General features: G+C 34.7%; 2 long non-coding RNA genes across 2 annotated transcripts; one reads left to right on the forward strand and one right to left on the reverse strand.

Moving 5' to 3' along the window:
* Nucleotides 1-38,299: 38,299 nt before the first annotated feature.
* LOC129464870 (uncharacterized) lies at nt 38,300-158,338 on the reverse strand. The gene is made up of 4 exons (XR_008651787.2): nt 158,188-158,338; nt 108,781-108,905; nt 72,527-72,695; nt 38,300-38,406 (listed from the first exon to the last, which is right to left on the reverse strand). It is a non-coding gene; the product is annotated as an uncharacterized lncRNA (long non-coding RNA).
* Nucleotides 158,339-204,917: 46,579 nt separating this feature from the next.
* Nucleotides 204,918-272,879, forward strand: LOC129464973 (uncharacterized). The gene is made up of 2 exons (XR_008651817.2): nt 204,918-205,488; nt 272,501-272,879. It is a non-coding gene; the product is annotated as an uncharacterized lncRNA (long non-coding RNA).
* Nucleotides 272,880-288,358: the final 15,479 nt, after the last annotated feature.

Genomic DNA, 288,358 nt, shown 5'->3' on the forward strand with positions numbered 1-288,358 from the left:
TCAATCCTTTTGGTGATCTCCCATTTCTATTATGACACAGACAAAAACAGCTACTTGAATCTGTCTCATAAGCCAGAAACTGCACAATAATTATCTTCCAGATTTATGGCACTGTAATAATTTAAAACATTATATAATAGCTTTTGATTTGATAGGCCTTTAATAGCTAATTAAAAAGTGTTTACAGATATGCTGTTTATACTTCTCAATTTTAATAGTGGTACTTCTCAAATTTACCCCTCTAACACTCAAGGCATGAAAATATTTATTTCTATTTTAATATAAAGTACTTAGTGTTGAATTTTACAGTAAGCTTAACCCACATAAATAAAAAATAAAACACAATTTTTATTAAAACAATTTCAATACACTCTTGCCATATATTACCAAGTAATTATGAGATACTGTGTTTGACACTGATGCGAGTTACTGGTCACTGTTGCAGATTGAGTACTATTCCTCAGCCACAAAATAAAAACTGATATGTGCAAAGTGCTGGTAATATAAAAAGTATTGCTATAAGGAAAACTGTTGAAAGATTAAATGAAAAAATATACCTCCATAAAAAATGAAAATGATGATTATGGCTGGAAGTCAAGTAATACAATCAAAGATAAATTATTCAAGTCAACAAATTACTATCTATTTAATATTATTGCTAAAAAAGCCATCAACTTCAGCCTAAACAAGTCAAATTGGGCAACCCATAAAGCAGAAGTGTCTGAGTATGTCCTCAGGATTCTCTTTGGAGAGTATACTAGGGTAGCGTGCATCGAAATATCTAAATTTGAAAACCATAATGCCACATCAAGAAACGAGGAATAGAAATATTGTTCATATATTTGGCCATGAAAGTTGCTTTAAAGAAAAAGGAGCATATGTCATCAGTTATGATTCCATAAAGCTAATTGCACTGGCATTCTTGAAAGAATAATATGACAATGCTTTTATATAATTTTGTTGAACATATAAATTTTGTTTTATATTTTTAGCTTAAATTGAATATTGCTCTATACAACTTTTAAGCATTATTATGAGAAAGATTTCCCTCTGAACAAGTTAGAAATATTATTTATAAAAATCTACAATATAAACAATATTTAAATCTGCTTACTGGAAATCTTTACGCAACATAAGTTTATTGAACTCCTATATATCATGCCAACAATATGATATGCTCTATAGATACCAATCTAAATGTACCAGTTTTTCTTAGACATTATGGTCCAGTGATACAAGAAATACACAGTTTGTTATTGTTATAATTATTATAATTAATTAGTTCTGTATACTGGAAACATACTTACATTTCATTAATTAAATTGAAACACATTCTTTGAATCTTTATAGCATAGATCAATAAAAATAAAATGTTATTACATTGTTTTTCATATAAAAACTCTTCTTGAGATAATCCAAGTGACATTCCACAAGTATCAGTGTTTCTACAATTGAATGCTGTGCTACTCGGATCTTTGAATTAGATGTGAAATATCTATAAACAGATAAAAAATACTTTATCAAACTAGTATATTATCCATTTTGATGTCTGTAGTATCTTTTTTTAAATTATTATTATACTTTAAGTTCTAGGGTACATGTGCACAACATGCAGGTTTGTTACATATGTATACATGTGCCATGTTGAGTGAGAACATGCGGTGTTTGGTTTTTTGTCCTTGCAGTAGTTTGCTGAGAATGATAGTTTCCAGCTTCATCCATGTCCCTACAAAGGACATGAATTCATCATTTTTATGGCTGCATAGTATTCCATGGTCTATATGTGCCACATTTTCTTAATCCAGTCTATCATTGATGGATATTTGGGTTGGTTCCAAGTCTTTGCTATTGTGAATAGTGCCACAATAAACATACGTGTGCATGTGTCTTTATAGCAGCATGATTTATAATCCTTTGGGTATATAACCAGTAATGGAATGGCTGGGTCAAATGGTATTTCCAGTTCTAGATCCTTGAGGAATTGCCACACTATCTTCCACAATGGTTGAACTAGTTTACAGTCCCACCAACAGTATAAAAGTGTTCCTATTTCTCCACATCCTCTCTAGCACCTGTTGTTTCCTGACTTTTTAATGATGGCCATTCTAACTTGTCATCAGAGAAATGCAAATTGATGTCTGTAGTATCTTTAATGATGTCACCTCTATCATTCCTGATACTGAAAATTTATGTCTGCTTTTCATGATCAGTCAGGCAAGAGCATTATTAATTTTATAGATATTCTCAAAGTATCAACTTCTGGTTTCATTGATTTGTTTATATTGTTATTTTGTTTTATATTTGATAATTTCTGTATTTTGTTTTTTCCTTTATTTTGCTTGCTTTAGGCTAATTCACTTTTTTTCATTTCTTAAGACAGAATCTTAAATTGTTGAATTTAAAGCCCTTAATTTTTTCTAACATAAAAGTAGAAAGCTATATAGTTTTATTTTAGTGATGGTTAAGTTGCAGCACATATATTTGGATATCTGAGGTTGATTTTTTGTCACTCAGTTGAAAATACACTACTTTCCAGTTTCAGATTTGATGTTTTAAATTTCTTTAACAGACATAGAAACATGTAGTTTATTCCTTGTTGACTGAGCTCTGGTCGTTTGTAACTTTTAAGGAAATTGTCCATTTTATCTACGTTATCAAATCTACTATCATGTCTTAGTTATTATCACTATAAAGCAAATTACGTTTAAACTTAGCAATTAAAAAACCACAAACATTATCTCATAGAATTTCTGAGGAACAGGAATCCAAGAGCAGCTTAAATGGGTAGTTGTGGCTCAGGGTCTTTCATGAGACTATAATTAAGCTGTCAGATAAAGCTGAGATCATCTCAAAGCTCAAATGGGGCTGAAGAAGCGCCTCCCAAACTTGTTCAGAGGATCATTAGCAGACCTCCATGTCTTTTGACTGTTGTTCAAAACCGTCTGAACACTTGCATACAGGAAGGGGAACATCACACACTGGGGCCTGTTGTGGGGTGGGGGGAGTGGGGAGCGGGGAGGGATAGCATTAGGAGATATACCTAATGTAAATGACGAGTTAATGGGTGCAGCACACCAACATGGCACATGTATACATATGTAACAAACCTGCACGTTGTGTACATGTACCCTAGAACTTAAAGTATAATAAAAAATATATATGTATTAAAAAAAATCCTCTGTCTCTCACTTTGTGGGCCTTTCCAAAGGCTGCCTAACTTTCCTCAAGACCTGGTTGTTGGCCTATCCTGAAAGAGAGAGAGCGAGATCTCAAAAGACACAATCTGCAGTTTTCCGTAATCCAATCTCAGATGTGATATGCCATTGCTTCTGCCATATGCTATTGGACACCCGGATCAACTGTGGGTTGCAATAGGCGTCTTTAACATATTATATGCTTAGTATCAATATTGTTCCATTTCATGTAAACTGTTAGAACATGATATGTCTTCCTTCAGCCTGAAGATCTCATTTGAACATTTTTCTTTAGCATTCAGATTTATTGGGGATACATTTATCTTTGAATTATCAGGAAATATGTTTGTTTTACTTTCTCTTTAAAGAATAATCATGTCAGGCATTGGTTTCTAGATTGGCAGTGATTTTATTGTTGTTGCTTGTTAGTTTTTCTTTTAGCACTTTAAAAATCCTATTTGTCATCTGGCCTCCACTGTTTCTGAGGAGTTATCATTTGTATCACTGTTCTCTATGTAATGTGACTTTTTTCTTCTGGCTACATTTAAGCTTTTCTCTTTACTCTTGGTTTATAAGGTAAACTATAATATGTGTTTTGTCAATGTTAGCCTATTTAGATTTCACCGACTATAAAAATGCATTAATGTTTTCTACCAATATGGGAAATCTTCACTCATCAGTTTTTTTCAAATGTTAGATTAGGCCAACCTTTATTGATCTGTTTTCCTTCAATTTACGTTTTGCTATTAAATCTATCCCATAAATACTCATTTCAGATATATACTACTTACTTCTTGAATTTATACTGGTTTCTAATTTGTTTATTTATATTTGCTTTATTGTTTTCTGAAATTCCCCATCTGTTCACTCATAATATCTCTCCTTAAGAGTTTTAAACATGTTTAAAATACATATTTTAAATTCTTTAACCATTAATTTCAATATTTAAGTTCCCATAGGGTCTGTATCAATTTAACTAAAATAATTATTTTATGTCACATTTTGCTGCTTCTTCACGTAACACATAAATTTTGTTTCATGATGTACATTTTTAAAAATGCTTTATTGAGGTATGATTGACATATGAAAAATTATACATATTTAACATTTACAATTTGATGAGCTTAGAGATAAGTATATACCCCTGAAACCTGTAAATTTGCATGCTACATGAATAGCTTTATACTCACATTTAATAGTATTGAATTTTCTTCTGGCAGGCAGCTTAATTAATAGCAGATCTTCTTGATCATTTTAGGTTTAATTTATTATTTGTTAGAACTGATGTATTTTTTATTTTCTCTTGGTCTTAGAGCATATTATTTACTATAGAGTACAGTTCTGACCACTTATTCTTTCTGAAGTCTCAACTAAGTGACCAAGTTCTTTGGTGAAGTTTGCCTACCATGATCGAGCCAGAATTCCAACATTTTCCTGTTCTGCTCACTGTGTTGTGTCTCTACTCCGCTCTCAGTGCTGCAGCAGCTACTCTGCTATACTTTATGAAAATTCACCTTGCATATGCTGGATCAATCATGGACCAGGGCCGTGCAGACTTCTGAGTCCTCATTTTGCTCATTTTTTTCTTTTCTGCCTCATCAGTTGAAGCTACGTAAGCAGCACAGAATTCTGATTTCTGCCTTCTCTACTAAGTGAAAGCACTTTGTTTTGCTGGCTCTCCAGCTTTCCCTAGAATGTGGCTCCAGGCAGAAAGCCAGGGAAAATATGAGTCTCACGTTACATTTTTCCCTTCTGTCAAGAACAGCAGTCCTTCACTGGCTGTTGTTTAATATCTGAAAAGAGTATCTCATATATATTGTATATTGTTTTACAATTGTTTACGGTGAAGGGATAGTCCGGTATTAAGTTATTTTACCATGATCTAAATTGTGCTCTATATATTACTTGTTGAAAGAATAAATTCATGAAAATTTAGAATTTATAAATGAATGTAATAAAATTTTCATACATATTGTTGATTGATTGAACATAACATTCATAGCTAGGTGTAATCTATTGCTTGAATAGTTGTACAAAGGTTCTGAAACCATTAATCAAGTCGACTTACGGTACATGATTTGGCTACTTTCCCTATTTTTCCTACAGATTCTTCCTGTCCCAAAAGGTTCACATAGTGATAGTTATCAATAAGTTATTGTAATTTGGTAGCTATGTAACAACTTCCAATAAAAAATTATTACCTCCAAACTTGACTTCTGTTTAGAAAACGCACTAAGAGATAAATATTGTTGCTGGCACTGTGGCTCATGCCTGTAATCGCGGCACTTTGGGAGGCTGAGGCGGGTAGATCACGATGTCAGGAATTTGAGACCAGCTGGGCCAACACGGTGAAACCCTGTCTCTACTAAAAATACAAAAAAATTAGCCAGGCGTTGTGGTGCATGCCTGTAATCCCAGCTACTTGGGTGGCTGAGGCAGGAGAGTCGCTTGAACCCAGGAGGTGGAGGTTGCAGTGAGCCGAGATTGCACCACTGCACCCCAGTCTGGGCATCAGAGGGAGACTCTGTCTCCAAAAAAAAAAACAGATGTGTTGTTTTATAATAAGTATATTGAAAATTAGCAATAGCAATTACACATTCCATTCATTTTAACCATTTCAAGATTCTATTATTTAAGGAGTATAAAAATAGTTTAATTTTGCATTCCATTAAAAACACGTTTACAGTTTAACATAATAATGTACAATAATTGTAGTTCAGCTAATTATACGTGATCTTTTCTGTAAATAAAACATAATTTGATGATGTTATGGGCAATGAATTAAATAATAATATTTGAAATTCATCATTTTTTTTCTATTTCTCCAGTTAATTCTAGTTTGTACGAGTAAACTTTAGGCATGATGATCACTGAGATCTAGAAAAATGTAAAAATGGACATTAAATGTGAGACCTAATTAATAATTAAGCTACACAAGGGGAAACAAGACAATTTATTCTGACAGGCAATATTACCTATCTCCCAGATCACCTTGTCCTGTCAGAAGAACCTTCATCCCAATGACTTTATTTCAAACGTACTGCTTTTGAAATAACAGCAGGGATTTCTAGGCTCCTCAGCATCTCTTGTTTACCATCTAGTGTCACGCTTAATGATCAACATTAAAGTTATTGCTTCCAAACCACCTTAATTAGGGTTGCAAAGCTTTAAAAAGTTCCTTTCAAAAGCTCAGATCATCAAATTAGATTGCCCTCATATATTCTGATTATATAATGAGGTTCTTGTAGTGAAACATCATAATCAAATTTCTAATCAGACATCCTGCAGTTCCTTTGTAAGGTAAATTTTCCTACCCGCAGTACTTCCTGTGGGTGCATTGAGTCCTTGGCTCTCCAGGTCATAGTTGATTGAACCAGACACAAGTAAGTAACGCAGAGCCTATGTGTATGGGATGGCCTACCACATGACGCTGTGCCCAAACTGAGGTAATCTCGTATAATAAGATTTTCCTTCAACTCTCTTAATTAGGGATTAGAGAGTGTTGTTTGGTATAAGTGGTCTTACACTTTTTTAAAATAGTAAATGCCTTATTAAAGTAAAACATACACAAAAACAGCACATGAATTATGTACCCAGCTTGATAAAGTTACACAAAGTGAACCAACCATAAGTTTCCTTGTGATATTTCCTGGTCAATAACAACTCAGCAAGGTAACTACTATGCCAACTTCTAAAATTGTAAATTACCAGAAATTATTTTTGTTTCTAAAAGTATTCTTTAAAAATAGAGTTATGTATTACTTATTTGAACCTGACTTCATTTGCTTAAAATGTTAATATGATGCTTGCAAGATTCATCTAAGTTGTTGACTGTACTAATGGTATAGTTATATTTATTTAATTTATACCATTTCACTTTATGGGCATTCCAAAATTCATGATTTTTCTGATGAACTTAATATACATTTATAGTTTTGATGGTTACACAGTTCTGCTATGGAAATTCTAATATGTGTCATTTGATATGTAGTCTAATGGACATAGAAGTGTGATAGAATTTCTACTTCATAGGTTATATATACCTATTCAGCTAGAGTAATTACTGCCTGAATTAGTTTTTTTTATTGCTGCTGTAATAAATTGCCATTAACTTATCAGTTAAAAATAACACTTTTTTTTTTTTTTTTTAGTGTTTAGGATGTCAAAGTCTAAAATCAAGGTGTTGGTAAGGCTGCATTCCTTCTGGATGTTTCGAGAGAATTGTTTCCTTGCCTTTTTCAGCATCTAAATGGTGTCTGCATTCTATGGCTCATGGACTCTTCTTAATATCACTCCGACTTCTTGGTCCCATTATCACATATACTACCATCTCTGATCCCACTACCTTCCTCTTATAAAGACTCTTGTGATTACATTGGGTTTACCCAGATAATCTGAGATAATCTCCCCATCTCAAAGTCGTTAACTTGATCACATTTGCAAAGTCCCATTTGCCATGTAAGATAACATATCAAATGTTCTGAGGATTAGGACACTATTCTGCCAACTACAATGATGAAGGAAATATGAGGAGGAATTCTAGATCTTAGGTTGCAATGATTTTGAAGACCTTTTCAATGTAGGCACTAGAAGCACCGACCTGCTGTGGCCTGGACTTCCATGGTTCTTTTTTTGAAATACTAGAAGATAAGAATCATTGATTGCCATCTTAGAATCATTCTGCCACTATGTACATGTGTATGAATGTACATACCTTTGCATTAACCTAATAATTGTTTTCAGTAGGTCTCATAAATGTCTTAGAATAAATTTCTTACAATGGCTGGGCACGGTGGCTCAAGCCTGTAATCCCAGCACTTTGGGAGGCTGAGGCAGGTGGATCACTTAAAGCCAGGAGTTCAAGACAAGCCTGGCCAACATGGTGAAACCCCATCTCTAACATAAATACAAAAAAATTAGCCAGGTGTGAGGGCGTGTGCCTGTAATCCCAGCTACTCGGGAGGCTGAGGTGGGAGAATCTCTTGAACCCAGAAGGTGGAGGTTGCAGTGAGCCGAGATTGCACCACTACACTCCAGCCTAGTTGACAGAACAAGACTCTATCTAAAAAATAATAATAATAATAATAATAATAAATTTCTTACAATAACTGAATTTACATCCCATGAACTAAGAGGTATAAACAAAGACCAAATAACATAAAGACTATAAGATTGATTAAGCCATTTTCAGAAATAATGTATTAGTAGATGTAAATCCCCAAAGTGTAAAGATGTCTCTTAATTATTCCATTTAGTTCGCAGGTTCATGACTGTTTACTCTAAAATTCCCTTTTGTGAATAGAAAGTTTATCACTATAATAAAATTATACTGGAAAGCAATTAATCAAAATACATAGCCTTGGGAAACTCTGAGGTGTGGGAAATGATTAAAAAATAACATAAAGTTTACATTTATTTTTAAAATGCAGATTTAATCTTTGTTAAAGTATTCTTTGCCCTATGGATATGTTTAGCATACTCAAAAACCTAACTTACGTTCATTAATTTTATATTGGCAACATGTCATTGCACTTTGTCTCTCAATTTGATTTGCTTTAGATATTTTTAGTGAATTGAATTCCAGACTAAAGATAGTCAGATATTAGTATATGTAGTCAGCAGGGCAAATGTAGGCCAGGTTGAAGGTATTTGCTATATTAAACCATATACATTTCATTTTTAATAGCAAGTTAAATAACCCATTTAACTATCATCCCACAGATGTTACATCATGGTTGACTTCATTTGCACAAAACTATTTCTTTATATTTTTGGAAAATAAAAGAAAATTGTGGTTATCCCTTTCATCAGTTATATTCAGTGTTTTGTATCTGAGAATTATTGTGTCTTAAGGAAGTCATTTGTACTACATCATTCCAAGAAAAAGCTATGCTTCTTTTGAGTTTCTGGCTTACTACCAGAAGGAATTTTTTCTGTCTAATTCTGTAGTAAAAAATGTTGAAATGAGCTCTCAAGCAGTTATATATTAAAGTTTCTCACATTTTAGTACATTAATTGCCACACTAAAGTGTGGTATTGATCTAACATTTTATATACTGATACTTAATGAATTCAATTAGCAAATTTAAGAAATATCTGTGAGTTTTTAAATAAAAGTTATGTTTCATTGTCTTTTGAGTATTAATATAACACAGGTCTATTTAAGATCTATTTTAGTGCAGTTCACCAAATGTTAAGTGGAAAAAAATACTTCATTTTGCAATTTATTTTAAAAAGAAACTTCTACCCCAGCACTTCTATTAGAGTGGCTTAGGGTAAACTGAACAGGGTTTTGAAAGACAATAACACCATTATTCATCAATTTCCAATTTTTATTCCCTTCTGTAAACATAGAGGTCTACACTGGTTTCTACTTTCAGAATGGCTCAGTAAGTTCTTAGTAGGCCAACACTCTCGTAGATAACTATAGTATAAATGCTAGAAAAATATAACAAACTACCTACAGGCTTTGGAATGTAATCAAAAGGAGATAGATTCTAGAAAAAGGCAGAAACGTGAAAGGATCAGCATGTGGTATACTCTCCCCAATTTCTTTCTATGTTTCATTTTCTTTTGCTATGCCTGTGGACATTCTGCAGTTGTCCTTTGTTGTGTGGCCACAACTTTGCTGACTCACAGTCTTTTTGAACTGAAGAGGAATAGAACAGAAATTAGGGCAACCACTTCCATCAGAATGTGTGGTGAGAACTCCAGAAAACAGAGAGGAGAGGAAGAAAAACCTCTGTGTAGAAACGTTATACAAATATCTGACTGACCCTAGTGCCATCTTTGCAGACTGAAAACAACCCATCTAAAATAAATAAATGACTGAACAAATATAAGAGTTTCTGTAGAAAACATAAATTTTTCATTTATGTACAACCAAGTTAATTGCCTGTTAAAACAAAAATGTCAACGATCCAGGGAGAGAAATAGAGTATAATCTAAAGTTTCCACAATGTAACATCCAGGATACAAGCAAATTATTACTTAACATGTGAAGAGCCAGGCAAATGTAACTCATTTTCAAGAGAAAATAGAATAATGGAAATCAATCTTTATATTTTAGAATTATCACAAAATGGAATTCAAAAGAGCTGTATAATGATTCTCAATGAGATAAAGAAAAATGCTCTTGTAATCAGTGAGAAGATGGGAAACGTGGACAAAAAAACTTGAAAACATAAAAGTATATGAAAATTCTAAAACTGAAAGTTATAATATAGCTTAAGTATAAACAATACTGGATAGGCTTAATAGCAGAATGGAAATGTCAGAAGAAATAATCAGCAAACTTGATGACTGTTCAATAAAAACAAAGGATAAAAGATTGAAAACAAATGGAGCAGCAGCAAGCTATAGAACAATATCAAAAATTCCAATATGTGTCTAATTTGAGTTCCACAGGAAGAGAGAAACAGAATGGGTCAGAAAAGAAATGTTGACCCCAAATATTCAAAATGTTATAAAAACATAAGTCCATATATTCAAGAATGTTAGAAAACATCAAGAAATATAAATGTGAAGGAAACCATGCTCAGGTCCATTATACTAAAAATACTGGAAAGCAAAGACTAATTAAAAGTCTTGAACTTCTCCGAAGAAAGATTACATTATATACTGGAGAAGCACTATTCTAACGAGAACCGATTTCTCATCAGTAACAATAGAGGCCAGAAAATGGTGAGGAAACATACTTAAAGTATTGAAAGAAATAAATTCTAATCTCATAATTTTATGTCTGGCAGAAAAAATATCCTTTAAGAATGGAAATAAATAAAAGCATTTTCAGGTAAATGAAAATAAGAATTTGTGGCCAGGAGATCTGCAGTATAAAAAATACTGAAAACTGTTTTTCAGTTTGAAGGAAAATGATGATGGTGCGAAACTTTTATATTTATGAAGGAATAAGTAGTATCAGCTCAGGGAAAGAGCTGGTAAATTAAAAATATATTTTCCTCTGGATTTCATTATAATATCTATGTTGATATAGAACAACGAATATAATATTTTCATTGATATTTTACATCATATCCTAACCATAAAGAAGAATTTGGATTGGGGCAGGGATGGTAAATGGACCTTTATAGTTTCAAGTTCACTTATATTCTAAGAAAACTGAGAAAAGTTAAAAATGTGTATAGTAATCTCTAGATTAAAACTAATGTAAATAGGTACAATTAAAAGGCCAATAAATAAAGTTTACTTTAAAAGATATTCAAATAATTTGAAAAATGAAATAAACTAATTTCTTAAAAAACTACTACACAAACTGAAAGATCTAAATCCAAAAATTTCTGCAATTTTATTAGTGTTATTAAACTCAGTATTCAAATTAAAAGACAGAGTTTTTCAAAATAGGTAAAAGAACAAAAAAATCTGTATTTCAGCCTTGCTTGAAATTGCATAAAATTTTGGCAAATTCTGTACCAAAAAAATGTGAGCAGATGTAATGCAGATAACTCTGAACTGAGGCAGTAAGATCAGTTATCCAGGTTTGTGCCTCTCTTGCCAAGGAGATAGTGGAGAATACCCAAGAAGGAAACACTGAAGTTACTCAGCTTGGATTGTTAAGTCTCTGCGTGGACTAATTGCTCTCAAGAATTGCACAGATCCAGAGCAGAATGTACAAGAGCAATAGATAACCATTTGCTTTGCTTGATATTGTTCATTAGCATAGCGTAGCATAGTCTAGATTATTCTAATCAAGAGAAAACCAAGTATTCCTGCTACTTAGAAATTAACAACACTGTTTATGTAATATATGAGTATTTATTATGAGTTTGTCAATTAAGATAATTTATGTCCCAAATAAGTCCCAAATAAGATAATTATGGGACTACTAGTACTGGCTACATGTATAACTTGGATAAGAGTAAAATCTCAGGAACATATGACATCTAATTAATATTAAAATACACTTATTACAAAGTATTTAAAGGTTTGCCATGTTACAAAAGAAAAGAGATAACAATAATATAAAAATTAGTAAGTTAAGAGCCATATATACATATACATGATTTTTAAATGTACCTTACTGGATTAAATCCATGTATCTACAAATATTTGGGATCTTAATTTTTACAGTTTTAAACTGGGTGTATTTTCTTGAAAGACCACTTTTTTTCCAGAATCATGAATTCTTTTTTTTTTTTTAATCAATTAATCAAGTTATAGTTTAATTGTCTCTGGAGTAAATGAAGATAGAAGGTAGGTGGTCAACAGTTGGAATGGAAGCTCCACCTTTAAGAATCATGAATTCTTAAAGTGATGATTATCCATCGAACGGAAAGAAGATTGTTGGTAAAGTATGAAGTATGAGCATGCTTGACCTACATTTATGCTATCAGAATGAAAGCAACATTAAAATGGATTACATATAACAGAAATGAAGATAGATATGTGCTAAATATTATATTAGAGTTCAAAACAGTACACACTACATAGTAACAGTATTAAAATTGCTTTTCAGAGAATAATGAAAAAAGTGAAAAGAAGACGTAATATAGTATTTTTTATAATAAATTTGCAAAAGTGTGTTATAGTAAAATTAAAGAAATGGAAACCCTAAAGTTATAGTAATTTATCTACACTACAAATTCAAATAATATATGTGAACAAAATGAATACAAAGCAACTGAGATGAAAGTGTTTAAATTGCTAATATAGAAATAGAAGAAAAAATTCAATATAATTTTTTCTTTAATATTTATCAATTTCTTATTCATTTCTTGAACAAAATAATTTAAACAGAATGTATGTAAAATAGCTGCTTAAAATTAATTAATGCATTCTATAATAAATTTCTTAAAATTGTTAATTCTTAAAGCAGTTAAGACTTTTTATAAGTATAGTTCTAAACGTGCAATAATAAGGTATATTTCGTTTATGCAAAAATTATCTATACCTTAAAAGAAATAATACAACAGGAGGCCGGGCGCGGCGGCTCACGCCTGTAATCCCAGCACTTTGGGAGGCCGAGGCGGGCGGATCACGAGGTCAGGAGATCGAGACCATCCTGGCTAACACCGTGAAACGCCGTCTCTACTAAAAATACAAAAAATTAGCCGGGCGTGGTGGCGGGCGCCTGTAGTCCCATCTACGCGGGAGACTGAGGCAGGAGAACGGCATGAACCCAGGAGGCGGAGCTTGCAGCGAGCCGAGATGGTGCCACTGCACTCCAGCCTAGGCGACAGAGTGAGACTCCATGTCAAAAAAAAAAAAAAAGAAATAATACAACAGGAGATGATACTCTCCTTTGTCCTATTCATCAGCCCTTGTCAAAGATTCTCTTCTACCATATCTGATTGTTATACTGGTTAATTTTTTTTCTGTTTCTTCCCTCAAATTTTTATTGTATGTCCCCTCTTCAGTGTATTAGATCATTATCCCCAGCAGTCTTGTGGCTCCACTATCCAATTGTAGACAGCAGGAAACTTGTAGGATTGTGCATATTTAAGGAGTCTAGCCAGTTAGAAATGTTATGTAGCAGAATCAAACACTAACCAGTTTTAAAAGAAACTAATGCACAGTGTATTTGTGATGAATTCACCATTCCTATATGTCTGGGTAAAAAGGTGAAGGATTTGATGTTCAAAATGTGCTAGTCCAGCATTTTAAAATTATTCTTCTTGGTTTTTGATGCTTCACGGTATTCTTGTTCTCACTAATTCAATTTTTCCTGCTTGATAAAATGTTTGAAGTTGCCAATCATCCATGTCATTACGCTGTTTGGTGTGCACAGTGAATGGTGACCTTAACTATTGCCTTTCTTTGTATATTTTCAGTGAAAGGGTTCATGAGCCTCTAGATGCTTTAACAACATTAATATCTTCTTCTAAAATATATCTGACATTGTCATTAGTCATTCGGAGAAGCCTGAGCTGTTAACCTACTTTGTCTTTTCACTGGTCATCAAATGCTGAAGCTTACAAGGCAAAATTTTTTTTCCTTTCCATCAGATGCCTGGCTACTATGTTAAGGAACATTGAATTTTGCACTGCAAATGTAATTTTGGAATAATTAGCCGCAGGCTTTCTTTTTTCTTCATTGCTCTGCCCTATTGAGTCTCTACAATTTGAAAAAAAAATTAAAATTTTCTTACAATTTTTATTACTTGTCCTTCATGAGAATATGTAGCATTCAAAATGCTCAGAGATAAAGGGAACTGAAAAATGTTAAGTGTAACCAGAATGTCTTCACTGAGTGTTGTTTCTGTCCAACACCAAAATATGATTTGTTTCCTGTGCTGTCAGCTCATCACCATTTCAGTGTCAGAAAGACTGCTAAATGAGGTCAGACATGCTTCCTGTTTCTGAACTCAATTTTGAGGAAGCTGCTGAATATGTGATAATGTAACACAAGGACTTCAAAACTTAGATCCATAAATCTTAGCAGTTTGGTAAAGAAAATTTGGTCAGTGGGCTTGCAGCATCTGACAGCTAAGGATTGCTCTATTGGTCCCAGGGGCAGCTCTCTCTGGTATGTTGTGGTTTGCTAACATGGAAATATAGGGTCAAAATCCTTAAACACAGAAGGAGTATATTTAAACCCCATTTCGTACCCTCATATAGTTTGGAATATTCTATGTACTATACTACATAATTGACCCGTTGTATATGTGTTCTGCTGTATATGTATATGTATATGTACATGTATATATACCGTTGTATATGTTCTGCTGAAGCAAATAGAGCAATGCAAATGAAATAGAAGTACGCCAGTGTCAGAGGTGAGATATAAATCTAAACATATTGCTCTTTCTCTCACACATACAAAGGAAATTATTTTTGCTTAATTTTCATAATGACTGTAGTCTGTGTTTGATCTAATTAAATACTTATGATATGATTACAGCACTTCAACAGCCTAATTCAGTGAAATAAGTTGACATCAGTTATTTGCTATCATGTAAATTTATATAAATGTAATAGTTGACTACTTTAACTGTTAAATTATTTGTATTGATATTATGTAAATATAGCCTTATAAGAATGCATCAGATGGTTGAAGAAAGTTTAAAGAGAACATACAAATTAAAGTTACAGTCATTAACATTTTATAAATTATATGTATTTGTTTTATATTTCAGTACATTATATATGTATGTGTGTGTATGTGTATATATATATCAAGTCACCATGTTTTCTTATATTCAATATTAAGCACTGTTCTGATAGCAAAAACCATTTTTAGTATAGTTTAATGTTCTTACATTCTAAATAATGAATTAGATATAGGTATTTTATTTTATTTTACCCTTCCATCTATACATTTCAGTTAGAATAATCATTAAGCACTAGCACATAAAAAGAACAGTGTTAATGTATATATTGGAACATTAATTGGGGATCACATATTTTGGGTTATTTTTTGAAATGCCAGTTAGAAATATTTTTCCCATTAGTACCATAAAACTTTCTCAAAAATTACAAACATTGATTTCTTACAGGCTATTGCTGGAAGATCTCTTCCATTAAAACGTCACCCAAAATATGTAGGTACTTAATATGTTCGAATTTCACTTAATAGATGTCATTATTAAAGGAAAATCTAAACATTTAATTACATTATACTTCCTTAGTATATGCAAATATTTATATGCCTTTTCTTAGAATTTCTATAATTCTATGCATAGAATGCATTCATTTTGTGTTAAAGCTGATGTCAATTAGCCTATGAGTATGTTAGTTACTGACTTTATTAAGACAAGGAGTGGAAACAGGCGAAGAGAGTATAAATAGAAGGTCCTTTAACCTACATAAAATTACACATGTCATTGGGAAGGGTACACATCTCCTAGAATAACATTACAAATAATTAGCATCTCTCGGTTGAGTTGTACAATAGCAATAAATGCAATCATTCACTTTACTGAAAATACTTGTAGGAAACAAATATTCATCATGTATGTGTATTTTAGATCAGAGTGATCTAACCAACGAAACTAATTTATTTTGTTAAAAGCCTCTTTGGTTTACTCTGTGGTTGTGGAAGGATGGAAGCTATTCAGATGGAAATGTTCAAAGGGTGAAGAAGTCTAATAATGTGTCATAAATATAATAAAAAAGGAAAATTTAATTAGGCCAGGTGCAGTGGCTCACCCCTGTGATCTCAGCACTTTGGGAGGCAGAGACAGAAGGACTACTTGGGGCCAGGAGCTTGAGACCAGCCTGGGCAACAGAGCAAGACAACACCTCTACAAAAAATTTAAAAATTAGCTGGGAGTGTTGGCACATGTCTGTACACCCAGCTACTTGGGAGATTGAGGTGACAAGATCATTTGAGCCCAGGAATTTGAGACTGCAGTGAGCTATGACTGTGCCACTGCACTCCAGCCTGGGTGACAGTGTGAGACTTTATCTCTAAAAATTAAACAAAAGAAAGAAAGAGAAAGAAGGTCGGGGGAAGGAAGGAAGGAAGGCTATTAAGACTAGCCTGTTGTTGCCTGAATTATTGATAATCTGATGATATCACATTAAGCTTTTCAGAAATTCCCATGTTTGTAGACATTGGTCATACATTGTTCATACTTCCAAATTTAACATTTGAAATTAATTTTAAAAATAACTGAAATCACATTTTACATCTATGAGACAGAAAAATCTGATTGAAAGTAAAGCTTTAATTAAAAAATTTCAAGCAGCTTTTATTTCCTTCTAGCACTGAATAGTTTGTTACTCTGAAATTCTTGTTTGTTTGCTTCTTGTTTTTTGGATTTATCAGCAGAAACCAAGGTTGAATTGCTTAAGGAAAAAAATGAGTGTAATAGAAAAATATTTTTTATGTCATTGGGAGTTAAAGAAATAGTGGAATAACCAAGGTTTCTGAAAAAAGGAACTAGAGTTTATTCTAACATTTTAGCATCAAGATAACATTTAGTAACAGAATGAAAAATTGACAATTTGTCTGTTTCTCTGCCTCCATATTTTAGAATTGTTGGGAGAGAGAATTTTGTTTGTCCATTTCAGATCAGTTGTCTGTGTCAGGATCATTATCTATCATCAGATGAGTAGGCACATACTTTGTAGAAATGGCCCAGTAAAGATTTTCTACTTCATTTTAGGGCTTTTTCCAGGGAAGGGGCCATCATTGTGAAGCAATTATCTACCCCAAGGCATATTTAGTAAAGATAATGGTTCCTGCCTAATTTATTTATCTAGGTCACTATGCTCCCTCTGTGAATCGCAGCCCGAGCCTTTGTTCTGTCTTCAACTTCTTGATTCTTCCACTTTCCACATCTGGTGTTTAACAAAAACCTGTCTTCCTTCTTCAGAGCTTCTGCAGAGCGCCACTTGATTCATTGGGGGTGGGAAGCTCGGAGATGGGAATTAGTGTTGCTCTGAGCTCATCTCTCACGCACCCTTTCTCATATGAATAGAGCATTTGCATTTTAAGCAAATCCCTTTCCTAAATTTTATTTTTCATAGTATAATTTAACCTGTAATATAAATATATCAATGATTATATTTCCCTTTCAGTAATTGGCTGTAGAAATCACACACTATTATTCCTAGCAGTTTACCCTGCATTATAACTTTAGCTTATCACAGTGCTTACCTGCAATAATATCCCCTTCCATGAAAAAAAATTTATTCTCTTGTACTCACTTTTCTCTTTTCTGTGCAAACTCCCTTTTATGTTGACAATTTTTTTATCATTGTGCTGCCCTCTCTCCTTTCCTAACCAGCTTCAGACGCTTGAAAATGATGAGTCATCTCCCTTTCTAGTTGACTCCTACCTCCTTTTCTCTTTTTTCTATATATGTAATTTTATTTTATCTTATTTTTATTTTTTATTTTGGTTTTGATTGGCACATAATAATTTTACATATTTATGGGGTATATTGTGGTGTTTCCATACATATAATGATATATAGTGATCAATCATCATAATTAGTATATCCATCAGCTTATTCATATATCATTTTCTGTGTTAGGAACATTCAGTATCCTCCTTCTAGCTGTTTGAAACTATATAATGTATGAGAGTTAACTATAATCATTCTACGGTGATGTAGAACACTAGAACTTATTCCTCCTGTCCAACTGTGACTTGTATAGTTTAACAAATCTCTCTCTATTCTTCCCCTTTCCCATCCTTCTCAGCCTCTAGTATCCTCTACTTTATGTTTTATTTCTATGAGATCAACCTTTTTTTTAAGCTTCCAAATATGGGCAAGAACATTTGGTGTTTAACGTTCCATTCCTGGTTTATTTCACTTAACATAATCTCCGCCAGTCTATCTACCCTACTAGGAATGACAAGATCTTATTATTTTATATGGCCAAATAGTATTCAACTGTATATATATACATATATACATATGACATTTTAAAATTCATTCATCTGTTGTTGGACCTGTGAGTTGATTCTATACCTTGGCTACTATGAATAGTGCTGCAATAAATATTGCCATGCAGATGTCTCTTTGATATACTGAAGACCTGAACAGGCCAGTAACAAGTAATGAGATTAAAAAAGTAAGACAAAGCTTTCCAACAAAGAAAAGTCAAGGACTAGATGGCTTCACCACTGAACTTCACTGAATCTTTAAAGGGCAACTAATACTGATTTTTCTCAAACTATTCTAAAAAACTGAAGCAGAGGGTATTATTTCTAACTCATTCTACAAAGCCAGCATACTACTGATACCAAAACCAAACAAGGACACAGTGAAAAAAGAAAACTACAGGCCAATATCCCTGACAGACATAGACACAAAAATCCTCAACAAATACTAGAAAACTGAATCCAAAAACACATCACAAAGATAATATAGTGTGACCAAGTGGGATTTATCTCAGAAATACAAGTATGGTTCAGCATATGTAAATCAATAAATATCACACATCACATCAACAGAATGAGGAATAAAAAGCATATGATCATTTCAATAGAGGCAGAAAAAGCATTTGAAAAAATTCAACATGTTTTCATGATAAAAACCCTTAATAAATAAAGTATAGAAGGAAAGTACCTTAACATAATAAAGGCCATATATTATTGTTGGCCCATATTATTGTGGACCCAAACCCATAGCTAACATCATACTGAGTTGGGAAAATCTAAAAGCTTTTCCTTTAAGAACTGAGAAAAAAAAATGAATGCCCACTTTCACCACCCTTATTTAGCATAGTACTGTAAGTTATAGAAAGAACAATTAGGCAAGAGAAAGAAATAGCAAATCCAAAGAGGAAAAGAGGAAGTGAAATTGTCTCTGTTTGCAAATGACATGATATTATATATGGAAAAAACCTGAAGACTCTACCAAAAATCTTCTAGAACCAATAAGTGAATTCAGTGTAGTTGCAGGACACAAAATTAATATGCAAAAATCGGTAATGTTTCTTTACATGTATAAGAAACTAGTGGAAAAAAATCAAAATGGCAATCCCTTTTACAACATACATTTAAAAGATAAAGGCCAAGTACCATGGCTCCTTACTGTAATCCAAGCACTTTAAGAGACCCAAGAGTTTGAGACCAGCCTGGGCAACGAGATTAAATCCCATCTCTACAAAAAATACACACACACACACACACACACACACACACACACACACACACACAAATTAGCCAGATGTGGTGGCATGAGCCTATAGTGGCAGCTACTTGAGAGGCTGAGATGGAAGGATTACTTGAGCCTGGGAGGTAGAGCTCGCAGTGAGTTGAAATCTCATCATTGCACTCCGGCCTGGGAGTAAAGCCCTGTATCAAAAAAAGAGGAGATGAAAGACCTCTACAAGCAAAACTATAAAGCACTGATGAAAGAAATTGAAGAGGATGCAAACAAATGGAATGGCACCCCATGCTCATAGGTCAGAAGACTTAATAAATATTGTTAAAGCAAGCCTACTTCCCAAAATAATCTACAAATTCAACATAATCCTGGTAAAAAATACCAATGGCATTCCTTACAGAAATAGGATTAAGAATCCTAAAATTTGTATTGCACTACAAAGGGTCCCCAACCACCAAAGCAATTCTGAGCAAAAAAGAACAAAGCTTGAGGCATCACACTACCAGACTTCAACATATGTCACAAAGCTGTAGTAACCAAAACAGTATGGTGCTGGTATAAAAACAGACACATAGACCAATGGAACAGAATAGAGAACCAGAAATTAACCTACATATCTATAGCCAATTGATTTTTATAAAGGGTAGCAAGAACACTTTTTAAGGAACCTATAGTCTTTTAAATAAGTGATGCTGGGAAAATTGGAAATTCATATTTAGAAACATGAAACTAGACCTCCACTTCTCACCCTCTACAAAGAAATGAAATACATTGGGGTCAGTGGACAGCAGCTAGCTTGCTATAATGAAATTGAAAGATACGTGTTGTAAGAAGTAGGATATGAATCTGAAGAGATGTCCACAAGATAGATCATGAAGGGCCTGATAAACCACAAGAACAGGTTTTTATATTTCCTGGTCAATTAGGGTTCCCTGGATAATTTTAAACAGGAATGCAATGTCCACTCTGCCTTTTTAAATGATTACTTTTGTATTAGTATGAAGAAAAGTCTGCAAGGATGAAACCAACGCTGGACTTAGTAAAATGATAATTAAGAGGATGATTAAATGATGTTGATGATGATGATGATAATGATGGTAGGATGCATGATCTTTATAATAACCCTAGGAAGACTGAACCTTAATTAGTATAAGCATTTATAAACCTCAAGACAAATTGGTGATAGATTTTCTGATATTTTTCTCATCATTCCCACTTACAGACGATGAAATTTAGAACAGAGCAAGTCTTTGAACTCAGCAGTTCAGATACAGAGTGCAAATTTAACCAATTATAATAGGCTGCAGAATCTGAGAAACCCAGGACACAAGAAATTCAGGCAAAAAGTAATTAATGTGATAATTAATCAACAAAATTATCCATTTTTATTAACTTATCATAACCATTCTGCATTTTACAGAATCCTGTAGCCTAGCGCATGTGCTTTACTTGTTTTTTCTTATTTTCTTTGTGCCCGCATTTCCTGGATCCTCAGTAGCTTGTTCTACTGCAGCAGCTGCTGTTGCCTGGCTAATTTCTTGGCTAACTTCTGCTTCTGGGGGCAGACAGTTGCCTGTCCTAGAGGAAAATGTCTCCTATTTGTCAGTCATAATATAGTTCAACCATCACCATGACGTGAGTTTCTGGCTCCTCCTGTCATGTGCGGACTTTAGTTTCTCACCGATTCATTTCTACAAATACACGAATAGGGATATGTGGTCAGCTTCATCAAAACAGGAGAGAGAAATACTATTATTCTGTGGAAGAGTTTGTAACAAAGCCGGGATGCAGCATGCTTGTAATTAAATCACTGGTGTCTCCTATACATCCTCTCTGCCAGCCACACAGGTTATTAGATGATACAGATTCATCACTGCCATTAAACATTCTTTGTCTTACCATCCCCCTAAAAAAAAATAAAAATAAAGACAAAGAAAGAGGAAACACTAGTGGTAGAGCTGCTCTTGCTCCAAAGCAAAGATTCTCCTTGCTGTTTTGGTGGGTCTCATTGCCACTGGCTCCCTCTAGAAAGATCTGAGATTACACAATATGAGGGGACAGAGGAAAATGCAGTAAAGAAATCTTTCCTTGATATATAGTGTTTGGAGGCTTCCTAAGCATTCTCTTAGAACACTGCTTATGACTATGGTCAGTTTGTTCATCTGCCCTGCCCTGGTATATTCTTGGAGCCTTCTGATACTGTATCATATAATATCCTTTTTCTTCTGCCTGATGTCTTCTTCTGTGCTTTAGTTTCAGAGACAATATAAGTACAGCCAATGCTGGTGTATCAATTATGTGCCTTAGTTATTAGAATGACACCCTCACCCTCTTGCCTCTATCCCAAGTTACCTAAGCAGTATCTAATTCAATACCTAGGGAAGTGTTATTTCATTCTTACATTGAGGGTGCTCAAAAGAAATATAATCTGAACCACAAACATAAGCTACCATATAATTTTAAATTTTGTAGTATTTACATTAAAAATGGAAACAGGTGAGGATTTTACTAATTCATTTTAACATAATATTTCTAAAATATTATTTTAACACATAATCACTATAAAAGTATTAACAATTTTTTTACATTATTTTGTTGAATTTTCAAACCCAGTGGGTATCGTCCACTTACTACACATCTTAATTCAGACTAGCCAAATTTCAAGTGCTCAATAGACATGTGTGGCTAGTGGCTATCAGAGGGGACAGCACATGTTTATCCCTGTCAGTTCCCAGCTCTAGGAACATGGAAATGGGGCTCCAAACTGTGCCAGATAGTAGTGGGTTCAGGGTTGTATCTCCCACTCACCCTATCTCAATGTGGAAATTTAAATAAATCTCATGCAAAAATCCTCCAGGCTAAAGTTGTCTTAAATACTCAGCTTTCATCTATGAGTTATTACATTCACTTGAGTTTATTTTTTAATTTTTATTTTAGTTTATAACATTTCTGTGAAGAATAACATACATACAGAAAGGAGAGAAAATGCTAAGTACATAGTTCAAAGAATTGTTACAAAATGAAAAAACATATACCTGTATATCCAATACCTGGGTCAAGAAATAAATCAATATTAGCATAAACAGAACTCGCTCCATGTCCCTTCCCAGACCACAGCATTCCTCAAAAATAATGACTATCCTAGCTCTTAATACCACGTGTTTGAATTGTCTGCTTATCCGCTTTATGTACGTGGAGTCAATAGTAAATACTCATTTGTTTCTGCTTTTGTCATTCACCATCATGTTTGTCTTACTTATTCTTGACTTCTGTGAATAGGTTTGTAAATTGCCAGGACATTGAGGCAGTTTGAAAAAGAGAAAAGCAGTGTCTGACAGTCCGAGTGTTGGCATAGTTCTGTCAGGTGTTGCTAAGAGCTGGCTAGTCACTCACAGCTGGCTAGAGCATTGTCTTGTTGAACATAAAGAGTTTCACAAAATACTATCAGACTAAGTCTCTCTATGATCATAATAAATCAAGATGAAACCACGTCCATTCATTAATAATTTCTGAACTTAGAAAGCAAAACAAATGAACACTGACTATACCACAAAAATGACCATACATACTTCTGCTATTCTGGCTAACATGAGTGACTGCTGCTCACCAAGTATAGCTTTAGACTTTATTCCTCTCACCTTTCACATAAAGTCTTTAAGATGCTCAATCATAGAATTATCTTCATATTCTGGCAGCACATAATGTAGAGCAAAGCTCTGCTTCCTTGAATGTTCCCCCAATCACTTACAAAGGCCAAATCCTATCAATCTTTTCTATAACCCTAGTATTGAGATAACTCAGTATTCAATGATGTGTTCACTTCTTTGTTGCAATAAGTAAAAAAATAAAAATCTACAACTTTACAGATCAAAGGAGGACACTGACAATTTTAAAATGATTTTACAATGTCTAGTGTATATATAACATTATAAAGTTTTGGTCACTGTTTTTATTTCACTATATTGCAATAAGTGAATAAGTTTACCATACTTTGGATGTGGTAAACTTCTACTTTATTATAAAGCTGTTTATGTGTATATTATGAATATATCTCATTCTTTCTAATAAAATTTAAGCCTCCAGAAGATTTAGAAAAATTTGTCATTTTATACCATTTATACACGTGACTCTTTCCATTCATTCATCAAATACTGATTAAATGCATTTATGCTTAGGGTTGTCATCAAATCAGTATTTGATAAGTAAGAAAAAGAAATCACGAGAAAATGAATGCTTAGATTATTAGCGAGAGACTGAGCTCCACCATTTGTCTGCTTTTGCTTAGTTCTTCCAGATACCCAGGAATGGTGACCAGGAATGACTATTTTTTGTGTGTGTGCAAAAATCATGTGTCATATTCAAAGTCTTAAATTTTGACATAATTAAAATATTTTTCTAACCAATTTTTCCAAAGGGAACTTGTTTGGATGGTCTATTTCAAAGAATATTTCACCAATTTATTTACTTTTAAGAAGCCATAGACCCTAAATTCCTCTCCCTCTTGAACAGCAAGATGTGCCAAGTGACTGTCATCTACTACACAATTACAGCTCCTGTATGATTTGCCAGTCAGTAGTGTCAGGAGATCTGTACCTAAACTTGGCACAAATGGATTGTATGATGGGAGTCCTGGGGAACATTTATGATGCTTGTGCTATTGCAACTACTGTTCTGGGTTTTCTTTTTCCTGTTTCAAACACTGACCATGACAGTGCCAGAGACAGCCCATGATTTAAGAGTGAAGAATAGTGCTGCTGTTATAGCTGTGGTGTCTGTGATGAATGAAGGCATAGCAAGCAAGAAGGAAGGAAGATGTGAATTAGGAGGGGAAGGATAGAAAGTGACAGATTTAAAGCTATCCCCCCAAAAAACATCAGCCACTTTACCCTGTACACAATTTTAATTTTGAGAGGTTTTCTGAAATGTCAAGCTAAATTTTGTTTGAATTACGGTTTAAGTATGAATCACTCTCTACTTAACAATTACACTAGCCTGGGAAGAAATTCTTTTCATACTCTTTTCTTGCATTTCTTAAAATGTTGATTTTTGGTAAAATAGCATGCAATGTATTATTTTTAAGAAAATATGACGTGAAATACAAAACAACATTGTAAATTTTTTGACTTAGTTAAATAATAATTTGATACCGTATTTTGCTATCATTTAGAAAAACAACAAAATGTTGATAAGCCAACTATGAAATGGCTTTTGGTATGTAAACAATTAAGCATTTACATGGCATTTTCTGTGTCATCTCCATAGTGGTGGCTGCTATAAGAAACAAACAAAAAGAACATGATATACATTTACCCCATTAGAACTTTAAAATATTGTCTCTGATCTAAAATCTGGATACATGAAACAACTGGTAAAGAAAGGAAAGTCAGCATATAATATAAACCAAGAAGGAACATCTTTACGGCGTTTAGGTATGACCAGAAAGGGGAAGTGCAATGTCAAGTAGCTTCATCATGAATGTTTTAATAACAAGTATGGCTCATCCCATAGTCCAAGAGGTTAATTATGAGGATTGTATTTTTTTCTCAAAGCTGTTTTTACCTAGAATTCAGTCGTCTCAGGCCATGTGTGCAGGACTGATGGAACAAATCTCTGAGGATGTAATTTGCATGAGATATGAGAAATTCTCTAGCAAGGAGCTCTCCAGAAAAAAAAGAAGATTAGAAGGAAGCTATGCCTGCTTTAAAAACAATACCTCAGGCAGGATGAGGGAGGAAAGATAATTTTGAATAAGGCTGACCTCTAGCCTAGACATCATGGATTTGTACTTCTTCATAGGGGGATGTGTCTGTAAAAAGTAAATTCTGACATTACAAAAATCTCTGTGATACATGGGAAGTGCAAAACAGCGCTGTCTAGCATCAGGTATAACAAACAGGGTGAATCACCACAGAGAGTACAGGTGGCTCCCTCTTGCTTCATTAGAGAACATAGAAAGTGTCTTAACTAAATCCACACCAGGGTAACATATGCAATGTTGACAATTCAGAAGAAGCAGTTTCTGCACAGTGGGACATCATTAGCATCAGTGAGAGATGGTACCAAAGCTGCAGCTGTGAGTTTATCACTGTAGCCCCTGTGGGAGTGGCAACAAACAGCAGCATTGAGGTGGTGGACCTGCACAATACTTTTACACAATACCTGCACGATACTTGTAGACATTGGATGACAGCAGTAGACAACAAAGCAAGAGATCAGAGCTTAAGTAGTTAATGAATGGAAAGGTGAATTTTGCAGTTGAAAATACTTTTTAAATAAATATCGTGTGTGTGTGCGTGTGTGTGTGTGTGTAAAGTTTTCAGAAATAATTAGGGGGAATGTTGGAAGATAAGGGCATGGACGTATCACATTGGCAGAAGATGCCAAATCAAGAAAAGTACTGTTTTCATAGACATAAAGATCCCTTCTCCACCCTCCCAGAATCAAGACCTTGGGGTCAGCTGCACAGGAAGAGTATGTACATGCAGAGAGAGAGTCTTTCAATGTATGGGCCAGGAGATCACGGTACTTTCTGCTTTGAAGAAGAGGATGAGCTAAACAGGAAAATCCTTTGGGCCACACATGCACCGCATTATTATGGATTCTAATCAGAATGCCTTTTTAGAACCATCCATTTAATTAAATTTTTTGAGAAAAGACTGGCCTGGGGTTTATAGTTTCCTGGTTCAAGGTGTAACATGTCCAATACGATACCACATGACAAAATTCTAAAAATTTTCTTTAGTTAAACTGTTTCCCACACCCTGTTTTGTGAACCAGACAGTAAGTTTGGTGATAACAGGTTTGTATTTGCAGTAAAAGAGTGTTTAGTGATTAAGAATAAACTTTAGAACTAAGTCTTAGCTTTTGAGCTTGTAAACTATCTATCTTTAGGCAAAACACTTCACCTATAAGGACCTCAGTTTCCACATTATAAAAATATGTTGTATAACAATGATAGTAACAATAATACCATATACTTCATGTTGTTGCTGCGGATTTAAATATGTAATATTTGTAAAGCTCATGAAAGAATATTTCATATATATTATCTGTTTGCTATTAATAAATATTAACTCCATTTAAGTGCACTTGGAGCTATTTGATACATATTTCCTGCTTATTTTATTTAATGATGAAGAAATTTTTAATGTGGCTTTATAACTTGATACCATATATGATTAAATTTACCCACAAGCAATATTTATATTTTAGTTTACTTAAGGAAAATATCTTTAAAACATATTGGCTTAAAAACTGAAATATTTATCCATAACCATTAAGTTAAATACTAATGATAATTCTCTACTCCGAAATAATAAAATCTCAAAAATTTATATATTATTTAATATACCAACATAAAATATGTCAGAAATAAAAAAAATTAAGCCTCTGTATGTTTTAAAATTGAAAGCTACATGGTTTTGAAAATAAGATCGCCACTATTCCAGGATTTCAGTCTTAAAAAGCATCTTGTTGATTACAATGATCTACAAAAGATTACTCAGATATTCATTCAGGATCTGCCTGAAAGCTAAGACAATAAATTCAGATTTGATCATTTTTGCTACACATGCATATATATTGAAGGGATTCACAACAATTGGAAATGTTCGTGGTAAGGCAAAGTTCTCTTTTAAGATGCTTGAGTAAAATAAAGGCTCTACAAAATTAATACTGTCAATGTAGACAGCCAGGTAAGATGATTTCTTATTTAATTCCTGATATATAAGCATTATTTCAATCAATAATTACTTATTATGACTACTGTGGGAAAACCACTTTGGAAGGTGAAGCAAGAACATATAAAGATGACTTAAAAGGTTTAAAATCTACAATAGCCAAAATAAAGTTTTGGGTTACAATGTGCCCACACACGCCCTTAGAATTCATATGTTGAAGCCCTGAACCACCGTCCTTCAGAAAGCAACAGTGTTTGGAGACAGAGCCATTAAAGAGCTGTTAAGTTAAAATGAGGTTCATAGGACTGGTGTCCTTATAAGAGGAAGGCACGTGGACACACAGACTCCAAAGACATACATGCACAGAGGAAAGACTATGTGCATACTCACCAAGAAGGTGGCCATCTGAAAGGCTAAGAAAGAAGACTCACAAAGAAAAACAAACCCGATGGTACCTTGATCTTGGACTTCTAGCCTCCAGAACGGTGAGAAATGAAATGGCTATTATTTAAGCCAACTAGTCTTAAGCCAACGTGGTATCTTGTTTAGCAGCCTAGGAAACTAATGCAAAATTACACTATTTTCTAAAATTATTTGGGACTTAGAATCAATAAACTTTCTTACCTCTGATTTCTCGTCAGAAACTATGGTTTATTTGTAGAACATCTCACAATATGTTGCATTTTTCAATGTTATAATTGTTTAACCTATTTTTATTTATTTATTTATTTATTTTCAGACAGCGTCTTGCTCTGTCACCCAAGCTGGAGTGCAGTGGTGTGATCTCAGCTCACTGTAACCTTCACCTACTGGGTTCAAGCAATTCTCCTGCCTCAGCCTCCCAAGTAGCTGGGATTACAGGCACCTGCCACAACGCCTAGCTAATTTTTGTATTTTTAGTAGATATGGGGTTTCATCATATTGGCCAAGCTGGTCTTGAACTCCTGATCTCAAGTCATCTGCCTACCTCAGCCTCCCAAAGTGCTGGGATTACAGACATGAGCCACTGCACCCCACCTAACCCATCTACTTTTAAAGCTGATTATGGACAACTCAAGGACAAAATTTCTTATATTAATGTTTGTCCTCTCCAAAACTCATGTTGAAATTTGATCCCAAATGTTGGAGGTGGGCATAATGGAAGATGTTGGGATCATGTGGTGACCCTTCATGAATGGCTTCATGCCTTGATCATGGTAATGAGTGAATTCTCACCCTTAGTTCATGTAAGGACTGATTGTTAAAAAAAACCTGGCACCTCTTTCTCTTTCTCTCATTTCCTTTCTCTCACCATATGATGATGGCTCCCCTTTCCCTTCTGCTATGATTTGGAAGCTCCCTGAAGCCCTTACCAGAAACAGATGCTGGCATCATGCCTCTTGTAAAGCCTGTGGAACCAGAAGCCTAATAAACCTCTTTTTAAATAAATTACACAGCCCCAAGGATTCCTTTGTAGCCATCCAAAACAGACTCACACAATTACACATTTAGGTACTTACATGTAGCTTAATTTTATGTCTCACAGTCGGAGATAAATAACTGCCTCTTCAATGAATGTTTTATTGGTTACTAGAGAGGAAACTGTGAAAGAGGAATTACATTATGGCCTCTTAATAGATTCATCTCTCCATTAGCAGTAAGATAATAATTTTTAAAAAGAAGACACTGAAGAAAGACTGAGTCTGGGTAAATGTATTGAGTTAAGTTTGAATTTGTGGTATAGTGAGTATGCGTTCTTGGTATGCATGCATGTAAAAAATTACTTAATCCAAGAAGTGTGAGATGAAAAGCCAAAAGAATAGAAAAACATGTAAAAATAAGAGTCATCAATGTATACATGAATAGTAAAACCATGTAAGTAAATGGCATTTCATAGGAAAAAAGAGGCATAAGAACAGTACCTTGAGAATCATGCGTATTAAAAGACTGGATACAAGAGAAAGTATGAGTGAAGAAGTTGAAAAGGAGCATAGAGAAAAGAGTTGGCCAGAAAAATGGAATTCTGTAGAGGATAAAAACACTTAATAAAAAGATAATTAAATATGTAAAATACTGAAGAGCTAGTAAAGGAAATGACTGAATAATAATTATGAAGTAAAATAATAATCAGAAACCTAATAGTAAGGCAGATATAAAAGCCTATGAACAAAATAAGAAAGAACATATATGTTAGATGCTACTAGTGCTCTCCGATACACAGTTCTTTTCTTCCAGGCACATAAATGTCTACCCTCCCCAACCCCTTACAGATTGGTGAGATCAGGTGACTTAATTTAACTAATGAAATGTAAAGAAAATAAAATGCTACACTTTGACTAAAACATTTAACTACCACTGAAAGCCACCTGTGTCTTCTCCTACTGATATCCCAGGGTGAGCTACATAATCCAAAGATGAACTATGAAGAAATTGAAACAGCTAACCTAGTCTGATCTTTCTGGTATTTCCAATGTATGACTAGTAAAATGTAAGATAAGAGTTTGAGAGGTAAATAAAATTAAGGCAATAAGGGAAAAGGATAAGTGAGTATGTGTTTGAAAAGAGAAAGAGAGAGAATGAATGAAAGAAAAAATACCCAGATAAAATTGGATAAATTCTCAGCTCCTTGGGAAATTGTACAGGTAAATCTCATCACTGAATTTACTAAACGCTTGTGGTTATAGGGAAAGTGGCAAAGGTTAGTCAAGAGGTGAAACCACTCAGAGCATGAATGAGGGCATCATTAGAATTTTATCTACTGTATTCAGGATCGGTAACAAGATGAATTAATGCTGACATGGATGATAGAGGGGCAATTACTGAAGTGTTGAGAATCTCTAAACATATTTAGTAATTCTTGCTTTTAAGCCTGAACAAAGTTTAAGAGTAACCCAGGAGGAGGACTGGTTAATTTCATCTGAAGAATATCAGGAAACGACGAAGACAGGAGACAACATCCTTGTAAGTGTTTTAGATGATAAACAGGAGTTTAACTGGGAGATCAATTAAGAGAGGGCATTTCAAAAAGAGGACACTAACTTGAATGTGATACATCAGCCAGCGTTTCAGAAATATAAGCAATATAGAATAACACAAATAAAACTATCAAAAATTAGGGAGGTTACAAACCCCCGCTCTTTATATTCCTTGCTTAGTGCTTGGAATTCATGCTAGAGGGAAAAAAATTCTAAGTCCATTAAACAGTATAGGTGCATAATACTTACTCTATTTTAGGAAGATTATATCACCAAATGACTAATAAAATTTAAATTCCAATAAAAGTGTCAAAGTCTGCATATGTTACAGAATTCTATATGATTCATTTTTTTTAATTTTTTCTGTGGAGTTGTAAGAATAACTTATGAAGCGCTGTTTTATCCTCAAAAGATGTGTGCTAACATCACGGCTTTAAAACTACCAACTATTTTTCCAGACCTTCCAGGGGCTTATTTAACTTTTAACTTATGAGCTCTTTGGCCCATTTTTCAAAGTAGACATGAGAAGAACAATTGTTCTCAAATTCTTGTATGAAGGAAAACAGGGATGTCAACAATTTTTAAAGGAAGAGATTATTTAATTAGGCTATAAGAAAAAAGGAGTCAAGTACTGTGAAAAGCAACGCATAGAATAACCATTTCGATATGTATCAAGCTTTAAGGTGCTTTGATGCTTTCTACTAATTAAAGGGACTTAGTCCAGCTACATATTCAAAAATATTTCAACATGGCCATACTTAACCTTTTGATGCTTTGTCTTAGCGCTTATCTTTAAATTTATAATGTTTATGATTCTTCTTTGTAACTGCTCCAAATTTGTCATACCAATTTATTTTGTATGCCTCAACTTTGGCATGGACACAGTATCACAAACAGTTCTGAGGGGTGATTAACGTAATCACTTCCAATAATCCATCAAGTGAAAACATACTGCCATTTTCTTAAGAAAATGTCCAAAATAAGCTTTATTGCCATGATAAAAGAAATTTTCTGTTTAGTCAACCCTGATTATAGTTGCTTCTTTATTTTTTTAATTTCACACTATCTTGGCATTAACTTAATCATCAATCATCTCCCACCTTTATTCCTATTGTGTTGTCTCTATCATTTCATTATGACAATTGCCTCACTGTTGTGATTATTCCATCTCCTCCAAGAAGCTCCTCAAGAAGAATTAGTTTTTAATCTCAGTAACTATATTTAATATGATTGCAATATATTTTGACAAAATTTTCATGAAGGACAATAAAATACAAATTAATTTTCTAAGGTACTAGGCTGCCTAAATTGAAGTAATAGTCAACAAAAATTCATCACTATCAATTATATCTGCAAATATTACATGAAAAAGTCCTAAAATTTTCTTTTTCAGAATGGCATATGATCTTCAGGAATGATCTTGTATATTTAATATTTATCTAATACACCCCGTAGGGTGTATTAGATAAATATTAGATAGTATTAGATAAAAGACATAACTTCTAAAACAATGTATATATAGCAAGGTTTTTAATACTATATGGTTTTACACACATTTGATTTTGAAGCGTTCATATATAGTAGATAGGACTAATATTAGTCTCACCATGTTTCAAAGGAAGAATTATAATACTAAAATCTTAAGTTATTTGTCCTAAGGATACTGACTACTAAATGGCACGGCAATATTAACCCAGGTTTCATAGCTCTGGATTTACATTGCTTCTACTAAATCATTACATATATTCAAGAGGCAAAGAGGCATACAATTTAAAATATCTGAATTAAATCACTGAAAGAGAATAAACGTAGAAATGATTTATTAGGACTATTGACAAAAATCACAGAACTAAATTCTCTAAAGAGAATAAAATCACAGAACTACACCCTCTAAGGAGAATTTAAACAAGAGTGAGATGTTAAATTTACCAATAAACAAACAAGGTTGTAATACAGAACAAAATTCTACGTAAGAACTATGAAGAAATGAGGAAATTTAAGTAATTACTACCAATTAAATTTATGCAAACCACAAGAAATAATAACTGGCTTACTATGTACTCGTAAAAGAAAATAATACACTGACTTGAAATCATCGTTTAAGGAGGAAAAGGAAACACAAGCATAGTTTGCTGTTATCAAATACAAACCTAACCCCTTTCAAGGTCTGAATCTTCTTTATAATAAAATGCAATACAGAGGTTGAGCCAGAAGGGTCAGACATTTTCTAACAGTAAAGATAAACACTATTTTCCTGTGAAGAAAATTTGTAGCTAGACTAGTGATGCAGTACTCACATTATGCTGACATACAGGATCTTAAGACTTATGTTGAAAGCTAGGTACAGGAAAACGATAATGTGCAATTGTGCATAGTTTTGAAGGATGGTGGTGGCATCAGTGTTACATTGTCCTTGCTAACTAAATCAGCCTTGTTTATTGGAATCTATGTTAGGGACAAATTTTTTGCAGAACACTGAAGTTGAATCTAATGGATGAAGATTTAATGTTGCCTTTGGGAGGCTATTCTACAGGGGCATCATTTGAGGTCCCACATTTGTATTAAATTAGTGGCAAGCTTATTTCTAAAAGTTTGTGCTTTCCTGAAAATAAAAAATCTGTTAACAAAAGCCAGAAAGTTTCTTCACAATTCAACTCTATTTTTTTTCAGTTTTTTATTATAAGGTGACAAAATAAAATAGAAGTCTAAAATAAAACAAAATAAAATAAAATGGAAATTTGAGCATAATAACTGAGAACTGAGATTCAGAAGACTGGATTTAAATCTAAATTCTGCCAATTACTAGTTAAATGCCCATATGTAAGTTACTCATGCTACTTCAGTTTTTTAATAGAGTAAAATATATAAAATTAACACCTCTCATTTTGGCTGATCATTAAGTAATAGTTAACCAACACCACAATGTCATGCCTTTAAATTCTTGATGCTGATTAAACATTTGTGGAAAATGCTGCTATTTGTTTCCCCAAAAATTATACTTCTTTTCTTCATTATGATCAGAACCCTTGATGCAGCATAAGATAGAATGAACCCAGTGATCAGCTTCATAGTTTCCCTTTTCAACCATGGATAATCCCTTCAATACATTATAAACAGAAGTTAAGTTTCGTTCTCCTCATTATAGGTCATATTGTTTTTCTATGCTATGTCATTTCATTCAGGCTAGAAAACAGATTTGGTGAATGATGATAGAGTAGCCATCTTAAGACCATAAGGATAGAATTTATTTTTAAGATGTTACAAATGATCAAGTGAAAATTCAAAAGAGCTTGGTTCCTTCATATCTTCATATTTCTGTCCCACCAGGACTAAAATGCTTATTTCCAAACATCTATTACAGAACATGAGAAAAATAAACAACTATTTGGTAAGGCACTCCATCAAGTATTCTATAAAATGTGTATAAACACAGTCCTTACCCATGTTAGGTTTGATGGATTTATTAATGCATGTTCTTAGCATCACTTCTGCTATGTAAGATCTCATTATATATAATGTCATAACTATCATAATCCAACTGGATGAATATGGTTCATGTATACATATATTGATAAAATACATTGTACTCCTTAAATATGTATCATTCTTATGTGTTAAGTTAAAACAATTAAAAAATCTTGAAATAATTTATATATCAACATTATCAGAAACAATAATAGCTAATTGGTACAGAAAATAGATACTATTATATATATTGAGTTTGTCCTAATTCCAAGGCACCATGCTTAAAACGAATGACTACAATTTTCACTGCCCAAGAATTCCAATTCCAGTCAAAAAGACAAGGAATACAGATATGAAAAGTTAGTGCTATAACTTTCTCTATTCCATCTTTGCCAAGTTCTCATTCAATGAAAAAAAAACTTGAGTTTTTACATTTTTCGACTATATTGCTATCAAAATATGACCCTAGAATAAAACAAAATACTGATGAAGAAATTAGAACAGGCCTGTATTAGTGTTTTGAGCAGAAAGAAGCAACTATTGGAAGGCTTTAAGATGAAGGAGATATTTGAGGTGAATCTTAATTTAGACTTTTACATCATCAAACATAGAGACAGTCTGGAAATAAGCTAGTACTCTTCTGAACCTTCTGGTTGTGATTAAACAGGAAAAAGTATATTTTATGACATTTAAAAAATTTAAAGTCAGAACCTGTAAGTGTATAATAAAATATGTATTATCTCAAAACTGGGAATTATATTTTGGTTTTTCTTTAGAACTATTTTGAATTTTTATGCACTAACAGTCAGTCGTGGTAAAAAAGTGTTGTACAACTTTATGTACCTTAAATTAATTTGGTAAGAGTGGATTTCTAATAATTTTGAGTTTTCTAATTCACAAACATGGCATACTTCTCTATGTTATCATTGAATTACTTTTTTCAGTGTGGGAGTTTTTAGCTACCAATATTTTACAAGTGTTAGATTTATTTCAAACATTTTATTTTTTATTGATGCTATAAGAAAAACTGTTTTTATTGCTAATTGTTTATTGATAGAATATAAATCAAATTGATTTTTGTCATATTAATCCTGGATCTCAAGACCTGGATGAACTGAGTTACTAGTTTTGAAACTTTACACATAATTAAAAAGAAATGTAATGTAGATAGTTGTCACCTGTAAAAAGTTTGTTTTTTTCCTTTCCACTCTGTATATTTCTTTCTTTCTCTTGCTGCATTGCACTAAATAGGACATCCAGTAATATAACGAATACAGGTGTTGAAAGTGTATGTTCTTTGTTATTGATTTTAGGAGGAATTATTCAGTTTCATCATTAAAATTATGTTAGATGTAGGATTTTGTAGATATACTTTATTAGGTAATGAATGTTCCCTCAACTAATTTTCTGAGAATTTTTTTCATGAATAGATGTTGCATTTTGTCAAATGCTTTTTTGCATGTATTTAAATATCTCATGTTATTTTTTTGCTTGACCACTCAATAGGATTAGTTACATTAATTGATCTTCAATAATGAAACATCCTTGAATTATCATGATAAAAATCAATCGGTTGTGATAAATTTTTTATCTTATCTATTGTTATATCTGATTTGCTAGTATTTTGTTGTGAACTTTTGTAGCTATGTTCTTGATAAAAATTGTTCTGATTTTTTTTTGTTTTTGTAACATTTTTGTCCATATTTAGCCTCACAATAATGCTGACCTTCTTAATTTGTTAAAAAAATGTCCCTATTCTATGTTCGGAAAGTCATTCTGAAGAAGTGGTTTCATTTCTTCTTTAAATCTTTGGGAAAATTCATCAGCTGAATCCATGGATACTGGAAATCCCCTTGTTGGATATTTTAAGAATGATTTCAATATCTGTAATAAATATATTACTATTAGATTTATCTAATTGTACTGAAATTGGTTTTACAACCCTGTGTTTCTCAAGGAATTTATCCATTGTACCTAATTTGTAAAATTAATGGATACTGAAGTGCTCATACTTCTCCCTTTTTATCCTCTTAAAGACTGTAGATTTGGTTGTGATAAAAATTTTAATAAAAATAATAATAATTTCAAGTGACCCAGAGTATGTTTATTAAAATTAATGAAATAGAGGATCTGGGAAAATATAAAACACTCAGATTTGTAATATAAGCCATTGGCAATATATAGCAGAACTACAATGAGTTTGAAGCCTAGATATAAAAATATGTAAACTAGTCTAAATTCCTCCTTAGAAGCAGCAATTCAATGGGGGAATCTAGAATAACACTGATTGCCATTTGCTAGTTGCTATAAACAGTCTTTTTTAGTTAGACTGAAACCATCTCCCCTGCTAGACAATTTGCCAGGTTCAATTTGTTTTCTGTGTATCCAAGAAAGACCTTGCAATGCACCATCAATATGCTCTTCCTAGCCACCTTCTGGGTTCTCCTCTGAATCTGAGATAATGCCCAGGATTATTAAGAAATACTAGGATTTTTTTATGAACAGTATTTTCCTCTGGATCTTGTCAAATGAAAGGGCTAGATATAAACTTTACTTCATTATTGCCTAATATTGACCAACACAGATTTGATTTGATGTTCCAATGAAATGCTTTGATTTGATGTTCCAATGATATGCTTTGATTTGATGTAGCAATGATATTATTTTGGAAAGCATTTTATTACTCTGTTCCTTATATTAAACTATTCGAGTTATTTTAATCGATGGACAAAAGAGATTTAAGATACAAATATAAATTATTCAAGTACAGTTACTTTGTCTCAGCCGTGCTGAAAAGTACCTACATTTCATCAGAAACTTATGTATTTGTAATAGTTTGAAGAATCATAGCTCTAGATAAAATTTGAAGTAAAATTCAAAAACTGCAAAATTCATAGCTCTTTTTTTAGGAATTTCAATTATGATTATTACATTTTTAGATGAGTTTATCGAGGCACAGGTAAGTTAAATAATTTACTTTCACACAGCCAGATTTTGACAGAACTAGAACTAGATCCTAAGTCTTAAGTATCCCTTTTTATTATTTCTTCTATTATTCTCAATGCCCTTCAATAGTTATTGCAATGACTGCTGTAGACAGGAAACTCTGTTTTAGATTTATGGTGTCGAGAGAAAATGATAAACATAATAGATATAAATTGAATAATAATGAAAAATTAGTTTTATGTCCTTGGCAAGAAGCACCAGAAGCATGCTATAATTAATTGCAGCTGTTTTCACATAGCAGCAGTACAGTTTCCCTTTCTTCTCAGGAGTTGCTGAATCAGGCTATGCAGCAAAGTTGATGTATACCTTCTGTGGAAATTAGATGTTTTAGATGCACTGTTCTCAGATGCCAGGATGGATGACAGTATGAGATATAATCCTTTCCTGTGTAATGCAACCTAAACCAATCTACATTCTAGAAGTCATTTGATTTCTCCCCTCTCTAGTGCTATCACATAGCAAATGACTCTCCCGGGACTCCATTCATACTGAGATTGCACTAGCTAGTGATTACACTACTGAATCAGTCTGTAATGAATCTTGCATCCTACTGATCTTTTTTGGAATTTTTCTTTTGATCACCAACTAATGGGAAACACAGCATGGTAAAGAATAATATAGTTTCATCTAATTGTAGCTCCATTAAAAAGGCCTCTGGGTACCCTTGTATTCACCTTTCAATGAAAGTGTTCATAATGCACTCAATTTCTAAAGTCAAAACAGGCAATTATTATAGAGTTAGCTTGACTTACTTTGAGTATAAATGCATCATTTTCAAAATATATGAGTTCCCAAAACAAATAGTTTTCTCAGAACAAAATGTGTTTTTTTCTCTTCTATTTTCTTTTTATAGTTAATACAGACACCCAGATGGGCTTCATCATTAGGAGATGCCCTCTCCAACTTATAGATTAGTAAGGAAATGTATATATGACATAATATAAAGGGCATTGACAGTTCTGTCATCAGTGCATATTTTTAATAGGCAGGGCTAGTGAGGGAAACATGGTAAGATATCTCAGTTATCAGCCACTTCCAACATGGTATATATGAAGATATATGAGGCAATAATTTAGACCCACAGAAACTGAAAGTAAAATAAGTATTGGAAAAAAATGGAGGTAAATGCAAGTTAGAAATATATGTTCTTACCATGTTGCCAACAAAGTATTTTGAGGAGACTGCTTGATTGTGACAGATTTCCCAGTTACTCATATTTACATCTGCCTTAGTTTGTGTTTTGTAGAAACGTAGAACCTGAGAAAACAACTGGAATGCATAAGTTCATTTTGGAGTTTGTTCTAAAGAAGTAAGGTGCATATGATGGAACAGGAAGAATAAAAAATGCAACAAAGAAAATAAAATGCAACTTAATTATTAAAAATGTTACTGCTGGGGCAACTGGGTCTCTTCCAACATGCTCTGATAAAACTGTGTCTTAGAATCCTTCTTCTGAAGGATGAGCACCCAAGGCAATTATCCATGACTTCCATGTCTTTCAGGTGAGGATGTCCCAGTGTATGAATTCCCAGTGCTAATTTGCAGAGGCTGAAAAGAGATTCTGACAAAATCCCTGGGCGTAAAAGCTGAAAGATAAAACATGGAAGGTGCTTGAGAAGGGACACTACTTCTATACGTAAATCCTGTCAACCAGAACTGCAAAAGTACAGATAAGCCAAGTGAATATGGCTCAGGGAACCAAAAAACTATTGACAAACTCTGCCAGTTTTTAAATTTGTGAATTTGGTTATATCTATTATCGTCTTTGATTCTAAGATTTCTCCACTATTACGAAGGGACAGTAACAGAGATGGTATAATCCAATTTCACAATTGGATTTGGGAAGAATCAAAATGAGATGATGTATGTGGATATCTCTGGTGTCTGGAAAGTACTAAGATTAAATGAATACAGAAAAGTGTAAAGTTATTTTCTTAGTATAAGTTTGAATGTGAGTAATATTTATAGAGTTACTATGGTAAGCACACTAGAATGAAACTGTAGTGAGATCTACATTTAAATCTTATTTCTGCTACCTATTATATGTATAACAATTTTTGAGATACAAAGTATATGCCCAAAACTTTACCCTCTTAAAATGTAAACTCATTGGTCTTTATTATATTCAGAGTTGTGCAATCACTACCACTAACTAATTTTAGAATATTTCCTTAACCTTAAATAAATCCAGACACCTGTTATTAATCACTCTTCATTTTCCACTCCTCTCATCTCCTGGCAAATGCTACTGTCTATACAGATTTGCTAATTTGAGACCTTTTATAGTAATATCCTCATATTTGTTTTATATGTGTACATATATATATTACATTTTTTAAAATTACATATTATAACATTACAATAGCTACATATTACAATATGTAATGGTTTGACTGGCTTCTTTCATTTAGCATAGGCTTTAAAGGTTCATCCACTCTGTGGCATTTATCAGTACTGCCTTTTGTGAACAAATAATGTTCCACTGCAAAAAAATTTTTCATTTGGATTACCTAATTTGTAGGTGTAGAATTTCTCCTAGTATTCCATTATAATACACTCTATTTATGTAAGGTCATTAGTGATGTATATTCTTTCATTTCTGATTTTATTATTGTATTTTCTTCTTTTTTGCCTGGTGTGGCTAAACATTTTCTAATATTTGCAAGGAACCAACACATTTGTTATTTTATTCTATTTTATTTATTCCCCCAAATAGATATTCCTTATAGTAGCTTTAATTACATTTATAAAGTTTATATAATATATAATGTTATTTCTTCTGCTTATTTTGTTTTTAGTTTGCTTTTTTCCAAATTTTATGGTAGAAGATTAGAATATTGACATATTACTTTGTTCCCACATTGCTCTAAAGAATTACCTAAGACTGGATAATTCATAAGAAAAGGGGTTTAACTGACTCCCAGTTCTTCAGGCTGTTCAAGAAGCATGGCTGGGGAGGCCTCAGGAAACTTACAATTATGAGAGAAGGCGAAAAAGAAGGAGGCACATCTTACATGGCCGGAGCAGGAGGAAGAGTGAGAGGTGGTATGTGCCAAACCAAATCTCATGAGTTCTCACTGACTATCACAAGAACAGCAAAGGGGAAATCTGCCCCCATGATCCAATCACCTCCCACCAGGCCTCTCTTCCAACATTTGGGATTTCAATTTGACATGATATTTGGGCAGTGACACAGAACCAAACCATATCATTGCAGCCTTGCTCCCTTAAAAATCTCATGTCCTTCTCACATTGCAAAATATAATTATCCCTTTTCAATAGTCCCCCAAGTCTTAACTCATTTCAGCATTAATTCAAAAGTCCACAGTCCAAAGTATCATCTCAGACAAAGCAAGTCCCTTCCACCTATGAGACTATAAAATGAAAAACAAATTAGCTACTTCTAACATACATGGGGGGTACAGGCATTGGGTAAATACATCCATTCCGAAAAGGAGCTATCAGCCAAGGCACAGGGATTACAGGACCCACACAAGTCTGCAACCCAGCAGGGCAGTCATTAAATATTAAAGCTCCAAAATAGTCTCTTATGACACTATGTTTCACATCCAGGCCACACTGATGCAAGGGGTGAACTCCCAAGACTTTGTGCATCTCTGTCCCTGTGGCTCTGCAGAATACAGCCCCCTCAGCTGCTTTCAGAGGCTGGCGTTGAGTGCCTGCAGCTTTTCTAGGTGCATGGTGCAAGCTGTTCGTGGATCTACCATCATGGGCTCTGGAGAACAGTGGTCCTCTCCTCACAGCTTCACAAGGCAGTGCTCCATTGGGGACTCTGTGTGGGGGCTCCAAATCCACATTTCCCCTCTGCACTGCCCTAGTAGAGGTTCTCCATGAGGGCTCTTCCTCTGCAGCAGGCTTCTGCCTGGACATGCAAGTATTCTCATACATTCTTTGAAATCTAGGGGGAGGCTCCCAAGCCTCAACTCTTGCCTTCTGTGTACCCACAGGATTAACACCACATGAAGCCATCAATGTGTATACTTTGCATCCTCTGGTGCAGTGGTCTGAGATGTATCTGGGACTCTTTTAGCCACAGCTGAAGCTGGATCAGCAACCTTTACAGACTGGGATCTCCTGGCTGTGCACAGAGTCTGGTGTGGGGATGGTAGTTTCTCCTCATAAGGCATTTTGGTCATAACAACTTAACAATTCTATAGGAAGTCCAAACTTTCCCTCATCTTCTTGTCTTCTTTTGAGCCTTCCACACTGTACTAACCTCTTCCCATTACCTAGTTCCCAAGTCCCTTCCACATTTTCAGGTATCTTTATAGCAATGCCCCACTCCTAATATATTAGTCTGTTTTCACACTGCTGATAAAGACATATCCAAGACTGGGCAATTTACAAAAGAAACAGGTTTAACTGAACTTACAGTTTCTTGTGGCTGAGGAAGCCTCACAATCATGGTGGGAAGCAAGGAGGAGCAAGTCACATCTTACATGGATGCCAGCAAGAAAAGAGCTTGTGCAGGAAAACTTCCCCTTATAATAACCATCAGATCTCATGAGACTTACTCACTATCACTAGAACAGCACAGGAAAGACCTGTCCCTATGATTCAATTACTTCCCACTTGGTCCCTCTCACAACATGTGGGAATTCACGATGAGATTTGGGTGGGGACACAGCCAAATAATATCGCCTAGGTACCAATTTTCTGTATTAGTCCATTCTCATATTGCTCTAAAGAACTACCTGAGACTGGGTAATTTATAAAGAAAAGAGGTTTAATTGTCTCACGGCTCTGCAGGCTGTACAGGAAGCATAACTGGGGAGGCCTCAGGAAACTTGTAATCATGGAAGAAGGCAAAGAGGAAGGAGGCACATCTTACATGGCTGGAGCAGGAGGATGGGGTGGCGGCAGTGCCATACACTTTTAAACAACCAGATCTCACAATAGCTCATTCACTTTTATGAGAGTAGCAAGAGGAAAATCTGCCCCCTGATCCAATCACCTCCTGCCAGGTTTCACCTTCAACACTGGGTATTCCAATTTGACATGAGATTTGGGCAAGGACACAAATCCAAACATATCTATTAAAATAAGACCATTTTAGTATAGACAATTAGAGTGATCGATTTTCTTTTATGCACGTTTTTGGCTGCATCCTATAAATTTTGGTATGTTACGCTTTTGTTTACATTTTTCTCAAAGAAATGAAAATTAGAAAAGGAAATTGGAAATAATTTCTTTTGTAATATTTTTTCTGCCAAATATTTTAGTTGAATATGTTAATTTCCTTATATTTAAATTTTCTTATTTTTTGTTATTGATTTCTAATTTCATTCTGTTGTCAGAGAACATTCATTGTATGATTTTAAATTTTTTAAAGTTTATATTGTGGGCAAATATATGCTCTATCATGGAAAATGTACCTTGTACAATTGAAAAAATATGTATGTTATTGTTGTTAAATACAGTGTTCTATAGATGTCTATTAGGTCTAGTTGGTTTGTTGGGTTGTTTAAGTTTCCTATTTCTTTCTCAAACTTCTTTCTTTTAATTCTACCAATTATGCACATAGGATACAAAGTCTCCAACTATTTATTGTTGAACTGTCTGTTTCTCCTTTCAGTCAGTTGTTAGATACATATATATGATAATTGTCATGTATTTCTGGTGGTTTGGCTCTTTCAGCATTTAAAATGTCTTCTTTACCTCTAGCAACATCTTTGTAAATACACAATCTATTTAGTTTGATATTTGTATAACCATTCTTGGTCCTTTTTGATTACCATCTGCACGGAATCTGTATCCATCCTTTCACTTTCAAATTATTTGATCATTTAAATATAAAGTATGTGTTCTTTTCCACAGAATATGGTTGAATCATGACTTTCTAATGTGTTCCACCAGCCATTACCTTTTAAATAATGTTTAAATCATTTATAGTTAATATAATTACTGATTATGTAGGACTGATATATAACATTTTGCTATTAGTTTTTAATATATTGATGTCTTTTTTGTCTTTCTCCTCTCTTTCTGGGATTCCCTCATTGCTACATTTTTTGGACTAATACGAACATAATTTCCATAGTCTACAGACCAATTGCTTTAATGTAACTCTCTTACTTCTTTCTCATTTGTGCCTCTACTGTCGTACAAATTATATCTTTAAATATTATAAACACCTAACAGTTTTATCATTTAATTTATGCCAATGTTTTTAAGAAAGTAAGATATAAAAAGAATTATAGGCCGGGCGCGGTGGCTCACGCTTGTAATCCCAGCACTTTGGGAGGCCGAGGTGGGCGGATCATGAGGTCAGGAGATCGAGACCACGGTGAAACCCCGTCTCTACTAAAAATACAAAAAAATTAGCCGGGCGTGGTGGCGGGCGCCTGTAGTCCCAGCTACTCGGAGAGGCTGAGGCAGGAGAATGGCGTGAACCCGGGAGGCGGAGCTTGCAGTGAGCCGAGATTGCGCCACTGCACTCCAGCCTGGGCGACAGAGCGAGACTCCGTCTCAAAAAAAAAAAAAAAAAAAAAAAAAAAAGAGTTATAAATAGAAATACATTTTATTGTCTTTTATATTTACTTATGTAGTTGTGTTTATTTCTTCATGTGGATGCAATTTACTGTCTAATGTACTCTCATTTAAGCCCAAAAGATTTTTGTTGCTATTTTACTTTTATTAGGCAAGGCTAGCATTTAAATCTTTCTGGTTTTTATTATTATGTTAAAATGTTGTAATATTCCTTTCAGTTTTAAGGAATAATTTTACAAATCTATCATTCTTAGTTGACAGTCTCTTCCTTTCAGCACTTTGAATACGGTATCCAATGTCTTCTGGCCTCCATAATTTCTAATTAGAAGTCAGCTGAATTATTCACAGTAGCAAACACATGGAATCAACCTAGGTGCACATTAATGGTGGAATGGATAAAGAAAGTGTCGTACATGTACACCATGAAATACTATGCCACCATTAAAAAGAATGAAATCATGCCTTTTGCAGCAACATGGATCCAGCCAGAAGCCACTATCCTAAGCAAATTAATACAGGAGCAGAAACCCCAATACCACACATTATCACTTATAAATGGCAGCTAAACACTGAGTACTTTTGAACATAAAGATGGCAAAATAGATGCTGGGAACTACTAGAGGAGACAGGGAGAGAGTGGGAAAAAGTTTGGAAAACTGTTGGGAACCATGCTCACTACCTTGGTGACAGAATCTATAATACCCAAAATCTCAGCATCACACAATATCCCCTTGTAACAAACTTGCATCATATGTACCCCTAAGTCTAAAATAAAAGTTGAAATTTAAAAAAAAAATCAGCTGTTGTTATTATTGAAGATCACCTGTAATGTAATGAATTATTTCTATCTTGCTACTTTCAAGGTTCTCTCTCTTTGGTTTTTCATAATTTTACTAGAATATATCTTTAAATTTATCCTACTTGAAGTGTGTCGTACTTCTTGGAAGTATAGGTTAATGTTCTTTGTCAAACTTGGAAAGCTTTTGGTCATTATTTCTTAAAATATTATTTCTTCCCTATTCTTTTTCTCCTCTTTTTCTGGGACCCCCACTATGCACAGGCTAACATAATTCCTGGTGTCCCATTAGTCTCTGAGGCTCTATTTAATTTTCCTCTTTCTTTTATTTTTTTTTCTGCAAATAAAACAGGAACATATCAACTGGCTGATCTTCAAGGTCAATAGTTGTTTATTCTTACTTCTTAAATCTGCCATTGAGCTCCTCTAATAAATTTTTTAAAACTTTATATTTTGCAATAATTTTAAACATAGACCAGAGTTGCAAAAAACAGTACAGTGAGTTCCTGTATATTTTTGTTCAACTTCCACTAAATGCAAAATCTTACATAACCACAGTACAATTATCAAACTAAAAATTAACTTTGAAACAATACTCCTAGCTAAACTTTATTTGAATTTGAACTATTTTTATATTACTGTGGTTATATGTCTGTGGATAAAACCCATAATCTACATTACATTTAAATTCCATGTTCCTTAGTTTTCTTCAATTTGTAAGTCTCATTTCCACCGTGTCCCCCGCCAAAGCACGGAGTTTATTTCCAGGCAGTGGGTGAGCAGGGCTGAGAACTTGCCCCAGGCTACAAGCCTCACAGCTGAGAAAGCCAGCCAACTCACAGTGCCTCTGCTGTTCCACAAAGCCTGCAATGGCAGTCTGCCTCCTTCAAAGGTCTGCAGATCTCTTGGCTTTCCTGGTATGTTTCTGTGGCAGTTCTTGGAGCAAAAGTTCATGTTGTGTCTCCACATACCGCTCTGTCTGTCCAAGTGGAAGCTGCAAGTTAGTCCTGCCTTCTCTCTGCCATTTTCCCAGGCTGTCTCCTCTAGGAAATTTTATTTCTGTTACTTTCTTTCTTATTAGTTATTTATAATCTATCACTTTATTGACGTTCTCTATTTAGTGATACATTGTTGGTTACTTCCTCTTTTTTCTTTAGACATAGCGTTCATTACTTCTCTGAATATATTTATAATAGCCCATGTAAAGTTTTGTCTATAAGTCTGTGTCTGAGCTTTCTGAGTAGAGGTTCCATTAACTGCTTTCCTCCCCTTGCTTATGGGCCATTCTTTCATTTTTCTTTCCGTGTTTTAAATACTTTTTGTTGAAAATTGAACTTTTGTAACAATATACCATTGCAAATCTGGAAATAAAATTCACTACTCCCCCCAGAATTTGTTGTTTACTGTTTTGTTTTTCTTTAATTGTTGTTGCTGCTGATGATGTTGGCTTATTCCTGGGCTAATTCTGGTAAGCCTGTATATTATCTGTTATGTATGTATACTTGTCTGTTTACTTGTTTAACTTAATGTTCACTTAATGATTACACATATATTTTCTTAGTTGCCTTGAACTATAGTTCTCCTAGTCTTTGCTGAATGACACAAAATTGTATTCGTTGGGTCATGTCTTTAATACTGAGAACTTTATGACTTTTTATGAGCCTCCACCTTTTAGCTTCACTTAGCATTGAGTTTAGCCAGAAGTGAGAGATTAATATGCTTTCAGACCTTTACTAAACATGTGAAGATCTCTACATAAGCACATGTCCTTCTATATCTCCAAAGATATACTGGAGTTTTTCAAAGCTCCCATGGGCATTTTATTCCCTAGATTTTCCTTTAGTATTTTTGTGCAGTCTTTTGTTTGCCCCAGCTGGTATTGCTACCTCAGCTAGCTGTAACGTTAAACAATTTTTGCTACTTGTTTTCAACAAATACCTTAGGAATAAATCTTTCCTCACCAACTTAGCTCTAACTCAAGTCAAATTAAGAGAAGCCCTCCCTATGAATGCAGTTGTTTCAAGGAATTGTCAAATAGGAAAACATGGTCAATTTGGGAAAGTAGACCTATTAGAGATCTCCAAAATTAATCTAACCTTCAGTGCAATGCTACTGATTTTCCCAGATATATTATCTCCAAGAAAGCTTACTTTAAATGCTCACATAGAGCTGAGAATACAAGAATGAAAATGGGGAAGGTTAAAGCACCACAAAGCTCATTGCTGTTTGTTTTTTCAAGATTTAGCTCTTCATTTTAATAAATGTTCATAAGATTATTGCAAGCCTTTAGTTAATTTCCAGAATTCTGAAAAAAAAAGTTGTTTTTGACAATTTCTGCCTTTTTTTAATTGCTTTTGTGGAGGAGCAAATGTTGAAGGTCTTTTTCTGATATTTTTGATATGCCTGTCCCCACCCATTGCAACTTATTGTTTTTGTGATCTTATGGTTTTCACGTATAATGCTGAAACTCAGTTTATAAAAATTAGAATTGTAGCACTTGCTTTATGTTTTTCCATTCCATTATAAATACTTGATATTTTTCTGTGCCGTAATACAAACAATAGGTATTATATATTTACACCATATGTTATCTGCTTTGCTGGATGATTTATATTTAATATTATTAATTCTCCACAAAATATGCAAGTTAGGTATTTTTCACATTATTTATGAGGGAATTTAGACTCATAGAGCATTATGAGTTCCTTGTCAAAACCCATAACAAAGGACAAAAACAAGAACAAAAACTCATGAGTAGTTACCTGCTTTTTATGACAAGTTACTCTATAAAACATAATGCTAAAGAAAGTTTGATGATAATTATGATGATAATGATAATCTGTTGTCTTTTCTCTCTACTATAAAAATGATATTAACACAATAAGCATTACAGTCAGTAAAGCATAAATTTTGTACAGTTAATTTTTATATAAATTTAAATCTACAAAGATCTTATGTCATTTGCAAACTATAGGTAAGATATGCAACCTTGTAAAATGTTCACTAGTGAGGAGATGGTGACAGCTTAACTTGGAGCATTGTTATAAATTACATAATGTACAATGCCTACAATTGTGAATAACAACCATATGGGCTTATAGAGACTTTTCAGAATAGCAGTATATTTACTTTTAACGAAAAGGCTTAAATTGTTACATTTTTGTCCCAGACTGGTGTTCATTTTGTTAAACAAGATAGGCAAATAGTCTAACTTTTTCTACTTGTAGACAATCAGTATCTCCATTCAATTCTTGTGGTTTGTTTCATAGCCTGCATTGTTGGAATGATCTGATAATTTTGAAGAACTTTGTTTTATTACATTGTTCTTGACTTCTGTGTTGCCTGTATCAACTCGTTGTTACTTATTGCTTAATTAAGGAATCAAGTAGTTATTGCTTAATTAAGCAATCAAGTAGTTATTAAGTACCTATTTTATGACAGAGAAAACCTGGAAAAGTACAGAATACTTTTTTTTAATCTCATGATAGGTGTTAATACTGTAAAGATGGTAAACATATATATCCTCAAACAAGGTTTTGTTAAGATAAAACTTTCTCATTCTTTCAGGTTTCCTTTTATAGAACTTTCTTCAGCCAGCTCATGTTCCTGGTTACTTCTTCACTTTCTTATTTCTAGTTGTCAAAGTCTCTCTTAAAACGCTCCACTCATTACACATTAATGTGTGGAGAATGCCATTAAGCAAGAAAAATTAATCCTCTCCGTCTAGTCTGTTGTTTTATTGCTTCTAACAAACTGGGTCACTTATAAAGAAAATAAATTTTTTTCTTACAGTCATGGAGGCTCAGAAATCTGAGGTCAAGGGGCCACATTTAGTGAGAACCTTCTTAGTCGTGGGGACTATGCAGAGTGCCAAGGCTGCACAGGACATCACACACTGAGCATGTCAGCTTATGTCTCTCTTCTTCTTATTACAAAGCCACTAGTCCTATCCCTATGATAATCTATCAATTCATTAATCCATTAATTGATTAATCTCTTAGTCCCTTATGACTTGATTACCTCTTAAAGGCCCTGCATCTCAATACTGCCACATTGGGAATAAAGTTTCAACATGAGCTTTGGAGGGGACAAACATTCCAACCAAAACACTCTCCAAATACTCTTTTGTTTGTTTTGTGACTTTTTATTTTTGAGAGAAGATTTTATTAACAAATCAGATTCTGAACATTTTAAAAGCTCTAAAGTTAGTCTACCTAGGTTAAATCTAATGTCTGTCACTTACTAGTCCTTTGACCTTGGAGAGGTTACTTTATTGCTTAAGCAATTATGTAGAGAATGGAACTCAGTGAAGAGAAGAAAGAGGCAAATAAACTAGTTATAATATTATGGCAAGAGTCCAAGGAGATAAGACGGGTGACTTAATGAATGTAATGCTTTACTAAGCAGATACTAATGGCCACATTTTCTGCTAAGTGCAAATGATATATTAGATAAGTCATGATCCTTGCATGCATGTAATTCACAGTCTATGGTAGAAGAAAGATGCATAAAAACTACCTATAAGCCAAGCTGTTAGTTGTCCTAATATGGGTCCAAGTAAAGTCCTAGAGAATACAAAATTGATTTCATTATTCTATGTGTGTTCTGACCAACACAGTCCAATGAGGATATTATTTTCCATTATCTAGGCAATTAACTTCTATTATGCATCCTAAGATTGTATTACCTTTGTTAACCACACCTCGCTGATGGCTTAAATTAAGCAAGGGGAAAGTAGTTGGTTGATTTGTGCCCTTTATATTTTTATTATTTAACTCTGTGATGGCACTGGATGATTTTTCACTGTATCATTACTTAATACTTTTGATAAATTTGTAGGATTAATTTAATGCTTTGGATCAAATTTAAGAAACCATCAACATTAATTCATTACTTTTGAAAATTTCTGAAACTCTTCAGACTTCATTTCAGTAAGCTTCAATATACAGGGAAGAGTAACCAGAATTTGAAGTCAAACAAACATGAATTTGAATCTCCATTCTGACATTTATGTATTGTCATATATAATATGGGGTTATTTTTTATTATTTAGCTGTCAGTTTTATTATTATGTTATTTGTATTCAAATTATGGTTACTAGTAGTAGCTTTAAACTTATATGATTTCCAATATTATACAATTGAATTTTTAAAGCATGACTTAAAAGAGGAAATTTGTCAATTACCATAGAAAATATTTAATACATAGTTTTTTCATGCTGAATATTTGAAATGGATTTCTGATTGTCAGAAACAAATGTTGATGGGCAAATTCACCTATTGAAAGAACAAATAAACATACTGTAAGTTTAATGTAAATTTCTTTTGATATTCTGATTGCAAAAGGTAAAAATAAGCAATTCTATGGGAAAAAAATATGCTGTTGCTACTGTTAATTTTAAGTGTTGAGAACAGAATAAATCCTTAGCCCTCGCGCTGACTGAACGGACACCCTCTTGCCAAGGAGACTCCAAAGAAACCTCCTGATTCTTGAGTTCCTGGCCATGGCTGGACAAGAGGTTAGACATGCCTCAGTACGCCCCTTCCTTATTAACTTTTAACTAGAATTCTTTCCTCGGGAGTAAGCAGAAACCAACACTAGCAAATAGCAAACAAGAAATAAACAACTCATTCCTTTATCACCTTTAGCTAAACATATGAGACCACAACTTCACCCTCCCTCCCTCTTTTCAGTTTCCAATGCATCCCTTCCCAAGAACTGACAATCATCTCCAGAAAGGTTCTGTCGAACTCTGGAAGGATGTGAAGTGAAGGTTTCCATGTCCTCTGCTTCACCATTTGTCATCAGAGTGCTGAAATTTCCACCCTCAGATAATTCAAACAACACCATTTTTTGAACATGTGACCCATGAAGCTTAAATGTGAATACTCGTGTTTCTCCTTTTATACATATTCATGACTCCTCCTATAGCTTATTAAATATGTATATTCAGCCACCTCACTCAGCATAAATTCCTGTTCCCTTGCTTCTCCCTTGAAAGGACTTTTTCTGGTTTCTGGCCTGAGGCTACACTTCCCAGGCTGTCAGAATGGCCACCTTGCAGGCTGCAGCACTTTATGAGAAGTAAAGCTCTCCTTTCCAAATTTATGAACCTCTTGATTCATCAGTTGACAGTATCAACTTGACAGGTCACAGTGTGCTGTGCCTAGAATGAAGATTATTTCTGTGTGTATCTGTGAGGATGTTTCCAGATGAGATTAATGTTTGAATTAGTGGACTCAGTAAAGTAGTTTCACCTCTCTAATATGGGTGGACAGCACCAAATCCCTTTAGGTTCTATTTAGGACCTAAATAGAACAAAAGGCTAAGGAAGGAGAAATTGACTCCATTTTTTCCTGACTCTCTGCTTGAACTAAGGCATTTCATCTCATCTTGTCCTGCTCTCAGACTGGGATTTACATCTTTGGTTTCATGAATTCCCAGGTTTTTGGACTCACACTGAATTACATCACTGGCTTTCCTGGTTCTCCACTTTGCAGACATCATATCATGGAACTCTTGACCTTCATAATCCAATTTCCATAATAAATATTATCTTATATGTATCTATCCATCCTGTTTGTTCCATTCCTCCAGAAAACCTAATATAGATTTTGTTACAGAAAGTGGTTCTAGAGGAATAGAATTTTAAGAACGAGTTTTCTAGTTTTTTTAAGAGGTTTCTGGAATTAAATCTCTAACCTGATTAGGTTTGAGGATGCTAATGACTCTATTTCTATTAATAAAGAGTGTACTAATAATTTGTGGTGTGAACTGTTCATAGAGTTATGCAAAATATCTGTATTGGATACTCCCTACCAATCACTTATACGAAGCAAGTAGTTAAGTGACTCTGTATATGATACTTCAAACATGTAGGCAAATTAATAAATATAAAGGCATATGTTGGTAGCTTCTAATGTTGCTGGACAAAGTAGTGACAGAAAAGATGCAAAAAATAATAAGTATATGAAGTGATGGATTTGTTAAGTAGGTTGAGTTAATGATTTCACGATGTAAACATATATTAAACATCACAGTGTACCCCATAAACACAATTATTATTTATCCCTTAAAAATGAAAGATTAGCTTAGGGATTTGAATTTCCAGCTCAAGCACTGCATACATGACCTAATTTCTTCTATTTTTCTCTAAAAGAGAGGACACCCTTATCTCCTGTAGCAGCAGTGTGAAAATTACTAAAAACCAAATGACCAATCTCACCCTGAAACTGGCTGAATTAAAATGCAAGTTTAAATCTCAGCCTCAGGGTGCCACTGTTAAGGTAAGAGCATTTATTGGGAAAGAATGGGGTGATGTAAATTGGAATGGGGAAGTGTGAAAAGATCCTGATGAAGCTGGAGCTATTGAGCCCCTCAATTCTTGTAAGTTTTCTTTAGCAGCGTAAGAGATCTCCCCACACTCAGCATAAGTGTTCTCCATATCTCAGGGGCAGTGGCATCCCTACTCCCAGAGATATCTGCTGCTCCACTCACAGTGGTATCAGCCTTTCTACATCCACCTGAGGGGATTAACACTGCATTGCATGACAAAACTGTAATGGCCTCCGCTGATTAAGGTGCCATGTAAAACAATATTGATTCTTCTCAGGACCCACCATCACCACCCCTCTTTTCTTCTGGATCTATAACTAGTCTCACAATCCAGCAGGCCTTTAAAAGTGAGGCATAATTATGATCCATGAGGAGATGTGTCACACTCCAAAAGAACTACTTGAGTTTGCTAATGTATACAGATAGAAATCTGGAAAACATGCATGACAAAGCAACTAAGGATGTGAGATAACGGTGAAAGGAAAAATAAAGTTGGATCAGGCTGTATTTATTGACATAGGCTCAATAAGAAGAGCTTCTGTTTTTAATGTTGCAGCCTGGGGCTTTAGAAAGAGCTGTAATCATTTGGTGGGTTGGTTGCCTGAAACGTGGACCAAAAGATGGACCATCATGAGTGAGCCAGAAATGACAGACATGCCTTGGATTCATGTACAGAAAGAGATTCAATGAGTTAGGGGGATTGGACTGTTACAGGGAATTTGTCATTTGTTATTTTAGAAGTACTCATCCACACAGGGAGTCCAGAAGATTGTGAGGAATAAATTTGTGAGGGGAGTCCTGGCATCAATGAAGAGCTCTGTGATCACTCTTTTTCATAGGCCAGACCTCATAGTAGGAATGTCAGTCATTCCTACTGGGAAACCTAAAAGCAATGGGAATAATTGGATCCCAAGATGACAAGGGCCAAGGGGTGATACTTAACTGCGAAGGGAAAGATTGGCATAGTTACCACAATGGAGAGCAAAATCAAAGCAGTAAACATTAGGATTCTGGAGCAAAGTATGGGATCTTCTGCAGAAACTGCTGTCGTTTTGTGTGACAGCTCTTGGCTTGCTACTGAGTCTTATAGAGAACAAACATTTAACTGTGGGCCACCAAGTTAAAGTTGCCATGTGACTTGATCTCTTTATTATAAGCTAATAATTACCTGATCCACTAAGCCATAAAGTTGGGTACGCACAATAACATTTCATCATCAAATGTAAGTGGTATATACGTGGTCTGACCCACACAGGTACTGAACACACAAGTAATTTAAATAAAGAAATTGCCCAAATACCCACAGTTCCCCCTCCTGTTATACTGCCTTCTCTATCCCAGCCTCTACCTTTGGCCTCATGAGAGGTCCCTACAATCAGCTAATGGAAGAAAAGGAAACTCAGGCCTAGTTTACAGAGATTTCTGAATGATATGCAGGAAGCACTCAAAAGTGGACAGTGGCAGCACTACAATTCCTCTCTGGAGCATACTTGAAGCATATAGTAAAGAAAAACACTACCAGTGGTCAGAATTTTTAGCAGTGCACCTAGTTGTTAACTTGGCTTGGAAGGAAAAAAGGCCAGAAGTTCAACTGGTTATATAATGATTCACAGGCTTTGAACAATGGTTGGCTGGATGGGGTTCGGAACTAGGAGAAAACGTGATTGGAAAATGAGTGACAAAGAAATTTAAGAAAGAGGTTTGTGAGTAGACCTCGCTGGAAAACACAAATACACACACACACACACACACAGAAACTAAAAAAAAATAAAAATAAAATCCCATGGAGATAATTTGCATCCCATGTGAATGCTCACCAAGGAATGCTTCTTTAGCAGGGTAAGATTTCAGCGATCAAATGGATAGGCTGATCCATGCTGTGAATATGAGTCTCTTTCCTTAGCCACCCCTGTTATCTCCCAATGGGCTCATTAACAAAATGGCCATACTGGCAAGGATGAAGTTTATGCATGAGATCAGCAACATAAACTCCCACTAACCAAGCCAATCTGCTAGCAAGAGAGACTAACACTGAGCCTGAGGCCCCCATATGGAAGCATTCCTCAGGACAATCAGCCAGCTACCTGGTAGCAAGTTGATTACATTTTACCACTTCCATCAAAAACAAACAAACAAAGAAAAAACAAAAAAAAAAAAAGGAGGGGGGCAGTGTTTTGTTCTTTCTGGAATAGACACTCTGGATACAGATTTTTCTTCTCTGTATGTAGTGCTTTTACAAAAGCTATCATCTGTTGACTAACAGAATGACCTATTTAACATTATGGATTTCATACAGCATTGCTTCTGAACAAGAAATGCATCTACCAGTAAAAGAAGTGTGGTAATCAGCTTATCCTGATGAGATTTACTAGTCTTACCATGTTCCCCATCATCCTGAAGCAGCTGGCTAGATAAAACAGGAGAATGGACTTTTGAAGACTCAGATACAGCACCAACTAGGTGGCAATAACTTGCAGGGCTGGGCAAGGATTTCCAATATGTTGTATGTGCTAGGAATCTGCATTCATTATATGATGCTAGTCCCCTGATGGCAAGGACTTACAGATCTAAGTATCAAGGACTGGAAATGGAGGCTGGGCATGGTGGCTTATGACTGTAATCCCAGCACTTCGTGAGGCAAAGTAGGTGGATCACCTGATGTCATGGGCTCGAGACCATTCTGGTCAACATGTTGAAACCCCGTCTCCACTAAAAATACAAAAAACTAGCTGGTCATGGTGGTGGGTGCCTGTAATCCCAGCTACTACAGAGGTTGAGGCAGGAGAATCACTTGAACCCAGGAGGTGGAGGTTGCAGAGAGCCGAGGTTGTACCACTGCACTCCAGCCTGGGCAACAAGAGTGAAACTCCATCTGAAAAAAAAAAAAAAAAAAAAAAAAAAAAAAAAAGTACTGGTAGTGGGAGCAGCACCATTTACTGTTACTCCTAGTGATGCAACAGTTACCTAAATAGTAACCTTAAGTGCTTTGCTGACCTAGAGGTTTTAGTTTCAGAGGAAGGAATGCTTCCATCAGGGACACAACAACAATTTCATTGAACTGGAAGTTAGGTCTACCACCCAGCCACTTTGGACTCCCCCTACCTCTGAGTCAACAGGCTCAGAAGGGAGTTACAGAGTTGGCTGGGGTGATTGGTTCTGACTACAGAGGGGGAATTAGACGACTTCTGTGCTATAGAGGTAAGGAAAATATATCTAGCATACATACGAGCCTTAGGGCTGCTCATAGTATTACTGTGCCTTATGATTAAGGTAAATAAAAAAGACTACAACAACCCAATCGAGGCAGGATTACTAATGGCCCAGACTCCTCAGGAATAAAGGTTTGGGTCATCCAAGAGGGTGAAGAACAGCTGAGGTGCTTGCTGAAGGCAAAGGTAATATACTAGGTGGTGGGAGAAGAGAGTTATATATATCAATCGTAAGCTCTTGACCAGTTAGGGAAATAAAGACTGTAGTTTTAATGAGTATTTCCTCCTAGTTTTGCTATGAATATGTTTGCATATGTATAATACGCACACACACTCACACACACACACACACCCATTCTGTTGGTTCTATTTCTCTGGGGACCCCTGACTAACACAATTGTTTGCTCTTTGGGAGTTTCAATTTCTTCATTTGTTAATTAGGTAATACTAGCTTAATTAATGGATCAAATTAAATTTATTATGTAAGGGCTCTACACATGTTATTTATTATGCCTAAAGCCTTACTATTGGGAAATCTGGAAAAAGTAAATTAGTTCTTGATGTCACTTCTTAGTAACTCTTTCATAACAACAATTAGATATTAAAGGCTCATGAGTTATAACATATTCAGAGCATACTTACTGTTTTATTTACCCTGTAAACATCTTTAAGAAACTGCACTTCTTAGTTCCACATCCCCAAACTATCCACACATCCACCATCCACATGTGTATAATCACAACTTCCATGGTGGGACAATGTGACCACAGCTCACAGCTGATTGACTAAGTCCAGGATTTCTGATTCAAACTGATCCTATAAAAGTGTCTTCCTAGTGGTTATAATTATGGATCCAGGATTTGGGAGCTGAGTTATGTTAATGACAGTATTCCTGAAAGACAATCTAACATCTACTGCTTAGTTTGTAATTCTCCTCCTTGTATGCCCCACGATAGTTCAGTGTTATTTTAATAATGTTCCCTGTCTTCACAGTACCAGAACTTCTTGTCATTCACTTGTCTTGCTTAGGCAAACTGAAGAGAGTCCTGCTATTAAAAAACAGATAAATATTAAAATAGATATACTAGGCAGCTGGCTTTCTGTCTTTCCACTCAGGTATAACTTTGAGAAGCAGTTAGTTAGAGCTTGAGTGCACAGCTCTAGGGTCAGACCTCTTGGTTTACTTCCCATCTTGATCATAAAATTGCCATAGGACCTTGGACAACTTACTTAATCTTTTTTCTTTATGTTCTTCCTGTCAGTAATAGATACAATAAGAGTACATAACTCATAGGACTTCTATGAGAATTAGAATACAATCAACCTGTTGCAGACACCTACAGAAGCAGAAAGGACACCACTGCTCCAATTTATTTCAGGTGCCAAGGCTGATGATGGTACACATGCACTAAGAAAGTAAGAAATGCTTATTACTCACAAAATGTTGCTTTCTGGGGAAAACAGGGTGGACTCCACAACAGGACAAATAAGGGATTGATGGAGCAGGAAAAAGAGATGGCTTAGACTTTGCTGTGGTTAGGAGGTATAACTTGGGTAAGTGTTTCTATGCACACATAGGCTATGGTTTACATAGCCTATGCACACATAACCTATGTGTGCATAGTTTAAATTTCCTACCAGCCCCCCTAAAAGGGAACACTTACTTTTCTTATCAACTTGCCCAAGATGTGGGGTAGAAGAGAAGGGGCAAGTGGTAGAGCTTGCAAGCCCTCAGCTTGCAAACATAGAAAATAAATTGGAGGGTTTTTTTTTTCTTTTTCTTTTTTTTTTTTTTTTTTTTTTTGAGACAAAGTTTCACTCTTGTCCCTCAGGCTGGAGTGCAATGGCGTGATTTTGGCTCACTGCAACCTCCACCTCCCAGGTTCAAGTGATTCTCTTGCCTCAGCCCACCTAGTAGCTGGGATTACAGGCGCCTGCCAACATGCCTGGCTAATTTTTGTATTTTTAGTAGAGACAGGGTTTCACCATGTTGGCCAGGGTGGTCTCGAACTCCTGACCTCAGGTGAGCCGCCCTCCTTGGCCTCCAAAAGTTGGAGTTTTTAATGCAATTCGCTCTTTATGTCTGACAGAAAACGGAAATGTGTCATGTTTTATTTAATTGAATTTTTATCTCATTTAATTAAGCCACTATAGCACTCTTTGAGACAAGTAGTGTGAGTCCACTAAAAGAATTAAATTCCCTTGAGTGTCTTAAGACTAGCATTGTATATTTTTTAAGTGAAATGTGTGTCTTAGTCAATATCAATGCCCAATCTTGGTGAGGCTTTATTTAGTATGTATAGAGATGTATGTGACTTTGATCTATATTTGGGATAAATATGAGGTAAGTTATTTCCAGAAGTTCTTTATCCCAAAGGGGTCAACCTTGGATAAGTAATCATTGTTGCTACTGTTGGATAGATCAAATGGCCAGACCATTGGCAATATCCTAAAAGCCTAAAATTGTGTGGATTGTTGGCCATGGTATCCAGTGTTAAAATGACTACTACTCACATTGTTCGTCATTTATTCACACTTGAATCACGCTCTAGTTAAGAGATGAAAATTGCTAACTCTTCAGGAAGCCCCATCACATGTGATTATTGAAATATTGTCCAAAAATTATTAACACTTATTTTTCTGTTCACTCAGTTGATTCCAAGAAGCTCACTAGGTATTTGGTATGTCCAGGAGGGGGTGACAGCCTTCAGTATTATGGCATCTGGCAAGAGACTGAGGAATGGGCAGGCCATATTCTCCTGCAGATGTGTTATGCCAAAGGGTTCAGGCATGGCTCTATTTTGTAAGTATCATTTCCATTTTAACAAGGAGGTCTTAGTGGCTGTGGATGAGGATGCTGCCTTCATGGCCCAAGGCATAATGAAAAGTTGTGTACCAAGGGTCATGGATAGTACCCATGAGAGCCTCTAGTTCCAGAAGAGTCCAGTGTTTGGCCAGCAATCAATACAATGACATGTAGTGTAGAGCTGAGCAAGACAGTTTCTTGCACCAGAAGTTCAGGGGCATTTTTTACCATCATGAGTGATTGAAAAACTATAAGGGAAATAACAGGAGGTTGCTAAAGCCTCTACTCCTAAGGAATATCTGGAGGCATTAATGGGGAGTATTTATTGTATTGCAATTTGGTCAGATTATAGAGACTTTTGTCATTGGGGGCCCCATTGAAGATGGGCTGATTTTTGAGTAACAGCATTATAGGCTTAAGTAAAATTTGTAAACAAGGAATGTGCTACTTCCAGAACCCAAACAGGCCTAAAAGGTGTTGGTTTTTCTTTAATGTTGTGGGTACCAACAGGATCAATAGCTGTTTGTTGACAGTGTCACAGATGCAGTGACCCTTGGTTGAGCAAACAATTTTCAAGAATTAAACTGAAGTAGCAAGGCCATTTGTTGTTTGTAGTATGTATGTGACAATGGCCAATCCCCTTTATTTGAAGTCATTTGTAAGTATCTGTATATTCTTAATGAGTGTATCAAACGAATCTCCTTGGAGGAGAATGTAATCAATGTAAAGTCATACCTGTGCTCTAGGAGAAAATTGAATGTAATTAAGATCTTGGTGCAAAGATTATGTGTGATGGCAGGAATTGAGATAACCCACGGGTAGCAGGGTAAAAGTGTATTGAGTCTTTTAGAAGTTGAAGGAAAAAGACAGCTGAGGGGCTGAACAGAAATAGACACTGAACAGAATGTATTAGCCAAGTCCATAACTGCAAAGTATCACTGGCCGATTGGATAGAGTCAGTAATTTAAATAATATTGGGCATGAGGGCCTTAATGGGAGGGGTACAGCATTAAGGTTGTGGCAATGCATTATGAAACACAAGTCTTTCTTTCCATGTTGAAGAACAAGCCAAATTTGATTGGCAGACGGAAAAGCAGTGTGCAAAATTACCTCTTCTCTGCATAGATCTTGTATAATGAGTTTGAATCCTTGGAGACATATTTTTAACTTATATTGAGCTGTATTTACCATCTAATCAAAGGGGAAAGGCCGTAGGTGTCCTATCTGTCAAGCTAGTTATAAGTGCCAGAAGTGTAATTTAATTTCAAATTATTAATCTATTTATGACTATTATAGGATATTATAGGGAAACAGGTTCCATGACTATGGAGAATTTAGGCAAGGCAATTGTATTAGTCTATTCTCATGCTGCAAGTCAACATACCCAAGACTGGGTAATTCAGAAAGAAAAAGAAGTTTAATGGACTCACAGTTCCACGTGGCTGAGGAGGCCTCACAGTCATGGTGGAAGGCAAAAGACCCATCTTACATGGCAGCAGGCAATAGAGAGTGACAGCTAAGCGAAAGGGGAAATCTCTTATAAAACCATCAGATCTCATGAGATTTATTCACTACCATGAGAACATTTTGGGGGAAACTGCCCCCATGATTCAATTATCTCCCAGTGGATCCCTACCACAATGCATGGGAATTATGGGAGCTACAATTCAAGCTGAGACTAGGGTGGGGATGCAGCCAAGCGATATCAGCAATTGTTCTGATGGTTAAGTTGTAAAGCATATCTGATTTTGTCCTCTCTTGTATGTTTACTAACTCTTCTAAGAGCATAGCAGGTACCCAGTTTAAATTTAGTGGAATACTCAAGTTTAACTCTAATTTGAGACCTAGTGTCAACCAAGTCTATGAAAGTTTGCCAATTGCTACACTTCAGCAGATGTTAAAGTTAATTTTAAACCTGCAAAGTCAATCAGCACCCACTTTTTTTTTCATAAATTCTTTTAGCAAATATTTGAATTGTGGATCTTTGTTTTATGTTTTGTTTCCTCCTCCTGTATCTAAGCGGTTTGGTTTTTCTATGCTTCATTGGTGTCTGTATATTCTTTGAGTGGTGTCTCCTCTATAGTCATATCTCTAAGTTTCTCTCTTTAGAGTATCTCAAATCAGTGTCATCAGGATTTTGGACCCGCTTCATGACAATGGTTTCTTTACAGAGTTTAAATATCCCAGGCTTATGTTGGGTTTAAATTAACGTCTTGGTTATACACTGGAGTGCATTAATTACTTCTCCCTAAAGCCCTGTAGGTCAGGATCATTTAGTAACACAGGTATAGGGGAAACAGCAGCAAAGTTATTTTGTAAGATCCAAGTGAGCCACCTGGTTTTAGGAGGATGGACCTTAACAGGCCACATGGTGTATTCTTACTTCACGTGACACCACCCAATGTGGCTTTATATCACACAAGATATTAGACTTTCCCCTTATTGCTGTATACATTGGGAGCCAATATCTGGTTGAGACACAGAACCCATTACCATAGGCTGAGAATTGTTTTCCTGAGCCTAGAATCTATCCTTGGTTTTGCTGGAATTAAGACAAACAATTCAGCCTGAGATACACAGATATGTTCAGGCAGAGACATAGGACACAAAGCCACTTTAAAGTGGATCTCAAACACATACTCTGTTCCTAAACGTCAGTTATTGAAACTTCTGATATAGTCAAATCTATAACAGAAGCTCAGTAGAATCCAGTAAATGCAGCACAAAACAGCAAGAGCAAGATTTCCAGCAGACAACAACTCACAGCTCAAGTTCACCAGCAGACAGCAACACAGAAGATCAAGCTGGTCAGTAGGCAGCAGAGTAAATTAGTAAGCTAGAGCCAAAGAACAAAGACCCTCAGTAGTGGTGATCATTACCCAGGTATTCTGTTCATAATGTCAATGATTGAAGTCTCCCCACAGGAACAAAATGGGTACTCTACTCAAAATTTGGATAAGATATTGATCTGATGACACCACACATACACAAAGAGGGTATGAAAAAGTGCTTATGAGGCTTTCTAGGTGCAGCAGAGCAAGCCACTAAGCACATCTGAAAATGGCTTGGGAGAAGAAGTTACGAGACTGCATTGTCTCTTTTTGTGGACTAGGGGCTCAAGCTTGGATAAGAGTTCCCCAAGCATAGAGAGAATATGGCTTGTGTACTTTGAACTGCTCTTTGGTGCCAAAGTAGTCAGCATTTGGGATTTTTTATCAGATTTCTCACATGCAGATTGAAAAGGAAGAAGTAATGGAGGGACTTGAAAGCTATCAGTAGCCAAATATCAAAATTGCAGTCAAATTGTTTATTACGCTAACATATTAGTTTTCAGCGAAAGTTAAGTGATCTTATTATCCTTAGAGTGTTGAATTCCATGTTATATTTGTCACTCCATAATCACAAGTTGGCTTCCAGGCATTACACACCCATTCTTAGCAAAAGGGAGGGGGAAATGATGTAAGTTGCCACATTTTCATCTGCTCCTTTTATGAAGAACAAACTTTCCCAAGAACTCTTACCATAGCTTTTTCCCTGGATATCATTGACTAAAACCGAATGAAATGGCCATCCCTAGTTCTAAGAAAAACTAAGAAAGTTAGTATTTATAACATTGAACCCAGAGGAGAGAGGAGGATACTCTTGAAAAAGAAGAGGGTGATGGCTATTGGTAGGTAGCTGACTATGACAGTAATGCTATTTGTATATCTTCTGCAAAATAGATTTGCATAGTAGTTACCAACAGTTGCAAGCAATGAAAATTGTTTTACTGCAGCACACATCCCTGCTCCTGAAAGTTGACATCCATCACACAGAAATTGCTGAGGAACTGGTGATAATTGCTGCTTTAACAACATTGTGTCTTGTCTTATCCATGTGGAGGAAGGGAAGGGGCTGGGGGAAGAAGTACTTATTATACTGGGAATTCACTGAAATTTCTCCTTACCTTTCCATTTGAGTGACATAGATGAACGTGCAATTTTCTGCAGACTATGATTACGTTGGCTACATATGTAGCTTGTCTTTTTAAAGGATGGAAATGAGCGGGCTTGACCCTGAATAGTAATCATTACCTTATTTCTGACTCCATATCAGACATAAATTATTTTTCCCACCCATTTCCAAAAGTCATTATAAAAAATGTTGAAAAGTACATTTTCATTCAGTTACATAAGCAAATAAGAAGGGAGGAGAGGAGCAGTACATATGTTAAAGAACCAGAATAAAAGCTATTCACATTAGGATATCACAGTTGTGTATCTCAATGCCTTTCCTTTCATACTTAAGAAACATAATGCCTTTGAAAATGAAAAGAAAAAATCAAAGCTATTAAACACATGTTCTTTTCTCTGTGCCTCTGCATTGATTAATACCCTGAGCTCACACAGCTGTAAAGTTATACTGATGTCCTCTTTAGATCATGCCTCACATTACTTTACTCAGAAAAGGAGAGAAAGGCTTGTCAAGTAAAAGAGTAAATGAGATACCTCATTTACATTGAAATATAGAGAGTATCAAAGAAAAGGGCTGCTTCTTGTTCACCAAGTGCACTTCTTAACTCATAATATACTGATGATATAATGGAGCTGGACATGTCACAATCATTTGCATTTGGCCTTGCTTTCTATAGCGTCTTCCTATGCCTCTTATTTCAAAAACAAATGAAAAATTGGATTTTTATTCACTCAGGAAACTACTAGACCCTAAGGTGTTGTTGTTGTTTTTGATATCCTGAGATCAAAATCTTGCTCCTTGATTTGGATTATTTTATCCTGTTAGAGTGTCCACATGATTTAAAAAAAAAAAAAAAAACCTTGTAAATAAAATACCCCAAATTCACTATACAATAAAAATGTTTTATCACCTATCCTCTTAACAGGAAGTACAGACGTAGTCAAATACATTCAGTCAGACATTCTTTACTACTTAACTTCAATCATTAGTCACCATAGGCTAGTGGATATTTGAGCAATTGATTGAAATTAGTATTTCTTTATGATCATATGAAACAATCTGAATCTTTTAAAGTATTATAAAAACACCACAAATAAATATGTTCAGACTCCTTTCTTGTCACATTCTAAATTAAAAAAACAAACAAACAAACTTTGACCATTTATTTCCCTGATAAACGACAACTATAATGTTATTTCACTTAATAACTAAATAGAGAAAATGACAATTTTCTCAGTTGGCTAGACATTTTAACAATAGCACTGAAAGCTCCTGGAGAGTGACATCAGAAAAATGCTGGAATACCAGGCTCCAGTGCTTATCCCCTCAAGGAAGCATCAATTTGAACAACCACCCGTACCCAATAATACCTTCAAAAGAACTAAGACACAGGTGAGAGATTACTGCACTTAGGTGGAGGATAGAGATAAGAAAAAAGATATTTAAGAGGGTAAAAAAAGAGTTTCACATTACCTGTGTCACCCTTCTCCAAAGTGTAACACTGCAATGCAGAGAGAGATCATCTTTGCATGAGGGAAGGAGAGTGAAGGGAGCACTGGACTGCTCTGCAGACCCCAGCATCAGATCTGCTTCCATGAACCTTGGTGCTAGGCTGGCCCCTATGGCCCCAGGCTCCATCTCAAGCACTGTAGCAGCAGGCTTGAGACACATTTGAGAGCCAGGCTGGCTTCATAGCCCTGGGCTTCAAGTATACCCCTACAAATCCACTTTGTTTGCCCACCCCATTGGACCCTGGCACCAGACTGAGCTTTGTGCACCTAAGATTCTGACCCATCATAGTGGACCACGTTTCCAGGCTTGCCTCTGCAGATTCAGGAAAGACCCAAATACTAGGCCCACACGGCCACTAATCAAGGCATCAAGCCCAGTAATTGTCTTAAAGAAGCTCAGTGAGCTGCAAGAGTGCACAGATAGACAACGAAACAATATCAGGAAAGTAATGCCTGAAGGATATTATAAGTTCAACAAAAATATAGAAACCACAAAAAAGAACCAAACAGAATATTTTGGAGCTGAGGAACACAATGACTGAACTGAAAAATTCCTTACGGAACTTCAATAAAGATCTCTATCAGGCAGAAGAAATAATCAGCAAGTTAGAAAATAGGTCATTTGAAATTTTCCTGTTAGAAAAACAAAAAGTAAAAAGAATAAAGAGTAAATAAAGGCTGTGGAGTTTATGGGGCACCATCAAGCAAATCAGCATACATATATGCAAACCCCTGAAGGAGCAGAGGAAAAGTAGAACAGAGTTTATTTTAAAAAATAATGACAGGAATATTTTCAAAGAAATAAACATCCTGATTCATGAAGCCAAAGAACAGCAAATAGATTAAAAATAAAGAAATCTTCATCCAGACACATTATTATCAAATATTCATAAGTCAAAGACAAAGAGAAAACTTTGAAAACAGTAAGAGAAAAGTGACTCATTACACACAAGGAAACTACCATAAGATTATCAACAGGTTTTTCAGAACCTTGCAAGCCAGGAGATAGTGAAATAATATACTCAAAGTCCAGAAAGAAAAAAAAAAAAAACTGCCAACCAAAAATATTATGCTGAGAAAATTTTTCTTTCAGAAATGAAAGTAAGATAAAAATGTTACCAAAATAAAAACTGAGGAAGTTTATGACCACTAGATCAGCCTTACAAGATGCTTAAGGAAATTTTTCAAGTTGAAATAAAAGGATCCTAACTAATGATAAAAACATTTGAAATTCTCAAACACAGTATAAAATTTTAGTTTATATTTTATTATATACATAATATAATAAAATTCAGAGTAATACTATAACAGTGGTATATGAATATAAACTTTTAACTGTAGTAGAAAAGGTAAAAGACAAAAGCTTTAACAATGACTACAGACACAAGTATTCTTCAATGAATACACAATAACAAAATATATAAGCTGTTATTTCAAAACAAAAAAAGGTAGGGGAGAAAAAGTTAAAGTATAGAGTTTTTTTATGCAGTAAAAGTGAAACTATTCTGTCTTTAAAACAGACCATTATAACTACAAGATATTTTATGTAAGCACCATTATAACCACAAAGAACAGACTTGTAATAGATATACAAATATGTAAGGAAAGTATTCGAAGCATATCACTACAAAAATTCATCAAATAATAAAGAAATCCAGGGAGAGAGAAAGCAACTACAAAACAGTTAAAAAAAAAAAAAAAAGAGTGGGAATAAGAAGTTCTTTTCTGTAAATAATTACTTTAAATGTAAATGTATTAAATTATCTCATCAAAAGACAAAGAATGTCTGAATAGATAAGAAAGAAACAACCATACAAAATGACAATCAACTATATACTACCTAGAGAAGACTTACTTCAGCTTTCAGAACACAAATAAGCTGAAAGCAGAAGAATAAAAAAAGTTTTTTTTTGTTTTTTTTTTCATGAAAATGGAAACCGAGAGAGCAAGGCGCTATTCTTACAGCACTCAAAATAAACTTTAAGTCTAACCCTGTCTCAAGACATTAAGCATCATTATATAATGAGAAAGAAGTCAATTTATCAGGAGAATATGACAATTGTAAATATATACATACCCAATATAAGAGCACCTACATGTATAAAGCAAATATTAACAGAACTGAAGGGAGAAATAGATAGCAATACAATAATGGTAGGGTACTTCGATACTCCACTTTCAACAATGAACAGATCATCCAGACAGAAAATCAATAATGAATTAACAGACTTCAATGACACTGTAGATTAAATGATCCTAACAGACATGCCAACCAACAGCAGAACATACATTCCTCTCAAACACATACATTCTTCAAGACAAATCATATGTCAGGCCACAAAACACTAAATTTAAAAGGTTGAAAATATTTTAAGTGCCTTTTCTAACCACAATGATATGACACTAGAAATTGATAAAAAAAGAAATTGGAAAATTCACTAATCAATGATAATTAACACCCTCCTAAACAATCAATGCACGAAATGAATGAAAATGTAAATAAAAAAACTTGAGACAAATTAAAATTTAAAATATACCCAAACTTATGGGATGCATCAAAAGCAGCTCTAGAAGAGATTATAGTGATAAATGCCTACATAAAGAAAAAAAAGAACCTCAAATAAAAAACCTTATTTTACACCCAAAGAACTAGAAAATAAGAACAAACTAAGCCCAAAGTTAGTAGAAGGAAGTCAATTATGAAGACAAGAGCACAAATGAATGAAATAGAGGTAAAAATAAATAAAAAAGCAATAAAATTGAGATTCCTTTTGAAAATAATAATTAATTTACATTTAGCCAGATTATAAAAAGAAAGAAAAGTCATATAAATAAAATTATAAATGCAAGAGGGGACACTGTAACTGATAAATACAAAGGATCAATAGAGACTACTATGAACAATCATACACCAAAAAATTGGATAACCTAGAAGAGCTAGACAAATTTCTAAAAAAAATACAACCTACAAAGACTGAATCATGAAGAAACAGAAAATTTGAACAGACCCATAATGAATAGATAGTAAAACAGTAACTAAAAGAATCACATCAATAAAAAGCCCAGGACCTGATAGCTACACTTCTGTATCCTACCAAACATTTTATTAAAATATTAATGCCAATCATTTTTTAAACTCTTCCAAAAAGTTGAAGAAGAGACAATACTTCTTAACTCATTTTATGAGAACAATATTACCGTAATACCAAAGGCAGACCAGGACACTACAAAAAAAACAAAAAAATTACAGGACAATATCCTTGAAGAATACAGATTCACAAATCCTCAACAAAATACTAGCAAACCAAATTCATCAGCAACTTAATATGATGATACACCATGATCAAATAGAATTTATCCCTGGGATACAAGATTGCTTCCACAGACACATATCAATCAATGTTATACACCACATTAACAGAATGAAGAACAAAATTTATATAATTCTCTTCATAAATTCAGAAAATTATTTGACAAAATTTGACATGCTTTCGTGATAAAAACTCCCAACAAATTGTAGTTTTACACTATAAATATACACAATTTTTATTTGCCAATTAGACTTCAACAAAGCTGGAAAGTTTGGAATAGATTTTAATTTAAATAAAAACGATAACACTGATATGGATAAATATTTCCAGAATCAGTAAAGAACATTCTTTAGACGGGGTTACCACAAGCATGACAAGATAGGAAATTCACAAAATTATGTCTGAATATCTAAGTGTCCTTTCACACCTCTTTCTCTTACACTGCTGGATTCACTCCTGCTTGCTGGGACTGGAGCCAACTTATTCTCTTCCTGCTGTTTCTAGGTCAAGCTAGTATGTCCCTGCCTAGATTCTACATGTTGACATTTCAGCAGTTAATTACTTCTCCTACTGAGTGTTGTTCAAAGACCTGCACCATTGCATGACACACTATTAGATTACCATGATAAAGGAAGTGCTAATTTAATCCACTATTGCAGAATATAAACCTAAGTAGAAGAAATGCCAAAAGAAAAAACCTCTAGTAAAAAAGTAGTTTGGAAGCTTTTAGTTCAAATCAATCTATAAACAGCATTAATTGTATGGCACTGTTTGCTTCAGAGTACCAGAAATAATTTAAAAAATTTTCTAAACTTGTTAATATCAAGAAACATTTAAAATTAGATTACTATTAATTCCCAAAATTAAGATTGCAAAAGTTGTCAGAATCAAAATGAAACAACTTGTATGAAGCTCGAAACAAAAATAAAAACTAAATAAATAAAGCCAGGAATTTAAGAAGGGAGAGCCCTCGTGCTCATATCCTATGATAAAAACTATTACCAAGACTTTCTAAAGGGTTTTTGTGCACATACACCTGTACCAAAAACGTTTGCTAAGGACTTTCCAAACTGCAGCTTGCTACGTGAGTCACGAGGACAACTAGCCAGATGCACAAGAACACTTGCCTGACTTACTGTCTCCACTAACAGACTAGCATCACCTCCTGTGATAAGACACTAACCAATATCCTCTTTGTCTCAAAACAACCCTTTGGAGATGCCTATGGCCCCAGTTGCATGCATCTCCCAGATTTGCAAATCTCCTGGATGCTATCGCATAAACTCACTATCTTTGGAGAATCTCTGGTCATTTAGATTGACATTTTAAAACTTCTTTACTCCTGTTAAAAATTTTCGAGTAACGGCCCGGTGCAGTGGCTCACGTCTGTAATCCCGGCACTTTGGGACGCTGCAGCCGGCGGATCATGAGGTCAGAAGGTCAAGACCAACCTGGCTAACACGGTGAAACCCTGTCTTTACTAAAAATACAAAAACAAAATTAGCCGGGCATGATGGCACGCGCCTGTAGTCCCAGCTACTCGGGCGGCTGAGGTGGGAGAAATGCGTGAACCTGGGAGTTGGAGCTTGCACTGAGCAGAGATCGCGCCACTGCACTCCAGCCTGGGCGACAGAGTGAGACTCCATCTCAAATAAAAAAATAAAAAAAAATTGAGTAACTTATCTCCATATTTTATAATGAATTTTACTTTAACTATTTACTCTGACTGATTCATTGATGTACAAATTTCTGAACTTTAAAGTAATATCTGCTTCTTTGCATGAGCAAAGTTTATAGTTAAAAAGTCTAAGCTTACTACCTCCACTTCTTTAACTTTATTCATTTCTCACTGCGTAATTACATCTTTCTTTAGTCTCACTAGCTACATCTCTAAAACAATTGTTTTAAATACCAAAACAACAGAACTACTGTGATGATAAATATGTCAAAAACACTTAGAGACTTTATTTAAATTTTTAAAAGCAGATTAATAAATTACATTCTTACTTTTTACTCACTACCTCAGGAAAAATATATAGACAAAATTGTGTATTTTTTAAAAGTTAACTTTGCTGTTGGTTAGATACTTACTGAAAGTGGCTTTAAGTATTTGGCCAAAATACCTGCTGTATTTTTATTCATTTTGTGGTGCTATAAGAGATCACCACATATTAGGTAATTTATAAAGAAAATAAATTTATTTCTTACAGTTCTGAAGGCTGGGAAGTTCAGGGTTGAGAGGTCAGAAATGCAGAAGGGCAAGACAGTACAAGGAATCAGGAGAACAACAGGAGACTGAATTTGTTTTTATAACGAGCCCATTCTTTCCCATTTTGGAGGTTGCCTGTTCACTCTGATGAGAGTTTTGTTGTTGTTATTGTTGTTTGCTATGCAGAAGCTCTTTAATTAGATTCCATTTGTCAATGTTGGCTTTTGTTGCAGTTGCTTTTGGTGTTTTAGTCATGAAGTCTTTGCCTATGCCTATGTCCTGAATGGTACTGCCTAGATTTTCTTTTAGGGTTTTTATGGTTTTAGGTCTTATATATAAATATTTAATCCATGTTGAGTTAATTTTTGTTTTCAGGTGTAAAATAATTTTTGTTTTTAGGTAATTTTTGTGTAAAGTGTAAGGAAGGGGTCCAGTTTTAGTTTTCTGCATATGGCTAGTGAGTTTTCTCAACACCATTTATTAAATAGGCAATACTTTCCCCATGGCTTGTTTTTGTCAGGTTTGTCAAAAATCAGATGGTTGTAGATGTGTGGCATTATTTCTGAGGCCTCTGTTCTGCTCCACCAGTGTATATATCTGTATTGGTACCAGTACCATGCTGTTTTGGTTACTGTAGCCTTATAGTATAGTTTGAAGTCAGGTAGTGTGATGCCTCCAGCTTTGTTCTTTTTGCTTAAGATTTGTCTTGGCTATACGGGCTATTTTTTGGTTCCACATAAAATTTAAAGTAGTTTTTTTTTCTATTTCAATGGTAGCTTGATGGAGATAGCATTGAATCTGTAAGTTACTTTGGGCAATGTGGCCATTTCATGATATTGATCTTCCTATCCATGAGCATGGAACGTTTTTCCATTTGTTTGTGTCTTCTCTTATTTCCTTGAGCAGTGGTTTGTAGTTCTCCCTGAAGAGATCCTTCACATGCCTTGTATGATCCAGAATCTACAAAGAACTTAAATAACTTTACAAGAAAAAAACAAACAACCCCATCAAAAAGTGGGTGAAGGATATGAACAGACACTTTTCAAAAGAAGACATTTATGCTGCCAAAAAACATATGAAAAAAAGCTCATCATCACTGGTCATTAGAGAAATGCAAATCAAAACCACAATGAGATACCATCTCAGACCAGTTAAAATGGCAATCATTAAAAAGTCAGGAAACAGCAGGTGCTGGAGAGGATGTGAAGAAATAGAAACAATTTTACACTGTTGGTTGGAGAGTAAATTAGTTCAACCATTGTGGAAGACAGTGTGGCGATTCCTCAAGGATCTAGAACTAGAAATACCATTTGACCCAGCAATCCCATTACTGGGTATATACCCAAAGGATTATAAATCATTCTACTGTAAAGACACATGCACACATATGTTTATTGCAGCACTGTTCACAATAGCAAAGACTTGGAACCAACCCAAATGCCTATCAATGTTAGAATGGATAAAGAAAATGTGGTACATATACACCATGGAATACTATTGAGCCATAAAAAAGAATGAGTTCATGTCCTTTCCAGGTACATGGATGAAGCTGGAAACCATCATTCTAAGCAAACTAACGCAAGAAAAGAAAACCAAATACCACATGTTCTCACTCATAAGTGGGAGTTGAACATTGAGAACATATGGGCACAGGGAGGGGAATATCACACACTGGGGCCTTTCTGGGGTTGGGGGCAAGGGGAGGGATAACATTAGGAGAAATAACTAATGTAGATGACAGGCTGATGGGTTCAGCAAACCACTATGGCACATGTATACCTATGTAACAAACCTGCACATGTATCCCAGAACTTAAAGTAAAATAAAGAAAAAAAATTTTTTAAAGTCCATTCTCACAATGACTAACCTATTCTTGTGTTTTCCATTTCTTTTTAAATACTGCATGACTGTGGATAGAGATGAATTCTAGTTTGATTTGCCCTTACCCGTAAGTACCACTGGGAGGAATGTAAATAGGTAAACATAATTATGATATAAACATCTCTTGATGAGTAGTGTGAAACTTCAAAAACTATGTTTATGTTTCTTCTCCAAATTCTGTTTGATTTTCTTGACATTATCAGTTTTCTTACCCAACCAATTCATCACACTCACTGTCCTCAGTTTCCTTTTATATATTTTTTCATTCCTTCATTCTCTTTCATCCTCTCAGAAATAAAATCCTTATACTTTATAGCATCCATCCTTCACCCAAAAACACAACCTTAACTGTGCCTTCTGATAAATGTTGTATGTTATATCTACTGCATCTAAGAATTACATTAGGATCAGTTACAAATTACCTCAACTTCACCTATTCAAAGGAAAACCATGCTGAAGTTAAAAGTTGTAAAGTCATCCATCATGACTTCAGTGGATGACATGCAAGGTGGGCAACCCTTATACATGCAAATACAAATATCATGATAATATATTACTCCACAGGTCCTTAATGCACGTGACTCTATGTTCTTAAGTTTCTAACTAATAAATCATGTCCAGATTTCCTTGCACTATCTTTTCTCATTTCTTTGAATGTTTAACTTCCCTTCTTAATGCTCTTAGGTATAAAAATTGCCAACTACATGCCAATTCAACGTAAAGTAGTGAGGTAAAAACCACCAAGAAGGAATAACATCTTTAAAGGAGAGAGATTAGAGGGAAGATAAAGCAGTCTCTAAAAGACTGCTAATAGTAAAATTTAAACAAGCTCTGGATTCCCTGAAAGCATTATTTTGAGGAAAAAATTGGTAAGAATATATTTCAAGAACTTTATTTTGTTATTTTAGACTATTTTTTCTTCCTGGTAGTGGAAATCAAAGTAAAATGCTACCTGTTTTAAAACGTTTTTACTCAGCTTTAATGAAAAGGAAACACATTATACTGGTTTGACTATTTCTATATTTATAAAAGCCAGAGGCAAAATTCCAGATGATATTTTATAAAAAAAAGAAAAAATACACACAATATTTTTGTTTTAAGGTAATATTCATGTTTGGAATCATGGGATAGGCTCTAATAACAACTGTATTGCTTGCTGTAATTGTCTCAAGGCTTGGTTATTTATTTATTTGCTAAGCATTTATTGCAAATAGTTTTACTGGTCTAATTATATCAACAGAATTAATGATGACAGAATCGTAGTCTATTTAAATGAAGTAAACAAGAACAGACCTTGGCCAAATTGCCCCCTCATTGAAGTTACCATGTCTTTAAGAAATGAAAACAACTTCTCTCAGAAGACAAGTAGCATAAAAAAAGGAAACTTACCAAGTGATTTAATGAGAAAGAAGACACCTGAAAATAAGGCCAGGCACAAAAACAGGAAAAAAATCAGTTCAAGGACAAATTCATTAGATAGAAGTAACTTAGGAAAGATTTTTCTTCTAAACAGCAAAGACTTTTATTATAAAACCCCATTATTTTATCATTAGGAGACTGAGCTACCAGGATTAAACTCCCACTTTCAAAAGACACAGCTATGAGTCAGAGGTCAAGGTTAAAGCAGGTAAATGGGTAATATCAAGCTTGACTTAATTAAAATGTCTTGCCCATGTGTCTCTGCTTTCTGTATTTTAAGCCCAGACTAGGGGCTGAATCACACCTAACTTGGAGGGCCAGGATGAGTTAAAGAGATAGATAGAGCGATAAATACACAGACAAATACCTATTAATTTAGACATCTATAGAGGAAACTAGGCCTAAAGAAATTGTCAAGAAAATCAGTTCAAATGCCAAGAGATCTGACATCGATGATGTAGCACCATTGATATTCTATAGAACTGAAATAGCACCAACATTCATGCCAAACTAATAACATAAATTAGCAGCAGGAGTATTGACATTAATAGGTTAAAGAAAGAGAAATACAAACATCAATAAGTCTAGCAAACACTCGATCATTAATCAATGTTTCCTCAGCAGCGCCATTCTTTAATCAAAAGGACATGGATATATAAAACCTTGTTAGAACTGGTCATTCTGGAGAACATAACACAACTTAAGCTACTATCCAGCACTTTCAGACTTGGATGGCATTCAACATGCAATGTCCTTTCTCTTCACCTGTCACTTCTTCTGAGGTGGTTATCATTTTGAGGGTTTTCTTAAGAAGCTTATAGTTGTTCCTTTTATATCCTACATGGTGTTCATTTTCTTAAATAGTTCTTTTCCATATTGTCCTTTGAAAATTTATTTGTCAGGGGCTCCATTTCTGCACAAAAAGTGAGTCAATCTAAAATAAAATCATTGATTGTAAATGAAAGTGGTAAATGACATATATGAGCTTCACACTGTTTATCAGAAGTCTTTTATAATTCACAATTTATTAAACCTATAGCAAGTATCTGTTGAAAGCCAACTGTCAGAAATGGAGTTAAATGCTATGAACATGAATGCAAGCAACATAAAATCACTTCCCTCAAGGATTTTATCATGGAAAAAATGATGTAAACAGGCAAATGTGATTTATTATGAGAGAATAAATCTGATAGTGTTTATATCAACAAAGCAGGTTAGAGGATGGAGGATTTCAAAGCTGGCCTTGCTACTTCTCATGGCAAAAATAGATTATTGTATGCTCTACCAGTATGTTCTACCAATTTTGATAATTGCATACTATTTGTCTTAGGCTGCCATCATTAAATATCATAGACTAGAAGACATATGAACAATAGAAATTTATTTCTCACAACTCTAGAGCTGGGATGTCCAACAATAAGATACAAGCAGGTACAGTGCCTCTTGAGGGCCTATTTTCTGGTTCATAGGCAACAACTTCTCACTGTGTCCTCTCATGGAGGAAAAGGCCAGGGGTCTCTCTTGGGCCTCTTTTATAAAGGCACTGAACCCATTCTTAAAGTCTCTGCCCTGGTGACCTCATTGCTTCCCAAAGGCCCTGCCTCCTAATATCACCACCTTCAAGCTTTAGATTTCAACATACAAACTTTGGGGCAATGAAAACTTCAAACCATAGCAATATTATTCAGTTTTCAAATCGTTTGAAGACATACAATCTCATTTTTATACAATGAATGTGTTCTAATCAGGATTAGTTTATAGACAGTGCTGGCTAATGGCCATAAAGTAGAAGTTTTACCTATAAAAATAAAATGATTGTATTGTTAAAAGACTTTAGAGTTTATTCTAAATGGTCTTTGCAATATTATAAAATTTAAAGTTTTAGAAAGTGAGAAAATAACAATCAAAAAGATTTCTGAGGATGACTAGCTATTAGAGAATTGTCAGCCATTGTTCTTTGATTTCAGTTTGATTTCCTTTCATGATGAGAAATTGTAATGAATCACAACCAATCAGCAAACCTGATTATGGATTTCATCTGTAGAGCCTATAAAAAGCACCTGCTTCCTGGGCAAGTACTTGACAGCGGTGGGCATGACTGGAACTAAGTAATCCTGTGCCAGCAACAAAGACTTTGGAAATCTCTCATTCTGACACCTCACTATCTGAAAATTAGTTCTTAAATGGCACCTTCCTTATGTTCCACACAAGTTAACTATCAATGTCAATATGTGTGTCTGTGTGTATTTTGGTTATGTTTTAAATTTTATTTTATGATTTGGTGTTATATTTATTTAAATTTACCTCTAAGGTATTTGTAATATTTTTCAAAGCTTAGGATTACTAAAGTTCTTAATTCAGACCAAATGTGGTTTTCAAAATGTAATAGATTCTCCTCTACTGGGCAGATTCTTATGTCAAGCCACCTTAGATAAAATTGGGGTATTTGGGTTCACCCTGTATATGTTTTTCTTAGAAAAAAAACCCTAAATATCATTGTCTTGGCTTGGGTATAATCTTCTTATGATATCTGTGTAGTTATAAAAAGTTGGCTTGCTTAATACAATAGAAACTAGCCACATCACCTTTCACAAGGGATACACTATTTCACCTATATTTCTCAGTGTAGAGACAGTGAAATTGCAGAAACTCTAAGGCAAGATCATCCTGGGTTAATACTTTAAGTATTGCTATTCCACAAAAGATTTGAATTGAATTGCATGGGTAACTAAATATCCTCTAAAATATCTTATTTCTAATATTTTGTTTATAAATATGACAGCTGACTTGGTGGAATACATATGTATTTAAATTTTTAATTTGCTTAACAAAGACTTCACATTATAGAACACAGAGTAATTTATCTTTTTTTCCCCAAAAATGCATGTCCTCTTATTTCAAGGATGCTGCTATTGATTACTTTAGCATCAATAAGTGAGTGTGACCTCAAAGATCAACAAGGGGCCAACAGATCATTTTGCGTTGTGCACACATAAAGATTTTACAGTAAGAATTAAAACAAAGGCAAATGTTTCAGTGAGGATGCATTAACTTTCAGTATATCCAAATAAAGAATTGTTTTTTGGGGGGGAGTAAGGGATTGTCATAATCAACACCTTCAGACTAAAATTCATTACTACATTCTTTCTGTTTTTTTTTCTTTTTATTTGGGGGGTGGGGGTTGGAATCTTACTCTGTCTCCACTCACTGAAACCTTCATCTCCTAGGCTCAAGCCCTACCTCAGCCTCCCAAATAGTGGGACCAAAGGCCCATGCCATCATGCCTCACTAATTTTCTCTAGAGACGGGGTTTCGCTATGTTGCCCAGGCTGATCTTGAACTCGAGCTCAGGCAGTCCACCCACCTCGGCCTCCCAAAGTGCTGGGATTACAGGCGTAAGCCACTGTGCCTGGCCCATATTAAATTATTTCAATGTTTAGAAATTAATTTTGTCATCTGAAAGGCCCACTTTTTTTTCCTCTGGAGTACTACTAATAATAATGAACTTCAACATAAAGAGGTAAAAATAGTCTCTCTCTCTCTCTATGTATATATATATAGATAGATATAGATATATATTGCCCATGATGACTGTTTTATTGAAAGGTGATGAAAATAGAGAGACTTAAGATAAATGGGAAGGGGTGGTAACAGATATGTTAGAAATGAAAAATACTATCTATATTTGGAAAATATGTTTGTAAGACCATTAGTGATCTTAATGAAATCCAAGAGCCACTAAATAAAAGTTAAATATTTTACCCAAAATACAGTTAAAATATTTGTAAATACTATAGAATTTGAAGTGCCATTATAAACATCTTAATCCTTAAGTAATAATTTAAAATATATCTCCTTTGTAACTACAAAGTACTAGGTAAATAATATAAACTATACTTTTATTTGCAGATGTAACATCTTTGCTCTCTATATGCAAATGCCTTTAGATATAATGAAAGTTAAATCAAAATTTTTTGGATTAGTGTCCTTTTGCTACATATAGCCATAATTTAATTTAGTACACTGCTGTTAAAAGAAAAGGTGCAGTAAACAGTATGGAAAAAATTAATGTATCTTCCACAAAGTCATTTAACAACAAATTCTATTGAAATTAAAAGTGGCAGTGTCACTCTAACTTTTATATGTCTATTTAGCTATGGTACTTCTCCAATTATAAAGGCTATAGTAGAATCCAACGAGTCAGCATTTTAATCCTTCATAACACAATACTATTGGAAAGTGGATTCACAGAGAATAGATCATACCATATATATATTTAGAAGATTATGTATAATTGGATTCTGAGGGACCCTTAGCAGCAGGGAAGGGCAAGAATGACAACTGACTGTACATCTTTGGGCTCCTAAAAGGCAAAATGTTTAATATTTTCTTACAACATATAAAATTATCTCAGATTATAAATGTTTTTGAACAAGGCTGTAGATCAATTGATTGTCAAAATTACACAGGAAACAAACTGAACTTAAAAATACATTTTTGAGAAGAATGCTAAAATCTGATCATATAGAGTTGTATTAAATAATACTAAAGACATTGGTAATTGTAACAGTGACAATGTCCCTGTGTTAATGTAAGCAAAAAATAAAAATAAAAAGTGAGCATAACATCGTAGACATGCCTACAAGGATGTATGTGAAATATTAATAATATGACATGAAGGATTTTTATTAAAAAGTACAGCAAAGGAAAGAAAAAAAAGACAACTAAAACGGGATTTATTGAAGTTTATATTCCCAAGACCCACTCTCTGAGATGGAGATACATATTTGTAATGTTTATTGACAGTACTCAGGATAAACAAATGCCCAGAAAATAAAAGCTTCTTCTACTCTGGGAGCAGGGGAAAATAATTGCTCATTTCCATTTTCTTATTTTTCCAGAATAACAAAATGAACTTGTCTCTTTTGGATATCTAGAATTGAGTGCTTAATGCCTTTGAAATGTGGAGATTAAGGAAAACTGACATAGACTGTCTATAAATTATTCAAGCAAGTCCATATCTACTCTTGTATATATTTTGTTGCTAAAATTTGCTAATATTATTAATTAACATGTTAATACTCATATAAACATTTCTATCTCTATATGCAATTTGAAACTAATTAGATCCTGAACGAATTTAATAATTTCTTACTTTGACCTATTATTTTCAACTACAGACTAAACTCAATCCTATGATGTTACTTAACAAATGGCCAATAATCATAACTTTATCATCAATACTCTGCAGTGAGCAAATTCAGAGGAAAACTTGGTACCATGATATAAGTTTAAATGAAGAAATGACCTACTTTAAAAAAGAAGACTGAGGAATAGGAGGAGAGATAGGAAGCAGAGAAATAAGAGAAGGAAGATAAGGATGAGAAATAAAAGCAATAAGTGAGAAAGAGGGAGGAGAAAAGGCAAGATAAGACATTTTGATGGAGGAGTCACAAGTGAATATTGCAATATCATTTTTGCATGAGGCTTCTGGATGAATCTCGGCTGACATTGAGACGTAAGTTCACGGATTCACCAAACCCAAATATATATACATACATATTATTTTATTTAAATGGGAAAGGAGACATGTAAATGGATGTTGGGAGGGGAGGTTTGTGGTGCTTATCACCAGTTCCATAAGGAATATCTGTGGGAGTAATGACATATTGAAGTCAAGCATATGGGGGCAGAGTTGGCAAAAGTTGGGTATAAAATATAATGGGATCTGCTGGGCATGGTGGCTCACACCTGTAATCCCAGCATTTTGGGAGGCCAAGGCAGGTGGATCACCTGAGGTCAGGAGTTCGAGACCAGCCTGGCCAAATGGAGAAACCCTGCCTCTACTAAAAACACAAAATTAGCCGGGCATGGGGGCACACACCTGTAATCCCAGCTACTTGAGAGGCTGAGGGAGGAGAATCGCTTGAACCCGGAAAGTGGAGGTTGCAGTGAACTGAGATCATGCCATTGTACTCCAGCCTGGGCAACAAGAGCAAAACTCTGTCTAAAATATATGTGTATATAAGTGTAAATATGCTTAGACATATATGTGTACAAACGCAAATATATATGTATGTGTATATATCTATATCTACATATTTTTCATTCTTACTCTTTATCTGAGATTTAGCTTTTCCTATAGTACTGGAATTCTTTTCATTTTACTTTTCTTCTATTTTGTCAAATTCTCTTTACTTTGGCTTACTTGTTGGCTGCTCCTTTATTTTCTAGTTTTTTTTTTTTCTTCCTAGTAGTTTTTTGGTCTAGCCTCTGAATATCTGATGCATAATTCTTATAGTAACTTCATCTACTTAACGGTATTTAAATTATATTCACAAATCTCTTACCAGCTTTGCTTAACAGCCCTGAATACACACAGAAAGTTTCTCTAAATTTTAATGAATAATATATAATTATATTTGTCCAAACTTTGTCTATATAAGCATCAACTTATTCCGGGGGAAAAAGGTGAACTGAGAAATGGCATTTAAACCTAAGATGATTATTATTTGGGCACAAATATATGATTTCCATGAAGATTAAAACACCTAAAGAACAACATATGAATTGTATATTTAAGAATGACTGACTAGATATATGCTTATTTTTAAAATAGAAGAGGTAGTCTCTATTTATCTTTACAATAATATATACAAACATATTTATACTTGTTAAGCCTTTATGTACCTGGGGATGAGATTTAAACATATTTTCTTATTAAATCATCATAAGTATCTGAAATGTTGACAAAGTAACCTACAGTTTTCAGAGGAGGAAATTAGACTTCAGAGAAAACAGATATTTGACAAAATTATTGAGGAAATCAGTGGGAGAACTGCAACTTTAGCTATTTCTATGTGAATAATAAGAGCCTGTATTATAAGCATTACATAAATCTGAAAAGATTATAGTCTTGAGAGTTATTTACTATAAAATACCAAAAATGTATTTCAAACATTTCATTAACATTTCAGTATAAATGAATGTCAATGGCAACCTTAAAATATAATTATTTATAGCTTTTTACTCTGTTTTTGTGCAAAGTGACAGTGGTTTTCCTTGATATATATATTTGTCCAACGTGCAACTACTAATACATAAATGTAAGCGTTTTATGTGTTTTAACTCTATCTATTGTCTGCTATGTCCCAAATTTAATTAACCTTTTACTGTATTTTGAAGGTCCTTCTTTTTCTTTTTTTGTTTAATTGTTGCTTTCGTGTAAATAGAACATTTTCTCTGTTCATGATAGAAATTTATATTCAATATGATTAAAATGTGAACACTTTATTTAGATAACTAGCCATATATTTTTCTCTAAACAAATTAAATATTTCTGATCCTGATTTTTTTTAAAGTTCACATTTGTTTTATGAGAAACACACTCATACTTTTAAAACATAATTTTAAATGATTTAATGTGTACCCATTTTAGACTTATGCCAATATAAAATAATAGAACCAAAAAGCAATTTACATTAAAAGTAATACAAACTGAAGAATTTATAATCTATATCTTTCATAGATTAAAAGAAGTTTACATAAACTTTAATCCCAAGTAGCTTAACAACTGCTGAATTTCCAACTATAGTGTTTTCTTCAATTAATTGTGACATTTCTGTTACTTTTGTAAAACTTCATATATAATAGCATTTTCATAAATAGAGCATTTTCACACAAAATATATCAAAGCATTTTATGAACTATAATTCAAAAGTTGAAACAATTAACTTGCTGATGTAATGACATAATCAAAATAGAAAATCTTGAATAATGAAAAACTCAATAATAGTAAATAAAATAGCATTTTGGAAACATGATCATGGTGATCAGGTTTAAACCCATCCTGATCAAGCTACTCATTAGACAAGGTGACTTTAGGTAAGTTCCTTATCTATCAGTATCCTGATAGGATTTTACTTATCTGTCAGGTGGGAATAATAATAATATTTAGCTAAGAACATGGTTGCAGTATTACATAAGATAAAAAACACAGTCCTGGAAGAAAGGACTTACACTACATATTTTTTTATTTTTATTTTTTGAGATGGAGTCTTGCTGTTGCCCAGGCTGGAGTGCAGTGGTGCGATCTCGGCTCACTGCAATCTCTGCCTCCCGGGTTCAAGCAATTCTCCAGGCTCAGCCTCCCGAGTAGCTGGGACTACAGGCAAGCGCCATCATGCCCAGCTAATTTTTGTATTTTTAGTAGAGACAGGATTTCACCATGTTGGCCAGCCTGGTCACGAACTCCTGATCTCAAGTGATCCACCCACCTTGACCTCTCAAAGTGCTGTGATTACAGGAGTGATCCACCGAGCCGGGCCATCTTACACTATGTATTAATAAAACAATGCTATTTTCTAACAATTTATGGCAGCTGATATTTTTTGTGAAATATGGAGACCAAAAATATAGAGGACCTTGAACACAAATCCAGTATTAACTATACCCTGTAGTCATTTGTTACTCTTTCCTTCAATTAGTCAATCAGTTATTCTTTATTGAGAAATATTTTGTGTTGGGCTGAAGGTCAGTTGTTGAAATAGACAGAAGCACACATCTTTGGTATTTCTACAACCTAACATAGTTAACTTTGCTTGATTTCACTTTGGAGGTTTTCCCCCCTATAAAACAAGGGTTTTCATAAACCTAAGTACTCATTGGTCCAAAGGGCCATGTTTTTCAACCTATAACAATAATGAGAAAAGCTGAACACGTACAGACTGGAGCAAACTGTGACAAACTGCAGGGCACAGCATCCAAACAGGCCAGTTACGACCCTTGGCTGACAGTTGATGGGTCAGAATCATATTAGTTTGAAATGTGGCTTTATCCTCTGCTACTTGTATACTCTAGGACAATTATTTATCTTCAATTATGAGGTGATAATAGTGTATCCTACATGACAGGATTGCTGTAAAGATTAAAAGAAACAATGTCTACATTGGGTTTGGCACAGTGGATGACAAACAGAAAGCATTCTGTGATGGCTTTGATGATGATGATGATGATGATGATAATTTTGGAAAGACATGGATCCAGTGTTAGTAGTTTCATATTTGTAGGATAATTTATTAGGATGCTGCCTTTTATATAAAATCTCATTTTTAACATTGACAGCATCCAGGTATTCCATGGCCAGTAGTCTACCAGTTTGTGATTTGTTGGTTATATGATCTTTATAAACTTTTAGCTCAAATACTCAGACTTCATATGCTACTCACCTGGAATGAAAAAAAAAAGTGTATCAATATATCATTGTAGAAACTAATCAGGTAACCTAGTGATATGGTTTGGCTGTGTCCCACTCAAATCTCATCTTGAATTCCTATGTGTTGTGGGAGGGACCTGGTGGGAGGCAACTGAATCATGGGGGCAGGTCTTTCCATGCTGTTCTCCTGATAGTGAATAAATCTCACAAGATCTGATGGTTTTTTAAGAGGGAGTTTCCCTGCGCAAACTCTCTTTGCCTGTTGCCACCCATGTAAGGCATGACTTGCTCCTCCTTGCCTTCTGCCATGATTGTGAGACTTCCCTAGCCACGTGGAACTGTGAGTCCATTCAACCTCTTTCTTTTGTAAGTTGCCCAGTCTGGGGTATGTCTTTATCAGCAGTGTGAAAATGGACTGATATACCTAGGAAATCCAATTTAAAGAACTCTCCAGTTCCTTGGAAAGAATAACAAAAATCACACCTTTTCTTCAAATGACCTACAGATATATTCAAATACATTTGTCCAGTTCTAATAACACTGACTGAAAATAGAAAATAAACACTCTATGTATATAGCCCTGTCATTGACAGCTGCGTTAGGTCATTTGAGAACTGCCCTTATCTTTTGATGATTCAGTGATGTTTTCTGACAACTTTAGCCAAGGTCCAGGGACCCCAGTCAACCCAGTCATTCTGTAAGAAACTTATATTGCTTAATAAATATTTTCTATTGTCTAAAATTAAGGACTTTTTTTGTAATTGTCTGGCATACTAGTTTCTCTGATCCAAATCATTAAATACTATTTCTTCTTGTTGGTCATGTTCCTGTACCTGAATTTTCTTTAGATACATTTAGTATTGTTATCATGCAGGGTAATTTTAATTAGTCTAGCCTATAGTATAACTATTAAAAAGGCATATTGTATAGAAACATAATATTTAGGATTCAGGCGTGGTGGCTCACGCCTGTAATCCCAGCATTTTGGGAGGCTGAGGCAGGTGGATTACCTGAGGTCAGGAGTTCAAGACCAGCCTGACCAACATAGTGAAACCCTGTCTCTACTAAAAATAGAAAAAATTAGCTGGGCATGGTGGTAGGTGCCTGTAATCCCAGCTACTATGGAGGCTGAGGCAGAGGAATAGCTTGAACCCAGGTGATGGAGGTCGCAGTGAGCCGAGATCATGCCATGGCACTCCAGCCTGGGCAATAAGAGTGAAACTCTGTCAAAAAAAAAAAAAAAAAACAAAAAAAAAAACAAACAAAAACATAATATTTAAATATTTCCCTTATTAAAACAATTTCAATTAGAAAAACAATAATGGTAAACTGAAATAGATTGAGATTTAAATCCAATCTGAGCCACATTTTATTGTGTGTTTTGGCTGATTTTATGACAGAAGATCATCAATCTTGGGTATTCATAATAAATTTTATTTCTTTATGATGAAATAGTTAGGACTAAAGCATGTTATAGCATAGCACTTAGTATTATAATAGTGTTAGTGAACGGTAGACAAACAATACCAAGATAAAATTACTACTTTCAGTGCAGCAAGACTTTGAAAGTAATGGATTTTTGATGAAAAAATGAGAGTACACTTGACATAACACAAAAATATTGAAAATGGAAACGGAGTTTTTAATCATAAACCATATTGATTGAGTACATTTGTGTGTGTGTATAATAACATAATGTTTACTAGTTTATAACATAGTGCTTCCAAGTTTTCAATACCAATTCACATACATCACATATTTCTCAAAACAAATGCACATATGGGCATTCATTTCATTTTACAAATGATTAACCCGAAATTCAGAAAGTATTGGCTGATTGTTATATATATATTTAATTGTTTCTGCTTTTGTCCTTCTATTCTGTTTCCACTTGTGTTGCACAATATTTTAGCTACATTTATTTCAACAGCAGTTGGCATACAGAGTATATAGGAATATATGTGTGTGCATAAGTAAATATATATTTTTAAAAACATGATATTTATATATACTTGTGTGTTTATCTATGTAGCTACCTATCTAGAGAGAGATTTATAGTTACAGATGAGGTAAAGTATAAATATTCATGTTCACACATTGAACTAGATATTTTTTCTTAGAAGTCAACATCTGGCACAAATAAAAAGAAATCTATCTATAGATAATCTATATCAACAAATAAATAGAAATTTAAATATCTACATTAATAAATGAGCAACTTCTAATTAATAACCATATATATGGCAGTTATGATAAGAATCAACTTATTTTATGTTACATGTACTCAATATTTTGCTTTAACACTAATCAATACATATACAGGTTTACTTGAAAAAGGCATCATGTGGTCAAGATTTTTTAAAAAATAGCTTAGCACTTCGTATTGTAACAGTTACAGTGAAAAGTAGGAAAAGAAAATATTAAAGTAAAATCACTGCCTTTAACAACAGTAATGCTTAAAGAGAAATGGATTTGGGACAGAAAATGAGAGTGCATTTGAGAGTAACACAGGAAAGGCTAGAACTTGAAGGTACAGTCTGAAGGAAAACAAACGGTAATATATTTAAGGGGGGACACTTGTCTAAGTGAAGCCAAACAGAAAAGTTCAAGATTTATTTGAAGGAAAGTTAACAGTCAGTAGGGGAGCAGTGAGAGATGTGAGATCGGGTTCAAGTGTAGTTTTGAAGGGTCATTAATCCAAGTTAAAGAGCCTAGACTTTATTGCACTCACAATGAAGAAACATTAAGGGGAAGAAAATGTCAACTTGAAAGCAGTGTTTAAGCTGGTTGTCCTGTGCAGGGTGATAGAAACTTCCACTTGTGACTCTAGTAAGCAAGCTATTAGAGAAATGATAGGCCAAAGACAAAAGGCAGCCTGGGGAACTTGACATGTGTGTGGGAATGTTTGTCTCTTTATGTGTGGGAATGTTTGTCTCTTTATGTGCGGGCATGTTTGTCTCCTTATGTGCATACGTGACTACTTCCTATCAAGTAATTTTTCAAAGTAACGGTATTTCCTAGTCTTGAACCAACCAATCACCAGTCAACTTGTGTGTGTATTCTTTATTTTTGCCAGTTTCATGAGTTTGTGGCTTGTGTTTAGGAAAAAACAAAAGAAAAACAAAAAAACAAACAAACAAAAAAACAAAGTTCTGCCTTAAATTAGAGACAGTTGATGAAACAACTTAGCATCATGGAGAGACTTAGGCAGAAGGGGACCCTTTTCCTTAAGTTTTAGGGACATAATTTTTCAGAAAAATTTGTCTGATTTCACACCCAAGTGGTCAGAATCAGCTATGGAGAAACAAATAACTGAGTTTTAAAAAACACATCCAGTGAAAAAGGATATGGGTTTTATAGTCACAGAGATTTGAGATTAAATCCAAAGCCTGGGGCAAGTTATTAGGACTTAACCTTCCTAAGAAATTATTTCCTTATTGCCAATTTGTTAGTCCATTTGCACTGTTAAAAAGGAATACCTGAGGCTGGATAATTTAAAAGTAAAAAACGTTGATTGGCTCACAATTCTGCAGGCTGTATATGAAGCACAGTGCCAGCATCTACTTCTGGTGAGGGCCTCAGGAAGCTTATAATCATAGGGGAAGGCAAAGGGGAGCCAATGTGTCACATGGTAAGAAAGGGAGCAAGATAGTGAGAAGGAAGTTCCACGCTCTTTTAAACAACCAGATCACACTTGAACTCATAGCTGAGAACCCACTCATTACCTCAAGGATGACGCCCAGCCATTTCAGGAGGGATCTACCCCCAGAATTCAAACACCTCCCACAGGACCCACCTCTAACATTGGAGATTACATCTCAACACAAGGTATGGAGGGGACAAACATCCAAAACATACCACTACTCTTCATGATGATAAAATTGATACACATGTCATTACTATACATATATATATGAAGTTATATATATAATTATTAAAAATATATACACATATTATTGCATATATATGTATATATGCTTATGCTTTTTAAAATGCATGGAACACAGTAAATATGCAGTCATGAATAGGCAACAATTAATAGTATGCTTGGTTTCTGTATCCTATTTAAATTATCATCAGTAACCCAAAGAATACTGTCTCTAAATTATTAAGTTCTAGTGAAAACTGAATCCAAGCTTAAATGCACAACCAGAAGTAGATAATGTCTTTCCAGATATTTCTGCAAGTTTCTAGGAGGTATTCAAAATCCTGTGGACAACTTGTTGGAAAAGTTTCTCCGAGTAAAGAAAATCACATATATGGAAGCATGAATAAGGCAAACACCATGACACATAGCAAGAATTGGAAGTAGTTTAGTAGGGCTACAGCCTAGGAAAACTAAAAGGCGATAGATATGTTGTGAGCAAATCACAATGATCCTTATAGGCCACATATGAAATTTATATTTTATGCTGTGTATATTGAAGAATAGGGCAATCAAAATAAATAACGACAGCTAGAAAATTATTATATAAATTAATATTATGGACCTTGGAAGATGAGTTAAAAAATAAACATATTTAAGGAAGTAGTAGCAATAATAGGTAGACGGGTAAATACGTAAGAGAGGAAAAAATAGAGGTCTATAATTATCCTCATAATTCTAGATTGGGCTATAATAACGATATTAGTTATAATTTATTAAAAAACTAATTATATTCAAGGACCTCAGCCATGTGTCTTATATTAATTATATCATTAACAGTTAATTAGAACCAATTTCAGCTTACTCTTAAAATCTGCCTTGAACGTCTCAAAGGTATCCCAAACCTAACACATCAAGACCTAATTTTAGTTTCTTCCTCCTAACACTACTGGCCACTAATAGCGTATACAATGCTTTACCATAAATAAGCAAGATATAGCCTTTCTGGAAGGGGCAGTCTATAGACAACTATCTCAGGAAGCAGATCAAGAGCTAGATTGGAGTATGAAATCACTTATTTATTTCAACATTTCTGTGCAGTACACAAGTTTCACAACCATACGTGGTAGGCTTGTGACTTTTCCATCTGAGAAAATGGTACAAAAATCCTAAGTTCACTGGTGAACAGTAAAGTTTTAAAATATGTGGAAAAAATTTATAATTTCATTAATCTGGATAAAGAATCATCATTTTTTAGTTTTGAGAAAGAATTGCTTTCTTTTTCTTTCATATTTGATTTCTGTCATCTAAAATTGATGCTCAAATATTTACAAATGATTCTCAGTTTTTGACTAACACAGAACGGATTTGTTTTCTTCATTTACCTGAAATTCATTTTGTGGAGTTCTAAATTTAAGGTTATGTTGTAAGATAAATTCACTCTGAAATGGCACTTTTCTTATAGAATTTGAATGACTGGCATTCCCATTCTATCTTGTCTTTAATGATTAATATTTAATATACATTATATATTATAATGTATGTGTTAAATACATTTTATGGAACAAACTAAAATATTTAAGAATTTCTCATACATCCATAATGTATTTATTTTGTCATGATAATACCCAATTTATTAAAATAGAAGTCAATGATTTAGCTAAATACTGGCTAGATACATTAAGAGTTGTGTTAGTTCATTTTCACACTGCTATAAAAAAACTACCTGAGGCTGGGTAATTTATAAAGAAAAGAGGTATAATTCGTTCATAGTTTCAAAGTCTGTACAGGAAGCATGGCTAGGAGGACCTCCTGAAACATACAATTATGGGGGAAGGCAAAGGGGAAGCACACATGTGTTCACATGGCCAGAGCAGGAGGAAGAGAGGAGAGGTGCTACTCACTTTTAAGCAACCAGATCTCAAAATAACTCATTCACTATCACAAGAGCAGCACCAAAGAGGAAATCTGTCCCCATGATCCAATCTCCTCCCACCAGGCCCCACCTCCAACACTGGAGTTACAATTTGACATGAGATTTGGATGGGGACAGAGACCCAAACCATATCAGGGTTCATATCAATAAGTAAATGAAAATATAGTAGTGAAAGGAAAAAATAATTCACAGTAATAAAACAAGGAGGAAAACAAAAGTCTTTAAAGGGAAGAAAAAAAAACCACTCAAACTCCCTATGAATGATAGTAATAAGCACATGAAAAATATCATTTTAGGCTATTGTATTATCAAACCTGTAAAACACTCAATTTACAATGAGCTATGTGGAAGCAGGTGCTGTTGCTATGTCTCCTAGTTGGTATCCTTTTTTTTTTTTTTTTTAGTTCAGATTGGCAGTATCTTTTAAAAGGCATTCCGTGCCTATTCCTCTTAGCCATAAATTCTGGAATTTATGACTGAGATATTTACATATTACACTAATGAATGAATAGAAATGTATAAATTTTTTGTTTACAACATTGTTGACATAAAATTGGAAACATTTAAATGTCTATGTTTTGGGGGCTTAAGAAACAGTTAAAATAGGGTATTTTTTTCAACCGTAATATTTCTATTTGACATAAAGTAAGACTGAACTGAACTACAGAAATAAGTCAAAACATAACAGATGCTAGTGAGGTTGCAGAGAAAAGGGAACACTTATACACTGTTGGTAGAAGTGTAAATTAGTTCAACCATTGTGGAGAGCCGTATGGTGATTCCTTAAAGAGCTAAAAACAGAACTACCATTTGATTCAGCAATCCTATTACTGGTTATATGCCCAGAGCAATATATATCATTCTCTTATAAAGACACAAGCACATAAATGTTTATTGCAGCACTATTCACAATAGCAAAGACATGGAATCAACCCAAATGCCCATCAATGACAGACTGGATGAAAAAAAGTGTAACACATATAGACATGGAATACTATGCAGCCATAAAAAAGAATGATATTATGTCTTTTGTAAGAACGTAGATGGAGCTGGAGGCTATTATCCTTAGCAAACTAACTCAAGAACAGAAACCAAATACTACATGTTCTCACTTATAAGTGGGAGCTAAATGATGAGAACTCATGAACAAAAAGAAGGGAACAATAGATACTGGAGTCTATATGAGGGTGGAGAGTAGGAGGAGGCAGAGAAGCTGCAAAAATAACTATTGGGTACAGACTTAATACCTGGGTGATGAAATAATGTGTACAGCATTATTTTAAGTTTACCTGTATAACTAACCTGCACATGTATCCCCAAACCTAAAATAAAAGTTAAAAATAATTTAAAAAGTAGACATTTCTAAATTCAATTCATATCTTTCTTAAACTCCGACTCTATTTTCTTTTTTTTTTTTTTTTTTGAGACAGAGTCTCACTGTCGCCCAGGCTGGAATGCAATGGCGCGATCTCGGCTCACTGCAGGCTCCGCACCCCCGGGGTTCACGCCATTCTCCTGCCTCAGCCTCCCGAGTAGCTGGGACTACAGGCGCCTGCCACCTCGCCCGGCTAATTTTTTGTATTTTTAGTAGAGAGGGGGTTTCACCGTGTTAGCCAGGATGGTCTCGATCTCCTGACCTCGTGATCCGCCCGCCTGGGCCTCCCAAAGTGCTGGGATTACAGGCGTGAGCCACCACGCCCGGCCAACTCCGACTCTCTTTTCATGCTATGATCAGAGACCAGCTTCTGGCATGAGTTTTATATACACATGATTTTCTCTTTTTCCCCTCCACTCTCTTTCCCCTTACAAACTCATTTTATAAAAATTATCTTACAGTAATTGTGATATATTTGACACATACAGATTTATATGCAGCAGATATACCTTTTTAGATACAGCAACACAAAAAATAGCTGTGATTTCTCATCTAACCCATAAACTGCATTATCAATAACTTCTATTATATATAACTGTACCTCTACAACATCAATTACACAACACCAAGAACTAAACTGTAGACTTAATAATTCAGATATAATTAGATTAAAATAAAAGTCCATTATGACTATGTCTCTTATTGGGAGAATTTAGTGTGTTCATAATTCGCTGTTGATACATTTTATATATTTTTCTACATCATGCATCATCTTTTTCAGTTTTTAAATTTTGTTTCTTTTTGTTTGTTTTTCCTATCGTTTTGCAAATTAATTTGGCTAATTCTTGGATTTTCTTTTTCTTATTCATATATCTGTTTTGATTCTATATCAGAACTTACTTCATTTCTTTTATTGGCCCTCAAAAAAGTCACCACGAAAAGTAATTCCAGACCTGAAAATACTTTGCCTCTCTTTGTCACTTAAATAATTTATATGTCCTTATTTCTCAGTGCTATATTTTGCATGGTTTCTTATGATACATTTTCTGCTCATTTTTTTCTCTTTAATTTAAGGAGATTTCTAGAAATTTCATTTTTAGAAGTGATGTTTCTTTTAATCTTCCTGTCCATTTCTGAAATATTCTTATTGCTGTCTTATCTTTGTTATTTAGCTCTTTATTTCTTTAACATTTTGTACATAGTTATTCTATACTCTTTGTTAGATATTTCCTATATCTTCAGTTTGGAAGGATTGAAGTCTGTCATTTGTTTAAATTGAGGTAAAATATACATATAAAATTTACCATTGTTATAATTTTAAGATGTACGGCTCAGTGGTAATAAATGCATTCAAATATTTCCTTCATCATCTCCCTCTTACACTTTCAGGTATCTGGTAACTACCTGTTTGTATTATCTGCTGACTTTTATTGAAGGTGGCTTGCTTTTTAATGTGTTATCTTTGAGCTCACAATAATTGATTTAATATTTGGAGGTTCTTTGAGCTGCAATATTGGAAGCTTCATTTCATAAAGAATTTGCTTCTCTTTATGTTTCTTCCAGCAGCCAGCTAACACCAGGAACTAGCATGTTAACACAAACTAAGCCCCTCCTCCTCCAGGGCGCTGCTCAGTTTAAGGTTCTTGGATTCAGCTTCAGCACAGCTCTCCTGCTGCTATCTGCACCCAGCCTCAGGACAAGAATACCTAACTTGGCTTCTTGCTACTCTGGTCCCAGATCAAGCATATTATTTGGAGGAAGCATTGTTGGAGACCTCCTTTACTTATGAGATGAGTGATAATTCAAAGAATGTGCATTATGAAGAATATACTTTTCTGTATTGAGAAGATCCCTCTATACTAGTCAACTTTGTTTTGAAAGCAGAACTCCTTTGCTCTTCAAAAGGCTCCAATTCCACTTCAACTATAATCGCTGTAAAAACACTGCTTAGTGAAAAAAATATGGCCAAATCTAATGAATATATTGTAGTTCTTACCTTTGTTTCTTTTTTTTTTTTTTTTTTTTTTTGAGACGGAGTCTCGCTCTGTCGCCCAGGCTGGAGTGCAGTGGCGCGATCTCGGCTCACTGCAAGCTCCGCCTTCTGGGTTCACGCCATTCTCCTGCCTCAGCCTCCAGAGTAGCCGGAACTAGAGGCGCCCGCCACCACGCCCGGCTAATTGTATTTTTAGTAGAGACGAGGTGTCATCGTGTTAGCCAGGATGGTCTCGATCTCCTGACCTCCTGATCCGCCCGCCTCGCCCTCCCAAAGTGCTGGGATTACAGGTGTGAGCCACCGCGCCCGGCCAGTTCTTGTCTTTCTTAACCTCTCAGCAATATTCATCACAGTTATCTATCCTCCCTTTTTTGAACATGCATTTTTTGAATTCTGAGATACTGTACTCTTGTAAGTTTTCTTCTTTTAAGTTTTTTTAATCCTCTTTGCAGTCTCTTACTTCTTTTGATTGTTAAATAATGAAAAGCTTTAGAACGTTTCTCCAAATCTCTTCTTGTCTCAATATACTTATCCTCCTGTATGAAATAATTTATTGCCATGTCTTTAAAAATACAACTATGTATCAATGATTCCAGATATTTAATTCTACTTCATCTCTCTCCTCACATCAAATTTGTACATAAAATAATTTAAAACATTTTTTTACATATGTTACTGGAAACTCAAATATATTATCCAGCCTAAACTCTTAATCTTGCCAAAGTGTGTTCCTTTTCAAGATTTGCTTATCTTAATAAATTATATTGCCATTTATTCTATAACTGAAATAGATTTCTAGAAATCACCTTTTACATTCTCCCTTCGCCATTCATACATTGCACCTATTATCATCAAATCATGTCATTTCTAACTTCTAGGTATTTTTCTTGACTGTGCCCATTTCTTTTCACCCCTAATGCTTATAATGCTATACCTTCTCAGTCTTACACTTACTCCCTCCTATCCCACTTTTTCATGATTAATAAGTACTATCTTTTGTAAATTATTCAATAGCTTCTTAATATACTCAGAACACAGGAAAAACCCTTTTCCTACTGTACAAAACCCTGAATAACATTTCCTTTAACTAGCTCTCTAGCGATACCTAATGCTTCCATCACTTTTGTCATCATGCCTCATCCACACTGGCTTTAAGTATAAGTTAACTTTTATATAGTAATGCTGCATAACAAACCCCCAGATATCCATGGCTAAAAACAACAATATTTATGTTTAATGCATGAGGCTCTGTGTCAACCATAGCAGCACTGCTACAGGCTGTAGGGTGTCTTATCATTCTGCCGCCCTTGCTAAAGGAGCAGTTTCTCTCTGGCACATGGTGTTCTCACAATGGAATGTTAGAACACAAGCTTAAGGAAATTCATAATCCATCTTTAGTCTCTACACAAAACTGACATGCTGTCACTTTTAACTACATTCCAGTGCCCAAAGAAAGTCAGATTGCAAGCCCAACGTTAATAAACAGGGAAATCATACCAATTCCACAAGAAGGAGCAAGGGTAGGGCAGCCTGAAAATTTGATAAAAATAAAATAGATTGAAATTACGGTTTTTTAAAACCCGTATTTTTTTGTTCCAAAGCTTTGGCATGAGACTTGAGTAGTTTTCACTGAATTCTTTAAAGTTCCACCTTAAGACTACTTTTTGCCTAATAATAGGACTCCTTTCAGCTTTTTTTTTTTTTCTTCTCATTTACCCTCAGTCATTAAATGAAATAGAAATGACAACTGAGAATTCTGAGGCAAGGTTCTATATCAGTAGCAATAACCAGGAAGCATAAAATCAAATTTAATTTATAAAACTTCTTTTTGTATTTACATATATTTTTGACACAGGTCTTACTCTGTTGCCCAGGCTGGAGTGCAGTGGCACTGCCTCTTGAGTTCAAGTGATTCTCATGCCTTAGTCTCCTGAGTAGCTGGGACTACAGGCACACACCACCACAACTGGCTAATGGGGTTTCACCATGTTGGCCAGGCTGGTCTGAAAGTCCTGCCCTCAAGTGATCTGCCCACCTCGGCCTCCCAAACTTCTGGGATTACAGGCGTGAGCCACCATGCCTGGCCCTACAATTTATTTAGATAATAAAAGACTATTCTGCAAAATATACACAGAAGTCTCATAAAGCCAAACAACCAAAAGAAGAAAGGAAAGGACGGAGAAAGGAAGGAAACAAGAAAAGAAAAGAGGAAATAAAATAACATTTAATAGAAAAATAAAGTTGTTCACAAACAATTCACAAAAAGAAGCCTATGTTGCCAATTAGGGTATAAAATGACATATTATTTAATATTCATCATTTTGTAAAAATAGAAAAATACAGCAATAAGCTGGGCATAGTGGCTCACGCTTGTAATCCCAGCATTTTGGAAGGCTGAGGCAGGTGGATCATGAGGTCAGGAGTTCTAGACCAGCCTGGCCAACATGGTGAAACCCCATCTCTACTAAAGATACAAAAAATTAGCTGGGCATGGTGGTGCGTGCCTGTAATCCCAGCTACTCGGGAGGCTGAGACAGGAGAATTGCTTGAACCCAGGAGGCAGAGGTTGCAGTGAGCTGAGATCACGCCATTGCACCTGGCCTGGGCAACAGGGTGAGACTCCATCTCAAAAAAAAAAAAAAAAAAAAAAAAGAAAAAGAAAAAAAGAGAAATGCAGCAATATCAAGCATTAGTAAGGGCATAGGCCCAAGAGAATTTTTATACACTATTGTGGGTGTCAATTTTTCAACCAATGAAATGAAAGTTCCATGGGGCGGGGGAGATAAAAAAAAAAAAAGCTTATATATTATAGTTCCTGTTCTGCATTACAATAAATTTTCTGGAAAATTTCTTAACCAATTTATATACGATGTTGGTGAAGTTGCTTTTGTAAAAATTATGATAGCAAGAAGAAATCTAATACAGATGACTCCATCTTTCCTCTAACCTCACAAGCTAACTGTCTTTACTTATTCGTTGGCATATGCCAAGCTAGCTGTGGGAGGAATTTCATTTATAGTTTAACTTTAAAACAAAGGTGATAACAGTCCCTTCCCAGAACTAATCTCCCTGGTTTGGGGCTGAACCTGCTTTTGTAAAAATAACAGATTGGCCACAAGGTTAGAATTATGATCCAGGAGTCATGTAGCCACAGGTCATAAGATTTGTAACCTCCCCAGTTGCTCCTATAGATAACATCACTATTATAAAACCTAAGACTGGTGTTTGAGATGTTTTCAGAGCTTTCATTCTGATGCACTAGCTGGCTCCACCCAGACCAATAACCCATACTAAGAAACTGACTCAACTGCCCTTGTGCCTCCCAACCCAGGAATTGACTCAGTGCAAGAAGACAGTTTCAACTCCCTATAATTTCATCCTTGCCCCAACCAATTAGCATTCCTCTATTCCTTAGCCCCTCTGTCTACCAACCTATCCTTGAAAAATCCAAGCATCTAAATTCTTGGGGAAGCAGATTTGAAAATTATCTCCTGTCCCCCTCACCTGTCTGGCCCTGTGATGATTAAACTCTTTTTTGCTGTAACACCAGCTGTTCTCCATGTATTGGCTTTTCTGGGCAGTGAGCAAGATGAACCTGTCGGCCAATTGCATTGAAGCTAAAAAAAACACCTGATTAACACAGCATGATTTTTTTCAGAAAAAAAAAAAAAAAGGCGAATGGTTTTAGTTCTTATTTATAATTCCCCATTAATTTAAAAAAGGCAAAATTTTCCCTTTATTTTCTGCTTCATTTCTTTGCTTTATTTGCAATCATCCTTATTCTTATATATCAATTATTCTTTATCCTTATATCTTTCCTTTACCATTTTCTTAATTACACCACATTTAATAAGATACCAAATACACTTCTGGATGTTTTAAAATAATTTATATATTTTTAAGAATAATAAATGATGAGGGAAATACAAGAAAAATAGATATACATATTAATTTCTCAAGTGCCCATTCAACAGAAGTCACATAACAAGGTTGATTGTTACCAAAATCTCAAAGTACAACTGTAAGGTCAATTTGCTAAGCGGTAGCTGCTCCATAAATCCTGCTGAATTTGTTGGTGAATGAATGAATAGATGTTCAAATTGTCAAGGTGAATAGCAAGAAGAGTTGTTCACTATAGCTCAATAGTTCAGCTTTCTTATGTAATAATAGTGTAAAGTAGAACTTGAATTTATTTTTAGTTTTTCTGTAAGGATAACCAAGTGTAACCTCTACCTGAAAGTACTGTGTTACTACCTTTCATTGCCACTAAATGCTTGGTTAGAAATCCTTTCATAACAATAGTGATAAGAATATAGTATTTTGAAATGTGTCAATAAACTAAACTAGCCTGAGCCTATTTAAAATGTTAGTTTGCTTCCAGAAAGACATGATGACCTAAAATGTCATTCTTAATGAGATTAACTTTATAAGAGACTATGCAATTTACCCACTTCTCAAATTTTTACAAAGTCAATTTGCCTCTTAATGTTCATGTATGTTCAAGCCTTGCAGGATGGAATAAGAATAGTTTCTCATCTCTTATATCTTGCCTCCTGTCTAATCAAAGCATTTTCTAATTCAAATTGCATTAAGTGGTGCACATCAGATGAGTTCATCTAGTCATTGAATGAGAAAGGCATCCCACTGAGGGATGAGCTGAGGAATCACTTAAAGCTTTTAACTATCAAGCTGTTTTCATCCTATTTATTTTCCATGACATCAATTATCATTTTCACAAGATTGGTTTCTCAATAGTTTCTCTTCCTGGTGAGGTGACATAAAAAGGAAAAAAAAAAAAGTGATCTTCTTACTCAATTACATAAATCTCAATACCAAACCCCCACCACATTCCAAAACAATCATTCTATCTAAATTCACACATAAGTAATATTGTAAAATAGAGTATTCTATTGTGCAAAAGAGGATGTTAGAAGTTTTGCTTGCTTTATAAAAAAAAAAAATACTGGGGCTTTTATACCTATATATAAACAAAGAAATTTATCATATTAATGTAATAATTCATTGTTTGATCACCATTGTTCATTTGATGATTAGAAAACAAAACTTTTAGTATCTTTTTCTGCTTAATTCCTTGCAATTGGGCCATTTCTTGGTGGATTTATTTTTTCAAATTGATTTGAATAGCATTTAAAAAGCAATCTAAGGCAATTGGCTATTTATTTTGATTTATTAAAAACAGAAACTACATTTAAGAAAAATTCAATCCAATTCAAAATTGGAATCTGAAGTTCACAAACATTGTGCCACAGTTTATCCAGATATCCACAATTCAATGTCATGTACCTTGTGTTAGAAAGTTTTCAATTACATTTAAAATGAAATAAAGAAATTAGATTTGGGTTCTGGACGAATTTAAAATTCCTATCATTTTTTAATGGCAAATCAACCCAGCCAGCCACAATCACCATAGTAATGGGTCTCAGGAATTTTTATTCATGTTATATGATATTGGTTTTCAAAAACTGGATATTTTCTCTTGAGAATCTGGAATTTTGATAATGAAACTGTTACACAGCCCCAGGACTAGGGCTGAGACATATAAATGTATAATAATCAATAATTCATCATGAATACCAGAGAGGCCGAGAATTATCTTTCTAGAGCAATGAATAAAGCTGATATTTGGAGAGAAACACAGACAAAAAAAAAAAAAACCAAAACAACAACAACAAAAACAAAACAAAAAAAACTCTACAACAAACCTGTACACGAACCCACTGAACCTAAAATACAAGTTGGAAAGAAAAAACAAATTAATGCAATGAGATATCATGAGATATCACCCCATACCTGTTAGTGAGAGGTGACAGAATGCTGGCAGTCCTCACAGCCCTTGCTCGGGCGCCTCCTCTGCCTGGGCTCCCACTTTGGCGGCACTTGAGGAGCCTTTCAGCCCGCCGCTGCACTGTGGGGGCCCCTTTCTGCGCTGGCCAAGGCCGGAGCCGGCTCCCTCAGCTTGCAGGGAGGTGTGGAGGGAGAGGCGCGAGCGGGAACCAGGGCTGCGCACTGCGCTTGCGGGCCAGCTGGAGTTCCGGGTGGGCGTGGGCTTGGCGGGCCCGCACTCGGAGCAGCCGGCCGGCCCTGCCGGCCCCGGCAATGAGGGGCTTAGCACCCGGGCCAGCGGCTGCGGAGGGTGTACTGGGTCCCCCAGCAGTGCCAGCCCACCAGCGCTGCGCTCGATTTCTCGCCGGGCCTTAGCTGCCTTCCTGTGGAGCAAGGCTCGGGACCTGCAGCCCGCCATGCCTGAGCCTCCCATCCTCTCCGTGGGCTCCTGTGCGGCCCAAGCCTCCCGGATGAGCACCGCCCCCTGCTCCACCCACCCAGTCCCATGGACCACCCAAGGGCTGAGGAGTGCAGGCCCAAAGCCAGTACTGGCAGGCAGCTCCACCTGACGCCCGGGTGCGGGATCCACTGGGTGAAACCAGCTGGGCTCCTGAGTCTGGCGGGACCTTGGAGAACCTTTATATCTAGCTCAGGGATTGTGGATACACCAATCGACACTCTGTATCTAGCTCAAAGTTTGTAAACACACCAATCAGCACCCTGTGTCTAGCTCAGGGTTTGTGAATGCACCAATCAACACTGTATCTAGCTACTCTGGTGGGGCCTTGGAGAACCTGTGTGTCCACACTCAGTATCTAGCTAATCTGGTGGGGACGTGGAGAACCTTTGTGTCTAGCTCAGGGACTGTAAAGGCACCAATCAGCGCCGTGTCAAAACAGACCACTCGGCTCTACCAATCAGCAGGATGTGGGTGGGGCCAGATAAGAGAATAAAAGCAGGCTGGGCTGCCCGAGCCAGCAGTGGTAACCCGCTCAGTCCCCTTCCACACTGTGGAAGCTTTGTTCTTTCGCTCTTTGCAATAAATCTTTCTACTGCTCACTCTTTGGGTCCACGCTGCTTTTATGAGCTGTAACACTCACTGTGAAGGTCTGCAGCTTCACTCCTGAAGCCAAGAAGACCACGAGCCCACCAGGAGGAACGAACAACTCCAGACGTGCCACCTTAAAAGCTGTAACACTCACCGCGAAGGTCTGCAGCTTCGCTCCTGAGCCAGCGAGACCACAAACTCATCAGAAGGAAGAAACTCCGAACACATCCGAACATCAGAAGGAACGAACAACTCCAGACGCGCCACCTTAAGAGCTGTAACACTCACCGCGAATGTCTGCAGCTTCACTCCTGAGCCAGAGAGACCACAAACCCAACAGAAGGAAGAAACTCTGAACACATCCGAACATCAGAAGGAACAAACTCCAGACGCGCCACCTTAAGAGCTGTAACACTCACCGCGAGGGTCCGCGGCTTCATTCTTGAAGTCAGTGAGACCAAGAACCCACCAATTCCGGACACATTTGGATGACTATTATCAAGAAAACAAGAGGTAACAAATGTTGACAAGGATGTGGAGAAAAAGGAGTTCTTGCACAAGGCTGGTGAGAATGTAAATTGGTACAGCCGCTAGGGAAAACAGTAGAGAAACCTCAAAAAATTAAAAATAGAGCTATCATACGATCCAGCGATCCCACTTCTTAGCATATATCCAAAAGAATGGAAATGAGGATCTTGAAGAGATAGCTGAACTCCCAAGTTTGTTGTAACATTATTCATAATAGCCAAGATATGAAAATAACCTGTATGTCTATTGACAGATAAATTGATAAGAAAAAAAAAACACTGCAGTATGTACATACAATGGAATATTATTCAGCCTTTGAAAAGAAGGAAATCCTACCATAGGTGGCGGCATGAATGAACCTAGAGGACATTATTCTAAGGGAAATAAGCTAGTCACAAAGAAAAATAATCAATTCTTCCAGTAATACGACTATTTAAAATAGTCAAACTCATGGAAGCAGAGAGTAAAATGGAGACTATAGTGGCAAGGGCAAGGGAAAAATGGGGATTTACGTTAGATTGGTATAAAGTTTCAGTTTACAAGGTGAATAACTTCTAGACATCTCCTATACAAGGTGGTGCCTATGGATAACAATACTGTATTGTGCACTCTAAAAAAACTCTTAAGAGTTAGATCTCATGGTAAGTGTTCTTACCACAATAAAAGGAAGGTCATGAGGAAACTTAGAAGTAATAGATGTGTTTATTACTTTGATTGTAGTGATGATGTTATTGTTTATGCATATGCCCAAACTCATCAAATTGTTTACATTAAGTATGTGCAGGTGTGTGTGTGTGTGTGTGTGTCTGGGTGGGTAGGTGTAAATAACTTACATAAAGCCACAGTAGTGAAGACAGTGTGGTATTGGTATGAGCGCAGACATACAGAACAATGGAACAGAATAAAATCCCTTCATAAATAAATGGAAAAAAAAAAAAAGCTGACTGGGTGTGGTGGATCATGCTTGTAACTCCAGCACTTTGGGAGGGCGAGGCCAGTGGATCACCTGAAGTGGGGAGTTTGAGACTAGCCTGACCAACATGGAGAAATCCCGTCTCTACTAAAAATACAAAAATTAGCTGGGTGTGGTGGAGCTCATGCCTGTAGTCCCCGCTACTTGGGAGGCTGAGGCAGGAGAATTGCTTGAACCTCGGAGGTGGAGGCTGCAGTGAGCCCAGATTGCACCACTGCACTCCAGCCTGGGCAACAAAAGTGAAACTCCGTCTCAAAGCAAAACAAAACAGGCCTTTTTTTTTTGTGAATGCCAAGAATAATTCAGGGACCTTATCAACATAGCTATTGAGCTTCTACGGGGAAAGGATTGCTATAGAACTTCCAGGTTTGTATGCCTACAGCACAGCAACAGACCACTGACAGTTGGGTTGCAGCAGATAAAGAGTTTAATAATCGCAAGGCACTGAGCAGTGAGGACACAGGAGGAATTCTCAAGCCTCAAATGTATTTCATCCAGGGGTTCTGGGTAAGAGATTTTAAGGGGATTTGTGGAGGGCAAGGGGTTGGAAAACTTGGGGTCATCGATTGGTGGGGGTAAAAAGGATGAAATCATCAGGATGTGGTAACCGCATTCCTCCATGAGTCAGCTTCTTACTGGGCCCTCCAGACTAGGTGGTGTCTGTTGGTATGCACAACCTAAAGAAAAAGCTTAAATAGAAGCTTATAATCTCACAATATCTTAGATTTTATCTGTAGAACAGAAAAATAACAAAGAGTCTTGTGACAAAGGCCACGTTATCCTTATCCTGCAGTAGTCAGTAGCAACCAGCTGCAAGGAAGTGGGCCAAAGGGTAAGATGGCTTCATTGATTGCTGCTGTAAGCCTACTTGGGTTTTATTTTTTCTTTAATTGACTTTGTAAAATTTTCATTGGAATAGTTTAAGGATCACTGGTTAAAATGCAAACAATATCTGTGTGCTTGTGTGTGTGTGTGTGCATCTGTGTGTGCTTCATTGATAGACTGACTGACGATTTGCATATGAGAAATTTTAAGGACTTGGTAAGAAAGCAAAGTTGCGCCCAGGCATGGTGGCTCACGCCTGTAATCCCAGTACTTTGGGAGGCCAAGATGGGCAGATCACCTGAGGTCAGGTGTTCAAGATCAGCCTGACCAGAATGGAGAAACCTTGTCTCAACTAAAAATGCAAAATTAGCGGGGTATGGCAGCACATTCCTGTAATCCTAGCTATTCAGGAGGCTGAGGCAGGAGAATCACTTGAATCTGGGAGGCAGAGGTTGCAGTGAGCCAAGATTGCGACATTGCACTCCAGCCTGGGCAACAAGAGCGAAACTCTGTCTCAACCAATAAATAAATAAAGCAAAGTTGCTATCAAGAAAATTACAGATAAAAAGGAGAAATAGATATTACATATATTACATGACATTATGATGGAGACATTTATAAATGAGTTTATAATAATGTGTAAGCAGCGTATAACTTACTGATTCACATTGGGAGGTGATAAGAGAAATTTGAATCAAGAAGAACTACTTTAAAGATAAAGAAGGCCAGGCGCGGTGGCTCAAGCCTGTAATTCCAGGCTGTCTCAAAAAAATAAATTTCTGTCTCAAATAAATAAATAAATAAAGATCAAGAAAATTGAGTCACCAACTTAAAATAAGGAATTTGTATATAGTTTATTCAGTGTGATGTGATCATATTCAATATTCCATCTAGCGACCCAGCTAGTTGTTCATCAATTTCTCATCACTAAAACAAACAAAGAACAACCCTAGAAAGACTATTCTTTCTCTATTGTCTTAGCAACTTTGTTGAAAATCATTTGAGCATACATTTGAGGATTTCTGCGCTCTCTCCTTAATTCCATTGTTCTATGTGTTTGTCTTTCATGCCAGTACCATACTGTTTTCAATATGGTGGCTTACTTTTGAAATAAAGAAGTGTCAAATCTCCATCTTTGTTCTGTTTTTACAACGTGGTTTTGCTATTATGTCCCTTGAGATTCCATATGAATATTACGATGAGTTTTTCTATTTCTGCAAAAGCAAATGGTGGTGGGAAAATTAAATATCCACATGCAAAAGAATGAAGTTGGACTTTTCCTAACATCACACATAAAAATTAACTTAAAAATAGTTTCATAATCTAAATGTAAGACCTAATATTATAAAACTCTAGAAGAAAACATAAGACAAAAGATTCACAGCATTGTATTTAACAGTGGCTTTTTGGATCTAGTACTAAAAGCATAGACAACAAATAAAAAAACAGGTAAGTTGGATGTCATCGAAATTTATAACTTTTATGCATCAAAGGCGATTATCAAGAATGAAAAACACAACTCACAAAATGGAAGAAGCCCATATTTTTAAATCACATATCTCATAAGGGATTAATAACTAGTATATATATTTTAAAAACTTCTACAATTCAACATCAAAAAATAACCAATCAACGCTTTAAAAATGAGCAAAAGGCTTGAATAGACTTTTTTTCAAAGACAGTATTCACAAGTGACCAATAAGGACATTAAAAGATATTCAACATTACTATTTATTAGTAAAATACAAAACAAAACCATAATGAGATACCACTTTGCACCCATTAACATGGCTATTATAAAAAAAGAAAAAAAACACACAGTTAAAAAATAACAACTGTTTTAGAGTATGTGGAAAAATTAAAATTCGTATACATTGCTATGGGAAGGTAAAATCGTGCAGTCACTGTGGAAACCAGTAAGGCTGTTCCTCAAAATATTAAACATAGACTTACCATATAACCAGCAATTTCACTTCTGGGCATATACTCCAAAGAATTGAAAGCAAGGACTCAAACAGATATTTGTACACCAATCTTCATAGCAGCATTATTTACAATAGCCAAGTGATACAAACAGCACAAATGTCCACCAATAAATAAAAAAGCAAAATGTGGTATATGTATAATAGAATATTATTCAGCCTTAAAATGAACCGAATTCTGATACATACTGAAATATGGATAAAACTTGATGGCACTATGCCAACTATGCAAGACAGAAAAGTACAAATGTTGTATGACCCTATTTACATGAGATACCTGAAATATTAAAATTCATAGAAACAGAAAGTAGAATAGTAGTTACAAGGGGTTGGGAAGGGGAATGGAGAGTTATTGGTTAATGGATACCAAGTTTCAGTTTGAAATGATGAAAAAATTCTGGAGATAGATAATGGCGATGGTTGATGCAATGAAGATACAACAACGTGAATGTACTTAATGCCACTGAACTGTACGCTTAAAAAATGTCAAAATGGTAAATTTTATGTTACATATATTTTACAACAATAAAAACAATTTTTAAAAACTACCTGATTTAAGGTAGTCTCTTTCCAAGTTCCTTGAACAGAAATTTTGTCACTTTCCAAGTCCCCTCTCTTAAAAACATTTGTTAAACTCACAGAAATTATTTTATAATACGAAGCCCCGTTTGCAATATACATGTAAGTGATTTACAAAATAAAACACAAGTAGTATGAGGAAATAGGTGGTATTCTCTAGGTTGTGGCTTAAATTTTCTTATCTCTCCCTAGAAAAGTAAAAGTGGTCTTTAAGGGCTGCCCTCACTACATCGCTACAAAATATAAATAAACAACTCTTGGGCAGGTGCCTAGACATCTTGCAAATTAAAAGAAAACACATTTTTAGGCCTTTCATGGATTTTTTTCCAGTAGTAAACATGAAGGGTATTATTTAGGACTGCTTATACTTGACAAAGACTTTATACTTGAAAGTCTGATCTTTGTTTAAATGCAAAGAAAAAAAATTCTTGACTAAGTTTCACTACTATTCAAAATCTGCTTGAATATAAAAACATATGCCATCATTCCATGATTTTGCTGAGTGAATATACAATAATACTGAAAGAGAAGAAAATATATTTGAATTACACCGCCTCACAAAGTGATATCCCAAAGTAGAATGAAATAATTTGTAGCAAAATGTGTTGTGGCTAGCTTAAAATAGTTTTATATTATAGAAATATATGAAAGGCATAAGTTTAAATAACAATCTTAAAAAGTTCAATTCATAATAGTGACCAATACATAAAATTTATAGCAAACTTCATATGTTAGTACATGGGAAATCAAGATAACTAGCATCTGGAATAAGAAATGTGTAAAGATTGTATAATTTTGATTACAGAATGCATGACTTATGTTCCATTATCCAGCCTTTTCTACTTCTATGTGGTGCTTTCAGTTTAGTCACACTGGATTTCTTTTAATACATTTAACTTACTTTCTCCATTGTGATTAATAGAAGTAAATCAAGACTTTTCATGTTCATTTGTTTTTCAGAGAAAAAAAGTAATGTAACATTTTTTTCTAAATAATTTCCTAAATATGAATGTATTAATGATAATTTCATGACTATTGCCTATTTTTAAGAAATTAAATTTATGTGCTGCAAGGATTACTTTCATCACTTAATGTTGAGTAAACATTCTATTAGGAGAATTGTTTATTCAGGCTTGTATATTTTCAAGTGATGTGTCTATCATTGTTTCAGTGTTTTGAATGTAAAATACATTGTTTGTTCTTATGGCTACTATTTTTTTTCCATGGAAATTTTAATGCTTATCTCTGGAAAAAAAGCTCTAAATTTGTTGACTAAAACATAAAATTAACCTAAAACACTGAAATCTGATTTTATTTATTATAGAATGTGAGTCTATCTATCTCTACATACAGACAAGACAAGACAATCTGCAAATATGATAGTTTGTGCAAGCAGTGAAATGGAAGTACAATGATGCATATTTGCCATCTGAATCAGTGATCTAATGACTCATACTTTGCTTTCCATTATGTAGTATCATCAAACGGTTTTATTTAGTTACTGATTGAATCACATTATATTAAAAAGGAGTACAGTAACCACTAGAAAAACCAATAGTGATGTTCCAGACCAAGCACTTTGTGAAATTTATAAATATTATCCACAAAAACAAAAAAGCTCAAACCAGAAAGACATAATTAAAAGTTGTAATATTTGTTTAAGAAAGGGATGATTTACCTTTTTATCTGGAGTTGTATAAATCAAGTCACAATATGGATTATAAATACACCCCCAAATAAAGCAGAAACAATAGCAAATTCATTTAAACAAAACATATTAATGGATTTTACTGTGAAGGATAATAGCATGACTTTAGTGCATGAGGATTGATACTCTTTTTACATCAGTGTGGAAATCTTGATGAATTTATGTACAAATTAACATTTGGCCTAGATTTATTATGGATTCCAGGCAGATTATTTTACCAAATTAAAAACTATGACTTTTAATGATGACTAGAGAAGTAATACTTGCATGCAAATCCATCTAACATTCAAAGAGAACATCTGAGATTTAAAAAGCTATGCAGTTTTGATTCAATATTGAAGTAAATTTTAGTAACTTTAGTATGAACAAAATTCCTCACATAATTTTCTAGCAATCAATGAGAAGAATTGGCAGGAACTGCAGATTATGTATTTCCATTCTAAATTGGAGTGAATGTCAAGGCAAACTTGAAAAAAAAAAAAGGTTATGGTTTTGTGTTTGTATATTTGCTTGTTTTTAATTAGGGCTATGTGAAAATACGCTTCTATGATACTAAGAATGTCAGAAAATATTACTTCTATAATTATAATAGCTTTAACAAAGGAATGCCATGAAAAATTTCTAATGTCCTTAATAGTCATGAATTCACAAGCATAACCTCATCATATTTTATATACAGAATGATCATTTTTAAAAAAATAATATTTAGGATAACAGGATCATTAAGATAATAATTGCATTTATATTGTGAAATATTCAATTCTTTCAGGAAAATGTCAGAAAACACATAGATACCTTTTGAAGAATAGAAAGACCACTCTTCTACTCAATATCAAAGTTAAAAAGTGATAAAATGACTTTGACATTTCTCCCAAGGCCTAAAGATTCCACTGTTCCATCTTCCAGTTCATTAATTCTTGCTTAGGACACGGATAATCTTGCTTAGTTTTGTAAAAACTGCAGTGAAAGCCAACTGTTACACTTTTTATTGTTATTTTATTATTTTTAAGTATTTTTATTGTTCATAGATTCCTTGCATATAATCTTAAGCTTTGAACAGGTAATTATATTTATTTTATTATCTTTGTCTAATTATATAATTATATGAAGTAGCTGTGTATTTTCTTTTTTTTTTTTGGTTTTGGTTTGGTTTGGTTGTTTATGCAACTCATGTTGCATTTTTGCTCTCTGTAAATAGATATTTTGAATATAACTTTGTTGTTTTCCTTAAAAATTGATTTTAGGGCTTTTTCATGACCTTTAGTAGAACTGGGTTCCTTTGAGATGACATGCACGCCAAGCACCTGAATGTACCTTGCAAGATTTCCGAGTCCTAATTTTTGACTTCTTGACCTCATGCAAGTAGTGAATTTTGGCTGCAAAGCTGCATTATAAGAAATGTATGAATATAAATTCTCAGTTATGTTTTTCACATGTCTGTTTATTACCCTTCTTCATATTTGACATTCCAACTGATAGCAAGTTACAAAGGAATTAATATTCCATGTGGTACCCAAGGAGTATATTTCACATTCCCACTTAACATTCAGAGTTCTGGCTTAGGTTTTGAGGGATTCCTTTGATACCCCACTGTGGATGGTCTGTGCGTGGGCCTTGTCCCTTCCCTGTGGTGCTTTAAATAATTGACTCCAAGTTCACAGGGTCTGGGAGACCTCAGATGAAACCTGGCTGCAGGAAAATACTTTTATTCCCTGACTCATCTCTCCACTCAAGTCTCTGACCTGAAATCATCTGACATTATTATTATATAACTAATGATTTTAAGGCAATATATTTTATATTTTATCCAGAACTATTAGTTTTTTCAGTACAGGTAGCAATCCGAGTGCTATCCAGTCATATTAGGAGAAACATCTGTTCAGATATTTTTGTCTGTTTGTTTTAAGACTGGTAATATTTAAAATAATGTAATCAATGTTAATTTTATTATTCTCTACCAGCAAATTATTTTCTTTATTCGTTATAGAATTTAAGACTATTATTATTAGTGAGCACTATTACTACCATATTTAAACACTAACATAAAAGCTGACAAACTATTCTCCAAAGATAATGGAATCCAAGGGTATATAAGGAAATCAACATACATCAGCTTGCCATGTTAAAACATGAAAACATCCACGTACTATGCCTTGGCATGTACTATGCCTCTGAGTTTGGTGTGCGATTTAATCTTAATCTATAGGAAGGACTAAATCCTTGATGCATATTTTATTCCCCAAACCAAATAATTTCTGCTATTCCTAGATAATCATAATTCTTTCATGATTTTTAATTTACTAGAGATAAAGAATAAGAAAAAACTTTGTTGATTTAAAGCCCAAGCCATCGATCATGGAGCAAGTCATTGAAGCTTAGGTAGAAGGCTAAGTATTATAATAAAATAATGATATTTTAAAATGATTATTATGTTTTACTCTCATTGTTAATATTTTTGAGGGTTTAATGATGTAATCTATATTTGTGAAGCACTGATGATCCTGAAAATTTGAAAACCTTCCTCTAAAAAAATATGTACATTCTTTTTCTGGATGGGTGATTCATGATGTAAGCAAACACCCATGTGTTTATGTGTTCAGTCTTATACTCTACTGACTTTTGATCCATTAATTTAATTTTTAGATTAAATTCAACTTTCTCTATTCATATATGTGAAATACATAATAAATTTTATTTATCTGTATAGTGGAAAAGGTGTATCTTAGTTATTTCAAATCAGGATTAACTGAATGTATCAGGAGCCTTCATAACTTACCACAGAAGATGGTACTTCATCAATAGTGTTTACTTAAAAGTCTTTGACTTCTAGGAAGCTGACTGGTTCAGGGGTTTATTAGTCCGCTGATAATGTCAGAACAATTTTTCACGTTCACTTAGAGTGGAAGCTATTCAGAAAAGATGCTTGCTGGGATTTGAACATAATGGGTTTTTCTAATTCACTCCCACACTTGCCACCCACATATTTTCTTTCTATTATTTCACAGATGAAATTAGAGCCACAGTCAAGAGTTTATAATTAAAGTGACATTGTTATTGTGTTTATATTATACCCAAAACAATGATCAAAGATTAACTAAAGGTCAAGACACAATGTGTTAGAAAATAAGCAAACACACACACACACACGCTAAACTAGCAATTAAGGTTAGCAGCATATAATTGGAAAAATTCATTCTCGGTGATGGGAGAATCTACTACAACTGAATGTGAAAATGAAAGGTGATGGTGACAGAAATTACTTTTGTTCATATTATGAGCATTTATAGCAGACAGAGCACCAGGCAAGATCATAGAGTGGCAAAAATTGAAAGCACAAAAGACTTATTAAGACCATCAGCTTCATCTCACACTCAGTAAAAGCTTGCTTATAGTAAGAATGATGAGGGAGGCTGAGGCAGGAGAATGGCGCGAACCTGGGAGGTGGAGCTTGCAGTGAGCCGAGATTGCACCACTGCACTCCAGCCTGGGCAACAGAGCAAGACTCTGTCTCAAAAAATAAAAAATAAATAAAAAATAATGATGAATGGTTCTTAGTCTTCCCTACTTTTGAAATATTTTGAGAAGCAAGACATTTCTTCTTTCTATTTCAATTCAGCACAGTCCCAGGCTAACACAAACATGCCCAATGTGTGTACCTGGAGCTCCACAAAAATTTATTCATCAAACATAGCCAATTCTGCCTTTTTTGTTCTTTTGGATAGCTTTTCTCACTGTCAAAATGGTCTCTATGTAGTTTCTAGAATATTTTCTCCAATTCTTCTAGGTCATAACAAAGGCCATGAAGCATTTTCTCATCTCTATAATTTTTTTTTTTTGCTTTTTAAAAATTTTTTATACTTTTTTATTTTGAATTAATACTAGACTTAGAAAAAGGTTGCAAAAATAGTAAAGATACCTCCCTTATATATTTCCTCCATTTTCTCTAATGTTAATGTCTTAACCATAGCACACTTGTCAAAAGTAGGAAATTAATATTGTTACAATTTTTTAAACTACAGAGTTTATTGAAATGCTGTCAGGTTTTCCACTATTGTCCTCATGTTGAATACCTGTACCTAGTTATGTGTGAGTGGATTTCCTGAAAGTAAGTATAGCTAGAGACATTTATCTGGGAGTCATAAACATATAGAGTAATTAAAGCCATGATTTTGGAGGAGATCTCCTAAAAAGTGAATGCAAATACAAAATGAGTTATCAAAATACTGATCGCTAAAGTCATCTATCATTTATAAACTGGGAAGATGAGACTTTATCAAATAGACTGAACGGGTCTATCTGGTGAGTTTTGAAGTAAACCAAGTAGGATGTCACTGAGGATGAATGAAAAAGGGTGTGTGTGTGTGTGTGTGTGTGTGTGTGTATGTATGCGTGTGTATCAGGTATAGAGAAAAACATTGATGATGCAAGAAAAAAAATATTTACTAATTGTGAGAAAGAGTCCTTGAGTAAAAAATACGGGATTTGATTTTGTGTTTACAAAACATAGCCGGGCACGGTGGTTCACACCTGTAAACCCAGCACTTTGGGAGGCCAAGGTGGGTGGATCATTCGAGGTCAGGAATTCCAGGCCAGCCTGGCCAACACGGTGAAACCCTGCCTCTACTAAAAATACAAAAATTAGCCAGGCCCCACGTGGCGGGTGCCCGTAGTCCCAGCTACTCCGGAGGCTAAGGCAGGAGAATTACTTGAACCCAGGAGGCAGAGGTTGCAGTGAGCCAAGATCATGCCACTGTACTCCAACCTGGGTGACAGAGTGAGACTCAAGAAAAAAAAAAAAGGTGGAGTGTTCAATCATTTTACCAGAAGAAAAATCTATGTTTATGGGTACAGACCTAGGTAGGATGGTGGGTAATAGAGTCCCAGCTACTCGGGAGGCTGAGGCAGGAGAATGGCATGAACCCGGGAGAAGGAGCTTGCAGGGAGCAGAGATCACGCCACTGCACTCCAGCACTCCAGCCTGGGCCACAGAGCGAGACTCTGTCTCAAAGAAAACAAAAAACAAAAAACAAACAAAACGCAAGATTACCAGATGAGAGTGAGGACTTGGGAAATGGGTCCAAAATAAGTGCCACATAACATAAGCAGTTTTAAGGATCAGAGGCTCAACACACCGAAGGTCATTTCTTACCAACAAGTTGTCCAGATAGTCTTCTTTAAGCTAATCTATTGGGTGGATCTCTTCCAAATGGTCCTTAGATTCAGCCTCTGTCCAAAATGTGGCTTCATAGACTTCATCGTGGAGCTTTGTCCAGGCTGCACAAAAGATCAATAGGGAAAGTGTGAACAAGAAACACAAATTCTTAATCAAAAAGTGACTCATCACCTGTACTCACATTTCATTATCTAAAATAGGTCACTTGTCTCCACCTAACTGTGACAAGGCCAAGAAATATAGTTCAGTTCTATAACCAGGAGGCGGAAATGACTTTCATAAGTACATAGCTCATTTCTGCTACAGTAGGGTTCAAGGTTTGAGGAGAAAAACGGATGTAACATCTTAATTTAAGTCATTAGGAAAATAGAAATTATTAGCTATAGGGAAGTTGCCGAGTAGTACAAAAGTCTCTGTTGATGTTGGTAGTTTTAAAGTGGGAACATTTAATATGGTTTGATATTAGTTCTTAAAGTTGTGATCATGGTTTTAAAGTTAGAGTAGTCAGTAATATGACTACTATGGTAATGTTTCTGCCTGTAAGAAACAGGAAGTGAGTTGGATTTAGCCACATTAAATTTTTACCTGGAAGCCTCAAGAGAGAGAAGCAAGAAACTTGAGGGAGTAGCAGATGGGTAATTATAAAATAAATTATAACATCCAAAACCAATAGAGAAGAATGTAAGGACAAAACCTCAGTGACTTTGAAAAGTTTGTAGGGTCAACAGATTTATGGTCCCAGAGATATTTAAAGCAAAACTAAAACAAAAATTATTGCAGTCAGGGACCAGAGGGAATGCGGTAGACACACAGGATTTGTGCGTTAATGAAGTGCTTGTAATGGGTATGACAATGAGAGGTGAGTTAAAGGAGAAGAGCATCAGAGAGGAAGACACTGAAAGTGTTCCCTATGTGAACATCAAAATAATAATTAATTATGGCAGGAGAAATAGAGGGAGTGGCAATGCTTCAGGGGCTAAAATCTTCCAGTTTTGACAGGGAGGGCATGGGGTCTGTGAATTGCCATATGATTTTCAGAGGAACTGAATGTTTCGTAGAGTAGAGAGGGTGTATGAACATGACAGAGAAGGATGAGGAAGACATTTGCCTCCAGGCAAAGTGATATGCTTGAAAGCAAAAACAACCATCACTAGATGACTGCATGGAAAGCAGTCTTGGGGCACAGTAGTAATTTTGTTTAAAATAAGAGGATAAATCAACACTGCAAATAAGGAATTTTCTTGATGAAATAGTATGGATTTCACAAAGATTCTTGATTGTACAGAGGTGTGACATTGGGTCAGGTAAGGCAATTTTCAGTTTTATTCCAGGATGAGAGTCTTGTTAATGAGGGATAACATTTAGGAAAGTAATTAATTTCAGCAGCTTTGAGCAGTTAGCTGTTATTTTATCTGTTTTCCCAACTATCCCTTGAGCACAATCCCTTTGGATACATGGGGGTTTAATCTCACAAAGTCATAGACACACACACACACACACACACACACACAATCATAAAAGTAATATGATGTGGTATGTAAATCATATGTAGCATCAACATATTTGAGAAGCCAGAATATAAACCAATAAAAATGTCAAATGCATTATTAAGGCCAAAATGTTTTAATAAAGAGAAAAATTAGTTTATATAAGCATTCGAGGTTTTTTTGTGTTTTTGTCAGTAGTCTTATCCTGAAGGAAGAAAAATTATTATCTAAGTCAATTGATTCCTTTTCTCATAATTATAATAATCAGCAGAGCAGTTAGAAATACTTGAGAATCCTCCTAGTGATATAAAACTTCAGAAACTATAATATTCATCTTATTAAATTTACTAACAAGTCTCCAAAGAGAAACAGCTATGGTTTTAATAAATGAAGGCCTAGTATCATATATAGGGAATGCATATCACAGACTTAATTAATGTTTATGCTAATTGGTCTTTACTAGTGGGATATTAAATCTTGTATGATAATTAGATAAAAATATTAATAATAAAAATATAAATATTTCATTAAGATTATTAAGATTGAAATCATACAATACTTATAGATTGGTGTTGTAGGCTTTACTGATAGTAATCACGGCCAGTTCTTTGTCATTTCCAACTATGGTTGGTTGTGCTAAATGCTTGTTTTGAAAATGCAAATTTGTTCCAACTTGATTGACATAGTAGGAACTATTTGAGCAAAATGAAGTTTTTGCATTTGCTTATGTGCAAACTCTTCCTGAGAAACATCAGGTGCACACATAAAACTCTACCCAGATGAATGAATACAAGCAGGAATTATGCAAACTGCATACTCTTCAAATATCTGCTACCTACTTCCATTAGTGGTACAGGTTAAAACTTGAAATGGTCTGAATATTTGTGCCTGTCCAAACCTCATATATTAAAATCCTGATGCCCAAGGTAATCATATTAGAATTGAGGGTCCTTGGGAGTTGATTACTTCGTGAGGGAAAGAGCCTTCAGGCTGAGATGACTGCCTTTATAAAAAAGGCCCCAGAAAAACCCTCACCTTTTCCTTCCACCATGTGAGGACACCACGAGGAGGTGCTATTTGTGAAACAGAAAGTGAGCTTTCACTAGATACTGAATCAGCTGAAACCTTAATCTTGGACTTTCTAGACTCCAGAACTGTGATAAATACATTTTGGTTGTTTAGAAGCCACCTAGTTTATGGTATTTTGTTATAGCAGCCCAAAAGGACTAAGACAGTCCTATTTCATATAACCCTCTTTCCACCCCCTACAAGATGCTATTATTCTGACCCACACATCTGCAAGTAAACCTTAGATCTGTTTCAAGGTAAAATTCCATTATTCTTGTAGTATTTATGTGTTTTTTAACCATAAAATTACATTATTATTTTTAATAGTACCTACATTTTTTATTTTTTTATCAGGTGTCAATTATGAAGTTTTTGAGAGCTTGTTTTCCTAACTCCATTTCTTTACATAAACCCTGTGGTTTGTATTTCATAATTTTACGTAGTGTGGTAATTTTAAGGAAGAACTAACTATACTGGAAATTTCCACTTTTCAGCCTCCTTTCAGTAATTTGGGCAGTATTATGTAACACATTTTGGCTAATGGGCTGTGGATAGAAGTAACATGTAACTTCTAGGACAAAGTATAAGATCACAGGCACACAACCTTCCAATTGTCTCTGATCCTGCTTCATTAGTGTGGGAGGACTAGTGTTCCAGATGGTGCAGCAATAAGAGGGTGGAACCCCTGTCAACTAGATCATTGCATCTCTGCATGAAAGACACTTTCTTTTAAAAATATTTGAGAACATAATCAGATTTTATATGAAAGACAAATAAACATTTATAGTGTTAAACCACTGAGATTGTGAAATTGTCTCCTACTGAAGCATAGCATAGTATTTTGACTTGTATAGGAGGGAAAACCACAATCCATGAATTTGGGGTGTAGAGTGTTTCACCATACATCAATGTATGGATTTTTAATATTCATCTTTATTAATCTTGCTTTGAATGCATACACGGTGCTCTGTATGCAAAATGTTCTGCAGTTTTTACTAAATACATCATAGTAAATATTGTGACTTCTCATCACTCCCTGCCCTCACACTGTACATCTTCTTACACTTAGAGCCATAAAATGAGAGTCAGGTCAACTGTCTTATGTGACTATTTCAGTATCTCATGTGTGAAGGATGAGAAGAAAAGGATTTTACTTTGCTTATGAAGAAATGGAGGCAGCTGTCCCTCTTTTCTCCTGAAACAGTCTACTCCTTACTCTGGCTCTTCGTTAAATAAAAAAAATCTCTTCAGGAGCAAGATAGCCCTTTTGTTCTTCTTCTTTTACTGCATATAGATATCTCTAACTTTCTTGGCTCAATTGCTCCTTGAAATGAGAATAACAAGAAGGTTAGCCACTCCAGTCTTCTTGGCACTTGGGGGCTAAATATTTGTCCTCCTAGAGATAAGAGTTATTATTTTGGGAGGGTAAGAGCAATTAGCTATACAAATGGCTACAGATAGAATTTTCATTCTATGTGCAGAGTCTAAGGAGATAGATTCTAGCCATATCTATCAATGAAGCAAAGAAGAATCTCCATTTTTGTAACCAGATAAAAAAATCACCATGATTAATTTAAAATAAATCAAACTAAATTTTATACATGCTCTGACAAAGTTGGCAAATTATGTTCTTATTGAGATAGGATTTAATAATTTTGTACTCCAGACAGAAACAAGTGTTATTTAAGCAAACACTATAAAAGTCTGTTTTTAAATTTTCCAAGAATAACTTCTTGTTTCTGACAATATTAGTAGTAGCTGATAGTGTCCAAATGCTAACTTTGGGCTACATACAATTTTATGGGCTGTTTTCTATTAACTTATGTATTCCCCGCAACCCAATAAGGTGGGTACTAATAACAGTCCCATTTAATCTGTAATACAACTGAAGTAAAGATAAATTTGTCCAAGTACACACATTTAGCAAAATCTGTAGTTACAGTCTGATCATAAATCCAAATTTGATTCCATTCCCTTAATTATACTCTACTACTCTGAGGCAGTATGTCCTATTGTCTCTCCCTGTTGCCTATTCAACCCAAGAGATTTTATTAAAAGGACATGGAAGTTAATGGTTCAGTTGAATTAACAACAATTTTGATAGTGACCAAGGCAACTGTATATAAAATTTTAATATTTGCAATAAGAAACCCAATGGATAGGTCAAAGAGCAAAATGAATACAGCTAAATCATAAATCAGAAATGGATAAAGAGAAAATTGCTATAGCTTGAATTCATGTTTCTCTCCAAAATTCATGTATTAAGTCTCAGATGGTGGTATTAAGAGGTGAAGCCATTTGGCAGGTAACTAAGTCATTGGCATCTGCCCTCATGAACGGATTAGTGCTCTTTTAAAAGAGGTTGAAGGAAGTTCCCTGACGCCTTTTGATGCCTTTTTCTCTTCAGTCTTCACCATGTGAGAACATAAAGTCTGCATATTTTGACCTATGAAGATGCAATAAGAGGTACTGTTTTGGAAGCAGAGAGCAGTCCATGCCAGACACAATCTGCCAGCACCTTGATCTTGGATTTCCAGGCTCCAGAACTGTGAGAAATAAATTTTATTGCCTATAAATTAGCAAGTGTGGCTTTTTTGTTATAGTGTCATGAATGGACTAAGATGAAATGTGAACATGAGGTAAGGAGATACAAAGGATAGAAATAAAGGTATTTCCTTACACGTAAAACAACTTCCAGGAAAGAAGAGAAATAAAACATATATGTGTGAAAAAATAGTGACAAAGAATTGCCATAAAAAAGAAAACTGTGAGACTTCATATTTAAAAATTAATGGAATGCTAAGTGGTGTGCATAAGAAGGAATTCAGAGCCGAAAGCAATACAGCCGAATTAGAAAAAAATCAAAGACAAGGATGAAATTGTAAAATCTTCCAAAGAGTGAGAATTATAAAAGAAAAATAATGAGATAGAAAGTGCTCTTGGTACAAACATTGAATATAAAAAGGCAATGGGATCATATTTCCAAAATGTCAAACGAAAATAACTTTAAGCCTAGAATTTCATATCTAGTAAAATTATAATTTAATTATGAAGACAAAATGAATATGTTAAGAGTCATATTAACATTGGAAATTCAACTAAGGAATGTTTTTGAAAATGCACCTGAAGAAAAATATCCTAATAGAATAAGGAAGGAGAATTCAGGATATTATAAGATTCTCATGACGGTAATTAAGAATTAAGTTAAACGAAGTTGCTATTGTATGAATAAGGAGTCACATACACACAAAAAAAGATAGACATAAAAATGCTAAGATAGGTTCTACGTGATAAAAACATAAAGAGGTGGGGCTTGTCTTCATCAGTAGTGGACCGCTAGAACAATATACCATAGACTGGGTGGCTTAAACAATAAACACTTACTGCTTTCAGTTCTGAAGGCTGGTAAGGCCAAGGTCAAAGTTCAGCTGATTCAGTGTCTGGTGAAGGCCGTTTTTCTGGTTTGCAAGTGGTCACCTTCTTGCCATATCTTTGCATGGCAGAGAGAGGGCTATGGTCTCTCTCTCTTCTTATATGGACACAAATCCCATCCATGTCGGCTGCACCCTCATGACTGCATCTAAATATAATGACTTACCTCCTAAAGGCCACATCTCTAACTACCATTACACTTGGGATTAGGGCTTCAACAGGTAAATTTTGGGAGGACACAAACATTTAGTCTATAGCAGGGTTGGGGGAAGTACAGAGAGGTAAAAATGTGATAACAGGACGTGCTTATGGAACAACTATGAATTTAATTAAGACTGAAATTTTTGAAAATTAGAATTATATATATATATTAATTTAAAACCACATGTTTAATGCCAATTTAAGTATCCCCACTTCAAGAATAAAATTTGGACATATAGAATTGAAACAAGCAAAAGAAAAACTAAGGTAGACACAAAAATAAATTATAACAATACTTTAAATAATAATGTTAGAAAGCATGACATCAGAGGGTTGACATAGCTAACAAAAATATTCCATAAAATAAAGGTAAACGTTTTAAACTCATTGTTAAAGAGGCTGAGACACAGAGCTTAGGCTATATCAAACAAAATCTGGTAGTCTGATCTCTATAAGAGATACAGTTAAAAGCAAAGTTAAAAGATACAGCTAAACACTATCTACAAGTGTTTAAACCAAAAACCTAAACAGGGCGTATCAGGTAAAGGTGATACAAAAGAATGCTGTGGTAGAATTTTTAAATCGGAAAATTTAGAACATTAAAAAATTATCATAATGGGCAAATAGAGATACTACCATTGATAGGAAAAATAAGTCAAGTAGATATAATTACTATGAAAACGTATGCACCTAATATAATAAAATATCAAGCAATTACTGATTCATCAAGCTGTAGTTATTAATGGTAACATAACATTCTCAGTAGTGGATATATAAAGTAGACAAAAACAAGCATTTATGAAGAATTGAATAATAGGAATAATGATTTTGAGGTCCCTTTTTTCCACATTTAAGTTACGCCTGTGTGTGTGCATTCTTTTCCAATGAGAAACAATTATGACTTAGATTTGTTGGCAAGTAAAATTCCTCCTAAGCAAAGATCATCTAACATCTGTCTTATAAATAGGGAAATTCTAATGATTTATTACATGCAAGATACTAAGAAACAGTAGTAATATTTTTACTCTCCAGGCAATCTGATTAGTCAAAATGGAAGAAGTGGAACAAGGACTTTGGAGTTAGGCTCACTGCGAGATATTTTCCAAAGATAAGGGAATGTATTATGTTTCTTAGGACAGTGAAAATAACAAGAAAGAATGTAAACACACTTGAGAATGATACAGAGCTACTGCTAATACAAGAATTAAAATTCAATATATTTGGCTCTGAAACGCCCGAGTATTCACATTAACTTTATTAGAATGTTTCAACTAATTTTACTGAAAAGCATTAACTTTATTAGAATGTTTCAACTCTTTCAAATGTAAAGATAGATAAGAATAACAGTCATATGCTTATAAATATAATCCCAAATAATTTATTTATATTGTATCACTCCACAAAAAATTAACTAAATAAATATTTTATTTTTATTCTAAAAATGTTGCTTGGCTTCTGTAGTTTTAAATAACTAGTGTTGTTTGTACGCATGGTGATAGATGGGTTCCATGTTTTTTCCTTATTTTTGACTTCGTTGTGACTTGGCTCAAGTTAACCTTTGCAACTTGTTCAATGAGAAACTCCAGTGAACTGTGTCACCATACAGAATTAATGGTTGAATGGTCTATAATAAATGAAAATGCCACCACTGCTTAGCAATTAGCTTATGGATTATCTCCAACCACTTAGAAACTCTTCCATCTGCAGCATTTAAACATGCTGAGTGATTTAAATATACTTAAAATGAGCAGCAATATTCAATTACTCGTTGGTTCATTGTGTGGAATTGTCATCATTATTATTAATAGCGCTTATAAAAAAACAATTAATTTGGTATCTTGTTGCTAGGTCAACTATAAAAGCTAATTCCCTTAAGAGAAAATTAGTTTATCAGTACATACCCTTTTATAATGTTTTGATCTAAAACATTAATGTGATCTCTTTTTTAAAAAAGTTGTAGAACTTTAGTATGACAAATATATCTCTATTGTTGACCTAAGGGTAGAGGGATTATTTATGTTTTATACTGAAAGAACATAGTGACAGGTAAAAGGGAAATAAATGCTTCAATTTACACAGAAATCGGGTATATCTCATATTTCAAATCTATCTTTGGGAACTCAATTATTCACACTGAAGAGAGAAATTGCAGGCAGACAAAGGCATTTGCCTTCTCGTAGAAGAGTTCAAGTACCCAGGAGATATGCATCATTTCAAAACCAGTAGCACAAAACACAAATTACTATCTCATCTGACGAAACCACTGAGTTAAAAAGAAAAAAAGAAACAAAGCAAAACAGCCTTTTTCTCAGCATATGTTTTCAATAGGGATATAAAAGAACTGTTCTTGACTTATTCATAATCCCCTGGGTGAGGTGAGAGAAAACACCACTCTGTTCTTTTGAACATCACCTTCTAGGCTGGCTCACACCTGTAACCCCAGCACTTTGGGAGGCCGAGGCAGGTGGATCACCTGAAGTCAGGAGTTTGAGACCAGCCTGACCAACAAGGTGAAACCCTATGTCTACTAAAAATACAAAAATTAGCCGGGTTTGGTGGCAGGCACCTGTAGTCCCAGCTACTTGGGGAGCTGAGGCAGGAGGTTTGCTTGAACCCAGAACGAGGAGGTTGCAGTGAGCCGAGATCGCGCCACTGTACTCTAGCCTGGGCAACGGAGCAAGACTTCGTCTCAAAAAAACCCAACAACAACAACAAAAAGGAAAATCGTCTTCTGCTCATATTTACATTTTTCCCTGAAGGATGTGAGCTTTAAGATCATTCTGCTCCCTGAAGCCCTTGAAATCAAAAATTCAGTGAGTTGGATGGTGATGGTTTTAAGGTGGTAGTATTTGAACTAGGGAGTTATGCATTCTTGCAGTCTTAAAAGGACTATTTAGATATGTTAATCACTTTTCTAGTTTTCATTTCCTTTTCCAAGATTATTGCCTAACCTATTAATCATTTCTATAATGATAATTTCCATTATGACCAGTATTTTCTCAATCAAATTCTTTAAGCCTGTGCAGAAGTTTCTTACATGATAAATTATTACTCTGAGTTTGTCACGTGTCATGACAAAAAAATAAATTCTAAAAATGTATAAAACTATAGAACTGGAGGGAAAGTTGAAAGATATTCAAATTAGGTTTTATTCACTATGTACATTGCTGCCAATATCACTACTGAAAAATTTTGTGATTGTATTTTCAAAGGGCAATTTATTGTCTGCCTTATTCTTATTGAACTATCTATTGATGTGACTGTCAGGGTTTTCTTTTTCATGCACCAACACCACCTTATATGTATTTTTATTTTATTTATTCATAGGTAATGATACCTATGAATAATTCTTCATTCCATTATGAGCCCTTAAGAATAGTGGCTGTATTTTATTCATCTTCATATCACCTATATTTAGTCCAGTAGATAGTTTTTAAATGTGTTGAATTAACAAATGAATGAAGCAATAATTCACTCAGATAATATTGCCTTAATTTATTTAAGCTGCTGTAACAAAATGCTATAAACTGGTTAGCTTATAAACAACAGAAATTTATTTCTTACACCTCTGGAGGCTCCAAAGTCCAAGACCAATGTATTAGTTGGTTTGGTATCTTGTGAGGGCCTATTTCCTGGTATCTTCATAAATGGAACTTTCCAGTTGTATCCTTACATGGTACAAGGGCCAAGGCCATTCTCTGGGACCCTACCCCCCTTTTTTTTATAAGGTCACTAGTTTCATTTTTCAAGGCTATACATTTATGAAATAATCACCTCCCAAAGGCCCCCCTCCTAATACCATCACCCTTAAGGGGGGACATCAAAATTCAGACCATAGCAGATTAGAGTAATTCATTTTATTCAGCAAATTTATTGAGAATGTACTGAGAAAAAATAATTGTTCTAAGACATGCATACATAATGATAGGCAAAATACCATTGCACAATACTACCGTCAATACAATTGTCCAATAAAACTTCCTACTGGCAATATTGAAGTATCCATAAATCCAAATAGGTATAACATGGGACTCAGAAACCACATGGCTTACTCTTAGGCCAATTAGTCTGGCCAAAATCCAAGAATAGATCCTCAGCAATTTGCACGTGAATGAAAATTAATCAGAAAGAGCTTCAATTAGGTTATAAAGATTTAAAAACTATAGGGAAGCAAAGAAAAAAATAACTCCTACTCTCTCTAATTTATACAGCGCATTATGGTTTATAAAATATATTTGGGATGATTTTGACTCAGAAGAACATTAAAAAATAGGCTTGACTTTGTTATAACCATTTTACAGTCAAGGAAATAAATTCACAAAAAATTAGGGGACTTCACAAGACAATATGGAAATTTGAGCCAAGAAAATTCTACAGCCTTGCTTCTCAAAGTGTGGTCCTTAGATCAGTAGTATATACCTTGTTGGAAATGCAGAATTTTAAGCCCCAGACCTGAATCAAAATCTGTCTTTAAACGTGTTTTCAAGTGATTCATAGGCATATGTAATACAATGTTTGAGAAACGCTAGTCTACTTTTCTCCACATTATAGCATATCTACTATTACAGTAACAAATTTAGGCATTATTTAAAAATGCAATAGCCTGCCTAGAAATAGCAGAGGCCGCGGGGTAAATATGCAAACCTACAGACAGAGAACCCAGTGAATAGAAACTATGACCAATATTTGAGGGTTTTGTTTACTCACTTTGCGAACACGGTGTTTTGGGGTAAAATAAGAGGCTTCAAAATAAATGACAAATAATGCACGAGAAAGCCAAGGATCAGTGCCGAGTGTATAAAATTAAGACTGGGATTATAGCCGGGCGCAGTGGCTCACGCCTGTAATCCCAGCACTTTGGGAGGCTGAGGCAGGCGGATCACGTGGTCAGGAGATGGAGACCATCCTCGCTAACACGGTGAAACCCCGTCTCTACTAAAAATACAGAAAAATTAGCTGGGCGTGGTGGCGGGCGCCTGTAGTCCCAGCTACTCGGGAGGCTGAGGCAGGAGAATGGCGTGAACCTGGGAGGCAGAGCTTGCAGTGAGCCTAGATCGCGTCACTGCACTCCAGCCTGGGTGACAGAGCGAGACTCCATCTCAAAAAAAAAAAAAAAAAAAAAAGACTGGGATTATAAGCACGCGTGATGCAGCTTTCTTCATTTCTGTCATTAAAGGGCCTATCAAGTCCATACAATTAAAGATAAATTGCCAATTGTGATAAATAAAATATAAAAATTAAATAGTGACAGAAAACATCATTCTATGATATGTATCAGAAATTGCAATCTATATAAGTGCCAAATTAAATTAGAATGTTGGCATGTGGAAGTTAGAATGTACTGAAATGCAAAGGCATTTATGAAATGATTTGTTTTGTTCTGTTTATTTTATGAAGTATGTTGACTATTTTTTTCCTTCCTATGCTGACTCTTAATGTCAATATTGGATAAGATCTCAGAAGAATATTTTACATGAGAAAATGTGAATAAATATATAAATATTTACTTTAGTTTTTGTTGCTACATACTTCATAGAGTTTTCCAAAAAGAAGTGTAAGAATGTATAAAGACAACAAAGAAATTTCCTTGTGAACTCAAATGACTATGAACCATCTAGAAAGTAGACAAAAAATTCGTTTTAGTCCATTTGAGAGGCAGAAAATATTTAGAGGTTTCAACTGTCTGAATTCATGGATAAGCAGCTACCTCTCTGGCTACATGTTTAAAGTGTAGATTTCCTTCTCCCTCAGAGATTTGCTTATTATTGATATTGATAGATTGTACTGAAATTCATACAAATTTCTGCTTTTCATACAGAATATAGCTTCACACATACAAAGATTCTGAGCACTTCAAATAATACTGAAGCCACTCTGTGCTACTGTCATCAACCTTTAATAGGTTAATATGGAAATGATCAATTCACAAATGCTTAATGAGCTAAAATGCATCTGGCTTATAGATTTAAAAGGGGATTAAAAAGTAATGCATCATTTGACACCTGCCTCAAAAGAAAAGCACTATGATTTGGCAAATATCATTACACGATGAAGAATCATAATGTGTCAGCTTTCACCTGTCAGCATGTGTGATGATGGTTAATTTTATGTATCAACTTGACTGGTCCACAGACTGCCCAGATAGTTGGTTAATTATTATGAGAGTGTCTATGAGAGTATTTTTAGATAAGATTTACACTTCAATCAATAGACAAAGTAAAGCAGATTGCTCTCCACAGTGTGGGTGTGCATAGTCCAATCTACTGAAGGCGCAAATAGAACAAAAGAGCTGAATAACTGGGAATTTGTTCTCTGCCTGACTCTCTTCAAGCTAAGACATGGGTCTTCTTTCTTTGGACTCAGTGTTGCGCTGAAACTTACACCACTGACGATCTTGGTTCTCAGGGCTTTAGACTAGAATTATATTATTGGCCCTCCTCAGTTTCCAGTTTGCCAAATGCAGATCTTGGGAATCTCAGCCTCCAAAATCACATGAGCCATTTTTTGGAGAATTCAGCATGTAACACTGGCGAATTTATCTACATCTCGGTGTTCTCATTTTTAAATGAGGGTAATACCACTCCTTCTTTTATCAACTTCCTCAAAAAATATTTACTGGATAAATGGGACAAACAAAGTCTCATTTCAATGGAGGATACCAGCATGGGAGATGAGCTGTTTAATAGAATGACATAAAAGAAACCAAATGCTCTCATCTGATAATACATGTAATAAATGAATTAAATAAAAATAAAGTGATGAACAGAGCCTGAGAGGTTATTGAAACTTATTTGCATATAATATCTGGGGAAGTCATCTCTGAGGAGGTAATGTTTGAGTCAGGAAGTCAAAGATAACAAAGCATTAATCACTGAAAGAGCTGATAAAATCCATTAAATTTTAAATATTACTTTCTCTTTAAAGGAAAAGAATTTAAATGGCAAACATAGTAAGGGCATGAAACTATAGTATGAATTATGTCACTTTACATATCAGAAGATTGCCAGTTAATATTTTAGCACTCATCAATGAAAAACCAAATTATTATGCCAATCACAATGATATATAAAAATGACATGCCCTCTACTGAAAAACATATATATATGAAGAACCAGTTGTGGGTGGGTGTGTTAAGTCTGTTTTCACACTGCTGATAAAGACATACCCGAGACTGGGTAATTTATAAAGAAAAAGAGGTTTAATGAATTCACAGTTCCATGTGGCTGGAGAGGCCTCACAATCATGGCAGAAGGAAAAAGGCACATCTAACATGGCAGCAGGCAAAAAAAGAGAGAATTAAAGCCAATCAAAAGGGGAAACCCTTTATAAAACCATCAGATCTCATAGGACTTATTCACTACCAGGAGAACTGTATGGGGGACACCACCCCCATCATTCAGTTATTGCTTACCTGATCCCTCCCACAACTCATGGGAATTATGGGAGTTACAACTCATAATTTGGGCAAGATTTGGGCGAGGACACAGCCAAAAAGAGTCTCTACAAAAATATGACTGATATGAATATATTTATTATATATTAATTAATTAATGAGATTGATGTGGCCAAACATTCAAAACACATAAGCAAGAAATGAAAAGTACAGAGCATTCTAAAGGACTCCAAGCAGATGCAGAAGAGAAAAGAAAGTCAGGCTTGTGACTTCCTTTAGAGCTTAGATTCTATGTAGCAATAATCTTCATGAAAAGGTAACTGCCCACTGATTTTTATCAATTAACAATAGCAAGATATACAAACATATGCTATATAAATATTAATATGCTATTAATTTAACTAGCTGTTAAACTATATTTTTTGTATGAAAGAAATGGGAAAGAGTATCTAGATCATTTTCTGAACTCTAGGAAGACTGAATAAAATATAAAATATGTATCTACAGTTAATGTTACAGATCATAGAAGTCCCTAAATGAATATCTGAAAGAGTTTGCCTGTAAGGACCATATTATTTCATAACTTTCATAAAATTACTGAATATGATGAAAAAACATTAATAATCATATAATTATAATTATAAAACAAAACCAAAGACCTATAAAATAATCCTATTTACTTTGGGAACATAATGAGAACCAGGAAACTATAGATCTTCCTACAGATCCTATAGGAAGAGGGTCCTATAAAAGGACACCTATAAAACTGGTCATAGTGAAATGTGCTAGGCTGACTCACTACAGAGATGATTGGGGCAGAAAAAGCATACACCTCAAATATAATTTTTACAATTCTATAATCTATGTTTTTGTTCCCTTAGGAGTTTCAGGATAAATTGTTCAGAATTCTGGATTTTACTGTGATGGGATAGAATGTAGGTAGAGTAGGATTTTACTGTGAGGGGTTAGAATGTAGAAGGTAGAATGTAGGTAGAGAAAATAAATTTATTTTTATCCAAATAATGTGTTATTTTCCTGTAGACAAATCATATCCAACTGTTTTTTTCACTATAGTCAGATTAAACTTAATATCATTTTAGATGTATTATTTTCAACAAGGAACTCCCGGAATTTTATTGTGACTTAAGGCAGCAGTATAGCACAGTTTATTGATTTTTACTGCATGCAGAATATACATTTACACTCCATTCATTAACCTTAGAAAGATATTTGACTTAATAAAAACACTTGGAAATGTTTGTTGCTGCATTTATTATCAACATAGGAAAAAACAGCCATCATCAGTGGCAAGACACACTAAACTCGATTGATTGCTTGAAATGAGGCAAGACATAAATTGTAATGTGTTTTCAACAACATAAATTGCTTCATTTGGAAAGAAACTGCATCTACATTCTATAATGTATCCATATTAACCAGGTTCCTTTATGATGACGATGGTGATGAAGCTTAAACATCTTGCTGACCCTGGAAGGACCGCCCCTCAGGGTTAGCCCATCTTAAAGACAGTAAACAACTCTCCCATAAGTGCATTTTTCAACTGTATACCAAACAACCCAGTTTCTATATTCCCAACCTAGTATCTGTTTTATTAGGCTCTCACATTCTGGGCCACTGTCTACCTGCACTGATCACAAAGGGGCAGGTTCCAGAAAACTATGGAGAGGTCCACAACTCCAGGGCTTGCTGAAATTATTCAAACTAGCCAATCCTATGACTGCTTACCTTGTGTCAATCATTGCTGCCCACAGAAATCACAAATAAAGGCTCTTCATGCACTATACCTGTCCTTCTTCCCCCAGAATGTTCCTAGTTGGAAGGGGAATCCTTGTGAGACCCCTCCTTCCTATCAGGTGGGGTAACCCCTGCCCCTTAAGGTCTGTGAGCATAGTGTGTTTTTTCAATGATAGTTATCTCCTGAATTGTTGGCCTTACCATACATAAATAACAAAGAAACCTTCATTAAAACAGTGTTATATTTTTCAAAGTAAAAAAAGTATAATATTATTTTTTGAAAATAAGCTTTGTTGACTTGGAACCAACCCAAATGTCCATCAATGATAGACTGGATTAAGAAAACATGGCACATATACACCATGGAATACTATGCAACCATAAAAAAGGATGAGTTCATGTCCTTTGTAGGGACATAGATGAAACTGGAAACCATTATTCTCAGCAAACTATGGCAAGGACAAAAAACCAAACACTGCATGTTCTCGCTCATAGGTGGGAATTGAACAATGAGAACACAGGGGCACAGAAAGGGGAAGATCACACACCGGGGCCTGTCGTGGGGTGGGGGGAGGTGGGAGGGCTAGCATTAGGAGATACACCTAATGTAAATGATGAGTTAATGGGTGAAGCACACCGACATGGCACATGTATACATACGTAACAAACCTGCACGTTGTGCACATGTACCGTAGACTAGACTTAAAGTATAATTAAAAAAAATTAAAAAAAAAGAAAATAAGCTTTTTTTTTTTTTTTTTTTTTAGGGCGGTTTTACATTCACAGCAAAAATGAGTAGATAGTTCTCAGAGATTCCCCACATACCTACTGCCTCCACACATGCATAGTTTCTCCCATTATCAACATCCCCCACGAGACTGGTACATTTGTTAAAACTGATGAAACTACACTGACATATCATTATCACCTACAGTTCAGGATTTGCGTTAGGGTTCAACCTTGGAGTTATGCATTGTACAGGCTTGGAAAAATGTCTAATGACATGTATCCACTATTACATATCATACAGAATAGTTTTATAGCACTAACAATCCTATGTGCTCTGTCTGCTCTTCTCTCTCTCCCCCCGACCACTGGCAACTACTGGTCTTTCTTTCTTCTTTTTTTTTTTTGTCTCTGGGGTATTGCCTTTTCCAGAATGTCATATAGTTGGAATCATATAGTATATACCTTTACAGATTGGCTTCTTTCTCTTTGTAATATGCATTTAAGTTCCCTTCATGTTTTCATGGCTTGATAACTCTTTTTGTGTGCTTAATAATATTCCAGTGTCAGATATACCACAGTTTATTTATCTATCGCTGTATTAGAGTAATGCTGGCCTCATAGAATGATTTAGGAAATACTGTCTCTGCTCCTAGTTTCTGAAAGGGAATATATACAATTGGCATAATGTCTTCCTTAAATGTTTGGTAGAATTCTCTAGTTAACCCATCTAGGACTAGTGACATCTGGCACCAGTGAGGGTCCAAGGAAGTTGGGAACTCCTTTGTCCTTGGTCAGGTCACAAAGCTTATATAAATGTTAATTGTTTACATACTTCTCCTTTAATCCCAGAGTTTGTTTTAAAAAATACATGATTGCTGTTTTTGCATATTTTCTCAGTGCTCTAAAATTTTTTTAGCCTACATGCAGGAAGAAGTAAACGCCCCATAAACAATAACTGAGTTATTTGTGTTAGTTCCTTTGCTATTTCACTGTCAAAATTTCCCACTGTCACAGACTCATTCCATAGTCTTATGAGATTAGGTATATCAGGCATATTCTCTCATCTGGCTACTGTGGAGTGTTTGTGGAGTGAAAGTTTGTGTTTAGGTTCTTGTTTCTTTTTATTTTATTTTTTTACTCTTTAGGAAGATCTGATCTCCCAGTCGAAAAGGATGTAGTGCCACATATCTGTGGGATGAGTGGTCTTGATAGAAGCAAACTCATGGACAGAAGTTAATACAGTGCCTAGAGTCTTAACATATTGCCAGTTGCTATGTTTCTTAAAGTATTAGCTGATTTTTTTCCACTAAGGCAGAAAATTGGAATGGCCTATCATATAATAATTTAAAAGGACTCGATTTGTGTCCACTTCAGGGAGCCATTCTAATCTACAACAGAGCAAATGACAACATCTTATTCCAAGTTAAATTAGTTCCTTGACATATTTTGGCAATGCTTCTTTTTAGACTATGGTTCATCTTTTTTTTTAGTTTTTCCTAGCAATTACGGTCTTCCACATGGCAATCTAAGGGCTGTAGGAAGAGGTGAGTCAAAGTTTCTCTTGCATTTCTGTAACCATCATATTCTCATTTGAATCAGGGAATAGACAGATGTTAACTACAAAATATATGTTCCTCATATCCATAAGCAAGTTAATAAATGTGTTCCCCACTGTCAGTGGTACCCAGGGCTCCAGTGGGATATGAATACTAGTTGACTAACCATACATATTCAACAAGTGAAGGGGCTATGAATATTTATAAAGGTGGTCCGACACATGCTTATTCAACAGACATGCATGTAACATAAAACACACTTTACTTTGGGGTGGAGACAACATTTAAATGTGCTACAATTAGACCCTATTAGTCAAAAGGCTTTTTTCAGGACACAAAAGCACACTAGTGCACAATCTCCGTAAACTGGACCGAACTGGTCCGTGCTCAGTGGTCTTCTTATCTGGTTTTGAGAGATAAAATTAGTTCAGACCCTTCAAATTAAAGATGGGCCCACAGATGTCTAAACACCTGATAACACATAAAATTTATAAACAAGTCATTTTGTCACCTTTCTTTTTTGGCTTTTGGTTTGGGCCTTATTTTACTTAAAAGGGTTCTAAATATTAATGTATGCCTGTCCAACTCCATTCTTACCTAGGTTAGAACATTGAAATTGGTTCTAAGTCTTTTGATTCCAAGTCCCTTGGCCATAGGAATTCTGCACATCACTGTCTTGTACTTACTGGTTCCTTTCTACCTTCTTTTATGAATAACCTTTAAATAAACTTCTGATTTTAAAAAAATATACATTTTTCTTAATTAGAACACAACTTACAGAATTACAATAGAATTCTTTTTCTTAGTAACCTTAAATGTTAGTGAAAACCTAGGAAGCAAGAAATCCTGAACTGTCAGATGCTACCATTGTATAGATAAAACCAAGACATAATTTTTAGAAACATGTTTCCCCATATCATAACCCTCTCTAAATTGGAAATGCCCCAGACATCCAATGAGCATTTATTATTTAATTCAAAATAATTTTCAGATTTTAAATTAAACAGAAATTCACTTATAAGAATTTATCCCATTTACATGTACTCAATTGTTTTTATTTTTCATAGCTTATCTAGATTACTTTTGAAAACTGAGATATTAAACAAAGCTAGTCATCATTTAAATTTATTTTCCTGTTAACCATTTTTAAAGCCTGTGAGAATCGACTGTTCACCTGAATGTGAACCTTGAAGTTAAATACGTGGGCATTTTGCTGATAGCTCAGAAGATACAGCTGTTTTCATTGAACAAACAATCTCAAATTAGTCTTATTTGTCAAAAAAAAAAAAGAGAATAACACAAAACACACACAAATAGGTGTTCTGATTTTGGCTGGATTTATAATCTTATAATCTTTATGCCAAACCAACAATTTAAATTATCTAGCAGAGGCAAATATAAAACAATCAGGAAACCCAGATAAACATTTATGCTTACAATTCGGAAGACATTTTTATTTTACCAATAATTTTAAAACAATTCTTATTTACTAATGATTACTAAATTCACATTAACTTGATAGGTTTTTGGACTTAATTTATGAGTAATCATTTACTTAGAAGCCAATTTGGTAGCATTCTAAACACAGGACCTAACATAATATATGTACATATATGTAAATACCTCTAAACATGTATACCTACACACAGAGAGAGATTGAATACCTTTTAACCTGGAACTCTAGCCATGAGACAGCATCACAAACTCACCAGCCTACAAAAGATGGCTAGATCCAAATTATTTCTGAAAAAACTGGGACCTGTCCACATGGCTAAACTTTGTTTTCCTAATAGGTAATCGAATGAAGGTTGTGGATCAAAATTTTGGGTAAAGCAGTTTTCATGGCACTTTTGATTTAAAAAATGTCTTTTACCTTTCTTTTTTCAGTTTTAAATGAATTTCTAATGTCTTACATTTTAGCTAGAACTGCCTGAACTGTCTAAGAAAACTAAAATCTCCAAGTAACTTTGAATCAGTGATTTTTATCTCAACACCAGTAGCTTAATAAATGCAGATACAAAGTAGGTAGAAACAAGAGAGAAACAGAGACTTTTAGAAAACCCTACTTAACTGTATAGTTGCAAATTAACCATTTGAGCTCTAAATTTTATTTAATTTGCTCATTAGTTTTAAAATGTGTACAAATAGGCCATACTATTTAATCAAATGGATTCCCAGAAATTCTAACATGGCTTTGAAGTTTTCCATGTTTTTAAACAATTTAAAACTAACAACACAGATACTGAAACAAACAGAGCACTCCGGAAGTAAAAGGGAGACTGAAGAGATGACGTTAAGCATCTTATATCACACCAAACAGTACCACAAATGGCCCATGCTAGGTCCGAATGGCACAAAAACCCAAACAGATGAGACAGAAGATTCACAGCGTACATACTGGTTTGACTTATCCAGTGTTGGAGCCAGTCAACTCTCAGATACTGTTTTTTTTTTCTCACCAACTGAGCTTTTCTGGCAGCTGATGCTGAGAAGTGGGAAAGAACTAGAATTCCCAAGACAGACGCATTCTCAGCAGTTGCTGGGATACCCCTGGAATCCTAGCTGCAGGGTCAGCTAGCCACCAGCAGCTGGTACTCAGGAGTGGTTTTTGTTACCCCCAGGAGAGTGACGTCCTGGCATGCTGCCAGTGGCCAATTGCTCCTTCTTTAAAAACCAGGAAGGCTGGCCCACCCTAAGCACACAACCCTATGATGGATGCCATTAAAATGTAACCAAACCTAGATTTGGCTGCTTGCTGCTCCAAAGACAAACACAAGAGAGGAGAGTTGATGGGAGAAAAGGCAGGCTTATTTGGAGAGTCAGGAAACTGAGAAGATGGCGGACTAGCATCCTAAGATAGTCTCTGAGGTGGGCACAAATTTCAGACATCTTTTATGTTAGGGGAGATGGGATGAGACGGGGGTTGGCATCAAGAGATGACCAATGACCACAGATAATCTGAGTGCCACAGAGAGTCTGAGGAGGTTGAGAACTACTTTGTCCTTGGTCAGGTCACAATTATGCTCCTATATATTTGAATAAAATACAGTTATTGACATACTTCTTTAATTCCAGAGTTTGTTTAAAATACAGCATGATTGCTCTTTTTGCATATTCTCAGTGCTCTAAAATTATCCTATCCTACGTGCAGGTATGAGTAAAGACCCCTTAAACAAAAATGGAATTAGTTATGTTAGTTCTTTTGCTGTTTCACTGTTACAGTTCCTCAGGACTCTGTTGTTCACACATGCTTCTCAATCCCTTCCCTACTCCTTACATGCAGCAGGATGGCAAAAGTGGGCCGGAGATGAGTATTTCCTTTCTCACCAATGGAAAGCTCTGATAGGACTCCAGCAGGTTAGATTCTGCTTAAATAGTTTCTCATGAGGGTAGACCAGTTAAGAAGGACAGAAACTGCTCTTCAATAAGCTCTGGCACATTTTTAAATGATTCCTCTTTTTTTTTTTTTTTTTTTTTTTTTGAGACTGAGTCTCACTCTGTGGTGGTGCCATCTAGGCTCACTGCAACCTCCGCCACCCGGGTTCAAGTTATTCTCCTGCCTCAGCCTCCTGAGTAGCTGGGATTACAGGCGCCCACCACCACACCCAGCTAATTTTTTGCATTTTTAGTAGAGAAGGGGTTTCACCATGTTGGCCAGGCTGGTCTCAAACTCCTGACCTTGTGATTCGCTAGCCTCGGCCTCCCAAAGTGCTGGGATTACAGGCATGAGCTACCACACCCGGCCTCCTCTTATTTTTCCTCTGCTGAAAACATGAGAGGATTTAAAGATTTCTCTTTTTTTCCTTCTGAAAACATGAGAGGATTTTTCTCCAATATTCACTGTGATAACTATTTGTATTTTATATTACAAATAGGACACCTTAGAATTAAAAATGCAATACTTATTCTACTTTTGAGCATCTTTGTCATGGGAGCACAGTGGTTTTAAAACACTTTAATAAGTATTTTTTTTGCATCAAAAAATAAACATTTTTCACTTTTGTTTTTCTTACAAGAAAATTGAAACTTTAGCTATTCAGAATTACATTAGAAATATTATATTTGTCAAGTAATGCAAATTTCCTAATAAGAATATATTTACTTAAAAAGTAGAATTTTTTAAAATTGTAGATGGAGATTAAAATGATAGTTTTAGTATAAAATTTTAGTTATTAGAATATTAGCATAAGAGAAGTTGCTTTGTATATTTTACAGCACCCTACCCATGTTTCTTTGGTTTATAACAGCCTACAAAAGATAACATTTAACTGAAATAATTTACTGGCTAGAAGCTCTTAGTAGGTCTTAGAAATATTCATTATTTTCCATAGGAAATCACATATGAAAATGATTAATTACGCCTTGAAAGTTGTCATTAATTCTGAACTCTTAAAGCAAATTTGTGGATTTGAATTTTAGGAAAAGGTATCTGTAAGCTATAATTGATGTTTTTTACAGTAGACAATATTATATTGTGTTTCTGTTTATTTCTGATTCACTAAGCATTTGTATTTCTGGTATTCATGAAGAAATTTCTCTTCCTCTGGAATTACTTAGATGTTTCTCTGCTTTGGAAAACAGTGGTCCCAAGCACAGAAAATTATTAATATTTATTATAATCATATATTTTTTAAAAAACATTACACCTAGAGTTTTTCTTATGGCTCTTCTGGGGATCCTTTTGGATTTTCATTATTAATTACAATATTTTCTTTTGTAAACAGCTTATTCTTTTTCCTCTTTTCTGTAAGTCAATAAATGACTCAAAGTTCACATATAAAACTGGAAGATCCAAAGCCAGATGTCTCTGGATTCAACCACGAAGCTGCCTCTTGCTCAAAAGTGAACCTGAGTAAGCTGTTGCTACACACAGAATGTTTCTAAATCATTATTTATTATAGTTCACATTAATTTAACTCAGAACACTCTGGATACAGACAATAGGTACTCTCATGATAATATGAAAAATGGCAGGACATACTAAAATTTCTAGGCCATATTTACTATCCTTCCTTGAATATATATTTTATTCCAAGATTTTTCTTAAATAAGTAATTTTTAAGTCACATTAAAAATCACTTTGAGGTTCCTGTTTCTCTTCCAACATGTGAAGTGCTTTACAAGTTATCGTTTCCACCCTTACAACAACAACAATAACAACAACAACAAAAAGCCAAACAAACTGAAAAAACACTTTCTAGAAACCCATCAGAGATTTGAGGTCACTGGACAAGCTGCCACTCTGAAAACTGGAAAGACAAGTGAATTCAGGGAATACAGATCAGTTACCTGAAGCAGAAGCCACTGGATCCTCTGAACAAACGTCAATGAATTATTGCAAGCTGAGGGTGGATAAGCTTGAGAGGTGAAAATGCCTAGGTGCCCAGCTTGGGGAAGGACCACATATTTTGATGGGTTTTTATCTACAGGGACCCTACTGAGATCTCCTAATGAAGATCAGAGAAAAATCCCTATTTGTTTGGCTAGGGGAGAGAAAAAGTAACCATTTGGAAATGTACCCAAGGGAAAGGTAATCATTTTGAAAGAAATCCAGAATGATCTCTCCGAAAAAATAATAATAAAAAAAAAGACCTACACAGAAAGGGAGAAGACTTCTCCAGAGCCTTATCCAATGTGAGGAAAGGAAAATTACACAACTCTAGCCACCGCCAGCCTTCTGTCTCACAGAACGAGCGGTGCAAAGCTGAGAAAGACTTATGAAAATCACAGCAGACAGTCACAGATCCACCGAATGACTGGAACCTCATTATAGGTTTGCAGAATGCTTTTCTCCCCAACAGAATACATCAACGGGCTACTATATAATAACAGGAATACAGCTGAAAATTCTGCAAGGCTCAGACTCTACTTAAGGACTTTCTAGGAAAACCAAGGGCAACAGAAAAGACAGAAAGTAAAATAAAAGGACACTAGAAGAGATTGAAGCCACTGAAACCAACAACTAGAGCAGTTAACGCAGCTTAACTCCCAGCCAGTTAAAGGTAAAGATTCACATTAAAAGTCTATCTCAGTTCCTATTATCTGTTACAAGCATGCTAAAAGGCAAAGTGCACATCCTCGTCCCACGCCCCACCCTGCACACGCACAGGAGAGCATGCAAGCAAAATAAAATTGAGTTTAAAGGGAACGTTTTCTGATTGTGGAAATCATTTCAATATTTCGTAGCATATTTTAGAAATGTGGGGAAAAGTTAAAATAAGCATAAGGTACGTACTTGGGTATTATTATATCTCTGGAAAAACTCGCATCAGACTTATTTTTTCCTACTTAACGTATTTGCAGAATGTTTGGCAGACATGAGCAATGCATCATTAAATTTTAATTTATTTTGATGCAACTGATCTCAGAGTTATGTCAAGTTCTTTTGGAATGGTTTTATAATTTATTATTTCTTCATCATCAATGAACCTAATATGATGAGCAGAGAGGAAGAATAAGAATAATCAATGTTAACACTATCAAATATAGAAAGCCTATAATGGAGTAGAGGTGTTTTAAATTTAAATGTCCATCTTATTGTGCTTTTTGCTACAATCTACAGATACTCATCTTTGGTACCTGGTAATCTAAAACCAATAAATGTTTTGAAGTGTTTTATTTTAATTTTGTCCCACAAGCATTAATATTTTTCAATTTAAGTTTATTGAATCTAAATGGTTGAATTCATTAAGTAAGATGAAAACACAAGCTAGTCAGGGTGATAAATACCACCTCAAATAAAGCTTACATAATATTCTTACTATAGTCAGTATCCTTACATTTTTAATATTTTCTGACACTCAAGATACGACTTTTTCCTGAAATTTTTAATCATAAATATCCATACAGTTTTCTAAAATCAACCACTATAATAACAACCAACACAAATAATTACATTTTCTTTTTTCAAAATCAAAAATCAAGTTTGGTAAATGCCCCTTTGTATTCTCCATGTATACCCACCACCTTATAATTTGTATCTGTCTGATAAAAATATGATTCTCTGATTATATCACCTATATAAAAAGATCTGACTGTCGGCACCGGGAAAAAAAAAATTAGCCTCTTACAGTGTACTGGAATTAGTAAGGATTAATCAGTTAAAGCTGTGTATTAATAGCACATAAATAGAAGAATGGGAGAGAAAATTTATAAATATACCCAAATGTATTTATTAATTTAAGGTATTATCTCAATTTGTGGAGAATAAATGGGCTTGGGATGACTAATTGACCATGTGGGGAAAAATTAAATTCAAATCTATAACTTATAGAGCAGAAATCAAAAACTGATTTAATATTTAAATTAAAAACAATAACTCATGAGAGACTATAAGAAATTGTGAGAGAATTTAGTTACATTCTTGGAGTGGGGAAAATCACAAAACCAATAAGAAAAGATTGAACATTTTAGCTGTATTAAAGAAATAGATACAGATATAAATATAGGCATAGAAATATGTTACTACTCTTCCCATACATAAAGGGCTACCATTCCTAATAAAGATCTTTTACAAATTGATTTTTAAAAATAGACTTTTAAAAAAAGCACTTCATATGTTGGAAGAGATATAGGAACCTAAAAGTGATTTTTAATGTAACTTAAAAATTATTTATTTAAGAAAAATCTTGGAATAAAATATATATTCAAGGAAGGATAGTAAATATGGCCTAGAAATTTTAGTATGTCCTGCCATTTTTCATATTATCATGAGAATACCTACTGTCTGTATCCAGAGTGTTCTGAGTTAAATTAATGTGAACTATAATAAATAATGATTTAGGAACATTCTGTGTGTAGCAACAGCTTACTCAGGTTCACTTTTGAGCAAGAGGCAGCTTCCTGGTTGAATCCAGAGACATCTGGCTTTGGATCTTCCAGTTTTATATGTGACCTTTGAGTCATTTATTGACTTACAGGAAGTCACATTTAAAAAAATATGTATAAAGGGTATAAAGAGACAGTTTCCAAATAAGGGAAGATCCATTTAATATAGAAAGAAGTATTGAACATTCCTCAGAATAAGATAAAATACACCTCAGGAAGACATTGAGATGCTGATTTTCACCTGTCAGCTTGGTAAAAGCGAAATGTTGAATAATACCTCACATTTGTGAAGGTGTGGAAAAATGAGCTGATATGAACACAAATTAGAAACTGATAAAGGATATTTGATAGCTTTCAAAATATTTCTTGTATTTTTAAATTGTGTGTGTATAAAGATAGTTGATAGATACACAGATAGATGGATGGATGGATGGATAGATCGATCGATCAATCGATAGATAGATAGATAGATAGATAGATAGATAGAGCTGCCTTGTAACTCAATAATTGCACTACAGGAATTTATTCTACCAATAATAGATCTACATAACACATTCAAGAATGGATAGAGATGCACAGGACTGAAATGCTTAATGTGCAGGTTTATTCATCATAGCATTTTTCACTATAACTAGCACCTGGAAACAAATGCACGCCAGTTGGTACCTGTTAAATAAATTATAGCACATCCTTCAAACAAAATAATTCTTTAAAATATTATATCCACATACAGATACACAAATGAAGAGTGAGAAAGCTCTTTATGTACGGCTAGGTAAAGACGTACTGTTAAATGAAAAAGAACAAGGAGTCAAGCAAATGTTATGCTGTATATTACATTAAAAAGAGTAAGCATGAATATATACTTTATTATTTAAAAAATACTCTGGAAGATTAAATAAGAGACTAATACAAGTGCTTGGCTCTGGGCAGTAGGATACCCAGGAATAAGTTAAGGAACCAGGAAGATTGACAACAGGTATCGAAGCAAAACTTTTTTCACCTGTTTGCTTTTGGAATCATGTGGTTGTATGATCTATTTAAAAAATAATTTAGAGAAAAACAAAACTGCATAGATGATTCCATGGCTGTAAGTCATTAGTTGCAGAACAACCTGGGGGCTTTGGTGCTTACCCAAGACTGTCATTTGTAGCTTTGCAGGCTCAGTTGCATAACAATGCTGGCCAGAGGGTGTTTTTGTCTTTTCCTCTTTTTTGACCATTTTTCCCTGGAGCATTTTTTTCAGCTAATGTACAAGATTTTAAACTTCTTCAGGCATTGCTCACTATACATAGAAACAAAGAATTATTAACCAATTTTTTAAAGCTGCGTTTTAAGGTTAATTTGTATCCCGTTAGCAGTAAGTCCATAGAACAGTAAGTCTCTGAAAACACTGAGCATCCTACACAGGGAAAGAGAAACAGTGTTCACAATTATTACCTAATTTAATACTCAAACAACTCATAAACTGAATTATTATTCCAAAAATAGAGGTAAGAATGGAGGCAGTCTTTGTGTATTTAGGCTACTATAACAAAATGCCATAAACTAGGTAGTTTATAAATAGCAGAAATGTATTTCTCAAGGTTCTGGAGGCTGGGAAATCCAAGATCAAGGCATCACAGATTTAGTATCTGGTGAAGGTCTTTTCCTGGTTCATGGATGAGGCCTTCTCTCTGTGTCCTCACATGGTGGAAAGGGCAATATAGCTCTCTAGGGTCTCCTGTGTAAGAACACTAATCCTATTGCCAGGGCTCTACTCTGATGACCTAATCACCTTCCAACGTGCCAACCTCTTAATACCATCACACTGGTGATCAGGATTCAACACATGAATTTGGGAAAGACACAAACATTCAGACCATAGCAGAGTGTCAAACATGTTAAATTTTCTAAAGTCATAAAATAAGTGATTCAGGCTGAGTGCTAAACCACATCACTCATTTTTATACTCTTCTTCCAGAAAACCATGCTTCTAGCACAGAAGTCTTTATGCAGGAACTAATTCTTTAATGGATTATGGTGGTATTAGCAATTGCTCACAGCTCTAGATGCTGATTTTCTGCTCTGGAAATAAATGGAGACCATCCAGATGAGAACAAGCAAAGACTATTTATTCAAAGCTTACCATAGCAAGGGAGTCAGCCACCATGCCTTGTATTTGACAAAGAGTCAAAGGCAGACAGGGCGTTTCACGTCCCTGCTCTGATTGGAGATTGTGGGCATAGAGAAAGTGGAGGCAGGCTAAAGAGAAACAGCAACCTATGTGCTTAGTCACAAGAACACATTTGGCTTTTTCTGGTTGGTTCTAAGTTGGTATTAGGGGCAAATATTAGGGAAGCTGGCAGTTAGAACAAGTTCTGACCTGGTTGCTGCAAAAGTTGTGAGTTAGAGTCCTATGGAGTAGCCTAGCCTTTGTACATTCTGTTTCTTGCTGTCCTCAAGGAACTCACTCTCTGTTGGAGAAATATCTGACCAACATGGATGAAACATTGCCCTTAGTGTGACAAAACTTTAGATAGGCTTCATCCTGACTCTAGGCCCTGATTTCCCTTTTCTTAGAGAACATTTACTTTAGAAAACTTGTAAATTCTTTCTTTTCACCTTTGGTTGCAAGCCTTTTTAGAAGCCTCTTGCCAGTGTTACAACCCAGGACTGTCTTTCTCAAGGACCTCAGACTCATCTTTTGATGTGTAATCACTAAGGAAGATGGTACCCCTACCTCCCAGTCTCTGTGGGAGGGTAGGAGCCAAGTTTGGTGGGAGTCTTGCTCCAAGCTGTAAAATTACTTCCTATGAAAAAGAGAAAGTTGACTTTTCTTTTGGGTGAGGCCAATTAACAAACATAGATGGCTTGTGATCTTCTATTATAAGTTCCACTAGAATTTATTCCTCCTGTATACTCTTAGAAACTCTCCCATCCTTTGTTTCACTTGAGCTGAGTTCAGACTCTCTCCCCTCATGCAAAGACTCTCTTCCCCTTGAGAGAAGGGTGCCTTTTTCATATACTAGCCTTTCTTAACCTGTTTCACATTGGTGCAAATTTTGCTTTGACACACACATCAGAGCTGTAGTGTTGCATTATTTCTTTCTATTCCTTATTTTAAACATTAATATTAACAGTTATAGGTAGAAGATAAGCTCAGATTAAAAACATGATTTAAAATGTTAACAGTGTAACAACACATAAATGAATATTGGTTAAAACTCCCAATTAACAAAATGAGTCTTATTTACATAATCATTTATTTAAAAAGAAAAAAATAAAATTTGCTTAAAAGAGTTAACAAATCTATGATTAAAATGGTAAATTAATATGGAAATACAAAAATCTCAGACAAATGAGTGCAAGTTGAGTCACAACCGGTCTTTTGGGTCAAGCAGCTTCAACATTTTTTGTGGCATATTTCATAAAGAACTTGTGGTCATGGTGAGGGAATTACCCCCAGGGCACGTTTTTTATGTGTAATTTTGTTTAAGATCATAGTACTTTCTCAAACTTTGATCATGCTCCACAATTCTTTTAACACAATCATTTACAGAAAATGTAGGGTTCACGGTCAGCCGATACAGAAAGGGAGGAATTTTGAAATGACTGCCAAAACAAACAAACAAAATATCTGTCCAAAACTGACTATGAGAATAGTGGTTACAAGTTTTTAGTTATATTACATCCATTAGAGATTGATAATTGTACAATCTTTGGAAAAGCTTTTCAGGTAGATGTATAAATTTGGGGTAGATATATAAATAGTTAAGGGTTATTGAAATTACACCATCCAGGAGAATTTTGTGAACCCAGGAGGCAGAGCTTGCAGTGAGCCGAGATCGTGCCACTGCACTCCAGCCTGGGCAACAGTGAGACTCCATCTCCAAAAAAAAAAAAAAAAAACCAAAAACTTTAACAAACCTGCATAAAGAGAAAAAATATGCATATAGTAACTTGGAATACTTAGTAGGAATTTCCTTATCTGTAGGGGAATTATTAGTCAGAAATATCTGCCAGGTCTTATGTGACTAGTTTTCTTTGCCTCCTGGTGTAATGTTAACTCCCTCTAATCATTCATTTAGTGCCTAGTGCTCCTCATGACAAAACCCTACATTAGAATGAGTGTCTCGTTTTTTGGGGAAATTAACATAATGACAGATACATTTTTGTCTTTTTGGTCTATAATATCATAAAAATCTTAATTTAACTATATAATCTTCATAAAGTGTTTGTCTATAACTATCTACCTTTTTAATTTTAAGATTTTTTTAATTGACACAAAATTGTTCTTCTATAAGGGGTAGAGTATGATATTTCAATACATACATGTAGTGTGTAATAATCAAATCAGAGTGCTTAACATATCCATCACCCCACATATTTATTCTTCTGTTGTGCTGGAAATAGTCAAAATCTTCTCTAGCTATTTGAAAATGTACAATAAATCAGTGTTAACTATAGTCACTTTCCAGTGCTGTGGAACACTAGAGCTTATTCCTTCTATGTGATTGCAATTTTGTATCTGTTAACTAAACTTTTCCCATCCTCCTCTTCCCACTATCCTTCCTAGACTCTAGCATGCTCTATTTTACTGTCTGCTTCTATGACAATTTTTTAGCTTCCAGATTTGAGTAGAAACATGCATTATTTATATATCTGTGCCTGGCTTTTTCCATCTAATATCATGTCCTCCAGGGTCATCCATGTTGCTGTGAATGACAGGGTGTTATTCTTCTTTATGGCTAAATAGTTTTCTCCTGTGTATATACACCACATTTTCTTTATTTGCTCATTTGTTGATAGACACTGAGGTTGACTCGGTATCTTGGCTATTGTGACTAGTACTGCAATAAACATGAAAGTGCATACATGTCATTGATATAAAAATTTCTTTTCCCTTGGATATGTACTTAGTAGTGGGATTGCTTGATTGTTTGGTAATGTTATTTTTAATTTTTTTAGGAAACTTCATAAGATTTTTCACAATGTTTGTACTAATTTACATTCTCACCAAGAGTGTATAGGAGTTCTCATTTTTCTGCATCTTCACCAGCGTTTGTTATTTTTCGTTACATTAACAATATTTATTCTAATTGGTGTAAGATGATATTGCAAGGTGGTTCTGATTTGCATTACCCAGATGACTAGTGATGCTGAAAATTTTTTCATATACTTGTTAGCCGTTTGTATGTCTTCATTTGAGAAAAGTCTATTTAGAACTTACTATATGTCAAGAAATGTGTAAAAGCTTTAAAATATACAATTTTACTTTTTATAATTCTGTGACACAGATAGTATGTGATGTAAATATTATTGCTTCTCAGTTATGGGCAGATCCTATATCCACTACTGTGATATAATATTGGCTCCTTGTAATACTCATGTCCCATGAAACAATACCAGGCACCTAGAGGCTAGAACCACAGTGAAATATGATCCTAGTTTGTGATGGCCCTGGTCTATACACCATTGTTAAGTATATGGAATCTACATTCATTCTGTAAACCCTAACAAAATTATTCAAAACACATGACCAATATTATAATAAATATGTGCATCAAATATTATAAGAAGATAGAATGAGACTTTTCTCAGCAGATAATAATTATAACCAATGAAAGGATAATTAATAATATTTATCTTGTCTTTTGTTTGGAATCACTATTAACCTCTAATAGTTCTAAATGAAAACATGCAATTTTGACTATGTCTTTCTTTATTATTTTCAATGGCTTTTTATTTCTAAGTATTTCTTTGGCGTTTTATCTCCTCATATAAAACATATCATGATTGATTTCCTCCAAAGACCCAAGTATCTCAAATAACACCTGGACTTAAAAAAATATATTTAAATGTATTGACAAAATAGGCTATTGTTCTCTTCTAATTATTTTAGAAGAGTCTAAAAATATGTGCAGGTAAAATATATTTTACCCCGCATCATCTCCAAACTTTTGTGAAGAAGATGTGAGCGCGGACCTGGTATTTTCCACTTTTCAAAATTATGTAAGCCTCCTTGAACTCAGTTGCTGGTTAAATTTCATCTGGTCCTAGTGAGTGAAAAGGTCTTTGTTGCTCTTTGCCTCATGACTTCATTCTTCTCTATAGAAGACTTAGAGATTTGTCATTAGACCCTTAAAAGATACAGCATTTGGGGCGGGGCCAAGATGGCCATCTAGAAGCAGCAGCAATTAGAGGTTCCCATGGAAAAGATCCAAAACAGTGAGCGGGTCCTGCAACAACAATGGAGGTATCCAGATTCTGTCGTTAGGACTGACTAGGTGGCTGGTGTGACCCACGGAGAGGAAGGAAGAGCAATGTGGTGTCATGGGCCACCTGAGAGCTACACGGGGCAGGGGAGTCCCCAGTGCCCTTCCAAGGCAGGCAGTGAGTGAGCATGATACCCAGCCTGAGAAATTGTGCTTTTTCCATGGAACTGTGCAACCCGTGGATCAGAAGATCCCACTCAGGAGCCCACGCCACCAGGACCTTGAGTCTCGACCATGGAGCTGTGCAGATTCTCAACAGCCACTGAAATAGAATTGGCCTAAGCCTGCCGAGTTCCATGGGGGAGGGGCAGCCATCACCACTGCTACCAGCTGCCTTCTGTCTAAGCCACCTGAGCTCCTTGCAGGAAGGATGGCAGTCAACACTGCAGCTGCAGGGCCTCCCTGCAGGAACTCCGACTCCAGTCAGGGTCTCAGGGAGAGAACTCTGATCTCTCTGGGCCTGAGCCCCTGCATGGGGTGGGGTGTGGTGGCCCCAGTCTCTGCAGACCAGCAGACTTAGTCTTTCCTCCTGCTAGCTCTGAGGAATCTGCGCAGCCCAGACGAGTGGGTTTCCCCACAGTGCAGCACACCCCCTCCACCAAAGGGCAGCAAAAATACCTCATTAAATGGTTCCTGCTTCCCAAGCCACCGAACTGGGTGAGAACCCCACAACAGGGGGTATCAGACATCCTATACAGGAGTATTCCTATTGACATCAGGTTGGTGCCACTCAAGGTCAGAGATCCCAGAGGAAGGAGCAGGCACCCATCTTTGCTGTTCTCTAGTCTCTTCGAGTGACATCTCCAGGCGTGAGAGTGAACCAGATGAATAGGGCCTGAAGTGAACCCCCAGCAAACCACAGCAGACCTACAGAAGACGGACCTCACTATGGAAAGAAAAACAAACAAACAGAAAGCAACAACAATAGCATCAACAAAAGAAAGTCCCCACAAAAACTTCATCCAAGAGTCAGCAGACTCAAAGATCAAAACTAGACAAACTCAAGAAGATGAGAAAGAATCAATGAAAAAACAATGAAAACCCAAATGGCCAGAGTGCCTCTTCTCTTCCAGATGATTGTAACACCTCTCAAGCAAGGAAGCAGAGCTGGAAGGAGGATGAGATGGATGAACTGAAAGGAGTCAGCTTCAGAAGGTGGGTGATAACAAACTTTGCTGAGGTAAAGGAGCATGTTCTAACCGAATGCAGATAAGCTAAGAACCTTGATAAAAGGTTAGAGGAGCTGCTAACTAGAATAACCAGTTTAGAGAGGTACATAAATAACCTGATGGAACTGAAAAATGCAACATGAAATATTCATGATGCATATACAAGTATCGATCCCATTACTGGTTCCACACCCAAAGGAATATAAATCATTCTATTATAAAGATGCATGCACATATATGTTTACTGCAGCACTATTCACAATAGCAAAGACATGAAACCAACTCAAATGCCCATCAATGATAGACTGGATAAAGAAAATGTGGTACATATACACCATGGAATACTACGAAGCCACAAAAGGGATGAGATCATGTCCTTTGCAGGGACATGGATAGAGCTAGAAGCCATTATTTTCAGCAAACTAACACAGAAACAGAAAAGCAAATGCTGCATGTTCTCACTCATAAGTGGGAGATGAACAATGAGAACACATGGACACAAGGAGGGGAACAACACACACTGTTGGGGCCTGTTGGGGGTGGGACAAGGGGAGGGATAGAGCATCAGGATAAATAACTAATGCTTGCAGGGCTTAAAACCTAAGTAATGCTTTGAAAGGTACAGCAACCAACCATGGCACATGGATACCTATGTAACAAACCTGCAAGTTTTGCACATGTATCAGGAACTTAACGTAAAAAAATAAAATATATATCCTTTCTCATATATATTATATATATATATATACATAATATATATATGGCATTTACTCATCCTCTTGCCCATGGTCCTGGTCTGAGAATCACATAAAAGAAAAGGTAGTTTATAAGGAAGAAAGCGATGTTGATTCATGAGAAGCTAAATAGTGATTGACAAGAAATATCAAACCTATATAGACAGGGTCAAGATGAGTGAAAAATTCAACACAGAGAATTACAACTTACTGGGCTTAACTGTAGATGTGTAGATTTCAGAAAAGTGATAAACACTGAGGAATTCATATAAATAAAAACAAAATTGTTACAGCTGTGTAAAAATCTGGGAAATATATATAGAATGGATTGACAAATCCAATGTGTGCCTTTGAGACCAGCTGTTCTTTTTAATATTGCTTACTAGGAAGACTGTAGTTACAGTTCTTGGACTGATAATATATAGTAGTGTTCTGCAGATTGTGTCTCTTCATTGAGTACTTTACTTTGAAAATAAAAAGAATATGAAGTTTAATGTTTAATATCATCCTATATTTTATTTATATTTTTGCTGGAAATATTCTCATGTTTTCTATATTTTCCTAATGTTTTGCAATAACTATATACGACTTTTTGATCAAAAAAATACATGCTATTAAAATTAGCTAATACATAGTTATGTTTAAACTTGCTAGATGAAGCAAATACTGAAAATTACAGCATTAAAATAATTTTCTTATTTGGGTAATTTTTTAAAAATGGCTAGTACAAAGTGAAGTTAATTTAGTGACTGTCCGTATTTTATTTCATAAATATTTTCATATGTGAGCTTGAATATATATATATAGTGGGAACCGTTCTTATTATGTTCTTTATCTGTATTCAGTAAAACATTATGAGACTACCCATAAACTTTTAAGAAGCTATGGAATAAAAAATACTGAGTAAAAAACTGAATCACTGAATGAACGAATGAATAATGTATCCCAATTTGAACATGTGGCTTCAAAATAAATTATGTTATGTACAGGTAGTGCAGAATGAAATGTTCCAAATAACTGAATGAATTTAGGGTATCCTTGTGACTGATCTCAAATATTCTGAAGTGAGAAATGCCCTCACAATTGACTTTCTGCAAAAGCCATCTCCATAAAGCCATCATGCTTGACTTACATATTAAAGTTTAGAAAAATGCTGCATCCTCTGGTGTGCTACACAGCTTTTAGTGTACTTTATAGTATTTAGACGTAATTGATAATGTCGTTAAATTAGACACATACCTCCACAGAGTTTTAGAGGCTCAAAGTGTTTTTAGAAATTATTTAATCCAACTCCCTTCATCTATTGGATCATAGGGAAGTGGTATAAACACTAAAAATATTTCCCCAGTTCACACAGTAAGTTAGCATTGATGCTAAGGTTAGACTCCAGACCATCCCTGCCCACTCCTCATTCCCTATTTAGCAGTGAGACTGCTTTTCTTAAGAACACACAGATACACAGTTACAGGAAAAATAGACTTACACTATTACTTTATATTTAATCCACTCCCACCCTCACTTTCTTTTGTAGTTGTGAGTCATAACTAAAATTGAGATACATCAGTCAAATAAAATGTAATGAAAAAAATCTAACAAAGGCTATTAATATTGAGAGCTGCAGAACTCTTAACATACTACAAACTCATCCTAATCTCTGCTCTGCGATGCTTGACCACACTCTAGCATGGCTTATAGCAGCACTCAGCTGTGTGCCCTCAGATGACCGCCTTTAAAATGTCTGCCTGAGAAACTTCAATGTTGCCGGGAAAATGTACCGTTTGCTCCAGCTAAAACCTGGCGATAGAAAGATATCTCCCTCAATTCCCTATTAGGGCAATTGCTTTAGAAATCTGTCAATTATCAATCCTTTCTGTGCTTTTTTTTTTTTTTTTTTTTTTTTAAGAGTGCTGCTTTTTCACCCAGGCCCCAGTGAAACGCAGTGGCACAACTATTGCTCACTGTAACCTCAAAGTCCTTGCCTCAAGCGATCCTCCTGCCTCTGTCTCCTGAGTAGCTGGGACTACAGGAGCATGACACCAGGCATGGCTAATTTTTTTGTAAAGACATGGTCTGGCTTTGTGCCCAGGTTGATCTCAAGCTATCCTTCCACCTCCTTCCCAAATGCTATGATTACTGCCATGAGCCACTAAACTTGACTCTTCGTGTTTTAAGATGCAAATCTACCAGCCAAAACTGTTTTCTCAAAGACCTGAGAGCCACCTCTGAAATGGTGATAGGGAACTGACTCACTCAATATAGCTCCCAGGCCTGGTGAAAGTGTAAGGGCCTACCATTTGTGGGCACCTAACTTCAACTTGTTATAAAAACAGACATTTGTTTCTCCTCCCAATAAGCAAATCCAGGTGGCCTGGTCACGTGGACCTGGCTCCTTCACACCAGTCAATGCCTTTCCTTTAGCACACCCAAGCCTGTAAAATGTTTCCTGCCTTTGTTTGCTGGGATCTAAGTTCAGTTCACGCTGGACTCTTTTTCTTATTGCAATAATGTTACTGAGTTAAATCTGTCCTTATTGCTTTAATTAGTGTCTGACATTATTTTTCCTTGATAATATTTGCTGGATGCATAACTGAGTGAGCCCATCTCATTTAACTAGCCAGGGAAAGTATCAGGGCGTACACTGCAATATGATAACATGCACATGAAATCATTGGCTTACCTCCAATGCCTTTATTCCATACCATATTTTGATATTAAATATTTTAAACGTGTACATCGATTGCTGAATGGCTTCAGTATAGGTTGAGAACTCTACTGTGGTTGCTGGAGATAAGACTGACTCCACACCCTGTCCAAACAGTTTTACTGAGAAAAATCATTGCTCTCTAACCTTGAGGCAGGCCAAGTACACGCTCAGCTTTCAAATGCCAGGTGGATTAAATGTGTGAAATCTTTGTTACAAATCATAGGGAGTCCAGGGAACTGTAGCTAACTAGACAGTAGAAGTCTTCCAAGAACATCTGAATTTAGAATAAAAATAAATCTTAATATCCAAGTTAATTTTGAGGCTCAGATGGCTATATTTTTACCTATAGTTCAAGGTAATAATTTTATTGTATGCATGAAAAAATATTAACTATTTGGGGTTATTTTGCTTTTAGAGCTATTAAATGCTAAGATATGCATTTTCTATTTTTATAGAAAACTGTTTCTCTTTTTTTATTTATTTAATTTTATTTTTCAAGACAAATCCTGTCTTCAGTTGCCCAGGCTGTACTGCAGTGGTGCAATCTCAGCTCATTGCAGCCTTGGCCTCCTGAGCTCAGGTGATTCTCCCACCTCAGCCTCCTGAGTAGCTGGGACCACAGGTGTGTGCCACTATGCCCAGGTAGCTTTTTGTATTTTTAATAAATACATGGTTTTGCCATGTTGCCCCAGCTGGTCTCGAACTCCTGGATTCAAACAATCCACCTGCCTTGGCCTCCCACAGTGGGGGGATTACAGGCATGAGTCACCACTCCCAGCCCTGTTTCTCTTTTAATTAAGGATTGAATTTATTTATTTATAAGAAAATCATTTTGTATCTAGTATATTTATAAATGTAGTTTCTGATATATGCTATATTTGAAGAAATAATTTGTTACTTTCCTTACTTATATTAAACAAAGAAATTTCATCTTTTAAAAATTACTTCACTGGGTTTTCAGAGATACATGAAAGCTATGAACTTATCAGATACTGAAAATAAGAGGGTTTGGTACAATTTGAGAGTTTTAAATATGTCAAATATAAAGCCCAACAGTAATAATTTTTTTCTGAAAGTATATTCTCATAAATATAATTCTCTTAACTAATATAAAAATGAAAACATTTTAAACATTAATTTAGCTGATAGTTTCTTTAATTTTGTTGGGAATTACTACTAGAAGATGTACTTTTCTAATAGGAATAAGAAATTGTGAGGTCTGCCTACATTAATTTTTATTTTTGTTTGACAGGAACAGGTGTTGAACTTTAAGGTTGCACTAGGAAACCAAGTGTTTGGAGAAAAACTGTGCCAAGATTTAAGAGAGAATATGTGAACCAAACACAGCAAGAAATCAACGGCAAACTTAAACAACTTGATAATTTCTCTACAGAAAGGCTGAGATATAAACTTGGCTTTGTTACCTACAGTAAACACTATCCTCAGAATAGCTAGGGGCACTGGGACTTATGGTAATTTCACACAACTAATCCAAAGTACTTATTGAGTGCCTATGATATTTAAGGCCGTAGGAATTATACAACACCTAAAAAGGTACTATTAAAGGAGTTAAATTATTTACACATGAGTAGAATGAAGGATCATATGTGAGCAATTAATTTTTTACTATTATTTGTAAGTTTATCTATTTACTTTCTCCCATGTTGAATATTCAGAAATGTTGACAAAAATACTGGAAAATTACTAGAGCTTTGGTGAACAGGATGAGAAGTTGCTCATTCTTAGCAGAAGCTGTAGAAATGGTATACTTTAAACCATTTTTAATAACAGTGTATAGACACAAAAGTTTTTGACTTTGATGAAAACATATTAAGGAAAAGGAGTAGCCAGCAGACAGGTGCACAGAAGATGGCATTTTTGTTGTTGTTGTCCTATTTGCATCTTCAGACCCCAAATCTCACTGTGGGATCTTACTCTCAGCCTTCATCCTTCTGAGAGATGATTGTGGCTACCATATGCACGTTACTTATTATATAGAGTACTTGAAAAATAGATAATATTTACTTGCTATAAACCTTTTAGATGTTTTAGCAAAAAGAAAGCAAAACTAAAGAGAGGAGGACTTTTTTTCATAAATAGCAGACTGATACTCATTGGCAAATGCCTTCTTAAGTCAGTATATACCCATCCCGCTCCACTCTCTATTGCACAGATAAGTTCATTTTGTGGCTGTTAATCGGAAGGATGCTGGTTTTTTTTGTTTTGTTTTGTTGTTGTTGTTGTTGTTGAGAGAGAGTCTTGCTCTGTCGCCCAGGCTGGAGTGCAGTGGCAAGATCTTGGCTCACTGCAAGCTCCACCTCCCAGGTTCACGCCATTCTTCCACCTCAGCCTCCCGAGTAGCTGGGACTACAGGCGCCCGCCACCATTCCTGTCTAATTTTTTGTATTTTTAGTAGAGACGGGGTTTCACCGTGTTAGCCAGGATGGTCTCGATCTCCTGACCTCGTGATCCGCCCGCCTCAGCCTCCCAAAGTGCTGGAATTACAGGCGTGAGCCACCGCGCCCGGCCCCAGGATGCTGTTATGTGAGTAGCTGTAGAACCGTTACACAAAAACCACGTGTAAAGAAAGAAAATACTGGCTCTTAAAAGGCATACATTGCTAGTATAATAGGAGTGCTACAAATATTGGAGTGCTACAAAGGCTGTGGTAAATGATGTTATCTAAACTGAAAAATCCATCATGCCTCTATAGATACCTATATTTGGAAGAGTGGAGTTTGAAGACAAAGAGTAATTTTGTGGGTTTAAGAATAAAAGACTGAGAATATTTAAACAGTAAAAATAGCAGTTAACATTAAAGAGGCTCTTTCACGAATAACTTGCCTCAAGAAAAGGATATAGGCCCCTGAAAATAAGTACACTGGAAAAATACGATTATTATATGCAATTGAAATAACATAGTTAGTGTGACTGAGCTGAACGAAGGTGGCTTACACCACTTATGTGGTACTTTAAAATTCAAACCAGAGGCAAAAGTCGAAAGGGCATTTATTCAATTCACAACCAAATTAAAAAGCACAGAACCAATGTTCCTTAAAAATAACCACCTGAATTAACATTTAACAATTTGAAATCAAGGGATGCTTTTTACACAGACAGTATACATTTATTGACTAAATTGGAACATACCTAGTTGACAGTTAATTTCTACTGAGTACTCTTCATAGTATTTTCTAGTTTATATTGAGTCAAAAAAACAAGAAACCAATACCATAAATGAAAAGATGCAGAGAAAAAAAGCCATTATTTTTTCATCAGTAGGAGTCCAAAAGATTAGAACAAATGAAACTACTTCTAGTGGGATGAACTATTGATATAATTAAGGTATTATAGAAACTCACCAAATCAAGCTATGAATAAACCAATTCTTTTAATTCACCAGCCTGCAGTTTGTACCATATGATGTTTCTCTCTCTCTTCCTTTTTCTTTTCTTTGAATAATAATATGTTCTAATAATCAGTAAAAATGTCAAAGAAAAAATAAAACTTTTATGGTGATATAGTATTTTATAACAAATAATACCAAATTAATTTGATAAAGCAATATCAAACGTGACTTTAGGCCTATGCTGTTGATAAAATAATGTGAAATATGACTTTAGAGTTGCCCTATTCATTACTATATAACCTGTAGTCAGTCACATGTGGCTATTGAACTCTTGAAATGGGTTAGTCCAAATTAAGGTGTGCTATAAGTATAAAATACGCACAGAATATCAAAGGAAAAATGTAAACTATTTCATTTCATTAACAATTTTTATATTGATTACATATTAAAGGAATAATATTTTTGATATATTGGGCTAAATAAATATATTGTAAGGTCAATTATTACCTATTACTTTTTCCATCTCTAAATATGAATATGCCTAGTAGAAAATTTAAAATTATATATGCAATCACTTATTTCTACTAGACATCATTGTTTCATAGTGCTAGGATATTAGTTAAGATTTTAGAAGAAATGAAGAAGTTTTATGTTCTAGAATTTGATCCAGTATGATGTATGAAAATCTTACGACTTATAGCAAAACATAGCCAATAGTTTTTATAAGAAATTATCTTGAAGTTTTCTAAAAGAAAGCATGCATGTAATATTATATTTCAAAACTTAGATGGCTATTTTAATATAAAGTTGATACAACTAAAGTTAGGCATGAGAGATTTGATTTTTGGCATTTGTAATTAAAATAATACAGAATTTTATTGAAATATTGATGACTTCAAAATCTTTGAAGGAGAATCATTCAATTACCTGACTTGTTAGTTCTTTTTCTTTTTCTCCTCCAATAAGCTTGCCTTTACGTTCACTTCAGCTACCTACTATTAGTCGTAGCCCATACTTTTTCCTACAGTACTTTCAATTTCCTCACTCGTATTCTGCTTAAAACATTCAACTCTCCACCTCCTTCTGTTATTCTAGTTTTTTCCCTCCAGAACCCCAATTCTAACCGTCATTCAACACACCGGAAACTAAAATTACGGATCTTCCGACTCTTTTATAAGTACCAGCCTCATTCTTCCCACTGTACACACCTGAAAGTTCATGATCAGTCATTAAATTCACTTTGTTTCACATGTCCTCTGATATCTTGCTCCTTACTCGTCTAAACCCTGATCCCTTTAAAAGTTAACTCTCTGCCTACTGCTGCTGAACATGGCTGGAGAAAGACACACATCCACTATGTGGGTCTCATTTTAATCTCAAGATCATTTATTTGAAGAAGGTCCTTGATGTTGCTCAGAAATGAGATTATACTTCCGTTTACTCTTTCAATTCTTCTCTTCCACCATGTATCCAATAACTCCTCCTTCATCCCAAGTCCCTGTTAGTGACCTTCTTTACAGTTGCAGTGAAGAAAGCAAAGCTTTCCTGAAGACTCCATTACCACAGTCCTTTATTTTGAAAGCAGTATTATCTAGAGCTTTTGTGACACAGACCCAGAGAGCAGAGACCATCAATCTTCAACACAATGTATCTCAAGGTATTGTTAAAATAGTTGTCAAATGGCAAATGCTTATTTATTTATTTATTTATTTTTGAGACAGAGTCTCACTCTGTCACCCAGGCTGGAGTGCAGTGATACGATCATAACTCACCGCAGTCTTGAAGGCAAATGAATGAATAAAATATAATGCGTCAGTGGGATTTTCCCCTCTTATTCCACCAAATAACTTTCTTTTGTATTAATTTGCAAAATAATACATTTCTAATTTCTATTTGCTTTTGTTTTCAAGAATGGCCTATTTTCTTCCAGAATCCTTTGTTTATTTTTAGTCACAAATAGACAAAAAATTTGCTACTAATAGAAAGTAATCAATAATTTAATTTAATGTTTTGGAAAACGATAATATATGAAACTTGAATTACTATTTCTATCGTTTTTAATTAAAAATATTTTACACAAGTATTTAATTTATTATATTGACCACTTTCTCAAAATGACCTCAAATTTATGAATTTTATGAACTTATTTTTTATATTTTTTCCTTTTGAGAGATCCTCTTTTGAAAAAATCATTTTATTTACATATTTTTGAATTTGTTTTTGTTTTCCAAAAGAAGCACTTTTTTATGTAACCTTTATTTACTCGATTTTCACACTGCCCCTGACATTAATTGCTAAATATGACTTCCTTTTTGTCACGTTTCACAATAAGCTTCATAAATTATAAGTCAATGTCCTTGAGTTACTCAATGTAAGAATTTTCAGAGACATTAAAAATTATCTTGTTCATTTCTCTGATTTCCATTATAATACATTCAAGAAAGTATTACAGATTTTGTTGTATTTATTGCAAGATTGTCACTGATTTCAAAGGTAGTTTAAAAGCACATACTTTTAGATAGGAAACATAGCTGTGATATAATTTTGTTCACCGTGTTATAAAATACATGTGAAAACTGCTACCCAGAGTTCCCAAAGCTTTGCCCATTAACTTGTACAAGTAATGCTCTTTTTTTGTTTTGTCTTGTTTTGTTTTGTTTTGTTTTGTTTTGTTTTGTTTTTTGAGGAGTGTCACTCTGTCGCCCAGGCTGGTGTGCAGTGGTGCCATCTGGGCTCACTGCAACCTCCACCTCCTGGGTCCCAGCAATTCTCCTGCCTCAGCCTCCCGAGTAGCTGGGACTACAGGCGCAGGCCACCACGCCCGACTAACTTTTGTATTTTTGGTAGAGACAGGGTTTCACCATATTGGTCAGGCTGGTCTTGAACTCCTGACCTCAGGCAATCCACCCGCCTTGGCCTCCCAAAGTGCTGGAATTACAGGCATAAGCCACTGCACCTGGCAATGCTGGGTTTTATATCCCATAAATTTAATCTAATTTTTTGTCACTGACAGTTTATTGTAACAAAAATCTTCATTAGTCAAGATTTTTAAAAAATTACCTCAATAGCTACATTTTAGATGCCTAAGAAACAAAAGGAGTTAGCATTTTCTTTAATTCAGTCTAATTCAACTAGTTATTGAAAGATTCCATATGAAAGTTAGTAGGCTGAGTGTTGACAGTGAAGGGTAGCACCCTGATCACTCTGGTTCCTGCTCTCAAGTGTCTTATAACTGGGTTTGGCCTGGAAGAAAGACACATTTCAAATTATTCTGTGACTCCAAAAATTCAAATAAACTGGTTCTATTTGATAAATGTAAATGATTTGCCTTTAAATTCTTCAATAAATGCCTTAAGACTATTTATACATTCAATTTTTAATAGTGACTCAAATTCATGTGATATTCAAAATGAAAAATAACTTTTGAATGATGCAGGCCTAAGTTTAAATTAGTTTCTGCAATTTAATGATGTCTGGCTCTGGGCAAAATTGTACCCTCTTTCCTGTCTTGGTTTCTTAATTTCCGAAGGGTAAATAAATGTCACCCTTTCAGATTAGCTATAAGGATTATGCGTTAGGTTTACAGGTGCCTGCACAGTGCTTGAAAGTCATTTAGCACTCAAAATATAGTAGCTATTTCTCTAGTATAATGTCTAAGTAGTAACAGATGCATGTTATTAAGATTGTCAGAGACACTGGAAGAAGTCAACATTTAAAAAATAATAAAAAAGAAGAGAAACACATTTCTTCTCAAATCTAATCAAATTCCACCAACTAATTATTCAACATTTGAGCCTTTGAGACAATCAGGATAAAAACAACAACAAAAATAGGAGACTGAAAATAGAAAAAAAAAAAAGCTTTCAACCAGAGATTCTCAAGAATACTATTTAAAGAAGTGAAGAAGTGAAAACAAATCCATAGATTATCACAGAATTGTAAAAGTAAGAATGATTTTATAAGTTACATAATACAAATCTCTTGTTGTATAGCTGAGAAAACCAAGGTCAAGACAACTCGGATTAATTCCTATAGTCAACATAGTGAATGAGTTGAAGACTGTAAGTTTTCTTGCCTTCTGCCAAGACCTCTTACAAGACCAAGAGCCACTTCTACTTGGAAAAACACATACTGAGTATGTGTAGAGATTTACACCATACACAGAAATGAAGAAAGAGCAAAAATGCTAAAAAATAGAAAGTTAAAGTAAGAAGCTTAAAAATAATTTACAGGTAAAACATTGATAAACTTTATATTTCTTTATGTATCTTTACTACTCTCTTCAAACAGAATTTACATAATTTTCATTCTAATCACATGATTAAGACCATTTAATTTCTAAGAAGTTATTTATTCTTTCTTTACTCATTTATTAATGTGGTATTTTTCAGACTATTTGATAACTACCATTACTTATGCTTACCATACAATCAATGAACCATTATTCACTACTGAAAAACTATCCAAATTGCCATTAATAATCGTCTCTTTGTGGTAGTCTTAAACAAAATGATTTGTTTAACACGTACCATATTTGTAACTAGGGCACACATGGAAACTTGGGACATTTTTGCTAATTAGGTATGATTTATAAATGTAATATTGAATATCTGTTATATCTTGATGTATGCTAATAAGTGAAGTTCATATTCATATGCAATTCAAGTTTGATTTCTTAATTTTTCATTGATTTGAGATTAATATCCAACATTGTGAATATAACTAATAGTCGAGTATTGTTCATATACATTTTACTCAGAGAAAATTTCAAATGTTTTATTCACAAATTGTTAAATATTTGAGGTGAGGAATATGTAATAAATTTAATTTCACCATTCCACATTATGATAAAAAATCATAACACCACTTTGTACCCTATAAACATATTATACCTATGATTTGTCAATATAAAAATAACATTTAAGTTTCAAAACTAAAAAAAATCCCTTTTTATGTACCACATTTATTTACAATTAATGTAACAATAGAACATTAATAATTGCCTTAATATATCTGGGCTTCTATAACAAAGTACCACAGACAGGGTGGCTTATAAACAACAGATATATATTTTTTTCTTACAGTTCTTGAAGCTGGGAAGTTCATGATCAAATCTGGCAAACTCAATGTCTGCTGAGCGCTCATTTTCTAGTTCAAAGACGATGTCTGTTCACTAGCTGTGTCCTCACATGACAAAGGGACAAAGGATCATTCAGAGGCCTCTTTTATAAGGCCCTTTGTCCTACTCATGAATGTTCCCTTCATGACCTAATCACTCACCAAAAGCCCCACCTCCTAATACTATCACATTGGGTATTAGGTTTCAATATAAAAATTTTGGAGACACAAACATTCAGTCAAGATCACACATCAATTCAATTCTGCTTGTCAGAAAATATTTTTTAAAAGAACGAGTTTGTGTGTGTGCATTTGTTTGCTTTTTTTTATTATTATACTTTAAGTTTTAGGGTACATGTGCACAACGTGCAGGTTAGTTGCATATGAATACATGTGCCATGTTGGTGTGCTTCACCCATTAACTCGTCATTTAACATTAAGTATACCTCCTAATGCTATCCCTCCTCACAACAGGCCCCAGTGTGTGATGTTCCCTTTCCTGTGTCCATGTGTTCTCATTGTTCAATTCCCAGCTATGAGTGAGAACATGTGGTGTTTGGTTTTTTGTCCTTGCAATAGTTTGCTAAGAATGATGGTTTCCAGCTTCATCCATGTCCCTACAAAACACATGAACTCATCATTTTTTATGGCTGCATAGTATTCCATGGTGTATATGTGCCACATTTTCTTAATCCGGTCTATCATTGTTGGACATTTGGCTTGGTTCCAAGTCTTTGCTATTGTGATTAGTGTTGCAATAAACATACGTGTGCATGTGTCTTTATAGCAGCATGATTTATAATCCTTTGGGTGTATACCCAGTAATGGGATTGCTGGGTCGAATGGTATTTCTAGTTCTATATCCCTGAGGAATCACCACACTGACTTTCACAAAGGTTATAGAAATTTTAAATCTAATAACTTGAGTTTATTGAAAGAACCAAAACTAGCATCTCATGGAAGAAAAAAAAGTTTTCTTTATTCATTCTATCAAAAAACAAAGGTATTACAGGAGGTGAGATATCTGCCCTCCAGAGATGATGAACATTTTGGGGGTGACAAAAATCATTTGGTTTATTGTCAAATTTATGCTAACATCGAAATTGCCTGGCATTATAACTGTATATTATTCTGATTTTAAGATATACATTTTTAATGGTTTCATGGATTAAATAATATTCAGCAAAAAAATAGCCTAAAGATATTGCATTTCTGCCACGTTCCATTGAAGTTCATAAACCTGCTACTGCTACACACACACAACAGGCAAATACACACATATTTTTAATCCTCAAAATATCACGCAACAATCTTTCGTAGTTGAATTTAATAGGCTCCTTAATTTTCAAGAAAATATGTTACATTACCTCAATTGATTTTTTGATATGTAAGAATTTTCCTCTATTGGTTTTTGCTATGAGAAGTCAAATAGTGTCAATGTACTCCAGGCTATCTCCAGGAAATAGAACCTCAAAATACTCAAATCATAATGTAAGGTTATAATGGATAAGTAATGCTCATGAAGGATTGACTGAGAGATAAGTAATACATATATTTCTGTACTTGTATAATATTCATTGGAAGATCCAGGTGGTCCACCACAGGATTATACTATTGATTGGGTTATTATTTCTATCTTCTCCAAATCTGAATCATTTTAAACATTTTTTTTTTAGTAGTAGTTACCCTCTTTCTAATACAGGGCCGCTAAAACAAAAGTAAAAAATACATTCATTTCAGCATTATTCTTCAAGATATTGCTATCTCTTTCTACCTCTACACACACACACACACACACATACATATACACACATATGGAAAGTTTTTCTAAAAAGTCAGTACTAGAAAAAGAATTATCTTCCTGAAATCCTGTTAGATATTAAATGTTTAATACTGTCAACATACTTTACTTTTTGCATTTTGCTTAAGTGGTCAGTAAGCTCATATTCAGACTATTTTTCATCACAAAAGATACATATTGTGCCAAACTAGGTAACATATGCTTCTTTTGAATCTCTCTTGATTCTGATCATTTATAATTAATTAAATAATCAATTAATTATTTCAGTTTACCTCATATTTTTTATCCAAAATAATTATATTTAAATGCCTATGATTTAGTAAGTTATATTTATTCTTGCTTGGCTCAAAGAAAAAATAATTTAAAAAATACAAAATTTAAATCAAATGGTTTGATCAAAAACATGCTTACCCAATTAGTTTCTGTAGCACGTATTTTAAGACTACGATCATCATATATTTTATTTCCTCCAGTCTGTATACATCCACTGATAATTTTGACAAAATTATTAAGAAAAATCAAGTGTTTGAATATTAATCAAATGCTGTTTTTCAAGGAAAATGGCTCTGACACATTAGTCTTTTGATTTATTTCTTGCCTGTACACTAGAGGTTTACATTGATTTACTCAAATCCGTGGTGAGCTTATTGAAACTAGAAACTGCCTTATTCTTCATTAAACCTCCTGTGCCATACATGATGCTTTGCACAAATACGTGTTTTAAATTATTTGTTGGGTGTGATACAGGATGGGGGCAGGGAAGTGCTGGGAAGAGAAAGGCGAGGACCCTGGCTAGGGCTCCACTCTCTAGCCTGTGCCCACGAATCTAAGTGGGAACAGGCACTCCTCTTTTCACGCCCCAGGGTTGTATTCTCCAAGATCACTCTAGCCCGACACGCCCCCCATTCTGTGCCCATAGAAATCTGAGACCGTAAGTGGTCACAGACACAAGTGGCTGGGCGTCAAGATGAAAATGGGAGCTCACTAGCAGACACCAGAGACACCAGCCGACCAGCAATGGCAGAACGACGCAGACCTCAGGGGAATTCAGCCAGGGACAGTCAGAGAGAAGAATCCGGCCCCTGGGCGGCCGGGACTCCGGGAAATCACCTTCCCACTCCATCCTCCGCTTCTGGCTCCCCATCCATGTCGCTGAGAGCCACTTCCACCATTCAGTAAACCTTGCACTCAACCTTCCAGCCCAAGTGTGATCTCATTCTTCAGGTACTTTGGGCAAGAACTCAGGCTGTCACACTGGCGCCCCTGTCGTTGCGATGAGGCAGAGTCTATTGGGTAACACACGCCATCTGCAGACCGCATAGCTGAAAGAGCACACTGTAACACACGCCCACTTGGGCTTTGGGAGTTGTAAACACTCACCCCTAGACGCTGCCAAGTGCGGTCACAGCACAAAAATGCTTCCCACGACCTTTGCACCTGCCCATCTGTGTGCTCGCCCTAGGAGTTTGAGCAGTGGACCACATAAGAAGTGAGCTACACTCCTGTCACCCTCTGTGATGGGGATAAGGCAACACTCCTGCTTCAAACAGACACTCAAAATGATGTGCTATATTGTCAAAATTGTATGCTAAAACTAAATTTTAGTTAATTTTAGGATGACAGTGAAAGGTAATATTCTGGGATATTCGAACACATTATAAAAGTAACAAAAACACTTTAATGTCTTATTTATTTATGTTATAAAATTGTCATTTAGATGTTTACCCCAGAAGGACATTCATTACATATCAAGTGTTTGACTATACAGCATTTTTAACAATAAATTTACTTTTATTGATATATTGTACTACAGAGATTTTACTCAGCTGATGTTATAATGTTCTAAAATTAGATTTCTTGGTTTTATGCCAATATAATCAAAATGGTTAAAATAAAAAATACGAAAATTATGTTTCTTAAAATGGTCAAAATTTTAAAAGTAGTGAAAATTATATTGCAAAAAGTCTTATAAAACTGTGCTGATTCCTTTGTCTCAGTCCTGTTAAACTTACCCCTGTCTTTCTTTAATTCATATACTATGAAATTTGAGATTTAATGCAAAATTATAAATCATATATTAGTGAACACACTATTACTATCTCATTCTCAGAAAAATAGGTGGAATTTCAAACATTATGAAACAATTATATAATTTTCAACAAACATAATATAACCTTAAGTGACATTGTTGAAATAGCAATCATCTTAGCAAAAACACAGCCGGAATTTTTCAAAAAGCATAAAGATATAACATAAAATAAAAAAAAACAATAAGATACAATAATCACTGATATAATAAACAAGAAAATTTCATACTCATCATAACATTCCTAATTCTTAAGCTAATAGATTTTTGAGGAATGTATATGTTGGGCAGTATTATTAGTTGCTCATGTCTTCAAAATTAAAAAAAAAGAAATTGGCGTTTATCTACAGTTTGCTCTGACATGCCAGAATCTCAATTCTCAATAGACTTGAAAAGAGATAAGACACTTGAGGGATGAGGGCCAGGAGCAAACAACACATTGTTTTTATTCTGTAAGAGCTAAAATAAACTCCATCAGAAACCCAGAAGACAGTTCACAAAGGACATCTGAGAAGAGTAAAATGTAGCTTCCTAATGAATAGATTAATGGACCATGTTTTTCTAAACAGCAATATTTATTGAAAGTTCAAAATATCTTGAGTCATAGATTTGGGTTCACAAAACTAATTACTAATCAATATTTTTTGCTTTCTACCTTGTGATTTTTTTCATTAGATATACCATAAATTCTAAGGTTATTATTAAGATTTCAGATACCTGGAGAGATGAAGTTCAGGAAGACATTGCATAAAACAGGGTTGGCCAATCTTTTGACTTCCGCGGGCCACACTGGAAGAAGCAGAATTCACTTGGGCCACACATAAAATACACTAACACTAACGATAGCTGACAAGCTAAAAAAAAAAAAAAAAAAAAATTGCCAAAAAAACTCATAATGTTTTAAGAAAATTTACGAGTTTGTGTTAGGCTGCATTCAAAGCCATCCTGGGGTGCATGTGGCCCATGGGCTATGGGTTGGACAAGCTTGTGTAATAGACAATAAGTGTAACAAAGAGCTATGTCATAAAAGAGGTAGGATGTTTGCTTTCTCTTCAAAGATAAACACGAGGAAAAAAATGAACTACCACTGCAGTATAAAACTCTTTGTAAGCAGGCAAATTTTATAAATAAAAAAGTAAAAATAAAACAAAGCATATGCATGAAATTTAAATCTACCATGTCAAAAAATAGAATAAAAGTAAGTCCAGCATAGGGAAATATTTAAATATCACTCAATATCAAAATATTTAAATCATGTTTATAAAGATTACCTAAAAGTTTTGGAAGACTAATTTTTACCTAGTTCATTAATATAAATATTCTCTATTTTTTAACTGGCGGAACTGCTAATCGTAAAGATATTATTTTATTTGTGTAGAGTGATGTATTGGATAATGTTGCCCATGTGTTTAGTATAAGTTTTAATATTATATAAGCATAATATAGTCTCATAAATTTTAGTTAGGCTAATTTGTTGGAAGCATCCTTAGTTTGAGTCTGAAGGCCTGTGATTAGCATCTGTTTGTCAGGAGCTATGTGATCAAATTACTTAAAGTATCCATTGTAATAATATTATCTTCCTAGCTATATTACAAATATAGCATTAAATAGGACAATATATCAGGGCACACTCTAAATGTTTTTATACAAATGTCAAATATAGTTTTAGGGAGGTAGAGAATATATACATGAAATTTAAAAGATTGGTTTGTTACAGACACTATATAAATATAACTTGATGGCTGACTAGATCAGAGAAAGAAGGAGAGAAAGAAGATAAAAAGAATATTAGTAGATTTATTCCAAGATGTAAACTAAGCATCTAGAGTTAATATAGTTGCTCAGTCATTCCTGACTACTAAATGTAATATAATCCAAGTTTAAAATATAACAAACTAATTAGACTGCCATTTTTATCAATATGGTGGGAAAATTTCCATGGTCTAGAAGTCCTGGTCATAATTGGAGATTTTTAGAAAGTAGTTTGTTAGAATGAAAATAATAATAATTTAGACCTCCCTGTTCAGAATAAAGAGTGATTTTGGGGTCACAATGAATCTTGTAGCATGTTTGACTTGCTTACTCATTCTCAATTCAAACTGGCAAATTCCTACAAATGTTTTTGATTTACCTTTATTTTGTCTCCAATACTGTTGGTTTCATTGAATAAAACATAGCTTTTTTGAAAAAAAAATAGAATTATGAATAACTCTCTTGTACCACAGGACAAATTTGAACGGCCAAGCAGCTGCCTATATTGGAAAAGTGGCAATGTGCAGCGAATAGAAGACGAAATGCTACATGATTAACCAAAGGAAAAAGTCTCATAAGATTTGCTTGGTAGCTATGGGTACTTTTGCTTCCAAAACTGTGAAATATGATAGTGAAGAAGGAGGCTCTGGAAAGTGGGGCAGGATAGAAGATTGAGGGTTGGAGGAGTGCTCAGAGAAGTAAGCCTTCAATTGGTTGCCGTTTAAGCATGTACTACTGTTTTAAAAACAATAGTGTACAGTAAGCAAAGAGATGATTTTGAAATCTTAACATAGATTAGTATAAAGTTATAGAATCATTGCTATAAAAATGTACAAATACATGAAAATAATTGCAATGTTAGAATTTCACCCCTAATTACAAAAAAAATCTGTCAAATTAGAATTTCCTGTTTAATAAGCCTACCATAAAAATAAAACACGTCTTGAAGATTATATATATGCATATATGTAGTCATACATATATACAAAATGAGAATATTACACAGTTAAAATACTGAATCTATGAACATAAATAATAAGATAACTATGCTACTTGAAAGAAATTTTCAGAAATTAAATAAGTAATTATTAATATATATGTGTATCAAGTCATCACTTTAAGACTGCAATTTGCTCTGATAAAAGACTGCAGTTTATTTTAACAATTAATATTTCCCTGAATATAAGAATAGGCAAAATATATTTTGTTACATAAATAGAGATAAAAACATAAAATTGTCAAAGAAGCAAAAGAAAGTCTATTTATAGGAAATATAAAAGAAAATATTTTGGGACAGTCCTTCACCTGACAGACAAAAGCAGGACTGTCACTGGATAATCAAAATCAACTTATTTTAAATTTAATACACCAAATTTATTTTATAGCAATTATATAGATTATTTTCCCATTTTGAACGAGTGAATAAATCAGATAATTTCTTGGTGGTTTGTTTCACTTTTCTTGAACAGGCAAAATATATGCAAATGTGAAGCCACTATGTAAAACAGCAGAGAAAATTATATCCCTGGTTAAATATTTTCATATGTATTTAGTAGCAAAATATTATTCTTATAAGCATTAACTCAGGGACAAAATACATATTTTATGACATAAGAAATAAAAGGATAATAATGTTCAATACTAAGAATTTTCTAGTGTTTTCATTGTGGAGAATTCTCCACTGAGAAAAAAGAATAGCTGTAAATAAATATATCAACCAGATATCAGAAATAAACATTTTATTTTCTCAATACAGTGGAATTTAAGCAATGGAAATACAATATTTTGGTGACAATAACAGCAGTTATTACACCAGAATTGACAGCTATTTTTATTGCCTTCAGGGAATCTTAGTTATAGCAGCAGCAACGCTTCATTTTAAGTTGCCTCTGGGGATCAGGGGAAATACACATGACTGTTTTCTCTTTTTTTTGAGACAGAGTCTTGCTCTGTCACCCAGGCTGGAGTGCGGATCACATGACTGTTTTCTAGGTTCCGGATTAATGAACCAACAAGCAGGAAAGTTCTTCAGGCTATTGTGCCCTCTTGACATTATTTACCTAAGCCAGCATTTCCTAACATAGAGTTCTTCACAACACTACACAGAAAGAAAAAAAAAAAAGCATTTACTTTCATAATAGTTTGAGAGGTATTGCAACCTGTTTTTTGGAAATGTATAAGCATGCACGCACACATGTACACACACACATATACCTAATGGATATAATTATTTATAGTTACAGCTATACATAGATAGATAGACAGATAGATAGCATAGTTATAGTTATGGATAAATGACCAGCAGTAAACAAACCTCCTTCATTTTGTTTTATTAAAAATTCTGAAATTTTATGTACAGACTGACATGTTCTCTTTCTGCTTCCCCAAAGTGCACAGAGAATTTTGGTAAATGCTGAAGTAAACATTAGTGACAGCTGGTGAATCCTTCAACGCTGATGAAGGCAACCTTTCACTTTAGGCCAAAGTCAACCAAACCTGGCTTACATGAGGGCAAATCATGGATATCAGGAACAAATTAGGAAGTTCGGAACACATAAGCAGCTGAGAAACTCATATCCTGTTCCTGGAGTCCTAATACTTTGTACATAGTGATTGCTCAATAAATTTAATTAATTTAAACTAAAAATTAATCATTTAAGAGATTATGTGCAGTGCAGGACTTGTGCTAAAGAATATAGCATTCACTAAAGAAGGTATTAAACGTGAGCACATATCCTACAAAAGTTGTTGGATTACAATCACAGGCTTATACAAATTTATAATAGATAAATTTATTTCTATCTAAAATAATATGTATATCTAATATGTAACATTTCTAGTTCTACATATTATGGAAATTATTTACATAAAGATCCCATTGTCTCAAAGTATAATTTATTTAGAAAGTCATTCCACCAGTCTACATGAAACTTTCTGGAAAACATCAGAGTCACTGCATCCCCACGAAAGAACACCCTCTAGGTTCAGGCTTGCAAAAAAGAATCATGATCTGATTCTAATCTGAATAGTTGCAGCACTGAGACAAGAGTGTGTCTGATAGGTGGGTAACTTTCCTGCTGATCTGCCGTGGGAGTTGAGGTGGCTCCAAGCCTTCTCCCTGATAAGACCTCAGTGCAACTCACTGAGAGCTCCTACAGCCACCTCATTCAAGGCTGGAGATGTGTTTACCTGCCTGCTTTAGCCACATCTAATTACTACCCAAAAATACCTCCCGTGCTAGTTTAAAGGGTGAACCATCAAACCAATAAATAAATACTGGAGGAAAATGAATAAATAAATAAATAAATAAATAAATAAGTGCATGAGGAATGAGATAAAGTTTAAGAGACCACACAGGAGATAGTAAACTTGTTCACTTACTGAGCACATTGTTACTAAAACCAGCATATGAGAGAACTATCATACAAAGACTCTCTATAACCAAAGAAATCTTACAGAGTCTTTACCCCTGAAAGTACTAATAACAGAATTAGGCTATAATTAACTATAAGCATTAAAGTCTCATACTTAAGGGGAAAAAGGAAATTTAAAAATAAACAAAAAAACTCAAATCGAACCTAAATTCAAGAATAATTAGAAGAAATAGTCTAACCAAGTGAGAAGGAACCAGAAAAATAACTCTGGTAATATAACAAAAACAAAAGTGCTGTAACACCCACAAAAGTTCATACTAGCTCTCCAACAACGGACACATGGCAACATGAACTCTTTCAAATACCAGATAAGGAATTCAGAAGATGGATTATTAAGCTACTCAAGGAGATATCAGAGAAAGGTGAAAACGATTATAAAGAAATTTTTAAAAGCAGTTCAGAATATGAATAAAAAACTTTCTAGAGAGATAGATATCATCAATAAAAACCAACCAGAACTTCTGGAAATTGAGGGAATTACCAAATGCAGTGACACGTTTTAATAATAGCCTGGAACACATAGAAGAACAAATTTCAGAACTTGAAGACAAAGCTTTTGAATTAACACAATCAGACAAAAATAAATAAAAAGAATTAAACAAAAGAACAGTCTCCAAAAACTATGCAGTCATGTAAAATGGACAAGCTTAAGAATAACTCATGCTCCTGAAGCAGAAGAGAAAATAGTAAGTCCAACAAAAGTATCTCATGCAGTAAATGAGGGAAACTTCCCTGGCTTGGCTAGAGATCTAGTTATCTAAATCTAAGAAGCTCAAAGAACTCCTGGGAAAGTTATTGCAAAAAGATCTTCACCAAGACATATAGTCATCAGGCTATCTAAAGTCAACATAAAGGAAAGAATTCTAAGAGCAGTAATAAAAAAGCATCAGGTCGCTTACAAAGGAAATCCTATTAGACTAACAGCAGACTTCTCAGTAGAAACCTTACAAGCCAGAGGGATTGGGGTCCTATCTTTAATCTCCTTAAGCAGAACAATTGTTAGCCAAGAATTTTATACCCTGCAAAACTACGTTTTATAAATGAAGGAGAAATAAAATCATTTTCAGACAAACAAATGATGAGGGAATTTGTCACTACTAAATCAGCAGTACAAGAAATGCTAAAAGGACTTCTAAACCTTGAAACAAAAGCCAGATACTCAGTAAAATGGAACTTCTTAAAAGTTTAAAACTCAGAGGGCCTATAAAACATTAACACATTGAAAAAAACTTTGTAGGTGATAATTATGAATGTAGAAAATAGTACCTCACATCTCAATATTAATATTGAATGTAAATGCCCTAAAAGTTCCACTTAAAAGATACGGGTGGCAAAATGGCATAAAATTCACAATCCAAATATCTGCTGTCTTCAAGAGATTCATGTAACATGGAAGAATTTATATAAACTCAAGGTAAAAGGGTGTAAAATGGTATTGCATGCAAACGAAAATCAAAAGCAAGCAGGAATAGCTATTCTTAAATGAGGCAAAACAAACTTCAAAGAAACAATAAAAAAGGCAGATTGATCACAATATAATGATAAAAGGACCAATTCAGCAAGAAGATTACAATGATATTACAATCCTAAATTTATATGTATCAAACACTGGAGCTCCTAGATTTATAAAACAATTACTACTAGACCTTAGAAATGAGATACACAGTAAAACAATAGTGGGAGACTTCAATACACCACTGAAAGCACTAGACAGATCTTCAAGACAGAAAGTCAACAGAGAAACAATAGATTTAAATGACACTTCAGAACAAGTGGACTGAACAAATATCTACAGAAAATTATGCCCAAGATCTGCAGAATATGCATTCTTCCCATTGGCACACAGAACATTCTCAAAAATGGACCATGTGACAGGCCACAAAACACATATCAATAAATTCTTAAAAAATGAAGTCACATAAAGTATCTTCTCAGACCACAATGGAATAAAACTGGAAATCAAATGCAAAAGGAACACTTAATACTATACAAATACATAGAAATTAAATAATCTTCTCCTGAATGAACCTGGGTTAACAATGAAATCAGATGAAAATTAAAAAAAAGTTTGAATCAAATGATAATAATGGCATAAGTTACCAAAGCCTTTGAGATACAACCAAAGTAGTGCTAAGAGAAAAGCTTATAGCACTAAGTGCCTACATCATAAAGTCTGTAAAAGCATAAACTGACAACCGAATATCACACCTCAAGAAAATGGAGAAAAAAGAACAAACTAAACCTAAAGATAGAAGAAGAAAATAAATAAGTTTAGAGCAGAACTAAATTAAATTCAAACAAACAAACAAAAACAACACAAAAGATCAAACAAAAGCTGGTGCTTTGAAAAATTAACAAAATCATTAGCTAGATTAACCAAGAAAAGAAAAGTTTCAAATAAGCTCAGTTAGAAATGAAACTGGAGAATTTACAACTGACACCAAAAAATACAAAAGATCATTCAATACCACTATGAACATCTTTGTGCACAAGAACTTGAAAACCTAGAGGAAATGAACAAATTCCTGGAAACATAAAACCCTCCCAGGTTAAATCAGAAAGAAATAGAAATCTTGAACTGACCAAAAATGAGCAGTGAGATTGAATCCATCATTTAAAAATTGCCAAGAACAACAACAAAAAGACTATGACCAGATGGATTCACAGATGTTATCTACAAGACATTCAAAGAAAAATTGGTACCTATCCTACTTTAATGATTCCAAAAGATTGAGAAAGAAGGAATCCTCCCTAACTTATTCTATGAAGCTAGTATCACACTGATACCAAAACTGGGAAAGGACACGCACAAAAAAGGAAAACTACAGACCAATTTCTGTGATAAAGAAAGATGCAAAAATTCTTAACACAATATTAGTCAACCGAATTCAACAGCAGATCAAAAATATAATTCATCATGATCAAGTGGGCTTCATCCAGGGAGGCAGGGATGGTTTAACATGTGCAACTCAATAAATATGATACATTATGTAAACAGAACTGAAAACAGAAACTATATGATCACCTCAATAGATACAGAAAAAGCATTTGACAAAATCCAGCCTCCCATTATGATAAAAACCCCTAACAAACTAGGCATAAAAGTGACCTACCTCAAAACATTTCCTCCAAAAACAGGAACAAGTCAAGGATGCCCACTTTTACCATTTGTATTCAACATAGTCCTGGAGGTGCTATCCAGAGCAATTTGGCCAAAGAAAGAATAAAGGGCATCCAAATTGGAAAAGAGGAAGTCCCCCGAAAGCATTCCCCTTTAAAACGGGAGCAAGACAAGGATGTCCACTTTCACCACTCCTATTGAACATAGTCCTAGGAGTACTAGTCAGGGCAATTAGACAAGAAAAAAAATAATGGAATCCAAATTGGAAAATAGGAAGCTAAACTATCACTGCTTGCAAATAATATGATTGCCTACCTAGAAAATCCTAAAGATTCCTCCAAAAGACTTTAAGGTCTCAGGTTACAAAATCAATCTAACAAACCAGTAGCACACTATATACCAACAATGGTGAAGCTGAGAATCAAATCAAGAACTCAATCCCTTTATAATAGCTTCAAAAATTAAAATATCTAGGAATATATCTAACCAAGGAATGTTAGCACTTTGTGAGACTGAGGCGTGTGGAGCACTTAAGAAAGGAGTTTGAGATCTGCCTGGGTAACATGGCAAAACCCCAGGTCAAAAAAAAAAAAAAAAAAAACCACGAAAATTAGCTGAGTGTGGTGGCAAATGCCTGTGGTCCCAGCTACCCAGCTACTAGGCAAGCTGAGGGGGGAGAATCACCTGAGCCTGGGAAGTCAAGGCTACAGCGAGCTGTGATCGTGTCGCTACACTCCAGCCTGGGTGACAGATTGAGACCCTATCTCAAAAAAATAAATAAATGAAATCAAAAAGAAAAATCAGCCCATTTTACACCTCCCTACGTGAATATTTTACTTAACAATTGCAGAATGTAAGGTTTGGCCATTTAAGAATCTGTAAATGTAAGCCTAAATATTTGTCTGCATATGTATTTTAGGGGAAAATAGTTATCTTCTCTGAATATTAATATTTTCTCTTCAAAAACAAGATATTTTAAATTTAAGCTTCTATTTCATAAAGGTATGATATAAAGATATAGGTCATTCTTATTTACAAAAGTTTATTTACAAAAGGTTTCCCTTACAGTTCAGGCTCTACTCTTCTCCTGGCTAAATTGAATAGGCATTAATGAATAAAGAATCCAAAGATGTTGGCTTCAGGGCAACTGAGATAAATCTCATTACACAATATTGTTAAGAAAGCTGCTAGTTTTACACAGGGCAGCTACTATATGTGACATACAGTAGGCAAAAGATTAAATATATATTGTGAATTTAAAAAATAAAATCAAATTAAAATAGGTTTCTAAAAAGAATATGTGCTGATATGAAAAAAAAAAGAAATTTTATAAGCAATTCGTCCTTTAGCTTAATTCATTTCACCATATTAAACTTACAAGATTAAATAAATGATATTTTTAACTATTTTAAAATAAAATATTAACTCTATCACAACATTCTTGCTATATATTAACTTTTATTGCTTCCATTGTATGTCGGATTGATGATACATTGAAGGATATGAAATTAACATGGTTTTTATAACAATATGATTACAATAGGAGGTAGTCATTTTCTTAAAAATTAGAAGCAATTTTAAACAGCCTAAAAACATTCAGGCTCTGTAAGAATCTGTATTTTCATTAAGTTGTTAAGTTGTGAAATGTGGAATTATTTATGTGAATTATTTTCAGGAGATCGAAAAAAGATTTTCACCAAAATTATAAAGATTGTTACTTTATATTGACCAGATTTTTACTAATCAAGATTAAGTCAAAATCAATAATTTTCCAGGTTGACTTTAATTTTAATTTTATTCACAGTTTGAATATATAACTATATATCTATAAAAATAAAACATATTCTGAAAACAGAATGCAATAGAATACTATGTTGACATATATTAATATGTAATATAATGAATATATATATGAAAATATAACAAATTATTATTTAACACATTATTTAGAAACATATATTAAGGATACCTTATTTTTGGAATTGATGTTTTAAATGAAATAAACGCATTTAAAGATTTAAAAACATTTTGTTGGAATGGGTATTTTGCATGTATTTACCTCTGAGGTTAGATTTAAACCACAGTGTCATACCTTTTTTTTAGCACCCGGAACTAGTTTCTTTATAAAATTTAACTACCTATCATTTTAAAACATGCAAAAATAAATGATTTATTAAGCATGATGAAATTGTGTTCTGTATCTAGATTCATCATAAAATTATAGGTATGTCAATACAAATTTGATGTGGTGAGTTGAAAGACTTAAATGCCATGAGCTATTTTCTTGATATTAAGAAAGAATAACTATCCAGGTGTGGTGATAATTTCAGTTAATGTTTCTGTGGAGGTAATTAAGGGCTTATCAAATTATGACAAAGATTTAATCATATGTTAGATCACAAAGAACTAATCTAAATCTGTCCTCAAGGAAGTTTGTTAAAGTCAGTTTGAATGTAAACTTGTGTTCAAAACTGAGGTTTGCCATCAGGGCCATATCAATCACCATTTTTTTTCTTCAGTTCATTGAACTCTTTTCTATTTATGCTGGCAACCAATAGATGTGAATCTTGCATGCTAATGAAATGTGCAAGTTAATTCATTTAGGCCAATGAATAAGCCACTTTTTTCATGTGATGCAAGTTTATTTCCAGCCTATATGTGCTTTTTATGTTCTCTTTGAATTGCATAGTGAAAATATACAGTTCTGTTGTGGGTTGATACGTCCTATAGAAGTCTTTATAGAGGGAGAAAACATTACTGGAGATTAAATAGGATTAGATTCATTTAAAATGCGTTTTATATTAATACATGCATATAGATCACACTTTTAAACGTTGATTTTATGTTGGACAGCCAGAAAATAGCAGACAGGTCAATTAGATACTATTCTCTAAAAGCTGACTGAGGACAGGAATGATGTGTAACAGGACCTGCCACATAGCAGGTAGAAGGTATTCAGGTACTTTGTACTGAATAAAGGAACTAGGGAAACTGAAATTTAATACAATTTTAAAGATGTCTGTGTGATGGCAAATTTCCTGGTCACTAAGAGTAACGTTGCAAAGCTCCGTCAATTTATTAGAATTTTTATTACTTAGTATAAAAATATATTTTTGGAAATAGCTGTGTATTTTACGGAATTTTCCAGTTTGGATTTAAATGTTTAACATCTTGTGGTTGTACCTATATAACAGTATAATTAGGTATTTTGGTTTTACATGACTTGAGGCTCTGGAAATTTTTTAGAAAAGACATAAAAATCAGTAATCATTGCTGCTTGGGGGATTTAGTGATGGCTGGGTATTTTAGTTACATCTTCCACCCAGCATTACTGGGAGCTGGAATAATTCCTTAAAGACGAAGTATTATATGAAGGATGCTCCACTTGACTCTCAATTCTGGTCAGGGATCCATCAAAAGTATGTGAGTGAGGTCAGGTACGGTGGCTCATGCGCGTAATCCTGGTACTTTGTGAGGCAGAGGCAGATGGATCACCTGAGGTCAGGAGTTTGAGACCAGCCAGGCCAGCATGGTGAAACTCCATCTCTACTAAAAATAGAAAATATTAGCCAGGCATGGTTGTGCATGCCTGTAATCTTAGCTACTCAGGAGGTTGAGGCAAGAGAATCGCTTGAACCTGGCGGGTGGAGGTTGCAGTGAGCTGAGATCACACCACTGCACCCCAGGCTGAGTGACAGAGCTAGACCCTGTCTCAAAAAAAAAAAAAAAAAAAAAAAATATATATATATATATATATATATATGAGTGAGAGTTGAGTGAGAACACCCTTTTTAAAGTTGTTACTTGAAGGAAGTTGTTGATGAATTGTCAAATAATGTGATGGAGATCAGTGTTTCCAAAAGTTTTCTCACATTACTGTGAGTCCTGAGAGATGCTCTATAAAAAAAACATTTGTTCTCAATGAGTTTAGGAAATACTGTGTGCTATTCCACACAAAGATTTAAAATACACATTAGCATATTAAATACTCATTGAAGTCATTCAATAAATTGTTGAAATGCACTACAGAAGTGCTGATGTAGGTAAATACACAAAGGATGAAATATTTTTGTCAATATTAAGTTATTAAATAAGAGATCATTAGTATTCTAATCTTTTTTAAGTAGATGCCTCATAAAGAGCTACTAATTTATAACATTTCAGATAGCAAAGTACCACCTTGAGGCTATATGGTAAATAAACCCTCCAATGGGGAGTAACACTTGACTTATCTGAATTACACCTGAACAGCTTGGAGATCTCCCAGAGATAAGCAACTCTAACAGCTTGCAGACCTCCTGCATAAAATAAAATATCCGGAGTGCTATAAAAAAGCAAAATGCTGTAAGTCTGTGAACGTCTTCCTATTTTCTGTTTTATTTATACTGTTGATAAAAGTAAATTACTTGTTTGAAGTACTACTCTTGAAGCTGCCTGAATCTCTATGGGGAAGTACTCCTGTGAATCCTCTTTCATTGGAAGTGGTTGATCTTTAGCTCCGGGGATGAAATCTGCAAGGTTGAAAAGCTTTGCTTTTTAAGAAGAGAGTCAATTTGATTTGAGAATAGAGGGAGACCTTCCACGGAGAACCAAACCTGGTGGAAATTATCTCTTTTAAACTGACTTTGGATAGTGTACACAGGGCAGCTTTATTTCTGTAAATAGCTGGGTACGACTGTTCTTTATGTTTCAGCTCCAAAGAAGAATTCCAAAGGTAACATGTAAAAGGAATTTGAAACTATTTTGCTATCAGAAAGAAAGTTTACTTAGTTTCTTTTTTCTTTTTCCTCTTATTTGCAGTTTTGGTTAAGAAACAAAAATGCTGTTTATTTGGATAAGTTATTTTAACTCAGGGGAATAATTCATTCTAAATATACAAATGACATTCCTGAAGCTATTTATTTTATATGACAAGAATACATACCATATTTTCTAATCATCATTTTAGTTTGATCATCTGAAACAAAATTGCGTATGTGCTCCTAGCTAACAAAGCTGACTTTTATGCCTTTAATAACACTAAAACAGGGATTTCAATCCTTGTTAGAAAACATTTTTGAGAATCAGATAAAAGCTATGAATATTATTCTTAAGAGAATAAAATAGTTTTACAATCTAATATGAGTTTCCAAGACCTCAGATTAAGAAATGAGTAAGGGGTTGGGGAGGAACTAGCTATTAGCTTTATTCACTCTATTCTCTTTTGTTGCTCTTTGTCTCTGATAGATGAGGGCTAAATGATTGATTGATTGATAGAAAATAGATAGATGATAGCCAACCAATGCACATTTACATACCATATGCACTCACAAATTCTCTAATTAACAATCACAATTATAATTATGAATACATAACAGAATATGTCCTAGGAAACTTGAATTGTTCCAGGTTTAAATGACAAAATTCAACATCTGAAGCTAATCTTCAGTATGAGTGAAGTTTTTAAAATTGATACTTTTAATGACAAAATTCTCTTTAACATTCCTTATGCATACCCCATTTGGTCACACACAGATTCAAGACAGAATGTACCAGACTGGGGGAGAAAGATATCTTACAAGATTTAATTAAAATGCACAAATTATCATATGTCATTTCTAGAAAAATATGTACTAGTTAAATTTTTGCTTATTTATATGGTTTATAAAAGTAAATTACTTGCTCAAAGTAATTTGAAGCTGCCCAGTTCTCCATGAGAAAGCACTCTGTGAATCCTCTTTTACTGGAAGTGGTTGATCTTTAGCTGGAGGGATATCATTTAGAGATGGCCTTATAGAAAGAGACAAGGGCATGTCACGCTTTTTTCAAATGGGAAGCAGGAAAGAAGGCATAGTATTTTAGATTTTCATCAGCCAAATATTCTGCCTATAGCTAAACATCACCCTCAAATGTCATCCATGAAGATGACACATACATGTTTTAGTTACCTTATACTATTTCTGCTTTTGTGCTTAGGGTGTTTGTTTTTCCTTATCTGTCTCCTCTTTTCCCAATCCTAATTTCTTCATAATTTATTTTCAATCTCTATCGATCTCAGTTTAATTTGGGACACCCTGAATCCTTTTCCTACCAATTCAAAGACGAAGTCATAGTGATTACCTTCTTTTCTGTATTTCTAGATAATTTTTAAATCTTATTTTTTACACTAAACATGTATATTAACATATATTTAGAACAATTTTCCTGAGAGTAAATCTTGTCTATTCAATGACACTATAATGTTTAATAAAGACTACGAGCAAAACTTGCTTTCTAGCAATGTCTCTGGAAATAAAAAAAGGGGTTCAAGTCTGATTCTGGAACTAAGTCCTTGCTCTCACCTATGAATAAACATGAAATCAGATTTCAATTCCATTATCTGTAGTGAAGATCCGTTTTGGAAAAATAATGAATGAGGTAACATTTCTCTAAGCAGTGCATTTCTATTCAAATTTTTATATTTAATATAAATTCAAATACCTAGCAGAGAATTTCTCAATACGATGTCTTGGTAGGAATTTAATCTATGTCATATGGGTATATCAAATTCTTTAGGGATCATTTTGCTTCTTTCTCTTTAATATTGTTAAAAGGTATATCAATATATGTTAAGGTTTTTTTTAAGAACATAGACATCTCTGAGATACATGAAATGTGAATTCAATATATTATACAGTTAAAAAAGGGGATAATAAGACATAAGTGTATATGTATCTTTATAAAAATGATCATTCTTTAAAAAAATCTAACACAAGACTTTATTTGAAGAGAAAATAATAGATAATGAGGTGTTATGATGAAGGGGTTGAATTCAGCTTTTCAGTATCTATTTAAATAACTTTAATGAGACATTTTCTCTAAATAATGATTTATATAAACCTTCTGTAATAAGTTACTCATCTTGCCCCTCGTATACGATTGATATAAAGAAAGGCTAGTATTATTTACTAACTAAATGTCTCAGGTATTTATAAAATATTTGAAATTTGCCATACCATCACAAATAGATAAAAATATTTTCTTACAGAAAGGATAAATACATATTTCTTACAAAGGTGAGTAGCAGTGAAAGAGGTGTCCATTCTTTCAGAGGTGTCAGAATGATGTCTAGCTATTAGTCTCCTACTAGATTTACATTTTAAGAAATTATCTCATTTCAATCTATCTCTGCAGTACCAATGAGTTAACAGTTATTTTCTAAAACGAATCTGATATGTATTCACCTGTGTATTATCCACAAATGTGTTGTGTGTTCCTACCCCAGTTGTCACCATCTTCCTGTCATGAGAATGGAGTCTTCATTAGTGACCTCTGCCCTAGACATCATTTCCTCTCACATTCTTCAAAGCTTCCCGCATTCAATCTGCCCTTTCGCTTATCTTTCCCATAGTCTAATCATTCTGTATTCCTTGATTCATTCCTTTCCATTTATAAGGACACTTGTTTCCCACTTGTTTCACCTATTTGAAAAAAGTCTACTCTTGATTCTTCCTTAATATGCAGCAACTGTCTTTTTCTTCTCTTCAAAACCAGACTGTAAAACAGCAGTAATTATATAATCTAGGATTTTTTTCCTTTAAGCTCCTGTTCATTTATTACGGCTTTGCAGTGTGGCTTCATCTCACCATTATCGTTTGCTTTAAAATATTGCCAATCACATCTTAATGGCTACATTTGATATGTACTTCATAGTCTACATCTTAGATAATCTCTCTTAAACACTTGACCAAATTGGCCAGTCTCTCAATCTTAAAACTCTTTTGACTTGAGCGACACTGCTCTTCCAATTCTCTTTTAAGTTTTAGCCACTTTGGAGTCTCTATTTAATATTACTGTTCCAAAATATTCTCATGTCAATGGAAACTATTACATTATCTCTAAGTGGCTTCTTCCTTGTATAGCCACTGCATTCCTTTAAACATACCATTTATCACTCTAGTTCTATTATTTTCATAGTTATTTCTACACTAGATTTACAAAAATGTATGTAATTATTTTAGTCACCTATGGAAACCTTTTCTAAAACTTATTAGGAATTATTTTGTTTAATAATTGATTATAATGATAAATATATCATTAGATTGATGTTATATTTTTTCTTTATTTTTCCTAATCCCAGAGACTGTAACAAATATTATTCTTCAAAATTATTTGAAAATATAATCTCTTCATGAAAACCCTCTTCATTTAATAGGGTTAAAAAATCAGATTGTTTTTACTTTGATATATAATATGGATTATTATTGTTTGCAAAAGCCTCACATGATAAGGTAACACAATGGCTGAGTACCGTGTACATTACATCCAGCTAAACCACAAGAGCCCATTTGCTGATGATGATTACAGAGAAGTTAATGATAATCATGGTAAATCACTGATTAACACATATTTTTGCCATTCTAAATTAGCATTAATTATCTATTCCAGATTAATAAATTTAAAATAAAGTAAAATCTAAACCATCCAGAATTTAATAAGTGCCCTTTTGTAGTATTTATATATTCTTAATTATTTTCAGAGAATGTTATATCAATCTTGATGATGTATATGAAAGGAGATCACTATTTCAAATTAAAATTCTCAATTAAATTAATTGAAAACTTTAACTTACTTTTATCAGTGGAGGCAAGTATGAACTCTTTTTAGAGTGTAACATCATTGCCTTTTTCTGAATCTATGCCAGCGCATGCCCCCTATTACAGATCTTTATTTTATCCCCTGAAATGTGTAATGACAAGGCAATTTATCTTTAATGATATACCAGGAAGTGTATATCAGAAAGTATTATGAAGAAAAGTACAATTTCAAAGAGGTACAACTACGTCTAAATGACTAACAGTAGGGAGCTTCTAACTCTAAGGTAAATCAGAAAATATGCAAATTGCCTCTTTAAATTTGCCTCTTGTAAAATGAATAGTGTCAGAATGACCTTGTACTTGGAAAAAAATTATATGGGAATTAAGTGTTGAATCTCAGAGCACCTCATTTCCAAACATTTCAGAGTACATCAGCATGTGTCAGCTTAAAAATTGCCAATTAATATTTAGTTGCTAATGATACATACAGTACATTAATAAAAAGTAGGCAAAATACTACATCAAACTAAATGCAATTACAAGTTTTTCTATCTGTAACTAAGAGTAAAAATGCTTAGGGATAGAAATGACCTTTGGAGTCAAACAAATATGGGTTTCAGCCCTGGCTCTGCCATTCATTATGTATGTCGTGGTGGGTTGAATATTTCAGCTCTTGAAGACTAAGTTCCCTTAAGTAGAAAATGTGCATACCACCTGCCTTTCAGAGTTGTGTAAGAATTAATTATTATATATGCAAAATATGTGCATGTAGGTTCCCAATAACTTGGAGTTCATGTGCATATTATTATTTAATTAATAGAAATTCCATTAAGTATTTGTGAATGAAAGTACTTAAAAAAAAGAACAGTATGAGAACAGCATAAAATTGACAAAATGCCAGGATCATTATTTGAATGCACACAGATATGCATGAGTTGAGCAATATGTGGTTGAAATAAACTCTTGCCTTGTGATATTTTGTGTCAGGAAAACTGCAATCATAGTGTCAGGGTACATTTTTGAAAGGGATTACAGATTTCAAGGAGACTCGTTGCTTAAATTAAGAAAAAATAAAATTCCTGTTTAATTCATGCAGTTTAGAATGAAATAAGGAAGATTTATCAGGAAAGGGCATTTCACAAAGGGAATTTAGATTGTTTACAATATTCACACAAAATGGATTGAAGTATAAATACAGACCTTGTTACAGGTTTAGGGAAATCTAGTTTATTTCATGGAGTAGCATAGTGGGGAATCTAATACAATGATAAACTCAGGTTAACAAAGCATGCTTGTCAAATATATAATCAGATAATTCAAGGATAGGCATAGAATGGAAACTATAAAATGATGTGGGTGAAGTGACTCCTCATATAAAAGGACTGGAGAGCAAGAAGCAGCTGTTAAATAATCTAACGATCAAAATAGTTATTTAGATAAATATTTTTCTGTTTTTATAATCGTATAAAGAATAATTCAATACTACTTGTTTTGCCAAACAGAAATACACATTTTATGAATTAGGCGTAACTTCATTATTAGTATGAGAGTTTAAATTCACAGGCGCTGAATAACTCATTGAATAGGGAAAAACGTAATTATATCTAACATTCTGCTATTATCAATAGTGCCTGCAGATTAGTGTTGTACTTCCGAGTGAGTCCGTAAATTTTGTCTTAAAAGAAAATCAGGTCGGGCGTGGTGTCTCACTCCTGTAATTCCAGCACTTTGGGAGGCCGAGGTGGGTGGATCACTTGAGGTAAGGAGTTCGAGACCAACTGAACAAAACCCCGTCTCTACTAAAAAAAGAAAAATATTGGCCCCGGTAGGGGGAGGAGGGCGGGCTCTTGTAATCTCAACTACTCAGGAGTCTGAGGCAGGAAAATTGCTTGAACCTGGAAGCGGAGGTTGCAGTGAGCCCAGATTGCGCCACCACACTCCAGCTGGATGACAGAGTAAGACTCCATCTCAAAACAAAAAAAAAGAAAAAAGAAAAAAAAAGAGAGAGAAGAAAGAAAGAAAGAGAAAGAAAGATTGCAAGAGATAAAAAATATTGTGGCTCTAAAAACTGATAAATAAATGTTGTGCATAGCATCAACAAGTAAATTATGGTACAACAATGCAACTTAGAATGCATCAGTTCAGTGCAACATAGAATAAATTAACCAACAAATGGAAGAAATCTAATATGTAAATTCAAACATTTTGAAATAATCTTTACTCATTTATTATGGAGACATGAATAAACGTATCTATAGTTAGTTGGACTGTTATGAACTGCCATAGATAAAAAAATAATGTAACCCCTCTTCAAAGGGGTTACAATTTTATTTGCTATAGCTTTGTTTTTTCTCTGTTGACTTGGAGTGCAGTCACCATGGAATGCAATTGAGAAAAATAGATATAAAATATTTTATATATGAGAAATTAGGACATTGAACTCAATTGGCCTGCAAGATTTTGTTTTGGATTTAGATTTTAAAATTATATAATTAATTGGTGTAAATATATTTGGACAATATTATGTCCACGTAGGTTGTGACATTAATCTGAATTTAGGGTAGATATTGCTACTGTTGAATGAATGTACTATATCTGGAATTTATGAAGCTTTGCATCAACATGTTGAAGAAATAGAATATGTACTTTGAAATATTCTATGTTAATATCTGTACTCTTTTTCTCTTAGCTACAAAGTTGACATTGTAGTCACATTAACAAAATATTTGTGAAACAATTGTACTCTCTGCTGTTTCTGGTGTATATTATAGTCATTTGGGATAGTTTTATGTTTGTAAAAGTAATCATTATTTTTCATTATTATTGAAAACCATAATGGCAATAGGAGGTTGTGATGATATGTGGTATGTCTTATAAAAGAGAGGTGAGACTGAAAGCTAAGAAGACAGTGGGAAAGTAAAGAGATAGATCTTAAATAAATAGGTGATAAAACTTATACAAAATAGGTAGAAGGGCAATCTTAAGCTTAAGAAAACTGGTAATATAAACTAGAAAATAGAAAACTTTATTGGAATACTCTAAATATTCAGAAAAATTATGGCAAATACGTTCAGGATTATATAACGTCTACTACATGTGACTTGTATGTCAGTCTTAAAGAGATAACCTTTGTTGAAAATTTTGTTCTCCTCTAAACAGTGATGCAAAGACAATAGATGATTTCATCTTGAGTGTCTATAATCCTGTAGAGCTTTGCTACTATCAGTATCCAGTCCATGGGAAGGAGCAGAATGTATGAAGGTGTTATACCTGCCCCTTAAAAGCCTTGGCCTGGAAAAGGCACACCACTCTCCTCACATTCCTTTGGTAGAATTCAGTATTCGTTTACACCTTACTGCAAGAGAGGCTGGGAAATGCAAGCTAATGCTCATGAAAGATTCATTATTGTATGAATTGCTGGTGAAAATCTAGCAGTCTCAGCTACAATGACATACAAAGACACGTACTCTGGAGATTTTACAAGGGTAAAGCTACATCAGTAAAGAACAGATGCACCTCTATAAATACAAATGAGGAGCACCATTCTAATGTGAATTAGACAATGTAAGAAAGAACAAAGGATAGAAACCAGATCGAATTTGGCATCTGCTGATCTAAATTCAAATACTGACTGCTTAAATTATTAGTTCGTTTTCTAGGTCTCAGTATCTGTATATAACATAACATTTTGTAGAACTTTGGAAGTGTTATCCAAATCAAAATATTCATAAATGCAAGTATTTGTTTTTCTATAAACCAGAAACCTGATATATAAAAGAAAATCATAATGAAACTGGGGTTAGTGAAAAAATTTGATCATCAATAATGTAAGAGCTGGAAGAATTCTTTCTGGCTGGAAGTATTGCATCATATGGACAAAAGTAAATCAGAATACATTTTGCCACATGGGAACATTTTCTCTGAATGCCAACTGTTTAACTGGTAGTACCTGGAAAGGTATAAGCTGAAGACCTTCCCTTTGACTACTGTTTCCTGTCCCCGTAATTCATGTCTATATTTCATTCCTCACTAGAGAAACCCAGGGTCTTCTGGGAAGTAGGAAGTTCTGAATTTTGGGGCAGAGAAGAGGAAGTGCCTAGGACATCCTGCTATTTCTAAAGGACGATGTTGCTCTAAACAACCTTTAAAAAAATTAAAAAGGAAAGGAAAGAAATAATAAGGTTCAACTGGCAAAAGAGATCTGAAACGTAATGCAATTAGCCAGTTCTGAAGGAAAAAATGACTTTCAATGATACATAGATGAAGTATAAGACCCATTCCAATCAAACTGAGATCCAGCTAAGTTACAATTTGTTTCTATTTTATGTGAGACAAAATATATCAAAATACTGAAGTTGAATGTGTGTAAGTGTATGTCTATATGTTTAGCAATAAGTAAAGACTGTTGAAATATTAAATTTTGTAAAATGTAGGCTAAAAAAATGTGTGTGATCTTGGAAAGTGGGGTATTGGGGGACAGGGACTTTATGCAGCCATTCAGGACATAGGTTGATTGATCATCTTCAGTATATTGCTTCCAAGATTCTCCTGGAATTTCCTTCCATCTCAGTCACTGAGAAAAGCAAACAAGGGATTGGGGGAGCACACATGGGAACCTTTTAGGATCCATTTCAATCAGTGGCAGAAGTGAGTTTTACCCCCATCCTATTGACTATAACACACAAGAAAGGCTGGGAAATATAGACATACTCTGTGCCCAGGAAGAGAAGGATCTCATAATTAGCTAATAATTTCTATGACACAATGATTTGTGTATTTTTAATAATAATTATAATACATCTTTGGTTAGTGCTAGATAATAAATTGAACTTACGTTCATTTCTAATTGTTCATATTATAAAATGTGTCGAATAACTAATATTTTGGGGTTTGGGACTATTAGAAAGTAATGCTTGTGATTATAACTCCACAGGACTAGTAAACCCAATCTGTTATGAGTATGACATATGAGATGGAGTTTTTCAGAATAAATAATAAAATGAAGGCTTTAAACAAATTAAGATGTAAATTTCAGAATATATTGACATAAGATGAGACAATTTCTTTAAGCAAGATGTCTATGTGTTGTTGATGCAACAGAATCAGTTAATTGTAAATGGAGAATTTCTGGTATGGTCATCTATCGGAGAGGGAATAATGACTTTTTTTTGGAAAGAACTTCATCAGGTAGTAGATGTTTGCCAGACTGAAGGAATATTGGTAGTTCCATAATACATGAAGTCATAAACTTGCAAGATCCGTCTTTGTGAAAACCCTGAAAATGTCAGTGACCATTCATCCTAGTGTTTTTCTTTTATTATTTTGCTGTGTAACATGAAGTTTAGGAAAGAGAAGGAATTTGAATAAATACTTGCAATATCTACACTTGAACCATGTCTATCATAAGTTGTTTTAACAGAGTTTTTGGGTGTACAGAATGTCTGTGAATAATAGTTAAACATACACAGCTGATCAATTATGAAAATATATTCCACAGTATTCTATTCATTCTTCTTGACATTTTCTACACCTTCTTCAGTCTGCCAGCATAATCCCTAGGTCCCCTTCAACTAACTCTTGTCATAACTTGTTTTTACCTGAACACATTTATGTTGATTACTGATCTGTCTTGTATCCCTAATTTGATCGTAATCTCCTTTAGGGAAGGGAACACATTTCCATGTTAATGGATGGTCCAACTATTCAGTAACATGCTATGAATTCTCAGAGATTCCTTTTTATTCTGACTTATTTTTGATATTTTACACTGTCACATTATTGACTCAGATCTTTGTGTGGTATCTCTAATGTTGTCTCATCTTATTTTATCTGAAGAAATGGAAAAATATCAAGCTTTTGTCCTACTAGTATTTAGATGTATTCCTAATGAGACAAAAAAAAAAAAAAAAAAAAAAAGAAAGCTTATAAAAGAAAGAAATGGGCAAATAAAGCATGACGGGCCTTACAGGTAACATCACTTTGTCCTTGATAGCTCCATGGATTATTCATATTGTTTCTTGAAGCCTTAATGCCATGTTATGTCTGACAAACCATCATCATTTTATGTGTTTGAATCTTTAGATTTGACATAGTTTGATAACATACACAACACACTCTCATTTTAGTCGAGGAATATTTGGATTTATTTGAAATCCAAAAGCAAAACCAAAAAAGGAATTATAGTTAGATACAATAATGCCTCTTATAATTTCCAAAATATTGGCTTTTCTGCAAAATGACATGGGAATTCTCCAAATTCTCAATTTTTTCAGGAAATGGCAGAAAAAAGGGTTTGTAATATACATATGTGTTACAAGTCTATATCTGTTTTTGTATGTACATTGCTATCTGTAACTTACATATTATTAAGCTTGGTTATTCAGTTTAAAATTATTAATTATTGCAATAATTCTGAGGCTTTCTTAGAGAATTTTAAATTATCAATTATTCTTAAAAAACTCTTCTGGAATATCTCACCAATTTTTTTTTAGCCAATCCAGATGTGTATCAGTCAGGGTCCATTCAAGAGAAAAAATGATACTAGTAATTTATATGTGTAAAATTTCATATAACTTGGGTATAACAGTAAAAGGACTTCTAAAGACAGATAAATAGCAAATACACACAGTAGTTACTGCCTCAAGGGCTAAGGACAAGTAAATATGGATGGAACTAATGACTGAAAAGAATCATAACACTGAGATCCAGATCTCATTTTAGAAGGTATGACTGACCAGGAGCACCCAATCCCAGTGGTGAGCAAAGTTAATAGACGGTGTAGTCCAGAAGTTCACAATAAGTGCTCCAATGGTAGGCACAGAAACTCATTAGCAGTGGCTCACAAAGGATAGATTTTTTTTTTTTTTTTTTTTTTTTACCACTGTAATGTACCATGGGACCTTGTGCATATTTTTCTGCCAACAGCAAGGTGGTAGGACAAAAGACACAAGACTACTCTTGGCCTTGTAGTGTCTTTCCAGCACCCTCTATTGACAAAGGTAGCATTGTGCAAGTAGGGCACAGGATAGGTTTGGAGATAAGAGGAAATAAATGGAAAATGGGCACAGATCACTATTTTGTGTGCTAAGCTCTTGTATGTATCTTTTTACATCCATTTACGTTCTACTTAATAAATGCTACTATCTTTCATACAGGTGAAGAAGTTCTCACTCGTCTTTCCCCAAAATGTGGTTCCAGTTTTCATTGAATCTATCTTTGATTGTACCTATTAATTACTCTTCAAATTTAGTCCATCACAGTGAATATTTTAAAATTAACCTCCAATAACTCTTATAAAATAATCAGTGGAATAAAGTTAAATGGAATAAAACAAATAATTTAATATATAATAGGTATGCATAACAAGAAAAGAGAAAATGAACAAAACTATTACAATCTTTATTTCTGAGCTTTTTCTATTTTCTTTATTCCATATTTTCCTTGTCTTCACCAGAGCCTCAGCTGGCCCACGAAAACATTCATTCACCCAGAGATTGAGTCCTTTATAATCCTGAATTTGGAATGCTGTAGCTTTCCATTAATTATAATTATTGGTCATGGAAGCACTAAGGGGAGTCCATAGAATTCCCTGGGTTCCTGATATTGTTCTTCCTGACTTGATTTTTTAGCAAAAGCTCGATTTCCTTTGGTAATTGCAGTCAATCATTCTAGCCAGTAGAATAGTCCCTTTTTGCCTGTTTGTTTAGTAACATAAGAATCCTCAAATGGCCAAGTGGCAGTCTCATTACAAAGTTTAATGCAACCCTCTTGGAACCCCAATGGAATAATTCCCCTTACTGGAAACTAAGAGCACCAAACCAGGATAGTTACCAGGACAAAAAGTTTAAAAAGCCTACAAAGGGGTTATTATGTTTAACAGAAAAACCATTTCCATTTCTTGATTTCCAGACTTGTTTACCTGACTATAGGTGAGACATGCCCATGTAATTATCTCAATCCAAACCATGTAATACATCTGTAAGAACCCTAGTATTTCAAGGTCCTATCTCTCAGCTGGTGCCATGACTAAATTTTTAATAAGCCATTCCTTCTTTGCATTAGTCTAATTGACCCTCATGTATGGAGGTTACAGCAAATCTCTTAATCCCATGCACATGATCCCATCGTTGTCCTTTTTTTTTTTTTTGGCTGTAAAATAAGTTTATCGAGCAGAAGCAATGCTGTGCAGACTGCCATAATGGTGGAAAATGCATTCCATGAGAAGGATGCAGGAAGATGTATTAATGATCTATTACTCCTGTGAAAAATTGCCATAAACTCTGTGGCTTAAAGTAATCAGATTGATTACATTACTTTTCCTGTAGGTAAAAGTCTGATGCAGGTTTTACCGGACTAAAATCAAGGTGTCAGCACTTTGTGTTTCTTTTTGAAGTTTCTAGGGGAAAATCCATTCTGCCTTTCATTCTGCTTATTTGGTTCCTTGTGATTCTGGAACCAAGACCCCCAATTTATTTCTTGGTCTAAGCTGTTGGTCTAGAGGCTGCCTCATTCTATGATTCATGCCCTTCTTCTATCTTTAATGTAGACAGTGGTCTAATCTTTGTCATGCCACATCTTTATGACCTTTCTTCCATAGTTGCCTATCTCTCTCCAGCTACAGCTGGAAAGATTCTCTATTTTAAAGACTCATGATTAGGCTGAGCCATCCAGATTAAAGCCACTGTTTTTTTTTTTTTTTTTTTTTTTTTCATTTTAGTCACTCTTAACTGCTGACCCATTTTTATATCACTGAAAAGCTAGAAGTCATCGAATGTGAACTCTCTCAGTTAATCATTCACAAATCTTCAATACCAGCAACTTTTGCACACATCATTTTGTACTTTTTTGTAGGTAGAAGGGAGAATATATTTTTTCTCTAAGCAAGCTGTGACCCCTGCTTGTACCCTATTTTATTCAGAGATACCAAATATAACTCAGCTGATTTAAATGATGAGAATTTTTTGACCTATTTTGTTAATAGACATCTTTATACTTCTAAGAATCTTTCAGTAAGGTGTGTATAGACCTAAGGAAACAAACAATGAATGTTGAGACCCCCTGAGACTGGTAACAATGGAAAACCATTGCTACTGCTAGAGCTAAAGGGGGAGAAATTATATCACTCTTATTCACTAGAGCTCAGCAGAGGAGGGGCCACACTGCAGGAACTGTCTGTGGAGTCTTAAAATCACTGCCAGAGGCACAGCGATAAAGCAGGGAGAGGAATAGGAAAGGCATAGCTTGACTTATATTTCCTTCTGCTTTTGAATATCTTGAAATGTTTCTCTTTGGCTAATGCCAATTAGAAGCTTGATAGAAACGGAGCCCGGTTCATTTATTATGTGAAGATCAGCTTCTAATATATAGAACAGAACAAAAGAGAGGAGAGAATAAATAGGAGTAAATCTAGTTAATAATAACCTGAACAATACACTCCTTTTGGCCATTCAGAATTCATTTTTTTTCTGTTTATTAAGATAAAGGAACACTCATGTTCACGGCTAATACAAGACAAACACAAACTCCCATCAGCTGCCATATAATTAACATCAATTCACTTACATACTCAGAATTAAAATTGCAATGTTAGCCACTACCAAATGTAGATAGAAGAAAATAAATGAAGAAACCAGTTAATGTAAGAAGATATGTAGAGCTGCTATAGTTCAAGCTTTAGTACACAGTCTCAAGCCTGGGGTTAAGTATCTTAACTTCCCTTCACTACCAAGTCTCTGTTATCTTTGCCAGTTGGCATCAAATAGGATTTTTTTTTACCAAAGGAGGTGATGTAAACTTTCCTCCTCAAACTCTGTATGTATCTTTCTTGCTAATACTGAGAAGTTTTTTTATGTTAATGTTTGCCCTTCATTATTTTACACAGAAGTTAGTTATATGAGCCACTTCAATAAATTTCCTCATTCCCAAACATAATTTCTTTTTATCACATTGCATAACAACACATCCTTGCCTGTACATGTTTGAGGGTGATTCTCCATGCATGTCTCAAGGTTCTGCAAGTCCTGTGACTAGAGTCACTACATGCCCATTTGTTGTCTCTGCCTTTTCTTTCTTTCTTCCTTCCTTCCTTTCTTCCTTCTTTCTTCTTTCTTTCTTTTTTTTTTTTTTTTTTTTTGATGGCGTCTCACTCTGTCTCCCAGGCTGGAGTGCAATGGTGCAATCTTGGCTCACTGCAACCTCCGCCTCCCGCGTTCAAGTGATTCTCGTGTCTTAGCCTACCAAGTAGCTGGGACTACGGGCACATGCCACCACACTTGGCTAATTTTTTTTGTATTTTTAGTAGAGACGAGGTTTCACCATGTTGGCCAGGATAATCTCAATCTCCTGACCTCATGATCTGCCAGCCTCTGCCTCCCAAAGTGCTGAGATTGCAGGTGTGAGCCACGGCACCCAGCCTGTGGCTGTCTTTTCAAGAGTGTTGATATAGTAAACAACCTTGAGAGATATGGGCAGGATTTCCCTCCAAACTAAATGGAATGTTTGGTTACTGTCTTGTATAGTAGAGATAATGTCTCCCTCCAGGGAAATGGTCAGGCAAATTTACTTGCAGCTTGCTATAAAAAAAAAGTGGGTTTCTTAATCACTGTTTTCCTTGGCTATTATAGAAAACCACAGCATAAAGAATTTCCACCTGGGTACCACTGTTTTGCAACCAAGTGTCCCAAATCATGTTACTACTGCTTATATTTCTCTTGAGTTTCAGTTTCGTGTATCCAGTTGTTTGTTGTACATATTTCCTTGTTTGTCCGTTGATACTATACTCATTTTTTCCTGAAAATGTAGTTTCTATCTTCCTACCTGAAATGCTCCTTATTATTATTTTTCTCTGTTGCTGAATAATATAATCACATGATCAAGTCAATCACATGGCCTTAGTGTCATTCCAGACACTTTTTGTCACCTATCATTTTCAATGGTTCTCTTCCTTCCCTACCTATATATACAATACTAATTCTAGTTCCAAAACATTTATTGGGTCTATCCCTTTGCAATCATCAATATTAAAATTGGCCTTCTTTATGACTCTAAAATCCCTGGGTTCTTACTGTCACCCTTTTCCTTTTTTCCAGTACTCATACCTCCAACTCTATTATTTTCCCTCTGTCAGACTGATTACTCCTCTGCTTTATCCTTTGCAGTAGTGAGGTTCACTGCAGGCTCATCATGGAAGTCTATCCTGTGCTATTATTTATTTTGATTCCTTACTCCAAAAAAAGTTCAACTATCTTATGTTCTTCAAGACTCTGTTTTGGTATCATCTCACAATTAAGTTTCCACAGACTTGTCAGATTGGGTAATTTTCCACTACTGTGAAAAAGTAAAACATACTTTTCTTCACTTTTTATTGAAATTAAATATTTAGTAGGTTCAACAGTCTCCAATAGATTATAAGAATTTATGATTAATTTGGGAGGCTGCGGGGGGCGGATCACGAGGTCAGGAGATCGAGACCATCCTGGCTAACACGGTGAAACCCCATCTCTACTAAAAATACAAAAAATTAGGCGGGCGTGTTGGCGGGTGCCTGTAGTCCCAGCTACTCGGGAGGCTGAGGCAGGAGAATGGCATGAACCCGGAAGGCGGAGCTTGCAGTAAGCCGAGATCATGCCACTGCAGTCCAGCCTGGGCAACAGAGCGAGACTCCGTCTCAAAAAAAAAAAAAAAAAAAAGAATTTATGATTAACAAACATGTCTTTTGATATACTCTTAACTCTCAAAACTTCACCTCAAAGTAAAAAGCAATATTTGCTTTGATAATCATTACATCCAAAGTCAAAAATAAATTCTTGGTAAAACAAGCTAAGCAATAATTTATGTGATTGGAAGATACTCAGAACCTTGGACTTTCCAGGATGATATGTAGATTATGTAAGACATTTTTCCAACTCCAAACAAAGGCAGCATATTTTATAAACAAACAACCAAACAAATAGACAAACAAAATTACTCAAAAATAGTACCAATTTAGTGGTTTTTGCATATATCAAAGTTTTCAGTGTGAAATAGTTTGTGAAATGTAGTTTTTACACATTATAACATTGGATTTATATAGGAATGATTTATCATTCATCTATTTAATACCTACATAAATATATTAAAAATACAGACAATATTTACATTTTTCTATCTCATAAGTTATTTTCTAAAAATATTGAAACCTGTTGTATAATATTGCTTGACTAATTGTTGATAATGGAAATTGCCATATTAGCATAAATCTTCAAATTAAAATTGTCTTTATTAGTAAAGAATTCTACCAATGTGTATAAAGACACATTTTGAAGATGGAAAATTTATGTGTAATTATTTGTAAGAAAGATCTCCAATAAGATTATTTCAGTCACAGCAGAATAAAAATAAATAAACTTGATTATAATGCAAAATTGGGTAAGGATTTATTGTACTTTATAGAATTCTTTCCTAATGTTTTCTCTGGAAATATGATGTATAACCATATACAATTCTCTGATTTTTAGGATTAGAGAATTATATGGTTTGGCTGTGTCCCCACCCAAACCTCATCTTGAATTCTAGTTCCCATAATTCCCACATGTCATGGGAGGGACCCAGTGGGAGATAATTGAATCATGGGATCAGTTTTCCCCATACTGTTCTTATGATAGTGAGTAAGTCTCATGAGATCTGATGGTTTTACAAGGGAAAACCTCTTTTCCTTGATTCTCATTCCCTCTCTTGTCTGCCGCCATGTAAGACGTTCCTTTTCACCTTCTGTTGTTATTGTGAGCCCTTCCCAGCCATGTGGAACTGTGAGTTCATTAAACCTCTTTTTCTTTATAAATCACCGAGTCTTGGGTATGTCTTTATCAGCAGTGTGAAACCAGAGTAACACAGGGGATACATTTAAGTATTTACCACTTGCTCTATCTAAATAGACATATGCTGCTTTAAACAATTCTGAGATATGTAAATTCAACTTTTCTTACAAAAGATAAACCAGAAAAGCATTTTATACTGGGAGTCCTGAGTCCTGGAGCTACAGAATGGTACCAGTCTGGGCTCCAGGAAACTGGGAACTGGGCTCCACAGCAGGAGGTGAGCAGGAAGTGAGCAATTACCACCTGAACTCTGCCTCCTGTCAGATCAGTGGTGGCATTCGTTTCCCTAGGTTGCACACTCCTTATGAGAATTTAGCTAATGCCTGAAGATCTGAGGTGAAACAGTTTCATCTAAAACCATACCCCTACACCTGTCCACAGAAAAACTGTCTTTCATGAAACCAGTTCCTGGTGCCAAAAAAGGTTGGAAACCTCTGTTGTAAAAAACATCTAAACTTATAAAAACAGAAAGAGAATTATTTTCTCATTTACTTTAATATAATTTGAATGGCATAATGTGGATGTCAAAATTTTGTTGAAATTTGGCAATTCATGGCTTATGCTAAAATGATTCATTGTGATAGATAATGGGTTACATGCATTGCTTAATTCCTTTCTTTTCTTTTTCTTTTTAATTTGTAGCCCACCAAGTAATAGCCCAAGTTGAAAGCAAGGGTCTCACATGGTCTCCTATATTCCACCACCCTCCTTTAAGTTTTTCAAGCCTATGGTGTATGAATAATTCATTTTTATGTTCATATTAATTCACAGCTGAAAACTATATATATTTAAGAGTTTGAATTTTTTGTCCCCATTCTGACTCATAAGTGTCATCCACATTTGTATCTGGTTCTAGGTCCTCTTCTGCACCATATTTCAAATATTCTTTGAATATACATTTCAGAACCTTGCATAATTGACAATGTTCAGATCTCCGACGTGGCAGGTGTTCTCAGTCTAGCCAAGTATTCAAAACTAGTATGCTCCTATCACCTACAGGAATGATTTTCTGAGCTGTCAGCCTCTTAAAAAAAATCTTAAACTTCTATATCATCACAATTGGTCTTATTTGACTGACTTATCTATTTGATTGTAACTTTATTTGATGTAATTTTATAAACCTCTCCTTCTTCTAGCCCTTGGTTGTATAAATGCATATGCCATTGTATGCACTGTAAATACTTATGAGCTTTAGAAACAGAAAGAGTTTGTATAAAATTATAGACCAGATTTTTTTATAAGGATTTGGCATATGCTATCATAATAGAAATAGAATGAGGACAACAACAAAAAACACTATATAGGTCGGGAAAACAAAACAGAATTAAGTCTCACTAGAGACTGACATCCAGCTAACAAGTCCCTTCAAATCTGTAAATACCCTTGTCTTTCGGCTTCCTCATTAAGAATCAGTAAAACTGGATTTAGTCACTATGACTTCCAATAACATTATTTTGAGCAAGGCACCCAGAAGAGTCAGAGGAACAATAAGGTTGTTCTCATAACAAGGTTGACTATCGAACCTGAAAGTGAAGTTGAAACTCTTTGGGTTAACACCAGACAGAATCTCTCCACAGTATTTGTACTCGCTATTGTCACCCAGATTTGTCCCCATGACCCAACTTTTATTTTTTATACCACGATGATTGCCATTATCATGTCAGCCCCTGAAGAGCCTAACATTTTTGTTCAGTCATCTGAGCTTTTATTCAGGCAAACTGTGGCAATATAAAAAATGTATGTATTTGAATATAACCAGTTCTATTTATACTGCTTTAAATATCATCAAGGTGAATTTATTTTTGTGTCAATTTAAATATGCTCTTGGGAAGGTTTACAATAATCAGTTTCTTTCTCTCTCTCGGCAAGATTTACAATAATCAGTCTCTCTCTCTCTCTCCCCCTCTCTCTTGCTCCCTCTCTGTCTCTTGCTCTCTCTCTCTCCACCTATTTCTCTCTCCCCTTCCAGTACATAGATGTACATATCTACACTCCATACATTTACACACACTCAGTCACATTTGGAAATTCTAAGCCTTTGAAAATAGTGGCTCTCCTACTATATAATATCAATTCTTCAGCTACTGATATAAAGCTATGCCAATATTCATTAAAGAAAACGAAGAATTACAGCTTTGGTGATTTATTTGAAATAATTTTGTTGGATGGCCAAGGCTCATGTAAATAGCAGCTTACTCAACAGCTTCTCTTGTCTTTTCAATAATCATCTAAAGCTTAAACTGTTTATGTTTGTTTGCTCGAGCTTCCATAACAAAATACTGGTTGGCTTAAATAACAGAAATGTATGTCTCACAGTTTTAGAGGCTGGAAGTCCTGGATCAAGGTCCTGTAGGGTTTTGTTCCTGGTGAGAGCTCTCTTCTTGGCTTCTCACTGTGCCCCTACATGGCCTTTCCTCAGTATGTGCACATGGAGGGAGAACAAATTTCTCCTTTTACTTCTCATATAAGACCACTAGTCCTATAAGATTGCGACTCTCCAAACTTATGATCTCATTTAACCTGAATACTTCCTAAAAGCCCTATCTTCAAATACAGTCACAATGGAGGTTAAGGTTTCAACGTAAGAATTTGGGTGTACACAATTCAGTCCATATCAATATCCAAAAAGGAACTGTGATCTTCCCTCAAAAATCTATGTACTCACAATTTTCCATGCCTCAGTTGAAGACAATTTTAGGCTTCCATGTTCTAAGGTTAGAAGCTTCAGTCGGTGGTGAATCTCACTTTCTCTCATGCCTTGCTTGCCCTCTCACCTGCTCTCATGTACCGTTCCCCAATCATTCTGTTCCAACTCCACAGACCACCTTTGTTTTCCTTGGATGTGCAAGACAGACTGTTCCTTACGTCATTGCTCATACCTAATACCTCTGCTAGAATACATTAGCCAACCACCTTAAATTATATACTCAAAGGAGCTTATTCTAATCACAATATTTAAAATTGCAGCTTATATGCTTCGTATTCCTAATGTTCTTTATCTCACTTAGAATTTTCTTGAGCCAGTGGCATTAATTATTACCTTCCAATATACTATGTTACCAGTTATTGTATTTATATTTTTATTATCCACCCATCTAAAATATAAGTTCCATATTCAGTGATGTATCCCAAGTGCCTAGAACAGTGATGAGCACATAGAAAATAATCATAAATAATTTGATAAATACATGCAATATTTTTGGGTTCTCAATTTAGATGTCCTGCTACCAAAATGTACATGATTCATGTCTGACTTAAAAGCTATATTAGTTTTCTATCGATTCATAACAAAAAAACATAAATATATTGATTTAGAATAACACTCGTGTTAGAGCACAGCTTAGCTGGTCCTCTGATGAGGGACTCAAGGCTGGACTGCGCTCTAATCTGGAGGTTCCACTGGGGAAGAATGTTTCTATGCTCATTCAGAATACTGAGAGAATTAATTTCCTTGCTGCTGTATGACTGAGCACTCCCACTTCTTAACGAGTGTTTGGTGAAATTTGCTCTCCTATTCTAGAGGCCACCCATAGCCACCCCACCACATGGCTTTCTCCTAGCATGGCAATTTGCCTCTTCTGGTTCTAGGTCCCCTCCTGTACCATACTGCAAATATTCTTTGAATATACATTTCAGAACCCTGCATATTTGACAATGTTCAGATCTCCAACTTGGCAGGCGGTCTCAGTCTAGCCAAGTCTTCAAAAACTAGTATGCTCCTATCACCTACAGGAATGATTTCCCCTTCAAGATCAGCAAAAAGAATCTCTCTGATAGTAGAGAGAGAACAGTTCAAAGTACCCTCGCTTCATGAACTGAGGTCCAACACAAAAAATAGTCTTTTTGATTAATTAAAAATTATCTGATTGAAACCTTATTTTTGTATGTACAAGCTCTTCACCTTGCCATATAAGGTAATCTATTCAAGGGGGTAGCATCCCATCATCCCATCAGCTTTGCTGTATAACATACTTTAATTGTAACAGTGACATTCCTTTTTGTTTGCCATGTTCTCTCTCTCTCTTTTTTTTTTTTTTTTTGAGAGGGAGTTTTGCTCTGTCGCCCATGCTGGAGTGCAGTGGCATGATCTCGGCTCGCTGCAACTGCCACCTTGGGGGTTCAAGCCATCCTCCTGCCTCTGCCTCCTGAGTAGCTGGGATTACGGCTGTGCACCACCATGCCCGGCTACGTTTTGCATTTTTAGTAGAGACAAGGTTTCACCACGTTAATCAGGCTGATCTCGAGTGATCTGCCCGCCTTGGCCTCCCAAAGTACTCGGATTAAAGGTGTGAGCCACCTCTCCCAGCCTGCCATGTTCTCTTTACCAGAAGCTAGTTTGATCACTCAAGCAGGAGGAGATTAAACAAAGGCATGAACACAAAAAGGCAGAAAATCATTAGGGGGTCACCTTAGTTTCTGCCTGCAGTGCAAACAAATAGGTGCTTATAAACTGGATGCAATTTAAGTAATTTGTTCTATGTTAAAACTCTTAATATTTCTAGACACAATATAATAGTTCAGGTTATGTACTTGAAAATACTAGTTCACCCCTCACACACAGATACATAGACACACATGCCACATGCACACACACCAAACTAAGTGAAACAAGTGAAATTTAACATGTGTACCTATTAAATATGAAAACAAGCAGTTGTTTTTAGTTCAATTTTTCTGACTACTAATATATTTAGGTATCTTGATACCTAAATGCTTATTAGTGATAATCACTTCCTCTTTTTAGCCCTTTTTTTAATCGAATCTTCCATTTGTATGTGTACTTTGTTATTTTTTAATCTACTCTTTATATTAGATTTATGTTGGTTACATTGTTTCACAAACAGTTCCTTGAAATTTGAAGATTTTATTTTCATTTTATTAACAAATTTTTTGCTTTCCTTTTAGTTAAATTTATTAATTTTTTGACTGGTTATTGTATTTCTTGTCCTTTAAAAAAATCTCTTATCCTTTGTTTGAAATAATATATTTTTTAATGTTTTAAAATTTTCTTTTGACACTCTTCATTTTTGGGGGTACTTCTAGGACCACTTCTGGGCTCTTAATTTATTCTATTGTTCTCTTTTGCTATACAAGCACCATGTCATTTTACTACTAAATCTTTGTAATGGGTTTTTATATCTACTAGGACGATGTTTTATTGTTTTTTTCTCCTTCAGAATGTCTTGGCTACACTTGGCAATTTAAATTTTTCATACATGTTTTAATATAATTTTTCAAGAGTCACAAAAATGGCAGCAACATAAACCCTGATGGTATTTTGATTGGAGCTGTATTAGCTCTATAGATAACTTTTAGTAAAAGTTTTTATCTTTGTAACATTAAGTCTTCCTATCTGTGGGCATGAGATACATTGCTCCATTAGTTTAGATTTTTAAAAATTATCTTTCAGTAAAGTTTTAGAATATGCTATGCACAGAACTTGCACATCTTTTGCTAAATTTATTCCTATGCACATTGTATATATTTTGCAGTTTTAGATAATACATTTTTCATTCTGTTTTTGAATCATTTATTTTTGGCCTATAAATTGAATTTAACTGTCACAGTTTGATCTTATAACCAGCTCTCTCAAGCTTTCTTACGTTCAGTGAAACTAACTTTTATGGAAATTCTTCCAAAGGATAGGATATTTTATCCTAATATCAATCATTCATAGATTTCAAATTGACTAGATATTTCATTTCATCAAGTCTAATTTGAGACAGCATTAAAAAATAAGTAACAAAAGTAAGATCACAAAAATATCAAGTGTTAAAGAATGTAGACTATCTGAATATTTTATACATTGATGAAAATATTTTAAATTGATACAGTTTCTTTGGGAACATTTCACTGATAAAAATTTATACTCATGGCTGGGTGAGGTGGTTCATGCCTGTAATCCCAGCACTTTGGGAGGCCAAGGCAGGCAGATGACAAGGTCAGGAGTTTGAGATAATCCTGGCCAACATAGTGAAACCCCATCCCTACTAAAAATATAAAAATTAGCTGGGCATGGTGGCACATGCCTGTAGTCCCAGCTACTTGCGAGGCTGAGGCAGCAGAATCACTTGAACCCAGGAGGCGGAGGTTGTGAGATCACGCCACTGAACTCCAGCCTGGGCAACAGAGCGAGACTCCACATCAAAAAAAATAAAATATTCTCACATATCCAGGAATTTTACATATGGATGTGTTCCCAGGACAAAGGTAACATATATGTAAGCTTGAAAGCATGTATAAGAAGTCGCATAAAAGCACTGTTTATAAGAGCAAAACCCCCTCAATTCCCATCAGCAGTATATGGAAAAATAACTTGTGTATAATAGTAAAATTAATGAAACAATATAAATGCAGCAACATGGATACACCTTAGCAACATAATATTTTTTGAGTGTAGTTATATACAATCATAGACAATACACATTTCACAAAAAAAGACATATATATGATAATATTTTTAAAAATTCTACAAACATTTATAATTTACAAACAAGAACACTTAAAATGGAGTGAGAGAGAAATATTGACAGAAAATTTACAATAACTGTTACCTGTAGGTGTGGGTTTATCAGGTAGGTAAGGGAGAATTAGAGCTATAGAGTCAACTACTAATGTGGGTCTTGCTTATAATTTGGTAGCTAATTAACGAATATTTATTGTATTATTAAGGAAAACTAAAATATTATAAAAAGACAACAAAGTAAGTATGTACATGGTATTATGCATATAGAATTACATACTCCAAATCAAGAAGATTGAAGCCCTAAAAAAGAGAAATTAACAAAATGTAATAAGTTTTTGTTTTTATATTTATCTTATTTATATAAAGTATACTTAATAAATATTGTTCCTGCATGCTGTTTTCTGTTGTTGAATTTCTCTGAATAATAACATTCAAAGGTACATATATGTGTACATATATTTACACATTTATATTATTTAGAGAGAATATAGTATAGGAAGAGGACTAAAGCATGATTCCTAATTATATTTATTTTAGAATTGACCAGTCTTTCTTTGAATCCCAACTTCACCATTTTGAAATTATGAAATTCAAGCCTTGCCTATTTCCATGAAAAGTATAAATACTGTTTACCCAATTGGTATATTTTAGGATTAAAGATCCAATACCTTATAAGTGTATAATAAATATCTAAAATATCTAATGCTATAACTAATAATAGCTGTAAAAAAACCCCTCCATATAACAACTTCAGGGTCTTAGTTTGGATGACCTTGAAGCAGATTCTGACATAAGGATTTAAGTGCAGATAGTTTATTTGGTAGGTTGAGGAAGCAGCCAACCGGGAGAAAAGTGACACAATAGAAGGCAAGATGGCCAATAAAAGGCACACCAGAGTGGGAGTGTTCTCCCCAAATTCATATGTTGAAATCCTAATCCTCAGTGAGCTAGTATTAGGAGGTGCTGACATTTGGGAGATGATCAGATCATAAGAGCAGAGCCCTTGTGATCGAGAATGCTGCTGTTAACAAGTGTACCAGACAGCTCTCCTCCCCTCCTTCCACCATGTGAGGATAGCAGAAGACAGCAGTCTGCAACCAGAAGAGGGCCCTCGCCAGAACCTGACCCTGCTGCCACCCTGATCTCTTACTTCCAGCCTCCACAATGTGATAAATAAATTTATGTTGTTTATAAGCAGTCCGATCTATTGTTCTTTGTTATAGACTAAGGTGGCATGCTTGAAGCTAACTACCAGAGAGTTTACTGAAACTTCATCTTGTGAGAAAAGAGTAAGAAATGGTACAAATACACACACCAGAATTATCCCACCAGAGAAGTGGAAAAAAGAAGCTGTAAGGCTGGGCGCAGTGGCTCACACCTGTAATCCCAAACTTTGGGAGGCCAAGGTGGGTGGATCACCTGAGGTCAGGAGTTCAAGACCAGCCTGGCTAACATTGTGAAACCCCGTCTCTAATAAAAATACAAAAATTATCCAGGTGTGGTGGAGCGTGCCTATAGTCCTAGCTACTTGGGAGGCTGAGGCAGGAGAATCGCGTGATTCTGGGAGGTGGAGGTTGCAGTGAGCTGAGATCTAGCCTGGGCTGGAGCAAGCCTCCGTCTCAAAAAATAAAAAATAAAAAAATAAAAGAAAGAAAGAAAAAAAAAGAAGCTGTGATATTTTAAATACCAAAACAGTCAGTAGCAGGCTTCTCCCTCTGGGGACTGGAGAGTTTCTTTACCCCAGCCCTTCCTTAAGCAGAGATTCTTTTTGTGTTCCCAGAAAAAGCCTTCAGGCAAAAGTTGCACGCTTGCAGTTGGAAGTCAGCTGAAAAGCGTTGAAATGAAAAGGTTTGGGCAACACAAGGAAGGCACTCACTAAGTGAGTTACTCTTGGCGCTCTTTCTTGAGAAGAGAAGCTTAAAATTGCTTAAAAAATAGGATTTTTACATTTGAAATTATTCAAAGCAAACAGCCATACATGGCATCCAAGGGGAAGGATTCAAACCAATGATAAATTCTGAGAGGTTAAAGTTCTACAACGACTTCTTTCATAATCTTTTGTTTACATAAGACGATTCACAAAAACCAGACTTGGTGACAAGATACGTGAGTATCAGACTTGGTGGTACTGATTAGATAGTCCTACCTTGGATTTAGGTCATTTACATGGTAATTGTAGAAATTATTTTTGGTTGAAATTTTCGCCCAAAATACAAAAATTTTCTTCTAAGAATGGGCTAGATTTCTTACACTGCATAAAAATGAGAGAAATAATTTATGCCTTAAAAATTCTCAGCATTCTTGTCTAATACATCTTATGATACCATCATTTTTACAAAACCACCTTATTTGAGCTATTTATGCTTTTGTTCATGTTTTGTCCATGTCTAGAGTGACTTTTCTGATGCTCAATCTAATGTATCTTCTTCAACATTCTTTCCTGCAATATGACTTGATACTAGGTCTTAGGTACTGGATTTACTAATTTATAAAATGACCGATCAATATAACAAAACATAAATAAAAACAAAAATTAAAGCAAAATTATACATCAGTTGTTAGCATGGACATGAGATTGATCAACAAAGTTTTCTTTGTTGTTCAGCCAAACGTTGAATGGAAATATTCTAGATCATATATTTTTGAAAAAATTACTTGAGTTATTGTACTTTTGTTTCATGATTTGTTGATTATTTTTGCTTTTGTTTATTCATGTGTGTGTGTTTTAATCAACACTCTCTCATCCATTCTATTTTGACTTTATCTCTAACTACATAGACTGATTGAAAAGAGAGTGAAGATTAATGTACAAGATAAATTAGTGCTGTCTCTTTTATATAACTTGCTATACAAATTATGATAAGCAATATCAATATATTTTAGAAGTTCTTGGTAATTTCTGTAAAACTAACTGAGTATGTGAAGATGTGACATATCATTTACCACTCTCATTGATAACTGACCAATGAGTTGAGCTTTGTTTCATATATCATGACATATATCTAACCTGTGGCAGGCTAACAATAGAGAACAACAGGCTCATTTTAGTACTATTCTCTTTTGTTCCAGGAGGAATCTCACTGCAACAATAAAAATAGATGTATAAATTAGAATATTATTAATGGAGTTGAATCTCCTGTCATAACCTATGTTTTAAGGATTTAGGCAGCTTAACAGATAAGGTATATATCAAATTGCTACATGGCTATAAATTAAGAAAACATGTTGATAACAGTACTTAGTTAATTTTTGTATTTAAAGTCCAAGTCAACAGAGCTCGTTTGAAATAAAGAATTGATTTATTTCAGTTTCATTCAAACAATATTAACTGAGGGTTTCCATGTGCCGATCACCCTGCTCAACACTGTGAATGAAACACTACTGTTTGAATCTTTCCCTTTTCTCCAGGAAGCTACAGCTCATTTGGTGACAATGAAACATCAATATATAAAACAATTTGAGTTGACCATGGAGCTGCTTTTAATCAGCCTAACATAGTTGCTGGAAGCATCTACTAAATTAGTTTTGTTCAGCTACAAGTTCAATTCCAAACTTAACATCATTGCCCTTGCTGATGTGGCTCTCAGCCAGGGTAGGCAAGAGGCTAACAAAATTTGTCCAATTTACTCTAAGCAATTTGATTTAACTGGCAGTTGTTACCTTTGTGTGCCATCTCCAAAGAGGCAGATTTAGAGCCTTGCAATATCCAGGCAGGCTGCACGCCAAGGTGTCAGCACCTCATTGTAACTGCTTGCCCTGGCTCTTCCTACTGTAATCTCTGTCAACAGCAAACAGATTAACATTTCACAGTCAAAACACAGGGCAGTGGCTAAAACTCCAAGTAATGTGTGTGTGTGTGTGTGTGTAATAGAAGCTTTTCACTTGTTTGGACAATAAAGTAAAATATCTTTCTTGTGTCCCAAACTTGGCAGGAGGCAACCGATTTCTCACTGTATTTTTACGAGGATGTATACAATTTATAAATCAAAATGATTTGTAATATTAAGTAGGTGGTACATATGCATAAATACAAAATCCAAACCTCAAATCACCAATTGTGTTGGCTCTAAAGTGGATTATGTTGATTCAGAAGGCCTTTGGCTACGTACTGCAAGCATAAAAATGTACTTGAGAATGTTCAAATGCAATGTTGCATGGTTGGTTATTCGTTTGCCTAGATGTGCAGTGCTTATTTATGTTTGTATGTGTTTGCAATAAGGTTGGAAATATTTTGTTGAATTGCAGAAGCAGGTATCTTTTTTGAAGAGTGTATCTGTTCCACATGCATAACTCACTGATAAAACGATGAAAAGCCAATATGAGCTCTGTGAAACCATTCTTCTTTTCCAAAATTAGAATTGGCTTTCTCACTTCACCTGACTATCATAAGAATTTAGGTCATAAAGATCCATGGACCAGGAATATGGTTATTCAATACAAAATCATTGAGTAAATCACCTAGTAAAGATTTTTGTAACTATATTCTGAACAGCTTTTATATTATGAACGGTAACTGACTATTCTTTTCTAATTCCCTATCTCTTTCCTGACTTACCTGAATTTTTCTAGCCCCATCCATAATTCATATAATTTTTAATTTCCCAATAAATTTTACTGCTGAATAAGTATGTAAATACACATGATTTACTATTAACAACTATAAAATAATTATATACTAATATAAAAATCGTTTCAGAAATCATTCTTTGCTAAGAATCATGGTCTGAATTTTGGTAATCATTTTCCTTGTCATATTTAACACATGTATATTCAGTCACAATCTTTCAAGAATCTTCACAATGAGTGACAGTGTATTAGTCTCCTAGGGTTGCAAAAATATATCACAAATTTAGTGGCCTAAAGCAACAGAAATTTATTCTCTAATAGTTCTGGAAAAGTCCAGAAGTCTGAAATCAAGGGGTTGGCAGGGCCAGCCTTCCTCCAAGAGCTCCAGGAGGGAATCCTTCCTGGCCTCTTCTAGCTGTTCCTGGTTCCTTGCATTCCGTGGCTTTCAATCTCATAACTCTAATCTCTGCTTTCATCCTCACCTGGCCTACTCCCCTGTGACTTTGAGTCTCAGATCTCCCTGTGTCTTTCTCCTATAAGGATATCTTTCATCGAATTTAGGGTAGACTGGCCTTATATCCAAGGTGATCTCACCTTGAGTAACATAATTACACAAAAAAGAAGTCTGTTTTTATGAATAAAGCATCATTCACAGGTTCCTGGTGTACATAACTTTTTAGGAAGCACAATTCAACCTACTATAGGTAGTAAAGAATTTATTAGGATAAATCTATCTTATTGTAGAAAGAAATTTAGTAGCAAAATGAGTTACGTTATTAAATTTAAGAAATGTCTATAGGTCAGCCAGACTATGAGGAGAAATGAGTAAATGAAACACTATGGTGAGAAGGTGAGGATATAGAATGCTTATTCTTAAGAATATTAAGAATGTTCTTGCAACTATGAGTGAAGATATGATTGAAGTTTGAACAGATATAGAGATGCCAACAGTTACTTTGCAAAGAACCATTCTTGATTATCTAAGTTAGAGGAACCCACCCACCTCCTGACTATGATAATACCATGAGAAAAATATATATAAATTCTTACTAATTCTTTCTCTTTTGTACCCATTAACCATGTCCACCTTCCCTGAAGTTCCCCATGACCCTTTCCAGCACATCAGGGTGATGATAGTCAATAATAACTTAATCATACATTTTAAAATAACTTTAAGGGTGTATTTGGATTGTGTGCAATTCAATGGATAAATGCTTGAGGGGATAGATACTCCATTCTTCATGATGTACTTTTTTCACATTGCATTCCTGTATCAAAACATCTCATGTACCCCATAAATATATACACTTATTATGTACCCACAATTTTTTAAAATTATCATTAAAAATATGTATCTAATCCATTGTAGTTAGTGGAAAAGCAATATGATCCAGCTATCTTATACATGGAAGGAAAACTAGAAATTAGTTTTTAGAAAATATGCACAGCAAAACATGAGATTGCATGAGGAGGATTTTGAATAATAAACTTGTGATGAAATTGCAAAACTGATAAATTTCCCACCGATTTGCTTTATATTCATTAGAAATAGGCTGGGTGTGGTGGCTCACGCTTGTAATCCCAACACTTTGGGAGGGTGAGGAGGGTAGATCACTTGAGGTCAGGAGTTCGAGACCAGCCTGGCCAAGATGGTGAAACTCTGTCTTTACTAAAAATACAAAAAAAAAAAAAAAATTAGCCTAGCATGGTGGCAGGCACCTGTAACCCCAGCTACCCTGGAGGTTAAGGCAGGAGAATAGCTTGAACCCGAGAGGCAGAGGTGCAGTGAGCCGAGATCACGCCACTGCACTCCAGCCTGGGTGACAGAGAGATATTATGTCTCAAAAAAAAAAAAAAGAAGAAGAAAGGAAAAGAAATTAATTATTTGTGGACCTATATTGTCTTCCTTGTCTGATAATGAGGATAAGAAAAATCACTAAGTAAGATGATTAATTATACATAACGAGAATGCTGAATTTGAAAACGCGGTTACCCACCTTGACCACCTCATCACCTCAGGAAGAACTGTGTGTAGAAAAGTAAGAACACTAGCACAACATTCTGCATTTTTCTCTACATCTGGATTCCATTTGAGATAGGCTATTTTTGGTGAGGGACTTGCCCTTTTTAGATGGAGATGGAGTAATTAAACATACTTGGATATTTAACGATAAGCTTGCTCGGGGAGTTATAATCCTGGCTCCTCCATCATTCTGATTGATGCAGGTGTAAAATTTTCTCAATGTACTTCTAATTCCTGGTTCCACGTGAGGGCCTGAATATCCTTCTCACAGAAAGAATTCAGAGAAAGAACCAAGTGAACTTGTTCTGAAATACTGGACCAGTTCAGATAAATTCAAGACCTCCACAAAATAAAGAGAGACACAACAGTGGTGTTTCTTACAGCTCATGATGTAAAATATGTTGAGAATTAATTGTCCTAAATGTTTACACACTAACTTGCTCAATAATTATATTTTGAGTGACTATGTTCCTGGCCTATACAGACCATGAACTAAATTCTCTTGATAGATAAAGTGAGTAAAATGATCTTAGTTTTATTAAATCTTTAACTATGGATCAGGTCATATTAGTATAGGACACCCAGAATCAGTGATTCTGTTTGTACGTTAAAAAAGAAAAAAAGACAGAAAAAGAAATGTTAATGAGCTCCTATATATTGCTTATTTCTGAAAGAATATGATATAACATAACTTCTGTTTGAAAAGACAAATAATTTAAGGTATACAAATAGGAAACACTAAAAATTCATCAGAAGAAAGTAGAATATAATTATGACTTTGAGGTTCTCAGCAGATTAAATAATAAATATTCTTTAATTTGGAAATTTGGGTTAAATATATTTTTTCTTTAAGGGCCCTTAGTGAAAAGAAAAATGTGTAAGCCCATTAATCAACTTATTTGATGTAGAAAAATGGCTCATTAGTTATTTTCCTTGCCGAAAAAATCTCATCTTTTTTAATGAGAACAAGCTATGATCTCGGTATGATTTTGTGTTATTAAAATAAATGCACTAATTTATTTCTGTATATATTGTAATTCAAAATATTAATTACAGAAAAAAGATCAGAATCCACTATATTAAAGACATCACACTCAGAACTAGTAGAAATATAGATTAGAATTTGGATACTTCATCTCCTGTATGGTATCTGGTATCTATGCTGCTAATAACGTAGAATAATGTATTATTGGCAAATGAGCAGCATACATAGTAAGCTATTTAAAAAATAATGACAGCCTAAGGAAACAGAGTGAAACATGTTTTTAGACTAACACACACATACACATTTTTGGAACAAAGTTTCTTATATATCTCAGAAACAAAGTGTGTTCCTTTATGTAATTGAAAATAATGGTGCTAAAAACATACTAAATGCAATATATCATGGTTGATTTCCAAATATTTATCCTAAAATTCTTAAACACTTTGCTGCCAGATGCTACTTTAAATGCTTTCCAGTATTCACATATTGCTGAAAACCATCCTATGAAGTAAAATTAGTACCGTACTTCATACATGAAGAAACACAAAAACAGGAATTAATTTGCCCAAAGTTGCACAGCTACCACCTGGAAGGACAAAAAGGGTGACACAGGTGAGTAAAAGAGAAAACACATTTGAAAAAGTGTTGTAGAACAGTAGGAAAACTAGAATTCTATTTTTTGACCCTTTTAGGTACTCATGAAAAATCAGATTCACTTAACAAATAAATATGTTTCCATTATCTTGTAGAGATCTGTGTTTTAACACATCCTTCATTTTTTAAATGAGTACAGCCAAGCTAATATTAATAAATTGATGTAAATAATAAGGAATATAAACATTTTATGACATAGTATCTTCTTATTTTATATGTCCCAGGCATCTTTTACAAACTGAAAAGAATAATTTTTCTGTTCAGATATCTGTTAACATATATGCTTTTTAAAATCACATCTAATAATAACATGAACAGTCTCTCAGGGATATTTATTACAACACAGTATTTTCAATGGTTTTAGGGCGCTTTATATTACAGTTGTTTTTTTTTAATCTGGCAACACTCCTGTAAACAAAGTAGATCTTTTGTATCCATTTAAAAATGATGAATCGCATACATAAAGAAGGTAAAGAGCTTCCCCAAATCATGAGAAAGAAAAGCAAAACAAACAAGAGACTCAAATATAAGATCCTTGATTCCATATTTAATCCAGTGTCTGTTATATTTGATTCTTCTGAGGAAAAATTCTCTGCCTTTAGCTATGCTATGTGATACAATAATTGGTTTCAGTCAACTGCATAAACATTTGGATAAGTGTGTATTACAAAGGGAGCAATGTAAGGGGTACTCTGTGGTGAATTATGATTTAGGATTTTATAAGAAACATTTATAAATGTTGGACTAGATAATTGCCTCAGGGTGAAAATTAAATAAAAGCTCAATGATGTGTTAGCTACATGTAAAAATAACAAAAATATTCCTACATTTCTCAAATTATGTTATCTCTGGAAAGGGAATCCTTAATTTCTGATTTATTAAGTATATATAAATTTATAGACTTGGCAAACACAGCAACACAAAATGCACCCACAGCCATATGTACACACACATACACATATCCATGCCTATGATCCCTCTAGATGCTGTAATATTACACAGAATAACACACAAAATGCTATACAAATTAAACAGAACAGATCTATTATTGTTCTAGGACTCTAGGTCTTTAAATTTGCTAATATGCTGGTGCTTAAATAATTCACCAAACAGCTTGAAACCCAAGATTATATCTCTGATTCAATAGATGTGAATCTCTCCCCTTCCATTTGTAATAAAGAACAGATTAAAGATTTTACTAATGAAAATGATTGAGATTAATCCAGAAAAGCTAAGACAGACCTTTCTAATAAATAAACCGGCTTTAAACACTGTTAATCTGATGAGGCTAGGGAGAGTTTAATTAAAATTCTGTCTCCCATTTATCTAGTATTCTGTAGTAAAATAGCCACCAAAACAGCTCAGCTTTCTCTTTTAACGTGATTATTATGTATTTATTTATTTAATTATTTTTGGGTGCTGATTGTACAAAACACTTAATTTCAATAGACAAAATGTTCTGTCGACTTTATTTTTTTTAAGTAGGTGATAAGAATCACAGCTGTGAGGCTAGGCTTTTTTTTTTTTTTTTTTTCTTTTTTGGCCCAGAAACGTCCATTGTATTTGTCAAGGGTGAACACAGTATGGAGAATTTAAAACTCTTTTTCTCTCTCTCTCTGTCTCTCTCTCTGTTTGCTTATCAATAACTTTGGTAAAAGATTTTGTTCGGGCTTTTGGATTGTGTGTAGATATCATACTTTTTTTTTCTATTTATATTTTTTTCTATTTATATATTTTTTCCTATTCCAATGCCTAGTATATTATTCAAGAGATAAACATCTCCTCTTCAACTGGCCAAAGGTTAAAAAGAGAAACCAGAAGATACTGCAGGTGGGAACAGGAGACTAAGAGAAATCACTGAGTCTACCCAGTGACCCTGTTGGCCTCTCACGTGGCACTGAAGTAACATAATGTGAGCATTCTATATGTGTTTTATTAAATGCCCAAAGAAAGATATATTCAAGGCTGTAAGAAGGTAACAAAATGGACTTCGTCACTTGATTCTCGAGTCAGTGATCCAAGTTGGTGGCATGCAGTCAGTAAACAAATAAAGATGATTACTATTATTATATTCAAATGAACATTGTACTGTAGTTGAAAAGATGAGAAATAGAAATATTTTCTAACTAATCCAAGCCTACGAAGATAATCAGTTCTAATTAAAAGAGCAAAACCCAAGTTTTGATTGGCTTACCTGTCTGGCTACTAAACACTATCCTACCAACTAAACCGTTAACAATTTATCTTATTCTTATGTAATATTCAGGGGGCTTTATGAAGGAACAGTTTATATTTATATTAACACTTTCCAAACTTAGGAATTCCTAAAATTTTATGGAAAAAAAAGTTTGAACTTAGTGTTGCTGCTTTTGTAGGGACATAATAGACATAATACGTTTGATCTGGTGAATTTGGCATTTTGGATATGACACATTATACAATAAATACTTATGAGGTAGGAAGTGGGACTCGGCTCTGGAGGCAGGGCCCGGACACCAGACCAAATTGAGGACTAGCTAAAAAAGGGATAGGGAGGAAGCAGCTCTCCATAAGTCACCCCCACCAGTGTGCCATGTCAGTATACCATTGCCATGGCAACACTGGGTTGGGGGCTGTTACTATCTCTTTCTATGGCAATGAGCTGATTACCCAAAAGTGACTACACCTTACCTAGAAGTTTCTGTGTAAATCACCCCTTAATCTACATGTAATTAAAAGCAGGTATAAATATGACTGCAAAACTGCCCTGAGCCGCTACTCTCAGCATGCTACCTGTGGGGTAGCCTTGCTCTTCAGGCGCAGTCACGGAGCTATAACACCTCAGGAGCTGTAATACTGCCACTTTAATAAAGCCGTTTTTTTTTCTACCCTATGACCAGCTCACCCTTACCTTCTTTCCCGGGCAAGCCCAGAACCCTTGCAGGATAAGCCCCACTTTGGGGCTTGTTGGCCCTGCATCAGTGTGGTGCCTGGCCAAGGGCAAAGAGAGAAGATGGTGGCACGAGAAACAGCAAGAGAAGTGGCAGTTAGCAAAACCATAGTGAGAGAAGCAGCAGTCAGCGATTCGAGGTTCGGCAGTTGGCAATCAGCAGGTGGCATTGGTAAATGGCTGGTTGGCAGTCAGTGGTAGGGAAGTTGGCAGGATGGCAGTAAGCAAGACGGCAAGAAAAAGCGATCTGCAGCACGACAAGCTGGGAGACGATGAGAGGTGGTGAAGCAGAGCTGTTAATACCTAAAAGCTAAAACACCAACCAAAGGCTCTTTTCAGAGCCATCGTTTTCCTTGGCCAACAGGGGAACTGAGCAGACAGGCAAGCAGCCATAGTGCCACTGTTTCGTGTGAGACTTGTAGTTCTGATCAGCAGGTGGGTGGGTAACCAGCCCCTGTGCCAGCCTCTCTCACCACTGCAGCTGAGCCCATCAGCAGCCATAGTGCCACTGCCTCGTGTGAAACACGCTGCTCCAGCTGGCAGACTGGTGGATTACAGTCTCCATGCTGGCATCTCTCACCATGGCAGCTAATCCCACCCAAGCTGAGGGATCCTGGAGAGATCATCATGCAGATTTCCATGTGGAATATTGTCAGTACCATTTGGCTCTGGTGGATGGGTGAGTGTTCCCTCTGCCCCCACCCCCATAGTATCAGGAGAACTAAGGAATAAAATAAAAGCCTTTGGCCAGGTGATCATTTTGAAGCCCCCACCGTTCGAGTGCTCCAAAGCATGTCCTCATCACCCCTTCCCCCGTTCCTTTCTCCTCTGACTCCATTTTACTGTTCCATCTGTCATTTTATTTTCAGTTTTAAAATGTATGTTTTGTTTGCAGTCTTATGTTTGCTTTTAACTTTCTGTTACCTGTGTTTTGGCAATTGTTTAAGGCAGGACACTTGGTTTTGAGAGGTCCCCCATTTTGTTGGCTCTGGGATGTTACAGTCATATTGTTTGGTGACCGCAACTTGGTCATGGGTTGACTGTCAGCCACCTCCTTGGGTGTCCCAGGGGTCTTGGCATTTGATGTGGGAAACTTCATTGGCTGAAACTCAGGCACTCTGGGTTTTCAGCATTGGTTTTAACCACCCCTAGATGCTCTGAGGTATTCAGCATTGACATTCTTTCTTGGACTGTGAGTTATATACCTTCCCCCTAGGGATATATCGGTCTTGCCTTTTGATGCCCTGAAGTTAGATACATTATTTTTCTAATAGCCAATTGCAAGCCCCTTTCTGTGTGTTGTCTCACAACTGCCTTCCTCAAGTTCCTCTTGGTCAATGGAACTGGGAGTTCCCAGGCTCCTGGCCAGATTGATAGCCATATACAGTGGTAGACAAGTGGTGACCTGAATTTCTTTTTTTTTTTTTTTTTTTTTTTTTGGTGTCTCTGCCACTGGGTAGGTGCTCCAACAGGTCAGAGCCTCGGAGGTCTTCCCTTTGGGAGCACTATTAACTCCCTTCCCTTCCTCCCTTCCACTGTCACTATTTGTTTAGCCTCTCTCTGCCCAACCCTCACTCTGTGGAATGTAGACTCAACATCCAACTCCCCTTTTGTAGCTGGTAATCTACTTTAGTAACACTTTGCTATGCATGTTTTGTAGAAAGTGGGAAATTAGAAGGGGAGAGTAACTAAGCATTTGCTAAACGTAGGCTAACCGTAACTCCCTGTAGAGATCTTTACTAGAAATGTGGACAACAGCAAGCATCCCAAAAGCCACTAGGGTATTCTTTAGACAAATGGACCAAATTTCAATTATTGGACAAATTGAAAAGAAAGAAAACTCATTTACTACTGTAATAATATTTGGATGCAATACAAATTGGTAAGCCAACAGATTGACATAGGCATGGTTCTTTACGTTATAATGGTATTGTACACTTACATTGGCTTTGTAAAAATTAAGGAAAATGAGAAGTTTCTTATGTGCAGGATTTTATGGCCCTCTACCAAGATCCTAACCTAAAGGCTAGCTGTAGAATGTGTCTGGCTCGTGATACTCCCAGGCACCCAGAAGCTTTGCCGAACATCCTAGATGACCCCTTCCCAGCTGCCCCCCCAGGAGGCCTATGCTTCCCCCTCATTCAGAACCTCCTCAGTCCCCTAGTTCTGAGGGGTGCTCCACCAGTCCTCCAGCACAGGATTCCACCCAAGGTCATCAGACACCCCTTCCTCTTATCCAACAAACCCTGGCTCATATCCCCTACTGCCTGAGAGGTAAGCCCAGTGAGTCCACCAGGAGTGGGTCCCCATATCAGACCCCCAAATTGAACTTATGTCCATTCCAGAAGATAGCTGATGAAGATGGAGGAACAATGAGTATAGGTGCCTTTTTCCATGTCTGATCTGGCTTTATGACAGGAAAAATTTGATCAGTTTTTGGAGGATCCAGGGAAGTTTGTAAAGGTGTTTGATAAGTTTACCGTATCTTTAACTTAACTTAGCATGACATGCAAATATTATTATCCACTTGCACCATAGAAGAAAAACAGAATTCTAAGTACTGATCAACATGCAGATGGAGTGGCTGTGCATAACCCAGGCCATGACATTTATTGTGTGGCAGGAGGTGCAGTTCTGCACTGCTTCTAGCAGAGGTTCTCCATTAAGGCTCTGACAATGCAGCAAACTTCTGCCTGGACATCCAGGTGCTTCCATACATCTTCTGAAAACTAAGCAAAGATTCCCAAATCTTAATTCTCTACTTCTATGTACCCACAGTCTCAGCACCATGTGGAAGTTGCCAAGGTTTGGGGCTTGCCCCCTCTGAAGCAATGGCCTGAGCTGTAGCTTGGCCCCTTTTAGGCACAGCTAGAGATAAAGCAGCAAGAATGCAGGGCATCATGTCCTGCACACAGCAGGCAGCCCTTGGGATGAACTCAGGAAACCATTTTTCCCTCCTGGATCCCCAGGCCTGTGATGGGAGGGGGTACTGTGGAGGTCTCTGAATGCCCTAGAGAAGTTTTCTTCATTGTCTTTGTGATTAACCTTTAGCTCCTGGTTACTTACGCAAATTGACGTAGCTGCCTTGAATTTCTCAGCAGAAAATGGGTTTTTCTTTTCTATCGCATCATCATGCTGTACATTTTCCATACTTTTATGCTCTACTCCCTTTTAAATGCTTTGCCACTTAAAACTTTCCTCTTCCAGATATCCTAAATCATCTCTCTCGAGTTCTAAGTTACATAGATCTCTAGGGCAGGGGCAAAATGCCACCAATCTCTCTTCTGAAGCATAGAAAGAGTGACCTTTACTCCAGTTCCCAACAAGTTGCTAATCTCCATGTGAGACTACCTCAGTCTGGACTTCATTGTCCATATCACTATCAGCATTTTGGTCAAAGCCATTCAGTAAGTCTGTAGGAAGTTTCAAATTTTCCGACATTTTCCAGCCTTCTTCTGAGCCCTCCTAACAGTTCCAACCTTTGCCTGTTACCCAGTTCCAAAGTCACTTCCACATTTTGGAGTATCTTTATAGCAGCACTCGACCCCATTGGTACCAATTTACTTTATTAGTCCATTCTCACACTGCTTTATAAAGACATACCTGAGACTGTCTAATTTACAAAAGAAAGAAGTTTAATTGACTCACAGTTCAGCATGGCTTGGGAGGCCTCAGGAGGTTTACAAAAATGGCAGAAGGGGAAGGGGAAGCAAGGCACCTTTTCACAAGGCAGCAAGAAGGTGAAGCGCAAGTGGAGGAAATGCCAGATGCTTATAAAACCATGAGATCTTGTGAGACTCACTCATTATCATGAGAACAGCATGTGGGAAACCACCCCCATGATTCAATTACCTTCACCTGGTCCTGCCCTTGACACATAGGGATTATGGGGATTGCAATTCAAGGTGAGATTTGTATGGGGACACAGAGCCAAAGCATATCAAAGAGAGTCTCTGATGACTGGATAACTACCATTTATGTAAATATAAAGAGACATGAACCTTTAAAACAATAATCTCATTAGTAATTAACTCCTGTTGTACTGAAACTCAGTTCTTAAATAATCAGTCATATGGTTGACAACTAAGTAGAACTCAGTGGTATTTGGTTAACTACAGTTTCTGTGTTTTTTTAAATGCCATATATCACCTTTAGCCAGATTTTTATTCCCCATACTATCTTTCATTGACAAAGTTTAGATAGATAATTTATATTAATAATAAGGGTTGTGAAAAGAATTTAAAATGGCTCCTGATTCATCAGTCTACATACATTATACTTATAAATTTGAAGTATATTTTTACAAAAAATACATTGTATTGTTTTTGATTTCTTGAAATTAATGACACATGGATGACACGTATGACATCATTAGCCAGAAAATACCTTCATTTTGAATTTTATATACCCTTAATATTCTGAATAAATAGGTATTGAATATGCATACATACAAAATGCATGCTTTGTTCCTGTAGGTTTCATGTAAGTAATGAATGATAGAATGCTACCTACTTCTATCTCTCTGCTTTTAAGATAATTTTAAATTTATTTAGAGTTTCAAATATTAAAGTTTCGGAATGAATCAATCTCTGTGGACTGCACAGAGGGAAACCTATTCACTTTTTTGTAGTTATAATTATAGAAGGCCAACAAAATCAGCTACAGAAAATATTTGGTAAATGTCTGAGTTGAGCACTATGAAGTTCTAAGCAGCACATTGCCTTTAGACAGCCTGATTAGTCTATACAGAGAGAGTTCTCTAACTATACAATGTTGAAGAAACCAGTCTTTAACAACTATTGATTGTTCTTTGGTAATACTTATTTATTTTTCAAATCATACAGTTCATTATGAACTGATAGGAGTCCTAAATATACTCTATTCTAAATACCTCAGAGTTGAAGAAACAGAGTTAAGAAATGTTCAAGTATTTGATCATGTTCAAATGCCGAGGTTAGCATCTTCATTTTTTAACTCCCAGTGCAGCGATTAACAAACCATAAAAATCACATTTTGTAATAAGGGCACAAAATACAGAGTATGAATTTTCACTGGAAAAGCTTAAAAAAACTTGGAAAATATAGTAGGAGAAATCTATGAGAAACTTAAAACACACCTGTTTTTATTGTATCCCTTTAAGAGGATTATGAAAGGTAAGTGGTGCTTTCAATTCTATTATTTCCTCACTCATATTTTTCAAGTTCCTAAGAGTCAACATATCTAATTTACTTTCCTTTGCTCCTTTTATGGTGGTACAGAATGTACTAAATGCCAATTATACCAATGATAATTAATTCTAGTTTTTCTAAGATATCTAACATGTAAATAATATGCCCATTTTAAAACTGAAACTATGTACTCAGATTAACAAACGGTATAATATGATTCACCTAGTAAATGATATAATCGGGATATTAACCTTTGTCTGAACTTTCAAGACTTTCTTTCAATGCTGCTACCTGCATTCTAATATATCATCTTTGTTTTCATGATTTTTATACTTGTGCTCATAAGGCATCATGAGACTATAAGATTTCTACAGTCAATAGATGCATTTGTCTCTACTATTGCACATTAAAGTTTTACAAGTGTTTGGGCAGAACTTTGGATATATCTTGTGTGTCAAACCTGCTCTTTTCACCTTTGTTAATGGCGACTCTATCTTTCCAATTGCTCAGACAGAAAACTTACGTTTTTCTTTAATTTCCTCTTGGCACTAACCTTAATGTGCATTCAGTGCTCATCCACTTCACAGCTTTTTCTTTGTTATAGCAGTGATACCAGATGCCCTCAACTCTCACCTGAATCATTCCAATAGTCTCCATCTCCTAACTCGTCCTGACTGTTTCCGATCTTGCCCACATTGATTCTATTCCTAAAAGAATTAACAGAGTTATCTTTTTAAATGGCAAATTAATCATATCTTTCCTCACTTCAATTCCTCCATCTCACTTATAATAAAAAGTGAGAAACCTTAGCATGTCCCAAAAACACCCAGGAAACTGGATCCAACCCTCATACACATGCAAACAGATACAAACACACTTCCGACCTTATTTCCCCACTTCCTCTTTAACCCTTTGCCCCAGTCAATATGACCTCCCTATTATTATTCTCAAATCAACTAGAATGACACTGTTGAATCAGGGCCTTCATAATTATTGCTTCTTTGGCCTGGAACTCTTTCCTTTCAGTTGTATGCACTGCTAACTCCTTTATCTCCTTTAAATCTCTGGTAATATTATAAATGTGGTTATCTTTAAATACCTTATTAAGACAGAAATCAATTATATAGTTTGGGTCTTCCAGAAGAAGACTTCATGAATTACCTACACTGAAGAAACAGCTGTTTAAAAATTCAATGTTTTGCAGAATGGTGCATTTGTAAAATAAAGTAACCATTGTGTGATAATGTAAAATTGCTATAAAAGTTTTTAAGCATTTACTCTCACTTTCTGTATTTATCTCAGTATACTATTGCCACAAAGTTATGTAGACCAGCATTGTGTCTCATCTTATATTCCATATGAAAATAGCACAGCTGCTGGGCGCGGTGGCTCACGCTTGTAATCCCAGCACTTTGGGAGGCCGAGGCTGGCGGATCACGAGGTCAGGAGATCAAGACCATGGTGAAACCCCGCCTCTACTAAAAATACAAAAAATTAGCTGGGCGTAGTGGCGGGCGCCTGTAGTCCCAGCTACTCGGGAGGCTGAGGCAGGAGAATGGCGTGAACCTGGGAGGCGGAGCTTGCAGCGAGCCGAGATTGCGCCACTGCACTCCAGCCTGGGCGACAGAGCAAGACACTGTCTCAAAAAAAAAAAAAAAAAAAGAAAAGAAATGAAAATAGCATAGCTACAGTCAGTCATCAATTTCTTTGACACATAAAATCAAATACAGAAAAAGGAAATAAAACACAGCTGTTTTAAATATTTAATTATTTTTGATTTAATAATCTAACAAAAAGAAATTATCGATTATTATCTTACCTTTTAATGTTTGGAGTACCAAAAATTGTAAGAGACAAGGAAGTACTATAAACTCTGCATATGCATACATGTTAGCTGGGGATCACGTTACAGTGAAGATTCTATTTTAGTAGACACGTGATGAGGCCAGAGATTGTGCATTCTTTTTTTTAGTTTTATTTCTTTGAGACAGAGTCTCACTTTGTCACTCAAGCTAGAGTGGAGTGGCACGATCTTGGCTCACTGCAACCTCCGCCTCCCAGGTTCAAGAGATTCTCCTGCCTCAGCCTCTGGAGTAGCTGGGATTACAGGCTTGTGCCACCACGCCCAGCTAATTTTTGTGTTTTTAGTAGAAACGGGGTTTCCCCATGTTGGCCAGGATGGTCTCAAACTCCTGACCTCAGGTGATCCACCTGCCTCTGCCTCCCAAAGTGCTGGGATTACAGGCGTGAGCGACCGCGCCCGGTGGAGAGTCTCCATTTTTAACGGATTTCTCCGAGATGCGGTTCCTAGTTCATACTTGAAGTAGGAACGGCTGGAAAGCAGAGCATGAAGTAAAGATGAAAGTGCCCACATTTTATTTGCAATTCGTAAGCCTCGAGTGGTTTGAATGAGAAATAGAGAAAAGTGAAGAAAGAAAAAAAGGGAAAGAAGTGAGGAAATATGATTCTTTACGACATTCACTGCAAGGAGTTAAAATTGTCAAAAAAGTTTCACTGATGTGTAGTCACAATGAACTAAATTTTTCATGAAAAGGTGCAAGGATGAAGTTAACCCTGAGAGAGAGAAAGGCTCTTGAAGTTAACCTTGAGAGAGAGAAAGGGATTATCTTCAAAGCTTGTCAATTCTCACTCAATGAACAGCTGTTTCCTTCATGCTTTTCAGTGTCATCAGCTGGCCCCTCAGTGACTTCTTAGAAATCTAGATGCTTTCATCATGGGGGCAGTATTTCAGCTAAGCCCAAAAGTATAAGGGAACCACCTAAAACAGGCAAGGTGCTAAGAAAAAGAAAAGAGAAACAATGTGTAAGAAGGCCCAATATTCACAACAAATACGTTATTTCTCTCTCTTCCAAGCTTGTTTTACTTTTTCCTCCATAAAAGGTTATCACCACTTGATGGTGAATATATATTTTATTTATATATAAAATAGTTAAATATAAATATATTTATATTATAAATTATATATGTTTATAATAAATATATTTATTTATGTTAGGTAATATATTTATATTATAGTATATGTATATATATAATATATAAAATACATATGTAATATCTTATATATCATATATGTGTATATATGCATGTACACGTGTGGGTATATATGTATAACAGGTTTGTTTTTATTTTCTTCCATTATAATAATATATTATAATTGAGAGCAAAGATTGTTTTTGTTATCTAGCCCCAGAATAATGTCCAGCACCTAGTAGCTGCTAAATAACACTATGGTAAATAAATAAATGTGTCAGTAAATTTTAAAAAGTATCTATATGAAGAGATTGAGTCCAAAATGAAACAGTCAAAATGATTTTTCCCTTCACTCTCGGTTATATAATTTTTCCCTATGGCAATGCATTTTCCTGTGCCAATTCTTCAAATCAGGGAGTTACACAGAAATTCACCTGATGAAAAGTTTTGGATTAGCATTTCATTTGCTATTGCAGATTAATTAACCAAAGCCAAAAATTAGCATGGTTTGTGTTTGGGGCAATTTGCAACAAATCATTTTTTCAGAAAATAATATCTCCCAGGCTAACAGAAATTATAAAGTTCTGATAAAAATGAACAAACATATTTTGCTGAATTTTGATTATATTTTCCCTTGATTTAGAAAGTAATTTAAATCAGTTTCAATACTGTCACTATACAGTTCATTATTTATAATTTAATTTATTGCAAATAGGACTATTTTTATGAATTTTAGGCATAATTTGAAATCATACTCTAACTAGGTCAAGAAACCTTTCCTTAAAGGATAGATATAACATATTTTAAGGTATATTACTTAACAATTTAAAGCACCTTATTTTGACATTATAAAGTAGTATTTATTAATGTATCTGACATTGTAGCTTCATGGTAGCACATTTATGAATCTCCTTTTCATTTTGTTCCACATTTATCAGTAGTTTTATTTATATAATTTCTGTTTCCCAGTAGAAATAGTGGGAGAAAAATCAAATTAACTTTGTTTTATATTTTTGACTGTGATGCTTAGATGTTCCTTTTATCAAATTCAATATGTGATGCATTTTTTCAGTGTTTACAGTACATGCTAATATCACAGATTGTATTTCTACAGATAATTCTCTTACTAAGAGACAGAATTATAATTTCACTTACTCATGTATTTATCATTTATTTTGTGATTACTATACATGTATTACCATAAAAAGCATTTATGGGCAGACTGAAAACATTGTATTATCTTTATATTTCCTAAACAAGAGATCATTTTGCATTAATAGTTGCCATGACATAGAGAGATACTGTATTGAACACTGCAAAATAACATAGCTGTTTCAAATATAAAATATCTGTATTGAAAATTTGTCTTGCTTGTTAAGAAACTTCAGTAACACTTTGACCTGTTGCATCTTTTCTTGTTAGGAGAAGGATAATTTTAAAATAACTTTATATTTTAGTGACTGTATCTCAAGCCATAGGTAACCTGTAGACATAAAAATAGGTTGGGGCAATATTTGCTTTTATAATCCTTCATTAATCTACAACAAAGAAATGTCAGAAATTTGTAGATTTTCCATTCGTGTCTTTTAATAGCTTTTATTTCTCTGCCGAGATTTTTTTTATCTATTTTTCTACCTCATTGTTATAATATGTAATTTTAAATATTTGCTAATATTAACTTTTGGGTCATCATGAGTTTCCTTTTTCCCTTTGATTGGCTTTGGGTTATATTTTTCTAATTCTTATTGTGCTGAGTATTTTTATTGTATTCTGAACATTTTGAATGTTATAATACACAGTACATTTTATTATATTCCTCAGAAGAATGTTAATCATTTTGCTTAAAAGCAGGCAGTTTTTGTAAATAAACTCACACTGAATACTCTCTCACACTCTTAAATGACATCTCCAACCTCCTGTAAGTTTGTTTAAACTTTAGCTGGTATCCATCTTGCATATATAGGGTTCAGAGATATGAGCAGTGTTTATAGGCAGAAATTAGGTTCCACATCTTTGACTGTCATATTCAAATAATCCCCATCAAGTGTCCGTATAATGATTATTTTCTGTCAGAAATTTAGGCATCTTGTTTCTGCCAGCTTCCTACTTTTGTTCAGTCTTTAGTGGTTCCATGGAATTTCAAAAATGTTCAGAGTTTATAGTATTTCCTTGTCTCTTACAATTTTTGGTACTACAAACATTTAAAGGTAGGATAATAATTGATAATTACTTTTTGTTAGATTATTAAATCAAAAATAACTAAATATTTAAAATAGCTGTGTTTTATTTCCTTTTTCTGTATTTGATTTTATATGTCAAAGAAATAATGACTAGCTGTAGCTATGCTATTTTCATATGTAATATAAAATTATTCTGTCTCAAGTTACATCTTCTCTTACCTATAGAATTTTATGCCCAATTGACTCCTTGATCATTGTAATGTCTGTCTGACATCTCTAATTAAATGTTACATAGGCATCTCAAACTTAATAATTTCTAAAAGGCATTTGTTAATTTTCTAACAAAATGTTTCAGCCCTAATTCCCATCTCAGTGCCATTTACAAATACCTGAAGTAAAAAATCTATGGCTTTAACTGTTGAATTTTTGTCTCTCAGTCTCTAAGTCCAGCTATTATTCAATCTTATAAACCAAACCTTGAAACAATAATACGAATAAAACCCACTTAAAATTGCTAATAGTATTCCCCTATTATAATTGTAATGTCAGTAGTTTTGTCTTCCCTCTCACTCCTGCTAATCTTAATTCATGTATTCTCTTTTTGCCTGTATAGGAAAGTTAGTTGTTGATCAATTGTATTGATATCCAACAGCCAGCTTTTGTTTTATTGATTTTTTACATTATTTTTCTGTTTTCTATTTCACTGATTTCTGGTCTTTATTTCTGTGTCAGTCTGTTTTTGTATTTCTATAAAGGAATGTCTGAGACTGAGTAATTTATGAAGAAAAGAAGTTTGTCTTGCGGTTCTGCAGGTTGTACAGGAAGCGTGGTACTCTGCTCAGCTTCTGGTGAGCCCCAGGAAGCTTCTAATCATGGTGGAAGGCAAAGGGAGAGTAGTGCCTTACATAGTGACAGCAGGAGCAAGAGAGAGAGAAGAGGGAGGTCCCAGATGCTTTTAAACAACCAGATCTCTCATGAACTAGCTGAGCAAGAATTCACTTATCATTAAGGGGATAGTGCTAAACTATTCATGAGGGATCTATCCTCATGATTTGATCACCTGCCACTAGGCCCCACCTCCAACAATGGGAATCATATTTCAACATGACATTTGATGGGGATAAACTTTCAAAACATACCAATTACTAATTTCTTTCCTCACTTTATTTTGCCCTTAATTTGGCCTTCATGTTTTTTTATGGTGGAAATTTATATCATTGCTTTATGAACTTTTCTAAGATAGATATTTAGTGCTCTAATTTCTCTTTAATCACTGCTTTAGCTGTATCCCTTAAATATTCATATTTATTGTGTTCACTTTTACTTAATTTCATAGACTTGTTAATTTTCCTTGTATTTTTTTCTTTGACAAATGAGTTATTTAGACATCTGTCACTTCATTTTAAAATAAAAAGATTTTTTAGACATCTTTCTGTAAATCATGTCTAACTGCATTTCATTGCTGTCAAGACACACACTGTATGACTTCAATACTTATACATTTGTCAAGTCTTATTTTATGGGCTATACAATTGTATATCTTGGTAAATGTTCCTTATGAATTTGAAAATTATGTGCACTTTCCTGTTATTGTGTAGTTTTTACAGTGTTCTATGGGTGTCACTTTATCCAAGTTGGTTGACGGTGTTGTTTAAGTCATCAGAATTCTTAGAAAATTATGTTTACTTATTCTACCAATTTTTGACAGAAGAGTGTTTACATCTTTGATTAACTATAAACTAACAATATCTTCTTTCAGTCCTATCATTTTTGCTTCATGTATTATGAACGTCTGTTATTAGGTGAATAGAAGCTTAATATTGTTATGTCTTCTTAATCAATTGATCATTATAAAATGACTTTTAAAAATATCTAGTAATATTCTCTAATCTAAAATCTAACTTTGATATTAATAGAAGTAATTCTAGCCTTCTTTTCATTAGTATTATCATTGTAGATATTTTTCCACTTATTAAATAGCTTTATTATAGTCTATCTTAAGTAATGTTATACTACTTCGTATACTATAGTATAAGAATTTAACCCTAGTTTTCGATTTCCACTCTCTTGGACTTTGTGCCACATTTTAAAGTTTAACTTATTTACTCACATTTAAAATGAGTTTCTTAGCTCTTGCTTTTATACCTGATCTAACTTCTCCTTTGGTTAGATGTAATTAGACCATACATATTTTGCTGTGATTATTTTATAGTTGAGCTTAAATCTACCACATTGCTGCTTTTCATTTGTGACATCTATTCTTCGTTATTCTCTTTGTTTTGTTTCTCTGTGTACTCTTGGGTTATTTTTAGGACTCCATTTTATGTCATTTTTGGCTCTTTAATTATGCCTGTTTGTACTTTATTCTTAGTGATTGCCATAGTTTTTACACTAAATATCGTTATTATAGTTTACCTTAAGTAATGTTATACTACTTCTTATACTCCAATGTACGAATTTAATCCCATAATTCTTCCATTTCCACTCTTCTCGACTTTGTGCTGCTATGGTCATACATGCTAATTACACATATGTTATAAAACCCACAATACTTACTAATGCTTTAGCTTTTAACAATTATTTTAAAAGAGTATTTAAAGGGAAAATATAATATTTTATATTTACACTCATATTTAACATTTCTATGAATCTTCATTCATTTACATGGATCCAGATTTTTATCTAAAATCATTTTCTTTCTGCCAGAGATGTCTTTCAAAATTTCTGATAGTTAGTTTGACTCACAATAAATTTGTTCAACTTTTGAAGATATAGGAAAGTATTAACTTTTCCTTTTTTTCTTCCTCTTTTTCTTTGCTGAGTATGGAATAAGAAGGCATTGTATCACTCTTTTCTGGCTTGTTAAACTCAATGGGAATATTCTGTCATTGTTTATTTGTCTACAAATAATCTGTCTTTCTCATTCTGGCTGCTTTTAAGATTTTCTTATTATTTCTGTTGTTAAGCAATGTCATATTAGTGATTTCATGTAATAGCCTTCATTTTTTGTTTTATTTTGTTTGTGTGCAGTTTTTTCAGTTTCTTGAATATACATGTTCATAGTTTTCAACAAATTTCATAAAATTTGAAACATTTTGTCCGTTACTTTTGTCAAATATTTTTCTGAGCCCCTTTCTCCTATAAGAATTTTAATTATATGTATATTAGGCAACTTAAATTGTTACATAGCTTACTGATGCTCTATTCTCGTTCTTTTTTTTTCTGTCTTTTTAATCTTTTGTTTCATTTTTTATGATTTTCCTTGCTGTGTCATCAGGTTCACTTATCTTCTCTTCCATGTTGTTCTGTCTGTTGTTGATACCCCCCAGTGCACTTATTAGCCAAGAAATTATATTTTTTTAATCCAAAAGTTTGATTGGGTGTTTTGTTTTGTTTTTCCAATATTCTCTGTTGTTAACATCTCATGCTTTCCTCCTCATTCTTGAACTATCAAATATGATTATAATAACTTTGTTAATACCCTTGTCTACTAATTATAAGATTTTATCATTTCTCTGTCAGTTTTGATTTTTTTTAAGTTTTTTTTTTTTTTTTTTTTTTTGACAGGATCTTGCTCTTTCATCCCAGCTGGCTGGAGTGCAGTGGCGGGATCTTGACTCCCTGCAGCCTCTGTTTCCCAGGCTCAAGGGATTCTCCTGCTTCAGCCTCCCAAGTAGCTGGGATCACAGGCATGCACCACCACATACGGCTATTTTTTGTATTTTTTAGTAGAGATGGTATTTCACCATGTTGGCCAGGCTGGTCTCAAACTGCAGACCTCAAACGATCTGCCTGCCTCAGCCTCCCAAAGTGCTGGGATTACAGATGTGAGCCACCATCCCCTGCCCGATTTAACTTTTGTCTGCTTATAGGCTACATTTTCTTGCTTATTTGTATGCTTGGGGTACAGATAGTTTATAATGTATCTTTTTGAATGCTGGATATTTTGTAATTTAAAAAACACATTTTATTTCCATTTTGAGACACAGTGAAGTTACTAAAAAATAGTATAAATCTTTCAAGGCTTACATTTAATCATCAGATGAGCAGGGCAAGAGCAGTCTTTAGGTTTAATCTTTTTGCCTACTAATGAGGCAACAGAATTCTGAGTACTCTACTTGATGCCCCACGTATTACGAGTTTATTCAACCCTTGCTAGTGGAACACAAACTATTCCAAATTCTATGATCTCTTACGATTTTTCCAGACTCTTCTTTCTGGTGTATCCTCTCAACACCCTCTTCCTGCCTTGTGCTATGTAGTCACAGATATTTGCTGATAATTACTCAAGTGAAGTCTAGAAGGGAATGCTTTGCAGGTCTCCTGAGCTTCCTGAACTGTGAGCAATAATCTAATTTCCATGCAGTTCACAGTTATCTACTCTGTAAACTCTGAATGCCATTGTGGCTTGAAAATCTTCCCTCTGTCTCTCCAGTCCAAGAAGACATCCTGCTCTGTTTGGATGACCTCTCCTAGTAATGTGGCCTGGACACTCTTTCTAGGCATTAAACTAGCAAAATGGAGGGCTCACCTTGTTTTTTATTCTTTCACAACAGCTATCTAGTGCTGCATATTAACCAATGTCTGCAATCTATTTTTTAAATATATTTTGTCAATTTGTTGATATGTTTAAGGCAAGAGATTAAATCATTACTTGTTACTCTGCCATGGCTTAAAAGTCTGAAAATGGTGATCAAATTTAGATTTGTAATGAATGGATGTTGAAAGCTGTCTTTCAATAATTTGTTAAACTTTTTCTGTCACTTTATTTTCTATTAATTAAAGTTAAGATATTATACATACTAAAGAAGCTAATTTTTTTACCAGAAGGAGAAGGTCTTCAGCCTCAGGCACCTAACAGGTATGGAAGGATTTTTCACTGCAAGTTGTATGAATGTGAGTGCTCTTAGTTCAAATATGTATAAAAGAGTCTGCAAACACCCCAGGGCAGGGCAGCTATTCCAGTTTAAGAATACCCTGAATCAAATTATTCTTTAATTTCGATAGAAAATGTGTAGACACAGCGGGAATCTGTTACATTTATTATGTTAGTTGAGTTGTTAGTGAAGACATTTACCCTAGTCTATTTATAACAGTAGCCTGCTAGCATATCTCCCAAACTGAAACTGCCTCCCTATTAATTCCATCTCAAGGCAGTCAGCGAAGATTTTGTATTTTTTTTCAGGCAACAACTACATCCTTTTTTCTTTTCATCCTTCTTCTTTCTTTATTATTTTTAGTAAAGTAAATCATATTGGAATACCTCTCTGATAAAAATCATTCACGACATTCTTATCTGACTTAGACTAAAATCCAAAATATTAACCGATACTAAAAACCCTGCATTATCTGCCTGCTTATTTTAATGACCTAGTAGTTTGTCCCTCTTTTTAAATATATCTTCTTTCAAATTAACTGAGTGTTTTTTATGGTATTGTTGCATTTCCTTGTTTCACTATTAGCTATACTTTTCTGTATTATAATTTGATATTTCAGCCTTAGGTTTTATAGTATAAATCTTTACACTTTTCGCCATCTTCCTTAAAGTAATGTTATGACACTTCTGATACAAGAAATTGATAGCTCTGTATTTCTATGTCATTTCTTCCAGCTTGTATGCTATTTCTAAAGGAAATACTTCAGAAAGAGGGAAAATATTTCTAAATTGAAATCTAGATTAATTCAAGAAAACGAACAGTATTAGATATGATAATGTGAATTCTCAAAATTTGAGACAGGTCTCGGTTAATTTAGAAAGTTTATTTTGCCAATGTTGAGGATGCGTGCCCATGACACAGCCTCAGGAGGTCCTGTTGACATGTGCCCAAGGTGATCAGAGCATAGTTCGGTTCTACATATTTTAGGGAGACATCAGACCTCAATCAACATATGTAAGATGAACATTAGTTTGGTTTGGAAAGGTGGGACAACTCAAAGTGCAGAGGGGGCTTCCAGGTCATAGGTAGATACAAGACAAATGGTTGCATTATTTGAAGTTGCTGATTAGCCTTTCCAAAGTAAGCAATCAGATATGCATTTATTTCAGTGAGCAGAAGGGTGACTTTGAATAGAATGGGAGGCCGGTTTGCTCTAAACAGTTCCAAGCTTCATTTTCCCTTTAGTTTAGTGATTTTGGGGGCCCAATATAATTTCCTTTCACACTTCTCCCCTTTCATTTTAAAATCTTTTGGATAAAGCATTTTAGAAGAAAATGAGCCTCTGTTTCCCGGTTTCATCTGAACTCTTATAACTAGGATATTTTATTCCTAGACAGGTAGGTATTGAGTTATTAGGAAAGCTCATTTTTAGAAGGTTGTGAAGTCTCATGTTCTGTGAAGATAAAATAGGGGGAGGAAGGGAGAAAAACAACAACAAACAAGATAACAATTCTGGAAAATTGATATAGGCCACATTACTCCTAAGTCCATGCATCAATAGACAGTATGAAAGTGGTGTATGTATGTAAATAGGTTGCCATTATTTTCTTCTGAATTTAAGTTGTCTGGCGTCAGTTTGCAGGGCTTCACAAAAGTATAGCTTAGGTTTCGGTAACTCCAAATTAGGAAAAATGGGAAAAACAAAGTTGAGAACTTGTAGCCAAGAAAAGTTAGAATTCCATCCAAAGTGTAGAAAATAATAAAATTGAAAAGTATTCAGCAAGACTAAGAATCTAACAACAGCTGTACTATAGTTTTTGAAACATAATTTTTCTTTCTCCAGTTACCCATTTTTACTAAAAACAAATCATGATATGACTGATTTGCTTTATTACACTTGGCCTAGTTACTTGTATACAGTGCAGCAAGAATAATTACTTTTTACATGGGTTTTTAAATTGGCTTTGATGGAACTTTGTTCCATAGAAGGAGAATCTCAGATAAGAGTTTTTTGAAACCAAGCCAAGCCATAGAATTGTGCCATCAAATACCTATGAGTTGAGTGATCCTTTCGTCTTTAAGCTCCAAGATAAACTTAGGGCTCCCGGGCCAGTTAGAAAGTGACATTCTTTACTTACCACAGGTCAGGAACCCTGTACAGTGAAGGTATGAGGCCAGTTTCCCAAGGGGCTTTATTGGCTTTATAAGTCAAGTTTTATTCCTTAAAGGAAAGACATCATTCTAGTCAAAGCCTTGGTAAAATAACCAGTTTCTCCAATTGTGTCCTGTTGCAAAATGAAAACAGATTCTTATTGCACTTATGCAAATAACTGTATTGCCATAAGTTAGGAATACTCACAAATAGTTTTCAAATTCTGGAGAAATCAGGTAGAGAGATAAAACATATGCTCTAAATTTTGTTCATAAGAGTATACCAGATTTTATACTAAACCTGACCAATAGCTCAAAACAAAAGTTTCATTGACTCTGAAAAAAAAACAAAGAATCCACAATGTTTAAAGCAAAAAAACTCAAAGAGATTACTTTAGTTTTCTAACAGTTCAGTTTATGCACTTAACTTCTGTTCTGCTTGATATTCATGAACATTTCGGCTCTCCTTGAGAGTTCTGAAAGGTTTTTCCTCTATTCTAATGTCACAATCTCCAAAGTTATCAGAAACTTCCATTTTAGAATACCTGTTAGAGTTCTATAGCTGATAATAAAACCATCTTCTAAGGAGGATCAAAACAGGACAACAATTGTTTGTGGATAACAAAAGGTTTTAGGGCAGCCACAGTCAAAGACACAATTGACAAGGAAATTTGTTACCTCTGTGGCACACAATAACTTCACATAGCAATTATAATTATTACTGACAACATATACTAAGTCATATCAGAATTATAGGAGTTTCCCGTGATTTTGGAACACATACCAATAACATTTATACAAATATGGCCTAGAGTAAATCAAGCACCATTTCAAATTTGAAAATGTTTCCTGTATAATTTTTGTACCAAATAAGCCAAACTACTTCATTTTTTGACTTTAGGGAACATAATATCTTAAAGGGTTAATTAGGTTAGAAAAATATACAACCTATAATCTTATAATTTGATTTTGGAAACTTTGTCAAATATCAAAGGTTTAAAATTCTTGATATAACAAAATAGGATCCTTCATTTAACCAAAGTGATAACAAGGATTTCAAAAAAGGTGAAAACCTTCATTCTCTGAGACAGGAGACTAAATATTCCACAAAATAAGCCCTAATAAAAACAGCATTAAGCCAATTAAATTTGTTTTTGAAAATGTTATAAACAATCAATAAAATTTTAATCTTGACCATAAGATACAACTTCCATAAGCCTTTTATAACCTTTATAAACCTTATTAAGGAGTCAGTTAATGCTTCAAGTAAATCTTGTTAATTTGACACAGGGGCCAATATGCTGATCGTGCATCAGTGTGTCTTTAACACTCATGATTAATTTATAGAGTAAATAAACTTATTTTATCCTTCAAAATAGGCCCTTACAATTTCAAGCACCCACCTCTTCTGGGATAGTCCCTGGGTCTTGAGCTAAAATAGCTTTAATTTCTGGCCTTGTGTCTCAGGAATGTGCTAATTTTGATTGGCATCTTCTATGGGGTCTGAAGATGGCAATTTAATTGCTGTTAGTGTTTCAAATTTAGTAGGATTGGTGTCCTTTTGATCCCAGGAGTCAAAGCCCTGTAGGTTAGTGTCACAGTACTTTAAAAGCACACACAGAGGGATATATGGATGTAATAACCTCAATTTGTTTAAATATTAATCTCATTTTTTCCTAAGCAAACTAAAACTTACATAATGATATACAAACTTGATTTTATAGAAATTTTTGTTGTCGTTGTTGTTTATAAATCCTTCTATTGTGACTTACACTGACTGTTCATGGTAAGCTTGGACTTTCTGGTTTGTCCTGAACATCCTACTTTTTAAAACAACTAGTCATTTTACTCTAAGACTAAATTTATCATACAAGAGCCTTTCTTATCTGAAATTATTTCCCTTTAAGCTTTTTTACCAAAAAAAAACCTCTATTTTTTACAACTTTCTTTCTTTTATTTCCTGGTGCTTTTTACCTCATTTTTATAGATGACATTTAAATAAGCTTTTAAATAGACAAAAATAGTTCACTTTTTTTTAAGGACACAATTTTTTAAAGAGTCCTACAAATATATTTTTAAGAGAAAATACCCAGATAATAACATATGTATTATTTAATTTAATATAAATTTAAATTCTAAATTATGATGAGTTTCTCTACAAGTATTTATTCTATTATTTTTTCCTAATTATTTCATTTCAGTTGTTTGCCTAAATTATTGATAATATATTTGGTTGTCATTATTTAAAGTTATAGAACCATATTGCACAATTATAACTGAGATAGTGAAAAAGATTTGACCTCCCTGACTCCATCTGTCTTCTAACCTCCAAGCTGTCCTTGTTTATTCCTGGGTGTAGGCTGAACTAACTTTGTGAGGAACTTAGTTTATAGTTTATCTTTGAAACAGAGATGATAACAGTCTTTTCCCAAAACAAACCATACTGTCTGTGGACTAGACCACCTAAAGCCACAAGGTTAAAGTTATGGTAATATTGCTAAATTCAAGATGTAGCTATTTTTATTAAACCAATATAAATGTCTTATTTATTAAAGATTACACAGCAAAGATCTTTCTCTCTTGGGCTAAGTGTATAGTTTTGTAATCCCTAAGCCAAATTTTGACATGTTACAGTATTTGGCAGGGATAAGTATGAAACTGCCTGATTGATAATTGCAAACAAAAATGTATGCTGGCAATTCTTAAGACATTTCTAACATTTCTAATATTACTTACCAATAATTTAAAGCTAGCTTATTTATTAAAGATTTTACTTAAGTTATGTAAATTTGAAAAAGCATTTGACCAGTCTTTTTTTATGATAAAGTGCTTGATTCAAGCACTTTTCTTTTTTTTCTTTTTCTTTAATTACCTGTTTAATCTAGAAGTTATAGGACTTTGCCAATGGTCTATTTCTTTTTATTTTATTTTACTTTAAGGTCTGGGATACATATGCAGAATGTGCAGATTTGTTACATAGGTATACATGTGCCATGGGGTTTGCTGCACCTATCAATGCATCATCTAGGTTTTAAGCCCCTCATGCATTAGGTATTTGTCCTAATGCTCTCCCTTCCCTTGCCCCCGACCCCACAACAGGCCCTCGTGTGTGATGTTCCCCTCCCTGTGTTCATGTGTTCTTATTGTTCAACTCCCACTTGTGAGTGAGAACATGAGGTGTTTGGTTTTCTGTTCCGGTGTTAGTTTGCTGAGAATGATGCTTCCAGCTTCATCCGTGTCCCTGCAAAGGACATGAACTCATCTCTTCTTGTTGTTGTTCTTGTTGTTGTTCTTGTTGTTGCTGTTTTTGAGAGGGAGTCTTGCTCTGTCACCCAGGCTGGAGTGCAGTGGTGCAATCTCGGCTCACTGCAAGCTCCGCCTCCCGGCTTCACACAATTCTCCTGCCTCAGCCTCCCAAGTAGCTGGGACTACTGGCGCCCGCCACCATGCCTGGCTAATTTTGTGTGTGTGCGTGTGTGTGTATTTTTAGTAGAGATTGGGTTTCACCATGTTAGCCAGGAAGGTCTGGATCTCTGGACCGCATGAGCCGCCTGCCTTAGCCTTCCAAAGTGCTGGGATTACAGGCATAAGCCACCACTCCTGGCCAAACTCGTCCTTTTTTATGGCTGCATAGTATTACATGGTGTCTATGTGCCACATTTTCTTTATACAGCTTATAGTTCATGGGCATTTCAGTTGGTTTCAAGTCTTTGCTATTGTAAATAGTGCTGCAATAAACATACATGAAGCATTCTATTTTCTTATCCCATTAATTAGAACTCTTTTATATATTTTCAGTAGTGAAAAATTATGTATCCAATACATAAATACATAGACATATTAGGTATGCCAACAGAAGTACATCTTATAGATTTATAAACACCTCTTGTTTTCCTATCTTAGACTTTCAGATTCACAAGTCTAGACAGTTGTCAGCTAAATTGCATTAAATTTGCATATTAAAGGAAACAGCTCAGGTGAAAATCAAATAGCAAAATTTACATAATAAGATATAGAGAGAAAAAGTCTGGTGGTATTAGAGGGAGATTAAAGATGGATGCCAAATCAAACATAAAAGTATGGAAATGTATCATAGGATTGTATAAGGAGACCAATTTTATTTACATAGGGACTAGCTATCTTTTAACTGGATCTCTGAGCCCTGGTCAGAGCCCACACTGAATCCTGAGTTTCCAAAAAGGAATAATTTTTATGAGATTAGACCATGTGATGCTTTTACAGTGCACTTAAATTTTTTTTAAAACAAAAACATTTCTAAGTTTCTAAACCATATTCTTCCTTAAAAACCTAAGAGTAGCCTCTGTTGCAATAACTACTTTAGGCAAAGAAAAAAGAAACAGGTAACACAGTACAAGTAAGCAGTTTAATAGCTAAGATGAACTTGTCTGTTTACATTCTTGGGGTTCCACAAGGAAAAACAGGTTTCTTCCCCAAAGGGAGTCTGGCACCTTCTTTATTTTCTTTAAGGAACTCCAGGCTATTATAAACTATTTTATGTCCCCGATTCAGCAGAGGGTGCAAGAGAAAGAAAAGACAGCAAAAGAAAATGAAGAAAACATAATTCAGTCAACTGAGAAGAAAAAAACTGTTGCTCAAAAAAAGACAGTCGTAGGAGAACAACAAAAGCAAAAACGTGAAGGCCTTTTGAATACAATACACAAACATATGCACACATCATGGATATTAGCTTTTAATTAAGCTGACTTTTAACCATTGAGCTTCTTTAAAAAAAATCTTTTAAAATCTCATTACCATATTTCAGCTAGGACAAATTGCTGCTATTTCAGAAGTACAGCCATTGCTCTTTCAGGTTGTCCTGGCTTGCAAAAAGGTGGCCTTGTTATGTAAATAAAGTCTGTTAGTAATCAAAAATCTTTCCTCTTTTTTCCCCTAATATATATATTATAATATTTATATATATTTATATATTATATTTAAATATATCATATATTATATATAATATATTATATGTAATATATTTATATATGTAATATAATATATATTTATAATATATAATACATGATATGTTATATATGTATTATATATAATATATTATATATTTATATATTATAATATATAATTATAATATTTATATACTATAATATATAATTATAATATTTATATATTATAATATGTAATTATAATATTTATATATTATAATATATAATTATAGTATTTATATATTATAATATTTATATATTATAATATATAATTATAATATTTATATATTATAATATATAATTATAATATTTATATATTATAATATATAATTATAATATTTATATATTATATTTATATATTATAGTATATAATTACAATATTTATATATTATACATTATAATATTTATATATTATAGTATATAATTATAATATTTACATATTATAGTATATAATTATAATATTTACATATTATAGTATATAATTATAATACTTATATATTGTAGTATATAATTATAATATTTATAATATATAATATATAATTATAATATTTATATATTATATATGTTTAATTTTAAAATATTCTTAAAGGTAATTTGATTGTTTAATGCAAATATAACATTGTCATTCTATTCTTACGCCCTTTACTTAGCATACATTTTGTCCTCCATTCAGTTGTATAAGCATGCCAAGAATGCTGTCCTTTAGGCTTAAACTGTTTTTCCTGCCTGCAGATACAGCATCCACACCCCATATGCAAGGACTCACTCCAGTGTCGTGGCTCACCTTTTTGTTTCTAATGTCTCATAATATCTCAGCCATCTTTCATCTCCCCAAAAGACCTTCCCGACTCATATCATTTAATTGCCACCCCATCCATTATTCTTTACTTCCAGTTTCCTCAGTTTTCCTTTTCACAATTTGTAATTCTATATTTATGAAATATTCTCCTCTAATAGTTTTGTAAGTTCCATGAGAGTAGGAAACATGATTATATTGCTTACCATCATATTTCCAGAATCTAAACACTGTCTGTGATGCAGTCATTGAATAATTCTGGAATGTATGCAGGATGTACTCAGATTAAACTTTCTTCTAAGTTGTTCTTACAAAAGTCCCAGAAAGTAATGTTTCAACCTATTGTACATAATACAAAGAGTCATATGAAGTTACTTATTCTCTTTATTTTGTCTTGTGTTCTGTCTACAAAATAAGCTTTAAAAAATAGGCTAATAAATTTTGTTTTTAACATATTTTCAGAAACTGAAGAAAAAAGTTAACATATTATTTTTTTAATCCCTTGAGTTTCTTTGAAGTGACCCTGTCCACATCTCTCCGTGTTTCAGCACTTAAAGTTGTTTCTTGGTCTGTTGCCAAAGGACCACCACAGGGAATTATACTGGCAGCTTCTTTAAAAATATATATACGGAACATTTTAAAAATAAGGTGTACTTTGGAGCAAGTCAAATTACTGTTACTGACAATGAAAAGGCCATGGGTGGTTATGTCATTATTTTTATTTTTAGGGCTGATAATGGGTAAGGTTTGACAATCAACTGAATAGTTAACTTCCACAAGAGGATGTCAATGGACTTTGCAGCCACTTAGTCTCAAGTCGGTCTAGTTTTTGAGTCAGCGGTTGCAGATGCTCATACATATATGACATGAAACTTGTAGCACAGAAAGAGCTGAATAAAACCTTTAGAAGATGTATAATGAAAAAGACATTTCTAAATCTATTTTTTATAAAAACTGTGTTTCCTTAGACATTATTTTTACTTATGTAGGTTATAAGTAGACTTTTTACACACACACACATATACACATGCCCACACACATTATATAAATGTTAAATTTGTATTTCATAAGGCAATTAGCTTTGGAATTGTAACAGCAGACTGTTGAATATCTCGATGGGGTTGCTCGAGTTCAACTATCAGGCACCCAAATTAACATATATTTGAGAAAAATTAGCTGGGCGTGGTGGTGGGCGTCTGTAGTCTCAGCTACTAGAGAGACTGTGGTGGGAGGATCACTTGAAACCGGAACTCGGAAGTTGCAGTGAGCTGAGATCTCGTCACTGCACTACAGCCTGGGAAACAGAGTGAGACTCCATCTCAAAAATAATAATAATAATAATAATAGTGACTATTTTAAATGTTACCAGATCATAGCAAATGTAAGAACATTTATTTGGCACACCATGCACAGCAACAATGAAGAGATATTTTATTATTCAGAGTTCTCTAGGGAAACAGAACCAATACAGTATGTATCCATATGTATATATAGAAAGAGATTTATTAAAAGGAATTGGTTCATGCAATTCTGGATAGAAAAAAAAGATTTATCAAAAGGAACTGGTTCATGCAATTCTGGATACTGGCAAGTCAAAATCTGTAGTGCGAGTTGGCAGGCTCAAGACCCAGAAAAGCCAATAATGCATTTCCAGTCTGAAGTCTGGAGCCTGGGGATCTAGAAAAGCCAATAGTAAAGATGAAGTCCAAAGGCAGTTTTCTGGAGATATATATATATATATGTATATAAAAATACATGTGTACACACACACACACACACACACACGTATAGTTGCTGCAGGTAATGTCAGTCTTTTTGTTCCATTTCTTCAATTGATTGAATGAAGCCTACCCACGTTATGAATGACAATTTGCTTTGCCTAAAATGTTAATCTCATCCAAAACAATCTAGCAGAAACACCTAGAGTAATGTTTGACCAAATATCTGGGAACTCCTCAGCCAAATCAGGTTGACAACTTAAAATCAACCATCACAGAGGTCATGGGTTTAGAAATCAAAAAAAAAATCAGTAAAACAGAGTTGAATGAGCATACATGGAATGTAATATTAGAAAGAATTAATAGTACTCCAGCATAAAGTTTATACCTGAAATAATACACTCACGTTGAATAATTCCTAACTGTAAAGGTGTAAGTTGAAAAACTTTGTGTTACCCTTATAAAATCCAAATGGGAAGTTGCCACTGATAATTGCAACAATTGCAAAATCTGGATGTAGCCTAACTGGGTAGCAAACCCAGACTTCCTACTGTTAGTGAAGTGATTTGGAGCAAGTTGCATGGCTGTTCTGTGCCTCTGTTCCTCATTTGTAAGAAGGGAATAATAGTACTTCATAAGGTCTCTGTAAAGATTAAACTACTTAAGCTTGAAATAAGCTTAAAACATATTTAGCACATAGTAAACCTCTGATAAATAGTCATAGTTCTGTTGTTATTATTATTACATTCTTTAGTAGTACCTATCTCTCTTAATCTCCTGTACTTATCATCTCTACTTATTACCTCAAAGTAGAATTCTTCAGATGGTATTAAAATTATTTTTACTGTTAAAAACAAAACCAAAGCAAACAAAAAACTTTGTGTCCTGCAGTGATACAGAGTTGTTTCTATCGTGGACTTCACAGATCTGAAATTGCTTCTGAGAGTCACTGAGCTTTGACCTATGAATCAAAGTATAAAGTCAGCCTGTTTATTCAGTCTTCTGTCTGAATGACATGAAAGGATCAATCAGGTAGAGAAGTAATTAAAGCTGAGTTTCTTTCTGTATATTTACCTTGAGGCAAAATCAATGAGCATCCCCAGTTAATAATAAAAAGTGATAAATAAATAAATAATCACATACGTTTTCGAAAGACACGGTGTCTCAGCCTTGAGGTAGCTGTCAGTCAATTGGTGAAAGACTGATTCTGGCACTTGATATTTTTGAAGCATATCTTTAATGCCCATCATATAACGCAGCTTATTTCATTTTCTTTTGAATGAATAAATGACTGCCTTTTTGTCCCAACATTATTAGTGTAAAAATGGTTTTCAGAAGGGCAAGGAGACCAGAGCTTATCAAACTTATAAAACAAAATATCCCAAAATGTTACTATTAAAAAGGCCTCATTACCATGCCAGCAATGGACTCTACTTTCTTTCTTTTCTTTTTTTTTTTTTTTTTTTTTTTAAGACAGAGTCTCGCTCTGTCGCCCAGGCTGGAGTGCAGTGGCACAATCTCCACTCACTGCAACCTCTACCTCCTGGGCTCAAGTGATTCTCCTGCTTCAGCCTTCAGCTTCCTGAGTAGCTGGGATTCCAGGTGTCCACCACCACGCCTGGTTAATTTTTGTGTTTTTTCAGTAGATACTGGGTTTCACCATGTTGGCCAGGCTGGTCTTGAACTCCTGACCTCAGGTGATTCTCCTGCCTCGGCCTCCCAAAGTGGTGGGATTACAGGCGTGCAACACCACACCAGGCCTGGACTCTACTTTCAAAATACCTCTCTTCCCTGGTGTATGGCTGATTTTTAATATAAGTCAAATTTATACTACAATCAAAATTTGTACCATAATCAAAATCAAATGTGAGTCATCTGTTCAGGAAATCAAGGTATATTATGAAACTGTGGAAAAGGTGAAAGTGTGTGGCAAGAGTCATAAAGGATTATTATTCTCTTATCCAGATTAATCCACTGTAAATTGACCCATTAACATAAGTTTTGTGTATTATCCTAATGAATAGTAACATACTATGGTGCAGAAAAGATTTTTCACATATTACATGTGAAAGTAATATAAAATCAGAGGGATTGCTGATCATGATTCAGAATCCAAGAGAATGCTTTGAGATCTTCATTTCATTAATAATTTAGGCCTGAAATATATTTCCATGGAAATCGTTAAAAAAAAAACTCTATCATTATATCAATGTGAGTATCAATTTTGTATAACATCAAATCATGTCTCATTGTTTCTGGTGTAGATCACTAAAGGATTCTATTGGTATTATCTTTAGGCCAGAAGATTCTAAAATACTTCAGTCATTTAGAATTTAAGGACCTCATTGTGGTAAAATTTAGTGAGTATTAAGAATGTAGCAGAAACAATTAGGCATGTTCTACTTCAGAAAACTCACTCCCTGGTGGCTTTTGGAAAGAAATGATGTTGGAAACTAATTGGGGTTTAAATAAAGTCTTTAGTGTCTGCAACTTCTTACAGGCTTCTCAGTCATGGATATGATTAAAGCTTAAGTCATATATAATTTGCAATTAGAGATTATGATGAAATTTTATTCAACATATCTTTTTTTCTGAGAAAGTAAATATAAAGTCTTTTGAAAATCTCTTAGAGAAAAATAGATATTTTTAAAGGGGTATTACAGAAAAATTGAAGATGACATTTTGAATACCTATTCTTATCTTTATCCATTCGAGAAGAGGCATCTTCCTGCTGTTTGGAAGTTTGTTTACACAGTGTCTTAGTGAGGTAGGAAACACAAATTTACAGTTTGGAGTTCAGGCCTGTGGACATTAGCTTTAGCCATTAAAGTTGATGTCATATTAACTTAGAAAAGAAGAGGAAAGAGAATAAGTATATTAGGAGGTCCCCACAATATACAGAGACAGCAAGAAAGAGCCATAAAGGATGCTAATTTTGTCAGAAAAAGTTGTAATAGTAAAACTAGTATAGTACGAAGCCAAAGAGAGGAAAGAATTTTAAAAACCCAGTAGGCGAAGAGGCTGTATGTGACAAGAGAGAAATTAAATTAACGGTGTTGAATATTGCATATTGCGGCATTAGACATAAGGTGGCCACAAAGAATACACTGAATTTCACAAAGAAATAATTGAAACTTAGGCAGACAGGTAATATTAAAGAGATTTTGATTAAATGAGGACTGACTGTGAATTATGAAAATGGAAATATTGTATAAATATTTTCTTCAGGAAGCTTAGTGAAGAAGAGCAAGAAAAAGGATGGAGGGTGTATTCAAGAAGGCAGATTGTTATTCTATTTATAATATGACTGATTTCAGAAATATTTGTACACAGAAGGAAGAATTTAAAGAACAGAGAGAATGTTGAGACAGAAAAAAAATTAACTGATTAACAATATGAAGCCTAGTAAGAGGGAGAAAGAGAAGCAATTCAGCTTACAGGGCTATTTATGTTGAAGTAGACAGCATTCGAGGAGGAAAATGGTATTTACACAGCAACCATTTTTCCAAGCACTTGTCTTGGATACTTAAAAAGTCCAACTTTATTTAAACACGTTTACTCATTATTCTCTAAGATTGTAAAATATTACTGCTAAATGTTTTCATAATAAATGCTTGGTTTAGAAATAATTAGTTTCAAAAAGGAAGTTTCTCAAACTCAAACATTTTCAAAAATCTCTCACCTCTAAAATTTGTTGCCTACTCTTTTTTTCTTAGTCAACAAATATTTATCAAACACCTGTTATGTGCCAGGCACTTGTCCTGGCACAGTGAATTAAAAGGTGAAGAAGACAGGTTGAATCCCTGCCTTCTTACTGCTGCTAAGTCAAATAAATACTATATATGTTAAAAAATTAAAATAACTAATGTTGTGGCTTTCAGAAGTATTAAGCAGTATAAAATATGTAACATGGCTTGAGAAATGTACTAGCTAAGGTAATCTGAATGCATTTTCCCTGAGAAGACATTTAATTGAAAATATGAATATAAAAAATGAAACTATAGTATTTTACAGACAGTATTTCTGGAAGAAAGAACCATTAAGTGTAAATGACCAGAGAATAAACAAAAAATATGCGTAGAACGTTGTAAAAAAAGAAAAAAATGATTACTGGAATATATACAAGAGTAGAGTGATGTTAGAGGGAGTTGCATTTGGATGTTAGGCTGGCACAAATATTAACATTGAGGAGCAGTCAGATTGGATATTTGTTTTGAAGTTAGAGAAGATACAGAAGGTATAGAGGAATCATAGATGATGCCGTTTTTTAACCATACAACCGAGTGGATAGTGATTATATTTAATAAGTTGGAGATGACATGAATAGACTGCATCTTGGGAGAATTTTTTTGGTAAAAATCAATAGTACTCTTTTAGACATGGTAATCTGAAGGTACATTTTAGTGGTACCTACATACAAAGAGAAGATGTATCCAGACTATTGGTGACTGTTGAAGGAATGAATGCAAGTAAGGAAGACTGAGAAGAGATAGTGAGATAAGAAAAAAAAATCAAGCTATATAGTGTTGTAGAAGACAGAGAAAACTGTGTTTTTTTGAAGGCAGGGTGAGGCAGTGGGAATCCCAAGGGTGGAGGTTGCAGTGAGCCCAGATCGCACCACTGCACTCCAGCCTGGGCAACAAAGTGAGACTCTGTCTCAACAACAACAATAAAATGAATAGAGATTTAATTATCAGTGATTAGAAGGAAACATATTGTAGATAGAGAAAGCATCCCTACTACCTCATAAACCAATTTATTCATCTATTAATTCATTCCTGCAACATATATTTGCTGATCTAATATGTGCATAGCACTAATTTTTAAAGTATTGTAAACTAGAGTGTGGAAAAATGATTGCAAAACCAGCATGACTGGCTGGTGCTACATGAAAGTCAATGCATAAATGATAGTTATCTAAATGATTATTTCAAACTTAAAAATCACATTTTAGAAAAGTTGATGCAATAAAATATATTGCATAATTTACCCTAACACAGAGCATGATATATATAACATATGTTAAAATATGTATTCTATTATATTCAATATGTCCAATATATGTGCATATTTTAACATGTATCTAATGTATTCAGTTCTCTGAAAAGGTATTTATATCTTACCTATCTTATGCTTCTATATTTAAAAAACATAATATAATCTGTAGCATGATTCAGAATTGTGTGATTTTAAAATGCCATTACTTACATAATAATCATTTTATATAATGCATGTCATTTTCTGAGGATATAGATATTCATTCTACTTACTGTATCTTCCCCACAACATTTGAATTAATTTCAGCAGCAGTTTAGAAACAAGTTTACTCAATTATTTTCATTTCATCCAGTGTTTGAGGACTCCAATTTTTTAAAGAGATTGTTTAATAATCCACAAACAAGACTCATACTGCATTGCAGATTTATTTAAATTTTCTTTCACTTTGTTTAACAAGATGTTTTAACCATTATTATTTTTAATAATATAGTTGATTATTGATGTTTTGTCATCTTATGCTTAGGCATATACATTGCATGATCTAATTTTTCTTCATTGATGAAAGGATTACAAGTTACAGTGATAAACCCTGGTTTAATTTTTAACTAGTTGGGATCATTTAACTCCTTTCTTTTAGTCAAAATATCAGTATTTATATTTAACTATTGCAAATTGATTTTGTGTATGTATCTTTTTTTCGTGAAAAATGATTCATTTCAAAAAATAAATTATGTAGCTAACTGCTTTTGCACACCTTCAATTTTCTCACTTACAGCAACTTCACCTCCAACTGTTAAATTCTGTCCACTATTTATGGATTCAAATTGTTCAAAAGGATTGCATTTCTATTTTATCTAATCCCTTAATTCTAGCAACTAGACATGAGCCATTACTGAGCTACAGTCCCCAAATTTGCACTATGTTTGAAATAACATTATCTCTATCCTGTTGCCATATGCCTAAACACTTGACCTGACACTCTGATTATGACCTAGTTCCTTCAGCAGGGGATCTTTCTTCTGGTCATCAGATCTGTTACATCCTCTGGTTCTGCACCTGCCCCCTACCTGGGACACCATGTACTGTTGATCTTTGTTATTTCACAACGTCTGTGAACTGTTTTTATTTTCTCTTTGCACTATGCATAAAATAGGGATAATAGCAGTACCTCCTTTGTTGTGAAAAATATTACCAAATTACTGATAAATATACTTATGTCTTACAAGTGCTTGTTCAATGAAAGCAATTATTATCATAAATAATGTGCATCTATATTTTATCCCACATAAGCTATCCATAATATTATTAACATAACTTTAGACTTGTAGCAAAAGAAGCAGGCATAGAGGTATTTGGGATCTAATTAATTGCATTTAACCTACTTTTATTAAAAAACACATTTAAATTTAATGTTAACATTTATAGCTAGAGAAAAAAATTTAAATGATGAGGAACTCCAACAGACTTCGAAATTATTAGTTGAAGAGTTGGTAAGTGTAGGAATATGGATGCAGATGTAATTCTAAGTAAGGTTTAAGGATATATCGTAAACCAGGAGACAGAAATTACAATGGTGAAAATTTATCTACAAGAAGAAATGGACTTCCAGCATCTCTATAATGCCTTAAAAAAACCTCAACGTGAATACTTTTGTAGCTTATCAAGAATCATTGTAGAAATATGTAACCTAATTTCTTGAGCTCTTGTTTCTAGATTTGATGTATATAAACCCATAGCCTGGTTTTCACTTTTGTCTTGTCATGAATAATTAACATGACATAGAAGCTCAATTAGTCTGGAATAAGATTCTCAGCTTGCCTGAGATGATAAATTTTCTTAGAGATTATGTATCTTCTAAATACTTACAAATTTAAACATAAATACAAAAATTAAGAAGTAAATCAAATCCATACTTTATTACCCTTAAATTTAGAACAGTGTGCATGTTTGTTAATGAAACTGGTTTTAATGTTTAAAAAATGTGTCATATTGAATGATTGACTAGATTAGCATGTGAACCTAATTTAATATTATTTCAGTGTTTTGAATGTTTTAAAACTTGTTTGTGGCCTAAGATATGGTCTATAATTAAGAATGAGCCATGTGCTAGGAAAATAATGTGTCTTCTGCAGCTGTTGGATGAAGTGTTCCGTGAATATCTATTAGGCACATTTGATCTATACTGCAGATTTAGTCCAATGTTACTTTGTTGATTCTCTGTCTGGAAGAGCTGTCCAGTGCTGAAAGTGGAGTACTGAGGACTCCAGTTACCATTGTGTTGGAGTCTATCATCTCTGTCTTTCACTCTAATAACATTTGCTTTGTATATCTGAGTGCTTCAGGGCTGGGTGCATATATGTAGACATATATTTAAAATTGTTATGCCCTCTTGCTGAATTGACCACTTTATCATTGTATAGTGACCTTCTTTGTCTCTTCTTACAGTTTTTTGTCTTGAAATTTATTTTTCCTTGTATAATATAGCTACATCTGCTTTGTTTTAGTTTCCATTGGCATGGAATATCTTTTTCCATCCCTTTATTTTCAGTCTGTGAAATGTGTTTCTTGTAGGTAACAGATCATTTGGTCTTGTTTTTTTCCTTAATCTATTCAGCCACCCTGTCTTTTGATTGGAAAGTTTAGTCCATTTACATTCAATGTTTGTATTAGTCCATTTTCATGCTGCTGATAAGACATATCCAACACTGCGTAATTTATAAAGAAAAATAATTTAATGGACTCTCAGCTCCACGTGGCCGTGGAGGCCTTATAATTATGGCAGAAGGTGAGAGGCACATCTTACATATGGCAGACAAGAGAGAATGAGAACAAAGTGAAAGGGGTTTCCCCTTATGAAACCATCAGATCTCTTGAGACTTATCCACTGCCATGAGAACAGATGCGAGAGAGAAATTGCCCCCATGATTCAATTATCTCCCAGTGGGTCCCTCCCACAACATGTGGAAATTATGGGAGCTAAAATTCAAGATGAGATTCTGGGGGACACAGCCAAACCATATCAATGTTATTATTGATAAACAAAGCCTTAAACCTGTCATTTTGTTATTTGTTTTCTGATTGTGTTGTGTTCTTTTCTTCCTTTTTCTTTCTTCCAATCTTCCTTTTACTGCAGGTGATTATCTCTGGTAGTATGTTCTAATGTCTGGCTTTTTATTTTTTGTGTATCTGTTGTATTATTTTGATTTGAGGTTACCATGAGGCTTGTGAATTCTATCTTATAACCCACTATTTTAAGCTGATAACAGCTTAACACTGGATGAATAAACAAACAAGCAAGCAAAAAGAAAACCAATAAAAACTCTACAACTTAACTTTGTCCCTCCACTTTTTAACTTTTTGCTATTTCTATTTATATCATCTTGCACTGTGTCTTCAAAAGTTATTGTAGTTATTATTTTTTATTGGTTCATTATTTAGTTTTTTTACTTAAGGTAAGATGTAGTTTATACAACACAGTCACGATGTTATACTATTCTGTGTTTTTCTGTGTACTTAATATTACCAGTAATTTTCTACCTGCAGGTGATTTCTTATTGCTCATTAACACCCTTTTATTTCTGAGTGAACTTTCTGAGTGAAGAACTCCGTTTAGCATTTCTTGTAGGGGCAGAAACTGTTTTGATTAAATCCCTTAAGTTTTGTTTGTCTGAGAAAATCTATTTCACCTTCATGCTTGAAGAATATTTTCACCAGATATATTATTCTATGGTGCAACTTTTTTTTTCTTCAACACTTTAGGTATATCATGCCACTCTCCCCGGCTTATAAAGTTTCCACTGAAAAGTCTGCTGCCAGACGTATTGAATCTCCATTGTCAATATGTTATGTGTTTCTTTTTTCTTGTCACTTTTACGATCTTGTCTTTATTCTTGGCCTTTGGGAGTTCGATTATTAAATGCCTTAAAGTAGTCCTCTTTGGGTTAAATCTGATTGGTGTTCTATAATCTTCTTTTACTTGGATGTTGATATCTTTCTATAGGTTTGGGAAACTGTGTTATTATCCCTTTGAATAAACTTTCTATCCATATCTCTTTTCTACCTCCTCTTTAAAACCAGTAAGTCTTATATTTGACCTTTTTATTTTCTAGATCTAGAAATGCTTCATTCTTTTTCATTCTTTTTTTGTTTGTCTCCTCTGACTGTGTATTGTTAAATAACCTGTCTTCAAGGTCACTAATTCTTTCTTCTGCTTAGTCATTTCTGCTATTAAAAGACAATGCATTCTTTAATATGCCAATTGCATTTTTCAACTCTTGAATTTCTGCTTGTTTCTTTGAATCTTGGATGGCATTTCTGAACCTGCCCTGGACTAGAAATCTCTTTGTTAAATTTGTCTGATAGAATTCTGAATTCCTTCTCTGTATTATTTTGAATTTCTTTGAGTTTCCTTAAAACAGCTATTTTGAATTCTGTCTGAAAGGTGACACATCTTCGTTTCTCCAGGATTGGTTTCTGTTGCCTTATTATTTTATGAGGTTGTGTTTTCCTGGATTGTCTTGATGCTTAAGGATATTTCTCTGTGTCTGGGCATTGAAGAGTTAGAAATTTATTGCAGTTTTTGTAGTCTGTGCTTCTTTGTACCCGTCTTTCTCAGGAAGGTTTTCTGGGTATTTAAAAGGACTTAGGTGTTGTGATCTAAGCCACATATGCATTAGGGGACACCCCAAGCCCAGTAACATTTTGGTTCTTGTAGACTGGTAGAGGTACTGCCTTGGTAGCCTTGGATAGGGTACAGAACGATTCTCTGAATTACCAGGCAGAGACTCTTGTTCTCTTTCCTAACTTTCTCTGAAACAAATGGAGTTTTTCTCTCTGTTCTGAGCTGCATGAAGCCAGAGGTGGAATGACGCAGCACCCCTGTGGCCACCACCACTTGAACTGCACTAGGTCAGATCTGAAGCCAGCACCACTAGATCTCACTCAAGGCCTGCTGTAACCGCTACCTGGCTAATGCCTATCTTCACTCAAGCCTCTGGGGCTCTACAATCAGCAGGTAGACAGGCCAGTCAGGCCATTGTTCTTTCCTTCAGCACAGCAAGTGTCTGAAAGCCCCAATTAGGTCCAGAGGTGCCATCCAGGAGCCAAAAATTGGAGTCAAAAACCTGAGAAGCCTACTGGTGTTCTATAGTACAATGGCTGAGCTGGCACTCAAACCATGAGATGCAGTTCTTTACACTCTTCCCTCCCCTTTCCACAGTCAAAGGAGCTTCTCCCCATGGCCACCACAGCCACATGCCTATGGGGAGTTCTTCCAGACTCCCATCAGTGTTCACCTAAGGTCCAAGGGCTCTTCAGTCAGATCGTGGTGAATGCTGCCTAGTCTGGGACTCACCCATCAAGGCAGTGGACTCCCTTCTGGTCCAGGGCAGGTTCAGAAATGCCATCCAAGAGCCAATTCCTGGAATTGGGGGCCCCAAAAGCCCATTTGGGGCTCTCCCCCTGTGGCTGAGCTGTTACCTAAGGTAGAAGACAAAGTCCCCTTTCTTTGTCTCTCCATTTTTCTCAAGTAGAAGGAGTCTCTATCTGTCACCACCACACCTGGGAATATGCTAAGTCTCACCTGAAGCCAGCAAGTGTCAGAGTCTCTCCTATATTAATCCATTTTCACACTGCTATAAAGATACTACCTGAGACTGAGTAATTTATAAACAAGAGAGGTTTAATTGACTCAATGTTCAGTTCTGCATGAATGGGGAGGACTCAGAAAACTTATAATTGTGGCAAAAGGGAAGCAAACAACTTTTTCACAAGACAGCAAAAGAGAGCATGCATGAGGAAATGCCGCATTTAAAACCATCAGTGCTTGTGAGAACTCACTCACCAACATGATAAGAGCATGAGGGGAACCGCCCCCATGATCCAATCACCTCCCACCAGGTCCTTTTATTAACACATGCAGATTGCAATTTGAGGTGAAATTTGAGTGGTGACACAGGGCCAAACCATATCATCACCCAAGGCCGTGGCATACTGCCTGGGTATCACTGCTGGTTATTCAGGGCCCAAGAGCTCTTCAGTTGGCAGGTGATGGATCCTGCCAGGACTGGGTCCTTCTCTTCAAGGCAGTAGGTTTCCTTCTCACTCAGGGTGTGTCTAGAAATGTTATCTGAGAGCTAGGGTCTGGAAACAGGCCTTCTGATTTGATGCCCTATTCTACTATGGCTGAGCTAGTATTGAAGATACAAGACAAAGTCTTCTTATTCTTCCTTCTCCTCTCCTTAAGTGGAAGGAAGTTGTCTTTTTGGAAGCCGGGAAATGTGCAGCCTGAGATTTGGGGAGGGGTGGCACAAACACTCCCTTAGCCACCCTGGCTGGCGTCAGTAAGTTTCGTGTCCCCCAAGTTCACTGGCTCTGAGCTTAATTCTTCCTTTGGACTCAGCTAGCAGTTGCAGTTCTTGTATCCTAGATTGCCTTTCAAGTTAATTTTGAGCCCCAGAGCCCTTTAGCCTGTGCTGGTGAGACTTGCCATAACTCATGTCTCAAATCCTAGGAAGAATGATTCCTTTGTAGGTAAGGCTGGTTTAAATACTCCTTCCACAGGAGCTGAGGTCAGCCCAGTTTTGCTTTCTGCTATGATGGGGAAGCACTGAGTTTAATGAAGTGCCTCACAATTGCTGTGCTCACTCTCTCCCAAGAGTTTAAATTCTCTCTCTGTGCCATGTGGCCATTGCTGGGGGATTGGAGAGGGGTGGCTGTGGTGATTCAAGACTCTTTTTTTTACCGTCTTCAATGCCTCTTTCAGTGATGTGTAGTTAAAACCACGTACTGTCAGTCCTCATATGACTTTTTTTTTATTTTTTGAGCTGTTTTGTGCGTGTGTTTGTAGATAGTTGTTAAATTGGTGTCCTTGAAGTGGGGGGAATCAATGAAGCCTTCTATTTGGCCATTACACTGCTCTTCCTTTCCTGTGAACCTAATTTAAAATGTCACTGAGTTCATATTACTGGTAATGATGAAGTAGCTTTATAAGAAATTATTTTGCATGTGGCAGTTATACATTTTAGACAAGAAAAGTAAAAAAAAGAATTTATTTAAGAAAAAAAGCAGTAAAAACTAGACAAGATTTGATTCTTGAAAAACGAAAGAACTCTGTAAGACTTGAACTTAAATATCTTCTTAATGGAGTAGACACTTCCTAGTCCGTCTTGTGTAGGGTATCTACAACTGAAGCAGAGAGACATATACAATCTTATTAGATTATAGTCAATGAATGGAATATGAGACTAATAGAGTATCTAAAGTGAATGGGAAAACCCAAAAAGTAGAAGCTTAAAGAAAGGTGAACCCTTAAAACTGCATAAAAACTCCATCCATAAACTGTGCATGCTTTGAGGCTTTGAGGAGACTCCAATATTCCTAGCCAGAAGGAATAGCTGAAAGCCTGAATGAATGGGGCTATCACATGTGTTAACCTCTGCAGAGGTTTGAGTACAGTTAAATTACTTCCTGCTAGAACAATAAAAAATTGTCTTCAGAACAAAAACAGTGAAACCCAGAAACTTTAAAATAAATCACCTGGAATGTACAGTATGCAATAAAATACTACCAGACAAAAAACATCAACCATTATTAAAAAAAAAAAAAGTCAAGAGAAATGGACTCCACAATGACCAGGATGACGGAATTGGCAGACAATGGCTTTTAAGCAGCATTTGTAAACTTGTTCATGTTAAAAGAAAACTACGGTCATGGTAAAAGAAGTGATGCAGAATCTCAACAATGAAATAAATACTATATTTAAAATAATGGAAATTCTAGAACTAATATGAGGAATGAATATAATAAAAAATGAAACAAAAAATTGAGCATCAATGTGCTCTGAAAAGATATCAAATGCTACAATAAAGGTGGTGTGTATTTATTAAAAAGTTGGACAGAAGTTGCCACATATTTTAAGAAATGCATATATCTCCAAATGAATCCCAAGCAAGATATTTGTAAAGTAAATCAAACCTAAGTAATTACTAATCACTCTGCTAAAAGCCAAATATAAAAATAAGATTTTAAAGTATTCAGAAAAAAGTGATGAGGGAACAATGATATAAATTATCTGGCTGATTATCAGAATCAATGAGAACCAAAAGACAAAGAACAACGTCTTCAATGGACTAAAAGAAAAAAACAGTAAAACTGTCATCCCAGAATTGTAGATTCAGAGAAATACTCTTCAGATGTGAAGACCAATATTACAATTTTGGATAAATATACACTGATAGAATCAATCACTAGCAGATCTATGCCCTACACTGTGAGAAATGATAAGAACTTTCTTTTTTCAAGATAAATGGAAATGACACGAGGTTATGTAATTTGAATTTATAGGAAATAATAAATATGTATATATTTTTACTCAATTATAATTAATCACAGTTAATATTAGTACAATATTAACTCTAATAAGAATAGGATTGGAAAAACATACATATTATAATATTAAAGTAATGACTAAATACTAATGCATAAAATATAGCTAATTAATAAATAAAAATAAAATACTAAGCATATTTGATTGACAAAAACAGATCAAGGAAATAAAGGAAGAGTAGAGTAAAACAAAACAGATGAAGACATGGCAAAATGGTAGATATAACACTAACCATAGCAAATACTATGCTAAATATAAATGAAATCGAAGCAAATAGTACTTCAAAATGTAAATGAAGTAAAAACTCCAATTTAAAAAAAGGCATTGTCAATAAAAATTAAGAAGTAATTAGATGCTACTTACGAGAGATTAATTCTAAACATAATGACATAGTGGTATAAAAGTAAGATAAGGTAAACATTAAAGGATTAATCATAAAACCAGCTGAGATGGCTAAAATAATAATGGTATAAATACATTTCAAGGCAGAGAGCATATATACAGATAGATACATTTAATAGCAATAAACATGTATAGTTCAGGAGGGAGATAGTAATAATATACATGTACTTAATAATAGAGGTTAAAATATATAAAGCCAAAACTGATAGAACTGATAGAACTTGAAAATGTCAAGATGAAAAAAGAGAAGAAAGACTTCATAATTTTAGAATAAGATATGCTAAATATATTAAACAAAGAAATGCAATACGTGATCCTGAGCTGGAATTTGTAATAGAATATAAAGGAAGACATAATTAAAATGATTAATGGCTTTTTAATATGGACAATGAATTAGATAATATTATTGTATCAATGTTAAATTTTCTGATTTTGATCTTTCTAATATGGTTATGTCAGAGAATGTCCTTCTTCTTAGGAAATGCAAATTGAAATGTTTAGGTGCAAAGGACCATGATACCTCCAACGTAGTCTCAAATAGTTCAGAAAAAATAATTATATAGAGCATGAGAGAGAGAGAATATAAACACATAGTGAGAAAACATGTGAATAGCTGGTTAATCTGGATAAAGGGTGTTCAGGAGTCTCCTGTAGCATGCTGATAATTTTTCTGCACCTTAGAAATTATATTAAAATAAGACAAAAGTACTCAAAAAGTTGTGTTCTCTTGGAATATTTTGAATATAAAATTTGATAATTTGACAGACTGAAAACAATAGTTTTAGAGCACTTAATTTATGTTTTTAATGATTTTATTTAGTTAAATTTATAAGAATCATTTAGGTATTTTGCATAATTTTTCTTATTATTTTAAGCTTGTTTGTTCAGGCATTTTGGTGCTTGAAGGTGGGCGGATCACGAGGTCAGGAGATCGAGACAACGGTGAAACCCCGTCTCTACTAAAAATACAAAAAATTAGCCAGGCGTGGTGGCAGGCGCCTGTAGTCCCAGCTACTTGGAGAGGCTGAGGCAGGAGAATGGCGTGAACCTGGGAGGCGGAGCTTGCAGTGAGCCGAGACTGTGCCACTGCACTCCAGCCTGGGTGACAGAGTGAGACTCCGTCTCAAAAAAAAAAAAAAAAAGAGAAAACTGAGCATTTTTAATATATGTAAAATTTCATATATTTTTTGTGTGACTAATGATTAAAATATTTGTTTGACTTGTTCTAACTATAATCAGAGCCTCCCCAGAAAGTAATATTTCTTTGGAAATTAAAATTTAATTGACTTATGAATAAAATAACAAGATATAGGGGTATCACTTAAGAACATAACTAACTTTTCTAGTTAGTTAACAGATCCTGACTTTTTAAAACAAAGTCTGACTTCTACCAATTAAAAAAAAAGAAAGATAAAAGACAGAAGCCCACATTAATTCATTTCAGTACTTGGACAATATTGTTTGTATTGTAATTCACCTACCAGGGTGTTATCACTCCAGTGATTTGCAAAGTATTCACTATTTACTTATCTAATTCAGCCCTTTATTGCCAGTAAGACTGTCTCTGATAGGACTAGCAAAATTCCTGTTGTTTCAAAATTAAAATTGGTGTTTATAACATAATTTCTTGAAGGAGTATAGAATCTAATTAGAGTGGATAATTCAATGTATATTACTAAGAATTGCACAAGTATGTGCCAATAGTGAAAACTACTTTCTTTTTGGAAAAGCTGAGTTTACTTGGCAGCTCACATTCCTCTGGGGAGGTTAATCTTGCCTGTGTCTGAAACATGTTACCATAATTTTTGACACTTTTTTTACTTGATCGTATTTGACAGCCCTTAACAATTAAAGACACCATATTTTGACCTTGAATTCTTAGGGCATTTCTATAGTGACACTTGTGTTGGTTTTTGTTGAAAGGAAGTATTTGTCTTGATTGCTGATTTGCCTTTTGTATCATTTGATGTTTTAGAGTCTTGACATATCTGTAAATTCAAGTTAAGAAATGTGCTGATGTGGACAAATACACAAGCATCGGACTTGCTTTTCAACTTTGATTCTACATCTGAGGCAAAGTGAATAAGAGACTGATGTTTAATAGGATAAACCCTTAGCCCCGAGATGTGCTTATTATAAAACCAAAGTAGAAAAATTGTTAATTTTCTATTGGTTTAGTATAACAAGTCCTTCTCAAGATAGTTTTGTTGATGAAATTTTAAAAAATTATCTGAAAAACAATAGTTAGAAAAGGACAACTTCATACCCAATTGATAAATTTTAATTTTTAAATAAACTTTAAATAAACTTTAATTTTAGAATAGCTTTTTTATTTACAGAAAAATTGATAAGTTCATGCAGAGTTCCCAGATACCCTTCACTTAGTCTTCCCCACTGTTAACATGTTACATTAGTATGGTACACTTGTTATAGTTAATGAAAACATATTGACACATTATTGTTAACTAAGGTACCTAGTTTATTCTAATTAATTTAGCTTGTATCTTTTTTTTATTTTAGAGTCCTATCTTGGATGCCACATTACTTTTAGTAGTGATGTTTCCTTAGGATCTTCTTGGCTGTGACGATTACTCAGACTATATTTGTCTGATTTCATACTACTATAAAGAACTGCCTATACATACTACTATAAAGACTGGGTAATTTATAAAGGAAAGAGGTTTGATTGACTCTTATTTCAGCATGGCTCCAGAGGCCTCAGGAAACTTACAGTCATGACAGAAGGTGATGAGAAACCAAGGCACCTTCTTCACCAGGCAGCAGGAAGGAGAAGTACCCAGCGAAGGAGGAAGAGCCCCTTATAAAACCATCAGTTCTCATGAGAACTCACTCACTATCACAAGAACAGCAAAGTGGAAATCACTTTTGTGACTCACTTACTTCCACTTAGTTTCTCTCTTGACACCTGGGGATTATGGGGATTATAATTCAAGATGAGATTTGGGTGGGGACACAAAGCCTAACCATGTCAAAAAGCTTCCTTATTTTTGACATTTCTTGTTTCCTTGTTTTGGACGAGGACTTCTCAAAAACTGTAAGACAGTGAAGACTTCTAAGCTCTTCAAATATCAGAACTGAAATGGGAAGTCTAAATGATATTTTCAATTTTTCGCTAGTTAATGCCTTCAATGACACTTCTCTGTATATGCTTGAAAAAACAAATTATGATTAGCCACATTGCCTTAGCAGTAATTTTTTAATTGAATAGTTAATGAGCAAAGCTTAAAATTTCCCAAGAGCCTTCAAAACATTTAACAGCAGGTGAATTTGTTTTTAATTTTTTAAAAAAATTGTTTTTAACATAAGGTTAAGACAACTGTGATGCTTACCATATGCTTGTGTAGGAACACGTTCATGCATCTGTTAGTTCATTCAGTGATTAGGAATATGTTGTGAGAAATGTGGATTTGCAACTTCTGTGATTGCCAGCATCTACCACAACCTTAGTTCTAAAGAAATGGTCGTGAACCAGGAACAATGAAAAGTCACTTTAGGAAATAAATAAATAAATAAATAATAAAAATTATCTCCTGAAGCAGAGAATAAAATCCTACTAAAATAAGGTTTCTTTTTAACTGAACTAAATCTGAGAATAAAACGTTTTATAAAAATTGAAATATATTTCCTGGGTAAAATGACCTAAAAATTAAATAAACACAAGTTGAAGAAATAGATTAAAATATTAAATACTAAAATATTTAAAATATTAATATTTTAATATTTAATACTTAATATTAAATATTAATATTAACATTTAATATTAAAATATTAAAAATAAAAATATTTAAAAATTAAAAAAAATCCCTGATAAACCAAAATGATAGAGAAGCCAGACTTTTAGGTGTCAGCAATCCTTTCTATGTGGAACATGATTAATTACATTTCTAGAACAATGGGAACCAATGCATATCAAAATAATATTAATATTTATTAATATAATAATTTGTCACCAAATATTTATTTAGCACCTACTACATATTAAATACCATTAGAGAATAAATGAAGAATGATACAGATCTTTCTCCGAAGGTATTCATGCTCCCAATGCCATAGAACAGATACATCTGAGGTTGATCTAATACAGCACTGAGTCTGACAACTATATTAAAAGTCGAGGAAATGAAAGACCAGAGAGTGAGATGATTTGCCTAAATTCATATAAATTGAATCTCAGGATCTCCAAATCCTAGTCCTTTGCTATAGTTAGAATAACAAAAAGAACATGCATTAAAAAAAAAAAAATTGTGATACAAAGGATAGTGTTTAGTTTCATCAGAAAGTGCTAATAAAATATTTGTGACTAAAAGTATTTCATGGATAATAAATCAAATGCCACATCTATATTATTTTGAACTTACCACTTCAGTATTCAAACTGATATAATAGAGTTTTATTGTTATTGGGGATAATAAAGTTCAAGGATCTTGCCACGACTTGAAAATATATTCAGATTATCTATTTGTTTAAAGTAATGAGTCAGCTTGGTTTACCATATAAGCTTCCCTCTTGGAAAAATCCTGACTTTTGTCTCAATAGCTTTCTCCCCACACATAGCTTATGTCAAAATATTTCACATGTAATCATAAAATCTTGGCTAAGTATCTCATACCTGTCTTCAGTGTTTCTGTTCCAAATACGCACCAGTAACACTTATCAAATATTGAGTAAACAATATGCTAGAAAAATCTCAACACCTTTAGTAATCATCTGTTTCAAATAATATGGTCCTAAAATAGCAGTTAGTAGAATGTGTGTAATTTTACCGCTAGTGTTCTTGGCAATACTACTAAAAATAACATTTGGTGATAAAGTCATTTCTGGCAGTGTGTGTGTGTGTGTGTGTGTGTGTGTATGTTTATCAATGACAATACATTTGTTACCTTCACTCTGGTATTTGAAGAAATTCTCATAAAGTATAAATGCAGATGAAAAATATGCAAGACTATTTGTAGTAGGCAGATTTTTATATAGCTCCTAATAGTTCTCTTCCTGGTATTCATAGTCTTGTTATTGTGGACTGGACCTAGTGACCTGCTTCTAATAAAGAGGATATGGCAAATGTAACATGATGTCACCTCCAGAATTAGGTTACAAAGGACTGTGGCATCTATTTGCTACCTTGCTCTTTCTGGCGGTACTTTCTTGCTCTCTTGCTTGCATACTCTGATGAAGCAAGGTGTCATGTTGCAAACTGACCTATAGAAAGGCTCATGTGTCAAGGAACTAAAGAAAGCCTCCAATGAGTAGTTTGTGAGGAACTGAGGTCTTATTCAAAAATATGAGAGGAGCTGAATCATGCCAACCATTAGCCGAGTAAGCTTGGAAGTGGAACCAATCAGAACTTGTGATGACTGCAGCTAAGCTATGAGTCAGAAATTCTTCACTCACAGAAACTGTAGGGTAATAAATGCGTGTTGTTTTATGACTATAACATTTGGGGTAATTTATTTCGCAAAAATGAATACATAATTCATGACTCTAATGAAAAATACATGTCATTGACAATATTCATCATGATGTGCCATGATAAAACTTTTTCTCCCAATTGTTATTACCACAGAGTAAATTGTTTGCCCTGTGTCACCATTTTAAGGGTCAGGAAAGATACAAAGGCAGGAAAAAAAAAAACAAAAAACTGAGTTTACCAATACCTTTCTTCCAAGGGATATTTTTATTTAAAAGAACAAGCTGATGGGGAATACAATTGAAGTTCAACAAATGTCATTGAAATCAAATCAAATTGGAACCCACTCATACTTTCTTCCAAGAACTAGCCTCCCAGCCCTGATTGTGAGGCATAAATGTACCCTGAATTTTTACTAGAGGGTAAAATGATTCTTGGAAGATGGCACAACGGTTCTCTTAACTAGGACAATGGCCGTCTGCAAGTTATTCCAAGGTTTGGAGTTCTCATCTCAGTGGAAAATTAATTATAAGAATATCTCAGCTTTTAATGGATTTTAAATGATCTAAAAACCCTCTCGGTACTTTAATGCATAATTCTTTTATATTAAAAGCAGGAAAGATATGAGAAATAAACTTTATGAAGCATACAGCACATCAATAACTCTCTATGTATTTGAAGTTCTTATGCTTACATTTTTTAATGTATGCTCTGAATAAAATTAATTTTCCCATAAAAAGCATTTGCAATCTAGCTGAAAACAATAGATATTTGTGTTATTTCTTTAGAATGAATGCTGACTACTTTTCTTTCTTGCTTGTTTAGCATAACTGTTTTTTGTTAAAAACTTATTTGAAAGTCATTTTCATGACTGTAACACAAATATTTTAAAGCATAAGGAAATGTTTTGTTTTCTAATATAAATAGTGAAACTGTTTTAATCAGTGGTAGTATTCCTTTCAAAAATTTCAAATAAGCTATAGAGCCCAAAGGATCATTGTGAGGTATTTACAGTTAATAAAGATTTGTTAAAAATGTTTTTATTTTAGATGTTGCAAAACTGCAACATTATATGAACCATTACAGAGTTCACCAAAAGTAGATCAAACTATCATTCAAAAAGTAGATCAAACTATCATTCAAAAACATTATCAACTATGAAATATGACCTTGGGCCATGTGGACCTCAGTTTTCCCATTCATTAAAATGGGGAACCATGGTACCTGGTGTGTTTCAGGAAATCTTAATAAAATGCTTTACACAAATATCTAGTATAAGATGATCACAAAACTTCTAATAACTTAAGACAATTTTAGACTTTGTATTAATCTCAAATACCTAGTTCTTTAAAATTTTAAACATAGGCCGGGCACAGTGGCTTACGCCTGTAATCCCAGCACTTTGGGAGGCCAAGGTAGGTGGATCATGAGGTCAGGAGTTCCAGACCAGCCTGACCAACATGGTGAAGTCCTGTCTCTACTAAAAATACAAAAATCAGCAGGGCGTGGTGGCACACACCTGTAATCCCGGCTACTCAGGAGGCTGAGGCAGGAGAATTGCTTGAACCTGGGAGGCAGAGGTTGCAATGAGCCGAGATGGCACCGTTGCACTCCAGCCTGGGCGACAGAGGGAGACTCAGTCTCAAAATAAATAAATTAATTAATTAATTAAAAATAAAATAAAGTAAACATAACGTTTATATAAAAAGTTGAGTGAATTCAACAAATCAGAAAAAAATTACAATATATTTATAATACATTTTTTCATTCATTATTTCATTTAGTGGTTTCAGAAACTTTGTATTCTCCTTACAAGAAGAGACTATTATGAGGTTCAGATAGTTTATGTAATTTGATCAGTTACTTAGGATAGTAATGAAAAATTGTGACTATAACCCACATCAGCAACTAAAATTCCAGTATTTTTCTTAGTTTACAACAATCACTTCCAAATTATCAGAAGCACTTAAAGAATGAAATGTTTGATATTAATTGCATTTTAAATGTTTTCATATTGACCTTTTGAAGTATGTTCCCACTTAAACCTAGATTATAAAATTTGTAATATTATGTCATTTCATTGCCTAAACTTATATCACAGAAGCAAAAAAAAAATTGGAAAAAAGTACTTACAGATCTAAATATATACATATGTATTTCTTTTTTTTTAGATGGAATTTTGCTCTGTCACCCAGGCTAGAGTGCAGTGGCACAATCTCGGCTCACTGCAACCCTGCAACCTCTGCCTCCCAGGTTCAAGCAATTCTCCTACCTCAGCTTCCCGAGTAGCTGGGACTACAGGTGCATACCACCAAGCCCTGCTAATTTTTTTGTTTGTAGTAGAGACGGGGTTTTGCCATGTTGGCCAGGCGGGTTGAGAACTCCTGACCTCAGGTGATCCACCTGCCTCGGCCTCCCAAAATGCTGGGATTACAGGCATGAGCCACAGTATCTGGCCCTAAGTATTTTTTTTAAAATAATTGTAATAACTGTTTTCCTTTCTCTGGTAGTATAGCAGTTAATGATCTAGTGGAAAAAGAAGTAGTACATCACAACAGGGAATAATTGGATAATTGCACATATATACATGCATAGACACACAGACACAAACTCACACATACACACACAGCATGTTTGTTCTGACTACACTAGATATATTTCACCCCCCACTTTCCATTTTTTAAAGGTAAATAAAACATTTGCCGATAAAAATAGAGCTAGGAAATTTAAAGCTAATACAGAATGTTGCAGCTATGTAGATTTTACACTTGTCATAGTTGAAAATTGATTGACTCTGGAAATAAAGTAGTAAAAACTGCTTTTGTGTGAAATTTCAAGTTATACAGATATGTAGATACTGTTAAAACTATATATTATAATATGATATATTAGTTAGCTGTGATGCTGTCTCTACAAGAACATTTTAAATTAGGAATCCTAGAATTTTGTATTACCAATCGTAAATGACAGAAAATATTTATTATTTCAGTAATTTTAATAGCTATATTGGGAAAAATAAAATCTGTTATTAGTTTGTCAGAAGTACATTATTGGGCTCTCTACATTTCATAATTGCTTTAGTAATCATATTATCTTATAAAAATAAAGTAAATAACAATATCAATAAATGTCGGTACTGAGTAGAACACAAGAAATTATCACATATCTGTTTTACAACTTCTTTTCAAAGAGAAAAATTGCACTAAATTATAACCTGTATGAAATATCCCATTCCAGTTTGAGGACAGCTTTTAAAAGTATTCATAAATACTTCTAAAAGAAACATTTGTTTAGCAGCAACTCAGATCTACTGCCATCATATTACTATATATATATACATACTCTGAATTTAAAATATGAGTGTGAATATCTGCTGATTTAAACATCGTAAATGAACTGTGCTATTAAATAATGCCTACAAATTTAGCTTTCTACCTTTAGTTGAATTCTTTCTTTTGTAGCAGATTTATTTATTTGAAAATAACCACTTATCTTATTCCATATGTATTGACTCACAATTGTAGTAGACATCTGTTACCTTTTGCTAACCACAGTGCTGGAAGTAAGTTTTATTTTGCCTGCTCAGCACACATTCACCTATTTACTCTATTGGGAATAGTCCCGATTTCTTTTCCAGAACTACCATACCTCTGGTCCACCTGGTTCAAGGATAGGCAGGTGGCCCATCTCTGAACAAGAAGATGTAATTTAAAAATATTTTCTAAAATTTGGGGAAACATAAATATTTCCACGTTTCCATTTGAAGTTACTGATCTAATAGGATAAAGTTTTGGATATAGAAAGATCATCTTGCCAACTTGACACAGAGGAAGCCTCTCTGCCTTCTCTAGATTTAAACCATTATAGGAAAAAATAGGAGTCATATTTGACAAAACACAGAATCCTGAGGAGACATCTGAGTCCCTGGAACTTATCATTCCTGAAGCTATAATTCGCACTTTTACCTGCAAAGGACCTATGAATTTGCAGTTTGAGTTTAGTTTTTATCACCACACAGGATGCTAAATAGTTCAGAAATATTACTTACAAAACATCTTTTAAAAGGAAACATTTTATAAAAAGAAAAATCCAAGCTCTCTTCAGTATGAATTCTTTAGACAGAAACTGGATCAAACAAGTCATTATGTATTATAAGATTTCTAATTCTATGCTATGATAGATAGGAGTGAACTCGGCTTTTCAATTGGTAGATCACAGTGTGGTTATATTTTCAACCACAATACCTTCGAAAATCTAATTGGTTTCCATTAAGATAAGTTAATATAAATCATTTCCACCATTCAGATGAAAACAGAAAAACTGACAAGTTTCTTCAATCATAACACATAAAAACCATCCATAAAACACATCAGGCCCAGCTGTTTCTAGTCATCCGATTTGTGTTTTGTTTCACTTTTTCATAGGAATATTAATGCAGTGATGAAGAAAACCCAGCTCACGCAATCAGAAGCCTTAAAGGCAAATCTTACACTGCGAATTTGAACAACTCTCTCTTCACACTCAGAAATCTGGTTTTTTTTTTCTGTATTCTGATAATATTTAACATCTAGAGTGGTAGCTGTGATTGATGAGACCTTGCTTGGGAGAATATTTTGGGAATTCTTAAATGCTATACAAATACTACAGATGTGTATGTGTGTATAAATATATACATATAGATGTATTCTATGTGCTATGTTTATGTTCCTGTAGACAATTAGATTCCACACAATCTGAGAAACTTTTATGTGATAAAATACTGTGTGAGGTACTTCCATTCCCTGGAGTCAAGACCCCTGTCTACAACAAGACATACTAACTTTAGTTCAAGTATCTGCCACTGTCCAGCTATGTGCCCTTAGGCAAGTCTATTTGACTTATTGGTGACTTAGTTTCCTTATTTATAAATGATAATTATTATTAATTTGGCTAATACACACAAAGAGCTTACAACAGTAAGACCTACAGCTGGCACATGATAGGCATTCTACTACTATTAGCTTTTAGTTTGAACAGTCATTAGGTAATTCTATTTTGTGGCTTATTCAATCTGTGACTCAGGTTCAGTGCTCTCAGATAAGGTCCTGTTAGGTTTTTCCATTCTCTGTAACCTGAACAACATTTGTACACTTCTTCTATTTCCCAGAATGCTGAAAAATGTCAGGCAGGACACTGAAGAAGAGAGCCCAGAGAAAACAAGTTGTCACATTCCAGCCTCTGGAAACAATCAGGCTTCCTGGAGAGGTGACAATTTCCCCTTTGGGTGTTAGCAATGGGCAACACATGTTACGTTTGCTTGTTTGTCACTGGATCTTCTCTGGTGGATGATGAGATCATTAAGGCCATGGGTCATTTTAAATTTATTGGAACAAGTCCAGATAATTTTCAGCTACAGGAGAGAAATCAGAAGATAAAAGATGGGAGCCATGCAGGCATAAGAAAGAGAGATGTAGAAGGGGAAGTAGGAATTGCAGACAGTTGCATTAGTCTGCAAAGCAATGGACTTAGAGTGCAAAAAACAGACACGTTGCTGACAATGATAATTCTCCACAGGGATTAGGCAAAGTGTACATAAAATGACAATGATAATTCAAAGTTGTAGGAACTGTGACATCAATAGTGTCAGTGGAAACAGTTGGTGTCAAGTAAAAAGGATCAACTGTTTTCTAATCTCTGGGGTCACTGGTGGTCTTGCTAACACTCAGATATTTTTGAAGCAATTGGAATTTCCTCCCAGTGCTCTAGAAACCAACAGAGATATTTGAGATAGAAAAAGATGAGTGGAAATTGATTTATCTGAGGGATACTTCCTCTGTGATGTCAGTAAAAGAAAAGAATATTCTAGGACACATTTACATTAAGCTATTTGAGATGTCTCTCTGTCTCTCTATCCACTTATGTGTGTACATCCCTGCCCCCAGGTCCCAAGAGAGGGCTCCTAAAAACCCTTCTAGAGTTGCTAGGAGAATTTTTTATTCTATTTAATGTTTCACTCTTGTTCCTAACCCAGAGATCCTAAGGCTTCTTCAATTTTCTGAGTGACAAGCACATCCTTTGTTTTGATGAGACAATTTTTAATGGGCATTTGGACAGACCAGTGAGCAGGTAGGGAATCAAGGTTGAATTGATTGCCAGAGAGTCAAATAACCATGCCTAGGTAATGCAGCCTCCATGAAACCTGGAAACTCCAGGAAGGTTCCTGGAGGGTGGTACACTCAGAGGGCATGGAACCTCCATGCCTCTGCCTTCCCATACTTTACCCTATGTATCTTTCCTATCTGACTATTCATCTATATCTTCTGTAATATCTTTTATGATAAATGGGTAATCATAAGCAAAGTGTTTCCTTGAGTTCCTTGAGCTGCTCTAGCAAATTAATTCAACCCAAAGGGGAGCAGCTCTTGAAATACCTGATTTCTAGCCAGTAGGTCAGAAGTAAAGGTGACAATCTAATACCTGCGACTGGCATCTGAAGTGGGGAGTGGTTTTGTGGGACTAAGCCCTTAATCTGTGGGGTTTGATGCTATCTCCAGGTAGACAGTGTTAGAATTAAGTTAAATTATAAAACACCCAGTTGGTGTCCACCAGAGAACTGGTTGATAGTGGTGAGAAACACCCACACATTTTGGTGACGGGAGGTGAAGTGTCTTGTGTTGTATTGAGCATAAAATTAGGAAAAGTAGTTTTAGTTTTCAAGTTGCTTGTGTTTCCCTACCCATGTGAATGGGTAAAAACTCACACACAGGCCGGGCGAGGTGGCTTATGTCTGTAATCCCAGCACTTTGAGACGCCAAGGCGGGCGGATCACGACGTCAGGAGATCGAGACCATCCTGGAGAACCTGGTGAAACCCTGTCTCTACTAAAAATACAAAAAAAAAAAAAAAATTAGCCAGGCGTGGTGGTGGGCGCCTGTAGTCCCAGCTACTCAGGAGGCTGAGGCAGGAGAATGGCGTGAACCCACGGGGTGGAGCTTGCAGTGAGCCGAAATTGCGCCACTGCCTTCCAGCCTGGGAGAGAGCGAGAGACTCCATCTCAAAAAAAAAAAAAAAAAAACTCACACACATTTTGGTGAGCACAGGCAAAATGCTCTGTGTTCACTGTGTGAGAATAGGAAAAACACATTTTGCTTCTTCCTATCTCTTATGTATTTCCCTATATCTATCTTCTATCTAAAATTCTTCTAAATATAGGTCAATATATGGTTAATATTTCACCCTACGCACCAACGGGTATATAGACTACAAAGAAGTTTTATGAATGCTGCCGAAAAGCCCATCAGACATAGAACAACCCATAGTTTTTATTACTCAACTGCAGCTACTCTTTTGCTCATACTTGTGCTTTATAACAATAATGATAGTAGCAACAACAAAATTATGCCAAACACAACTATATCTTACATAAATGAAAATTTCCAAAAGATTTAGAGGATACATTGAAAACAACTTTAAAGCATTTAATCGGATGAAATGGAAGGAAAAAGTTAACATACATGAAGATGTGAACAATTGTAGGAGAAACCAGTTTAAGGTGAAAGACTAGAGTTCAATTTTGGACATGAGTTAACACATTGCCCACTTATTAATGTAGTAGGAGACAGATCTTGTACAAATTCTCCCTCTCTCCCTTTCTTCCTTCCTTCTTTCCTTCCCCTTTTTTTTTTTTTTCCCAGATGGAGTCTTGCTTTGTCACCCAGGCTGGATTACAGTGGCACAGTCTCGGCTCACTGCAACTGCCTCCTGGTTTCAAGCAATTCTCCTGCTTCAGCCTCCCAAGTAGCTGAGATTACAGGCATATGCCACCACACTTGGCTAATTTTGTATACTTTTAGTAGAGACAGGGTTTCACCATGTTAGCCAAGATGGTCTCGAACTCCTGACCTTGTGATCTGCCTGCCTCAGCCTCCCAAAGTACTGGGATTACAGGCTGGAGCCACTGTGCCTGGCTCACAAGGAAAATATATATTCTAAGTGAACAAAATAGTCTGAAAAGTTTTGGATAAGACATAGTTCTTTTAAAAGAGTGTCTTGATGTGTTAGTTTCTTAATTGTAAATTAATCCTAGAACTATGGTTATAATTAATAATGAAAAGATTAACAGAAGAAAGGAAGGGAGAGATGGTGGGAAGAGGAGGATAAAAGCGAAAGGGGGAGAGAAAGAAAGAAGAAAGAAAGGAAAGAAAGAGAGAGGGAAAGAAGAGAGGGAGAGAACAAAGAAAGAAAGAAAGGAAGAAAGAAAGAAAGAAAGAAAGAAAGAAAGAAAGAAAGAAAGAAAGAAAGAAAGAAAGAAAGAAAGAAAGAGAGAAAGGGAAGGAAGGAAGGAGAGAGAGAAAGAAAGAAAAAGAAAAAAGAAAGAAAAAGAGAGAAAGAAAAAGAAGGAAGGAAAGAAGGGAGGAAGGGAGGAAGGGAGGGGAAAGCAAGCAGGCCGACCAGGCGCAGTGGCTCAATCCCAGCACTTTGGGAGGCCGAGGGGGGTGGATCACGAGGTCAAGAGTTTGAGACCAACATGGCTAACATGGTAAAACCCCGTCTCTGCTAAGAATACAAAAATTAGCTGGGCCTGGTGGTGCATGCCTGTAATCCCAGCTACTCGGGAGGCTGAGGCAGGAGAATGGCTTGAACCTGAGAGGCGGAGGTTGCAATGAGCCAAGATCGCGCCACTGCACTCCAGATTGGGTGAAAGAGTGAGACTCTGTCTCAAAAAAAAAAAAAAAAAAGAATATATATATTCCCTGTGAAAAATGTATCAAACCTTGAAAATGTTTAGTAGCATAGAGAATGTGTTTTACAGACGAGTTTTTGTCACATATAATTTCAAATTGAAACAGGGTCTCACTCTGTGGCTCAGGCTGGAGTGCAGTGGTGCAGTCACGGCTCATCACAGCCTTGACAACCCTGGCTCAAGCAATCCTTCCGCCTCAGCCTCCCAAGTAGCTAGGACTACAGGAGCACTCCATCACATCCAACTAGCTTTTAAATTTTTTGTAAAGAAGGAGTCCCCCTGTGTTGCGCAGGCAGATCTCAAACTCCTCAGCTCAGGCGATCATCCTGCCTCAGCCTCTCAAAGTGCTGGGATTATAAGCATGAGCCACTGCTCCAGCCTATCTGCACTTTTAGATAAAAGATACATGCATTAGGTATTTTTGATTAACTGAGTTCTCTAAACATAAAAATTAGATCTCAACATATTCTACTCTGTTTTGTTTTTTTCTGGCTTTTCTTACTCTGTTCTTTCTGTATAAAACTTTGTTATAAACCGTATTTGCCTGGGAATCTACAGCTTCGCCTCTAGGAATGTCATCATTTTGGAAGCATTTCCTGATCAACTCATTCCTCTGGCTGTAGGCTAAGTTAGGTATCTTTTCTTTGTGCTCCTCTGCAACTTTGCAGTAGCATTTTCACATAACATTGTCATTATTAACTTGGGATACCTGCCTCATTAGATGCTAACCTCTCTGGGTACAAGGAACATAAGCTCATTTCTATCTTCAGCACCTCTTTCAGTTAACTTTAACATTTTTTTTATGAAAGCCTACTAGCCTCCAGGTACAATATAAATTGAAACAAATTCTGTCCCCTAAAAGATTTTACAATCCAGTGGAAAACATTCAGTACAGTGCAAAAATTGTAATAATAAAGATAGGCCATACCTATTGAGGTACTTTGAAGGAATAATAGAAAAATTAAGAATTTCTGATCAGGTTAATAGAATCAATGACAAAGTAAAAGCTGTTATAACTGTGCCTGGAGCAATGACCTAAATTTCCCACTTTTTTTTTACTTTGACCCAAAGATAATAAAAAATTGTCACGGGCATTTTTTTAGTTATTAAGGATGCCTAGTTTATTTAATAAGCATACAGCTCTAAAACTCAAAACCAGCCGGGTGCCGTGGCACACACCTGTAATCCCAGTTCTTTGAGAGGCCGAGGCAGGTGGATCACCTCAGTTTAGGAGTTCGAGACCAGCCTGACTAACATGGTGAAACCCTGTTTCTACTAAAACTACAAAAAAGTAGCAGGGCATGGTGGCGGGCGCCTGTAATCCCAGCTACTTGGGAGACTGAAGCAGGAGAATCACTTGAACCCTGGAGGCTGAGGTTGCAGTGAGCTGAGATGGCTCCACTGCATTCCAGCCTGGGCAACAAGAGTAAAACTCCATCTCAAAACAAAAACAACAAAAAATCATCTAAAAACCAATCTATTTGCTTGTCCTGTGAAAGGATACCCAAATATTCCTTTTAAATTTTTCATAAATATAATCTTCATGCAAAGTATAATACGTTTTATGAAAAGCAAGTGACCCCACTATTTTTCTTTAAAGCATAAATTCATATATATATTCCCGATACCTTATAGAGTCTTCAATTTAATGCCAAACAATGCCTTATGCATGAAATATAGCCATTCCTTCTTACGATCAACTCATCACATATATATTCTATAATACATGTAACAATTTATTTATTTGTGGAAACAGGGTCTCACTCTGTGGCTCAGGCTGGAGTGCGAGGATGCAATCTCGGCTCATCACAGCCTTGACCTCCCTGGCTCAAGAAATCCTTCCACCTCAGCCTCCCAAGTAGCTGGGACTAGAGGCACACACCATCACATCCAACTAGATTTTTAATTTTTTGTAGAGAAGGAGTCTCCCTATGTTGCCAAGGCTGATCATATAACAAATATGTTTTATATATTTGTTATTTAAATGCATGTACAGTGTTATTTACATTAAAATTATTTATATTATCTTATTTCTACAGGATTATTTTCTTACAGAAAACATTTTCCATTAGCAGCAAATGATAACATGCTAGCCCCATTCTACTGTGCATGACTTCTGTTGTATTCTTGCTCAAAATTTAAAAATAACAATAGTCAGTAGAGAGTTAAAGAGTTGAAATTATTCATTCTGTGGCACATAAATATATAGATTTAATTATACCAAATATATTGGCAATTTCTCATATACAAAACTGTCATATATTTAAAAATATAGTATCTAGTCTTTTTTAAAACAATTTGATTTCATTTTTAGAAAAAGAAGTGACAGTCATATTGGTTGAAGTTAGAAACATATTTAACAGCCACACACTTGAGTAGCACAAAATGGAAAAATAAATTAAAATTTTAAAATAACTACCATTTATTTCGCTCATATTATACCCCAAGGATTTCAGCAACATGGGAGCTAGTATAATATAATCACTTCTGTCTCCATCCCAGGCTTGATTTCCCTCCATGTTAATTGAGTGCCTTCTATGTTCTAGGTACTGTTCTAAGTGCTTGGAATAGATCATGGAACAGAAGATACAAAAACTGCCACCCTGGTGGAACTTCCAGCTGGGAGAAATATGCCATGAATAGCAAACATAATAAGGAAACTGTATAGTGTACCTAAAGGCAATAATGTAAAGTCACGTAGAAGAGGAAAGCTGACCTGAGAGTGTTGGGAGGAGGGTAGGTTGCAGAATTAAATGGAGTAACAAGGTTTCAGCATGGGCTTGTTGGAAAGCAGAGGCTTGAGCAAAGATTTGAAGGGCTAAAATGAGTTATTTAGAGGAAGAGAATTGCAGGCGTAGAAAATGTCTTATGTGTTCACAGGTAAACTAGAAGGCCAGAATGGCTGCAGGAAAGGGAATGGGGGCAGCAAGGAGGAGATTAGAATACACAGGTCATGGGGAGCCATCTCACAGAGGACTGTGAAGCCAGTGTGGGCACTTTGGATTTTATTCTGAGTAAAATAATGAATAATCGGAGGGTTTTTGCCAGATAAATGATGCCATCTGGCATATTTTACAGAAATACATTATATAAGTGATATCTCCTTTATTCCTGATAAAATTGATATTGGAGACTATGGCTCATATATAAAGATTTACCTAGCAGGGCTCTGGTCAAACTGGAGGACAGAGGCCATTCTACAGGAGGTTTGCCCCTCATACCTGTGCCATGGATGAGCAGATGGGGATTCATATTTTCTGTCCTGCAAGCTGGATTCCTATACTATAAATAAAAACAAACCAAAAAGAGTGTGGAAATAAGGGGGTATTTTTAATTTACAAACTCTTTAATTAGATTAAAGAAGTGAGTGAGGGATATAGAGCAGTCATTCAGGAGTATTTTATGAAGAGCTTCCCAAGTGGAATAGAACCTCAGGAGTGGGGAAGGAATGAGTTCTTCCAACAAATCCATTCTTGCCTGCTCATCCGCAGTGCAGAGTCTGCCCCTGTAGAGAAGATGTGAAATTATCTAGTTTATAGGATAAATTTGTCATTTTTATTCAGGTGAGGGCTACAAGGCCATTTGGCCCTCCTCCTAAGTCTTATCTTTGAATCCAGTTTTAATCAGTAATAGTAGTTTAATCTACATTAATCTGATTTCTTAGCTATCAGTTGCTTGTAAATTGGGAGAGGTGTTATCCATTAATCACTTAAATACAATCAGAATGGAAACATGAATGACAAAAGTAGTGGGCAGGGGAGGGGGGTTGCCAGAAAGTGTGATGTGGAGGAGAAAAAAGAGAAGTGCTTTTCCTCTGATAAGAAAACCCTCCAGACAAGAGCATTATCGCCAACTCCATCATTAATTAGAAGCATTTGAGTTCTACAGATACAGTATTTGTGTTGAGTTTCTCCTTCGAGGCAGAGGCATCTGAATCCTCAACATCAGCAGTGACTTATGGGTTAATGGGAAGTAGCAGTTGCACCCAAGTGCCCAAATACATGAAGACATACCTTGAAAGTACAGCAGACATGAAGTAAAAGTAGAGAGGAGGGTCAATACAGGGATCCCTACCATATATTCGAAAGTATAATGGAACTGGGGTGGTACAAGCCATGAAATAGCTTATATTTGGGATATCTAATAAAATTATTGGCTCTTGACACTTGAGGGATCACCACAGACTAATTATAAAGGTGTCATTTGAGGTGAGCCTGGAAGTTTGTCATTTGAAGCATTTGTTGGCACAAGTATGTTTTAGATAAAGAAAATAGCAAGCTGACGTAACAAAGGTGTAAACATGCTAACCTAATTCAAAGTAAAATTTCAAAAATATGTCTTATAGTTTGAGTTCATGACAACTAAAAGGAATATATGTAGGACAGTAAATTGAAACTACATATTAGAATTAAAATGTTCCCAGTAAAGCTTTACATGTATTCTTGAATGTTTTTTTTAAACCTGCAATGGAATTTCAGAAATTAACTTCTTTTTAAAGTTTGGGGACCTTATTACTAGAATAATTCCTTGCAAAATTAATGCAAAAGGAGCATCAATGTTTAGTTGAAGCAAGAAAGGATGGGAACTGGAGTAATGCTAGGAAAGTTATTTCAGTTGCGTGATTCTCAAAGTTCAGTGTATAGGGAGAACCTGTTAAAACACAGATCCTAAGATTTCAGCCCCAGATACTTGAACTCATTTGCTCTGTAAAAAAGGCACAATTGTCAACATTTTAATAAGCTCTGTACATGAAGTTAAAGTGTGTTGTCCAACACATGTTGAGCAATGCTGTAGTAGTTTAAATTAGAAGTGATGAGTGCTTGAACCCGGGAATGGCAATGAAAATGAAAAGAAGACGACAGACTAACAGACATTTTGAGCATTCATCCATCAGGGTTAAAAGACTAGGTGAACACACTGTTGAAAAAAGACTCATAAGTAATTCTTTTTATTATTATTATTACACTTTAAGTTCAGGGGTACATGTGCAAAACGTGTGGTTTTGTTACATAGGTATACACGTGCCATGGTGGTTTGCTGCACCCATCAACCCGTCACCTACATTAGGTATTTCTCCTAATCCTATCCTTCCCCTAGCTCCACACCTCCTGACAGGCCCCATTGTGTGATATTCCCTTCCCTGTGTCCATGTGTTCTCATTGTTCAGCTCCAGCTTGTGAGTGAGAACGTGCAGTGTTTGGTTTTCTGTTCTTGTGTTAGTTTGCTGAGAATGATGGCTTCCAGCTTCATCCATGTCCCCACAAGGGACATGAACTCATCCTTTTTTATGGCTGCAAAGTATTCCATGGTGTATATATGCCACACTTTCTTAATCTAGTCTATCATTGATGGGCATTTGGATTGGTTCCAAGTCTTTGCTATTGTGCATAGTGCCACAATAAACATAATGTGCATGTGTCTTTATAGTAGAATGATTTATAATCCTTTGGGTGTATACCCAGTAATGGGATTGCTGGGTCAAATGGTATTTCTGGTTCTTGATCCTTGAGGAATCACCACACTGTCTTCCACAACAGTTGAACTAATTTACACTACCAACAGCGTAAAAGCGTTCCTAGTTCTCCACACCCTCTCCAGCATCTGTTGTTTCCTGACTTTTTAATGATTGCCATTCTAACTGGCTTGAGATGGTATCTCATTGTGGTTTTGATTTGCATTTCTCTAATGAACAGTGATGATGTGCTTTTTTTCGTATGTTTTTTGGCTGCATAAATGTCTTCTTTTGGGAAGTGTCTGTTCATATCTTTTGCCCACTTTTTGATGGGCTTGCTTGTTTTTTTCTTGTAAATTTGTTTAGGTTCTTTGTAGATTCTGGATATTAGCCCTTTGTCAGATGGATAGATTGCAAAAATTTTCTCCCATTCGTAGGTTGCCTGTTCACTCTGATGATAGTTTCTTTTGCTGTACAGAAGCTGTTTAGTTTAATTAGGTACGATTTGTCAATTTTGGCTTTTGTTGCCATTGCTTTTGGTGTTTTAGACATGAAGTCTTTGCCCATGCCTGTCTCCTGAATGGTATTGCCTGGGTTTTCTTCTGGGGTTTTTATGATTTTAGGTCTTACATTTAAGTCTTTAATTCATCTTGAGTTAATTTTTATATAAGGTGTAAGGAAGGCATCCAGTTTCAGTTTTCTGCATATGGCTAGCCAGTTTTCCCAACACCATTTATTAACAATTCAAGCCCTGACAGTGAAGAGAACATTGATGTTTTTAGTGAAATTAAAAAAAAAAAAAAACTTCAGAGGACTTACTTACATTTTGGAGCAGGAAAATAAATTTTTCAAGAAGACAGCTTGAGTTTAAGATGGCATAAGGAAAGTGAAATGGAGATGCTCACCAGATACTTTGTTGAGGGTCAGGGAGAGTGAAGAAAGTTAAAGACTTAGACTCAGCAGTCACCTATCTATAGTTAACAAATAAGACTGTAAAAGTAGATGAAAGAAATGTGAAGCTCTGAGAATCCATATAGCATGGGGAGGGGAGGTTTGGAACTAGTAATAAAAATCATGTTTTTCCTGGCCGGGCGCAGTGGCTTACACCTGTAATCCCAGCACTTTGGAGGCCTAGGCAGGTGGATCACCTAAAGTCAGGAGTTCAAGACCAGCCTGACCAACATGGTGAAACCCTGTCTCTATTAAAAATACAAAAAGTAGCTGAGCACGGTTGCAGGTGCCTGTCATCCCAGCTACTCAGGAGGCTGAGTCAGGAGAATCACCAGAACCTGGGAGGCGGAGGCTGCAGTGAGCTGAGATCGCACCACTGCATTCCAGCCTGGGCAACAAGAGCAAAAGTCCATCTCAAAACAACAACAACAACAACAAAAAAACCCATGTTTTTCCTGAGACTTAACCATTAAAACAAAATTCGAATGTAAAGCAAATGCTAATGTGGGGAAGAAGGAAAGACAGCATAATCCAGGCAGAGGCTACAACCACTGAGGAAACTGAAACTAGAGACAGAGCAGAAGGGAAAAGTCAATGCCTGAATTGCCTCTTGTGACTGAAGGGTTAGCGAGAGGCCAGCTTCTGAGGACCTTTGCCTTTGTGGACCAAGTGAAAATTTTTCATCTTTACAGTAAGAGCAGTGAGAAATCGTGTTTCTTAAAAAAAAAAACCAAAAACAAAAAAAAGGGACTATTTCTAGCACAGGGTGTTGAGTACATACCATAAGATGCTATTGTAATTCTGGAGCATGGCTGAGCTGCAGCATTGACTCAAGCCTGTTGTTGCTTTTCCAAATGTACCTTACAGGACAGTGAAATGTATCATGAAGAAATTGTCTTTCTAGGTGTCCATCCTGAATCCACTCTTACTCATTGTGTTATTTTGAAAAAAAATATTTAATTCATGCTTCTTAACTTTGGTTTCATATTCTAACCATCTAAAAATACCAATGCCTGGCCCCACCTCCCACAGATTCTAAACTCAAGCATTGGTGGTATTTTTAAAACATATTCAGGTGTTTCTAGTGTGAATCCAAAACTGAGAACCAGGGACTGTCACTAAATGTTTCAGTTATTTATCTTGAAAATGCGCTGATTATAATAATACCTAATACTTGGAGATGATATAAAATGAGGTGGTGTTTGGAAACACTATGTGTAAGCTAGACATGTATTTAAGTGTGTATTATGTCTCGTCATAGTCGCTTACTGTAGTCATTCAAACGTTGCAAAAGGCTCTCCCATGAAAAAGATCCATGAAAAAAGCTTTTTCTGTAGCTTCTGGCCTGGTACTTTCTAACTTGTAACAGTTTTCTTCCTTCAACCAGTCATAGAAGGCCTGTGGTTTGATGTGTGGCAAGGTTTCCCTGCTTTCTGTTTATAGACATATTAAAATTTGTTTGCATCATTTTTTGGGTATGTGGGATACCCAAAAACTTTGTTCTTGCTTGTTTCTTGCTGAATATAATTTTTTTCCCAACCTTCTACCCCACAGTCAGTTGGCCTTCTTCACTTCCATGGCATGAAAAAACAAAACAAACAAATAAACCCAAAAACAAAGAACAAACAAAAACTAACAGCAGTAAAAACAAAAATCTCCTATTTTCTCTGGAGGATGGGCCTTTAAATACAAGAGTAAACATTTAGAAATGTTGAGTATAGTGATATTGGTGTAATGCCTCCCTTTAAAACTCAGTACAAATTGTGTTATGCAGAATAATTATAGTGTCAAAATTTTAAATGACATCACCACATTCTCCACATAAGTTGCTACATAGGGAACAGCATGCAGTGCTGTCTGTCTGAGGCTACCGCTCCACCTCCACTCTAGAGCTCATAGATGATATACAACCTTGAACTTGGTCATCTGAATAAAGTGTGCATTTTCCAGCCTGGCTTTGATTCCTGTATTGATTCACTGTTGAGAGGTTGTAACTCAGTTCTGAGGCTTCTCATTCCTGTCTGTCATGCATTGTGATTCATCATTGCCTCCACATTTGAGGATAATTTGTTTTCTGTTATTTTGTACTTCCTCAAATGTTCTCTAGCTAAGTCATATGTGTATGCATGGTATCTTTCTTAAGGCCAGAGACCATGTTGCTAGGATGATTCTGGGCTAACGGAACTGGTCACAAGAGAACCACCATTAAAAGAGCATAGAAGGCCTAAATTTAATTTTCTAATTCGGTTATTAACAGTTTTCTTTAACAAAGTTGACACATGTCCACTCCAATGAGTAGATAATGCCTGTGTGACACAAATTAAAGTGATCAGACTGCTGAACAGGCCTTTGCTTTTGTTTTTCACCGTCTTTGGTCACTTTCATCCCATGATTATGCTGAGCTATGTTCCTTTCAGCACAATGCTTAGCCACAATCATAAACAGTCAATGATTTTTGTCACATGAAAGCTAAATCAAAAGCAAAATTTTAAACATGTAAATTTTTTTAAAAAATGTTATTGGCTCTTTCAGTAATAAATACTACATGTAAGTATTGAATATTTTGATTCTCAAATGCATCATCGAAGTTCATTAGTTTTATTTTATTCAATGAACATTAGAAATTCAATATAGAAATGGAGAATGGGATAAGGAAGTTGAAAACCTTGGCAGAGGCATTTTCAATGCATCTAGATAACAACACCAGAATTTCATTGAAATTCATGTAAAAACATACAGTTTATTTAACTGTAACCATTATTTTCCACTCTACCTTGCTAAACAGATAGTGCTGCAGTGTTTCAAGTAATGCCACCTGACGGGAGCAGCAGAAGGAAGCGCCTCTGGCTTCCAAAATTATGACTTACTGTTTCAATGTAGAAAAATTCTTAGTGTGATTAATACTGTTTTTACTAACAATATTTAGCTGAGTTCCACTGCAGGCACCAAAGCATTGCTTTAGGAGCTCTTTGAAGGAGATGATGGGTTTTTTTGTTTGTTTGTTTTTCCTCCAAAATGCTGTACTATTCACAGCCCACTTACTTTCAAGTTTTTAAATGTGAGTTTGTTTGAATTGAGTTTGACCTAAATGTCTTGGTAAATGGAAGTGAGGAAAAGCTGTTTCCACTTTCTAGCACTTTGAAATGTTCCCATCTAACAGTTTCTAAATACATGGGTCAAAAAACACTTCAGTGGCCTAGGTAAAGACCGCAAACAATGGCAAATGAAGTAACATTTGACAAACACCTTTTAGTGCTGGGCACTTAACAGTGTTATATAAGTCTGAGAATGACTATGTAAGTTAAATGCGGGTAGCTCCATTTTTAAAATGAGGAAAATAAAATCCATTGCAATGTAAGTAACTTGCCCAACATCACTCAAAGGCCAGTGGCCAAGTCAGAACTCAAAACTTGGTGCTTCTGACCACGGAGACCTTGCTTAACAGACATTTCTGTGTCAACTAGCTGATCCAGCCACTCTTAATAAGCAGTAAATGATTTCTTACCCCATCCTCTGTATGTTCAAGATGTTTTCCAAGATACTTAAATTGATAAAAATTCACCCAATAAATAATAGTAGTTTTTTTGTCTTTTTCTGCCTAAGCCCTTAAATCTTAATAGGATCACAAACCCAGAATGTAAAAACAAAGCAAAACAAGAACACTTTATTGATCTTTCTTTCATGTATTTTGAGGCAATGATCAAAACAAATGTTCTCTGCTATCCTTGGAATAATACTGTATCCCAAAGTAAAACTTGAAAATGTTGGAGTTGAAAGAGACTTTGGTGATTATACGATCTTTTTTTTTTTTTTTTTTTTTTGGAGACACAGTCTCACTCAGCACAATCTGGGCTCACTGCAACCTCCACTTCCCAGGTTCAAGTGATTCTCCTCGCTCAACCTCTGGAATAGCTGGGGTTCCATGCATGTACCACTACACCAGGCTAACCTTTGTATTTTTAGTAGAGACTTGGCTTTACGATGTTGGCCAGGCTGGTCACCAACTCCTGACCTCAAGCGATCTGCCCACCTTGGCCTCTCAAAGTGCTGGGATTATAGGCATGAACCACTCTGCCGGGTTCTAATCTTAAACTCGAAATTTACACCTGAGAAAGTTGGAAGCTGAGCCTCTAAAGAGCTCACGTATAGGTTTCAATCTAGTCACCAAGTTAAGTAAAATAGTTAGAATTAAAACCTAGGGATCCTAGTCCTTATCTCTGTGTTTTTATCCACAGTGCTGTGAATAACCCTACAACTGCAGTGTTATTTTACTTTTGCTTTATATTCCTGTACACGTTTGCAGATATTTAATGTTTTAACACTCCTTAAAATAGTGTTAAAATGTTCAATTTAATGTTTTAACACTCCTTAAAATAGTGAACCACACTTAACTTTTTTTCTTACTTGGGGAGTACTGAATGGGACCCTGTGTACTTGCATGCTTCTCAATTAAAGTAACCTGATTGTTATAGAAGTCTTACTGTTTTTACCAGGCCGAACATTGACTTGAGTTCATTTGAATGGTATCTTTTAAGCATTGTTGTCTTTGGTCAATTGATATTTAATTATTGCCAGTTGACTTATCAATCTCATTGTCCTAAAATGTCCAAATATATGTAAAGTACATTAAACTAGTAGAATAAAAAGTTTTGTGTTACAAAGAAAAATTCCTAAAATTACTCTATTTCTGTAGAAGCTAATCCAGGACTCTGAGAGAGAGTTTCATTTTTATGTCCAAATACATTCACCTACCTATACATGTGTCCTTTTGTTAGAGAATAATTTTTTATTCATTTTCTCAATGAATAGCAAATTACATTTGAGAAAACAAACATTCTCACTGTATAAAATTGAAAATTGCTAATTTCTCACTTACACAGACTTCTTAGAACATCTGATGCTTTTTCTATTCCTTCCATGAGAAATAACATTGCAAATTGAGCTGTTAAACTGATTCATGCATAGACCAGCAAAAAAGGGCAGTAAGTGGCTCTGAATCTTTCATAAATGCTGCAGAAAAGATTTCTGTCTGTGCTTACCCCTTACCCCTGCTATTTTATGTCATAATGCATCATTACATACTGATGTTTGTTCTTGTGCAAGTCAGCAAAAAAAAAGGATTACATAGTGTATGCTGGCCCTTTTCCTTGAATTAACTATGTCACTTTTGATTTGTTATGTTATTGGACCATGTTTCAGGCCTTTTTAACACTGGCAACTATGGCACAAATATACATAGTCATCTCCACAGGTTTGCTATTTTGTCATCTGCATCCTGAACATTTAAAATATTTTTATTCAGATAAAATGGTTTTAACATAATATAAAATAATGCTCAAAAGGGAAAGACATTGATAATGTGCAATGTAAACAGAGGGTTTGGTGTGACACTGTATTGTGGAAATTGTGGTAGTGAGTGGAATTATTCTACAAATTCAGTTCTAAAACAAAATTTTAAAAAATGAGTATGAAATGGCCTCAGGTAATACATAGTCTAATAATCATTTTCATTCTCATGTTTATTTTCTGATAGCTGAGTCCAATAATCAGTCACATTTTGCCTGAAACTTCACTGATGAAGGATTCACTGCCTTCATGGATGTTTCTGACACTCAAACCTTTCTTCATGGTTGTTCGCATTTTCCAAATGTGGTTTCATTTTTATCTATTGATCCCAAAATATCACCTGGAAATACTAAATGAAGGAATAATGTACTTACTAAATACATTTGTGTAATATACTGTGAACAGGTAGTCTGATACTTTATTAGCCTTAATCTAGCAGAGAAGAAACAATGTAATTTTTCTATTTAAATAGATTCATTTATTAAACTTCTATTGAGTTACAACTCTCCTTTAGGCTCTAGGATAAGTCCTCGGTATTCAAAGGGGAATGAGATGTGGTTCTTGTTCTCACAGAGTTCATGGTCTAGTGAAAAGACCAAAAAAAGTTAAGAGTGGAGTGATCTGCTACATACTTAAGTGACCCAGCACAAGTGTGGTTGCCTGTGTGTTTGTGTTAGAAGAGATAATGTTATTTAAAGGGCTTACCATAGGTGAAATCAGCAAAAGGTGGTTTCCAGTTAAGAGGCTGGTGTGAAAATCTACATTACAACATTTATGAACTAATTAAGATAGTAGTTGTTTTGTGGCATTTGACATGGTGAATTTTAGAATGTTTTAGGTTCTGTGACATATATAGTCTGAAATCTTCAAATATGTCAGCTAGTAATAAAAGAAAATTAAGAAGCAATGCTTCTGTTACATACAGTAGAAATAGTATCTTTGCCTTTTCTTGGAATTAAATTGGAATTTTATAAGAAAAAACTGTGGGAAGGTTAAAATGACAGTAAATAAAATTGTGGATGCATGGATCAATTGTGAAGAAGAAATAAAGATAATTTTGTGAAAAGAGTGTTAGTATTTAAATGACTACTAAATCAGGCCTTAACATACATTTTCCTGAAAATATGGTCACTTAAGGCTGTGTTTGTATCAATTCAGAATTGATGATATTAAAACTGAAATTTATTTAATTTTACAGTCATGTTACAGATTTAATTAAAACATTTTTGAGATTAGAAGGAAAAAATCACCCACACACGGAATGTGACATAGCCTCTACTGTTTTTATAGAAAGTAACTAGAAAACAAATCCTTTTTAGGTTAAACCTAAAAAGTTTAATGTTTGAATGACAGATGATTATGAAAAAAGAAGCACATTCTCTCTTCTCTCTCTTCCTCTTCGTATTCTCACTCTAACTCAGTGTAGTTGCTTTGTTTGGATTTGAAATAAGCTGTTTTCTAATCGAGGATGTTATGGATAATCAATCATATGGGGAAGAAAAGAAATGCTTAATATGGCTCATAAGCATTCTCCAAGTTTGCTGAAATTATTTGTACAGGAGAGTGACATGATCTTTCTGTCTTGCTCATGGAGGGGGTTTGCTAGTGGGAAATTAGTTATGAAAATAAAATACTGAAATGTCAAATCATTTATGTTCCTAAAAGCTGAAATAATTTCAATTTACACGCCAAGCCAAAGTAAGGCAAAGAAATCTTTACAAATGTGTTTTTTTTCCTTCAAAGCATTCATAGCTCTAATGCATTTACAAGATGTTAAATCACATAGTTTTAAAGAAATCAGATTGAAATGGGAAACAATTTTCTAACATATTTGAATCTACTTCCAGGACTAATGTAGACACTCCCCAGAAACTTTGTATATCAATTCAGCTATTAATGGAAGTTGACATGCCATCATTCAGGTTGGTACATTGCACCAATGCTGATTGTACCAGCTACACGGGGGAAATATGAAGAAAACCACTGATTTAAGATTAGTTTTGCCTGAATAACCTTTTACAGTCCTTCCCAATATTACGACTCAGTGCAAATATATGAATTCCTGATTAAAACTGGCTTTCAGCAATACAAAATCTGCACAAAATAAGGAAGCAAACTATTTCAATATCTCAATATTGAAACATTGATAGTACTCAATAAATAAATGTCTATGGAATGAATGAACAGGTAGACAACTAATATTAAAGCAACACAAAATTACATGATATAATTTATCAGGGAGGTGGACCATACACCAATAATTAATGTGTCTGCACTATTACTGTGATAGTTTACTAACGTATAGTCCATCTCAAATAAATAAGTTGTTACTTATTGAACAAACCTCATTCGTTAAGTAAGGCTCTTTGAATAGTTGGCACTTGTAGATGCGATCATAAACCCCAGTCAAAGTCACTGAATATATGCTGCAATGTTCTATGGTCAACATGGTTATGCTAGAAATTATATTTCCTAGGAACCTCTTTTCTATATGATTTCAACTTATAAAGAATTGCTAAATGGGAAACAGCAGTGAAGAAATGGGCATTAGGTTTGAGATGAAAATATTGTCTTGGAAATACACATAGAGTGATGCAGATTTTTCCCAATTTGTCTCTGCTCTTAACTGCTCTGCATCTAACTCTACTTCCTCACTGTTAGCTATGCTAAGAGCAACCCAAGTCCATTCCCCAAATGATTTGATGCAAACTTAAGTAAGGTAACCACAAAGAGCAAAGAGCCAACATGATTCCACAGACTTCAACACCAGCCCCATTTATGGTGCTGCTACTCTAAAAGCTAGATGTAATGAGCATCAATAGTTCCTGAAAATTCCATACAATTCTATTTCTCCAATCTCTTTTTGGGGGCCTTTATTTTCCTGGATTCTACTTTAATTGTGTAACATCTGACTCTATTACCAAATTCAATGGTTCATAGTTCTTATGATTGTTCTGCTTTTCTTATTTTATCCAGCCAAAGATAATCACAATGATATCTCTCATCTTCATGCTCAAGAAGTGGAAACCATTTCTCTGCTCTCTTGAATCAGAGTCTAGGAGTTGGGCCTATGACTGCTTTGACCAATAGAATAGGAAGAAAGGGATGCTGTGCCATTTTCAGGAGCAAGGCTTAATTGGTTTGGTATCTTTTGGTTTCTCTTACAGAACACGTGTTGTAGAGAAGCCAGTCTCTATATAACAATCCTGACTACTCTGAGATTTTCATGCTGTGCAGAAGACCAAGCCGACTGTATGACAAAGAAATGTCAAGAAAAAGAGCTGATCAACCAATTCGGAATCATTGCCGCCTTCCCAGATGAGGTCCCAGATGCTTGAACTGGTCCAGCTCATCCAAATTTCTGACCATTCTAGACCCAACTGACATTTGATAGCAACTACATGTGATATTTGGAGCAAGAACTTCTGTCTGAGCCCAATATACTCAAAGATCAATGACAGACAATAACATGGTGATGTTTTAAAATATCCAGGCATGGAATTTCTCGTTAATGTAATATTAAACAACAAAAGGAATGAATTACAAGCGCTGTGTTCTTCCTTGGTGTCCTGTTTTCACCACTGTAGCTCATTTGATAAGGGATTCAGCAATTGTTAAGTGAAGTGGAGCAACCCATTCAAAGTACAATATGTTGTTTAACTTTTAATAATTTCATTGCTGGGTTTACTTTCATAATACTTTTCATAATAATTTCATTGCTGGGGCCATTTGCTGTGCAAGATTTACAAGCATTATTTAGACTATAGTGCCCAAACAAACAGAAACTATTTTTTAAAGCCATAAATGACTGAGGTCTCACAGGAAAAAAAAAAAGATATTTTAACAAAGAATATGCACTGTGTCTCCAAATTTTGTTATAAATACATTTTATATTACTATGTTTTATATTATCAAATACCATCTAGAAAGTGTGTTAACTTTTATTTGCTCCTTCATGCTTCTTGACAGTTGGAGAAGGCTGGAGGAATGTGTGACTCAGAGACTTCGGCAACAAGAGTTTTGGCCTTTCAGCAATTACTCAAAACTTACTTGAAATTCACTGCTGATGAGATTTTGTTGGTACTCCAGGGCAGAAGGGAGCCTCAGTAAAGTAGTTATTGCACAGAAATTTACTTCAGTGGTGGTAATTCTTGCAATAATAAGACAAAATTTTGAGTTCCTCATTTACTACTTATCAGCATTTTATGTTTGTATTAATAAATTACTTAATCTCTCTGAGATTTAGTATGCTGTATGTAAAATAGAGACTGAATCCTACATATATATTTATTTTATTTTCTTATTTTTAAATTTCCTTCATTCCTTCCTTCCTTCCCTCCTTCCTTCCATCTTTCTCTCCTTCCTTCCCTTTTTCCTTCCCTCCCTCCCTCTCTCCCTCCCTCCCCTCCCTTCCTCCTTCCTTTCTTTCCTCTATTCCAAAGAGTTTGGTACCCAAAAAATTCTCAATGAAAATTAATACCCTTTATCTCTTAACTCCCACTGTAGCGCCACACTCCTCCTCTTCCGCCTTACTCCATTTGTTTTTGTTGTTGTTGTTGTTAATTTTTTCTAGCTACATTCACATTTCTGGTTTTCTAATTCAATATTGTAAAATACTGTATCCGTTTATTTCTGGTTTTCTAATTCAATATTGTAAAATACTGTATCCGTTTCTTCCTGAGTATGAACAACTGCTATATCCTAATTGTTCATTGGCTTTGACATCTTCTACCTTTCTCCATATGATAATAGCTTAGATTAATTGAACAATTATTACATGTGAAGCATTGCCTTAATGCAGGTATTATTAATATGGCTGTTTTACAAATGGGAGTTTCAAGGACAGAGAGTGACTAATTTCACATAAGTCAGAAAGCTAGTAAGGGAAAGAGTCCTTTGGACTAATTAAATTAGTAAAACAGCATCTCCTTCCTAAGAGCAGGGCTTTAAAACTTTTAATAAAAAGTCAAAATTTACATTTTGTTTATACCAGTGTTTCTCAAAATGTGCTCCATCATCAACTCTATCAGAATTTTCTTAAATGCTTCTTAAACTACAGATCCTTAGGCCCCAAACCAGTAATGGAAAAGAGAAGCTTGAGGTTGCAGTGGAGTAGTCCAAACCTTTCATTGAATTTCCCAGTGATTCTTGGAACAAAAATATTTGAGAGCCTTTGTATTAAAAACTTATAGAGTTGTTTAAACATGGCGGCCAGGCGCGGTGGCTCACGCTTGTAATCCCAGCACTTTGGGAGGCCGGGGTGGGCGGATCACAAGGTCAGGAGATGGAGACCACGGTGAAACCCCGTCTCTACTAAAAATACAAAAAATTAGCCAGGCGTGGTGGCGGGCACCTGTAGTCCCAGCTACTCGGAGAGGCTGAGGCAGGAGAATGGCGTGAACCCAGGAGGCGGAGCTTGCAGTGAGCCGAGATTGAGCCACTGCACTCCAGCCTGGGCGACAGAGAGAGACTCCATTTCAAAAAAAAAAAAAACCAAAAAAAAACATGGCAATGGGTCACACAATGTCCCTGACTATTTAATATATATCTACATCTGTTTTTTTTTAATATTATAAGGCCGGGGGCTATAAAAATAAATGCAATAATTAGGGTTTGCATGTTGTCCTTCCCATTCTTATAATCCCTATGATTCTGAGGTGTTCTCTACTCCACATTCAATGTGGTTTTCTGTAATTATTGATTCAATGGATTGCCTTTCTCATAATTATTTACTGTTTAACAACAGCATATTTAATAACAGAACTTTTGTACCTCCTTTCTCTAAATTCATATGTTGAAACCCAAATATCTTGTACCTCAGAATGGGACTCTATTTGAAATTAGGCCCTGTAGAAAGGTACTTAAGGTAAAATGAGGTCGTATGAGTGAGCCATAATCTAATATGGCTAGTGTCTTTATAAGAGGATATTAGGACACAGGCAACACAGACTGAGGTTAAACACAGACTGAGGATGTGGTGGCACATCCAGAAGGTGACCATCTGTAGGCCAAGGCGAGAGGCCTCAGTAAAAAACAAACCTAGCAATACCTTGGTTGGGGACTTCTAGTCCACAAAACTATTAGCAAATAAATTTCTTTTCTAAGCCACATAGTATGTGACATTTTGTTATGGCTGCCCTATCAAACTCATACAATAACTAGTTATATGTGTGCGTGTGTGTGTATATATATATATACACACATATAAAATGTATAATATATAATGTGTATAATATGTATATATGCATATATGTGTGTATATATGTTTATAATGTGTATAATATAAAATGTGTTATATATTTTATACATTTATATATAATTGTATATTATATATAATTATATATTTATATGTAATTTAATATATACATCTATAACATTTTAAAATTATAAAAAATATAATTTATAAATATATATTTATATATAAACTCATATAAGAACTATATGTGTATATATTACATATATTTAATTATATATGATCATATATATAAAATTTCTGTTTAAAGTAATTTAAGCTATAGATGAACAGATGAGAAAATTTGGTACCTCTTACATTATTTCTGTGAGCTTCTGTAATATATCTGTCCCTTGTAATATAAGTTGAATCTTCCGTTGAGTCTTGTTCCATGCAGTCATCCAGTTGTTTTAGAAACATATAGCGTTGTTTCCTTATATGCTATATTCAGAGAAGAAATACTAGTAGAAACCTGAATATTGACACAGCCTTTCTCCACTATGTTTTATACTATTCAACATTCTACTTAATAGCTATCCTCTTCTATCTTTTCTACCTCTACTGGGCACTGAATATGTGAAATTCCTTTGAAATAACCAGATGTGCTCATGAAATAGAAAAGTATAATAGATTAGATTATTGTTGCTAAATGCTCAATTATTTCCCCACTTGCAGAGAAGAATATTTTCTTTGGCCTATTAACGTTATTAAACATTTTTTTGCACTGGTCTATAGGGAATGAAAAAGAGAACCCCACTCTTGGCAATAATTTCTGAATTCTCCATTGCCTAAATGACCAATTATTTATTCTCACTCATGAATCCCCATGTAAACTTGTGATGAGTTAATATAGTCCAGTTTAGCTGGGAGGCTGATTTCCTACTTTGCTGGGCTTCTTGCCGTTTTTTGGAAGATTTTGGCGCTTAATATTTATTATTAATACATTAATGTTATTATATTTAATATTTATTATTAATTCATGTAAATATATATATTATAATTCCTCAAATCTATATATGCCTGAAGAATATTAATTGGTAACATCATCCCACAAAATTTTATCAAATTTGAAATATTCACATTTATGAAAATACTAACTCAAGTTATTCAAAAAGTCAAGAAGACTTTAAATTCACTTCAAAAGATATTTATATTATTTGTAGAATTACATCATGCTAAGTCAATATTGAAAACTTTAAAAACAAAACCCTAGATTTGAGTTGTCTTAAAGAGTTAGAGTGGTGGACAAAAGAAATAACCTAATTTTATCTTAATGCTTAGAAAATATAGGACATAAAGAATGACTAATAATCTAAGTATGAATAGAAACAAGATTGGAAATAAAAATAAGCAATAATATGGATTTGAATACAAAATTAAAAAATATTAATATTCAAAGACAATTTTATTTTTATTGATATGCATACAATTAGAATTAATATAAACTTAAACAATACACAATGATAGTGCCATGGTATAATGAATTCAGAGTAGATAGATGTGACTATAGGAGTTTATAAATTTTAATAAGCAAAACATGGGAATTCAATTGTTCATTTATTTTCTGTTTCATTTAACAGAAAATTATTGACTCTCACTTTCTTGTGGTACTGTTTCAGGCACCTGGAATCTGCAGCAACAACATAACTAAATTACCTGGCCTCATGGAGTGTACTTTTTACTGGGGTAAAATAGAAAATGAGTAGATAAATAAGATAATATCAGCCATTGTCACGGCTTTGAATGCTAAGTTGTGTGGGAACATTATTGAGTTGTATATTTTTTAACAATACATTGTTTTAAGAATTGAAAAAATCAGATATTTAAATCTAACTTTTTCATAATTATGCCAGATTACAAGCAGATCGTCTAACTATGGCAGTAACATCCCTGCAGCATGCTTTAGTTTTACCAGTGCAAGTTTATGGGTCTTATATATTTCATCTGATATTTAAATACACTCATTGTAAAACAAGTAACACTTGTTATTAAAATGTTGCATTATGTGGAATGTACAAAAGTGTTGTCAACCTTATGCCATCAATAATTACGTTTTCTGGGAATTAAGTAACTCCAAATATTCTATATGGTTAAAAATATCTATGACTGGGAGGATGAAACAAACAGGAACGGAAAGTAAAAATGTCTTACAGCTTGTTTCTTATAGCTTTTTAGTTGTTTTATCTCATTTTAGTCCCATTACTCTTGTTAAACTTGGTGAGAACTGATATACAAGAATATTTCTTTAATTGAAATTGTCCCATATAGGACCATTTAATTGCTGTCAAAAGAAATATCTTTGTGTTCTGTATTAAAACCAAAACAAGATTTTTTATGGGGCTAATAAAGATATATTAAAGAATCACATGCATGCAATAAATATATTCAGAGTTAAAAAATAAGACAGGTATATTGAATGCTTACTTAATATATCAAAAATTGTATGATATGGGCAAAAATAGGCATCAAATTACCTTTACCATCTGGAGTTCACCCCTAAAACTATGTGAAAAAAATCACAAGTTAATTCATGTTTAAATAGAATATACCCTCCTCTCATATTCCAAGAAAATAATATTTTCAAAACAAATTATCTTCATGTCTATTCAGTTATCAAAAGTACTTTGTTTTTTCCTCTACATAAAATTTTGATGGAATAGTGTCATTTGCTAAATTTTTTTGTAAATGCCTGTCTCTGGCAAGGAGCAATTTAAACACAAACGATACAATGAAATCTTAATATGTGTCACCAATCAAGGATGTACACAGGCAGTCTGTTTTTGAGAAGAACTGGTATAAACAGTTTCTTGCCTTAGGAAGACAGCAATCTGACCTAAATTAATATGAATTACCACAACATCATCAGAAAAACTGCCTTGTAATCCAAACATTTCTATCTAGACCCCAAAGCTTCAGTCTATCCAACTGTTATGCTGTGTATACTCAGATTTGTTCTGTTTAAATCCATTTAAACAGCAATAATTGTTCTTTTAGTTTCCCAAATTATTTTGCCCATGTTCCTTTTATGGTTGGCCTGTGGTGCTTTAAACATTTTTCAGAGGAAACTGTAGAATGCAGAAAGTATGTGTATAAATTTTGTTTAAAATTATGTTAAAAATCAGTATTATTTTAAGGACAAAGATAAAATTAAATATTTTTAATTATTATAATCTACAGGATACTCTCTTAAATTTGTTCTTCTATTCTTTCAAATGCTTTGTATGTGTATAATCATAAAACTTTCAGCACTCTCAACATTGTTCACATTGACCATCCATTTAGTGGTTAACTCTGTTTATGTTTTTTAAAAGCTATTATTTGTTAAGATAATTGATAAAATATTTGTCAGAATTCTAGAATCTTGGAGATTATGGGACATCTAGAATTAATCTTGTAACCCATTGTTTTGCCATATGGATATGCGTTTAACAATTTCAGATAGTAGTCAATTTTTATTTTAAAAGTAAATTGAACTTTAATAATATTAAAATAACTTTTAAAAAGATCTAACAAATGGTCAATAATTCACAGGCATTGGAATGCTTCCTTATTATTAGAAAGAGGAAATGTTATTAGGAAACAATCGTTCCTCATTTCATTAGCTGAGGTGATTTCTCTAGTATACAATTCGTAGTGTCATATTTATCTTGGATTTAAGACGTTTCACTTTGCTTTACATTTCTTCTTCTTTCCTTTCTCATCCAGATAAGAGTTCTTCCCAAATATGACAAATTAATCACACCTTTAATGATTTGATGGTAATAGTGATGAGCAATAAAGACCTACTCTTAAGTTTATATATTATACAATATTTTAAAATAAATGTTGTGGATGCCTATTTGCATTCTTTGCTTTACTTAATCTTCTTATATTTTAATATCAGGATTTAGTATATGTGTTTTCTCCTCCAAAACATAAAAATGCATCCTATCTGAGAATCATAATGTATATCTGTTTTAATTCATCTTTCCTTTCCATAGCCATTGCATAACATGGTCTTATGTTTAAAAAGAGATCTTATAGAGCAGCAGTCCCCAACTCTTTTGAAACAAGGGACCAGTTACATGGAAGACAGTTTTTCCATAGACAGGGGCGGGAGGCTGGCTTCAAGAAGATTCAAGCACTTTACATTTATTGTGTACTTTATTTCTATTATTATTACGTTGTAATATATAATGAAATAATTATAGAACTCACCATAACGTAGAATCAGTGGGAGCCCTGAGCTTGTATACCTGCAAATAGATGATCCCATCTGGGGGTGATAAGAGACAGTGACAGATCATCAGGCATTTAGATTCTCATAAAGAGCGCGCAACCTAGATCGCTTGCATGTGCAGTTTACAATAGGGTTCACACTCCTAAGAGAATCTGATGCCACAGCTAATCTGACAGGAGGCAGAGCTCAGGAGGCAATGCAAGTGATGGGGAGCAGCTGTAAATACAGATGAAGCTTCACTCACCTCCTGCTGCTCACTTCCTGCTGTGAGGCCCACTTCCTAACAGGCCACGGACCTCCTTTATATCAGGGATCCATGGCCCTGGGGCCGGGGACCCAGGTTATAAAGGATATATTAATGAATAAGTAATTGAACCAATGTGTGAATGAATCAATGAATACAGAACCAGACAAAAGTACAATATTATCTTTAAATTTTTATTTACATCTGTGTCACTTTTACTTATATATGTGTGTGTGTGTATATATGTAGAGGTCTGCACTTAATACACTAAAATAAACGCTAACGTAAGTTATTAAATTTTATCTCAAAATATTTCAATTGTTTTCCTTAATGTTTTTTTATTGGATTTATGTTTTTTTTGAATCTTATTAAGCTTACTTGTGCTGTAAAGGAGAAAATATGTTGCTTGTATGACCACTATCATCAACAATTACATATTTAATATGTTATATGTCCTTAGGCAGTTGAAGATGCTAATGAGGGATGGACTGAAAACATGACCTGTCTACTCATCTATTCCCTAATCAACATGTCATATTTTCTCCACAGATCAAATAAGATGATTCAGAAAGAAGACTTTCTTTGTAAACTTTTATGACAAACTAGAATACATGATTTTGTATTATCTTTTTTTTTTCCTTCGCTGGACTCCAGGGAAGATGGATATTGAATTGACAAGGCATGCATTTTAGGGATCAAGACATAACTAAGCTGGCTTATATGCTTCTGGAGAGTACTTTGATTATACAATTTGATTACCTTTCAACTTGAATCTCCCAATCCACATGTTATCTAAATTAATCTTTCCTGATGGGCAGCTCGTTTGGATTTAATCCCACTGTTTATACTGCCAAAGTCACATATTTGAAACACTTCAGAGTTTTAAGTTTCCAATTATAATGAGATCTTGAAAAATCTTAGAACTCCATTCTTTTTCTACAACAAAAAGCCATTATTTAAAATGGCCTCATTTTGAGGCTTATTAATTTACAAGGTTTTCACTAATTAATACATTCAACAATGAATAGGCCATTTATATCCTGAATATGCCAAGACTAAGTTTAATCTTCAGAATTATAAATTGCTATTCTTTCAACTGTTATTTATTGTGTAATAACTACATTTTATGCCTTGTTGTTTCTGGCTTCTTGTGAAATGTTTTAATTAGGTCACAATAAAATTGTTTAAATTAAATTTAAGGGATCTCTTAGCCATTTTTTTAATTCTTAAGAGTCACTTGAAATAAAGATCTTAGGATATAAAATTCTAACCAACATACTGCTCTCCTCTTGTCAGGTTTTGCAAGCGTACATTATTCAGGTAAACTGGGGCCTCAACCACGGGGATAGTAAGTACTTGGAGAGCTGGAGAACTGACATACTCTCTAAGTGATTTCCTCTCTCACATCCACAGAGAGAAGTCAAGGACCTTAAGTAAAACTTACTGTTCAATTTCCATCTTGTGAGAGGATGTTAATAGATGTACCCACTGCGTAAGGGTTTGCAATCCAAATATATAGACTAATTTTCTATGCTTTGAGTACTTCAGCTAATCTTCACCATTGTCTACCTCATGCTCATTTTATTGAGGTCTGAATTTTCTATGAGGGTTACCGTGCAATGGCTAAGAGACATCATAGATGAACATTCTATTTATTTATTCTCTAAGTTACTTTTGTAGAAAAAAACTTTTTTATAATATCTTAAGATCATAGAAAATTTGTCAGAAAACACAATGCTAGATAAATTTGAAAACATTTCTAATAGAAATTTTACTTAGAGTTTTGCCAAGACAAAAAATTCAGAGGAGTGTATTAGGTCTTAAGAATATTGCATATGAAATATATAATTTATATAGAAAAACAGAACAAATGGCTTTATTCCAATAGCTGTTGGGAAGAGGCCCCCAAATCTGGCCATAAACAGGTCCCAAAACTGGCCTTAAACAAAATTTCTGCAGCACTGTGACATGCTCGTAATGGCCATGACGCCCATGCTGAAGGTTGTGGGTTTGCTGGAATGAGGGCAAGGAACACCTGGCCCACCCAGGGCTGAAAACCGCTTAAGGTGTTCCTAAGCCACAAACAATAGCATGAGCGACCTGTGTCTTAAGGACATGTTCCTGCTGCAAAGAACTAGCCAAACCCATCCCTTTGTTTCAGTCCTTCCCTTTGTTTCCCTAAGGAATGATTTTAGTTAATCTATAATCTATAGAAACAATGCTTATCACTGCCTTGCTGTCAATAAATATGTGTGTAAAACTCTGTTCGTGGCTCTCAGCTCTGAAGGCTGGCAGCCCCCTGATTTCCCACTCCACACTCTATATTTATCTGTGTGTGTGTCTTTAATTCCTCTAGCACCACTGGGTTAGGGTCTCCACAACCTAGCTGGTCTCAGCAAATAGCCTCATCCCAATCTGTTGAAAAGTTTGGAAGACATGATGCATGTAGGTTCGTTTCCATAGAATAAAAAATGTTAAAATGCAGCTGGGCACTGTGGCTCATGCCTGTAATCCCAGCATTTTGGAAGTCCAAGGCAGACAGATGGCCTGAGGCCAGGAGTTCAAGACTGGTGAAACCCTGTCTGTACTAAAAATACAAAAAATTAGCTGAGAGTGGTGGTGAGGCTGAGGCTGAGGCTGATGCTGGAGAATTACTTGAATCTGGGAGGTAGAGGCTGTGGTGAGCCGAGATCGTGCCATTGTATTCCAGCCTGGGCAACAAAAGCAAAACTCCATCTCAAAAAAAAAAAAAAGAAAAAGAAAAAAGATCCAATCAAACATCTCATTCCAAATAAAATCCGGTTGGCTTCTCAACACTAAAAATTTACCTTGTTAGAGTCCCTTCGATTTCAGACTCTATCCAGTGTCATTCTGTTTATTTTTATTTACTCAGCTAATGATAAATCTGCTATTCATGCATGTTTCAAATGTCATATTGATATACAGATACATAATTTTATAGCATCATCCTATGTTGGATTTAGAAGGTAACTTTGATAGGATTCTTTCTAGTCTTTCCCTATATTCATTGAAGACATTAATTTTGAAGGAAGGTTTTCTTCATGTAACACTTTGTTCTTCAAGGTTTTTAGTATCAATGGCATAAACATATATTGTTACAAATTTGAACATATGAGTCTCTATGATAGTAAACCAACTCAACAAAAACATCACTCTGAAAATATTTGTGTCCAATAATCCTAAAGTCTAAAAGTTTCAGTTCACCAATTTATCTAATAAAGCACTAGTTGAATGGAATTTTGGAAGTAGTAGCCTGAGGCCTAGGTTAAAATGTCAATCTTTAATGTCTTATTTTATTTCTATTTTTTGACTGCTATCTCTTTTTTGGAGGAGCTACTTTGATAATCAAAGGTCTTAATGGTCAGAGTAGTTATATGTTCAACTCTTAAGCTATGAAATTAAGTTATCAATGCAGAGCCCCAGTTTAAGCAATTACTACAACTGGGGCAATTACTACAATTGGGGCATTTGGCACATCAATTAAACCTCAGTTTAATCAGCTGACAAATGGATTGGATAATAACGCTTATCTCATAAATATATTGTAAGGAGTAAACACATAAAAGTGTCCAGCATGGATTAGTAAAGACTCATTAAATGTTAGCTATGATTAATACTTACATTTTATTTATATAGACCTGGACATTGCATTCACAATGAAGCCTATATAAATCTTTATGTTTCTCTTTTTGCCTTGGCTACCAGGAGGTGACATTTTTTTAAATTATGGCAACTCAGTTCGATGAAATGTAGATGAGACTTAATTTTTTAAGCTACCAGGCATTGTATAAGTCTCTTTTTTAAGAAAAATTAATTCCCTGATTGTCCCTAGTCAGAGTTTTGAGATAAGTCACACTGTGGTTGCAAACTGATGCTGGGACGAAGAGTAGAGGCTGAAACAGTGGCATACTGTTTGGGGAAAAGCCAAAGCAGAGGAGACATAATTTGAGGTAGTGCCCAAAGTCTCAGCAAGAACAAGCTGAATTTTAACCATCGGGAAAATATTGCATTCTCATGATTTTTTTTTTTTAAATGAAAAAGAGTCAGAAATCCAGTAGAAACCGGGATTCATTGAAAAGTAAAAAGAAGTAAGAGTAAAGAGAATGGTTGTAAACACTTGCTGTACTGTGAATTAGAATGGAGGCTTGAGACTCCTTTTATTAATAGCCTACTTTGCGGCATATAAGGAGATCGTTTTATTCAAATATTAATGATTGTGTACCTAATGTCAAATTTTATTCTCGCTACCCCTCTATCAATTCCATACCCTCTTTGAATGTGTTAGGCATTATCTTTACATGTAACCTGTGATTCAAGAATTATATTAGAGCTAGACCTTTTACTTTAAATCAACGATAACCTATTTAAAATGCAGGCATGGTATAAATAATAAAGTAAAATAAAATTAAGTTAACCGTGTTACATGGCCATGAAAAAGCTAATGTAAATTCTCAGCATAGTAGATTGGTAGCATCAATAATAGAAACTGTTTATTTTCTACCAGTTAGACCATAAATAAATTAATGAAGTCATTTATGGACACTGTATTTTCAATAAGACAATGTTAAGCTAGAAATGATATGCTATAAAAAGTAGGCTAGTGGGTTTTATAATATTCCCATATGTAAATCGTTGATGTACCTGAGGCAGAGACAACTAAATAGATAGAGGCTCTTTGGGAGGCACCTTGAATATTCAAGATAGTATTAATGTATTGCAATGGTAAAGAGGAGAAAAGCGCTGCAAGGGTCTTAGAGTGAGGCAGCCTAGGTGAGCATTCAAGGGCTGCCACCAACTTTCGCCTGATCCTGGGCAAGTCACTTCATTATCCTGAGCTTCGGTTTATTGAACTGTAAAATGAAGAGAGTAAAATAATGGCTAACTCACAGCACGATATAAGAATGAAATATCTTTATATATGTTTCAATATATAATTATTTGAGAGTTCATGTGAGCAGTGCTCAATGCATACTATTTATTATTATTCAATTTTAATCAGGGATACTGTTGAGTCGCTTGTGGTAAAGGGTTTAAATATTATCTAAGTTGTTTTTTTTGTAGATTTTATGATTGGAAATTTCTAAAACTGTAATAAGAAAAAGACAGAAATTAGAATAACAGAGGCTTGATATTTGATAATTTGTTTCCCCAAGACTAGCCAAGCAGGGAAAATTCCAGGTATTCTGGGAACTCAGAAGGGGAATGTGGACTTTTATTTATTTATTTATTTATTTTTTTGAGACGGAGTCTCGCTCTGTCACCCAGGCTGGAGTGCAGTGGCACAATCTCGGCTCACTGCAAGCTCCACCTCCCGAGTTCATGCCATTCTCCTGCCTCAGCCTCCCGAGTAGCTGGGACTACAGGCACCCGCCACCATGCCCAGACAATTTTTTTGTATTTTTAGTAGAGATGGGGTTTCACCATGTTAACCAGGATGGTCTCGATCTCCTGACCTCGTGATCCGCCTGTCTCGGCCTCCCAAAGTGGTGGGATTACAGGCGTGAGCCACCACACCTGGCTGGAAATGTGGAATTTTCTGATTGAGTGAATAGGCATCAGTATCATGGAGAACTGCCAAATGTAAAAATCAGGCATATTACTGAAAACAGAAATTCAGAATATTGTCACTGGTTCTTGACCTTGAATACATACTAGTTATCGTTGAGGAAGTTTTCAAGAAACACACACACACACACACACACATTGGCTTAACTTCTACCATCCAGAATTTTGAATTTATTTTTCAGGAATGAAACCTGTGAAAGTGTGTATCCATCTTTACAATTAGAATTGAAAACCACTAGACTATGTCAAAGAGAAATTTGAATTTAGTGAGACAGAGAAGATGACGAGAAGCACAAAGAGAAGAGCTTGAAGTTGTGCCCTTTATTATTTTTATTATTATTAATAGAATTTAGTTCTAGAGCAATTATGAATAGAGCTGCTGTAAATATTTGGGCATAGGCTTTTTACGGACATAAGTTTTATTTATTTATTTATTTATTTATTTATTTTATTATACTTCAAGTTTTAGGGTACATGTGCACGACGTGCAGGTTTGTTACATACGTATACATGTGCCATGTTGGTGTGCTGCACCCATTAACTCGTCATTTATGTCAGGTGTATCTCCCAATGCTATCCCTCCCCCCTCCCCCACCCCACAACAGGCCCCGGTGTGTGATGTTCCCCTTCCTGTGTCCATGTGTTCTCATTGTTCAATTCCCACCCATGAGTGAGAACATGCGGTGTTTGGTTTTTTGATGGACAGAAGTTTTAAACTCCTCCAGGTAAATACCAAAGAGCACAATAGTTGGATCACATAGTAAGAGGGTATTTCATTTTGTTAAGAAACTGACAACCTATCTTCTATAGTGGCTGTTCTATTTTGCTTTCTCATCAGCGTGAATGAAATTTCCTGTTACTCCACATCCTTAACAGCATTTTGTGTTCCGGATTTTGGTAATTATAATAGGTGTGTAATGGTATTTTACTGTTGAATTTGCATTACCCTAATGAGATATGATGTGGAGCATCTTTTCTTATGCTTATTTGCTATTCTCTCTATATTTTTGTTGTAGTGTCTGTTAAGGTGTTTGGTCCATTTTTTGGTTAGGTTGTTTGTTTTCCCATTGTTGAGCTTTAAGATTTATTTGTATATTTTGGAAAATAGTCCCTTATTAGATGTGTCTCTGGCAAATATTATCTCCCAGTCTGGAGGGTGTCTTTTTACTATCTTTCACTAAACATAAATCTTAATGAAGTCCAGCATACCATTTCTTTCTTTCATGGATCATGCTGTTGATGTTTTATCTAAAATGTTATCACCAAATCTAATGTCATGTAGGTTTTCTCTTGTATTATATTCTAGATTTGTAGTTTTATGTTGTACATTTAGATCTGTGATTCATTTTGTATTAATTTTTTGAGAGTGTAAAGTCTGTATCTGAATTCTTTTTTTGCATGTGAATGCCCAGCCGTTCCAGTTTCATTTGTCAAAAACACTACCTTTCCTTCATTTTGTTGCTTTTGTGCCTTTCTAAAAGATGAATTGACTATATTTTTGTAAGTTGATTTTTGTGTTCTGTATTTTTTTCCACAGATTTATTTGTCTATACCTTCACCAATGCCACACTGTTTTCATTACTGTAGCTTTAGAGTACATCTTGAAATGACATAGAATTAGTCCTCCAATGTTTTTCTTTTTTAATACAGTATTGGCTATTATAATAACTAATTATTTGCCTCTTCATATAAACTGTAGAATCAGATTGTTGATATCCACAAAATAACTTGTAGGGATTTTAATTGGTCAAATCAGGAAGAACTTAACCTTGACAATCTTGAATCTTCCTATACATGGACCTAGAAGTCTGTAAATTGGTTAGTTGTAATTTGATTCCTTTTATCAGAGTTTTGTAGTTTTCCTCATATAGGTATAACACATATTTTGTTAGGTTCTCATCATAGTATTTATTTTTGGAGATATGCTAATGTAAGTGATATTCCGTTTTTAGTCTCTAATTCTAATTGTGCATTGGTGGTACATAGGAAAGGGGTGGACTTCTGTAAATTAACCTGGTATCCTGTAATCTTAATATAATTGCTTATTAGCTCTAAGGCTTTGTTGTTGGTGGTGATGATTCTTTTCAGAACTGTTTTCTTTAGAGACAGGGTCTTGCTCTGCCACCCAGGCTGGAGTACAGTGGTGTAATCATAGTTCACTACAGCCTTAAACTCCTGGGCTTAAGTGGGCCTCTGACCTCAGTCTCCCTGGTATCTCAGACGATAGGTGTGCACCATCATAGCCAACTAATTTAATTTTTTTTTGTAGTGATGGAGTCTTGTCATGTTGCCAAGGCTGGTATTGAATTGCTGGACTCAGGTGATCCTTCTGCCTTGGCCTTCCAAAATGCTAGGAAGATGTAAGCCACAGCACCTGGCTCAGATTTTTTTTTTTTTTTTTTTTTTTTTTTTTTTTTTTTACATAGACACTGCCATCTATGAACAAAGACAGTTTTGTTTCTTTCTTACCAATTAGTATACCCCTTTTCTTCTCGTATAGCATCATGTAGGACTTCCAGAATTATACTGAAAAGGAATGGTAAAAAAAAAAAAAAAAAGACATTTTTGCCTTAATACTGATCTTAGTGGGAAACATGTTAGTCTGTCATCATTATTCATGCTCTTAGCTGTAGGTTTCTTTTGTAAATATTCTTTAACAAACTGAGGTAATTCCACTCTATTAATCAACGTCTTTCATTGATCTGTCAGTAAATATATTTTCAGGCCTATTTTGTGCCAAAAAG

The sequence above is a fragment of the Symphalangus syndactylus genome, chromosome 16 (genome assembly GCF_028878055.3).
Source record: "Symphalangus syndactylus isolate Jambi chromosome 16, NHGRI_mSymSyn1-v2.1_pri, whole genome shotgun sequence".
In the NCBI taxonomy this organism is placed as follows: Eukaryota; Metazoa; Chordata; class Mammalia; order Primates; family Hylobatidae; genus Symphalangus; species Symphalangus syndactylus.